This window comes from Calypte anna, chromosome 1 (genome assembly GCF_003957555.1).
Source record: "Calypte anna isolate BGI_N300 chromosome 1, bCalAnn1_v1.p, whole genome shotgun sequence".
Classification (NCBI taxonomy): Eukaryota; Metazoa; Chordata; class Aves; order Apodiformes; family Trochilidae; genus Calypte; species Calypte anna.
In genome coordinates this window covers 1,950,286-2,238,643 of record NC_044244.1, presented here as the reverse complement: position 1 = coordinate 2,238,643, position 288,358 = coordinate 1,950,286, and the positions used below count along the sequence as shown (strand labels likewise).

The following is a 288,358-nucleotide window of genomic DNA, read 5'->3' as shown; positions in this document are numbered from 1 at the left end:
GTCAAAAAGCTTCCAGCAGTTCCAAAGACTCTCTCTTTATATATTTGTATATATATGTATAATTCTTTTATATATATAATTCTTTATATATTCTTCAATTTGAGGGTGGTGAGACACTGGCCCAGGTTGCCCAAGGAATTTGTGGCTGCCCCATCCCTGGAAATATTCTAGGCCAGGTTGGATGAGGCTTGGAGCAACCTGGTCTAGTGGGAGGCCATGCAGGGGGGTTGAAACTAGATGATCTTAAGGTTCCTTCCAACCCAAACCATTCTATGATATATATATTGTCCATTCTGCTTTGTTTGGGTATTTTTTTTTTTGCTGGATAGATATAGAATGGCCTATATCAGTAAGTCACTCCTCTTTTGTGGGTTAAGATGGAGAGGAAAAGCTTTTATTTAGGAGGCAAGAGTCTGATTACACTGTCATATTGCCCCATGTCCTCCTGCTCTTTGCATTTTACAGTTCTTTTCCCTCTGTGATCTAAAAAAACCTACAGACTGTTGCTGTGCTGCTCTGGTGTCCCCAGGCAACACCAGTGCTTCCCCTAGAAAGGCCTTCCCAGAAGTGTTAATTCTAGAATCATGGAATTGGAGTCCAAATGTGATCCTAAAACTGCCAAGTCCACCCATACACCTCATATCACTTTTCTTGCAGTTTTGGAGTCCCTTGCATTATAGTGAGAGTGAGAAAACTTCACCTTTGTAGGGCAGTTTCATGGTATCATCACTCCCAGAGACAGGAAGATAACTGATGTTTCCATCTCCTTTGATGAGAAAACTGAGGCCCAGCCCAGCTGTGATTTGGGGGAGAAGCAGTGGGAGTGTAACCCCACACCCAGCATCCCTCTGACCCATATTTCTCCATCTTCATCATGTTCTGCATGACAGAACCCACCAATGTCCACAAAAATGTCACTGGTGGCCTCAGCCTCCATCTGACAGCCACAGGACATCTGTTTCCTCCAGCTTCTGACCATGATTTCTGTCCTGTTTTTTCCCTTGTATAACACACAGGACAAGCCCACCAAGAAGATAAACCAAGAAGATGCCTCATGTCAACCCAGCATCTAAAGCATCATGGTGACAAGTGTCTCACTGCAGCCATGCCCCAGAAGGTGCCAAGTAGCCCTGAAATGCCACAGTTGGCATGGGGTCACCAGTTTGGGAACCTCACTGGTGTCACAGTTTAACACTGGCCTGGTAATTAAACTGAATCATAGATGCTGTTTATTAATTCCCCTTCCTGATAAAGAAAGGAGAGAGAATAAGGGAGAGAGACTGATGGGTTGGGAACTAAACTACACAGCTTGAATGGAACAGGAATGAGAAATAGGAAAAATGACTAAATCTATACAAATCTACAGGAAAATTGATCCCAGGTTCCTCATCCCTCTCCCCCAAGAACTCTCCCATCCCCACTGAGGCTGCAGGGCAGCCCTGGGAAAGTCCAGACTGGAATCCTGGGCTCAGGAGCAGTTGGGAGCTGGAGGCAGGAACACACAGATTCAGGCTGGGATGGATCAGGAGCAGAGGCAGAGGAAGGGATGGAATCCTCCCAGGATGCTGAAGCAAAGAGGGAGAGGGGAAGAAGGGGAAGCAGGAAGGGCTTTGAGCCTGGTGATCCCTCCAATTTCTCCTGAGGATGAGGTGTATGGGATGGAATCCTCTGTTTGGTCAATTCTGGTCATTTCTCTTGTCTGTTCCTCCCCACAGGAGGGTTTCAGGTGGGACCTCTTGACTCCTTTTCTCCTTTTGGAGGGCCAAATGTTGCTCAGAGCTGAGCAGTGTCCTTGGCTCTGCAGCCCATTCTCCAGCAGTAACTCTAACCATGGAGTGGGATCAGTCCCAGCAGCAGACACTGCCTGAGAAACTTGCTGTGAATTTCAGCAAGTGCAGCTCCTGACAAGAGACTGAGCTGAAAGCAAAAACACAAGACAGAAAATCCCCTTTATCCTGGCCCATTCCAGGACAACTGGGAAACCAGTACACACTGGAGTCTCTGCAGTGAAATGCACAGGAGCATGGACCTGATTACAGCTGATACTTGACTGGGGATAAAGGTAAACCTTGTGATTTTGGGGCTCCTCAAGAGTTCACCTCAATGGGATCCATCATCTCCATCCTCATCTCCATCCTTAGGACCTCTCTGCAACCAGGGCCAGCAGTTTGGTCTTGGAGTGGACCTCAAAGTACATCAGGGAGGATGAAGGAATAGTGTTTGCCTTATTTCATGGATGGAGAAAAAGGTGAGGGCAGCAGAGACTAAATGGGATCAGCTGCAGATTTGGGAACAGATTTAAGAAAAGGATGGTGCAAGTGTGTGTGTGTAAGGGGGTGGGAGGGAACTGGTCCCTTTGGAATGATAGGCAGAACTTCCACTGTCTTCTCCAGAGCAGAGATTTCATCCAGCAGCTCAAGCTGTCTTTAAATTCCATGAACATCCTTCATATAACCTCTCTCCAGCCCTGCATCTCATCTTCATTCCTGCACAGAGCCAAAGCATCCCTGAGCAACTTCAGGGAACCACTGGAGCTTGATGAGACCCTGGAAAATGGCAGAAGTTAAAGCCTAAAGAGGGTCTGAGCTGCTGGAGGCTCATCTTACAAGAAGAAAGGGGGAAAAAAGTTCATTAGGTGACAGGAAGGACCTCATGTCACCCTAAAAACCACTTCAAACATCTTACAGACTGAAAAACCCACAGATATGTGGTCTGGTCTTCTTGCTCCCCATTTATGCTTGGTCTCTCCCCACCCATCACTTTTTCCTTTAAAAATCTCATTTCTCTAACCTTCTGGAAGCAGCCAGGCATGGTTTAAGAATGACCTTCCACCCCTTCCATTAAAATCTTTCTCCCTGTCCCTTTCTTCATGTACCTGTTTACATCTTTTTCAGATGAATGGAGAAGGGACACTGGAAGTGTTTTACTGGAGATGCTTTTCTCCAGATTGAACCATTAAACCTAATGTGTGATATTAGCAAAGTGTGTGGTATTAAACACACATAAAATATATTTAGAAGATTAAGAGATTGGGCTCGTTTTCTCTTTACAATGCTCCAAATGTGTTGGTAAAAGAGAGAGAAGTGCATTAGCAGAAGGATCAGGCTGTGATTCAAGGCTGAAGAGTTAAAGCTCCCTGGACCACTGTAATTTTGATCCCTTCTCCTAATCATTATGCTAGGACATAGGGTCTTTAATTACTTGAGAACATAACACAGGGCTCTGGGAGTTTTAACTCTGCATTTTTGAGCTCTCACAAGTTTAAATCTTAGTTTAATGTTCCATTAAAATGGTCCTTTTTTCTTATTTTTCTTCCCAGTGAATTATTTCGAGGAAGTTTTTCTGAGTGAAAGGAGAAATTAAGAATTTGGGGGAACTGGAGAGATTGATTTGATGCTTACAGGAAAACCTTTTTGGAGGTGCTTTAATGGAAGGTGAACACACCATAAAACCCCTTTGTTCAGGATGAATAATGTTACAAGATCTTTGTATAAAGGAGAATTGGATCCAGTGTGTTCATAAAGACAAACAAATGAACCCATCAAAGAAACTTTCTTCATTCTGTTTCGTGTGAAAGGATGTTTTAAAATATGCAAAAAATTCTGCTTTGTGTTTTCAGTCAAGTTGGTTCTTTCATCTTTCTGTCCTTCCTCTGAGCTCTCCTTTCATAGAATCATAGAATCGTAGAATTGGCTGGGTTGGAAGGGACCTCAGAGATCATCGAGTCCAACCCTTGAACCACCTTTGTGGTTGCTAAACCATGGCACTCAGTGCCACATCCAGTCTCTTTTTAAATATCTCCAGACACGGAGAATCCACTACTTCCCTGGGCAGCCCATTCCAATGGCTGATCACCCTCTCCAGAAAGAAATTCTTTCTAATCTCCAACCTAAATCTCCCCTGGCACAACTTGAGACCCTGCCCTCTTGTCTTGTTGAAAGTCGTCTGGCAAAAGAGCCCAACCCCCCCCGGCTCCAACCTCCTTTCAGGGAGTTGGAGAGAGTGATGAGGTCTCCCCTGAGCCGCCTCTTCTTTAGGCTGAACAACCCCAGCTCTCTCAGCCTCTCTTCATAGGGTCTGTGCTCGAGTCCCTTCACCAGCCTGGTTGCCCTCCTTTGGACCTGCTCCAGGACCTCGATATCCTTCCTGAACTGGGGGGCCCAGAACTGGACACAGGACTCAAGCTGTGGCCTCACCAGGGCTGAGTACAGAGGCAGAATCACTTCCTTGGACCTGCTGGAGATGCATTTTCCTCAAAGCCTTCTTTCCTTCTTCTTTTACTGAGTAATTTTTGTCATGGTCCTGCATATCCTAACTATTCCAGGAGTAAACTGGTACCAACATAACAGCTGTTAAAAGCAGAGACATAAAACATAGGGTCTAGTAGATAGAATGGTTATAAAGATGGAAAAAAAAAAAAAAAGGGGTGACAAACACTGATGGTCCACAAGACACGTGGTTCCTTTCTGTTCCTCACATCCAGGCCCAGGACAGTGATGCTGCACCAAGGAAACTACTGGAAAGCCAGCTCTGGTATTGCCACATATCTTGCAGTAATATTAAGTATATTCCATAATATACAAGATAGCCAGCAGGGAAAACAAATAAGCAGATAGCTGGAGGAGAGAACAGGGTGACAAGCATGTAGCAGGCACTGAGAGATGTCATGGAACAGCTAAGAGCACATCTGGGAATATGTAATACTCCAGCAAGGAGCTGTAATAATTTCCTGGTGTGACTGTTAACATTATTATTATTATTACTATAAATATTAATTACACATGGAGAGCTGACATCCATCTCTTTCCTACCAGCAGGACCTCAGAGTCTACAGGAGATCCCAAAGCAGAGGTTTGTGTTGGACCATTCCACCCACAGGAAAAAACCTGTTGTATTTCAGAGCTGTAATTCTGAAATAGAAATAATGCCAGGAAGAAAATAAAAAAATATAAAAATAATAAAAAAAAAGAGGCAGAGAGAGAGTTAATGGAGTGATCTGCTGTGTGAGGTCTGAAAAAACCCAAATGCTTCTGTGAAATAAATGGGTACAAATCTTGAGACCACGGATGGTGTTTGCAAAAATGGCAGCCATTGGCCAGTGTTCTCTTTCTCATTACTCCTCATTTGTGGCACAGAATCAGACATTATCTCCAGGGATGTTTTCAGATGTAAATAGATGACTAGGCATGTTCAGATGATTTTTGCTCTCCCTTCTGTTTATGTTTCATATCATTTCCTGGGCACACTTCAATCAGATTGCATCAAAACCCGTGGCCAGATCAGAGGTGTTTTGACTGAAATGAAGATTAAACATTACTCAAGATGATTTACAGCCACCCAAAACAAGACCTAGAAGGAAGCTGGACCATTTGTCTGGCACTTTCAGAGCCTCAGGGATAGGAAGTTCTGCACAGATTTATATTTTTTATTTCTCTCTTCTTATAACCACTCACTAATGAGAACAATTTCTCACATCTTCAGTCTAGACAGGGCCAGATATGAGCTTTTTTACATTTGTGCACATTCAAAGAAAATGATGGAGCAACCAGAGTCTGAACCAGTCCCACAGCTTCAGGTCCACTGAGTCACCAACCAGCCCTGTCCTCTTTGTCACCCAGGCTGGATGCACTACACATAAATCATACCCAAAGAGAGCCAAACTTGGAAAAACTTCTCCTCTCAGTTCAACTTTTTCAGGCTGTCAGTTTTTAGCATACTTTATTTTTTTCCATGTCTCTGAGTTGCAGCAGGTATCAGGCCTTTTTGTAAGACACAACATCCCAACAAGGCTTTGAAGAGGAGGGATCTGAGAGGGCATCATCAGGTTATGCACTGCTCAGATTTTTCCCCAAACAATCAGTGCTTGGGAATTTTGTGCCAGGGGAAGGATTCAGAGGGGGTCACCACGTGAGCTGGGTGTTGTAGAAACAAAAGGGAACACACTGTCCACACACTTTCATCTTTGGATGAGTTTTGATATTTTCTTCATCAGATCTAAGCCATTCTTCAGGAAATTCTGTTCTTTCCATGATGTACAGGATGAGGGGGAAAACACATCGTGGATTTCATAGAATTATAGAGTTGGCTGGGTTGGAAGGGACCTCAGAGATCATCAAGTCCAACCCTTGATCCACTCCCACTGCAGTTCCCAGCCCATGGCACTCAGTGCCACATCCAGGCTCTTTGGAAATATCTCCAGACACGGAGAATCCACTACTTCCCTGGGCAGCCCATTCCAATGGCTGATCACCCTCTCCAGAAAGAAATTCTTTCGAATCTCCAACCTAAACCTCCCCTGGCACAACTTGAGACCCTGCCCTCTTGTCTTGTTGAAAGTCGTCTGGCAAAAGAGCCCAACCCCCCCCTGGCTCCAACCTCCTTTCAGGGAGTTGGAGAGAGTGATGAGGTCTCCCCTGAGCCTCCTCTTCTCCAGCCTCAACACCCCCAGCTCCCTCAGCCTCTCCTCATAGGATCTGTGCTCCAGTCCCTTCACCAGCCCAGTTGCCTCCTTTGGACCTGCTCCAGCACCTCAATCTCCTTCCTGAGGGGCTGAGGGGCCCAGAACTGGACACAGGACTCAAGCTGTGGCCTCACCAGAGCTGAGCACAGGGGCAGAATCCCTTCCCTGGACCTGCTGGCCACGCTGTTCCTGAGCCAGCCCAGGATGCCATTGGCCTTCTTGGCCACCTGGGCACACTGCTGGCTCCTCTTCAGCTTCCTGGCAATCCAAACTCCCAGGTCCCTTTCTGCCACTCTGTGCCCAGCCTGGAGCTCCCCATGGGGTTGTTGTGGTCAAAGTGCAGGACCCGGCTCTTGGAATGTTGAACCTCATCCCGTTGGAATCAGCCCAACTCTCCAGTCTGTCCAGGTCCCTCTGCAGAGCCCTCCTGCCTTCCAGCTGATCCACACTCCCCCCCAACTTAGTGTCATCTGCAAATTTGCTGATGATGGACTCAATCCCCTCACCTAAATCATCAATAAAGATATTAAATAGAACTGGGCCCAACACTGATCCCTGGGGGACACCACTGGTGACCGGCCACCAACTGGATGCAGCACCACATCCAGTTTTCCCATGGATCTGGTGGCTTAGGGAAAAAGTTGAAGCTATTTTCCTTGTTGCTGAGCCTGGTGGCAAAGGGAAAAGGCAAGCCAAGGAGTCAGACTGGCAAAGGAGAAGCATCTCCTTCATTTGCTGTAACTTTGCAATCCCTGCCCAGTGCCATGGGAAAGCTCTGGGACTCTTATAGCCCCTCCACAAGATGGGTTGGAACAATTCTCAGTATACTTGGGGAAAACACATCCAAAGAGGGTGCCTTGGTGCACTTCATGCCTTACTGATGACTAATTAGATTGATTAATTTTTTTTAATATTTTATTTTATACTGAGGATACACATCTCACAGCACTTTACTACTCCCTGTCCTCAGCTTGATGAGAACCTGGGCTGTGCATCTGTCTCTCACCTCTGTTGCATACAGATGAGATTTGGCTCTCACCTGTGTGGCAGCCAGAAGGAAAGCTGCAGGAATCACAGCTCCCCAGGTGTAAAAGTATGAAGAGAAGTTAAAAAAAATATAATAATAACAGGCTGCAGAGAACTCAAGTGCTGCTCTAGCAGCATCTGGGATTTTGCTGCCAGCCTCATGATGTCCTGGGGTCTCTTGAACTAGGGAAATGATGCTAAGAGCTATGTGGTTGTCACCAAGGATTAAAGCTCACCCTCGTGGGTGTGAAACACCCTGAATTGGGTTTTTTTTTTCCTTTAAGACTTGGTGAAGGTAGGATTAATGGCTGGATTGTAGCTATGTTCTCCAAAGTTTCTTCAGATAATGCCTGAACTCTGAAGAGAATCCCTACATCTTCTTCAAGCTCCTATTTTAAGCATTTCCTTCCCAAAGTCAGCTTTCAACCTTCCATTTGAAAAACATATTAAGCTGTTTTGTCAGACACACATCAGAAAGGGGCTTTTTCTGCAGCATGGGCCTCAAACATCCCCAGCTTCTATTTATGCTGCTTTTTGAGCATAAGAATAGTTTACTTTCATCTGTCCAATGGATTTCTGTTGCTGTGATCATTTCTCCCCCAGGAAAGGTGTCTGTGGCTCTTTCCACAGAAGCACAAAAAGACCCTTTTGCTTTTTGTCAAAGAGCCAAAATTGAGAATTTCCTGCTGTCTCACCTGGGGGTAGTGACTGACCTGGAAAGAACATCCCAGTGAGTATCAGGTTCCCCAAACGAAAGATCACTTCCCCTCTCCTTTGCAGGGCCAGTAATATGAATGGTCTCCAACCACTAGGAATGCTTTGTGGTAGATTGGGGAAAAATGAAAATAAAATAAAATAAAATAAAATAAAATAAAATAAAATAAAATAAAATAAAATGGAAAGGAAAAAGGAAAGGGAAGGGAAGGGAAGGAAAAAGGGAAGGGAAGGGAAGGGAAGGAAAAAGGGAAGGGAAGGGAAGGGAAGGGAAGGGAAGGGAAGGGAAGGGAAGGGAAGGGAAGGGGGAAAGGAGGAAAGGAGGAAAGGAGGAAAGGAGGAAAGGAGGAAAGGAGGAAAGGAGGAAAGGAGGGAGGAAAGGAGGAAGGAAAAGAAGGGAAGGGAAGGAAAAGGAAGGAAGGGAAGGGAAGGGAAGGGAAGGGAAGGGAAGGGAAGAGAAGAGAAGAGAAGAGAAGAGAAGAGAAGAAGGAGAGAAGAGAAGAGAAGAGAAGAGAAGAGAAGAGAAGAGAAGAGAAGAGAAGAGAAAGAGAAGAGAAGAGAAGAGAAGAGAAGAGAAGAGAAGAGAAAAGAGAAGAGAAGAGAAGAAAAGAAAAGAAAAGAAAAGAAAAGAAAAGAAAAGAAAAGAAAAGAAAAGAAAAGAAAGAAAAGAAAAGAAAAGAAAAGAAAAGAAAAGAAAAGAAAAGAAAAGAAAAGAAAGAAGAAAGAAGGAGAAAAGAAAGCAGCTCTGCTGATTTGTGGTTTTGAGGAATGTACAATATTTGAGCCTCCAGCTGATATTAAAGCTGAGAGATTGAAATCTGAACTGCCCAAGCTGTGTGCTGGCAGAAGAGAAATTGCCCTCCAACTTTGGGAAGAGGTGGGTCAAGGTTGGAGAGGGCATCCCATGAAAAGCAGGAGACCAATCTGCAGTCCCTACAATTAGTGCAAGCATCCATCCTACGGCTGCAGAGTGCTTCCCATTCCCATCTGGATGTAAGTGAGTTAGTGTGCTGGGGGCTGATAGCCCCATTAGATAGTCTGCTTGCCTTTAATGGTTTGATAAAAGGAAGGTGACAAGAAGATAGATAGAGATAATCCTCCATGCTTCTTGCAGCAGGGCCATTATCATTAACAGCATTAATTAGTCTATAATACACTCTACAGAACCACCAGATACAACCAGTCTAAAGGGAAGTAACCTGACAATTGCCAGTAACATGAGAGCTCAGCATTAGCATACACTGAGCATTGGATGTCTTTATCTTCCTAACCTGGCCTTTCCAAAGGGGAAGAATTCCCCAGGCTGCCTTGCAGACAGCAGCTCTGGCCAAGTCATTAAAAAGAAACATGATTAGAGAGCCATACATTGGTAGCAGAGTCCAGAACCTTTTTGCCATCAAGTCCACCCATGTAGGACTACCCAAGTTTTACACTTTCAACCCTATGTGTACTTAAGGGTGGAGTGAATTGTTTTACAGATTGTTTTTAGGGCCACAGAAATGATCAGAGGGCTGGAACACCTTTGCTACAACGACAAGTTGAGAGAGCTGGGAATGTGCAGCCTGGAGAAAGAAGGTTTCAGGGAGACCTTAGAGCACCTTTCAGTCCTTGAAGAGGGTCCAGGAAAGCTAGGGAGGGACTTGGGACAAGAGCATGGGGTGATAAGACAAGGGAAAAACAGCTTGAGGCTGAAAGAGGGGAAATTTAGATTAGATATTGGAAAGGATTTTTTCCTGTGAGGATGGTGAGACACTGGCCCAAGGTCACCCACAAAAACTGTGGATGCTCCATTCCTGGAACTGCTCAAGGCGAGGATGGGGCTTGGAGCAACCTGATCTAGTGGGAAGTGCCCATGGCAGAGGGACTGGAATTAGATGATCTTTACGGTGCCTTCCAACCCAAACTATTCTGTGATTCTACCTAGTATGTGCTTTACTGAAGTGCAAAAGGAAATCCTACATGGGCTGGGGTTTGGAAAGAAGAGAGCAGAGGAATGAAATCTTCCTTGGGGGATGAAAAATAAGGAAAAATCAGTAGACAGCAGAGAGGCTGCCAGCTGGAGCCTGCTGGATCTCTTGCTATTGACCATAAGCTTGGTTAAGGTGGCAGAGAACAGCTCCAGTGTCACCCCACTGAGAAGTGGCAGGGAAATATCAATACAGAAATGGTGAAGGCACAAAAACCAAAAGCAGAATGAAGAGACAATGTGAAATAAAGGGATTGCAATGATGATGACAGGGATGCTGCTGTAACAGCTGGGAATGAACCTCTACAGTTCATTGTGAGCAAAAAACAAAAAAAAAAGGAGATGAATTTGCTCCTGTGCTGCCTGCAGGTTTTGGATAGACTGTAAAACAGATTTCCTGGGCTGGCTGAAGGAATTGCTTAGAGGAAATACCCAAGTCAGGAGGATTATTCTCTCTTGCTTCCAAAAGAGACTTGGATACAGCACCTACACCTCCAGTTTTGGAGCAGAGGAACGGATGGATCCACACCCTTCCATAGGCTTTAGAAGCTCTGAAATGGCTTGAAGTCAGCTTCTCAAGAGAGAGGGGAAAAGAAAAAAAGCAACCAAAAGGCATTTGGTTCTTGCTGCTTTGAACTTGCTGTACATTTCCCATTGCTTGAGGTGAAAATCTGCCCCCAGACAGCGTGTACATGCATGTCTGAGCAGGGGTCAGACGGGCACAGAGCCTCATTATAAATAAAAGGAAAGTGGCTGTCTTTTCACATTGTGCTGGAAGCCAGGGCTCATTTCCCTAGAGGTCCCTGTGTCCCATTTTATTTATGATCTCTAATGGCACCATCCCAAATGAGGGCTGCTCCACAGCTGGGCTTCCTTCCCCAAAGGGGTTGTCCCAGGAGTGCAGCTTTTCAGGAGCATCAGCCACCTCTTCCCTGCTCTGTGGTACCCAGCAGAGGTGTTGATGGCTGTGGACACACCAGAGGAGGATCTTGCTTTGGGATTAGGCTAATTTTTTTTTTTTTTACTCTCTTAAAGAAATCCCAGGCATGCTAAAATCTTGAGGATGCTTTTGAAGCACAAAACAAAGTTATATTTCATGCCAAGCATTTCTCTGCAAGAACAGGTATCAAGTTTACAGCTTTTTAAGTCTTTCTTGTGCTCAAGAACAAGATCTCAGATCTATCCATCTCCTCTCTTATCCCTGTGGCAGCTCTTTGTTTGTCCATCTTGCTTACAGGGCAATTCCAGAAAAATCTCTTTTCCCAGAGAAGCTGTGGCTGCCTCATCCCTGGAATTCTTGAAGGGCAGGATGGATGGGGATTGAAGCCACCTGGTCACCATGACAGAAGGGTTAGAACTAGGTGATCTTTAAGGTTTGCTTCCTAATGAAAGAATTCTACAGTTCCATGATTCCATGACACAAAGTCAGCTTAGAAACCCCTTCCTCACTTTCCAGCTCCTTCTTCCTGCATCCAACAAGCGGGCCAGGAAAGCTGCTTGTCAAAAACCATGTCACTGAAGCATCTGGGCAAAAGAAAACCTTCTGTAGGCTGTGGGTGCTTTTTTGGAAGTGAAATAGAGTATTTAAGGGTTATTTTCCACCAAGGTTATTGAGCAGATTTTCAAAATGATCCATGCTTGAAAAAACCAAACTTGTGATCAAGCAATATCTGCCCTTCCCTTCTAAGATGGAGGCAGCTGCTCTCTCTTATTCTTTTACTCCCAGATCAGCCCCTTGCAGTCCCAGAGGTTATAAAAATTAACAGTGACAGCAAGAAAAAGGAATCAGCCCCAACTATGCAATATTCCCTTCCAGAAGCCTGTGGTGTCAGTGATGAGGCCAGGAGAAGCCCTCAGGAGAGCATCCCTTCCATCTCCATCCTGCTGAGGAAGCACCCACATCCCCCTAAGCACCCAGAGGGTGCCTGGCTCCTACTGCTCTTTGCAGATGAATGGGAGGGAGGAAAATTTGTTTATAGTGGTGATCAGAAGCAAGGCCAGGGGAAGCACATTTCTATGCAAGAATGATCCTGTGCATCTGAGGCTTCACCTCAGCTGCCTCCTAAGTAATGTCAAGAGGCATCAGGGTGTGAGAAGGCAGCCACAGCCATCTCCCTCCTTCCCCCTTGCTCTTTCCCCAGCTCTGATTTTTTTTTCTTGCCCAGTTTTCAAGGCTACTTCAGGTCCTTCCTGCAGTTTCCACCTCTTTTCCCTTCATTTTCTACTGTGCTGGGAGAGAAACATGAAATTTGGGTTTCCTTTGCAGGGCAGAAGGGCCCAGTGGCTGAAGTTGTAGCTCTCAAACTACTGATGGGCAAAGAGTGTAGGTAAGAGTTATCTCTGCCCACAGGATGGGGATGTCCTGTCTTGTCCCAGCTCTAGGAGGATTGTGAAAGAGAGAAAATCTGCTTTAAAAAGGGAATATTTCCTCAGCTGGTATAAACTCAATGCCTTTCTAAAAGGCAGGATGGATGATGATAGCCCCAGGATGATTTCCCACAAAGGCTCACAGAATCTGAATGAAATAAGCAGGATTCATTGCAAATCCTTAGCAAAAGAAGCTCACAGCTTGGTGCTTCAATTTCCCCACCATCACCATTATTTTTATGTACAGCCATATTTATTTTCCCAGCATCACCCCCTCTGCTTGTATTACAGGAGCAGGACTTGACATACAGGGTGTGGGGCAAAGAACTTGCCCAGTGCTTCCCAAAGTCAGCAAGAGGATCAGGATTCACAGCCTGGCACTGTGAAAATAAACACATCTCTCCTCTGGCTGCCTGGAAAACTGCAGGCATGGGATTTAAGGGGAGATGGTGATTTGAGGGCAAGGAAAAGATGCAAAAAAAAAAAAATCAGAACCAAAAAGGGGCTGGGAACAGTGCCTGTTGTATGGATGTATTTGAGTGGGAGTCAGTCAAAGGCTGGTTTATGGTAAGTGCATCACACACTCTCATTCATCTTTCTTTAAAGCATTTTGTGTTCCCTTGACTCACTACCAAGGCAACAAATTCCTGCAGGAAAACAGGGTGAGCTCAGGCAGAGAGGTTGTAAACAGCAGTGAGTCACAGCAACACCGCGCCTGGAGATGCACAGTGGCCAAGTCCAGAGCTGTTCAGAAGAAAGAGGGGAAACAAAAAAACAAAAAACCAAAAAACCACAACTTCTTGGCATCTAGGAACCTGTCATCACCCACCCCTGGGAACACAGGGACCAACTCACTGAATACCCAGTGCTGGGTCCCCCTGCATGGTGCATCAGATGCTGATGGATGCTCAGATTTGCTCAGCTCCAGTGAATGGGGCTGAGGATGCTGGTGGGAGTTTTCCTTCCCAAATCTGACTCCAGATTTCTCCTCCAGCTGGGCTACTCTGAGCAATTCAGGAAGGAGATGTGGCTTTGGAGCAGCTGAGAGCAGGGAATGAGCCACACAACGCATCTGAGCTCACCCTGTTAATGGTTTTGAGCTGAGTTGTGGGCATTGCAGATGTCAGAGCCCAGACTTGAACCTCATCATCTCCCACTTGGACAGGGGGAAAAAACAACTTCTCCTTAGATGGTCTGGGATGAATCCTGAATCCTTGGCTATCTCTGCATGACATGATGATGAGGAGGGGGGTTTTGGCTGTCACCCCTCCCAGCAGGGCTCATAGACCTCAGGGTTTGAGCTCAGCTGGTGGAGCTTTGCCTTCTTTACAGAATTGATGATGACCCTGTGACCTTTGTGAAAAAGTGTGCTCAGCCCTTTGGCTGGCAAGGTTGGACACCTCTGGCTGATTTATCCAGAGCTATTTCACAAACAAGCAAAATCCCAGCTCAGGACAATTTGTGGAAGATGGATAAGAGGACACAGATATTAATGGGCCATAAAGAAAGGTGGCAGAAAATGTGAGGTAACTACTGGTACCCGGTCCCTGACACTTGCTTTTCAAATATAATTACCCCTTGTCTGGCTGATGGAGAGATTTGAACTTTGGGGCTTCTTCTGCTGGAAACCCAAATCTCTTGGGTCTTCACAAAAGAGCAAGGCCAAGGCTGCAGTGTTGACCCCTCCCTTCTGCTAAGGGCAAGGTTTGAACCTGAAGTCTCCAGCCAAACAGTCTCAGCCAACAACACACATGAGAGCATCTCCATCTCAACCCATTGTCACTGTCTGACAACGACAATGACATTGAGATTGTCACTGGACAAGCCTAAGAGCAACTGAGAGTTCGCCCACATGGCATCTCCCTCCTCAATAGCTGAGGAAATTGCAATTATAGATGCTAAGGGTGGGTTTCCATCCCACCAACCACATCCAAGCTGATCACCTGGTGCTCCCTCAAGACAAATAACCACAAGTAAGTGCAACTCATCTTAAAATACACATGGTAAGCAGATCAGTCAACCTGCAACCTGGAAAAGCTCCTCCTTCTCCATTGATTAAGAAAGGGAGAGGATTCTGATCAGTGTTGATGCAGCATCTGTGTCATCTCACCATAAGACCCTAAAAAATTATGTTAGAGTCAAGTGGCATGAAAAGGGAGTCCTAAGTGTAGTGAAATGAGGCAACCAGGTGCCACTAATTGCCAGGGAGTGAGCATGAGCTTGTGTCAAGCCCACCTGTGCCTAATTAGGGTGGGCCCCCACTGCGCATGAGCAGAACCAGGGGGGCAATCCTAATTAGGCACAGGTGGGCTTGACACAAGCTCATGCTCACTCCCTGGCAATTAGTGGCACCTGGTTGCCTCATTTCACTACACCTAAGTCCCAGCATCTCAGAGAATTCCACTCTAGAAATAATGTAGAATAGAGGTAGCAAGATGATGGGTGATATGATGACCAATAAAGCAGAGAGTTACCAAGAGTGCTGTAAGAAAAGTTCACTACAGGTTGCAATGTGAAACCTCCATCTGCTAGGTAGGACAATCTAATCCATCCCACCCTTTGGCTTTGGCCTTTTGTTTACAAAAGAGGTCTCCAGTTAGCAAAAGTAACAGGTTTTTTTGGGATGCTTCATTTTCACAGGGTCACTTTCATGGACCTTAAAGGGGATGGAGCTTCAGGGAAAATTTCTTTACTGAAAGAGATGTCAAGCATTGGAACAGGCTGCTCAGGGAAGTGGTGGAGTCACCATCCCTGAAGGTGTCCAAGAAAGGTGTAGATGTGGCACTTCAGGACATGGTTTAGTAGGCATGGTGATGTTGGGTTGATGGTTGGACTTGATGATCTTGGAGGTCTTTTCCAACCTTAATGTTTCTATGAAACACAAGCCTAACCCTCTGAATGTCAAACCCCTCTGAAGTGTTGGAAGTGTTTCCAATGGTTCACCTAAGTATTAAACCCTCAAAACTGCCTCAAAAATTGATTTCCAGTCTCCTTACTCCTGCCTGCACTTGGTTCTTCCTTAGGTACCAAGGCCTGACCCTTTTCAAGGGTTGCCCGCTGTGTTTTGCAACTGATTAAAGACAAATATCTCTGATCCCTACACAAAGTGGCCTAGAATTACCTTCTTGGTTTTCAAGGGGAAACCAAGAGGAAAGAGCAAAGAACAACTCAAAAGAGTCTCAAAAAAGACAGAGAAGTTGTGGCTGCCCCCTTCCTGGAGGTGTTCAAAGCCAGGTTGGATGAGGCTTGGAGCAACCTGGGCTGGATGAGGTTGGAGGAGATGACCTCTAAGGTCCATTCTGACCTCAGCCTTTCTATGATTCCATGATTATATGATTCTACAAAAAGAGTTTGCACAGAGGACACAACCTCCTGCATCATGGCCTTCCAGGTTTAACCAGGCACCTCTCATGCCCTTTTTCTGGGCTCCCTCCATAGTCAACAGGCAGCCATCAGAAGACAAGGTTTCTTGGTATGTTGTGGGTTTTTATTTCACTCTATCCTCTCTACTCCTACCTCTCTTGAGGTGCTGAGCAGTTTTACATGCACCCAGCACCCATCCCAAGTACCAGGGATCTGGTGTCACCTCACAGCGGTGCAGGATTGAACCTTTGCTGTTGAACTCAGGAATCTACCCAAAGGAGGTTTCAAATGCTCCCCCATCCATTTGCTGCTGTGATTCACCTTTCCTGAGACACCCAGTGTTTTGGGATTCTGATTTTCAGATGAACAATGAAAATGAAGAAGAAGGTTTGTTTAATTCTCTCTGTTAATAATATACATTTTCTACATTTTCTACTCCTGCCTCCCTTCCTGCAGGAGGTTCTGGAGCCTGTCCAGAGAAGGGCAACAGAGCTGGGGAAGGGTCTGGAGCACAAATCTTATGAAGATAAGCTGAGAGAATTGGGGATGTTCAGCCTGGAGAAATGGAGGCTGAGGGGAGATCTTTTTGCACTCTACAACTCCCTGAAAAGCAGGTGTAAAGTGGTGGGGTTGGGCCCCTTCAATGAAGTTAAAAGTGATAGGAAAAGAGGAAATGGCTTCAAGTTTCTCCAGGGGAGATTAAGCTTGGATACAAGGAACAATATCCAATATTCAGGAAAAATATCCTGCCATAGGCTGCCCAAGGCAGGGTTGGAATCACCATCCCTCAAAACATTTGAAAGATTTCTCCGTGTGGTGCCCAGGGACATGGTTTAGTGGTGGACTTGGCAGTGTGGGAGGCAAATGGTTGGACTTGATGATCTAAAAGCTCCTTTCCAGCCAAAATGATTCTGTGGTTCTACTTTTTTTTTTTTTTCTTTTTTTATTTTTTTTTTACCCCCTTGTGCTTACAACCAGGGAGCCAAAAAGCTTGAGAATGGGCAGGAGTCTGCTCTCCTCTTCCTCCTCCTCCTCCAGCCCAAAGGAGCTCCCTCCAGTTTGAGCAGGGATGGTGTGGAGGTAGCACCAGACCCAATCTAAGGATGCTGAGTAAGGCTGAGTGGGAGCATCCTCAGCTGCTGGTGTCTGCCTCAGTGCCCCTAATTTGGGTTAGTTGCTATATAAAGAGTCTTGGAGGAGGTGTTTCTGACCCAGCTCATTGGAGGGGGCAAAAGGCAGAGAGCAAAGAGGTTTCATGACCATGGTAGAGCCAAGGGAAAGCTCAGCAGAGAAACAGCTTGTAGAAAAGAGGCTGGCATTGCCTCCACTCACCCTTTCCCTCTCCTCAGCCAAGAGCAGAGTTTTCATTTCCAGGCAGCAAGCTGGAAGATTTTCCTTCCCTGTCTGCAGGTGCCAAAGGTGCCCAAGACCAGAGAGAAACTTTCAGGCCAGCTCATCACAAAATGCACCCCAAAAAACACTCACTGGAGCTGTGGATTCTTTCTGCCTTCTTCCTCCTCACCACCCAGTGCTTTGTCAGGAGTGGGACAGTCACAGCCTTTGCTTGTCAGGCTGTGGGATTTCTTTCTCTCTCTCTCTCTCTGCCTCTGGTGCAATGCAGTATTTTCTGCTCTAGCTGCTTTGCTTGCTGGAGCCCTGCAAAGTGCTGGGGAAAATGAGGGGGTTGCTTTGCAAAGCTCCCCTGCATGAAGCTGCAGCTTTGGGTGGCTCCACACTTAGCCCAGTGATGAAGCAGGTGTGGGAAGAAGGCTTTTTATGCTCCAGTTCTTCTGCCTTCTCCTAGCAAAGGAAAATCTGGGAAAGGATCAGCAAAGATGTCCAGTGGGAGAGCCCCTTTCTGGGAAGCAGGGGGGGTTATGGCCAGAGAACCAGCTTGCAACTCAGAAAACATCTCAAGATGTTTCTCCTCGTGTCAGTTGATGGGGAAAGGGATTACAGGAGACACTGGTTGTGAATAATTTGTCACATCTAGAGAGAAGAAACAGCTGGGTAAATTCAGATTTCTGCTGGCCAGGGATTGGGAAAGGTCTGTGGGGAGTTCTTCATAGCTCGACCATGGCCAAAATGATGGATTCTCCATGGCCACACTGCAAAGCACCAGGTTTTTGGCTTGGCCATGGTCCTCAAATGTAATAATTATGTTTTGGTGAACTTTTTTCTCCAAAATGCCCAAAATGTGGAAGCTATCCCTCATGAAAATGTTCAGGCTTTGTGCCTTTGGGGATAACACCAACTACAGGGTGGAAGATGAGCTCAGACCATGAGCACTACTATAGAAGCTGCTCAGAGACCTAAGCTGGTAGTTCAGATGCACCCCTTTGGCTTTCTAAACTGGAACCCCAAGGTTCTTAGGTGATCTTTGAAAAAAACAAACAAACAAAAAAAATAACCAAAACAAAACAAAAAAAAAAAGAAACAGCTGGGTAAATTCAGATTTCTGTTGGACAGGGACAGGGAAAGGTCTGTGGGGAGTTGTTCATAGCTCCACCATGACCAAAATGATGGGTTCTCCATGTCCACACTGCAAAGCACCAGGTTTTTGGCTTGGCCATGGTCCTCAAATGTAATAATTATGTTTTGGTGAACTTTTTTCTCCAAAATGCCCAAAATGTGGAAGCTATCCCTCATGAAAATGTTCAGGCTTTGTGCCTTTGGGGATAACACCAACTACAGTATGGAAGATGAGCTCAGACCATGAGCACTACTATAGAAGCTGCTCAGAGAGCTAAGCTGGTAGTTCAGATGCACCCCTTTGGCTTTCTAAATTGGAATTCAAAGGTTCTTAGGTGATCTTTGAAAAAAACAAACAAACAAAAAAAATAACCAAAACAAAACAAAAAAAAAAGAAACAGCTGGGTAAATTCAGATTTCTGTTGGACAGGGACAGGGAAAGGTCTGTGGGGAGCTGTTCATAGCTCCACCATGATCAAAATGATGGGTTCTCCATGTCCACACTGCAAAGCACCAGGTTTTTGGCTTGGCCATGGTCCTCAAACGTAATAATTATGTTTTGGTGAAGTTTTTTCTCCAAAATGCCCAAAATGTGGAAGCTATCCCTCATGAAAATGTTCAGACTTTGTGCCTTTGGGCATAAACCAGCTACAAAGATGATGAGCTCAAAGATACACACCATGAGCACTGTGGGGACTACTATAGGAGCTACTCAGGGAGCTAAGCTGATAGTTCAGCTGCACCCCTTTGACTTTCTCAGTTGGAACCCCAACATTCTTAGGTAATCTTTGGGAAAAAAAAACCATCCACTTCTGGCAGAAACCCAGCCCTGCTGTGTTTTGTGTGTGCCAGGGAACAAGGAAAACTCACCAGCTGTGCTGTGCTTTCCTACCTTGATGTAGGAAGTTGCCTCCATCCTTCAGGTTACAACTTCCCACACCTTCCCACCAAGCCTACAGAGCTTTGTCCCAGCCTTGCAGCCCCCTGCTCCTGTTCTGCTCCACATCCAAAGGCACAGAAAAAGCAGTTTTACACCTCAGGCAATGTCCTGAATGGGTTGTAAATGTCCTGAATGGGTTGTACAAGGCCCAGGGCAGCAAACTGGGGGTTACCTCCAACTTTGTGTGCTCGATGGAAGTGTCCTCAGTCTCCCTTGTTCTGCAGAGCAAAGGCAGAGAAAGAGGGACACAGAAAGAAGGCACAGAGCTCCCATTCCTCTCCTTTTTTCCCTTGTCCACTCTAATAAGAAGCAGGCAGAGCTGCTCCTTCCCCAGCAGCCATGGAGCTTGTTGGAAGCAATTTGGAGGAGACTGAATGAAAAGGAATAAATGAGGGGATAGCGTGGTGTGTGGATGGCTGAGTCAAACACAGAGGCAGTGATTAGAGGCCCTTTTATGCCCACAGTAAGAAAATGACTTCAATTTGCTCCGTTTTAGCTCTAAACAGGAGGCTAAGTTGTAGCAGACTGGCTTGTCAGTTATGCCACCTTTTCATCGTCAGCTGGAGGAAAACCAAAATGGAACAGATATTATTTTTTTTAAAATTATTATGGTTTTAATTTAAACAAAGTCAAACCGAAGCAAATTTCTCTGGCTCAGATCCTCTCCTTCTAGCTGATATGCAAAGAAATAAAAGTGGTAAAAACAGAGACTACACAAGTGCAACTTCCATTCTCTCTTCCCTTCTTTGCAGCAGCAAGGAAAGCCAACAGGCTGCTGGTTTGCATCACCAAGGGCATCACCAGCAGAGACAAAGAAGTCATCATCCCACTCTGCTCAGTGCTTGTCAGACCATACCTGGAGTACTGCATTCAGCTGTGGTCCTCACTCCATAAAAAGGATATGGACAGGCTGCAGAGGGTCCAGAGGATGACCAGAGGATAGTTGTATGTTATATGAGAGAGGCTGAGAAAACTGGGTCTGTTCAGCTTTGAGAAGAGAAGGCTCAGGGGAGACCTTATTCCCATGTCCCAGTACTTAAAGGGGGCTACAAAGAAGATGGAGACTCCCTGGAATCTCATGGACAAGGGGCAATGGGCACAAGTTGCTCCTGGGGAGGTTCTGATTGGACCCAAGAGGAAAATTTTTCATTCTGAGGACAGTCAGACATTGGAATGGTCTCCCAGGGCAGTGGTGGATTCCCCCCCCTTTGGAAAGTTTGAAGTCTCAGCTCAGTGGGTGCTGGGGCATCTCAGATGAACAATAACATGAGAAGGGTTGGAGCAGATGATCCTGGAGGTCCCTTCCAAGCTGACATTCTGTGATTCTCCCACCTTTATTTACCCTACAGATGGTTTCCAATGTTCCCATTTGCCCAGCTGACCCCGTGTTAGCATTGCCTATGCTGGTTCCCAACCTTCTTACTCACCCATTTGCAATCACAGCCTGGCTGAAGAAATGCAGATCCAAAATCTGGACAGGGTGAGCATGTCACAAAAAACTTTAATTTCATTAGAACTTTAATTTCATCACTGCCTCTGCTGCTGATTTTCTGATTAACTTCGAGCAAGCCACCAGAATTTTTTTTTCCCAAAAATATATCCTTGTTTGCAGCCCTGCCACACCAGCCATGCTAAAATATGCAGGTAACTGGAGTGGAAAAGGAAGACAAAAAACCTTGATGTTTCAGTTGCCTTTCTGCAAGTGGGATAAAGAGAATCCCCAGCCCTGCACCTTTAAGATTGAGAGCAAAAGACCTCCCAGACCTCATCACTGCTGTCTTGTAGCCAGCAAAGCCAAATCTTCTTCCCACTGAGAGCAGGGTGAGATATTGGAGAAGGAACAAGGGGAATTGCTTAGCTTGGAGAAAAAGAGATTGAGGTTCAACCTTCTCACCACACCTCCAAAATTGGTGGATGCTTAAGTTGTTTGTGTGTCCTGGTTTGGGCCAGGAGAAAGGGGATTTTCTGTCTTGTCCTTTTGCTTTCAGCTCAGTCTCTTGTCAGGAGCTGCACTTGCTGAAATTCACAGCAAGTTTCTCAGGCAGTGTCTGCTGCTGGGACTGATCCCACTCCATGGTTAGAGTTACTGCTGGAGAATGGGCTGCAGAGCCAAGGACACTGCTCAGCTCTGAGCAACATTTGGCCCTCCAAAAGGAGAAAAGGAGTCAAGAGGTCACACCTGAAACCCTCCTGTGGGGAGGAACAGACAAGAGAAATGACCAGAATTGACCAAACAGAGGATTCCATCCCATACACCTCATCCTCAGGAGAAACTGGAGGGATCCCCAGGCTCAAAGCCCTTCCTGCTTCCCCTTCTTCCCCTCTCCCTCTTTGCTTCAGCATCCTGGGAGGATTCCATCCCTTCCTCTGCCTCTGCTCCTGATCCATCCCAGCCTGAATCTGTGTGTTCCTGCCTCCAGCTCCCAACTGCTCCTGAGCCCAGGATTCCAGCCTGGACTTTCCCAGGGCTGCCCTGCAGCCTCAGTGGGGATGGGAGAGTTATTGGGGGAGAGGGATGAGGAACATGGGATCAATTTTCCCGTAGATTTGTATAGATTGAGTCATTTTTCCTATTTATCATTCCTGTTTCATTAAATTTCTGTAGTTTAGTTCCCAACCCATCAGTCTCTCTCCCTTATTCTCTCTCCTTTCTTTATCAGGGAGGGGATAGAGATTAATAGACAGCATCTGTTATTTGGTTTAATTGCCAGGGCAGTGTTAAATTGTGACATTGTGCTAATCCTGGATGGAGAGAGGAACAAAGTTGGTGCCTGGACTAATGGAAAATGCACAGATGAGAGAAAATGCATTAGGATTTTATGTGGAATGGAGTAAATCCATGAAGATACCCAGTTACAGAGACTTAAAACTTCAGAGGAGTTATTTCATTTCTCCTCTTACACGAGGATGTTGAGTATGACAGAAGTCGAAAAACTGAGCTGTGATTTTTTTTGGTTACACCAAAGCAGCTCAGGAAGATGTCTGTTGTGGGTCCAGTTTAGTTTTCTTTTAACCTAACCATGTGCTTGTGGCTCAGTTTCCCAAAGAACCCAGCTCCTGAGTTAGCTGCTGAGCAATTGCATTTGTTTATCTGTTGCTGCTGTAAAATGTGCTGAGGTTTTGTTGAAAAAAAAACACAAAACAAAAAACAGATGCTTGGAAATAGCATATTTCTCAGTTTTCAGTGGAAAACTCATGCTTTTTTTAAGTTCCAAATGATCAAATTATTTTTTATAAAAAGTTGCACTCTCAGAGAAACCTTTCCTTTCCTTTCCTTTCCTTTCCTTTCCTTTCCTTTCCTTTCCTTTCCTTTCCTTTCCTTTCCTTTCCTTTCCTTTCCTTGCCTTGCCTTGCCTTGCCTTGCCTTGCCTTGCCTTGCCTTGCCTTGCCTTGCCTTGCCTTGCCTTGCCTTGCCTTGCCTTGCCTTGCCTTGCCTTGCCTTGCCTTGCCTTGCCTTGCCTTGCCTTGCCTTGCCTTGCCTTGCCTTGCCTTGCCTTGCCTTGCCTTGCCTTGCCTTGCCTTGCCTTCCCTTCCCTTCCCTTCCCTTCCCTTCCCTTCCCTTCCCTTCCCTTCCCTTCCCTTCCCTTCCCTTCCCTTCCCTTCCCTTCCCTTCCCTTCCCTTCTCTTCTCTTCTTCTCCTTTCTCTTCTTCTTCTCTTCTTTGGTTGGAGCCAGATGATCCTTAAGGTCCCTTCCAAGCCAAACGATTCTGTGATTCTATGATTCTTCCTTTTTCCTTTTTATTTTATTTTTTATAGCAACAGCAACACCAATTAAACAAACTTACCCAAGAACCTCATATGAAAAAAGCCCTACAACTCCTGACTAAACATCCAAGTGAGGACTTCAGTGCCCAACCTGCAGGAACACCCATTTGTACCAGGAAAGCTACAGCCATCAGGAATTACTCCTGGCTTAATGGAAGGAACTCAATCAAAACTCCAGAGTCTGTATTTTGTCCTTTCCTTAGGATGTCAGATGCTGTGGTCTCCATCACACAGGAATAACTGAATTTCTTTACAAAGCAACCCCAATACTACACCGTGGGCCAGAGAGGATGAAAACTGTCACCATGCTGCTGCAAACACCAGTCCTGCCAAGTGCAGAGTGTTGGGAGCCTCTTTCCCAACTCTTCCCTCCTCCCAAACAATTTGGAGCTCAGCCACGGCCCTGGAAGAAGGCCCAGATATTTATGTTCCTGGACTTTGGCTCATGGCAGCCAGTGTTTGGTTTTGAAAACAACTGCTGATTAAACAAAAATCCCCTGCTGAAGAAACAAAAAGAATCTTTTTTTTTCCCCATTTCTGTCCATCCAGTTATGTGCCTGGGCTGGAATGGGAATGTTTTGATGGACAAATCTCAGCAAATTCCAGCAGTGGGTGCACGGGTTTGGCTCCTACCTGCAGTGATGTTGCCATGGACAAGAGATCCTGCAAAAGCTGGGGAGATAGTCTGGAAAAGGGAAAGGTTTTTCTCAAATGGTTAAAATAACAGTGAAAAAAAAAAAAGTAAAGGCTTAAACAATCTTCAGTGTTGTCCCTCAACCCTGCAGGGTGGGATTGTACTACTGAAGATCTTTCCTTGCAAAACAGATTTTACTGGTGAAATGATGGTGGTCTACAAATGGCCAACTGGGAAACACATTGAGGGGCTGGAGCATGTCCAGAGAAGGGCAATGGAGCTGAGGAAGGGTCTGGAGCACAAATATTAAGAGGAGTGGCTGAGGGAATTGGGGGTATTCATCCTGGAGAAAAGGAGACTGAGGGGAGACCTTCTCACTCCCTACAACTTCCTAAAAGGATGTTGAGGGGAAGGTGGGTGGGTGTCTTCTCCCAGGTAAGCAACAGGACAAAAGGAAATAACCTCAAGTTGTCCCAGGGGAGTTTTAGACTGGATATTAGGAACAATTTCTTCCCTGAAGCGGTTGTCAGGCCCAGGGATGTGGTTGAATCTCCATTCCTGGAGGTATCTAAAAGATGTGTAGATGTGGTGCTCAGGGCCATGGTTTAGTGGTTAAAGGTATCTAAAAGATGTGTAAATCTGGTGCTCAGGGACATGGTTTAGTGGCTAAAACAACCTCCCACATTTGACATAGAATCATAGAACTGGCTGGGTTGGAAGGGACCTCAGAGATCATCAAGTCCAACCCTTGATCCACTCCCACTGCAGTTCCCAGCCCATGGCACTCAGTGCCACATCCAGGCTCTTTGGAAATAGCTCCAGACACGGAGAATCCACTACTTCCCTGGGCAGCCCATTCCAATGCCTGATCACCCTCTCCAGAAAGAAATTCTTTCTCATCTCCAACCTAAACCTCCCCTGGCACAACTTGAGACCCTGCCCTCTTGTCTTGCTGAGAGTTGCCTGGGAAAAGAGCCCAACCCCCCCCTGGCTCCAACCTCCTTTCAGGGAGTTGGAGAGAGTGATGAGGTCTCCCCTGAGCCTCCTCTTCTCCAGCCTCAACACCCCCAGCTCCCTCAGCCTCTCCTCATAGGATCTTTTTTTTTTTTTTCTGGAGCGGGTCCAAAGGAGGGCAACTAAATATGTCCCATGTCGTGACCACATCTTCACCATTTCATCCAAAACTACCCTCAAGTGAGAAAAAAAAAATTAGCAAAAACTCCTTTCCTGTATCAACCTTCAGTTGACATCATTCCCAAGTCTCTGTAGTGCCCCTTTTGGGCTGCAGAGCCTGGGACTACCTGGACCATGTTCCTCCCAACACACTCTCTTGTGTTTGACTATGGATTAAATTCATGACAGAGTTTTCTAGGAAAATTGTTGACATAAGAGCACATCCCACTGCCTGGAAAGAGACTCACTAGATTTTCCAGAGAGGCTTTGCCAAGGTCAGGCACTTCTGAAAATCTGGGCTCTTTAGAAATCTTGTACCATAACTTAGTCAACCCATGGAATACTCAGCCCTTGTGCTATCATCTTCTGAGCCTTCCCCAAGCCTCTGCTGCTTCTTCTACTGCCACATCTTCCTTTTCCAGCAGTGCACTTAGGAATAATTAAAAATTTATTTCTCAAAGCATTTTTTTTCCCCAAATTACAATGTTTTTTTCCAACAGAATCTTAAGCACCAAAACCAAAATCTCAGCCTCAAAGCTGAAATCTTTGGATGAGAGGGTTGTTGATTTGCCCTTATACCCATTCTCCCAAAGTATGGAGTTCCTTGGCTGGAATAAATCTCCAACAACGTAGCACCAGCTTGCTTCAGGGAGACCATGCTAATAAAGGAAGATGTAGACTAAAAATCATGCCAAGAAAATTGGAGCAAATCTCTTTACAAATCTCTTCTACAATAAAAATGATGTCTCTTATTTTCCAGCTTTCCTACAGTGTAGGCTTCCCCATACTTTCTGTACAGTTGGTTCTTAAGACAGGAACTTGTGCCCCATCTTTGAGCAACAGAAAAGATACTGGATTATTCCAGTGATGCAATTTCTCCTCTTTTTACTGTCATTTCTACTCAAGCAGGTGAAAAGACATCAGTCTGCCCTGGACAAGTGACCATCTGACCTGGACAAAATCCCTGTCATGTAATCCATCCAACAGCTGTCAAATGGTAATATCCTAATGAGGCTGAGAAAACTGGGCTTGTTCAGCTTTGAGAAGAGAAGGAGAGAGACTTTTTTCCCATGTCCCAGTACTTAAAGGGAAGATACAAAGAAGATGGAGATTCCCTGTTTACAAGGAGCCCCATGGACAAGACAAGGGGCAATGGGCACAAGCGGCTCCTGGTGGGGTTCTGGTTGAAAACAAGAGGAAAAAATTTCACTTTGAGGACAGTCAGACATTGGAATGATCTCCCAGGGTGGATTCCCCCACTTTGGGAAGTTTGAAGTCTCAGCTCAATGGGTGCTGGGACATCTCAGATGAACAATAACATGAGAAGGGTTGGAGCAGATGATCCTTGAGGTCTCTTCCAACCTCTGTGATTCTTTAGCTGGCCCTCAGTCTGGTCTGATTTCACTTGTGAACGAGTGAGCTGGAGGCCAAAGCCTTTGGTACTCATCACGGTCAAGCCTGAGGAACTTGCAGAACATGGTTACAGGAAAATATATCAGTGGATAGCAAAGCACATCCACAAGCATTTTGAGTCCTGAACATTAAGGAGCCACCAAGTCTGTTTAGAATAGCTCTGAAGATAATGTGTTTGGGTAGAAATAAGTAGAAGAAAATATTAGTTTTATGCTGACATATTTCTTGGCTGGCACCACAGAACTCTCTCCCCAGAGGATTGCTAAATACCCTGGTCACTTGAATCATTGTAAAATTGGGTTGCCCTCTGCAAGTACAGAAAAAATCTTACACTGGCCATCAGAAGACCTAATAGATTTTTTTTTTTTTTGTATCTCCTTTCTAGCCCTTAGTGTCTTGCATCTTCTATTTCTCCTCTTCCAAGGAAGCTGTGGCTGCCCCATCCCTGGAAGTGTCTCAGACCAGGTTGGATGGGGCCTTGAGCATCCTGGGTTGGTGAAAAATGTCCCTGACCATGGAGGGGGGTTGGAACTAAATGATTTTTAAGATCCCTTCCAAGCCAAACCATTCTATAATTCTCTTGCCTTAAACTGAGACAAAACTAGAAGCCACGGCCATGGAAACATCTCAGAGATGGAGAAGAGTCTCCTGTAGTTTTGTCTCTGAAGTTTTCTCCATTTGGGTGAGGTCCAGGGGCCACTTCAGGGTCACCCTTTTCTTTGCCCTGCCCTGCCCAAGTACTTCACCATGTAAACGACCCAAAAAGGGACACAAGCTACACCCCCTACCCACCCTGAACATGAATTTTAGGACAAAGAGAAGCAGCTGCCTCAAAGTTCAAGCCCACAACGTGGCCCCTAGTGAGATGACTACTGAACTGCCACACCAGCAAGGGTTTGTTTTGGTTTTTTTTTACAGCAATTTAAAACACCATCAAGGAGGCATCAAACTGCCTCTCACATCCAGACCCAAATGGTTATGGAATGGAGCCCAGAGTGAAACACTAAATTGAAGCCTATCAAATCAGCATCAGATCACACAGCCTAAGAGGTAATGAATGGCTCCTAACGATGGAGTTCATCATTATGAAGTAATGACAAAAGATACATAGCTGTTGAGGGCTCCAACAGTGCAACCAGCCACCACCCATCACCTACCCCCTCTGCTTTGTCTGATGCCTGCTGATTTTTTCCTATTAGGGTGAAACTTTTTTTTTTATTTTATTTTATTTCTGGGGGAGTTTTTTTCTCCCTTCAACTGGCAAAGGGTTCCAGGGCTCATTCAGGATAAATTATTCAGTCTAAATGAAGATGCAATAAATCTCAAGTGGCAAACAATAGATGATTCTCCCTTTAGACACACAGAGCCTGCAAAACTAATCTCCTGCTAAGCAATAGTATGTCCCACTACAGCAGCTGATGGCAAAATTTACAAGGGTAGCATTTGTTTCCTTATGTGCATCTAAATTTAGATTGCCACAGGGCCTCCCCTTCCCATAGCAACACAAGGCAACCCATCATTGCATGTGTGAACTGGTCACCAAGGGAGAGAGAGGCAGAGAAAGGGCTCACCAGCTCTCAGTTGGGAAAAGGCTCCATCATGCAAACTTTTCCCTGTTTTGCTTGTAAAATAAGGACACTTAAAAGTGAAAAAAAGGATGGAGCAGCTCCTGTAAGTGAATTAAGATCAGCAGCCCCATGTGTTGTTTGGCTGAGATTTAAGCCTCTCACGTAGCTGGACCTGCACTTCTCTTTTTGAAAAGGAGTCTTGCCATGAAATTTGTACTCTTCAGAGTAATTCTGCTCCCTCTGAACCCAGTGGACCCACTTGGGAAAAAAAAGAAACCTCAGAACCCCCTTTAGCAGGGAAATCTCCACCCCATCACCCAAACCACCTCATCCTTACTCCTCAAAGCACAGACTAAGTTTGAAGCATCTGGAGGGTGGTGCTGCTCCTTCAGGAAGAAAACCAGCTCAAAACACAGCAAATCCACCCACCCCCCTTGGGTTTAGTGCCAGAAACCCAGCTGAATTAACACCATGGCTAGCACAAGCTTCAGCCACCAAATGGAAGGAGCTGCCAGTGGATCCTCAAGCAAGTTGTGGTTTCCCCTGGCTGAGGACTTGGACTTCTGTGTTTAAATCTTTCATCACATTGCACACCCACTCTTTCCTGCCATCTGCCAGGCGAGCCATGCCCTGGGGGCCAAGTCTGGTGCTGGCTGCTTCTTCCCTCCTAAGCATCTCCAGCCCAGATACTCCCAAATGCTTCTGCACACTCCAACTGCTCTTCTAAACCCAAGAGGGAGCCAAGTTGGGAGCTCTGCTGTCATTTCCCCTACCCCCACATCAGCTGTAGAAGGAGAGAGCAACTGCTTTGGCTTCTCTTTACCTTCAGGGCCATCTGGACAACCTCAGACCTGGTGCTAACTAAGGGAAATGGAGCAGGGCCAACAGCACCTTGGAGGATGTCACCCAGGAAACAAGTTACAGCCTGGAAGCAGGAGGTTTATGTACATTCATTAAATACTCAGGGCTTCCTTGTGCTCCTTTATGGGCTGCAGAGTCCTCTGGGAATGGCCTGGCCTCCTAATGGATGCTGCATTAGCTAATCCAGTGATTCAATTACTTCTAAATACTCTCTGGTGACAGGGGCCAGTCTTCCTGCTCACTTACTGGAAATATTTACTCTTCCAGGGGGAGGGGAGAAGAGTTTCTATTATAAGGAGCAGCCCCTTCTCTTTTCTTTGCATTTTCTTTCCATAATAATATTTTCTTTACATATTGTCTTTCCATAGGCTTCCAAGGGCATGGATGGAGGTAGGTAGAGGTCCAACACCTCAAGTGCAAGCCAGACACAACCCTCTTTCTATCTTTCACCATCCTAAGAGCTGGATGTGGAAAGGAGGTTGGTACATCATAAGTCAGACCAGCTCAGCACAGAGATGTCCCAGTGGCCACCAGCTTGTGGGGAGCTCCATCCATGGAGCATAGGGTGAAGCCAGAGGTGCTCAGTCCCTCTGAGACTCAGCTCTGTAGGTCTAGGACCAGCATCCAGATGATATCAGGGGTTGCTCCATCTAATTGCCATGTGGTCATCCTTCAGCTGGACAGCACTGAGCTCAGTTTTGGGTTTCTCACTACAAGAAGGACATTGACACGATAGAGAATGTCCAAAGAAGAGAAAAGAAGGTGGTAAAGGGGCTCCAACTCTTAGGAGGGAAATGGGGTTGTTTTATCTGAAGAAAAGAAGGGTGAGAGGAGACCTTCTTGGTCTTTTCAACTCCCTGAAAGCTGGTTGGAGGGAGGGGAGAGGTTGGTCTCTTCTTCAAGTACAGCCTCATAGAACAAGGGTCAGTAGCCCCAAGTTGTGCCATCGGAGGTTTAGATTGGGTATTAGGACAAAAAATCTTCCCTGAGAGGGTTGTCAGGCCCTGACAGAGGTTGCCCAGGGAAGTGATAACTCAGCATGGTGTTTAAAAGCCAGGTAGATGTGGTGCTGAGGACCCTGGTTTAGTGGTGGCCTTGGACTTGCTCTGAAAGGTCTTTTCTAACCAAAATGATTTTATGATTCTGTGACCACTAAAGGTGATAGAAAAGCTTTGGGCACCAGTCCAAGCAGCCACTACCTCCTCTACTGTCGAAATTCATACTTTAATGAAGCTTTAATGGGACATTTTTCCATTTCCTACCCTTAGCCTGACCTCTCTGGATGAACCCACTTCAGTGACACATTTAAGAGAGACACAGGTGTCACCTGGATGTCATACAGCACATCCATGTTCTTTTAGCCAGTGTTTTGCTCTATGGACAGAGCTTCAGAAGCTGAAGAGCATCATTAGTCTTAGTTCTTGAAAGCATAGAGGAGATGAAAGATAAATTCAGCTTGGTCAGAGGAATAAGAAGCTTGTGGCAGAGAAGAGCAGGTTTGATCCTGTAATGAAGGAGGGGCTGTATCCAGCTTTATCTGGTGGATATCCACATGGAAAATACTCTTCCCCTCTGGAAAGTAATCAGCCAGACCATGGGAGGGTCTGCTGTTAGTCTTAAGTGGGATTTACATGACAATACACCTATTTCTTCAAAGCTGATAGAAAAATGAAGATTTGCACAGAAAGGGAGCACCAGGTACACTTCTTTTTGATTTTTCATGGATGAGCCATCAAAGAAGATCCACTTCTGGTTTTGTTTTTGCATTAAGATTGCTATGCTCACTTTTGACCAGAGAAGGGTTAACATATATACAAAAGACATTGGCTGCAGAGCATTAAAAGGGAAAGATAAAATCTTACAAGCTTCTATCAAAACCTTCGTATGGCCAGAAACCATGAGACAGACTTTCTTGTATTGGCTCATAGCCTTAAAGAGCAGAAAAATAATTAAAAAAATATAAATATATATGTATAAAAGATAAATAATATTTATATTCAATATATATATATATATACATAAATCCATATGAAGTATCTTCAATTAAGTAGCTCCCTACTGGGAAGCAGAATCAGTGCCTGCAAGATGCTGTTGCAGGGCATGGAGTCAAATGATGTGGAACTGCATTAATTACAATTTCACTCAGTGCTCGTCCCAGGCTTGGGCTCTCAGGGAGGAATTGCTGTTTGCAAGTGGTTTAACACCCTGCTCCTGAGTTCCCAGCTCAGAAAAGAGCTGTTTGGAAGCAGTTCAGCTCAATGCAGCTGTAAAAAAAAAAAAAAAAAAATAGAAGGGACAGCAGTGAGCATTTGCTTGAGAGACTTCCCCAGGAGCAAAGCATGAGCAGGCAATTCAAATCCTGGTTTATCTTCCCATTCCAAGAGCACAGGACTTCAAGACCAAGACCTTGCCCTTCAGTACTGATCCAGGACTTGCAGAAAGCTCAGACTCCAGTTTCAAGTTTCCAGAGAGGTGGTAGAAGCCCCATTCCTGGAGACATTCAAGGTGAGGCTGGATGGAGCTCTGAGCAACCTGGTCCAGTTGAAGATGTCCCTGCTCACTACAGAGCGGTTGGACAAGATGACCTCTAAAGTCCCTTTTCACCTGAAACTGTTCCATGGTTCTATGATTCAAGAGACTGAAAGATGCCCTTTTTGTGAAGACAACACCCAGGCTTGTTTTGGAGGTGCTGGGCTAAAAGTTGGACTTGATGATCTTCAAGGTCTTTTCTGACCAAAACAACTCTATGGTTCTATGATAACTGGCAACACAGGACACACAGAAGATTTCATGACTTCAGTAAGAACCAAAGAGCCTAAAATTCAGGTCTAATAATAAATTTTCTCTATATTGTAGAAGAACAATATAGAGAATTCTTCAATTCTTGTAGACGAACAAAAAGTTTAGGGAGAGGAAATGATAAATGAGGAGCTACTGGGATACAGACTCACCTTGGAAGGTGGAACAACCAGTGTATGAAATAACTTTGTTCCTCTAATCCAGGAGGTGCAGAGGTCCCATCATTTATTGCCTTGGTAGGTCTGGAGAAAACCATCTTGGGGTGACAACTCAGCCACAAGCACAGGCAACCAACCATGGACATGCCAAACTGTATTTAAGTTGCCAGCCCTATTTTGTGGGCTTAATTTTGGGGTTTTCCAGGGTGCTTTAGTTCAAGACAAGAGTGATTCTGACTTTCCATTATCCAAGGCTCTCAGGCCATCATGTTCTACAGTCAATGTGGAGGTGAGCAGGTGCTCTGAACCACCTCTTATTGCCCATACTCTGGACACGAAGCTTTCCTCCCTCCTACAACTATGGGGGAAATCAGTGTGGGGATGACAGGGAAGCTTCCTGTGTGCTGTAGATGGTGTCCAAGACCTTCCTGGAAATCAGAATGTGGACATGGCCTTCATTTGAGGAAATTCTGGACAAACAAAACCATCTGGCCATGCTCCACAGCCATGAATTATTTCTCAACCCTCCAGGACAAACCTCAGGAAGAGCCATGGAGTGTGACAGGAGGACCAAGGGCATTTCCTAACATTATTTTGGTACCCTGTTGATGGCAATGATGGAGTTAACACAGCTCCCATCTACATGTTGAGCAGGCAGCTTGCCAGAGGCTTGAAGTGTGGTGAATAAACAGGCACATCTTGGCTCACTGGGAACAGATTGGTGACTGGGTTCAGCTCAGGGTGAGATGCTGAGTGGCTGTCCTTAGAGGACAGGATTCAGTGGTCACAACTTCATGTCCCTGTCACAGCCAGACCTCCATGGGACTGAAGATGTGGCAAGAGGGAATGGGTTTGGATCTTGACCAAGTCTTGCTCCTCCAACATTCCCATTTCCCATCTTGGTGTCACTTGTCACTGAGTGGGTATTCCAGGTTCCTCCCTTAGCTGCCAGACCTCGAGTGTACAACCCTGCTGCACCTGTAGTTATGTCCCAAGGTCTGAAAGTTTCCTGAATCAGACCTGAGTCCTTAACTTCATGCCAATCCCAAGGCAAGAACCAACAAGATTTTTAGTATCACTGATTTCACCGAGATCCTGCAGGGCCCTGATGGAAAATGGGACAAGGACACCCCAAGCATCCTTGGGGTGAATAAAAGACTTGATTGGGTTGGAAGGAATCCTAAAGATCATGTAGTTCCAATCCTCCCTGCTTTGGGCAGTGACACCTTTCACTAGACCAGGTTGCTCCAAGCCCCATCCAACCTGACCTGAGACAATTCCAGGGATGGGGCAACCACAGCTTCCTTGGGAAACCTGGGCCAGGATTTCACCAACCTCACACTAAAGAATTTCTTCCTTTAGGTTAGTGTCTAACCTAACTCTCCCCTCCTTCAGTTTAAGGCCATTCCCCCTAATTCTATCACTACACACCCCTGTAAAAGTCCCAGAATTCAGGGTCACTGGCAGAGAAGTGAAATTTCATCAGGTTCTAGGAGGGGATAAGGTGGGTACATCAGCAATCCCTCTCCAGGCAGCTACTTCCATGGCTGCTACCAGTCATGCAACTGATCTCCCCAAGACAATTGACAAGATCCACAAAAAAACAAAACAAAACAAAACAAACTCAAAAAGGCTTCTTGAGTATTCTTTCTGGGATCAAACCATGAATTGAGCTTCAGCTAATGGAGCCAGCTCATCACATCCTCTTCTAAATCCTGCCAAACCAGAAAACCTGGATGCTGCAAAAGGGCAAACTCTGGAACAACATCCATTTAGGGGAAAAAAAAAAACAAAAAACAACAAACCAAACAGCAAACCCACAGCTCACCTTGTGCTGTTACAGAATTATGGACCTATGACCTGAGCTCAAGGAAAAATCCACCAGGAATCATTGGCACAGAGCACACATTGGAGCTGTTTCAGCTCAGTCCAGCAGGAGCTGGTGGGGATCCCATCTGCTCCAGCCAGCTTGTCCCAAGGCCATCCTTCCAGTTTATTTCTGGTGTCCTCTCTGCAGTTTGGAGGATCCACATGAGAACTTCATCTCCCAAGGCCATCCTTCCAGTTTATTTCTGGTGTCCTTTCTGCAGTTTGGAGGATCCACATGAGAACTTCATCTCCCAAGGCCATCCTTCCAGTTTATTTCTGGTGTCCTCTCTGCAGTTTGGAGGATCCACATGAGAACTTCATCTCCCACCTGCCCCCAGCATGCAGCAAATCCAAAGCAGGGCTTCCAGCATCAGAGGGTGTTAGAACAGAACTGATTGCAGTGTCACAGAGTAATAATAAACTGATTATTAGATGATCAGAATAATAAACTGATCATTTTTATCAGTTGATAAAAAAAGCCTGGGGGGCATTTTTATTAAATTCATTGAGGGAAATCCCAGGATTGGTGGCAGAAGGGAACAAGGGGTTGTTAGGGAGAAAAATCCCCTCTCAAACCATCCAGAAATGTTAGAAAGAGGCTCAGCAGAGTTATGAAAATTTACCACCAACTTCTACAAATTAAATGATTGCAGCACCATAACAAACCAAAGCTGGAAAATGGGCACCAAAACCCCACTAGGAGACAGAATCCAAACTGTTAATGATACAGCTTTATCCCAGTTTGTGTAGCAATCAGAAACCTTCCTCTAGCTAAAACTGCAGAGTTTTTGGGGTAGAAAGGTTGGGATTGTGGTCTCTGCTGAGCTGTGGGTAGCTCTGGTGCACGGCAGAGAAATGGTGGCACTGAAAGCTTTCTCCTAGGGCAGGATCTGTCTCACATCACATTAATTATTTGGCTTAAATAATATGGGAAACTGCAATGTGAGGACCTGTCCTGGCAGAAAGCTGCTGCTTGCCTGCTAAACCCAAAACAGCTCCCATCAGCTCTCTATCCATGAGCCAGCCACCAAGGAGGTGCTTGTGAAAAAGAGCTCTGTGATGCTGTGGACAGCTTTGAAGGACTGTCCTGAACCTTGAATCCTTGCTCTAGAGCCTCCCCAGCCCATATCATTTGCTCACTGATCCAGCCTTCTTCTTCTCCTTAGTCTCCAACCCTCAGCAGGGATCCAGCTGTGTCTGATGCTTTCCCAGCCCCTTTCCCTGATGCCAAATTCTGCCCCTTCCTTACTCCCTGGTTTTGGTGAATGCAACCTCAACACTTCCATCCAACTCTAACCATATCCCTGCTTGCCCTTTGGGTACCAACACATCATTTGAGGACCGCTGACACCATCTCCAGTTGGGATGAGAGCCAGCTTGGCTTCCAGCAACCCACATTGTAGGAGTGAGAATATCCAGGCCCTCTTCCCATTGCACTATTTGCATTTGGAGCTTCAGTTCTACATCAAATGCAGAATTTGGCAGCAACCTGGGGAAAAAAATGATGGTTTGCCATCAAAGAAACTGAATGCAAGTTGACCAAGTGACCCTCAGGGAGTCTGTGGCAGATGCTCAGTGGAGTTGATTAAGACAGAAATAATCTCTCCCTCCCAGCCCAGTCTTGGCCCTCCCTCTCAATTCAGGTGGAGAAAGGGTGCAAAGAGAGAAATCTTTTTCCTTTTCAAGTGCTCCCTCCTCCTCTCTACAAAGTAGTGCTCTCACCCTGGTATGGGAACACACAGCACATCCACCTTTCCCTGGGAAGCAGGCACCTAAGGAACAAGTGTTATCATTTTCTGCAAGTGAACTTGAAAGAGGAGGAAGCCTTTGTTTCTTAGATCCTTTTCAGGTTCTGATCAATAACAAAGCTCCAAACTTCCACAAACACCTCCTTTCCCTGCAGTCAAACCAAGCCTTGAGGTTGCCTTTCTGATGATGGGCAAGCCTTTTTTTCCAGCCCTCTTTCACCACCCCTCCCTGGAAGCTTTGCCCTCAGAGGAGGACCCAGGGGCTGCACATTCAGTATTCAGGGCAGCAAAAAAACTCCCACATCTCCAGAGCCAATTAGTAGGAAAAAGACAGGAGCCAGGGGAGCAGTGACCAATCTGACTTCCCGGGGAGGGGGAGCAGAGATGGTGACATCTTAGTGACATGGGGCAACCCATCTCAATCCCAGCTGCCTGGCCATCTCATTCAGAATGCAGCTGGGCTGGTTTTTTCCTCTTTCTTTCAGTACTGGATGACCAAGAAAATCACTGATCATTAGCAACAACAGTCAGGAGGATCCCAGGGGCAAACTTGATACTGTATTCATAAAATCAACTCTCCTCCCAGCCAGCCAGTCTCCCTGTGGCAAGTCTGATCCACAGAGCATCTTTAAAAAACACAGGTTGGTGGGGTTTTTTTGTTAGTTTTTTTTTCTTATTTTGGGTTTGGTTTTTTTTTTTTTTTTTGCTTTCAGCAGTGCCAAAACCTCTAGGCCTTCTTATGCTAGACACAGCACGATTAAGTAGATTGTCTCTGCTCTGCAGGCTTAAAATTCAAGCAGTCAAGACAACATAAAAAGGGAACAAGAGGCACTGGGAGGTGAGCTGACTTTCCAAAATCAAATTGGAAATTAGCTGCAGGGCTGAGAATACCCCTGTGGTCTTCTGCCAGAGGCAGGATCTCTCCAGCATAGTGGGAGCATCTCATTGGGAATAAGTTTCAATACTGTTATTTTTCTTGGAGACTGTCCTGTACCCTGATCCCCAGGAACTGATATCTCTGCTATTTAGCCCCAGGTATTATCCTCTCCCAGTTGTAATCCAGTTTACTGCATAATTCAGTTTTCTCTCCCTCTCTGGTTTTTCTCCACTCCAGAGGTTTCCAGTCTCTTAGAATGTGCTCCTACCTGTCATCACCTGGATGCTCTTGACCCTCTCTCTGCTCTTTCCTGGATCACTCTGGTTGCTCAAAGTCACACAGGTTAATTCTGTGCCAGATTACCAGCACTGCAGTCTTTTGGAAGTGGTTGCATGAGAGAAAATTACTCTGATTTGAAGAAAAAATAGTGTTGTCCACCCAGAAACATGTGCCACCACTTTTCCAGTTACCAACCTTCCATGCAGACCCCTTGTAAGGTAGGTGACCAGATGGCACCAGCATGTCAGATGTTGAGCCCAAGCCTCTGCATAGTTGGATGAATTTAAAGCAAAGGCACTGGCCTGACAATTTCTTCTCCTCAAATGAGGTGGGATCAGCAGTGTCTCTCTCTGGGACACAGGGAATGACTCACTCTGGATTTATTGGGGTGACAACAACACCGAGGGGTCCTGTAAACAGAAACTGCAACACCTGACACCAGTCCAACACCACCATGAGCAGTGGTGGCCAAAAGGAAATGTCACTGCTTTGTAAGAGATGAATCACAGAATGGGTAGAGGGGGAACATATCTTAAAGCTCATCCAGTTCCAACCCCCCTGCATGCCCAGGGACACCTTCCACCAGCCCAGGTTGCTCCAAGCCCCATCCAACCTGCCCATGAATGCTTCCAGGGATGGAGCTTCCACAACTTCCCTAGACAACCTGTTCCAGGGTCTCACCACCTTCACTCTAAAGAATTTCTTCCTAATATCTAACCCAAAATAAATGAAATAACCCTCCATGACTGCAGTATTCTGTGATGAGAAGACCATTCCTTTGGCCAGCAAGGGAAGAGGCTTTGGGGCAACATCATCCATCTATGTAGAAGGAAACTAATGCAGGCATGACTGTATATATCTTTTTTTTTCTTTTTATCTGGTCTTGTTCCAAGGTGGTTTGGAATCATCTGTGTTCTGCAGAGCTGGGGAAGAAACAAATCTCACCAGGATCTACTTTTGGGCTGGTACCCTGTGACATTTTAAATAATGTCACATATATAATGTCACATATGACACATGTAATGTCATAATAATTCAGGCATGCAAGATCATTGAATTTCCTGGAGATAGTGAAATAAGGGCAGTGGTTGGGACTCAGAAGGACAGAACCACTTTGCAGGCTCATCCTAACAGAGGAGGTGAATAAGCACTGAAGTAGAATATAAAATTTAATGTGGCTGAGTGGGGAAGTAGGAGCAGTCTGTGAGTCAAGTGCATTTTAAATGGTGCTGAATTAGTAACACAGAGGAGTCAGATCTGGACTCCACATGATGTAATACAAGGTCTCAGGGTCAGTTTTCCCCAGGAGGTCAACAGGAGAAGCAGGTGAGGGCAACAGCAGGCCCAGGTAATGACCATGAAGGTAATTAGAAGGAAACTCATTTGCTTCACTTCCTCCTGATGCCAAGCATCCTTCTCAGATGCTGCTTAAAGCTGTCAGGCATCTCGGGCTGCTCACACCCTGGTTTCTGATCTTTATTACTTTGCCAAAGTTTAATTGGCCCAGCTGATGCTTTCCAAGCTGGGTGCCTGCTGTAAGCTGGATCTGAGTTATTTGTGTTATTATTTGCCAAGGGAGGTGGAAGCAGAGAGGAGGGGAGGAAACTCAAGTTTTAATGAGTGCAACACCTTCCAAGTCAAAATACATTGAACAAACCACCAAAAAAAAAAAAAAAAAAAAATTGTTAAAGCTTTCTAGAGGGAGTGGGGCTGCCTCTTCACTGTTTGGGAATAGAGATTTGATATGAGTAAAGAGAGGCAGAGGCTGGGGAGTGGCTTCTTCCCTTTTCTTTGGGGGTCATGTATCTGCTAAGTCAAAAAAAACCAACCTCTAAAAAGCTTCAATTTTCCAATGAGTCAAGAAAAGTTTGTTCTTACATGGCAATGATATCCCCTGAGCCATTAGTTTGCACTGACCTTGCTCCTTCCCCTCTCCCATCCAGGAAAGCATCTGGGTAAAGCAGGGACACCTGAAGCTTTGGTAGATCAGTGATGGAGCTTTGGTAGAGAAACTTGGGACTCTTTGCAGCAAACCCCCACTCATTCAGGACAAGAATTTTTCCTTTCAAAACAGGGGAATTTTCCTCCTCAGAATAATTAGGGCTCTTTTTGGCTTCTCAGGCAATGACTGAAGGATAGGATAGGATAGGATAGGATAGGATAGGATAGGATAGGATAGGATAGGATAGGATAGGAAAGGGAAGAGAGAAGAGAAGAGAAGAGAAGAGAAGAGAAGAGAAGAGAAGAGAAGAGAAGAGAAGAGAAGAGAAGAGAAGAGAAGAGAAGAGAAGAGAAAGATAAAAGAAAAGAGAAGAAAGAGAAGAAGAGAGAAGAGAAGAGAAAAGAAAAGGAGAGAAAAGGAAAGAAAAGAAAAGAAAAGAAAAGAAAGAAAAGAAAAGAAAAGAAAGAAAAAAGAAAAGAAAAGAAAAGAAAAGAAAAGAAAAGAAAAGAAAAGAAAAGAAAAGAAAAAAAGAAAAGAGAAAAGAAAGAAGAAAGAAAAAAAGAGAAGAAAAAAGGAAAGGAAAGGAAGGAAAGGGAAAAGAAAAGAAAAGAAAAGAAAAGAAAAGAAAAGAAAAGAAAAGAAAAGAAAAGAAAAGAAAGAGAAAGAATAATTGCAGTTAGAATGGAATTACAACTGCCTGACCACTTCAAGGCTCACCAAAAATTAATGTTATTAAGAGCATTGTCCAAATGCCTCTTAAACACTGACAAGCTTGGGACGTTGACCACCTCTAGGAAACCTGTTCTAGTGTTTGACCACCCTCTCAGTAGAGAAATGCTTCCTAATATCCAGTCTAAACCTCCCCTGGTGCAGCTTTGAACCACTCCCAGGCATCCTCCCCTGAACCTTGGGGAGCTCAGCATCTCCCTCTGCACTTCCCTTCCTCAGGAAGATATGGAGAGCCATGAAGTCATCCCTCAGGCTCCTTTTCTCCAAACCAGACAAACCCAAAATCCTTAGCTGCTCCCTCATAGGACATTCCTTCCAGCCCTTTCACCAGGAAGAGCAAAGAACAAAAGGAAAAAAAAAATTAAAAATAATAAGTTAGAAAACCTTGACACAAGCAGATGTTGGTTGAGAGTACCTGGAGTGATGAGCCAGACATTTGCTGCAATCCAGACCATGGCAAAGCATCATTTTGAGACTGCACTAGAGGGGCTCAGACCAAAACCTCACCAAAAATCCTGCTCTTGGATGAGCAGAGATGGTGCTGCCACCCAAACCCAGCACAGACACAGCCTGGGGCTCCCATTCCCACACTTTTTCCATGGTCAGCAGACATAAAATGAGATTTCTATGCTCCTTGCATGCTGCTCAGCCCAGAGCACACTGACATCCCACCAGGGTTACCCCAAGCAAAGAAGTTTTGCAGGATGAATCTGAGTGACCAATCCTGGTAACAACCAACAGTGATGACAAGAGGCAGAAACTGATGGAAATGGAGCTTTTTTTCCTTCAAAAACAGCAGTAGAATTTAAAATAAAAGTAAAAAAGAGGAAGAATTTTCTAACCCTAAGGCAAAAGAGACACTGAAGGCTTAAAACCAAACCTAGGATATGCCAAAATCGCCATTGTACATAGTATAATTCAACCCCTTTCACATAAACTCATTATATTATAATTTTAATTACATGGCTGCATGGGTTTGGCCTCCAGAACTCATCTCAGAGGATTCAACATCTTTATAGAGTCAGAGTCCAGGTTTCTCTCTGTCATTCACTGGCTCACCCCATCCCTTATTTTTCTGCACCGTTTTGGAGCATTATTGGCAATTTCAATATTTTTTTTTTTCCTCTGCTGCTCCCCTGTGCCAGAAGTTTCCTGGGGATGAATGAATTTACTTTCAAAACACTCTCCTGGGAGGAAGCTGTAGTATGATCCTCCCAGTAAGTGCTAGGAGCTGAGACACAGAGATAAAAACCATGCACCCATTCTGACTGGTTTGATTTGAGCTTGCTGTGACCCATTTTTTCCCCAAAGGTTATCCTTTTTTAGAGCTGTCTTTGTTACATCTCTAACATGCCATTCATTTTAGTTGCAATTTTAACTATTCAACGTTTTTACAAAGCAGACTGCTGGGTTTCAATGAGCAGTCAACAAAGAAGATTTTAGGCTAAATTACTTTCTGTGTGTGTGTGTGAGGAAGAGATTTTTGTGGCAGAGTCAAGGTTGAAATAGTGCTGGCCACAAAACAAGAATTCTCTTTGGAATGAGGAGGAATGAATAAGCAAGATTTAATTTTTTAAGTATTTTCATGACTCGGAGTTCTTCTGCAATGGATGAGGGGACAAAAAGAAGCAGAGTTGGAGTTAGGTTCAAGTCTAACTTCATCCCCAACTTTGCATCAAGCAGAATCAAGATCTCCTGAAATTGTTCCAAGTTTCAGCATAAGATAAATAAGTGAAACAATCACAGAGTAATAGGCAGATTAATGAGACAAGCACACACCTTTAAAGCTCTGGCTTTTCCCATCTTCAAGGGATCATAGAATCATTGAATCATAGAATTGGCTGGGTTGGAAGGGACCTCAGAGATCATCAAGTCCATCCCTTGATCCACTCCCACTGCAGTTCCCAGCCCATGGCACTCAGTGCCACATCCAGGCTCTTTGGAAATATCTCCAGACACGGAGAATCCACTACTTCCCTGGGCAGCCCATTCCAATGCCTGATCACCCTCTCCAGAAAGAAATTCTTTCTAATCTCCAACCTAAACCTCCCCTGGCACAACTTGAGACCCTGCCCTCTTGTCTTGCTGAGAGTTGCCTGGGAAAAGAGCCCAACCCCCCCCTGGCTCCAACCTCCTTTCAGGGAGTTGCAGAGAGTGATGAGGTCTTCCCTGAGCCTCCTCTTCTCCAGCCTCAACACCCCCAGCTCCCTCAGCCTCTCCTCATAGGATCTGTGCTCCAGTCCCTTCCCCAGCCCAGTTGCCTCCTTTGGACCTGCTCCAGCACCTCAATCTCCTTCCTGAGCTGAGGGGCCCAGAACTGGACACAGGACTCAAGCTGTGGCCTCACCAGAGCTGAGTACAGGGGCAGAATATGGTCGGAATTTAGCTGTCACTTAAAAAAACCTATCCTAATCATCAAAGGCTTCTTGTCAATCATACTTTCCATCAGAAAAACATTTTGGGGCAAAATTTCAGAACAGCTTTATGTTTCCCTGTAGAGAAACAAGATAAACCAGGTGCCTCGAGTTGCCAAAGAGTGGGTGTGAGTCCACCTGTGCCAGGTTAGGGCAGGCCCCCTATTACCTGGGGGCCAATAAAGGTGGGACACACACCCACAGAGAGAAGCTCACTGCTGGGCGAGGCAAGGGAGAGGCCAGCAGCTCATTGAGCCTCAGGAGCAAGAAAGGCTCCTCCCACTACATTTCCCTATCTAAATCAGCTTTCCTCCCCATCAGCATCTCATCCATTTCATCATTTCCAGTTGGAGCCACTGGTGTGCAGTGGAGCCCTGCTTCAAGACATGTCCTCTGCCTCAGGGGAGACAGAACTTGTTTAAGAAAATGGGTTTTTATAAGAGTTTTACTTCCCTTCATAAGTCAAGAAAACTGTAGATTTGCTAAACCCTAAGATTCCAGGTGAAAATGCAAAGTAGGCACCAGGAAACAGGAGAGAATCCCAGGATAACTTGGGCTGGAAGGGACCTCTGGAGGTCTCTGGTCCAATTCCCCACTCAAAGCAAGGCCAACTCCAAAGTTAGATATATTTTTGAGTTTAGATGAGGTTGCTCAAGGTCATCTCCTTGAGCTGTGGCTGGAGCAGAGAAGTAATCCAGGAATCCCATGGACTGGCTCAGCAGCCATGGGCAAAACTTCATCCCCAGGGGTTCTGCTGCCTCTTCTCATAATTATGCCCTGTTGCAACAGAGCAATAAATTGCCTTGTCCACACCTAGTCTGGAAAGCATTCATGCCTCCAGCCACTGCCCTATTTCAGAACTTTTTTTGGAATTGCTACCCAACTGCTTTGCTTGGCAGGTGAGAGAACTGCAAACCACATTTCCTGCTCACTCTGAAGAACTTCACACCCCCTGTCTAAAACCACGAGGGTTTATTGCATACATTAGGATGCTCAATCTCATCTAATGCCAAAGAAACAAATCCTGAGCATGGAACCAGCCAGATGGATGAGAAAGGTGATTTTCCAGGCCATGGGAACACCTCATGAGAGGCAGCCTGGATGATGGTCCCCTAATATTGTGCAATGAGAGCCTTAATCCTAATGCATGGACCCACTTGGGCCTCAGGGACCAACATCCTGCCCTTTCCCAACTTTGGAGAGCTGATCTTTGTAGCCTTAATGACCTTTTAATGTTGGATTTTTGGTGTAATTATTTATTTACATGCCCATGCAGCTCACTTACTAGGGGTTGCGTGAGAAGACTCTGATTACTCAGGGTCTGCAGAGGATGCTTCAAGCAGCGTGACCAAAGTCCTTAAAGTGTTCTGTCCTGAAAAAGGGCATCACACCAAGTGCCCTCTTCCTGCTCTGCTCCAGCTGCTGTCTGGATTCACAGACAGATTTGGTAACTGCAGTGACAAAAGAAAGTTCTTCTTTTTTTTTTCTTTTTTTTTTTTCCCTTCCAATCCCTTCGGCGTTAATCAAGCCCAGCACGCTCTGGTTTTTCCACTCCTTCCAGTGGTTTGCTGAGACTGTTGACTCATTTCCAAGCAGCTCCACATTCAGCAGCCTCTTGACAGCAGGGAGGTGGGAGATGGGTCCCCAAAGGCACAATCTGAAGGCAGGATATTTTACAGAGCTGTCAAGAAGTTCTTCATTTGGGCTGCTGAGCCTTTATTACGAGCGACGTCTTGTAAGACAAAGAGGACCCAACTTGCATCCCAGGTTTCAGGATGAGTCTGCAAGACTGAGAGAAAAAAACAAAAAAAAAAAGAAGAAGAAGAAAGAAAAGAAAAGAAATAAAACCAAACCAAAAAGAGCCCTTCTCTTCAGCATGGAGCTTATCTAAGCTGCTATTTGCCAAGTCAGATAAACGTGGACCCTCGCAATCTGATTATCACAGTCATGTCACAGGCTTGATGCCATCTTTAATCCAGGGGTCACTGTGAAATTAAACTGGCTGATGTGTTTGTCTTTAATCCAGGGGTCACTATGAAATTAAACTGGCTGATGTGTTTGGGTGGAGGCAAGGGCTGAGCAGCTGAAGATGAAAAGCAAGGGTGTGAAAGGGGGAGATGAAGGAATTTCCATCACATCGCTTGGTTTTTGCAAAGTCAGCCTGGATATTCCTTGGGGGTGGCAAAAGTTTGGAAGAAATGGTGAGGGGGGAAAAAAATAAAGCAGCAGGAAATCTTAATTTGGGGAAGAACAGACTAATTAAAAAGTTTTTTTCTAAACCTTTCTAATGTTTGTTCAAATGCAAGCACTGGATGGTACTTGATTTTAGCATGAGGATGGAATTTGCTGTTTGCTCCAAAATGAGAAAGAAATCACAGAGTTGTTTGGATTGGAAGAAACTTTATATATTATCCAGTTCCAACCCCCTGCATGGGCAGAGACACCTCTTACCAGCCCAGGGTGCTCCAAGTCCCCTCCAACCTGACCTGAGACATTTCCAGGGATGGGGCAGCCACAGCTTCCTTGGACAACCTGGACCACGGTTTCCCCACTCTTACAGCAAAGAATTTCTTCCTAAAATCCAATCTCAATCTCAGTTCTTTCATCTTAAATCCATTCCCCTTTGTCCTGTCACTCCATTCCCTTTTGAAAAGGCCTTCTCCTGCTTTCCTGTAGCTCCTTCAAGAGGCTGGAACTCTGCTATAAAGTCTCTCCAAAGCCTTTAGAAAAAAGCAGAAGTGGAATTAAAGAATATTTACTGGGGTTTAACAGCTTTCTCCAGCTGGACAAAGTGGATAAAGATGTGCCTCAGAACTGCTAACTGAGTCCTGAAGAGTAGTAGCTGTCTCTTTCCTCAGCCTGTACAGATCAGGCTCTCCATGAAAATTATGTGGTCCTGCAGAGAAAAGCAAAAAAAGAAAAAAGAAAAGAAAAGAAAAAAGAAAGGAAAAGAAAAAAGAAAGGAAAAAAAAGGGGGGGAATGGGAAAAAAGGAAAAGAAGGAAAAAAAAAAAAAAGAAAAAAGAAAAAATGGGGGAAAAAAGGAAAAAAAAAGGAAAAACATCAACACAGCCTTATCCAGGAGAATGTGCCCAGAAAGGGGTGAGAAGGATGCAGCTACATCTGAACATGTTCTGCAGGGCTTGAGCTTTGCAAATAAAACACTCATGGGAGTGAAGGAACCAGTTTTCCAAAATGCAAGACCTATGAAATGATCCTATGAAATAATCTCCTCCCCAGCATAGTCCTCACGGTAAAACTGGACAACACGTGTGCATATTCCTGATTCACCTCCAAAAACTGATTTTTTTTTTTTTTTTTCAAATGGAGAATGCAAGGAAGGAATTCCAATCCATGTAGCTAAATTTGGGGGTTCTGGAAGCAATGAACTTCAGTGGTTTCAGTGGAATTAGTCAAGTTTGGACTGATGCCAGTGAGATCAGAGGGCAGGCTCTGATAAAGAGGGGGTGATCTTCAAATTGTCCCTGAAACTCTGAGCATCTGGTTGGCTTCAGCTCTGCAAAACCAGAACCAGCAGGAGATGGGTGGAGAGGTCCATTGGTCTGGAAAGGTTTCATGAAGGGAGAAGGGGTTTTTGTTGTCTCCTTTTTGAAGAGGGAGCCAATGCAGCAGTCAGGTGTTGAAGCTTGGTTCACATCAGCTTTTACAAATGGAGTGATGTGAAGAGTTATAAATGATGGGAGCTTTTAATCTCTGAGCCAGCTACAAATCGAAGGTGAACCTCATTAACTTGGACACTTTGTGTGTTAAAAATGAGAAGCATTTCACCTAATGAGAAGCTCTTAATAAGTGTTGTGTTGCTGTTTTTTTTTTTTTCCTTTTCTTTTGCTAAATTATCATATTAACCAGCAGATAATTAACAAGCATTTTCTTAATGTGGTGCTCTACTGATAAAATCTCATTGTCTATAAATCATCAAGCCACTAGAAAAGAAAGAAAAAAAGAGGCTTTTAAATCATGCTGGGCATTATAGGTAAAAACACTGGACAATTTTAATTGTTGGGGAACTAGAAGGGAAAGACAAGAAGCTCTGATCAGCTGGGAGCACACATGGGGGGTCTGAGGGTAAACCAAACACTTAGGGTTGGTTTTGAAACACTTTAGAATACTTCTGGGCACTGATGTGACATTACTGAGATGGCTTCCTGGGAGGTAGAATGTGACACAAGTTTAAGAGCAAATGCCAGATGCAAGTGATAGCTAGAGGAGGTGAGAGGGAGAGAAAAAACAAACAAACAAAAAAGTCCTGGAATGGAACGTGAGCCAAGATTAAAGGTTAAAGGTACCTTGGGAAAGTAGCATGGGATCCTTAATAACCACATGGTCTTGGGACTTCTTATTGTCAGAAAAATCATTGAAAAATCAAATGGTTTGGGTTGGAAAAGACCTCAAAGATTGCAGTTCCAACCCCCTGCATGGGCAGGGACACCTCCCACCAGCCCAGGGTGCTCCAAGCCCCATCCAACCTGACCTGAGACACTGCCAGGGATGGGGCAGCCACAACTTCCTTGGAAAACCTGGACCAGGGTCTCACCACCCTCAAATTCAAGAATTTCTTCCCAATATTTCATCTCAATCTCTCAGCTTAAAGCCATCCTCCTCTTTCCATCACTCTCCAGCTCTCTTTGAGCCCCTTCAGACACTGGAAGGTGCTCAAGGTCCCCCTGGAGTCTTCTCTTCTCCAGGCTGACCAACCCCAACTCTCTCAGCCTCTCATACCAGGGATGCTTCAGCTCTTGGATCATCTCAATGCCCTCCATGTTACATCATATCATATAAAATATGATATGATTATGCTCCAACACTTCCATGTCGTTCCTGTGTTGTTGATCCCAGAATTGTGCACAGAACCCCAGGTGGAGGTCTCACAAGAGCAGAGCAGAGGAGGAAAAACAACCTTGAAATGTCTGCTTGCCAGAGGTCTTGTGCCTGAACACTGAAGCCATCTTCCAAGAATTTCCTCCCCATCTCCAACCTCAATCTCCCCTTTCTCTTCAAGTTTTAACCCATTTCCCTTCTCCTCTCCCTACTTCCCCATGTCCAAAGCCCTCCCCCAGCTTTCTTGGAGCCCCTTCAGATATTGGAAGGTTGCTCTAAGCTCACCTGGGAGCCTCCTCTTCTCCAGGCTGAACAACCCCAAGCCCTCAGCCTGGCTTCCCAGGGAGGTGCTCAGCCCTCTGAGCATTTGAGTGGCTCTGCTCTGGACACCTTCCAGGAGCTCTGTGTCCTTCTGATGTTGGGGACTCCAGAGCTGGACACAGAGCTCCAGGTGGGGTCTCAGCAGAGCAGAGCAGAGGGGGAGAATCCCCTCCCTTGACTTTCTGTCTCTGCTGCTTTTGATGCAGCCCAGGACCTGCTTGGTTTCTGGGCTGTAAGCACACACTGAGGGCTCAACTTGAGCTTCTGCTCCATCACCATCCCTGAGTCCTCCTCCTCAGGGCTTCCCTCAATCTTTTCTCCTCCCAACCCTGGGGATTGCCTTGGATGGCTTGGGATGGTTTTCCATCTGGTTTCTGTGTTGCTGGTCAGTAGGTTACCCCTGTTTCCCCAGTTTAGGGCCAAATGCCTCCCTGCCATGCAGCCTTGAGTTCATGACCTGGAATTATGCACCACAAGGTCCTGGTTGACAGAAGAACACAGCCATACAGAATAGAAGATAGATAGAAGAACACAACCATCCATCTGCTCTTGACAGCATAATTCTTCCCACCTCTTCTCCAACCACAGGAACCACGTTTCAAGGTGTGACCCAAGGGGATTTACTGGATGTGGCTTTGTCCTCCCCCCCTGGAGGTGAATGGATTACACGGAGGGATCTGTTGATCTCAGTCACAAAAAATGTTCCTTTTGAAACTTCAAATGGTGCTTCTGAGCTTTGTGATGTGAGGAGGACTCACAGGGGGTGCAGAGAAGGCTGCAAAGAAATTCAATTTGGAGCTTTTGTGGCCAAATGCACTGAAAATGCCAGGGTAATTATAAAGTTTGCTGCACACTTCCAGTGCTTTGTGCTGCAAGGCTTGGAAATTCCCTTCCCCCTTCCCTTTTTTATAATGTTTTATTTTTTATAAGAACTTATATTAAATATATATCCCTGTATGTATTTTATATGCATGCAGACACATGCACACTGAAAGGACCTAATGGCAGTTTTAAATTCCAAATGGATTTTTCCTTCCCATAAATCAGGGAGTGCATTTGCTATAATAGCCTGAAACAAATTCTCTCCCCCCTCTCTTCCCCCCCGCCATCACGTTGCTGGCTGGAAGGAGAAGCTGGCCAAGGTGGATGGCTCAACCCTGATCAGCCAGGACTCTAAAATCAGTCATTCTGCCCCAAAAACATCTGCAGCAGAGGTCAGAGCTGGTTCAGCAGCAGCCTGAGGTGATTCTAGTCGAGATGCTGGCTGAAACCCACAGGTAAAATAAAGAAGCAAAGGAGAGGAGCTGGCAGGGAGGGAGCATAAATGGAAGAGTTTCCACTGTTTGAACTTTGGATGAAGGCTCCTGGTGGTCTTTAGTTACCTTGAAGAAGTCCTGGTGTTGCTGGATAGAAGAACAAGTGCCAAGAGCATGTTACAAATGGGTGGCCTGTGCTTATGGCCTGATGCCTGCCCCAGATGTCATGCTGAGGGCTCCATTTTCCTCCTTTCCCTCTTATTTTTCACTCTCCTCATTCTCTGTCTCTTCAGTTCCCCCTCCTTTTTCCATGGCAGCCAAGAAGAAGTAGAGCAGCATCCACTCAGTGCTGGTCCTGCTCCTGGTGGTACCAGGGCTGGGGCAGAAGCCAAGCCAGAGAAGATCCAATTCATGCAGAAGTCCTGAAAAAGTAAAACCAACCTCTTGCTTCTCACCTTTCCAGCCTGCAGGAGCCAAGCTTTGCTTCACTTGTCTCCATCTAGGATTCTTGTAAGGGTCCTCTAGCATTTCCCCCTTAGAAGGCAGCTCACAATGAGCTCTTAGAGGGACTTTTGGGGGTTTTGCCTCACTGCGACTCTGTCTCTCCCCTCCATGCAAGAAATGTGGAAGGATGGAAAGTAACTGGAGCATCAGGATATTCATTATGCTTCTTTCTGAGCATGTTAAGGTGGGTTATGTATCTGTCAGGGTTTAACACTGGCCTGGCAATTAAACCGAGTACCAGATGCTGTCTATTAACCCCCCTCCCCTCCCTGATAAAGAAAGGAGAGAGAATAAGGGAGAGAGACTGATGGGTTGGGAACTAAACTACACAGCTTTAATGGAACAGGAATGAGAAATAGGAAAAATTACTAAATCTATACAAATCTACAGGAAAATTGATCCCAGGTTCCTCCCCCCTTTTCCCCAAGAACTCTCTCATCCCCACTGAGGCTGCAGGGCAGCCCTGGGAAAGTCCAGGCTGGAATCCTGGGGTCAGGAGCAGTTAGGAGCTGGAGGCAGGAACACACAGATTCAGGCTGGGATGGATCAGGAGCAGAGGCAGAGGAAGGGATGGAATCCTCCCAGGATGCTGAAGCAAAGAGGGAGAGGGGAAGAAGGGGAAGCAGGAAGGGGTTTGAGCCTTAATTTGAGGGTGGTGAGACCCTGGTCCAGGTTGTCCAAGGAAATTGTGGCTGCCCCATCCCTGGCAGTGTCTCAGGTCAGGTTGGATGGGGCTTGGAGCACCCTGGGCTGGTGGGAGGTGTCCCTGCCCATGCAGGGGGTTGGAATTAAATAATCTTAAAGGTCCCTTCCATCCCAAACCATTCTATGATTCTTGGAACCCAAGAGCCCTATGCCCTGTGGTGGGATAACATGGTGCCAGGCTGCTATGCTCCCTGAAAGGAGGTTGTAGCAAGGTGGAGGTCAGTCCTTTCTCCCAAGTAACAAGATGAAACAGCCTCAAGTTGTGCCATGAGAGGTTTAGATTGGAACAATTTATTTCATGTAAGGGTTTTCAAGTCCTGGCCCAGGATGCCCAGGGCAAGGTTGGTGTCTCCATCTTTGGAGAAATTGAAAAACCATGTAGATGTGGTTCTTTAGGACATGGTTTAGGGGTGGCCTTGGCAGTGCTGGGTTAGCTGTTGGACTTGATGATCATAAAGCTCTTTTCCAACCAAAAAGATTCTGTGATTCTATGATTGAAAGCTGCAGGACTAGGGGGGAAGAAAAGACAGAGCCACTGAGGCTGTAACTGAGTAGCTGGGGGGAGGGAAAGTGTGCCAGGGATGCTGAAGGCATTTCACACACAGCCATGGGATCAAACAAACCACAAAACCCAAGACCAAACTCAAAAGCTCTTAAATCCCATCTTTCCTTGTTGCTATGGAAGAAGCGAGTCCAGGGCAGGGAAAGGTGAGCAGGAGCATCCTTGCGGATATGTGTGAGTGTGCACACATACAACACTGCTGCTTGGCTAAGAGAAGGCTTCTGATCCTGTGGCTCTCCCCACATCATCTGCAGGAGGCAATTTGCTGATAGAAAGAGGCTTGATCCACTCCCATTGCAGTTCCCAGCCCATGGCACTCAGTGCCACATCCAGGCTCTTTTGAAATATCTCCAGACACGGAGAATCCACTACTTCCCTGGGCAGCCCATTCCAATGCCTGATCACCCTCTCCAGAAAGAAATTCTTTCTAATCTCCAACCTAAACCTCCCCTGGCACAACTTGAGACCCTGCCCTCTTGTCTTGCTGAGAGTTGCCTGGGAAAAGAGACCAACCCCCCCCTGGCTCCAACCTCCTTTCAGGGAGTTGGAGAGAGTGATGAGGTCTCCCCTGAGCCTCCTCTTCTCCAGCCTCAACACCCACAGCTCCCTCAGCCTCTCCTCAGAGGATCTGTGCTCCAGTCCCTTCACCAGTCCAGTTGCCTCCTTTGGACCTGCTCCAGCACCTCAATCTCCTTCCTGAGCTGAGGGGCCCAGAACTGGACACAGGACTCAAGCTGTGGCCTCCCCAGAGCTGAGCACAGGGGCAGAATCCCTTCCCTGGACCTGCTGGCCATGCTCTTCCTGAGCCAGCCCAGGATGCCATTGGCCTTCTTGGCTACCTGGGCACACTGTTCCTGCTCTGTGGCTTTCCCAAGGAGCCATCACTCTCCTAAAAAAACGTAATAATACCTTTTATTGGGTCAGTACATCAGCTGGAAACCAGAAGCTCTTCCTTCTTTCAGGTGCTGGCCAAAGAGTGACCTCCCTGTGTGTGAAGAAGGGAATATTAGAACTGTTGGGAGGGCCTGAGAGGCAGGATGGGGTATTTTTACCTCTCTTTTTTTTGTCTCTCCAGGCTTTATTGCATTTCCTGACTGGTGAGCAGCCTGAATAAAACATCTTTCTGAAGGGCTCTCAAGCTGTGTAGTAAATATCCCCCCCTCACCTCACCTGGCAGCTTAGCTAGGGATCCATCAATCAGAGGAGGGCCCTCAGGATGCCAGGGTGCATCACTCAAAGGTAAGGGACAGGACAGGCAGGTGACAGCAGAAGGATTGCAGTGGTTCTGCTAGGGATGAACCACCCTGCTGCTTGCAATAAAAAAAAAAAAGATTTTATATGATATGATATAACATACTATATAATAATAGTATAGTATATTATGATATAATGTAATATAGTATAATATAGTATAGTATAATACAGAATAATACACGATTATATAATATATATGATATTATATACATTATATGATACATGATATATACTATATTATAATATACTATAATATACCATACTATACCATATTATATTATATTGTAGTATATTGTAGTATATTATATTATAGTACATTATAGTATATTATAATATACTATATATCATATTATACTATATTATCTATCTATCTATTATATATATTCTATCCTATATCTTATATATTATATCTGATATTATATCTTAAATCTTATATCTGATATCTTATATCTATCTTATATCTTATAACTTATATATTACATATTATATATTATATTATATATATTATATACTGTATTTATATTTAGATATTTACTTTTATATATAAATAAATATTTATATATAATATTATATTATAATATTATATATCATATATTATATATTATACTAGAATATAATATACTACAATACTCTCTATATAGTATTGTATAATATAGTATAGTAGTATATAATATACTACTATACTATAATGTAATATAATATAATGTAAGGTAATATAATATAATATAATATAATATAATATAATATAATATAATACAATACAATACAATACAATACATAGGATGGGAGTGTCCTCCAGTGACAGGTCCCTGCAGAGGGACCTGGACAGACTGGAGAGCTGGGCCGATTCCAACGGGATGAGGTTCAACATTCCAAGGGCCGGGTCCTGCACTTTGGCCACAACAACCCCATGGGGAGCTCCAGGCTGGGCACAGAGTGGCTGGAGAGCAGCCAGGCAGAAAGGGACCTGGGAGTCTGGATCGACAAGAAGCTGAACATGAGCCAGCAGTGTGCCCAGTGGCCAAGAAGGCCAATGGCATCCTGGCATGTATCAAAAACAGCGTCACCAGCAGGTCCAGGGAGGTGATTCTTCCTCTGTACTCAGCGCTGGTTAGGCCACACCTCGAGTACTGTGTCCAGTTCTGGGCCCCTCAGTTTAAGAAGGATGTAGAAGTCCTGGAACAGGCCCAAAGGAGGGCAACCAGGCTGGTGAAGGGACTCAAGCACAGGCCCTATGAGGAGAGGCTGAGGCTGTTCAGCCTGAAGAAGAGGAGGCTCAGGGGAGACCTCATTGCTGCCTACAACTCCCTGAAAGGAGGCTGTAGCGAGGTGGGAACTGGACTCTTTTCACAGACGACCTTCAACAAGACAAGAGGACACAGTCTTAAGTTGTGCCAGGGGAGGTTTAGGTTAGATATTAGAAAGAATTTCTTCATGGAGAGGGTGATTAGGCTATGGAATGGACTGCCCGGTGAGGTGGTAGATTCTCCGTCCCTGGAGACATTTAAAAAAAGACTGGATGTGGCACTCAGTGCCATGGTCTAGCAACTGCTCCGGTGGGTCAAGGGTTGGACTAGATGATCTCTGAGGTCCCTTCCAACCCGGCTAATTCTATGATTCTATGATTCTATGAAATGTTTCACCTCTCATCCTCAGCAGGTTTTTTTTCAAACACCTTGGCAGAATCCTGGCATCCCTGAAATCTGTTTGGGATGGCTTGGGATAAAGAGCTGTAAGTCAGCAGAACGTCTTGGGCTCTCCTGCCAGCAGACATCAAGACCTAACCAAGGAACTCAGAACCTCCCCTTTGAGAGATGGGTCAGGACCAGGGTGTAACAACCTCCAGGGGTAAGGTTGGGTGGTGGCTTCTTTGCTTCATGCAGCTCAGGAACCAGAAGAAATGTTTTTCCAAAGGGTGGAACCTCCTTGGTGGGTTTCCCCATCATGGGGAGAGTTTCTTGAAGTGATCAAGGCTTGACAAGAAGTTTTTATTGCTGCCTCTGCTTCCTGGGTTGGAAGTTCCTCCGGTGCCTTCCAGAAAGCCAAGAGAAGAATCCAAAAAAAAAAAAAAAAAGATTTATTTATTGCTGCATTATTAACAAACTAAAATGTCAATAATTGCCTTGGGTGGCCTGCAGTGCCAGCTGGGAGTGTGGAAGCTCTCCCAGAAGGAAGCTGCATCCATAAGTAACTCTGACCTTTAAATTGGTCCATTAGAAGGTCGGTGCTTGGCCACCACCTTGGGAGAGTTCACCAAGGAGTTAATCCATTTAGCAGAGTCCAGACCTTTGGAGAGGAAGGCAGTGATGTGGTTGTTGTTGTTGCATTTGACAGTCATTAAAGGGTTGTGTTTTTTGCAGGAAGAGTCACTTTTTAACAGCATTAGCTCCTGGCTCCACCAGGCAAACCCTTGTGATTTATCCCTCACTGAAGCTGTAGCTATGGATTTCATCTTCTGGCTTCCTACGTGTAATAAATGAGAGGTCTCAGACATCCCAGAAGAAGGTTTCTAATGGCAACCAGGATGCAGAAGCAGATGATACATCCTGACTAGGGAGTAAATTAAACCCCAGTGCTCTGGAGACAGCTCCTCTCCAGCTGCATGGAGAAGAAGAGGCTCCAAGGATCCATCCCACACCTGTTTACACCTGTAGCTCTTGTGGACAATGCAGATGGTGCCTTGGCCACCTGGTCTCAACACCTTGTCCTGGTTTGGGCCAGGATATAGGGGATTTTCTGTCTTGTACTTTTGGGGGGTCCTCAGAGGCACAGATCCATTCATGCTTTCCAGATGGCCTGAGGACTCCTGCACAATCCATGCACCGTTTTGACACTCTGGACCATCAGAAGTGAGTCTGTGATTCTGTGATTCCATTCTATGTGGCCATGTCCTTAAGGTCCTGGTTTGGGCCAGGATAAAGGGGATTTTCTGTCTCGGACTTTTGCTTTCAGCTCAGTCTCTTGTCAGGAGCTGCACTTGCTGAAATTCACAGCAAGTTTCTCAGGCAGTGTCTGCTGCTGGGACTGATCCCACTCCATGGTTAGAGTTACTGCTGGAGAATGGGCTGCAGAGCCAAGGACACTGCTCAGCTCTGAGCAACATTTGGCCCTCCAAAAGGAGAAAAGGAGTCAAGAGGTCACACCTGAAACCCTCCTGTGGGGAGGAACAGACAAGAGAAATGACCAGAATTGACCAGAGGATTCCATCCCATCCAGCTCATCCTCAGGATAAATTGGAGGGATCACCAGGGTCAAACTCAAGTTTCTCAGTCAGTGTCTGCTCCTGGGACTGATCCCACTCCATGTTTAGAGTTACTGCTGGATCACAAAATATGGTCCTACCCTGGGTTAGATTTGTGACCCTGAGCATCAGGCAATACTTCGGTGTGAAACTTCCACCCAAGGGTTCTGCAGGGCCCTTTAGGGGCAAGATACCAAAAATACCAAAAAAAAACCCCAAAAATGCCACCCCAGACACCAGCTCCAAGCTCACTACCTAAAGAGATTACCTAGTCCTACTCCTCACCACGTTTCTCACCTTCATAGAGGTGGAAATTGCCTTGCCAGCATCTTATCAAGGAACAAAGTTTGCAAATTATCTCATAAATACCTGCAGCCTCATATAAAGAGTAAGAAAATCAACTTAAACTTCTCCCAGCCAGAGAAGGACACTCCTGGGGGCTTCACAAGTAGCTCCTGGGGGCTTCACCCCTGTGTCTTTCTGCAGTGACCAGAGGGAGGTTTTTCATGAGAACAGGGACAACAAACCCCACAAATGTATTAGAGTAGGAAAGGGTGAAAAGATGTGTCAAGGAAATGTTTTCCTTACAAAGAAGGAAGAAGGATTGGGGAAAAATGTTGGGAATCTCTTCTGGCATCTATAACAAAATTGTTTGCTCCCAACTCATCTTAGAAATCCCAAAAAACCCACTAGAAAGCCCATTTTTCTCTGAGAGATACAGATGTCCCCAAAAGAAGATAAAATATGTTAAATGAACAGCTGGGAAAGAAATTTGAAACTGAAAACTAAGAAGGAAAAAAAACCCCAACAAATCTCTCAAACCAAAATTAAAAAGAAAAGATACAAACTTCTTTCTGGTAGTTCTCAGACTGCCAAACCCACCCTAAAGACACAGCCTCCAGTTTACACCCATCTCAGTCCAGCTTCCCCAGTTGTTTGGGTGTAACACCCAAAATCTTGTTGTGGCCAACACTGGATTACACCAAATTTAGGAAAGGAAAGGAAGGAAAGGGAAAAGGAAAGGAAAGGAAAGGAAAGGAAAGGAAAGGAAAGGAAAGGAAAGGAAAGGAAAGGAAAGGAAAGGAAAGGAAAGGAAAGGAAAGGAAAGGAAAGGAAAGGAAAGGAAAGGAAAGGGGAAAGGAAAGGGGAAAGGAAAGGGGAAAGGAAAGAGGAAAGGAAAGACTTCAGCTCTGGTCTAATAAAAAAGAACTTGCAAACATTTGCTACATGCCCCAAAATAATCAGATATAGATTTCTAAATAACTTAATTAAAGGAAATTGGGGGTGGCCAAAGAACACCAGTGTAAAATTAGTGCCTGGGTGATGCTCACGATGCCAGCATCCTTCTGAGTCCTGGGATCAAAGGTACCACACACCTCCAGCAGAAAGGTGGGGTTGTCACTGAGAGTTGTCACCATCCCAGAAGGTCCTGGATGATGGGAAGGGGGAATTCATCCAAATCCCAGTGTAGAAGCCTGAAAAAAAAAAGGTATTTATTTCCATTATGAATGATAAGGTCACATTTACTGCATCCAGGCTCCAGCAGGACAACCACAGGCAACCTCTGGGTCCTGTCAGTCTGTCCTAGACCCTTTTAATCATTGCCATTGGGACATCAGCATCAGCTCCATATTTTTTCTGGTGAGATGATTGCCCACAACCATTTTTTTGGACCATTCAGTGGCAGGAGAACAAGGGAGGACAAAGCTGGTGGCAGTCCCAGCCTGGTGGATGCCAGCAATGGTCTGAATCCTCTCTCAAGTCTACAAAGGTCAATGCCCAAATTATTAGAACTCATTTAAAGGTCCAGATCCAAGATTCATTTGACCAACAAAGGACTAATTGGTTCCAGGACTAATGAAATACATATACCTGGCTTTGCTTAATCAGTGAAATTTCCCATGGCATTAAAAAGTCCAAGAAGAGAAATCCCCAGAGACCAAGAGCAAATAGTTAAAATCAACTTAGATCCAATTATCATATAAATCACTAATGACCTGGGTAAATTGGAAGCTCTTTGGCTCAGCCTCTAGGGAAGAATAAACCTGATAAAAATGAACATGCTACCTGGATTAATGCACAGGCTCAGGGGATTTCATTGCTAATATTCTAACAGGCCTTTTTTTTTTTTTTTTTTTACTGACATTGTTACTTACTGCAAAATGCCAATATTTCAAAACAAAGAGTTTTCACAGGAAGGTTCTGATGAAACTTTCAGCAGGAACTTTCACATCTTTATGTCTGGCAACTAAAGTTATGTTCACTCAAGAAAAGCCAATTATCCATTGCTGGGCACACTCCTGCTGAATGGTTTAACTGGAGGGCAATCACTTATCTCTGGTCCCATCTTCCTCTGCTTTTCAGCTTGCTCATGGTCACAGTCAGAGGTTCCATTTAGTAAAGAATCTAAACTAAACTTAAATAAACTATAAACTAAACAGGGAAAGGAAAGGGAAAAGGAAAAGGTAAGAAAAAGGTAAGGTAAGGAAAATGAAAAGAGAAGGGAAAGGAAGAGAAGAGAAGAGAAGAGAAGAGAAGAGAAGAGAAGAGAAGAGAAGAGAAGAGAAGAGAAGAGAAGAGAAGAGAAGAGAAGAGAAGAGAAGAGAAGAGAAGAGAAAGAGAAAGAGAAAGAGGAAGAGGAAGAGGAAGAGGAAGAGGAAGAGGAAGAGGAAGAGGAAGAGGAAGAGGAAGAGGAAGAGGAAGAGGAAGAGGAAGAGGAAGAGGAAGAGGAAGAGGAAGAGAAGAGAAGAGAAGAGAAGAGAAGAGAAAGAGAAAGAGAAAGAGGAAGAGGAAGAGGAAGAGGAAGAGGAAGAGGAAGAGGAAGAGGAAGAGGAAGAGGAAGAGGAAGAGGAAGAGGAAGAGGAAGAGGAAGAGGAAGAGGAAGAGAAGAAGAAGAGAAGAGAAGAGAAGAGAAGAGAAGAGAAGAGAAGAGAAGAGAAGAGAAGAGAAGAGAAGAGAAGAGAAGAGAAGAGAAAAAGGAAAGGGGGAAAGGGGAAAAGGGGAAAAGGGGAAAAGGGGAAAAGGGGAAAAGGGAAAGGAAAAGTGATTGAAGACTTTAGCTCTGGTCTATTAAAAAAGAACTTGCAAAAGTTTGCTATATGCCCCAAAATAATCAGATACAGTTTTCTAAATAAATTAATTAAAGGAAATCAGGGGTGGACAAAAAACACCAGGTCTCTTCCTTAAGAAACTCCAGTTGTCAATTTCCAAGGCTGAGGAAAGAGCTCCAAAGGATGCTCAGAGCTGAAGCCTCCAGCCAGCCAGAGCAGATGGATAAGAAACACAGAGGAAACACCTGTGAAAATAGTGTTTTTTCACCCAAACTCATTTTTAGGTGCAGGCTACAGGTGGCTCTCAGAAGACCTGATGTTCACTGACCTACTCAGGTGTCTCCTCCTCACCTGTTTATTTTGCCAGCCCAAATTCCAACCTTCTTCTACACTCATTGGACTCTCAGGCTGGAAAAATTTTCTATATGAAGTTAAAAAAAAAACAACCCACAAATATTTTACCATTTTTAAAAGCCCAGTGACTACAAATCCTTGTTTTCATATCTACCAAAAGCCTTCATCTCCAGAGCTGAGCTCACAGTCCAAATCCCTTCCATTCCAGACCTCTTGTTTTTGTTGTGTGATTTCCTTGTGACCCACCAAGAAGTTAATCTGAGTGTAAATAAAGAATTAACAGTAAATACCTCACCCACAGTGGAATAAAGAGATTAAAGAAATGTCCTTGGACTTCTGGCTGTGTCTTGTGGACCAACCACCTCAAAAACCTACATGAAATTAAAGCCCTGGTCCCCCCCCCACCCTCAGTGATGGTTACAAAAGCAAGAATCCAGAGATTTGAGTTTTTTCCCTATGTTTTGGCCATGATTTTTTTATTCCATGCTCCTGCTCTGGTATGAAAACATGAGGCTGGATTTTATGGTGTCCATTAAAAAGTGGCAAGAGACAGAATAAAGTGGATGGCCAGTGCTGGGGGTTGCTTCTGTGCCACAAAACCTTCCCAAAAAGAACACCAACTTGACAGAGGGACCTGGTTTTTAAAGGAAGGTGGAGATTCAAGCCACACAGAGTGATTTTTGGTTGACCAAAGAACTCTTGTGAGACCCAGATGAAAGGCATGAAAGACATCCAGACCCTCCTCCCTCTTTCCCCTCTCCATCTTTGCCCTTCCAACTCCTCCTTTTGTCCTGTTTTGCTTTGGTGTGTGCCCAGGTGGTCTCTGTGTGATTAAAAAACCTGAGTACTCAGGCAAGGAATAAATATCTTTATTTGCTGGCAAAGAGCACTTCAGTGCTGGAGATGCATTCTTGATTGCTTCTTTGTTTTTAAAGGGAAAAAAAAAAGGCTTAAGAAACAGATACAATGGAAATCTACATTTCCCCTCCCTCATCCTCCTACTCCTTAGGAATCTCAAAAAAACCTTTAAAAAAAAAAAATATATATCCAAAGGAGCAGGGGGGCTCAGAGTGCTGTCTTTGCAGGGATAAAACAGCTCACAAAAATCTAAGCCTGTGGCTAAATAAAGAATTTTAATTGACCAACTCACTCAACCCCTTCCTGCTGAAAATGCCCAGTGGCACTGGGATGTAGAGATGTAGCAGGATCCCTTCAGTGTAGATGTAGGGATGCAGCAGGCATCAAGGGGAACCTCCAGGTGCACCAGAGAGGAGGAGAAATAAAAATTAAAGGCTTATCATAACAGGATCTCCTTCCAGTTGATGAGTTTGCTCCCAGGATAAGGTATCTGGGACTTGGAGAAACCTTCCCAAGTTTGGAGCAACCTCGTCTAGTGGAACGTGTCCCAGCCCATGGCAAGGGGGGCTTGGAACTGGATGAGGTCCCTTCCAAGCCAAACTATGATTTGAAGAGGACAAGAAGGACATGGACACATTGGAGCAAATCCAGAGGACCCCAAAAATGATCAGAGGGCTGGAGCACCTCTCCTGTGGAGCCAAGTTGGGATTGTTCAGCCTGGAGAAGTCTCCAGGGAGAACTTATTGGAAGCTTTCAGTACTTCAAGGAGGCCACAAGATAAAAGCTTTTTAGCAGGATCTACAGTGATAGGATGAGGGGCAATGATTTTAAGCTCAAAGAGGGGAGGTGTAGACCAGATAAAAGAAAGAAATTTTTCTTTCCAGTGGTGAAACACTGGACCAGTTTGCCGAGAGTGGTGGTAGATGCCTGATCCCTGGAAACATTCCAGGGCAGGTTGGATGGGGATCTGGATGAAGATGTCCCTGCTCACAGCAAAGGGTTTGGACTCCATGAGCTTTAAAAGCCTCTTACAACCAAAAAAATTCTATAATTCTTTATCAGGACTCTGGACAAAGTGATGAGGATGGACCTGATCAGGTCCTCACCAAGGGCTCAATGGACACATGTCCAAACCAGGGTGAGTTAGGGAGCTGAACACTTCAGCTGCAGCTGGGGCTGGTGGTGTTCCAAAAGGCTAAGAAAATATAAACCAACCAGGGCTGCAATACATGGCCTGAAAGGACAATTTCCCCCTCTCCCTGTGACCAGAGGAGACCTTGACTCAGGAGCACTGATTCCCCTGATGTTCCTCCAGATGAACTTCATGGTTATAACACTTGTATTCTCCTTCCTTATGCTGTGCCAGCACTGTGGTATTTTATAGCAATACTGAATTTAATTTGATTTTAAAAATCATAAATTAATTTCATCTTTATTTATGGCCAGCAGCTCATTGCCCAGTGCCACATCCAGTTTGCCCACTTAGAAATCCACCACATTTGGCAGCACAGGACAATTTCAGAGCAGCCAACCCATGTCCTGGCTTAGTTTGGCCCTGAGTCTGAATTTTAAAACTAAATATCTTTGGAAGCACCAAGTCAGCTACTTTCAGTCCAAGAGGGATGTAAAAGTTGTACGTTTTGGGGTGGAAAAGCATCATTCCCCAGAGGACATGTCACATTGGGCCTGGAAAACGTGCTTTTCTTTAGGGAGGTGGTTATTGATCAGTAGTCAGTTGAAGAAATACAAATAGCTCAGGTCCTGTTTCCTCCTAGGGTTCTGATTTTTCTCCTTTTGCTGGGAAAACCCTGCATCATATCCCAGGAAACTGAACCTGGGATTTCCCTCCAGGTACAGCAGAACAAGCACCCACCTGCACACGATCATGTGGCTGTCAACTTACCCAGGCTTTTTGTCCCCAAAAATTACATAGCTTGGGATGGAGAGGTTGGAATTTGGTGGCTGGAATCCATCCAGCAAACCCCCAAAATTCCCAGGGGAGCATCCACAGCACCCAAAAATTTGCTGGAGCTTCAGCAGGGTCAGTGGGATGCTGAACCATCCCCATCCCCTCTGTGGAGAAGAAATGTTGGCAAACAAGGATTTCTGAGTGTTTCAGGGGGCTGATTGGGTGCTACAGCACATGCTGGGCTGTGCAAGATGAAGTCCCTAATCCATGGGGTGAGGAAAATGATGGTTGGTAAATTGGGGAGCCCCTGGACATGCTGCTTGGAACAGCTGAGGTTGCAAACACTGGCTGCTATGGGCTTAAAAGCCAATGGTCCCCTGGGGATGGGCAGCATGAAAAAGGAGGAAATGATGCTCCAGGATGTGTCTTTTAATATGAAAAGGGCTTTAAAGAGCTTAGTCCCCAGCTGTAAAACCAAAAATCAAATGCCTTTACGTAACACCAAACCCATTAAAGCTTCGGACACATCCCTTGAAATTAAAAAAAAAAAAAAAAAAAAGGGTAGATTTGGAAGATTTTAATCTGGGAAACCCCTCAGCCCCTAAAGTGTTTTAACTTAAAGAAAACAAAGTAAAAGAAAAACCCTAACAAGCAAGAGAAGTTCATGCAAAGCAAAATTAAAATGACACCCTGACCAAAGGCACCTTGCAGTGCAGCTGAGCTGGGACCTTCACCACTGGTCATGGGTCAGAGCTCAGAAACACTGGGGCAGAGCCCTGGGGGGTCTTTTATCCTTTCCCTTTCCTTTTCCTTTTCCTTTTCCTTTTCCTTTTCCTTTCCTTTTTTTTTCCCTTTCCTTTTCCCTTTCCCTTTCCCTTTCTCCTTTCCTTTCCTTTTCCTTTCCTTTCCTTTCCTTTCCTTTCCTTTCCTTTCCTTTCCTTTCCTTTCCTTTCCTTTCCTTTCCTTTCCTTTCCTTTCCTTTCCTTTCCTTCCTTTCCTTTCCTTTCCTTTCCTTTCCTTTCCTTTCCTCTTTCCTTTCCTTTCCTTTCCTTTCCTTTCCTTTCCTTTCCTTTCCTTTCCTTTCCTTTCCTTTCCTTCCCTTTCCCTTTCTCTTTCCCTTTCCCTTCCCTTCTTCCCTTTTTTCTTGCTTTTTCCAACTTATTCTTTTCATACCATTGCTAATTAATGAATGAAGCTTAATCAATACCCCTACTAAAGCTTTGGAGGTGGTAGGAGGGAAAGAAGCACCTCAAAATTATCACTATAAACAGGGGGTCGATTCTTCCTCCAGTAACTCAGCTCTGAAAGCCTCAGAGCATCCACAGAAGGGAGAATTTTCAACAATTTGAGTTTCTGGAGAAACAAAGTGGGGTTTTTTTTTTAGGTTAAAATACCCATCTAAACAAGACAGTTGAGGGGAGAGAAAAAAATCAACATCCACAGAGCATCAAGTGCTCCAGGTTCTTCCTTGTGAAGAGAGAAAATACAAAAACCAGTCTCATGGAAGTAACCAAAGACCTGGTATCAGCTGAGGATGGGTCTGATCACCCAAACAAATTCTGGTACTTCCAGGATGTTATTAGAGGTACCTTGAACACAAGTATGGATGTTTTTTGTTACAGAGATAGGGACCAAAAGCTGTGACAACACAGCACAGGAAGGATGAGCTAAATCTCTGCATGCTCAGGATACAAAGGACTCACTTTCAACAACCCCAGTCCCTCAGCCTGGCTTCCCAGGGGACATCTGTACCTTGGCTCTTGCATCTCCTCCCACCACCCAACCTGGCCAGACCTGGGGAGAAGATTGGGCTGAGAGATGCTCCATGTGCTGCCTGTTGCCATGGAAACCCTTTCCCCAGCATCCCAGCTCTGCTGGTTATGGGGTGGCAATGGAGCTCCAGGAGAGGACCAGCCCCATAGGGAGGGCAATGGGGCAGAGAAGGGGGGGGCCTGGCCCTTGGGGTTCTGCAAACAGGACAGGATCAAGGTGTCCACATCTCAGCCATGGGGAGTTGTGGGTCAGTCCCTGTGCCAGCCCTGGCACTAAGAAGGAAGGTTAGGAAGCCTCTGGAGAAGGCATCCCAGGAGCAAGGGCACTGTGGGAGACAGAAGGATGAGGATGCTGACAGCTGTTAAAGGGTCAGAAGGAAAAAAAAATCCCTTTGGTCATTAACTCTGGAGTTCCCCATCATGAGGGATCTGCTCCTGGAGACAGATAACCAGAAGTTCTGCTGGATCAGGTCCCCCAGAGCAAGGGTGAAGAAGGCAAGGCCAGCAGCACAGTTAAAATATCCAGATGGAAGCTCCTACTCCACACATGCACATCCAGGTATCCAGGTCAGCTCTCTCCATGCATCTGCCCAGCGTGGTGCCCTCCAGAGAGCAATTGGCCTCTTCTGCCCACCCCAAATTTCAGCCAACACTGTCTTGGGCACATAAAAAAAACCCAAACTCAAAGGTTGTCCAGAGGGAGCATCACAAATCCCCTTCTTGTGTCTCCCAGGAAGGTGCTGAAGGTCCAGATCTGGACACCATGTCTGGATCCCATGTTCACAATCTCCCCACCACCACCACCTCAACTGGATGAAGTTTTTTGCAGGATGGGGTCTGCAAGGAAAGGAGGCTTGGGGCAACACCACTGCCTCTTGGAGGTGCTGGGGAATTACTTGGAGGTGGCAAAACCCACCCTGAAACCTCACGTGTGGTTTGAGATGGATCCTCAGTCGTCCTCAAGGAAAACCAAGCCCACTCTTGCTTAGGATTCACATTTTTTAGGTGCTTGGCAGTCTTCTGTAGATGTTTCAGGTTGGTTTTTTTGTTTGTTTTGTTCTGCAGGGTATTTATTGTGGGCTTGTTGCCCTTTTTTTTTTCCCCAAACTGCAAGAAATATGTAAACAGTGACTGATCAAAGCACTGTATCTTATATCTAAAAGCAGGCAAGGCAGATGGAGTTAATTAATGAAGGTGTTTAGCAAACAGGTTGTTCCCAGAAGCATCAATCTGATCCAGTAAACAACTTGTGGGGGTGTTAGCAATGTGCTTTTCTTCCCATTACAGAGAGCTGAGCAAAACTCGGGTTGTCCCTTAATCCTGGTGAGAGGGTTTGGAATTACCAGCACCAAAAGGTAGAATCATAGAATCATCATGGTTGGAAAAGACCTTCAGGATCATCAAGTCCAGCCATCAGTCCTACACCACCTTAACCATTAAATCATCTCCTGAAGAGCCACATCTACCCTTTTATATTTTATTTTTTTTTAATCTCCAGGGATGGTGACTCCACCACCTCCCTGGGCAACCTCTTCACCACTCTGTCAATGAAGAGATTTTTCCTGATATCCAATCTGAACCTCCCTGGGTCAACTTGAACCCATTGCCTCTTGTCCTGTCAGTAATCACTGAGGGGAAGAGGGCAACCCCCACCTCACTACAACCTTTCAGGGAGCTGAGGTCTCCCCTCAGCATCCTCTTCTCCAGGCTGATCATCCCCAGCTCCTTCAGCCTCTCCTTGTCAGATCTGCTCTCCAGACCCCTCATCTTGGTCAATATTGCCAAGAGTTTTGTGTCAGGTGCAGAAGTAGCTCAGAAACACAAGGGAGAAAAGACAGAATAACTCATCTTGTTCTAAAGAATTCAAAAATATTTGGATTAGTCAATCATAGAATCATAGGATCGACTGGGTTGGAAGGGACCTCAGAGATCATCAAGTCCAACCCTTGATCCACTCCCACTGCAGTTCCCAGCCCATGGCACTCAGTGCCACATCCAGGCTCTTTTGAAATAGCTCCAGACACGGAGAATCCACTACTTCCCTGGGCAGCCCATTCCAATGCCTGATCACCCTCTCCAGAAAGAAATTCTTTCTAATCTCCAACCTAAACCTCCCCTGGCACAACTTGAGACCCTGCCCTCTTGTCTTGCTGAGAGTTGCCTGGGAAAAGAGCCCAACCCCCCCCTGGCTCCAACCTCCTTTCAGGGAGTTGCAGAGAGTGATGAGGTCTCCCCTGAGCCTCCTCTTCTCCAGCCTCAACACCCACAGCTCCCTCAGCCTCTCCTCACAGGATCTGTGCTCCAGTCCCTTCACCAGCCCAGTTGCCTCCTTTGGACCTGCTCCAGCACCTCAATGTCCTTCCTCAGCTGAGGGGCCCAGAACTGGACACAGGACTCAAGCTGTGGCCTCACCAGAGCTGAGCACAGGGGCAGAATCCCTTCCCTGGACCTGCTGGCCACGCTGTTCCTGAGCCAGCCCAGGATGCCATTGGCCTTCTTGGCTACCTGGGCAGTCAAGCATCACTCCAGACAGCAGTGTCTGCTTGTCTTAAAGAAAGTTTCCCATATCCCTTTCTGGGTCCTGATGGGATGCACCCAAAAGTGTTGAGAGAGCTCTCTGATGCTATCACTCTACCACTTCCCATCATTTACTTGAGATCATGGCAAGCAGGAGAGCTGCCTGAGGACTGGAGGAAAAGCCAATGTCATTCCCATCTTCGTAAAGGGCATGAAGGAAGATCCAAGCAATTACACAGCTGTCAGCCTCACCTCCATCCCTGGAAAAATGATGGAGTGTCTTGTTCTGGAGGTCATCTCTAAGATGATGAAGGGAGGGGAACATCTCCCTTATGAGGAAAGGCTGAGGGAGCTGGGGCTCTGAAGCTTGGAGGAGAATGAATAAATATTTATAAATACATAAAGAGAGAGAGATAGGAGGTGCCAGGTTCTTCTGAGTCATGTTCAATGAATGGATAAAAACTTGAGCATAGGAGGTTCCATATAAACATAAAAAACCATTTTTATACTGTGAGGGTGACAGAGCCCTGGCCCAGGCTGCCCAGGGAGGTTGTGGGGTCTCCTTCTCTGGAGAAATAAAAAAAAAAAACTGGACATGTTCCTGTGTGACCTCCTGTAGGTGACCCTGCTCTGGTGGTGGGTTTGAACTCGATGATTTTTGGAGGTCCCTTCCAAGCCCTGACTTTCTATGACTCTGGAATCAGCCCAGTTGTCCTTCTCTGCACCCTCTCCAGCACCTCAATGTCCTTCCTATACTGTGGTGCCCCAAACTGGTCATTTTCTGCCTGTACTGGAAATGCCCTGGGCTGCATGGATTCATCTTTCTACTGAAGGCTTAAGAGTAGTTGAGCATCCAAAAGCCAAGCCAATGCCCAGAGGTTGCCAACAAGGGATTTAAGGATGGCCAACAGCAAGGAGGTGGCCACCTCAGCATTCCAGACTGCATCCAGCCAAGAATCCTCATCTCAGATGATAATTCAGGAGTTATGGCAGAATTTATTTGTATTCTGTAAGATATTACCAGGCAGAAAACATTATAAGGCCCCAAGTGACAACCCCTTCAACCACTGAGCCATCCTCTAACTCAGGTTTACAGGCAAGGCTTTATGCCACAGATTATTGATCCATTTTCTGGCAGACACCATTGCAGCAGCCTCTGATACCAATATTGGCTTGGCCAGCTAGAAGAAAGGAGGTGGGAGCCTCCTTGGGGACAACAGGGACATTTGGCTACCCATAAGTGGGCATTTGCAATGGCCAGAGCCCCAGGGATGGGGCCCCATCTCTGTCAGCATCAAGGAGAAGAGAGGAAAGTGAGGTGACAAAGTTGTCTGGAGAAGAAGAAACAAAGCATGGGATGGTTCCATTTCCATTTCCATTTCCATTTCCATTTCCATTATTTCCATTTTTATCAACCATCTGCAGAGTGGGACATCAGGGACAAAGCAGTCATTCAGAATTCACGGAATCAGAATTTTTGGGGTTGGAAAAGACCTTTTGGATCATCAAGTCTAACCTTTAACCCAGCTCTGCCAAGGCCACCACTAAACCATGGCCTGCAAATCTCCACAGATTTTTGAGGATTTCCATGGAAAGTGACTCCACCATTCCCCTGGACAGCCCATGCCAGTGCCTGACAACCTTTTCCAGGAAGAAACTGTTCCTCAAATCCAATCTAAACCCCCCTGGAACAACTTAAGGCCATTTCTCTGAAGTGGTGGATTCTCCATCCCTGGAGATATTTAAAAAGAGATTGGATGTGGCACTCAGTGCCATGGTCTAGCAACTGCAACGGTGGTTCAAGGGTTGGACTCGATGATCTCTGAGGTCCCTTCCAACCCAGCCAATTCTATGATTCTATGATTACTTGGGAGAAGAGACCAACACCTACCTTGCTTCAACTTTTTTTTCAGGGAATTGTAGAGAGATGCTTGTCTGTGAACAGCCACCCAATCTCCAGGGACAAACCAGATGTCCCCAACTTTCAGATGACCTGAAGTTTCAGCCCCACAATGGCCTCCATGGGTGATCCTCACACTTCCTGTGGTCAGGAAAGGTCAAAACTGTTTTAAAACCCCAGTTCCATCCTGTCTGTGCCATCTCCCCAGCTTCCTCAAGCTGCAGCAAGCTTTTCAATGCAAATGGATCAATAAGAGCTTTTAAATATTAGCATCCAGAAATGAAAGGCTTGGCATTGCACATCCACTTAGGCAGTTGTAACTACAGCAAATTAACATGAAACTCAAGTCGGGTCCCAAAGGAAGGGAGCCTGAAATGGCCTTTGTGATGTAAATTTATATTAAGTACCAGCAACCTTTTGTGTTTCTTTCTTTGGCATTTTACTTTTCAGTTGGCTTCTTTCCCAGCCTATTTTAACAGGAGGTTTCCTAGACATGGGGACAAAGCTGCTGTCAGTCATGCTCCTGTTTATGCTTGCTGATGATGCTGATGGTCACCTGAAACCTCAGGCCAGGTCAATTTGGGTTGGAAATCTCTGCTGTGGTTTCCCAATCTATTGGGAGAGTCTGTGGCATGACCCAGGTGGGGTCTGCTGGGCTTTCTGGCTCCTAAAGAGCCATTTTTTTTTTAATTGCCTTGGCAAAACAACACACCCATCAGAAGGATGATGGGGGGGGACAGAGAAAGCACAAGGCTTCCAGCCTCAGTTTCCCAGCTTTTCTCCATCCCCATGATGAGCTTTGCTCCCCCACAGATCCAGCAGCTCCTTTCAAAGGGCAAGTGGAGGAACCTGCTGAAGACATTCAGTGAAAGAGAGTTTGGAAACACAGCTCAGGATTAGCCAGGTATCACACCCAGACTTGATTTTTTTCTTGGACCAAGGTGCCCACAGAAGCAGCCATGGGGTAACCCCTGATTTGGCATGGAGAGTGGAGCTGCTTTATTTCCTAGCCCATGGCCACCAGGTGTGCACCAAAACCCACCCAAAATGCTGATGGAAAATGCTGCAAAGTGTTTTACCCTTTGGCAAACCTCTTATGGGGACAAACTTTTCACCAGGGTCTGTAGTGACAGGACAAGGGGTGATGGTTTCAAACTAAATGAGGGGAGATGAAGATTAGATTCTCTTCTACAATTTGTTTCAAACTAAATGAAGGGGGATCAAGATCAAATTCTGTTCTACAATTTCTTACACTGAGGGTGCTGAGACATTGGCACAGGTTGCCCAAAAAAGTGACAGAATTCCCAACCCTGGAAACATTCAAGGCCAGGTTGGAAGGGACTGAGCAACATGGGAGAGCTGAAGGTCCCTGCAGGGGGGGTTGGACTGAGTGCTCCTCAAATGGTCCCTTCCCATCCAAACCATTCTACAATCCAATGATTCCTCCACCACCCATCTCTGCCTTGCCCTCTCCCCAAATATCCAGAGGGGAGAAGTCCCACCAGGTAAGAGGTGCAGATCCCAAAGCCATATTTGACCTCAAAACAATAAAAAGCTTTGCTTTAAGTTCATTACCAGGAGGAAAAGCAGCAGGCTGGCCACACAGAGGGAGAGTGCTTGCCTTGTGCTCTTGCTTCTGGTGCTGCTGCTGATGGAGAAGGGAAAATCCCAATTAATTAATTAATTGCATCTGGCATTGCTCAGATTCCCATCCACAAAGGCAATGAGGCAGCAAACACCCATTGATTCCAAGGGCACAGGGAATTCCAAAGCTTCTCTGAGGAGCTGGGCCAGACTGAGGAGCTCTGCTCCTGTAAATAGGGGATGAGTGGGCTTTAGGGTTTGGGAGGCTTTAGCTCCAGGAGGGAAAATGACCCCCTCAAATGCTCAGAGGGCTGAGCACCTCCCTGGGAAGCCAGGCTGAGGGCTTGGGGTTGTTCAGCCTGGAGAAGAGGAGGTTCCCAGGTGAGCTTAGAGCAACCTTCCAATATCTGAAGGGGCTCCAAGAAAGCTGGGGGAGGGCTTTGGACACGGGGGGGTAGGGAGAGGAGAAGGGAAATGGGTTAAAACTTGGAGAGAAAGGGGAGACTGAGGTTGGAGATGGGGAGGAAATTCTTGAATTTGAGGGTGGTGAGAGCCTGGCCCAGGTTGTCCAAGGAAGTTGTGGCTGCCCCATCCCTGGCAGTGTCTCAGGTGAGGTTGGATGGGGCTTGGAGCACCCTGGGCTGGTGGGAGGTGTCCCTGCCCATGCAGGGGGCTGGGACTGGATGAGCTTTAAGGTCCTTTCCCACCCAAACCATTCTGTGATCCCATGAACTCACAGCAGGAGCAGCCAAGATTAAAGAAAGTTTATCAAGAGTGGTTTGAAACTGGATGGGGAGAGGGATGCTTAATACAAGGGGGAGGGTGGGAGGTGTCCTCTTTCTGGTCACAATCCATTCAAAAGCTGCTTGAAGCTCAGTGAGAAGAAGGAATTGTCTCCAGACAGCACCCTATCACTTCTCTTGATTATCATGGGGCTTTTTTCCAGGGAGGTGGTGGAGTCACCATCCCTGAAGGTATTAATAAAACTTGTAGATGAGGCACTCCAGGACATGCTCTATTAGAATGATGTTTTGTAGGGTATTTGTTTAGTTTGTTTCCTGGGTTGAAGGTTGAACATGGTGAGCTCAGAGGGCTTTTCCAACCATTATGTTTGGGTGGATCAGGGCTTTTCTGACTGCAAAATACTCAGGCCAAGGGGACAGGGCAGTTGTGTCACCACAGGGACAAGTTTTAGGACACTGCCAGCCTTGTCCTGTTCCCCCAGGAGTAAGCAGCAAAATGCAGCCCCCATCTCTCTGAAGACCCAGACTGAGCTCCATCAGGATCCTGGTCCACACCACAACTGAGTGGGTCAGAGCTGGCCCTAAAGGCAGAGCATAGAAATGGTATTTTCCCAGAAATCTGAGAACAAAGGATCATTTCCCTTCCAAACTTGCTCCTCTAATGCTTGCCCTGCAGCAACACCAAGGGCAGTTTTGTCCTTGCTGCAGCATCACAAACACTCCAGGGATGTTTTAGCATCCCAAGGGGGGCTCTGGGTCCCCACCTCCCTTCCTACTGCTTGGCCTAGGAGAGGAACATCTAAAAAAAATAATAATTTTTTAAAAATTTTTTTCCTTTTCCCTCCACCAAGAAAAAGGCACAAAATCAAAGCAGAGGAGTGAGAATTTATTTTTTTTTTTGCTGGCAATATTTCATGCTGCCCCCAGTCTGCCTGTTCCTACTGAGGATTCCCAGCCTGAATATTGAGCAACCCACCTGGAGGTGATGGATTGCTGCTGAATGCAGGCTGAAGTTTTAAGCCAACAATTACTTTGCTCTGAAGGATTCTTCCCCCCCTCCCTCCCTCACCAGAAAGTGGGGAACAAAACACCTTAAAATTGAATGCTGTCTCCTGCACAGTAACTGGAATTTTTTTTTTCCAAGGCTGCTGGGTTATGAATTGGTCTCATTACTGGGGGAAAAATGCCCAGTGCATGGGGAGTATTTTTTTTTTTTTTTTTGTCCATGAGCCTACTATATGTGTGTGGATTAATCACCTGTTTTAAGGAGGATCAGGGCTGGAATGATGAACCTGTGAGCAGGAACCCAATTTAAAAATGAAGGAGCCCACTTAGAGCCTGCCTGGGAATCCAGAGCCCTCTCCTTCCCCCTCCTCTCCTGCAGCAGGGAGGAAATGACCTGAGATGGACCTCAGCAAAATGGGTGTCTGGAATCCTGTAAATCAAGTGGTGAGTAACTTCTGTCTGGGGGAAGGGATGGATGAAGAGCTGGAGGTTGAGCCAAGGGGCAAAATTCAGGAGAAGAGAATGGAGGGGCTGAAGACAGCTTTCCAGGGGCAGAACATCCAGTTTGGTGTTTCTGCTGGTGAAGTTGTTGGGTGTCAATGCTTGCCATGATGTACATCATCCTTAAAAAACTGGATGAGCTTTAAAGTTTCTTCCAATCCAAACAACTCTGTGATTTCTTTCTCATTTTGGAGCAAACAGCAAATTCCATCCTCATGCTAAAATCAAGTATCATCCAGTGCTTGCATTTGAACAAACATTAGGAAGGTTTAGAAAAAACATTTTTGATTAGGCTCTTCTTCCCCAAGTTAAGATTTCCTGCTGCTGTATTTTTCCCCCTCTCACCATTTCTTCCAAACTTTTGCCACCCCCAAGGAATATCCAGGCTGACTTTGCAAAAACCAAGCGATGAAATGCAAATTCTTCCTTCATCTCCCCCTTTCACACCCTTGTCCTTGCCCATGCAGGGGGGTGGGAACTGGATGGTTTTTCAGGTCCCTTCCAATCCCAAGGAATCTGGGATTCATCCTGGCTGAATATCCATGTGTTGTTTGCCATGCAGGTGGCAGAAGGGTTAATTTTGGGGGGGGGGGTTAATGCTGCAGCTCTGCAATTCAAGGTGCTCCCTGAGTGTTCTCTTTGCAGCAGCTACTGGCTTGAGAGAGAAGCAAACTAATTACTTTAGTAATTACCAAACTAATTACCTCTCTAATTACCCAGCCTCTTTGTTCACATGGAGCTGACATTCCTGTAGGGGAGCCCTGGCTCAGTGCCCCACACTCTCTGAGAACCTGCCTGGCTTTTTCACAGGGACTTCAAGACTCCTCACACCATGGTCCTACTCTCATCTCCCTCTTCCTCAGGATGGGGTAGAAGCTGACCAAATTCCTTGGCTGGTGCAGGGAAGTTTTCACTGCAGTGACCACTTTGCTGCCAGGCAGAAGGGAACAGCACCTTTTGCTGCACAGAGGTTTTTCCGGTGGGAATATCCCCAGCACCAATCTGTGGGATGACCAGCACACTGATGATCCAACTGGAGATGCACTTTGCTCCAGGCCCTATCAGTTCTGCTCCCTCCAATGAGAACAGGAAGGTGACTCGAGATGACAGATGTTCCTCCCCCAAAACAGAGCTGAAAACAGCAAAACCCAACATGAAATCAATGTCAACTCCTCTCCCTGCTCCAAGCTTACTCCTGCTTTGGTTTTTTCATCTCTCTACTTGAATCTTGCCTTGGGCTCTCAAGAGCCAGGGTCTCAAGAGTCACTCACTGCTCTCCTGAACTCCAATGTGACAATGTTGAAAAGAAAAAAGCTCTTGAAAAGAGCCCCCAGCTCTTTAAGGAAGAATCATCCTTCTTAAAGCATGAGCAGAAATGGTCCCATTAATGCTGATGGTGCCCAATGGGTGATTTTGCATCAAGAGCCTGACCACAGAGAGAACTCCATGGATGCCCATGTTGTGCATGTCCCCTCTTGCTCCTTCCTTCCATGGTTCTTCCTCTTGTGCCTTCAGCCAATTTGCTCAACACAAACCTCTGCAAATTGTGAACTGACCAGCTTTCAAAATTCAAGCCTGCTCCAAAATCCCAATCCTTATCTAGGTGGCAACACCCCCCTCTTGATCAAACAGCCTTTAATATGGGCAAGTGAGCTGCAAAGTGTTATCAATTGGCATGGGACAAGTATCTGGTGATTTTGGTTAGGGAGCTTGAGATGCTCCTAGTGAAAAAAAAAGAAAGAAATAATTGGTTTGCCTTGCTCAGACCCAATCAGTCTTTGCAGCATTTGCAACAGTTTGCAGCAAAGAATATTGCACAGAATTTCTGCTGCTTTGGAAAGGCAAACAAAAAGGATTGAAAAGGGAAAGGCTCCCCTGCCTATTGCTTGGGAGATGGCATGGAACTCCATCAGATGGAGTCCACTTGAAACTCCAGTCACCTCTTTAGAGGTGACTGAAAGGCACAGGCTTTAAAGGAGAACAAAGCAGTGGCTGTCAGACTTACCCAACCCAGAACCATCTTTTAGCTATAAAAGCTAATTCCAAACAGCTGCTTAAAACTCTAACACAGGGATGTCCTAAGAGGTGGAAAAAACCCAACCCCAACTCTGCTGGTTAATGGGATGTGTCTTGTCAGACACACAGAGCTCCTGAGGAAAAGGAGTCTTGTATCTGAAAGAGTCAAAATTACATGGGAGTAGGATAGCAGTGATTATTTTGACACCATTGAAAGGCTTGTGATTAGTTCCACAGCCTGAACAAAGAACAATGAAAAGCTTTGATTGAGCTCTTACAATACAGCTTTGACATTTCAAACCTTGGGTAAAATTGCTCTTTGGTTACAGCTGGTCAGGGCTTGGGAATGACCAACAGGAACATCTGAAATGAGACTCTACCATGGGTAAAGAGCATCTGTGCCTTCATCTATAATCTCTAGAGAACATCATCCCTTCTGAGATCAGGATCCATTAAGTTGAATTCAAATTCTCCACTTTGGCAGTGAGCACTTCTGGAGAGATCTGGTTATTTTTTTGAGGAGGAAGGAGACCTCCCCATAGGATTTCCATTCATAAAAAAAGAGAAAAAATGGGAAAATTCAAACATTCCAATCTTGAAATGCAGCTACAAGGTAAGTCTTTGCTGGAAGACCAGTGTTAGACCAGGCCCAGCATTTTTTTCTTCTCCCCAGCACCATAAGGAGTAAGCACAACAAAGACACAAACTCCTCTTTCTTGTGCTTCTCCAGATCCTATGAATGGTGCTTTTACAACATTTTTTTTACAAAAATATAATTAAATAACAGCACAACTCTTAGGAGAAGCATCTGAGCGAACTGAAGGTGTTTAGGTTGGAGAAGAGGAAGCTGAGGGCAGACCTTGCTCTCTACAACTCCCTGAAAGGAGACTGTAGTGAGGTGGGTGTTGGTGTCTTTTCCCAAGTAACAAGTGATAGATGAGAGGAAAAGGCCTCAAGTTGCACCCAGGGAGGTTTAGATTGGAGATTAGGAACAATTTCTTCCCTGAAAAGCTTCTCCAGGGAGGTGGCTGAATCAGCATCCCTGGAGGTGTTTAAAAGCTGGGTAGATGTGGTGCTGAGGGACATGGTTTAGTGGGGGACTTGGCAGTGCTGGGTTAAGAGTAGGACTTGATCTAGAAGGTTTTTTCCAACCAAAACTACTCTGTGATTAGTTCAGTTTTAAATCAAAAGATGGCAACTGGCTCTATTTTAGGCAGACCTACTACTTCCTGGAGCAGTGATGTTCAACTTCATCTCTCAACTCGGTTTTGAAAAGAACAGTGTCCTTCTTGACATCCATCCCAGCAGGTGGGGAGAAGGAAGAAGACAAAGACAGACTTACAAGGCAAAAGTTGTCCACAACAGGGACAATTTAAAGCCTAGACCCTGTTTGCTGCAATCAGCTTCCCCCTAGGCTCAAGCAATCCATGCTAGAGATGCCACTACTGATGATACAGAAGACGTTTAAAGAACACAACATCTCAAATGAAGCCTGAAACACAGTTGGAACAAAGCAAGCAAGACTGATTCCCATAGCTCAAGGCTGTCAGGATGGAAAAACCAATAAACATTTGGCAATAACAGAGACCTTCCTTCCCGACATAGCTCTTCTCCTTTTACAGCATCATCTGGCTTTAAAAACGTCTGCTTTTCCTCTGTGCTGCATTTGGCTGCCAAGTCTAAGTCTGGCAGGGATGGATCTGCCAGCTTCTTGGCTCTCTGTTACAAAAAGAGAACATTATAGAGGAGAATTTGTGAGTTAGCTGATTTGTAAACACTACAGCAAGTCCCCATGTAAACACGTTGCTTATGTCCCTATTATTTCCCTCCAGCAGTTTACCTGGTGCCTGATGCTGAACTCCAGGATCTTCCTGTCCTATAGATATTACAGTTGCTTCACATGTTAAAAAAAACAAAACAAAACAAACAAAAAAACCCCAGCTCTCTTCTGCAGCATAAAAAAAAACCCCAACAAAACAGAACCCTTAATTAAATAGTACTCACAAAGTGTCCTGATAATTAGAATAGGAGAATCACTGGCAATATTTTGAATAGAAATGAGATCTGCAGGTGCACTCACAGTTGTAGGGTAGGATGCAGTTCAGATGGAGCCAATTAGAGAAACAGAACAGGTAAACAAACAGCAGAAGGGTCTAGACACATTTGCTCATTTAACACTGTTCCTCTTGCTATTGTGTAAAAAAGTCTGTTCTCAGATTGCCTGCTAAGATGAATGCTGCAGTTGTTAGCTGAACAAAAATCAATTAAAAGAAACTGGGTGCTTGCTTAGGAAGTGTGTGAAGTTTTGGGTCTGCTGTGGCCTTTCACTCACAAGGACCTTCCAAACCTTGAATCCCAGCACGTGGGATCCTTTCCAGTTGCTGTGGTGGAAAAGACTTCTATGTGAGTTCCCTTCCCCAAACCCAGGTTGGTGATGCAGAAAAGCTTTCAAGCTTCAGAAATAACATCTGCTGGCAAAACGGGATTGCCATCGTTGAGGGAACACCACCCACCTCTGAGAAGTGGAAAGAGAGACAGACTCAAGTGTCAGTCTTGTGCATAAAATGTATTTATTGTTGGCATATTCATCAGGACTTGATAGGAGTGAGGAGCACAACAGAATAGTTTCATGTAAATAAAGGCCATGTTACATCTGAAGTGTTAGAGATCATTAACATCATTCCAGCAGAAGGCCTGGGGAGAGACTTCATGAAGTGACATAATTTGTGGAATAAATTAAAGCTCAATTTACATCATTAGACATCCTAGGGAAAACTTTCCTGCCAGCAATGAAGCCAGGCTGTACAGTCAGGAGCAGCAGCTGACCTGCCCACAAAGTACCACCACGTCCCAGCACACCAAGTGTTACATACCCCATTCCCTTTGACAGTGAGAAGTTTCTACAAAGAAATAGCAGCATTTGAAGGAGATTTCCCTTTTCTAAGGTCAGTGAAAGGTTCTTTTCTTTTCCTTCCTTCAATCACCCATAAGTGGGTTTTACTAAGACTGAACATGTACGGTTTCTGATGGAATAAGATACGGGTCTTGGCTTTCCAAATGGCCACACTGATTGAGCTGTGATGGCTGCTGCTCTTGAAATGGCTCTTCCAGTTCTTCTCTTTATTGGTCTGCCCTGTAAATGGGCTGTCGTATCATTCTTGGGAAAAAAATGCTCTTCTGCTGAAATTAGAGTTGATGGTCTTGTGCTTGATTTGGACAATGCCTTTATCCTCCTCTCCCAAGCATGCTCTGCTAAGAGAACAGTCAAGAGGGAAGGGGAAGAGAGAGAGAGAAACATATATTTTGGTAACTCAAAGTTATTCCAGAGGCTCCCTGAAGTTTGGCTAAAATGCCTTTCCAGGATTTGCAGTTTTTAAAACACCAATGCAGGAAAAGAAATATTGTCAACAGGGACATCATCACAGAGCCAAGTCACAGCAGCAGAATGAAGCAATTTGAGGACTCTCCAAGCCAGCCATTTGGAGGCTTGAAGAGCTGCAGTAATGATTCCTTTTTATCCATCCTAATGCTCTCATGGCTCTAGTGCTATGGCTATTAAAGAAATTAAAATATCTGTGCTTAGCGTAAGATAAAACCCCATTCCCAGCAATTACACACTCAAGGAAATAGGTCCTGAAGTCCTACAACACAACATGCCTCCCCCATCATCAAAAACTCACAGTCTGAACACACTGCACTGACCCAGTGCTTCATTAATAACTCCAGAGCATGGTCAGGCCATGAAGAATTAAAATTACAGATCTGTAGTAAGCCAAGAGTTATTCCTCCTGCCATGCCAGAGCTCTGCCATCAAGGTCTTGACTCTTCAGAGTGGTCCCTGGCCTCTACCATGAAAACATAGACTTGCAAGGACAGTTTCTAGGGCTCTACTAAGAACTTACTACTGCCCTGATCTAAAAATAAGGAACGAGCACATAGAATCATAGAATCATAGAACTGGCTGGGTTGGAAGGGACCTCAGAGATCATCAAGTCCAACCCTTGATCCACTCCCACTGCAGTTCCCAGCCCATGGCACTCAGTGCCACATCCAGGCTCTTTTGAAATAGCTCCAGACACGGAGAATCCACTACTTCCCTGGGCAGTCCATTCCAATGCCTGATCACCCTCTCCAGAAAGAAATTCTTTCTAATCTCCAACCTAAACCTCCCCTGGCACAACTTGAGACCCTGCCCTCTTCTCTTGCTGAGAGTTGCCTGGGAAAAGAGCCCAACCCCCCCCTGGCTCCAACCTCCTTTCAGGGAGTTGGAGAGAGTGATGAGGTCTCCCCTGAGCCTCCTCTTCTCCAGCCTCAACACCCCCAGCTCCCTCAGCCTCTCCTCACAGGATCTGTGCTCCAGTCCCTTCACCAGCCCAGTTGCCTCCTTTGGACCTGCTCTAGCACCTCAATCTCCTTCCTGAGGGGCTGAGGGGCCCAGAACTGGACACAGGACTCAAGATGTGGCTTCACCAGAGCTGAGCACAGGTGCAGAATCCCTTCCCTGGACCTGCTGGCCACACTGTTCCTGATCCAGCCCAGGATGCCATTGGCCTTCTTGGCCACCTGGGCACACTGCTGGCTCCTGTTCAGCTTCCTGGCAATCCAGACTCCCAGGTCCCTTTCTGTCACTCTGTGCCCAGCCTGGAGCTCCCTATGGGGTTGTTGTGGCCAAAGTGCAGGACCCGGCCCTTGGAATGTTGAACCTCATCCCGTTGGAATCAGCCCAACTCTCCAGTCTGTCCAGGTCCCTCTGCAGAGCCCTCCTGCCTTCCAGCTGATCCACACTCCCCCCAGCTTAGTGTCATCTGCAAACTTGCTGATGATGGACTCAATCCCCTCATCTAAATCATCAATAAAGATATTGAACAGAACTGGGCCCAACACTGATCCCTGGGGGACACCACTAGTGACCGGCTGCCAACTGGAAGCAGCCCCGTTCAGCACCACTCTCTGGGCCCGGCCCTCCAGCCAGTTCCTAACCCAGCACAGGGTGCTCCTGTCCAAGCTGTGGGCTGACAGCTTTTTCAGGAGGATGCTGTGGGAGGCGGTGTCAAACACTTTGCTGGAGTCCAGGTAGACCACATCCACAGCCTTCCCCTGTGGGGAGCTGTGGGGTCACACCAGTGGGGTCAGCTGATCATAAAAGGAGCTCAGGTTGGTCAGACAGGACCTGCCTTTTTTAAACCCGTGCTGGCTGGGTCTGATCCCTTGTCTATCCTGCAGGTGCTGTGTGATTGCACTGAGGATGATCTGTTCCATAACCCTGCCAGGCACTGAGGTTAGGCTGTAGTTTTCCAGGTTCTCCTTCCATCCCTTTTTGTGGATTGGTGTGACATTCACCAACTTCCAGTCATCTGGGATGTCCCCAGGGAGCCAGGACTGTTGGTAGATGATAGAGAGAGGCTTGGCAAGCTCTTCTGTATGTATGGATACTACTTGTCTAGGGCAGCGAGGAGAGGAGAAAGTGGGATCTCATGGGACTGAGCAGCTAGAAGGATGCTGGAGGTCATCTGTGTTCACTGTGTTCACAGTTTGACACTGACCAAGGCAATCAATTTGTTACTGCCTATAAAATCTATGAAATGGGGAAGACAGAAATTATGAGTTTCCTTGTGACTGGAAGGGAACTGTGAATTTTTAGGGTTTATGTCAGGAGGAAGCCCAAAAAAATCTTACAGGAAACCTACAAGCAGATGATTTAGGTATTTGAGAAGTATCTGGCCAGACAGGGCACATCATCTTGCAAGTCTGGACTGCACTGAGTGATGGAAGTTAGAGCTCAGGAAAATTAAAAATAAAGAGAAATGAAAAGCTGTTGTCCTCTATATTTTCAACCAACTTCTCAGGGTACTTCTAAAAATAACCTGGCAAACCATTCAACTAGATCAAACAGTAAGGATTAAGAGATGTCCTGCAAGGAGCAGGACAGCAAGCACATGAAAAGATGGGAAAAGTCTTTGTGGTCACAGAAATATCCTCCAGAACCCATGGTAGAGAAGTACCTGCTGAAAAAATAAAAAAGGAGTTGCTTCTTTTTATGCTCCCTATGTGCTGCTGCAAACAAAAATAAGGGAAACTTTTATTAGTTAACCAAATCTTCAACCTCAGTTTGACAGCATCCCCATGGAGATTTCTGTAAACCTGATAAAGGTTACTTTACCTGGAAGACTCTTTTTGCAGTGGTATTACAGAAACTTGCTCGAAGCCATTGCTGGGCTGAATATTAACTTTACAGAAATTCAGCACTGCATAAGTTAAGGCAGGAAATTCCCAAAAGATCTAAGAAGAAGTGTGTTACTTTTATTTAGTGTCCTAAGGAAAAAAAAAAAGTCACGGGTATTTGTTCATCCCATGAATATTTCTGCCCAGAAAATTTCATCTTCAGACAAACTCTATGATTCTATGAAATCAGGAAGTCCCAAGGGTTGCTTAGGTTTTTGTCTGCATATTGGGGAGTTTTTAGTATTCTTTACTGACTCATGACATTTAACATCACCTAAAAAAATCATGTATTTAAAATATTTACCTTCTGCTTTTTTCATAAGACCAATGCAGGCATAACTCTTCCATACTCAACTTCCAGCATTTAAGGTGGTATTAAATGGTGGCCATAAAAGCCAAGGATTTTTATTGTGTTTCAGTTCAGTGTTTCCAGCTACACTCACACAGATTTCTCCATTGGACTGGAAAATAGACTCTAGTAAAAACACTGGAGGATTGGGGCTAAAATAATGGTTTTATTCTGACTAGGACACATGATTAAGGACCACTCCATCCTACAAATTAAAATAATGGTTGCAGAAGGCTGAAGAGGCTGAAGGATAAGTTTGTAGCCAGGCTGTCAGACACCAGCAGTCACTGGTCTCATTCTTTGAAATACTTTCAAATCTCACCTGCCAGCAGAGACTTGAATCCCTCCAAAATTCAGTGGTCCCACAGGAACCTATTGCAGAGACTTCATTAAACTACAGTCTGGTTGTGTTTCTATATAGGAATTAGGACTCCCTGTAGCCCAGGGGAAATTAAAAAATAAATATATATATATATATAAAAATAAAATCAGGGTATTTTAGCAGCCACCTCATCCATATCAGTGGATGGTAGACTTGGATAAGTGATAAAAATGCCACTGGAAGGTTTGTGTTAGTACAGTGGATGGTCTGGCTGGAGTTACTTCAGCAGTGGGAGCACAAATAAATGCCACAGACAGTCCTAATATCTTCCCCTTAATGGCTCCATTAAGGAGGTTTTGCTCTCTGTGACTATGATAATAAAATGGAAGCATTAATAATAGAGTTTAATTTCTCTCCCTAGCTCCTCGTGAGTTGGGGAGAAGATTTAAAGTGAAGATACAACAAGGTGTCAAACTCCTCTGAATTAACAGCTCTCTGGGCCTTCCTAACAAGGGGAGAAAAGGACAGATAGAGACATGAGATTACAGACAGGATGAGAAATAAGGAACATAGAGAAGAGAGGGCGAGATAATTATAAGCAAGATAGGAAGGAAAGAGGAGTCAATAAATTCAATTTATGAAAAGCACAGAGTGTGCTCAGCCTGAGCACAAGTGCCCAGACTCACTGCCAGGAAATCGGATTAGTTAAGTTATTTGGTTTTCAATATCTTGGTCTATTCCCTCTAGCAAATTTTCCTCTTTGTTTGTTCCTTGTAGCCAGTGTCAGTTAACTTTTTCATTTCTGAACCTGCAATTTATCCCACTCCTCTGCCTTCCAACCCAGCACACACACACACCAGGTAATTTTGCAGGATTTTATAAGAGTGTTTAGCAATTATTTCCAAGTAACTCTTCCCCTGGACTTCTGGGCAATGAGTGAGTAAAAATAATTACAATTACAGCTAGAGCTGTGGAGGACTGATGTTCACTATGAAAAACAATTGTTGCAAATATTTCCATCATAAAAGGCTTCTTCTCCTCTGTTATCATAAAGAGAGAATTCTCATCTTGAAGCACGTATGGAAGAGAATGAGAAACATTTAGGAAACACTTTTAACTACTTGACAGGCTTGCTTGAAGATTTTCAACAAAAAAAAAGGTGTTTAAAAGGGTTCAAAAACCTAATGCTCATATTTATGCAATTTCATTTTCCTGCACCTTCTGAACATGAATTAATTCATCCTCAGTCTTCTGCAGAAACTCCTCTCAAATACAAACTTTAGGTACAGCCCTGTATAAGTAATTCATCTCATTTTTTTTTAGTTACTTTAAAAAAGAATATAAAATTTAAAACACAGTAACTTAGTGTTCCAGATATTCCACAGTGAAATTCTAGACCACTACATAACAATATTATTCACTGGCCTGTTTTTTAAGTTGTCTCAAACCTACCCATGGCCCAGTAACTTCAGACTGGATTTTAGGATACAGAAATCACACTAAAGGAAAAGTTAGAAAAAAATAAATATAGACACTGATTATTGCTTGCCACAGTGGGAATAAAAAATAAAATGGAATAAAAAATAAAAAACAAAGATGATGAATGATCTAGAGCAGCTGAGGGACCTGGGGGTGTTTAGTCTGGAGAAAAGGAGGCTGAAGGGAGATTTTCTCACTCTCCACAACTCCCTGGAAGGAGATTTGGGGGAGCTGGGGGTGGTCTTTGGTCTCTTCTACCAAACAACAAGCAATGGGACAAAAGGAAATGGCCTCAAGTTGCACCAGGAGAGGTTTAGATTGGAGGCTGGGGGGGAGTGTGGATCAGCTGGAAGGCAGGAGGGCTCTGCAGAGGGACCTGGACAGACTGGAAAGTTGGGCTGATTCCAATGGGATGAGGTTCAACATTCCAAGGGCCGGGTCCTGCACTTTGGCCACAACAACCCCATGGGGAGCTCCAGGCTGGGCACAGAGTGACAGAAAGGGACCTGGGAGTCTGGATTGCCAGGAAGCTGAAGAGGAGCCAGCAGTGTGCCCAGGTGGCCAAGAAGGCCAATGGCATCCTGGGCTGGCTCAGGAACAGCGTGGCCAGCAGGTCCAGGGAAGGGATTCTGCCCCTGTGCTCAGCTCTGGGGAGGCCACAGCTTGAGTCCTGTGTCCAGTTCTGGGCCCCTCAGCTCAGGAAGGAGATTGAGGTGCTGGAGCAGGTCCAAAGGAGGCAACTGGGCTGGGGAAGGGACTGGAGCACAGATCCTATGAGGAGAGGCTGAGGGAGCTGGGGGTGTTGAGGCTGGAGAAGAGGAGGCTCAGGGGAGACCTCATCACTCTCTCCAACTCCCTCAAAGGAGGTTGGAGCCAGGGGGGGGTTGGGCTCTTTTCCCAGGCAACTCTCAGCAAGACAAGAGGGCAGGGTCTCAAGTTGTGCCAGGGGAGGTTTAGGTTGGAGATTCGAAAGAATTTCTTTCTGGAGAGGGTGATCAGGCATTGGAATGGGCTGCCCAGGGAAGTAGTGGATTCTCCGTGTCTGGAGATATTTCAAAAGAGCCTGGATGTGGCACTGAGTGCCATGGTCTAGCAACCGCAACGGTGGTTCAAGGGTTGGAGTCGATGATCTCTGAGGTCCCTTCCAACCCAGCCAATTCTATGATTCTATGATTCTATGATATTTGGAGGAATTTCTTCCCTGAAAGGGTTGTCAGGCCCTGGCCCAGGCTGCCCAGGGTGGAGCCCTCATCCCTGGAGATGTTTAAAAGATGCTGAGGGCCATGGGTTAGTGGTGGCCTTGGCAGTGCTGGGTTAATGGTTGGACTTGAGCTTGTAGATTTTTTCCAAGCCAAATCATTCTATGATTTTACAGTCATTTTAGAGCTGCCCAGCCAGCCAAATTGTCCTTGTCCTGTTATGTTCTGAGAACAACCACACCAGAGCTAAACTTCTCTTTCAGCACTGCCACATCAGCCAGGCTGCTTGGGTAAAAAGTATATAATACCAATTATATAAAAAATAAAATAATAACAGCACACAAATGTATTAAGCACCAGAGATTGAGGAATAGCTTTAGCACTGCCATGCAACCATTATCTCCCACATTGCAGTAGACCATGAACAGCATTAACTCCAGATCTTCTGTAACACAAAAGCAAAGACTGAACCAGTGTAACAGCAAAAAAATAATAAAAAAAAAGTCACTGAGAACAATTATAGCCAAAGTCTTAATACTTTCTGCCCAAGCAGAATTAACTCCAGTGGAAATTATTATAATTAGCAAATTCTAGACACAGTTGCTGGGGCTCTGCTAACACATCAGAGCCTGTGTTTTCACATGGGCTAATATTAAATCATTGATTTTAACAGGAATAAAGATCAACAGATCTACTGATGCACTTTTTACATATACTGCCCACATGGTCTGGAAGCACACTTCCAGCTGCCTTAATAATAATTAAAAATTTCATCTTCTTTTAATTGAAATCTAGGAGTCCCACTATCATTTTCCCTTATGGTGCCCTAATAAATCACAAAGGTTTTCATCCCCAGTAACAACCCATACCCTAGAAAACTGCATGAGAGGAGAGCAAGATGAGATAAAGGGCAGCATCAGACTCTCAGAGAGCATAACACAAAAATATAACTGAGACTTCCAGCTGGTGAGCAATCAGCTGAGACATTCATTTGTCATACTGAGGAAAAACAGTGCCACATCATTTAATCTTCTTGTTTTACTGTTAAAACTGAAGATACCAGGAAACATCTGCCAGCAGCAAGAGCCTCTAAACACCAGAGATAGAAACCTTAGCATTTAAATAAATTGCAAGTGAGCTCACGAGAACACACAGACTGAGAACTGGACTGCTTTGGAACCCCACTTGAGTTGAGAATCCAATGGTCCTGCTCTTTTTTCATTCCATCAGCAGGAATATTTCTCACTCACCTGTTTGGCATGGTTGACACAATGCAGGTACTGGCTGGCCAGGGCAGAGCAGCTGAGGGTCTCCTGAGGGTGCTGGCGATAACATTGTAGAATTTTGTCCTGCAGATCAGTGCAGATGGGGTGAGACTCATAGCGCCTGGGGCAAGAGAAAAGAACTTCTCAGTTTCCTGCTCAAAAGGATTTCAGGAAGGATGCCAAACATTTTTTTTTTCCCCCCAGTTATTTTTCTTAAAGAAGGAAACCAGTGGAAGTGAAGGAAAACACTTTGGAGTTATGGTGTGTTAAAGAAATGGTGTTTCTAGAGCTTGTTGGGTTCTAAATTGGTAAAACTAGGTGCAAACATCAGTGTGAGCTGCCAAAGTTTGTCTTTTAGGACCTCTTGATCCAGAGGAATTGCTGTTTCTAGAGCTCATTGGGTTCTAAATTTCTAAGACCAAAAGCAAACATCAATGTGAGCTGCCAAAGTTTGTCTTTTAGGACTTCCTGATCCAGAGGAAATGCTGTTTCTAGAGCTTGTTGAGTTCTAAATTTCTAAGACCAAAATAAACATCAGTGTGAGCTGCCAAAGTTTGTCTTTTAGGACCTCTTGATCCAGAGGAAATGCTGTTTCTAGAGCTTGTTGGGTTCTAAATCAGTAATACCACATGCAAATATCAATGTGAGCTGCCAATGTTTGTCTTAGAACCACCAGTGTCCTCCTGATCCAGAGGAAATGGTGTTTCTAGAGCTTGTTGGGTTCTAAATCAGTAAGACCAGATGCAAACATCAATGTGAGCTGCCAAACTTTGTCTTTTGGGACCTCTTGATCCAGAGGAATTGCTGTTTCTAGAGCTCATTGAGTTCTAAATGTCTAAGACCAGATGCAAACATTAATGTGAGCTGCCAAAGTTTGTCTTTTAGGAACAACCAGTGTCCTCCTGATCCAGAGGAAATGCTGTTTCTAGAGCTAGTTGAGTTCTAAATTTCTAAGACCAAAATAAACATCAGTGTGAGCTGCCAAAGTTTGTCTTTTAGGACCTCTTGATCCAGAGGAAATGCTGTTTCTAGAGTTTGTTGGGTTCTAAATCAGTAATACCACATGCAAATATCAATGTGAGCTGCCAATGTTTGTCTTAGAACCACCAGTGTCCTCCTGATCCAGAGGAAATGGTGTTTCTAGAGCTTGTTGGGTTCTAAATCAGTAAGACCATATGCAAACATCAATGTGAGCTGCCAGAGTTTGTCTTTTAGGACCTCTTGATCCAGAGGAATTGCTGTTTCTAGAGCTCGTTGAGTTCTAAATGTCTAAGACCAGATGCAAACATTAATGTGAGCTGCCAAAGTTTGTCTTTTGGGACCACCAGTGTCCTCCTGATCCAAAGGAAATGCTGTTTCTAGAGCTAGTTAGGTTCTAAATTGCTAAGACCAAAACAAACATCAATGTGAGCTGCCAAAGTTTGTCTTTTAGGACCTCTTGATCCAGAGGAAATGCTGTTTCTAGAGCTTGTTGGGTTCTAAATCAGTAATACCACATGCAAATATCAATGTGAGCTGCCAATGTTTGTCTTTTAGGACCACCAGTGTCCTCCTGATCCAAAGGAAATGCTGTTTCTAGAGCTAGTTAGGTTCTAAATTGCCAAGACCAAAACAAACATCAATGTGAGCTGCCAAAGTTTGTCTTTTAGGACCTCTTGGTCCAGAGGAAATGCTGTTTCTAGAGCTTGTTGGGTTCTAAATCAGTAAGACCACATGCAAATATCAATGTGAGCTGCCAATGTTTGTCTTTTAGGACCACAAGTGTCCTCCTGATCCAGAGAAAATCAATCTCCAGCTTCACACGAGCACACCTGAAGATCCCAGCTATGATGAAGCATTTCTGAATTCACCTTCATTACACAACCCCAGAACCCCAGGAAAGTTTTCCTGCTGTGTAACCCTATGGCCACATCATGCCATCTCATCTTGGAATGCCACAGCACCTTGGTATTTATTAAAAACTGCTCCTGAAAAAGAGGAACTCACCCATTGGGCTGATCTCCAGACCATAAAATCCCTGCTACCATCACCTTAATTCTAATCCTGACACCAGATGTGGAATTTTTCAGGAATTTTGTCTCTTTACTCTGTGGATTCATTACTCTCACCATCCTTTTGCCTGATGTGCTACACATAGAGGCTTCTTTAGTCCATCTTGGAAAACCCAGCCAAAAATCTTGTAATTTGCATTAATTTATGAAATGTTATCCACATTGACAGAGCCACAGAATTAAGGTTCCATCTGTTTCCAAAGTCAGGCAGTTGGTGAAATGTTTCAGAGATGAGATGTCCACTGAAATTTAAAGCTACCTGGACTTTTACTTTATAAATGCTTTATAAATACTTCATAATTACTTTATAAACACTGTTTCAGGTCCTCCTTTCTAGAAGAGCCAAACAAATCTCAGTTAAACCACTTATCACACCAAAGAGAAAATATTTCAAGGGCAGAAAAAACCCAAAAAACAAACTACAGATGGAAATTTAGAAAACTATTTACAGTTCACATGCCTTGAAAAGAAGCCTTTTATTTATGTGCATGAACTGTGTATGTAACACATCTTCCCCTCTACCCTGACAGTGGCTGCTCCAGCATCCATTTCAACCCACATTATTTTTAGCTTGGTAAAGTCATAAACCCCCCAAGATTTGTCATCCACAGTATCCTCAGTTTAATATTCTGTTCCTTCTGATTTTGCTGACTGGCCAAGACAGATCCCTGTTTTACCACAGTAAGAAAGTGAAACATGAAGCACAATCCTGTTCCTTTGGGGAATCAAGTTCTTGGCAACCACTCAAGATGTAGTAACAGAAAAAAAAAAAGAAACAGGAATGTTAAGCTGCCTTGATTTTACAGTATATACCAATATAAAACATCCCTCTTACTCTTTTCATTCATTACTGTACATCTGTGAGATGCCTAAAAATGGAATTTAAATGCAGTCCCAGGTGCTTCCAGGCTTTATGATCTAAAGTTCAGACTTCTGTAGGCTCTTACAGAGGAGGATTTTCCCTTAATCCCTGCTCTGCTGATATCAGTAAGCACTTCAAAAGTGTGGCAGGCATCAAAATGTATGACCAGAGACTGCTGCATGCCACCTGCTTATGGGCAAGGTCTGTATGAGGATGGAGTATGAGAAATAAAAACCAGGTAAGGCTCTTTGTAGACCTCAGACTCACAATGGTGATGATTTTGGTTCAGCTAAAAGCAGAGCTCCTTTAAAATGCCTGAAACCCTGGTCTGGATTGATAAAGCAATACAAGAGAGTATGGGTTAACAAAAAATAGGATTTAAAAGTGATTTCATAGAGGCTATTGGGTAAAGGTGAAGAGGTAAAGAAATGGGCAGCTGTACCCTTGCTACATGAATTCTTTAAATGTTTTTAAAGCCATTGCAACAGGGATATTTTAACCCACATTCACAGAATCACAGAGGGTTGGAAGGAACCTCTAAAGATCATTGAGTCCAAACGCCTGCAAGAGCAGGATCACCTCCTCTAGGTCACACAGGAACATTTCCAAGTGGGTTCCTTGGAGACTCCACATTAAGGAGCTTTTCCTGATTGCTTTTCTTCCCTGGGCTGTGCCACCAGTGATCATTCCAAGTCCACATTTTCTTTATTGGAATGTTTCAATGGATTCTTGACATTGCCAACCACACTGGAGCCTCACTCAGACTTGGTGTCTCCTGTCCCACAGTTATTTGTTTTCACACTATGACTTTTCACTGGTCTTTTTCCAGGACTAAATGTCCTTCCAGGCACTTTAGACCTGACACAGGTCACCACCAAGGGCCACCTTCCTCAAGGGAGGGCCAGCAGGACCAGGGCAGGGAGCATCCTGCTGTCCTTGCCCCTGGGGAGGTTACAGCTCAATTCCTGGAGTCAGTTTTGGACTCTTCATGACAAGAAGGACATTGAGGGTCTGGAGCATGTCCAGAGAAGGGCAATGGAGCTGAGGAAGGGTCTGGGAGCACAAAAGTTATGAGGAGTGGCTGAGGGAATGGGGGACATTTATCCTGGAGAAAAGGAGACAGAGGAGAGATCTCACTCCCTACAACTTCCTAAAAGGATGCTGAGGGGAGGGTGGGTGGGTGTCTGCTCCCAGGTAAGCAACAGGACAAAAGGAAATGGCCTCAAGTTGTCCCAGGGGAGGTTTAGATTGGATACTAAGAACAATTTCTTCTCTGAAAGTGTTGTCAGGCCAAGCCCAGGCTGCCCAGGGCAGAGGTGGAGTCCCCATCCCTGGAGGGATTTCAAAGCTGTGGTTCTGAGGGCCATGGTTTAGCAGTGATCTTGGAAGTGCTGGGTTAACAGCTGGACAAGGGTGATATTAAAGGTCTTTTCCAAACAAAACGACTGTGGTTTTCAAGTCCATTTTCTTGGATTAATCCATTGAAGGAGAGCACCATCTCTGTATTGATCTGCTGTGCTTGTTACACCACCCTAATGCACTATTTGGACTTTTGGGAAAAGACTAAATGAGATTACTGGCTCACATTAGATGGCTGGAAACCACGTGCTGCAGGATCTCCCATTTAGGGAAGGAGGTTGCAACATCCATTATGGTAACCCCAGCAAAGGGGTTGGGATTGATTTCTGTTTGGATGACAGGACTCTCAGATGGATGGGCAGGAACAGCCAAGAGCAAGGAAACTCCTCAAAGAGGAAATAAACTAATAGAGAACTTCTCTCATGTTCTTAGAAGGGGAATTTAACAGAATCATTTAAAGGTCTGTGGGGTTTGACTGAAGAAAAAGCTTGTATAAAAAAAAATGGTTGTAAAGTTAAAAGGTTTTAGTGCAAACTCAGTGATTATGTGGAATCTGTAGTAAAAATGTGGAGGTTTGAATACCTGATTGGATAAAACAAGCTGGTTTGGTCCCCATGCTGACCCTGCTTCAAGCAGGAAGTTCATTCCCTTAATTATCCCATATCTTGGGAGAGAAATCTGGATTCTGGGACACGTGGCAAGGAAAGTGTCCCCTTATTCTTTTTTTTTTTAATCACTTGGGAATTTGACAGCTGAACTCAAGGGAAAACACACAAGGTAGCAGTGAAACAGGACTGTCAGGAAGCCAGACAGATCTCAATCCTCATTCCATACAACTCAATAACATCTTTACAGAACCAACAGACATAAAATCTAAAATGCTTTTCTTAGCAAGAAGAACAGCAGCCTGCTCTGCACCAGACACCACCTGGCAATGCTGGTCCCAATGTGTTTTTATTAGGTTTACAATTTCTTGCTCTGCTTTTGCTTTCCCAGCTGCTCCTCCAGCACCTCACACCCCAGCAGAATATTTCCATCCACTGGAAAAAAAAACCTCCAAGGGAACCAAGCACCCACCTTGTCCATCAAGATGATGCAGCACAACCTCAGCAAGGCAATGGGATGAAGACACAAAAGGAGAGGGAGGTTTTTTACTTCTGAAATAATCCATGCTAAAGCATGAAGAGAAAATTTAATGAAGGTAACTTTGTACTCATCCAGCCTCTCTCAAAGAGCATAGCTTATTGTAGTCCCAGGGGTGTTGAGAAAGGAGCCCCTTTATGGCATTCAAACAAAATGTCTACTAAAGAGGAAAATTGAAATCACCAAGCTAAGCTTTGTAAGTTCTGTGATAAAAAAAATGACATTCTGACTGAAGGAATCTGAATCACTGATGAGTTTCCAACTGTGCAGGTATCTGGCATAATCCCCCCAGATCAGGACTTCAGGCAATTGTCATAAAATATGGGGGGAAAAGAGCAAAAAAATACAAAAACCCAGCATGCAAAAAATAAAGAAAGTGCTGTTAGATGGCCAGAAGTATCCAGGGCTTCATTATATTCCTCATTAAAATGCTGACACCTATCAAAAGCATCTGGGTTTATTTGTGTAACCCTTGGTATCTAAAGCTGCCTTTGTGCCACTAAATGGAATAAACCAGAGATGATCCATTGGGTCCACAGCACCACAGAGTCCAACCTGCATCTCTTAAGTCTAAAATCTTGCTTTTTTCTCCAGACCAGCAGCTCAGGACATCCAAATTCCAAACTGGGAAGAGTCCCCAGCATGTGCTGTTCTCCTGGTCACACTTGTGAAGTTTTAACTGCAAAATGAATTTTTTTAACCAAACATCCTACCAATTAGACCCAATGCACCATCACAGGAGACCCTGGGATGATGCCCCAAAGTGTTTTATCTATTTCTGATGTAGGAGAGAAGCAATGCCTTGATCAGAGCCCAAATCAACCAGGTAGCTGGCCAAGAAAAAATAAAAAGGAAGGTGAATTTTTTCCTCTCAATATGCTTACAATGCAGAGAAAGGTAAGAAACAACAAACTGATGGTGCTAAAAAAGGAAACTGAGGCAATCTGCACCCTGGCACCAGGCAGCCCATTGGGTAGAGCAACAGCATAATTGTCTCCAGGTGTTTTATGAGGAACTGAGAGGATTTTTAGAAGGATGTGTGGGAATCAATCAATGAATGTTGGCTGCATCTGGAAGAAATTCCTTCCCAGAAACAGGGAAAATTGGGGTTTGTTTGAGAAGTGGATAACTGAGGGATGGAAGCTGAGATCACAAGTGGTCCAGAGAAAAAGGAAATAGGGAATGGGTAAAAGAAGGGAAGCAGATATGGGACAGAGAGAGATTCAAAAGCAAAGCTGTGTGACTTGCATGGGATAACATTGATGGGAAACAAGTTAAAGGATGAGAGAAAATTATGTGAATCCAGGGGAGGAATTTATTTGCAGGGCTGCTTTCAAAAGACATCATCAGGATAAGACTTCACAGCCAGGGGACAAACAAAAATAATAGTAAAAATCAAAGTTCCAGTAATTGGTAGCATGAGGTGGGATGGACTTAGATGAAGCAGATGGACAAGGAAGGCCACGTTGGAGATGTTTTGCATAAAGAAGTCCAAAGCAGCAACAAGACAGGGGTAGTTTCCTTGATGACACAAAAAGGTGGAGGTGAGGGAAGTATGGTTTGTTTAAGATGATCTCATCCAAAAAGAGCCACTTCCAACAGCATCTCCACTGAGTGAATTTGCTGAACTGTGCTAATAGCACAGAAAACAGATGAAAAAAACTTCATGAAGTTGAAGGAGACCAAGTGCAGGTCCTGCATCTGGGTCAGGGCAATCCCAAGCACCTGGGATGGGCAGTGCCTGGCTTGAGAGCAGCCCTGAGGAAAAGGATTTGGGGGTGCTGGAGGATGAGAAGTTCAACATGAGCCATCAGTGTGAACTTGTAGCCCTGGGCTGCATCAAGAGAAGAGTGGCCAGAAGGTCAAGGGAGGGGATTCTCCCCCTCTACTCCACTCTCAGGAGATCCCACCTGGAGCTCTGTGTCCAGTTCTGGATCCCCTATTCCAAGAAAGACATGGATGTGGTGGAAGGTGTCCAGAGAAGGGCCAGGAGGGTGCTCAGAGGGCTGTGGAGCAGCTCTGCTGTGAGGACAGAGTGAGGGAGTTGGGGTTATTCAGTCTGGAGAGGAGAAAGCTCCAAGGAACCTTCTGAAAAATTATGAAGAAATGGTTTCTTTTAATAATGGTTATTTTAATGGTTATTTTCATGTCCATGTCAGTGGCTGCAGAGAACCTGTGAATCTCTCTGTAGATGATGAACAAGCACTAAGTTAAAAACTTGTTACCAGAAGTTGGGGTTATTCAGTCTGGAGAGGAGAAGGCTCCAAGGAAACCTCATTGTGGCCTTCCAGGATCTTGAAGGGGCTACAGGAAAGGTGGGGAGGGACTTTTTAGGATGTCAGGGAGTGATAGGAGCAGGGGGAATGGATTCAAAGTAGAGGAGGGAAGATTGAGATTGGAAGTTAGGAAGAAGTTCTTTACCATGGGGGTGGTGAGAGACTGGAAGAGGTTGCTCAGAGAGGTGGTGGAAGCCCCATCCCTGGAAGTTTTTAAGGTTGGATGGGGCTTGGAGCACCCTGGGCTGGTGGGAGGTGTCCCTGGCCATGCAGGGGGTTGGAACTGGATGATCTTAAAGGTCCCTTCCAACCCTGAAAATTCTATGATTCTAAAACAGAAAGCAGGGGGAAAAGACAAAAAGGCATATGGTAATGAATATCCTTACTGGTGCACCATTATTTTAGTCTTTAAATTAATTTACTCTTGATATTAAATTCTTTTTTATAACGATCTTCACACATGAGGTAGGCGATGACTCGAAAGCACATTGTGGAACATGCAAAGCACAAACCAAATGGTTATGGCCTTCTAAAATTCAGTTGGAAGTAAAAGCCCAGATCTGATTTCTAAATATCTACAACTGATGTTATGAAGCAGCTCATAATCAAACTGCCCACACAGAGCCCTCAAAATTACGGCGTGGGAGGTGCTGCCAGCAAAAGATCAAATACTGCAGAGTTGATTCTTGCTTATATTTACACTTCACTCCATGGTGTGACTTTTCCAAAAAGCTGTAAAAGAAAGAATTTGTTCAACACATCTATGATGAAATGGTGGAAGAAAACCAGCAGTTACAGCTCTGCAATCAAGAATGCTAAATCTGGAGAGCAATGCTAAATAAATGATTTACAACAGGAGTCTGAGGAGAAGGACGTGGGGGTGATGGTAGACCTGAAGTTTGACATGAGCTGTCAGTGTGTTCCTGTAGCCCAGAAAACCTGGGCTGCATCAAAAGAACCAGAGACAGAAAGGCAAGGGAGGGGATTCTCCCCCTCTGCTCTGCTCTGCTGAGACCCCACCTGGGGTAATTGCAGATGAATTTCAACAAAACACCAAAATCCTAAAATCAGGATTAACCTCCTTACCATCCCGATGTCCTCTGTAGGCTTAGTTCAGAATCCCAGATAATTCCCTCAGTTTGTTTTTCTTTTTTTTTTTTTCTTTCTGGGGCTGCTCTTCCAGTTTATCATCTCTGTCCATGCCTTGCAGCTACAGTTTCACCTTCACATAAAAAGTTCTCCCCTGCTATAAGGACATGTCCCCTAATTTGTTCAAGTTTTCCTGAACATCTCTGTTATGTGTTCAAAGAATACAGGTCAGGAGGAAAAAGGATTGAGGACAGCCCTGAAGAGAAGGGCTTGGGGGTGGGGATGGAGCAGAAGCTCAAGGTGAGCCCTCAGTGTGTGCTTACAGCCCAGAAACCAAGCAGGTCCTGGGCTGCATCAAAAGCAGCAGAGACAGAAAGTCAAGGGAGGGGATTCTCCCCCTCTCCTCTGCTCTGCTGAGATCCCACCTGGAGCTCTGTGTCCAGTTGTGGAGTCCCCAACATCAGAAGGACACAGAGCTCCTGGAAGGTGTCCAGAGCAGAGCCACTCAAATGCTCAGAGGGCTGAGCACCTCCCTGGGAAGCCAGGCTGAGGGCTTGGGGTTGTTCAGCCTGGAGAAGAGGAGGCTCCCAGGTGAGCTTAGAGCAACCTTCCAATATCTGAAGGGGCTCCAAGAAAGCTGGGGGAGGGCTTTGGACACGGGGGGGTAGGGAGAGGAGAAGGGAAATGGGTTAAAACTTGGAGAGAAAGGGGAGATTGAGGTTGGAGATGGGGAGGAAATTCTTGAATTTGAGGGTGGGGAGAGCCTGGCCCAGGTTGTCCAAGGAAGCTGTGGCTGCCCCATCCCTGGCAGTGTCTCAGGTCAGGTTGGATGGGGCTTGGAGCACCCTGGGCTGGTGGGAGGTGTCCCTGCCCATGCAAGGAGTTTGGACTGGATGAGCTTTGAGGTCCCTTCCAACCCAAACCATCCTATGAAGTCAGGATACAACTTACTCTGCCTGTTGATACCTGTAGCTCCTGTGCTACCAGAGATCAAGTCCAGTGCTAATACTTCCTGACTGATTTTTAGATCTCTGCCTAAAATCCCAGCACTGATCAAAACACAGGCACCCTCCTTAAAAGCAAATAATTTATTTTAAATATTCGAACCTTTCCAATAGAGGGACAGAGATCAGAAGTGGAGGAAAGAGACATTCCAGCATATTCACACTGGTTGAAAATAGACATTTAATTATGTCTAGAAACTACTAAATCAAGGTCAATCTGTTGGCAAAAAACTGGTTTAAGAACAAAGACTGCAGATAGTACTACTGAACTACTGATGCTTTTTATTCACCTCAGGAATGTTTCCTACCTGGTAAAACACCAGATATGTTGGTAGGACCCAGTCCAACTTTTAGAACAAGCAAAGTGAAAAGCATTTTTTAAACTGCAACAACTTATTTATTGCATACTGGGAGGGAAAGAGCATCTCTAAGATTAACAGAGAATTTACGGTCTCAAATCTGGCAAAGCAGATAAATAGGAGGAGAACTTCAAGAATTGAATAATAATCCCACATTTGCATGTGCAAACTTCTGTTGTTATTCTCAAACATGTTGTTGGGCTGGGACTCACAACAGGAAGAAATGAGATGGAGCATCAGGAAAGGTTTCCTGGTTGGGAATCCTAATGAGAACGATGAACGGGTTGCCAAGGTAAGGCTAAAGACATTAAACTGGGACCAGATCTCCTCAGCCTAGAGAAAGACAATTTCACATCTTCCCAAGACAACTGAGGCTGCACCTTGAATTCTGAGATCAGTTCTGGGCTCTTTATGACAAGAAAAACATTGAGGGGCTGGAGCTTTTCCAGAAAAGGGGAATGGAGGTGGGGAAGGGGCTGGAAAACAAAGCTTATGAGGAGGGGTTGAGTAAAATGGGAATGTGGAGTCTGGAATCTCTCTACAGCTCCTTGAAAGGAGGCTGGAGCCAGGTGGGAATCTGTCTCTTCTCCCAAGGAAAAAGTGATGGGACAAGAGGAGGAAATGGCCTCCAATTGTCCCAGGAGAGTTTAGATTGGATATTAGGAACAATTCCTTCCCTGAAAGGGTTGTCAGGCCCTGGCCCAGGCTGCCCAGGGCAGAATCCCCATCCCTGGAGGGATTTCAAAGCTGTGGTGCTGAGGGATTTGGGTTAGTGCTGGGTTAATGGGAAGATCTGACAGTCTTGAGGGTCTTTAACATGATTCTAAGAGAGCATGAGACTGATCTGTAAAGGCATTAAATGGCATAAAGGACAGAGGCAGGTAGTGAGGTTTTCTAGCAGCAGATCTACAAGGAAAAAACACTACAAGCCTTTTCCAAACCCCACATAATGAAGAGCTGGTACTCACTGCTAGTTATTATGAGCACATTTGGGTTCAAAAGATAATTATACAGGAAGAGAAGAGAAACCCATCATGAAATTATAAGTGAAAATACAGTGTTCAACTCAGGAAAGCCTCACTCCCCTATTGGAAGGTAAAATGCTATCACTACACACTTCCCCTATTTTTACATATTTTCCCCTATTTTCCTTAAATACCCAGCTCCAGGCATTCCCCAGCAAGCTACAAAGACCTCTGGATGTGACTTACTGTGACTGCTTTACTCCCCACAGCTTGATGAGAAACCTCAAACGAATACAAGACTCCCATCAACCCCAAAAGACAAAATTAGATCCAATATGTTTATTTGAATGGATATTAATTAGTAGTAACTACAGTCCCTAATCAGGACAGGAAAAGGGAAGGGAAGGGAAGGGAAGGGAAGGGAAGGGAAGGGAAGGGAAGGGAAGGGAAGGGAAGGGAAGGGAAGGGAAGGGAAGGGAAGGGAAGGGAAGGGAAGGGAAGGGAAGGGAAGGGAAGGGAAGGGAAGGGAAGGAAAGGAAAGGAAAGGAAAGGAAAGGAAAGGAAAGGAAAGGAAAGGAAAGGAAAGGAAAGGAAAGGAAAGGAAAGGAAAGGAAAGGAAAGGAAAGGAAAGGAAAGGAAAGGAAAGGAAAGGAAAGGAAAGGAAAGGAAAGGAAAGGAAAGGAAAGGAAAGGAAAGGAAAGGAGGAAATCTGGAAGGAGGAGTTTTATCTACATGAGGTATCTTGTACACATTTAACACACCTATTTGCTATATATGCCATAGAAAAAGCTTCTTGGTCTTGGACTGATCAAAACCAGTTCCTAACTTTGGCAACTTAAGAGATGAAGAAGCATTATCTGGTTATTTGCTTTCTGTTTATGAGCAGAGAAGTCAGAGGTCACCACAGAAACCAAACTGTGCAGTGCCTTTTCTAACTAATAGGACTTCTTAGGGGATTTTTTTAGGTGGTTTAAGGTTTGGCAAGCAGCAAGGGAATCAATACTCCTTTCAAATCTAGCTGGAGCTCATGGTAAGGTAGATTCAGTTTTTGGGAAATGTAATTGATGCTCTGACTGACACTTCTAGAAGAGACTGATGCCAGTGGTTTGCAACCACTGCTGTTCCAGAACTATTTGAATATCTTAAATATCATTACCTCCTATGTAAAAATACAGTAGAAAATTTCTAATTTTTACAAGAAAAAGTAATTTTTGTGACAGCTTGAAACCTGTTTCTATATGAAGGTGGCAAAAAAAAATTTTATCCACTTCTATTGATATTTTAGCCATTTTATTCCTATCCCTATGCTACCTTTTCCACAGTAATGTTACAACACAGTAACACTCACAACATTACAGTGATGTTACAATCCTGACAGACCTAAACAAAGACCAAAAAACCCCAAATGAGCAGCAGAAAGCAAGCAGACAGCAGCACATCATGGTGTACATTTATTACTGCCCCTTATTTCCCACGAGCTACACAGCTCACTTCAGACTCTGGTAAACTCACAAGTAACATGATCAACCCAGAACTGTGCTAATAAAATCTTCACAGCACCTCACACTACAAAAAAACATCTTTTCCTGGTTTATTTAGTGCCATAAAATGCTTTCTAATAAGGAGATATGTTTGTCATCCATAGCAAAGGTCAACTACTACCCTCAATGAGAAGCACCACAAGACACTAACTCCTGGCACATTATTATCCAAATATTACTCTCTGGAGCAATATATGTTTAACTATTTTTTTTCAGCCATAAGAGGTCAAAAAAACCTGTTAGTGACCACAAAAAAAAAAAAAAAAAAAGAGATTTTAGGAGCAGAAAAAGCTGCAGTTAAGCACTTGGAGCACTGGTGCTCCCATGGGTGATGAGGACTTGAGGGAACTGAAGGAAGATAGAAGGAAAAAAAAAGCCCATTTTTTATTTGGGCATGAAGTTATTTAACAAAAAAGGCTTTGATTCACTCTGATAAACTACAAAGGCTCCATGCACTTCCTCCAGGCCATGCAATGGGCTGTGCTGAGCCACTCTTTTCCTAAAATATAATCACTTGAGCTGCAACAAATAATAATGAGTGAGCAAACATGCATAATCACCCTGCAAACATGCTGATAATAAGTGGGTACTGGACCTTGCCACAATAGATCTTTGTTTTAATGTGCTTGTACAATGTATTACAGGAATATTAAAACATAATGCCCTCAGCATCCCTTTAGCATGCTGGTAGGTAAGCTGCACCTCTCACCATCAACAAATCATGAACTGAGATTAGAGAGGAGTTGTAAAGCACAACACCCATGTTTTCTCATTATTTTTAAACTATTTTCCCCTTCTTTATATTTCACTGCCTATTGGTGGACCTTTCCCTGAGACCACTACTGCTGGAAAGCAGCTTAGCACCAGAAGGAGAGGGTATTGCAGGGCAACATCACTGCCAACTCCAAATGATCTTTCAAAGGTTCCTCCTTATGCATTTGGCAGCAATAATTAGACACTGAGTTATTTAATGGAACTTCATTCATTTCCAAGACAGTGTTTCTGATGCAGCTACTTAGCACAGAAGTAAAATGACAGTAAAGAAGTAAAAACTTACAGGAAAGAATTAAATTACAGTAAAGAAAATCAGCTCTGTCCTGGCCCAAACCAGGACATAACCTTATCACACATAATTTTTGAAATTGCTTTTGTGTTTTGGGTTTTTTTGTTCATTTTTTTTTTTCCCCAAGGCCTTCAGCTACTTTGGTAGGGGAATGCTGTTTTTAGTTCAAGTATTTCAAGTTTGATAAACTTTAGAACAACCACTGGAGTTTTTCCTGGTGAGGTCATGCCCCTTGATTTCAGCTGGTTCTTGTTGAAGTTTTACTGCTAATTGCTGCTCACTGAAGAATTCCACTTCTGCTGCTGCACATCTCATTAGAAAGGATGGTACCAGGCTAAGAGAAAGAAAATTCTTCTTCTTGCCAGTTACAGCTGAAAACTGATGATCTTTGCCACCAAGCTGAGCTGTTTGGGTTGGTTTAAGGGGTTTTAGTGTGACACGGTACCAAACAACCCTTACAGCAGAACAGAAATAATTTAGGACAAAACACCTCAGTGATGGAAATTAAATGAGAAAACAGCAATTTTTTTTCCAAAAAAAATTCCTCCTCCTAATATCACTTCTACAAGTGGGTAGAATCTAAATGACCTCTCTCATTTAATGATAAAAACAACAAAGGTCTCCTTCAGGGGTACTGCTTGTAGAAAGCAGGAGGATTTGATGGTGCTCATCCCACTTGGTGGGGAAGGTGAGGCCACTTTAAAGCTAACGTGGAAGTGAGGGCAAGCACCCTACCAAAGCTACAGAGAGCTGAGAGAGACAATCAGGCACATAATTATAGTTACTTATTGTTTGGTCTACTTAGGGCTCTATTTTATTACACTCCTACCAGCAGAGCTGTTTGATGTGCTGCCTTTTTCATGCAGCAACTTTTTCATAAATCAAAGCAAAAGCAATAGTAGGCAGTTTCTCCTGCTGCCTGTTTGAGGATAAAAGTTAACACTGAACTCTGGTTGTTATCAATCTTCATAAATGTGTCCATTATACAGCAAGCCTGTTCCATATTACACTGAGTTTGTTACTAATGCATGCAGAGGAGCAACCCAGTGGCTTAATGGATCCCCTAAATGGCCTGAAACTGGGACTTGTGTTAAGTGGTAAGGAAAGTTTTAAAGAAATAACTGCTTTTGGCATTTCTTTCAATATCCAGTAAAATAATTTACAGCAGGTCTAGCTCAAGATATGGATATTGTACTACAACAGGAGTTGTCACACACAAAATAGAGATGTCAGGTTCACAGATTCAGAGCATTCCAGCAGTATCTCCAACAGAGATCTATGTGGCCAGGGATATTTTATATTCATAAAATGTTTTGGGATGGAAGGGACCCTTAAAGGTCATCTCATCCATCCTACCTACAGTGAGCAGGGGCATCTTCAGCTAGATGAGGTTGCAGAGAGCACTGTCCAGCCTGACCTGGAATGTTCCCAGGGATGGGGCATCCATCACCTCTCTGGGCAACCTGTGCCAGTGTTTCACCACTCTCATAAAAAAAAATAAAGTTCTTTCTTATATCTTGTCTAAATCTACCCATTTTTAGTTTAAAACCATTACCCCTTGTTCTATCTCCACAATCCCTACTAAAAGGTCTGTCCTCAAACACAGAACTCAAATGAACTTTGCTCAGCAGCACACACATTGTCTCAAGGAGAAGTGGTCATGTTTGATCTCTGTTATCTTGGATCTCACCTGAAAGCAATCAGTTTGCAGTGCACATCCACAACAAGAGGCTCCACACTGGTGGAGCTTTGACCTTCACACATCCATACTGCAAGGATCCAAAAGAATTTTATATGCCTGAACCTGAGGTGGAGCAGGTACCGAGGAACTTGAAGACAAGTTCAGTCCCATAAAGTGTCATGAAACACAAGAGTGGAGTAACAAGTAACAAGTAACAAGTCTCCAGATTTTAAATAAAGGGAATTTGGGATAGAGCCATTACATAGATTAGATGGATCCTTAATCAATTCTCTTGAAAAAACAACCTAAGACTCTTTTGTGGCTAGCCCAGAAAAATATCTGCTATTTCTCTTCCTAAACCAGCCCAAAACACAGAGCAAAGAAGAACTGGTGAACTGGATTCATTTGACACTGGATTTATCTCAGAAGAATTTGTTTTTAAAATCTACACTGACAGCACTGACTGCATCTTTTATTGATAGGGTTGTGGCTTTTTTTTTTTTTTTTTTTGGGTTTTTTTGGCCAAACTACTGTGTGTTCAGTCATGGCAAAGGGAGAAGAATATATGAAAGAAGGAAAGGGAGTGCATTTCATCAGAGCAAGATTTCACTACCAGTAAAGCAGTGCAGACAGACAGTCTATTACCCCCAGATCCATAAAGCCTGTCTGACAAAACCTTTCCATCCTGATCCTCTCCTGCTTCCAGTAATGCACAGGGCACGGGGAGGCACTTCCTATGGAATATTATCCCTCTTAACCAAGCCTTGACAGGGAAGTCCATCTTTCTACACTTTATGGCCAGATACACAGCACTCCAGTGGTCTTCTGAATGCTACCCAGATCAGCTTTATCTGTTCCATTCCCTTCCTTTCCCCAGGCTCAAATGGGAGCTTGAAATGTTCCAGGATGCTGCTTTGATTTTACGCTGAGAGTGGAAAGGCAGAGGAGAGGGGGAGAGAGCATCTTTATGATTATTTCCTTTTAAACATTGACAACTTTTCCAATTTCAGTTATAGATCCTCTATAAAGCCACAAAGCACTTGGACTGACAAACCCCATCAACATTTAACTGCTCCATAAACAGTAATAGGGAAAAAAAAACCCCATTCTCCTACTGAACAGCTTTGTGTTGTTTTATGTTCTTTGAGGGTTAGAGGTGTTTCTGCTTTTCAGGCTTCTAAGTCTCCAGCATGGAACATTAATATTGGGTCACATCTATACCAGCTGAAATGTTTTAAAATGCCAACAAAAAATATTTAGGAAATCCCCTCTTCAAACCCAGCAGGCAAATGGTATTTCTTTGCTTAAGAATGAAACTTGTATTCAAGAAAATCTGAAAATGAATTTAACAGGTACTGTAAAAGCCTTTAAAAAGTTGCTTAGGACATTTCATGACCAATACATGTTTTTTGTCCTTTTTTTTTTACTTTCCTCTCACTTTGAAGAGGCAGTGATAACCACTGAGAAGAAAAACAAATCAAAAATCACATTCAGAAAATAATATAGCATTTTTTAACTGAGGACAAATTCTAGAGAAGACAAAGGCATCAAGACAAAAAAAACCTGTAAATGACACATATTAAATATGTCCTGGTTTGGGCCAGGATAAAGGTGATTTTCTGTTTTGTACTTTTACTTTTAGCTAAGTCTCTTGTAAGTAGTTGCACTTGCTGAAATTAACAGCAAGTTTCTCAGACAGTGTGTGTTTCTAGGATTGATAACACTTGATGTTTATAGTTACTGCTAGAGACTGGTGTGCAGAGCCAAGGACACTGCTCAGCTCTGAGGAAAACATTTTACCTTCCAGGAGGATAAAGAGGTCCCACCTGCAGCCCTGCTTTGGGGAGGAACAGACAAGATAGATGCCAGAATTGACCAAACAGAGGATTCCATCCCATATACGTCACACTCAGTATAAATTTGAGGCATCACGAGGGCCGAGCCAGATCTTTTCCGGATTTCTAGATTTCCAGACTTCTGGATTTCCTGATTTTCCTTCCTCCCTTCCTTCTCGGCATCCTGGAAGGATCCCGTCCGTTCGTTTGCCTGTGGTCCTGATCCGTGCCAGCCCATATCTGTGTGTTCCTGCCTCCGGTTCCTGACTGCTGCCGACTCCAGGATTCCAGCCTGGACTTTCCCAGGGCTGCCCTGCAGCCTCGGTGGTGACGTGAGAGTTATTGGGGGAAAGGAGGGAGGAATGTGGTTTCCATTTTCCTGTATATTTGTATATATTTAGTAATTTTTCCTATTTATCATTACTGTTCATTAAAGTTGTGTAGTTTAGTTTCCAACCCATCAGTCTCTCTCCCTTATTCTCTCTCCTTTCTTTATCAAGGAGGAGAGAGATTAATAGAGAGCGTCTGTTACTCGGTTTAATTGCCAGGCCAGTGTTAAACCATGACAAAATAACAGAAAAATATTTTAAGGGAAATAAATGAAAGTGAATTTTCTGCTAGGGGAATAAGACTATTGTGCCAGCCCTGAATCCTCCCAAACCCTTAGCTCCATGGCTAACATGGCCCAGGAACACACTATTAAATATCTAAAGGAAACAAAGCTCATTCCCTACAAGCCATTAGATCTAGAGCCTTCTTATAATTAGGATTTTGAAGTTTATGGATCAGAGCTTCAGCCTCCTATGACATGACAGGCACAACACTGTGCAAAGTGTGTGTACAGTCACATCACTTGGGGCTGGGAGTAGCTGTAAAGCTCCTTTCTGATCAATTAATTGACTTACAGGCTTGTGTTTGGAGATGCCCACTGGGAAAGCTTGCTGGAAATTTCAAGCTAAAAAGAGAAAGGAATTTTTTTTTTCCCAATCCTTGCATCTTCTGGGAAATGATTTCCAAGTGGTTATATTCAGAAAAGGAAAATAACAGGCTTAATTTCTGTTATCCATGGTGATTTTATCCTGAGCAAAGAAGAATAATTGATACATCACATAAGATTGAGGGTAGGAAGAAGTAGTGATGCTCATGGAGGATCCATGTCAGTCCTCTGTCCAAAGCTAGGTGAAAATCCAGATTTTTGTGCCCTGGTCAACTCTTAAAGAATGGAACTGCTTAAGAAACCAAACTGTAGTTTTAAAAAACAAATTGATCAAATGCTGGAAGTGCTACTGACAAAACAAGCCAAAATATCACTAGTTAAGAAGGAAAACAAGAGTTTGAGGACCATTATCATTTCTTGCCTGTCACTGTGAACCAAACCATTCAGGTCATTGATAAAACATATGTTGTATTAGGAAAAATGGGCTACAAAGTTTGTGTGAAAAATGGGAGTCATTAACAGCTTCATTAATTAGACTCAGATTTGGCACAGATTACCCAGCTGACCTCAGGCAGGTCCCCTGACCTTAAGGGCTCACTGCATGCACTTTTGTCACATCTACCCAGGCCCTCCCATTATTTTTATTCCAGTAGCACCTAGATGGACTGATTAAAGCTAAATTTCCAGCAGGCAGGCAATTTGTTAGACTTTCTAATACATGAAAAAGCCTAAACCCTGGGTAGACCTAAAAAGGCTTCTCCAGGACCCAAGATCCATGCAGTAGCACACATGTTGCCAAGCTCATGCTGCACAGTTTTGCCCTACTGAAAAAACCCCAAAGAGTGAATCAAGAGCAACCTGGCACAATTTTATTTCTTGAATGAGAGGGAAGAAATAAACTTCTTCCTTTATCAAACCAGCAGAGTGATACCTGCAATGGAATAATCCCAGCTCCCACCTTTCCAGATGTTGCCAGCTGCAGCTCTGCCATGGGTTGGGACACAAGCACCTGAATAAATAATGCATTAATAATTGCATTAAATAAATGCAGTCTGGTTCTGATGCCAGCAGCATTTCTGCTGTGGGGATTTCTTTGGGAATGCAAACTCTTTTTCAAGTGTAAATGAAAGAGCAAGGGGATGCTGGGAGAGTGATGGACAAACTCTGGTTGAACACTCCAGAGCTGACAAACACATTGTGTGAAAAGCATGACTGCTCACCAAAGTCCAAATCTGATGGAGATCCATCCTGATTTGCACTGCCCTAAGCAAATAGGAAAATAAAAAGCAATATTGGAAAATAACTCAACTAAAAGTGCAGCTCTGCTCCAGAAAGGAGCCATTAGAGCATACCTGGTTCTCTGCATGGTGATGTCTTACCAGTTTCCCAGGGTAGAAAAAAAGAAATAAAATAGTTTTTATACCATTTAGCCTTCCAGAGCTACACAGTAAGGTAGATGTGATGTACTCACCAACCACAACAATTTTCAAGTCCAGGAATAATCTTTACTACCAGCAATTAAAAAAAAAAAAAAAAGTTTTATTTTTGAACTAAATCTCATGTGAACTAGGAGGCAACAAGGCAGCTTAACTTTACAAGTTGTACTTTCCTCTTTTATAAGACAGCTTTATAAGACAACTAAGGCTAAAGACTCCTAATAGTATTTTTACAAACCTTATTTTCTGAGCCTGACAGCACTTTGCCACAAAGCAAGTGATCAAAAATTTCCCAAAGTGTTTACTGCATGCTTCAGTTTTACAGCTGGGATTTTGTTTAGTGGGGTCCACAGAGAAAAACTGCAGTCATTTTTTTTTTTCCTCTCAATTCAGCCCAATCCTACTGGAAGGGAGGGGAAAAAAAATGGGAAAAAAAGTGGTTAATTACAAGTGGCAGTCAATGAGGTGGAATGGAGGTGTTGGGAATGTAAATCAGGGATGCCTGATGCAGCAGCAGCATCTGTGCATGCAGCTTCCAAAATAATGAGATTGTGCTGATGTCCTGGCATCCTGCTTTGATCACTTCATCATGTTCAAGAGCTCTGATGGGAACACAGGGGTCAGTGGCACTGACCTCCCTTCCTTGCACACACACAAATATTAGTGACTGGGCAAGGCTTGCTGTCCTTCCACCCCATGATTTCAGAATGGATGGTGACAGAGCTGGGGGCCTTAACTAAACAGGGAGCAGTAAGTAGAGAGCACAAACTGGGAAGTGTCATGTTCTAACATGTAGAGGTAATTGGGAATTCATCCTTCAGCCTGCAAGCCAGGAACAGGTTCTTAAAAATAAATAAAATATTAAAAAATAAAATAAAATAAATCATACCATCAGCTCTCCCTTCCAGCAGCAGGTTTGCTGCTGTCTGCTCCAAAGTGGGGGCTGTGAGATTTGTAGGCTTTGATCCTACAGATGGCTTGAGCTCATAAAAGCCATCTTTAGAAAAGGTATTTGTAAATCTCAGCAAAGGGAGATTAGAAAACACAGAACAAATTAATAATAGAAAAAAAAAAAAAAGGAAGAGAGTCTGGGTTTTAACCTTCCTTCGTTTAATACTGTAATTAGGAAATCATTTACTCGTGTTTATAAAAATCCCAACAAAGGATGCTGAGTGTATTAAAACAAGAGGCTTTAGCCCTTGAAAAGGAACATGAAGCCAGATGTACTGCTGCAGAGTGTTCCATGCCAGCTACACCATCAAGACTCAGTCCTTGCTGGTTGTGAATTGCTCATGAAACTGCAGCCAGCAGCAAGAACTGCCCTTTAATGAGTGCATCCATCAGCTTCCAGGGGACTTGGTTCCTTACCAGCACACAAAACCAGGGAATATGCCAACTTCCCTGTGGGCCACCTATGTGTGAAGGAAGAGTTTCACTCATAGTCTCTAAAATTACTTAACGTGGCCATGTAGGCAAATATGGGAAAGCTGTGGTGTGCTGGAACATGAGCACGTGTTTTCCCCTTCAAACTCATCCATCAGCTTTATCTGGAGAGGAAAGAGACATTCAGATAAAGAAGGATATTTGCCCACATAGTTATTCTCCTACAACACCTATCCTACTATCCCTATCCTATTCTTCCAGAAAATCTGGCTATTTCAAGTGTCAATTCCTATCAAATAAAAAAAAATTAAATCATAGTCGTGACATTGTGATTTATTAAAAATTAATTTCAAGATTGCTTTCTGAAATTCCAGACTGTCAAGTATCAAACTTTGTGAAAAGCAGGTGAGAGCCTGAGGGGAGTTTTAATGATTGGACCCATGATTTCTTAGAAGGAAACAAAAGGGGGGAAAGGATTATGACATGCATGGAAAGAATTGACTTGGCCCTGTTAGCTCTATTTTGAATAATGGATTTTAAAAGTTACTGTAACACTCAAAAACCACATTCAGTGTTTCAGACCTAGCTCCTGACCAAAAATGCACATTTAGAATTCACATTACAGCTGAAATATTTCAATGAAAACACACAACCCCATGCAAATAGACTCCTGTGTCTGGGCTTACCAGAAAAACACACAGCTACTGAGCCAGAATCCCCTGCTCCCACTTCATTCAGAATGAATCTCCATCAGCTAAAAAGTGCACAATTAATATTTCATCCAGCCCTGTTGAGTACTCTCATTCCTAATGGACTGTATTGATCAAAGGAAGAAAGTTAAATATCTACGTTGCTGTAGGGAAAACTCAAGCAGTAATTTATGAACTGATCATCATTTCATAGGTAAATGCACGGAATAAAAAGGGTTAGGAATTGGGATACTCTATCCTCTTAAAAATGTTTGTAAGATTACAGAGCAATGGGGTAACTACTGCCCACTCATGTCCCTTCCTCAAGCCAATGAAGCAGTGAGCAACTCTACCCAAAAGGTAAAAAATACACAATTCTTTCCTCCTCACTCTGATTCAAAGGCATTCATGGTGTAGGGGCTTTCAGAGAATCACCTTGGTTGGGAAAGACCTTTAAGAGTCCATACATAACCCAAAAAAATCCTTAACTAAGCTATTCCCAAGCATTATGTCTATTCCTCCAGGGATGGGGACTCTACCACTGCCCTGGGCAGCCTGTTCCAAGGTCTGAGAACCCTCTCAGTGAGGAAATTCTCCTTAACATCTGATCTAAACCTTCCCTGGCACTGCTTGAGTCCACTGCTTCTTATCCTATCACTTCATTGTTTCAAGGAAGTGCTGTGTGGAAGCAAAAATCACCTCCATAAAGTATTGGAAGGAAGTAAAAAACATTGCTTGAAGGAGCTTTGGCCAGGCAGCCCCCAGGGAGGTCTATCAGGACCAAGTACTGACTAAAAGAAGTGAGCAAAGAGAAAAAGATTCTGTTTTATTTGTGCATTCCAGAGGAACAGGATCTTGGATGTCCAAGATAAACAAAGTTTGGAAGTCTCTTCATCAGAGATTGAAAAGACTGGAAGTCTCTTCATCAATTTCTCTTCCTACCTGAAGCAGCTCTCCAGTGCTGGAGACAAAAATATCATCTCATCATATCTCCCTCAGTGCCACAGAGTCCATCAAGAAGAGTGTGGCCAGAAGGTCGAAGGAGGTTCTCCTTCCCTTCTGTTTTGCCCTGGTGAGGTCCCATCTGGAATATTGCAACCAGTTCTGGGCTTTCCACAAGAGATTCAACATCAACATAAGGAAAAATTTCTTTACTGTAAGAGTAACAGAGCACTGGACCAGGCTGCCTAGAGAGGTTGTGGAGTTTCTGTCTCTAAAGACATTCAAACCCCACGTGGATGTGTTCCTGGGTGGTTCACCTGCAGCAGGGGGGATGGACTACAGGATCTTCAGAGATGCCTTCCAAGCCCATTCTGTGATTCTGGGTAATTCCCCAAAGAAGACCTGGGTTTCCTGGTTTTGCCAAGGAAAGCAGCAGCCAGAAGCAACTCCGTGTTGTCTGTGAGAAAGGGGTGGAGCAGAAGAACTGCAAAATATTTCAGAAAAAGGACTAGAGCCCAGCTCTGAAGTTTGACCTACCACACAGAATTAAAAACCAACAATCCAAAGTAAAAACATTTATTTTAGGCTGACTTTGCCCTGTCTGCTGATTCTATTCCTTAAATGAATAATCAAGATGTTGCTTGGCTCTAGATACCACAAGGGAATAAAATGTCACCACCGCAGCTGCCAAATTCCCCGCTACCAGCCCTGCAAATTAAGGAAAAAACCCACAATAAAAATGCACAATTGGATTAGTTAAAGTTCAAACCTTTGCCCAAAGCCCAGCTCTTCCTGTAATACTGCATTCTTTTCTTCTTGTGTAAACTTCTCATTATAAGAGAGACATCTTCCTAATATAATAATTCTGGTTATAATGGAACTGCGGGTAACATAACTCCGACATTAGAAAAGGCAGCATGCTCTAGTAATGTTGTTTTAATGCAATTTGGGGACTGCAGGAACTGACTGAACCTGGTCATTTAGGATTTGATCAATGTGAATTAGTGTCTTAAAGAGATGAACCATTTGATAATTCAGAATTTGATCAATGGGAATGAGGACCTCGCAGAGATAAAACATTTATCATGACCAGTCGGAATATCGCTCTAATCTGGGCAGTGCTGGAGAAGGGAATAAGAAGACATCAATAAAAACTGCAGACAATGTACAGAAGAGCAGGCAGTAAAACAGGTCTTCATGGGACATCTGTTTTTTCTCCCTTTTAATGGGGAGAATTACCCCTAAAGAAAACAGAGCTGCTGCAACTTCAGGGACTAAACGGAGGAAGAAAAGGGAAAATCCAGGAAAATGTAAGTAATTCTCCACTCCTCTTGGCTCTTGAAGGAGATGTAGCTTAAAGAGTTGAAGAAATGCAGGTTATTTCAATAAAACTTAACTAATTCTAGACATATTTAAAATAAAGTGAGACTCTTTTGTACTAATACCACAATTAGATCTATTAATCTCACACTTAGCACCCGAGATCCCACTGACATGCAGCACATTGGTTTACACATTAACAAAATTTAGCAGCTCAGCCTCACTTAATTCTTCTTTTACAGCCAATTAAACAAGCTCTTTAAACACCACTGCTTGAAACTCTGTCCTCAGTCCTCACATTCAATTAAAGTGAACATGAGAAGTGCCTGGTGACACAAAAAGAGCATCATCTTTAGGTTTCACTCCATCATTCATAATTTATCCATCAGGTTCCCTACAAAGGGCAGTGAGTTTAAACCTTAGAGAGAAAAGGATTTTATATAAAGACATCTTTTAAATTATAAAACAATATTGATATTTCGTGCCTGTTATCAAACCTATTGCAACTCACACACATACAGCTGATATTTTTTTCTTTTCATAATGTTCTCTGTTTGGGTTTGGTTTTTTTTTGGTTTTTGTTTTTTTGAGGCTATGGACCAAAACTGGATCCACTGGTGAAAAAGCTCCAAATAATTTCTGGGAAAAAAATTTGCCTTTAAGTGCAAAGCAACTTGACTGGATGACCAATCAAACAGGCATTTTCTACTTATAACTCCAGTCTCCAGAAAAACACCAGAAGACCATCAAGCATTAGGAATCCCTGATTCCCTCTTCAAATCCTCTTTGTTTTATGCAGACAGACTGAAGCATCCTTAAAAATGGTTTTCTTAAAATTCTTAGATGAGAGATGATGATTCTTAGATTCTGCTGGATCTACCAGTTCCATTTGTACAGAAAGGAACCCAGAAGCATTTGATTTACTTAGGAAATAATTTGAATTTTAGGGGGAAAAAATAACCAAACACAAAGCTATTTCCCACCCCTGGCTGCACCAACCACCCCAAGCCACCAATTTAGTACTTCAAATCACAGCAGCAGCTTGTTTGGGGATAATGAAAGGCAGATTAGGTAATAATTACATTTCAAAACTTGACAATACCCCACTGTACCAGAGGAAGAAGAGATAACCCCCCTGGATGGGAATCTTATCAGAGATAAAACACATTACAATGAGTAACTACATCCCAGGCTTCCCATACATCATGGGAAAGCCTCCCAATGATGCTTACATCAGATCTCAAGTCAATGGTCACTCTGTCCTTGTTTGAGGGACAGATGGATTCAGTCCTCAATATCCTCTGCACCACTGACCACTACAAAGACTTTGTATCTACACCACAGGATATTAACAATTCATGATATTAAGATATAAAGTGATTTTTATCTTACAGTTAAGAACTTTTATTTATATCATTATCTCCAGTGCAAAAAGGGCTTTTTCTCTACTTGCTCATCAAAAAGCAAAACCCAAACCAAAAGAAAATACCTCCACAAACCTCAAAATCATCAGAGTGATTCATTTTACACAGCATTTCTCAGTTACTGGTGAGACTGAAAGGTTGTAAAAAGTTCTCTCTGTATCCTTAGAAAAATGATAAATGGAACCTTCTGCTTAATGGATGAAAGGGAAGAGTCCAAGGCTAAGGGTCAGTGTCACTTTGATCCATCAATTACTGTATCTTCATTTAACTATCCTCAGGACTAATAAAAATTATTTAATTTGACCTTCACTAGTAAGGCTAAAGTGAAGTTGCTAATTTAAATCCTTTCACATCCTGCAAGCACAGGATGAATACTATTGTCATGCAAAGCTGGAACTACATTTTTTGTGCTCCTTTAGAGAGAAAAAAAAGTTAAGGTATATATTTTTTGAATATTTCATGCATCTTATCAAATATAAATTAATTAGCACGCTATTAACTGCACACCCAATTTCTATAAAGCTTGCAGTTATTATGCATTGGCTTCCAAATTCTTCAAAATTCTGTCATGTCAATAACCAGCAAAGGCTGATAGTATCTGTGACAGGAGGAAGGGGATTTCTTGTGCATTTTAATGTGGATAAGAACTTCTCTAGCTGCCAGGCTCAAAAGTAATATTAGAAAAGACTTACTTGAACCGAGATGACACTTCATCAGCAGCTTTTTGGTATTGCTCCGTGGTGACTTTGTAGAACTGGGCACTCTGGAAAATAAAATTTAAAAATAATACAGATTTAATATGATATTTATATGCATGAGAACATCTAGTTTCACATAGACAAGACAAGGGGCAATGGGCATAAATTGTTCCTGGGGAGATTCCTGATGAACACAGGAGGAAAATTTGTCACTCTGAGGACAGACACTGGAATGGTCTCCCAGGGAAGTGGTGGATTCCCCCACTTGGAAAAATGTGAAGTCTCAGCTCAGTGGGTGCTGGGACATCTCATAGAAACATTAATATTAGAAGGGTTGGAGCAGATGATCCTTGAGGTCCCTTCCAACCTGACATTCTATGATCCTAAGCTTGGAAAGGGGCACTCTGCGTTGGGTTAGGAACTGGCTGGAGGGCCGGGCCCAGGGGGCTACATCAAAATGGCGGCTGGTCACTAGTGCTGTCCCCCAGGGATCAGTGCTGGGCCCAGTTCCGTTCAATATCTTTATTGATGATTTAGATGAGGGGATTGAGTCCATCATCAGCAAATTCGCAGATGACACTAAGCTGGGGGGGAGTGTGGATCAGCTGGAAGGCAGGAGGGCTCTGCAGAGGGACCTGGACAGACTGGAGAGTTGGGCTGATTCCAACGGGATGAGGTTCAACATTCCAAGGGCCGGGTCCTGCACTTTGGCCACAACAACCCCATGCAGCGCTACAGGCTGGGCACAGAGTGGCAGAAAGGGACCTGGGAGTCTGGATTGCCAGGAAGCTGAACAGGAGCCAGCAGTGTGCCCAGGTGGCCAAGAAGGCCAATGGCATCCTGGGCTGGCTCAGGAACAGCGTGGCCAGCAGGTCCAGGGAAGGGATTCTGCCCCTGTGCTCAGCTCTGGGGAGGCCACAGCTTGAGTCCTGTGTCCAGTTCTGGGCCCCTCAGCTCAGGAAGGAGATTGAGGTGCTGGAGCAGGTCCAAAGGAGGCAACTGGGCTGGGGAAGGGACTGGAGCACAGATCCTCTGAGGAGAGGCTGAGGGAGCTGGGGGTGTTGAGGCTGGAGAAGAGGAGGCTCAGGGGAGACCTCATCACTCTCTCCAACTCCCTGAAAGGAGGTTGGAGCCAGGGGGGGGTTGGGCTCTTTTCCCAGGCAGCTCTCAGCAAGACAAGAGGGCAGGGTCTCAAGTTGTGCCAGGGGAGGTTTAGGTTGGAGATTAGAAAGAATTTCTTTCTGGAGAGGGTGATCAGGCATTGGAATGGGCTGCCCAGGGAAGTAGTGGATTCTCCGTGTCTGGAGAGATTTCCAAAGAGCCTGGATGTGGCACTGAGTGCCATGGGCTGGGAACTGCAGTGGGAGTGGATCAAGGGTTGGACTTGATGATCTCTGAGGTCCCTTCCAACCCAGTTGATTCTATGATTCTATGATTCTATGATTCTATGATTAATGCCGATTAGATATTTTATCCATTTAAACTGGTCAAAACCCCCCAAAACCTAACCATCCAAGCAACAATTCTACAATGTTTCAGGGATTACTACTTTTTTGTTGTTGTTTTGTTGTGTTTTTTTTTTAATAAGTGTGTCCTCTTGGTTACAGAAGATTATGCAAACAGGATGCCTCTCAGGGAGGACATTGCGAAGGCACATGGGGTAAGAATCATATATTTAGCACTAGGTGCTGCTGGAGCCTTTGAAGCTTCTCCATTAGGAAAAAAAAATCAAAATACTGAATCTTTACTTCTTTGAACATCCCTACTTGTATTACTTAAACATATAACCCCATCTAGTTTGCAGGTGATACTCAAGAGTCAAACTTCAAAGTTGCACAATAAATTAACGATGCCTTGACTTTCTCCTTTGCTCTTTGCCATGATAATGCCCCTTGCAGTGAGTTATTTTAATATTCCAAACTTCCAGGTCACTTCAATCAGTTGCTGATTTTAATTTTTAAAGCCAGGCAGCTACAGAACATATTTTCATCTCCTCCAAACCCAGGAATGCTTTTCCCTCCGTTCCACCAAGTCATTAATTTCCAAAATGCAGGGAAGAGAAGACTGAATCATCAAGCAATAGAACTTCTTCTATACTTAAAAATGGCAAAGTTTCTCAGTGGGATGCAGGATATTCGAAGACAAATCACTGTAATATTGTGATGCTTCAATGTCTAGATAATATATACTTGGTATTTTTAAAGAGGTTTTTATAGTCTTAGCACAGTTGGACTTAAGATGTAATAACTAAGGCACCTGGCTTCACAGTTGGAGGAATAAAAAGAAGTTAAAGCAGTTCAAAAGTTCTCTAAAACCATTTTTCTCTGAGTGGTGGGGCAAACAGGTCGTGGAGATGCAGAAAGGTTTTGTCTGCACTTGCAAGAATTTTTCTGTAGCTTTGCAGCTCTTGAGTCATTTGGCATCCTGGGGAGTCAGGTTATCATGGCAACAAAACTCTTACAGTCACACACTGCACGATTACATAAAAACCATTCTGAATCCTTACTTTAACAATCTCCCTATTAATATCATGGCTTAAGGTTGGTTCGTGCCACCAGATTGAATTTTGAATCTTTAAAACACTGAATGTACACGAATGGCAGAACCAAGTTCACAGAAGGTGTCATTCTGGTTTTATTTTGGGTAAAGTAAACAGGTTTTGGTTGGTTTTTTATGTTGTGTGAAAAAGCAATATGCCTAAAAGATTGTTAGGGGGGGAAAAATGGTTAAACAAGCCTGTAACTAGAGAGATCACTCTTTTGGAGAAGTCAAAGATGACACATTCTCCTTGATCATTGGGTTAGTAAACATGTCCCAGGCAACATTTATCTGTGCCAAAGTATGTGATGAGGAACATGAGTAAAACAACCCACTACAGCAAAACTACTTGATGGAAACTGGAAAAGAGAGAAGGAAATTGCTAACTACAAAATTAAAAAAGAAAAAAAAAATTATTTTTCATTCCCATTTCCATCTCTTTTCCCCCAGAGTTCTTCCTTGCCAATGATAACTTCAAAATGTAGAGAAAGCAAAAGAAGACTAACTCTGCAGATGGGTAAAACTGGAGTGCAAGCCTAATATTTTCCTTCAAATGATAACAAATTGTGTAACATTGACCACAGCCAAAGGTCATGCACAGATCACAAAGAGCACGGGGGTCTCCTGTGCTTTTGCTTCTGAGCTTCAGACCTAATAATTCATTTGTCCTGGAATCAAGGTTTCCAGGCACGTGACTTGGGGGTCATTTATTTTTTCATAAATCATCGTTGGCCGGGAAGAAAATGAAAATGAAATCCTCCTCACACCAGTGACCCCCTTGCATTTAGCAATCTCAGCTACCCAATGACAGCCAGATCCAGGTTCCTTGGACGTGGATGAAATCAATAGGGATGCGATTAGACAGCAGACTGACTCTGGAGTGAGTGAGGACAGGTCAGCATTTGGGATGATGAATAGCTCTCCATCATCCTGCAGTCCCCTACGATGCTAACATTTACTATAATCTGATTTGGGTTGCCATTTATCTTTCTTTTGGCCTGATCAATAAAGATGAACACAACAGTTGTAAGGATCGATTGCAATTTTTTATCATTTTCAGGCATGAGGGAGCATTTCTGACACAAAAACAATATTCCAAGTGGACCTCCTCTACTTTTTAATTGCAGCTCAAGTGATCAACTGAGCTGCTCTATATGCTAAGAAGTTTTAATCCTACAGAAGGCTCAAGCTATCAAGAAATTGTTTGTTATCTGAGATAAACTGGGCTGGGTTTCTTGGTTCAGATCTTCCTTTGAAACTCATTCAGGTTCTCTTTTAGAGATATACTCTATAATCCAGAGATGAAGTTTCATTTTGGAAGTCCTCCCTAATCCTCAAGATAAGGATGCAGTGCTCATTTCTCTAAATACAGAAAAAAAAAGAATAAATAGTGCTATGCCATAGCATTGTTCACAGTTTCCTCAGTCTCCAGATAAATACATATATATTTATGTTCTATTTATAATCTGCATATTCATGTCCTGCTCAGCTGGAGGGAAAAAACCTACTATCCAAATCTCATGTTAACACCAGTGACAAACTGGGGTTAGCTCTGGATCAGGCCTGTGGATTTTCATGACTTCCAGCAAGTGTTCCAAATGCAGCTGTTTTCTACCCAAACTGGGCACAGGTGGGCAGGAGGGAGAAAAGGGAACAGAAATGCATTCATCACTTACCAGTTTGCATCAAGCACCATGTGTACAAACACACAAAGCTCAGCTATGCTTATTACATCCTAGATAAATGGACTCTAATGATATTCTTGGATTCTTTAGGCTAAATAAGCCCCTAAAGTGGTAGCAAACACGACACAACGTTCCCCTCTCTCTTTGATTTAGGTCCCTTGGCCACATGAAGTATAAAACAGACTTCACGTAGACTTATACAACATCTTCCCCTCTTTTTAGAGCCTTTTGCTGTATAACAAACTGATGGTTTTCTGCAGACCTTTAGGGTCTTCCTTTGTTGCAAGAAGTAGGGAAGTACAAGAAGGGTGTTAGGAAAGACACTGGGTATTTCCAAGAGGGAACAGAAATATTTCAGGGTTTTGGTAATGAATCACCAGCTAGGATTATGTATAAAATGCTATTTCTGTGTCTGTTATGGAGTTCGTGAGCAATGTGGGCACTTTGCTTGACTTCAGGATTAAAAGAAAGTGGCAAATTTGGTTCTTGATGACTAAGACTTGGCTTCCTCAGAGTCTGGTGTCTAAACCCATCTAAACTCAGTGTAAACTCATCACTCAAGTGGGATCCCCTAAACCTCACAGAGTAATCAGAATGGCATTAATTGCTTTATTGCTGCTCAATGGGGGCCTGAATCCCTAGCTCAAATTAGAATATTAACTTTAAAACAGCTAAACTGGGGGGAAATAAACCAACTTGTGTGCATGCTCCTGATTTTCCTTCTGCTTAACTCCCTGCCCATTTCTACAATAAAAACTCATCTACTGGACTACACCAAATATTTGTCCAGCCCAGCACATGTATAGGATAAAGAGAAAAACAGGCATAGGATGATGCTGGGATCAGATGATGATGCTGGATGATCCTCCAGCACATACAGTGCCTAAAATCCTAAGGGTATGCCCCAAAACTGTACCATGATCAACAGCAGGGGAAACACAGCAGTCTAGATGTAAAGAGCTGAACACAGCCATAAGAATCCTATTTCCAACACAAAAAATGGCAGGAAAAGCTAAGGATTCCATGAAAACATACCTCAACTACCTTTTACTGAGCACAAAAGGGACTTGTGAGCATCAGTCACTGGGCTTTTTCCATAATAGCACAAAGAATGTGAATTTTATTTCCCTTCCACATTTATTTCCATTTCCTCAGTACTATGGGAATGCTAACACTGAAAGGCCTGGCAGAAACTCATAATTTTGTCAAAGTTTCAAAGTAAAATAAATGATGGATGCCAATGCACACCAAGTAAGAAGAATCAGAGGGGGAAACTCCAGCAATTCAAGTTGTGGTGATATTTTTGAGTTCTACCTGAGGAAGCCCAGTACCTCTATGGTGGCATTTTCCAACTTCTAAGTATTTCATTTTAGCATTAAGCTATTTATTCAAGAAGATAAAGCTCAATAAATATATATATAGCTGGTGAAGAGCAAGCTGGGGTAAAAGAAAAAAGGAAATCCACCAAGAGGTAGAAATGCCCTGATGGAATATCATGACACTGAGCACACATCACTAGGAAAATTATGATGCTGAAGATCTTCAGCACAGTTCTGTTCTACACCTGAAGTTTTTAAACAACAGGTAGTCCTGACTTCTGCTGGCCAAGCTTTCTTACAGGCTCTGGTAACCCCAAAAGCCACCAACTTCTCTGCTCTGTTCCCTCAACCCAGTTTATTCCTTCACCACTCTACTCTTAGCTGTGTTTCCTACCTTGTATCTCAAAAAAAGAGGACTCCAAACCAATTTCTGCCTTCTCAGAGCCTCTTCAGCTTTCTGCACTTGATCTCCTTGTTGACAGGAAGCTGAAGAGGAGCCAGCAGTGTGCCCAGGTGGCCAAGAAGGCCAATGGCATCCTGGGCTGGCTCAGGAAGAGCGTGGCCAGCAGGTCCAGGGAAGGGATTCTGCCCCTGTGCTCAGCTCTGGGGAGGCCACAGCTTGAGTCCTGTGTCCAGTTCTGGGCCCCTCAGCTCAGGAAGGAGATCGAGGTGCTGGAGCAGGTCCAAAGGAGGCAACTGGGCTGGTGAAGGGACTGGAGCACAGATCCTATGAGGAGAGGCTGAGGGAGCTGGGGGTGTTGAGGCTGGAGAAGAGGAGGCTCAGGGGAGACCTCATCACTCTCTCCAAATCCCTGAAAGGAGGTTGGAACCAGGGGGGGGTTGGGCTCTTTTCCCAGGCAACTCTCAGCAAGACAAGAGGGCAGGGTCTCAAGTTGTGCCAGGGGAGGTTTAGGTTGGAGATTAGAAAGAATTTCTTTCTGGAGAGGGTGATCAGGCATTGGAATGGGCTGCCCAGGGAAGTAGTGGATTCTCCGTGTCTGGAGATATTTCCAAAGAGCCTGGATGTGGCACTGAGTGCCATGGGCTGGGAAGTGCAGTGGGAGTGGATCAAGGGTTGGACTTGATGATCTCTGAGGTCCCTTCCAACCCAGCCAATTCTATGATTCCTTTTTCAGACTGTGCCTCTGATGTCCTCAGCTTCAGCCTCCTGTCCCTCTCAGTCTCACAACATCCTCCCAATCCATTGTACCTGGACCATTCTTCTGGACCTCTGGGCTTTACACTGGTCAGGATGCATTCTAAGAGTCCAAGAGCAGCAGTTCTCAAGGAGCAAATAATCCTCAGTCTCTTAAAATCTTGAGCATTATCATCAAGCAGATTAATACACAACAGGAAACACTGTTTTTCTCTAGTTACCCACCCAAATCTGCAAAAGGTTTTGATAAGATAGGCAAAATCTGAGCCAAAGGAGGGAGATAACTGCTTTTAAAAATACTGAATTGATGTTTTTATAGGAAAATCAATTGTCCTTCTGACCTGGAGCTGGACAAGCTTAGGTACTTTTCCCCAAGAATGACAAAAACCACAACCTAGAAAAGTATCCAAACTTTGCCCAGTTTTAGGTTCCCTAAAGAAAATTCTTAAAATGAGGTTCCAAGCCAACCTATTAATTTTATTTTCTTTTTAAAAATCCTGTCACCATCCAGGCAGCAAACCTTCAGAGAAGCTCTGCTGAACAATCTAAAATAATTCAATGTTTAGTCAAGTGACTTAATTTCAGGTGTGACTCTAATCTAACTGACCTGAATAGAGCCTCTACATGTTAAGCTACTTAAAGTGTTTCTGATCCAGAGATAACACATAGGATGCAACCAAACCAAGTGAGAAGTATTTTCTGTTCTTTTCACTCAATATCTTTGAAAAAAAAAAAATAAAATAAATTTTCATCATTCCTGGGGCAGAAGTGCTTTTTGTAAGAGCTACCTTCAAAGAAGGGAAGAGAGGGAAGCAAAGCTATTGTGAAAGAGAAGCTACAGAAAGGAAGACTTGAATTTTAATTTTAAATCTAACCAATTTCCTCAATAAAAAGAGACAGAGCCACAGAAAGTATAAACAATGCTGGAATTCAGGTAGAGAAAAGTGTGATCTGACCATGGGTGAAAGTTTGGCCCCAGAAGAATCTTCCCTGAACAAAAGTTGAAGCAGAAGCTTCTTCAAGAACACATTGTGGAGGAACAGGAGATGAATTATTTTGCTAGACAGATCAGATTTCAATGGTCTGGGTAAGAAAATACAATTCCTGCAGGACCTCAGAAGGTCAGCTCTTCTGTTTCCATGTGGGACCTCAAAGCAGAAATGAATGTTTTATTCCCTGCTTTAGATCTTCAGATTTTCAAGCAGATAAAATTCTGAGAGATCTTGTGTCATGCAAGCTGAAAAAAGGGTTATCAAAAGGACCAGAAGAACTTGAGAGCCCTTGTTTAATTCCATCAAAGATATATCACTTATTATTTTATTACAGATGTGCCAAAACCAGTTGTCCTGCAGACATACCATGACTTTATCTTCTTGGCACCTAAAATTTCTCTTTTAAGCCCCATGGCTCTTAAAGCCCTGAAGAGACTGAATATGAAGTTAACTTTCTATGAAACCTACTGAGCTGTTTTTGTTGTTTGTTTGTTTGCTGCTCGTTTGTTTTAATTTAATAATGATGTATTTAACACTTTATTTGACAAAGAAAAAGATGTGTGACTTGCATACAAGAGAGACAAATACAGCCTTTGCTTCAGTGCTGTGAAAGACAAAAATGAACCCAGCTTGACTTGACTCCACCTTCCAAAGGAAGGAAGAGTTTGAGCTTTTTGGCACCTCTGAGAACCAAGGGAGAATTTTTAATTTAAAGGCTTCTTTTTTCCTTGCCCTCTCCCACAGAAGGGCTCAAAGCATCAGCAGGCAAAGATTATCACGTTCCCAGAATGGAAAGTTTTCTTTGCCTCTTTTTAATCCATTTCTGCTGAAGTTAAGCTGTCTTTTATCCCTTAATTGAGCTTCTGGCCATTTCATCTCAGCATCTTTTAAGAACCCATTCGTGGATAATACAAAACATTTTGTTTTCTTCATCCTGTTGACGTGCAGCCTGAGATCCATGAGGTCTTAAGACTTCCAAAGCCAGGAGGAAAAAAAGAGCTCAAACCCATAAAATCCATCTTCAAGATTGCCATAGGCCCCTTTCTGTTCTGCTTTTGCAAAGTAGGGACAAAAAACCAGGCATGGCCACCTCTATCCAAGGACACCTTGTGCAAGGGAAATCCACACAGAAGTTTATTTTGGGTACTTGGGAATGGACTGGGAGAGGTCATAGAATCATAGAATAGGCTGGGTTGGAAGGGACCTCAGAGATCATCGAGTCCAACCCTTGATCAACTACCGCCACAGTCACTAGACTATGGCACTGAGTGCCACATCGAGTCGCTTTTTAAATGTCTCCAGGGACGAAGAGTCCACCACCTCCCCAGGCAGCCCGTTCCAATGTCTGATCACCCTTTCCGTGAAAAAATTCTTTCTAATATCCAATCTGAACTTCCCCCGGCACAATTTAAGACCTTGCCCTCTTGTCTTACTGAGAGTTGCCTGGGAAAAGAGACCAACCCCCCCCTGGCTCCATCCTCCTTTCAGGGAGTTGTAGAGAGCAATGAGGTCTCCCCTGAGCCTCCTCTTCTTCAGGCTGAACAGCCCCAGCTCCCTCAGCCTCTCCTCATAGGATCTGTGCTCCAGTCCCTTCACCAGCCCAGTTGCCTCCTTTGGACCTGCTCCAGCACCTCAATCTCCTTCCTGAGGGGCTGAGGGGCCCAGAACTGGACACAGGACTCAAGCTGTGGCCTTACCAGGGCTGAGCACAGGGGCAGAATCACCTCCTTGGACCTGCTGGTGACGCTGTTTCTGATACAGGCCAGGATGCTATTGGCCTTCTTGGCCACCTGGGCACACTGCTGGCTCCTGTTCAGCTTCCTGGCAATCCAGACTCCTAGGTCCCTTTCTGCCTGGCTGCTCTCCAACCACTCTGTGCCCAGCCTGGAGCTCCCCATGGGGTTGTTGTGGCCAAAGTGCAGGACCCAGCACTTGGCCGTGTTGAAGCTCATCCCATTGGAATCAGCCCATCTCTCCAGTCTGTCCAGGTCCCTCTGCAGAATCCTCCACTTCTCCCCAGCTTGGTGTCATCAGCAAACTTGCTGATGATGGACTCAATCCCCTCATCCAAGTCATCAATGAAGATATTGAACAGGACTGGGCCCACAGGTGAATGGTCATGCCTGACTGTACAGCAAACTGTAAGTGAAGGATGTAAATCATAAAGGAAAAGGCAGTAGAAGAAAATGAGAAGAAACAGTGTTAAAACATCCAAAGCATGAGCAATAAAAATGAGCAAAAAGAGGAAGACTCAGGGAAAGAGAAATAACAAAAGAGAAAATGAGGCTCCCCACTCAGGTTTGCATACATCTCAGTTCCAAATTGTACTAAATGATACACCCATTTTCATGGCATCTTGATTGGAATTAAAAACCTCTGTTTGTCTCTGAATTGATTGTAATAAGCCATGGAAAACCAAGCGTGTAACATCCCAGATTCCCAAGTAATATTGCATCTTTATTCTACCTCTTGAGCTATTAAAATGATACATGAAAAGAGTAATTTCTTCTGAAACATCATGAGATCAGGACCCTAGCTCAATTTGTTAGATAAGTTATTTTTTATACAAGTTCTGGCTTCTCTCACCTGGGGCTTATTCTGCCAAACCCTTGCATTTTTCAACTCCAGCAATGAAAGAGAAGTTGTCCAACTCCAAAAGTGTGGAACCTAAACACAGTTCATGAGTGGGAAAGAACAACTCCGTGTACCAGTAAGAGTTTGGGGGCTGGAGAGAGCAAAAGAGAGGCAAGGACTTGGGGTCTGGGTGGACAGAAGGATGACCAAGAGCCAACAATGTGCCCTGGTAGCCAAGAAGGCCAATGGCATCTTGGGGTGTATTAGAAATAAGGGTGTATTAGTAGGGCAAGAGAGGTTCTCCTCCCTCTCTACTCTGCCCTGGTCACATTTGGAATATTTTGTCCAATTCTGGGCTCCTCAGTTCCAGAAGGACACGGAAGTGCTTGAGAGAGTCCAGCACAGAGCCAGCAAGGTGATGGAGGGAGTGGAATGGAACATCTCCTGGTGAGGAAAGGCTGAGGGAGCTGGGGCTCTGCAGCTTGGAAAAAAGGAAAATGAGGGGAAACCTCATTAATGTTTATAAATATGTAAAGGGTGAGGGTCAGGAGGATGGGCCCAGGCTCCTCAGTGATGTCCAACAACAGAACAAGGGGCACTGGGTGCAAACTGGATCACAGGAGGTTGCATGGAAACCTAAGAAAAAGCTTTTCACTTTCGGGGGGGCAGAGCCCTGGCCCAGGCTGCCCAGAGAGGTTGTGGAGTCTCCTTCTCTGGAGACATTCAAAACCCACCTGGATGTGTTCCTGTGTGGGCTACATTAGGTGATCCTGCTCTGGCAGGGGGTTGGACTCAATGATCTCTCAAGGTCCCTTTCAACCCCTACTGTTCTCTGATTTTGTGGCTTCTACTCTTGTTGGGTTTTTTAAGATGCTATTACAAGCTCCTTTTTGAAGAAGGGGACTGAAAGCCTTTGGTATTGTTTTGCCTTCATCAGAACTCCCAGAATTGAACAGAAAGTTCTCTGTACCTGTCATAGGGCTGAAAAAAATCAGGCATTCAGCTTTAATGAAAATCCATTGAAATGAAGAATCTTTCTATTGTCTAATTTCTAATCTAGGAATGGCTGCTGCTCAAAGAATCCAGTTTTCCAGTTCTGAACTGCAGCCTAAAGATTTAACCTCCAGAGAAGGACCCAAAAGATCCCTGGATGACTGACCTGTATAGAATGTTTCGGGTTGGAAGGGATCTACTTCCAATCCCCTGCATGGGCAGGGACACCTCCCACCAGCCCAGGGGGCTCCAAGCCCCATCCAACCTCACCTGAGACACTGCCAGGGATGGGGCAGCCACAACTTCCTTGGACAACCTGGGCCAGGCTCTCCCCACCCTCAAATTCAAGAATTTCCTCCCCATCTCCAACCTCAATCTCCCCTTTCTCTCCAAGTTTTAACCCATTTCCCTTCTCCTCTCCCTACCCCCCCGTGTCCAAAGCCCTCCCCCAGCTTTCTTGGAGCCCCTTCAGATATTGGAAGGTTGCTCTAAGGTCACCTGGGAGCCTCCTCTTCTCCAGGCTGAACAACCCCAAGCCCTCAGCCTGGCTTCCCAGGGAGGTGCTCAGCCCTCTGAGCATTTGAGTGGCTCTGCTCTGGACACCTTCCAGGAGCTCTGTGTCCTTCTGATGTTGGGGACTCCACAACTGGACACAGAGCTCCAGGTGGGATCTCAGCAGAGCAGAGCAGAGGGGGAGAATCCCCTCCCTTGACTTTCTGTCTCTGCTGCTTTTGATGCATGTAGAGAGACATTGTCAACCAGGTGCCTCGAATTGCCAGTGAGTGGGTGTGAGTCCACCTGTGCCTGATTAGGACAGGCCCCTACTGGGCATGAGCAAGGCCAGGGGGCCAATAAAGGTGGAACACACACCCACAGAGAAGACCTCAGCTCACTCTGGTGCGAGGCATGGAGAGGCCAGCAGCTCGTCGAGCCTCTGGAGCAAGAAAGGCTCTTCCCACTACACTTCTACCCTGGAAGCGCTGTGTGGTGGCTGGAGTCCTGGAAGAGACCAGCAGCTCGTCGAGCATCAGGAGCAAGAATGGCTCCTCCCGCTACAGATGCAGCCCAGGACCTGCTTGGTTTCTGGGCTGTAAGCACACACTCAGGGCTCACCTTGAGCTTCTGCTCCATCCCCACCCCAAAGTCCTCCTCCCCAGGGCTGTCCTCAATCCTTTTTCCTCCTGACCTGTATTCTTTGACTACATAACAGAGTGTTCAGGAAAACTCAAACAGACAAATTAGGGGACATGTCCTTATAGCAGGGGAGAACTTTTTGTGTGAAAGTGAAACTGTGGCTGCAGTGGACAAAGATGATAAACTGGAAGAGCAGCCCCAGAAAATTAAAAAAGAAAAAGAAAAACTGAGGGAATTATCTGGGATCCTGGACTAAGCCTACAGAGGACATCGGGATGGTAAGGAGGTTAATCCTGATTTTAGGATTTTGGTGTTTTGTTGAAATTCATCTGCAAGTACTTTTCTTTTGCCCTTTAGTCCCAAGCCATTGCAAAGCTTCTATGGTAATCTTCATTTTATATCCTGGAAGAAACTGGCCTTGGACCAGACTGCCTACCTGATTGAATAGATATCTGAATTATTTGAGACGATGGGGAGAACTTCAAGCAACCCTGTTGCCACTCTCTGCTTCTACAGAGGATGAAAAGGCAAAGGGTAACCCAAAATAATGCTAAGGTGGCAGAGAAGGAGACAGTCCTCCAACTTACTCCAACAAAGACATGAAGGAGAAAGATGTGCTGCATTCTGGCAAACGTTCTGCCAGAAGACAATTCACTTCCCTACTTCATTTGTTTGATTTCATGGCATGTTTGTCAAAGGATATGTGCTCAGTGGGGAAAAAACTTAACTCAGTTACCAGCAAAAAATGGAGAAAATAGCATATTCTTTGACCTTTTCTTTCAAACTTCCAATTCTGTTTTTCAGGCACCACTAACTAACACCCTGAACTGCAAGTCTTAATGTCTCTAAAGTTTCTCCCAAGATATGCTTCACTTCACTTCTCTGCTTTAGTTGAACATGGACCTCTAATTTGTTAACTGAGCTGCCAAAGAAAAAGAAAACCTTTGTGAAAAGGACAAATCTATTCAAAGTTTTTACAGCTACTCAGCCAAGCATCTAATTTGCATGTAATTGTAGCACAGCCTCTAATACAAATGTTCTCAATCTTAGAGATGCACGTGTAAATGCACAACTCTATTTACATCTCCTGCTCCTGACAAGATGCCTCATCTAAATGATTCCTATTTACAACTTTCCTTCTCAGTCTCATCCCTTCTGCCATTATGCATGATAAATTTTATCCTCCTTTATTTTTTTTTTTTTGCTACAAAGTCAACTCAAGTCTTCTTTTATATCCATGCAGAGTAGCAGCTCACCTGCTACACGAATCACTTGCACAAAGTCCAGAGGTGTTAGAGGTCCAAGACAAGACAATTTGAGCTCATCCATGAAGCTGTTGCTTCAAACTCATCCCAGAGACAGCTCTGAGTTCAAGGCAGCTCTTCTGTGGATTACACCAGCCATAATTTCAAGCTCCCATTGCTCATCTTCTGCAGTCAGAGGAAAGGTCTGGAAAAATCACTTTAAACACCACTTGTTTCCTACTCATTTTGGTCAGCTCTCAGAGGCAGACAAATATCCCATTAAAGTGGTCAAAAGAGTAAGAGAAAATTGCTTCTGTGAATTATGGGTGAAAATCTGGCTGGATCATCAGGTTTTGCTTGGGAGGCCAGCTCCATGCTCAGGGGGCTGTACCACAGCCTTCCTTGTTTAACATCTTTATCAATGACCCAGAGATGAAGTGCATACTCACCAAGGTTGCAGGAACTGTAAAAGTCCTAGGGGGAGGTTTATCAAAAAGATGGAGACAATCTCTCTACTGATTTGCACAGTGGGAGAACAAGAAACAAGGGTGTAAATTAGATTCCAAATAGATACAAGGGAAATTACTTCCCTCCAAAGATAATTAAGCAGGGATCAGGGACTCTAAGAGGTTGTGGTATCTCTGGACTTTAAGGTGGTCAAAGATCCAACTGGACAAAGTCCTAACATCATCTGTCTCATAGAATCATGGAATCATTAAGGCTGGAAAAGACCTTCAAGATCATCAAGTCCAACTGTAATCCAACTATCACAACCACTGAATCACCTCCTGAAGCACCAATTTAAATGCTTCTTGAACACCTACAGGGATGGTGACTCCACCACCTCCCTGAGCAGCCCATTCCAATGCTTCTCCAGTCTTTCAATAAAGAAATTTTTCCTAAAATCCAACCTAAACCTCCCGTGGCACAACTGAACCCATTTCCTCTCATCCTATCACTCGCTACTTGGGACAAGAAGATCATGCTTTCAGCTGGAAGTTGGACCTCTCAAGGCTTCTTCCAATCCAAATAATTCTATGAATATGTAAAATTACAGCCAGCAATATATCTGATAGCAAAATGGAAATCTATTTTGGCTTGTGCTGAGCAATCTGCTCAGCAGCTGTATATGAAATTGATCTCGTGGCAAGAGCCCAACATAAAGAATCACAGATGAGTTTGATCTTGTTTCAAATAAATGGAAAGCAGCTGACTTTAGCTATGGTTATTAGATCTACCACTATCACTGCTCAGTGAGATTGGTTGCCCAAGGGCAGAATGAATGCAAAATTACCATTTTTTGGAAAGCACAATGCTGCTGCAAGTAACACTCATGCACCAACCCTCAAGAGACCAAGAATCAAGTGCTTAAATTCTAAAATATTCCATCTCTCTCCAGCCCAAAGCCCAGGCAATGGTGTCACCTCACAAGCTTGTTCCTGCCCCTATCTCACAGCTTTAAAAGTTTTTAAACCACTGAATTTTTAGACCACTGAATTGGTCTCAGGTTGTGGTAACTTTCTAAGATCTCAGCACCGTCAACACCAATGGTACATTGAGACCCAAAATGAACTTTGATTGATACCACCAAAAGCCTCCTGTCATAGAAAGGATTGGAAGGGCCCCTAAAGCTCATCCCATGGGCAGGGACACCTCCCAGCAGCTCAGGTAGGAAACATTCCTGAGATGAATAAAAAAGCATCTAAAAAGGTCAACAGTACTATCTGCAACCTTTGTTCTTAAAACAGGTTTTTTCCAACATATTGACCTTGATTTAGTACTTTCTAGATATAATTAAATGTCTATTTTCAAGCAGTGTGTGTGTGTGAAGATGCTGGAATGTCTCTTTCCTCCTCTTCTGATCTCTGTCCCTCTATTGGAAAGGTTTGAATATTTAAAATAAATTATTTGCTTTTAAGGAGGGTGCCTGTGTTTTTATCAGTGCTGGGATATCAGTGCTGCAGAGTAAGTTGTATCCTGACTTCATAGGGTGGTTTGATTTGGAAGGGACCTTAAAGCTTATCCAGTTCCAACCCCCTGCATGGGCAGGGACACCTCCCACCAGCCCAGGGTGCTCCAAGCCCCATCCAACCTGACCTGAGACACTGCCAGGGATGGGGCAGCCACAACTTCCTTGGAAAACCTGGACCAGAGTCTCACTACCCTCCCAGCAAATTTGTTCCTAAGATCCAATCTCTTCTCTTCTCTTCCAGTTCAAAGCCATTACCCCTTGTCCTGTCACTCCTTGTCCAGAGCCCCTCCCTAGCTTTCCTGGAGCCTCTTCAGGCACTGGAAGGTCTCCCTGCAGCCTTCTCTTCTCCAGGCTGAACAAGCTCTCAGCCTCTTTCCATAGCAGAAGTGGAATCTGTCCACATGAGGGGTGCTGCTATATCTAAGCTCTTTTTCTGGGGTCCTCAGAGGCACAGATCCATTCATGTTTTCCAGATGGCCTGAGGACTCCTGCACAATCCATGCACCATCGTTTTGACACTCTGGACCATCAGAAGTGAGTCTGTGATTCTGCAATTCCATTCTATGTGGCCATGTCCTTAAGGTCCTGGTTTGGGCCAGGATAAAGGGGATTTATCTCAGTCTCTTGTCAGGAGCTGCACTTGCTGAAATTCACAGCAAGTTTCTCAGGCAGTGTCTGCTGCTGGGACTGATCCCACTCCATGTTTAGAGTTACTGCTGGAGAATGGGCTGCAGAGCCAAGGACACTGCTCAGCTCTGAGCAACATTTGGCCCTCCAAAAGGAGAAAAGGAGTCAAGAGGTCACACCTGAAACCCTTGGACAACCTGGGCCAGGGGCTCAGCACCCTCAGAGCAAAGAATTTCTTCCTAATATCTCATCTGTACTGTGGAATTACAACCTGCAGTCTCTAAGCTTCTTATTTGGGCCCACTTTAAAATATACATTTGGTGACACCAACAAACTGTTTTAGAGAATGCTGGCACAAATCTTCTAAATGTTGGTGTCCAGCTCTTTCCATCACTGTCAGGTGAAAAGATTTAGATGATGTCAGGAGCAGCAGGACAGCAACGAGGAGGTAAATACAGAAATCACCTTTTACTGTGCAAAGTTCATGATCTACCTACAACATAGCAAGGCAGAAAAATTGTCAGTCACACAATCTCAGCTCACAGCTGATGTTGTACAACAGCAACTAAGCCAAACTGAAAAACCACCCAGCAGTACCAGTTCTTGGTGACTATGGAGTGACTGAAGTACTTCAAGGTGTTTTGAACACCACATGTGAGCAGAGACGAAATAAAGACTGGTACAACAAGAAGACAGAGGCTATAAAAAAAATAGTGTGGTGGAAAACACTGTGTGTGTTTGCTTGAATGACTGATAAGTACCCAAACCCAAAAAAAAAGTACATTTCACACCCAGTCTAGATGGAAGACTATGCTCATATTTAGTGAAGCAAGAAACAAAATGAGCTCTGAGCACATTTAAATCAGACTAATGTGAGAATTTTTCCGTGCTCTTACAACAGTGTTTCCCAGCAGACCCATTCTGTTTGGAAACAGCTTCTGAAAGAAATGCAGCCAAACTAAGGCAGGTGGCCTTCTCAAGCAGAAACCTGCTGAATAAAAAACCCAGGACCTATGTAAACGAAACAGAATGAGTGTCTCAGTGTAATCATCAGCACCAAAGACATTGCTTTGGAAGTTAAAAACCTGCTTCTGTTGCTCTCAAGCACTAACATGCTACAGAATTCCTAAGCGGGATGATGCGCTGGGTCAAATAATTCAAATGCAGACCTCTAAAAACCATTCATAATTTATAACTATGCTTTGTGACCTCTAGAGATGATTCCCAACTATTTACTGGGCTTCTTTTGCAGGTTCTGTTTATTCCTAGTATCCATTTCAATTCTCCCTCCTGCTGTGCTTGGTGCATCCTTCCAGCCCAAGCTGTTATTCTGCCTTTCAACCATCCTGCAGGTACTTTGTCTGCATTCTGTCCTACACATCTATATTCTCCCACTGCTGCCTTATTTTTCTTTTTCATTTGAAGTGAAGACTTGTGCTATCCAGCCTCTAATTCTCCAGACATCCACAGCCTTTCCCAGACACCTCCTCCTCATTAGTCTGAGCAGGTTTTTAGTTGCTTCTTGAGAACACACACTACATTCCACACATAGTCCCCCTATACTGTGTCCATTTATTTTCACCAATGTCAGCAACTCCAAATTTGCCTGTGTAGGTCTCTGCTGATATTCTGAAGCATAATTTGCTCATCACAGAATCACCTTGGTTGGAAAAGACCTTCTAGATCATCGAGTCACACCATAACCTAACCCTAAGTCCTTAAATAAGCCACATCCCCAAGCACTATGTCTATACCACTCTTAAATACCTCCAAGAATGGTGACTTCACCCCCTGGGCAGCCTGTTCCAGTGTCTGACAACCCTTTCAATGAAGAAATTCTTCCTAATATCCAGTCTCAGCCTCTCTTGGCACAGCTTGAGCCCATTTCCTTTACCCATGCTGGCATCTGCTGCTTAGGATGAGTTTCATCATGTCCCACCCCAGCTACCTACAGATGAACACCTAAGCTAATTTTCCTTAATAAAAGCAAAATATTCCCTCACTAAGTTGCTGAGATGCTTTGATCAACTTTCCATGGCATCTCCCTCTCACCAGCATCTCCTGGGTGAACCCAGATTTTTTTCAGACCAATTAAAGGTTTCCACTTGAACCCAAGTTAGAGAAAATGCATCAGTGCCCCAGAATCTCAAAGAGGATATGCAAGCCCCCCATCATTTAGATCAACTTTTTTCTGTGGCAAATAGTCTTTTATTCACCTATATTATGCCAATACAACAGCAAAATAATATGCAAGACCTGAGGGTAGAGTTACACACAGTACTTCTTTTCCAAACACCAGAAAGCCAACCACCATCATATATAATTCTCCTTTTTTCCTTACAGCAAGGTCTGGCTAGATAAATTACTCCTCTGTATTGATTAATACAGTTGCTTGATAAATACATGGAAGTACTGCAAGTTCTGCTTTTTGCATTTTATTCTACATCCCCTGTTACTTCTATATAATGTATGGGAGCATTCAGAATGCACTTGATTTAGTCAATATTTCTTCTCCTCTTTTTCCCTGCCACAGTACCAAAGCTACTCAACAAAGTTTTTTTTTATTTACTCCACTCACCTCTAAAAGTAAAATACTGCCAGTAGACCCAAAGCCACATGAAATCAGCTTCCTGTGTCTGAAAATTTATTTTAATTGCACCAACTAGTTGTATAAAATGATATTACACGTGCCCTCAAATCGTGCCTCATAAATCTTCATTTTCTTAACCACTGGTGAAACTTGCACTTCACAAAAATATTCCACACATTGAGTAGTACAAACACACAGAGCATTTTACACTTCATTTTCCAATATGAAAGCACTGGGCTTGTAAGGATTTTTCAAGGTTTTTTGAAAAAATGAAGTTCTTTCAATTTTACCAGCATCTGAAACCTTGCCTTGTCATTTCACAGCAACAACACAAAGAGAAAAAATTCACTGAAGTCTTCAAGGGGGTCATTTTCTGAAAACTTTATGTTTTCTCCCAAAAGGAAGTCCATCCTTCATTGTTATCCAATAATTCACTGCACCTGTACACAGCAATATTTTGTTTTGTTCAGCTGAAAGCCTGCAGAAGTACTACTGCCTGCTCAGCTGCAAGAAATTCTCAAATTTTCAGCATTCTGCACATTATTTTAAACATGTAATTAAAGAAAGTTTTAAAAATAATAATAATGAACTGAGTGAGAGTAGCAGCAGGATGTTCTTAAGGACACAGGAAGATGAAAGCTGCTTGAAATGGTTACAGAATAGAGCATGGGCTGTATTCATTTCAAGGGGTGTGTTATGCTGGCAATGAATTATTTGGTAGCATTCATATAAAAACACCAAATTGAAGAGTTTCAGCTACTGGAAACTGTATCAACATCTCTGGGATATTGTCAGGGTTTAACACTGCCCTGGCAATTAAACTAAAACAGATGCTGTCTATTAATTCCCCTCCCTGATAAAGAAAGGAGAGAGAATAAGGGAGAGAGACTGATGGGTTGGAAACTAAACTACACAGCTTTAATGGAACAGGAATGAGAAATAGGAAAAATTACTAAATGTATACAAATATACAGGAAAATGGAAACCACATTCCTCCCCCCTTTTCCCCAAGAGCTCTCCCATCCCCACTGAGGCTGCAGGGCAGCCCTGGGAAAGTCCAGGCTGGAATCCTGGGGTCAGGAGCAGTTGGGAGCTGGAGGCAGGAACACACAGATTCAGGCTGGGATGGATCAGGAGCAGAGGCAGAGGAAGGGATGGAATCCTCCCAGGATGCTGAAGCAAAGAGGGAGAGGGGAAGAAGGGGAAGCAGGAAGGGCTTTGAGCATGGTGATCCCTCCAATTTCTCATGAGGATGAGGTGTATGGGATGGAATCCTCTGTTTGGTCAATTCTGGTCATTTCTCTTGTCTGTTCCTCCCCACAGGAGGGTTTCAGGTGGGACCTCTTGACTCCTTTTCTCCTTCCTCAGAGCTGAGCAGTGTCCTTGGCTCTGCAGCCCATTCTCCAGCAGTAACTCTAACCATGGAGTGGGATCAGTCCCAGCAGCAGACACTGCCTGAGAAACTTGCTGTGAATTTCAGCAAGTGCAGCTCCTGACAAGAGACTGACCTGAAAGCAAAAGTCCAAGACAGAAAATCCCCTTTATCCTGGCCCAAACCAGGACAGGTATGGACAGCAGAGCTCCTGACACAAAGGGTAGGAAGAGCACCCCTGGAAAAAGGGGCTGCTGGAGTCATGATTTAAAATTGTGACTTTTCTCGTATTCCAAACTACCTTTTGTTTTCTCTTGATGCTTTGCTGAACAATATTTATTTTATAAAAGAGCTGGTTTTACCATGTTGTGTTCACTTCCAATGTTACTCTGCTGAATACAAAGCTTGTGCAACTGAAGCCCAGTGGGTGGTGGGGAAAAGAAAAAAGAGTGAAAATCTCTGTATTGCTATTGTAATCACGAAAGCCACGCACACATCCAACACCAAACTCTGCTGCAAATCCCCCAAACTGGGGCTGACTGAAAAATAATGTGTGAAATATCATCCATTACAACCCAGAACAGCCTTTAGAGAAATACTTTTGTAACTTGCATTCTGCTGTTTCAATGCAGTGAACAGCAACACCCATGCAGGCATCCCTAAAACCATCTGAGTGGAAAAAGAATTTGCTATCTTAAGTGAAATCTATTAAAAATGCAGCTATGAGGCACACTTTGAAAACCTGGTAGGTAAATTAAGCAAGAAATGATGAAACAGGAACTTAAAATCATACCTTCCCATTGCTAGACATTTGGCTGAGTAAAATGGTTAATATAAAAGTTTGCATATTTTAACTTGCTTCTCTAGACAAGAAATTTTGGTGTCTTCTGTATAATTTATCAGAGAATATCAGTATGATATTTTGATGATTACATTGTTCTTCCTTTGCTTGGAGAAGCCAGGCAGAAAGGGACCTGGGAGTCTGGATTGCCAGGAAGCTGAACAGGAGCCAGCAGTGTGCCCAGGTGGCCAAGAAGGCCAATGGCATCCTGGGCTGGCTCAGGAACAGCGTGGCCAGCAGGTCCAGGGAAGGGATTCTGCCCCTGTGCTCAGCTCTGGGGAGGCCACAGCTTGAGTCCTGTGTCCAGTTCTGGGCCCCTCAGCCCCTCAGGAAGGAGATTGAGGTGCTGGAGCAGGTCCAAAGAAGGGCAACCAGGCTGGTGAAGGGACTTGAGCACAAACCCTATGAGGAGAGGCTGAGGGAGCTGGGGGTGTTGAGGCTGGAGAAGAGGAGGCTCAGGGGAGACCTCATCACTCTCTGCAACTCCCTGAAAGGAGGTTGGAGCCAGGGGGGGTTGGGCTCTTTTCCCAGGCAACTCTCAGCAAGACAAGAGGGCAGGGTCTCAAGTTGTGCCAGGGGAGGTTTAGGTTGGAGATTAGAAAGAATTTCTTTCTGGAGAGGGTGATCAGGCATTGGAATGGGCTGCCCAGGGAAGTAGTGGATTCTCCGTGTCTGGAGAGATTTCAAAAGAGCCTGGATGTGGCACTGAGTGTCATGGGCTGGGAACTGCAGTGGGAGTGGATCAAGGGTTGGACTTGATGATCTCTGAGGTCCCTTTCAACCCAGCCAATTCTATGATTCTATGATAAACTGAGGCAATGAAAGAAATGGTGCTTTTTCCAAGGTACAAAACAGAAGCAGGATTATCAAACAGTTTTTCTCTTCAGGCTTGCTACTCAGAGGCAAAATTGCCATCTATTCAAAAAACAGAGGCCCTTTCTATAACATGGGTCAAAATGCAAGTATTTGTATCTACAGAAAGTAGTAATTATAGTTTAAATAATGTTAATCACTGCCAAGCACTTCTATGCTTTTACTTTTGGAAAGTGTAAACTAGGGAGGATTAAATACTGCAATCAGTAGCAAGCTTGGCACCAGCAGACATTTGAGCTGGCATGCAGCAACAATTATCTGCAATGCTTTTAAAAATACATATGGTCTCAAACACACACACAAAAAAATAAAAAAATCCTCTATTATTGTTGCAGTTTATTGGGAACAATGAAATAGCTTCTTTGCTTAATAAATTACAGAGGCAAAAAAGCAATAAGTTGTGTTGCAAAAATAATCTCTAACCAGAGTGCAGTGGTGCCAGGTATGGAAAAGAGTGAAATGGTATCAAGGTAAGGGTTTTGAAAAAAAACTGTAATTCTTCTCAGAGAATTAGACATATGTTTGAACTCCTCTGCTATGGTTCATTTGAGTTTGCTGCCTAATTACAGAAGCTCTGTTTTCATAGTTTAATGTGCATAAATACATATTCCTACGTGATTAGGGCCCACAGTAATGCAAATGGTTAAACTCTCTGACATTGGGAGGAAAAAAAAATAATATAAAGATTTCAAAAGTGGCAGGAGAGTATCTACTCATTTCAAACACATGATTATCTTCCTGTATTTCAAAAGGAAAGGCCTTTTGAGGCACAGCAATATGCATGTGAATAGAAACATATTGAAAAGTCTCAGCTTTCAGGTATAATGCTTTTCAGTGAGAAAGGCAGAAGATGGAGGAACTTTTCAATTCTCTCTGACATGCTTCAAGAGAGCTGAACATGCCACCAGGATGGCATTGTCATCCCTGTCCCCTTCTCCAGGCTCCTGATGGCTCACTCCCACTTTTCCTAAGCTGTGCTGATATCCCAATTAAAAACTACAAGAGCAACAAGGAGCCCCTCCACAGCTGAGCTGGGCCTGTTTCAAGACCAAGCAGATTATCAGACACATAAACAGCCTGAAAAACAAATAAAAATACAATTCAAGAGAGAAGAAGCCTTCACTTGGGAAGTATTAGTGTAAAAATGACTCGTTATTTTGCCAGGATGGATCTCAGTAATATAGAAGCTCAATACCACCTATTTCATCCTCCTTGAAAGAATGGGAAGTCAGGGATTTTAAAGGAATCTGGGTAATGCCCCAGAAAAATTGTTTTTTCTCTCTTCCAAGCAAAAAGTTGGCTGAAAAGAAGTTGTCACTCAGCTTGTCACTGCGTCCACTATTCTGATTTTCTCTCCTCCTATTCTCCCCAATTTTCTTCCTCCAGCCCTCATGTTATCTTGAATTTGAGTTCTTTCTCCCACTTTTAAAGGGAGTATTTTCATTTCCAGGAATTTTCACAGGTCAGGCAATATGGAAAGAAAATGTATTTAACTTTACGCTTCTGCTGCAAAGCTTGGCCAGAGCTGAGAGCTGTGTCACAATTCATGTTACACAAAATCTGGTACAGCTGCCTTCCTCCCTCTGCAATGGGTTTAAAATATGACCACATCTCAAGATGCTGGTTTAACTCTGACCACAACCAGACCTTTCCTGATGGTAAGAATATCACCAGATATTCTAGAAGCACTTGAAGCAAAAGCTTCTGGGCAGGACTTACTTATCTTGCACATGGAGGGTACAATAAAATGAGATGAGGAAGAAAACACCAGGACACAATACTGATTTCCCCAAGCATGGTTTGAACCATGTCCTTCACACAAAATCTTCCCAAAAAACCACAGGAATATAGAATGTTTGGGGTTGGAAGGGAGCTCTGGAGATCTCCCAGTCCAACGCCCCTGCACCAGCAGAATCCCCCTCTGACCACATCCAGACCTTCCCTGATGTTAAGAATATCACCAGATATTCTAGAAGCACTTGAAGAAAAAGCTTCTGGGCAGGACTTACTTGCACAAGAAGAGTAAAATAAAATGAGATGAGGAAGACAATGGGACTATACCAGCACACAATAGTGATTTCCCCAAGCATGGTGTGAACCATGTCCTTCACACAAAATCTTCCCCAAAAACCACAGGAATATAGAATGTCAGGGGTGGGAAGGGAGCTCTGGAGATGCCCCAGTGCAACCCCCCTGCCCCAGCAGGATCCCCCAGGGCAGCCCACACAGGAACACAGCCAGGGGGGTTTGGAAAGGCTCCAGAGAAGGAGACTCCACAACCTCTCTGGGCAGCCTGGGCCAGGGCTCCCTCAGCCTCACCCTCAACAACTTTCTCCTCATGCTCAGCTGCAACTTCCTCTCTTCTCCCTTCAACCCAGTCTTCCTTGGCCTCTCCCTGGCCACCCCCAAAAAGAGATTGGCCCCTTCCTCTTGCCCCCCACCCCTCAGCTACTGATGGACATTCAGCACATCCCCTCTCAGCCTTCTCTTCTCCAGCCTCAACAGCCCCAGGCCTCTCACTCTTTCTTCCCAGCACAGATGCTCAAGTCCCTTCCTCACCCTCCCAGCTCTCCCTTGGCCTCTCTCCAGTAGATCCCAGTCTCTCCTCAACTGGGGAGCCCCAAACTGGAGCCAGGATTCCAGCTCTGGTCTCCCCAGTGCAGAGCAGAGCAGAGGAGGAGGAGGAGGAGAACCTCCCTGGATCTGCTGGACACACTTTTCCTGATGCCCCCAGGACACCATTGGCCCTCTTGGCCCCAAGGGCACCTTGCTGACCACTGGAGAATTCCCTGTCCCCCAGGACTCCAAGGGCTTTCTCCAGGGAGCTGCTTCCCAGCAGGACATCCCCAAATCTGTACTGGTGGTTGGGATTATTGCTTCCCAGATGCAGGACTCTACATGTGGCCTTACTGAACATTTGGTATCAGTGGTCTCTGTGCTCACCCTACAGAAACAGAGAAGGATTAAATCCAGACACAAACACAAAGCCTCATATAAAAAAAAAAAAAAAAAAAAAAAAAGGTTCTGTCTAACCACAGCTTCTTGTTCAGTCAACCTAAACCAAAACCCATCAGCTGCCAGATCTCCAGGGTCCATCTCTGGAGCTGGGTTTCAGCAGCTCCTCTGGACTGAACAGAGCCCTGTCCCTCCCACCCAAAGCTGAGTTATTAAGAAATTGTTTGTCAACTTAGATCAGATTGATCATTTATTTCCCAAATTCCTTTTTCCCATCATTTACTCATTACACGCCTCCTCCTGATGTAAGAAGACATTTATTAGCTCCTGCATTTATTGTGCTGGCAAACAGAAACCTTCTGCAGCATTTCCTGGGGATTCTCTCATTTATCTGTTGGTTATGGTTACTGAAGTATTTTTAGGGGCAGGAAGGAAAAAAAAATTAAAATATCACTCAGACTGACAGCAGTGAAAATGAAGCTGGGATGTGCTTGGGAAGACTGTTTCAGCCTTTAGGTTTACAAGACTATTTACCAAAAAAAAAGCATAGCAACATTTCCCACAAACATTATTGCTTTATAATGAGAAAAATTACTGACTACTGCTTAGGTAGAAAAAGAAATGTTTTAAAGAAAAAGGTGCCCAGAGAATGCTGTAATGTCAGTGATGCTTAAATGGAGGGTATGCTTAAATTAGGTATTTCTTGGTCTTAAAAGCAATTGCACAAAGGGCAGAGAAGATAAAACAAGTGAAAAAAAGGACTGGTCTGTATTCCACTTTTTTAGACCTAATGCTCAGCTTGCCTAAAAGCAAAATTACCAGGCTATTCAAAAAAAGTATGCAATAAATTAAAAAGATAAATGTGTTTAAGGGAAAACATTTCTACAGATTGCCAGGGGGCTGAAAGCAACTGAAGGATTACTCGGGTGGAATTATTTGAAATATCATACCAGGAGTAAAATCTCTAGAAGGAAACTTTAAAAATTCAATCACGTGGCTCAGTCAAGAGTTGGAGTATTTTTTTAAATATGTTCCCTCCACAAAGAAATCCAAGCAAACTCTCCGAGTGTGGCTTTAAATCTGGTGTTAACTTTGTGCTGTATTTGTTCCCTGATTTCAACTTCTGTAAAGGAAAGAAGGGTGGGAGGAGGGAACAGGCCTGGGTAAAATGAAAGCTGCTTATTCATTAACTACCCATATGTTAAAACATTTTGCCATACCCTCTGAGAGGCAATAAACACTGCATTTTAACATTCAAATGACAAATTGCTTCAGTATGTTCCTTTTTCCTAAGGAAAACAAAATTCTCCCCATGGGTACTTTGGTTTCTCAAGAAGAGGAAAAGTGAAGCTGAACCCATCACCACCACCAGATGAGGACACAGTCACCCAGGGTGACATCCAGCTCTTCTGACAATAAAGGAATAAAGAAGAGAGAGATCAAAGGAGCCAACAAACACAGGATGGTTTTGGTGGGAAAAGACCTTCACGATCATCATGTGTCAATCCAGCACTGCCAAGGCCACCACTGCCCCACGTCCCTCAGCACCACATCTCCAGGGCTTTGAAATCCTTCCAGGGATGGGGACTCCACCAGCACCCTGGGCAGCCTGGGCCAGGGCCTGACAACCCTTTCCAGGAAGAAACTGTTCCTCATATCCAATCTAAACCTCCCCTGGTGCAGCTTGAGGTCATTTCTTCTTGTCCTGTTGCTTGTTCCTTAAGAGATGAATCCCACCTCCCTCTGCCCTCCTTTCAGGGAGTTGGAGAGAATGAGGTCTCCCCTCAGCCACCTTTTCTCTGGACTAAACACCCCCAGATCCCTCAGATGTTCCTGGCCAGACTTGTGCTCCAGACCCTTCCTCACCTCCATTGCCTTTTTCTGGACACCCTCCAGCCCCTCAATGTCCTTCTGCTCCTGAGGGGCCCAAAACTGAGCCCAGAATTTAAGGTGCAGCCTCCCCAGCACCAGACACCATCCCTGCCCTGCTCCTGCTGGCCACATGAATGCTGATACAAGCCAGGATGCTGTTGTGTGGCCTTTTTGAGCCACCTGAGAACCTTTCTGGCTCATCATCAACCATGGTTGCTTTTCAGTGGTTTTGTTTTTCAGTATTGCCCTATACATTCCCACTCCAAACCCCATTTATCCTCATATACCCACATATTTTTGGTATGTGGGAAGGACAAGGTCCTGAACCTGGGTCGAGGCAATTCCCAAACATACTTTGGGTGAAGAATGGACTGACAGGAACCTTGAGGGATGTTGGTTGATAAGCTCAACAAAAGTCACCAAGGTGTCCTTGCAGCCCAGAAAACCAACTCTGACCTGGGTTGCATGGCCAGATGGTCAAGGAAGGGGATTCTCCTCTTCTGTTCCACCCCTGTGAGATTCCACCTGGACTAATGTCCATTTCTGGAGCTCCCAACACAGAAAGGACATGGAATTGCTGGAGTGAGTCCAGAGGAGGCCACAAAGATGATCAGAGAGCAACTCTGCCATAGAGATAGGCTGAGAGAATTTGGATGGTTCAGGCTGGAGAAGAGAAGGCTGCAATGGGGAGACCTTAGAGCACCTTCCAGTGCCTGAAGGGGCTCCAGGAAAGCTGGGGAGGGACTTGGGACAAGGGCCTGGAGTGACAGGAAAAGGGAAAAATTGTCTAAAACTCACAGACAGGAGATTCAGACTATCTATTGGGAAGAAATGCTTTGCTGTGAGGCTGGTGAGAGACTGGAACAGGTTTCCCAAGGAAGTTGTGGCTTCCCCATCCCTGGAAATGTTGGAGGTCAGGTTGGATGGGGCTTGGAGCAACCTGGGCTGGTGGGAAGTGTCCCTGCCCATTGCAGGGAGGTTGGAAGTAAAAGTTTAAAGTTGGTGACAAAAGTCACCAAGGTGTCCTTGCAGCCCAGAAAACCAACTCTGACCTGGATTGCATGGCCAGCTGGTCACAGAAGGGGATTCTCCTCTTCTATTCCACCCCTGTGAGATTCCACCTGGACTAATGTCCATTTCTGGAGCCCCCAGAACAGAAAAGACATGAAATGGATGGAGTGAGTCCAGAGGAGGCCACAAAGATGATCAGAGAGCAGCTCTGCCATAGAGATAGGATGAGAAAACCTGGGAGGTTAAACCTGGAGAAGAGAAGGATGCAATGGGGAGACCTTAGAGAACCTTCCAGTGCCTGAAGGGGCTCCAGGAAAGCTGGGAAGGGACTTGGGACAAGGGCCTGGAGTGACAGGAAAAGGGAAAAATGGTCTAAAACTCACAGACAGGAGATTCAGACTATCTATTGGGAAGAAATGCTTTGCTGTGAGGCTGGTGAGAGACTGGAACAGGTTTCCCAAGGAAGTTGTGGCTTCCCCATCCCTGGAAATGTTGGAGGTCAGGTTGGATGGGGCTTGGAGCAACCTGGGCTGGTGGGAAGTGTCCCTGCCCATTGCAGGGAGGTTGGAAGTAAAAGTTTAAAGTTGGTGACAAAAGTCACCAAGGTGTCCTTGCAGCCCAGAAAACCAACTCTGACCTGGATTGCATGGCCAGCTGGTCACAGAAGGGGATTCTCCTCTTCTATTCCACCCCTGTGAGATTCCACCTGGACTAATGTCCATTTCTGGAGCCCCCAGAACAGAAAAGACATGAAATGGATGGAGTGAGTCCAGAGGAGGCCACAAAGATGATCAGAGAGCAGCTCTGCCATAGAGATAGGATGAGAAAACCTGGGAGGTTAAACCTGGAGAAGAGAAGGATGCAATGGGGAGACCTTAGAGAACCTTCCAGTGCCTGAAGGGGCTCCAGGAAAGCTGGGAAGGGACTTGGGACAAGGGCCTGGAGTGACAGGAAAAGGGAAAAATGGTCTAAAACTCACAGACAGGAGATTCAGACTATCTATTGGGAAGAAATGCTTTGCTGTGAGGCTGGTGAGAGACTGGAACAGGTTTCCCAAGGAAGTTCCCTGGAAATGTTGGAGGTCAGGTTGGATGGGCTTAGAGCAACCTGGGCTGGTGGGAAGTGTCCCTGCCCATTGCAGGGGGGTTTGAAGTAAAAGTTTAAAGTTTCCTTCAAAACCAAACTTCTCTATTATTCCATGAACATGTATACAGGTCCAGACTTCACAAACACCAAAGTTCAAATGACTTTAACTGAACCACTCAGAGAAATATAATGATTGGTGATGACCACCTTATTATGGGACTATAAAAAGTTTCTACAGTAGGAGGTCAATAAATGCTGAGATCCAGAGCAGTGATAATTGTATAACTGAGGAAAAGTTAAGGAAAAAAAAATACTTCAAGCAGTGAGGACTTAAAAGCTGTAGGAACAGAAAAGGGTTTATGAAAGAAATTGTCTTTACAAAGCTATATGATAGCTGGATAAACACTAAGCACTGTATAAAAATAGCCAATTCCTGAAAAATAAAACTTCCCTGTGTCCTGGGTCAGTAAATCCCCTACTTACTACTAAAATCTCTAAGAGTTTGAATTTTAGAGGTTTTCAGCATTCACATTGCCTGTCTAACCTCAAGGACAGTCTAACCTCCAAAAAACACCAACAATGTGAAATTCTATGGGAAACAGCACTGAGGTATCCATAGGCTGAGAAAGAAACTTCAGGATGAGTTTAAAACAGTATTTTCAGCCAAAAAAAGCATAAGGAAATGTAGCAGGAAGAGTGGAAGGAAAATATCTGAGTCAGTTCTGACCAGTGGCATAAGAAAAAAGGCAGTAAATCAGAAGTTACTCCAGAAAAAAGAGTTACAAGAATGGTGATGGGTTAAAGAGAGATAGTAATGAAGATCACAGAATCATAGAATTGGCTGGGTTGGAAGGAACCTCAGAGATCATCAAGTCCAACCCTTGATCCACTCCCACTGCAGTTCCCAGCCCATGGCACTCAGTGCCACATCCAGGCTCTTTGGAAATATCTCCAGACACGGAGAATCCACTACTTCCCTGGGCAGCCCATTCCAATGCCTGATCACTCTCTCCAGAAAGAAATTCTTTCTAATCTCCAACCTAAACCTCCCCTGGCACAACTTGAGACCCTGCCCTCTTGTCTTGCTGAGAGTTGCCTGGGAAAAGAGCCCAACCCCCCCCTGGCTCCAACCTCCTTTCAGGGAGTTGGAGAGAGTGATGAGGTCTCCCCTGAGCCTCCTCTTCTCCAGCCTCAACACCCCCAGCTCCCTCAGCCTCTCCTCACAGGATCTGTGCTCCAGTCCCTTCCCCAGCCCAGTTGCCTCCTTTGGACCTGCTCCAGCACCTCAATCTCCTTCCTGAGGGGCTGAGGGACCCAGAACTGGACACAGGACTCGAGGGAAAAAGATAAAGGAAAAAAATGCAAACAATAAAAAGCACAATGTAGCTGAAAAGTCTTGAAAGAGGATGTAAACACAGCCCTGCTTCAGGACTCATATTCATTTTTTTCCTGCAGTATAACATTATTTCTTGGTCTTCTGCCAATTCTTTACAAAACTAAACCCATGGAACTATGAAATCTTTTGTGCCCAAATGAAACTACCAGAAAAGAAAAAAAAAATCTCAAATAATGATTTTGCACATACTGGGTGAATAAAAGAACAACAAAAAGATTTCAAACAAATTATACCAAACTTCTGGCTACATGTTACAAGTTATCAAGTGCCTTTCTGTGCAGGGGAAAAATGCCTGGAATATTACTTCCCACACTTTTTTATTGGTTTCCATTTATATTTAGACACACAAACAGAATGGAAAAATAATCTATTAAAAAAACATTTAGAGTAATGTCAATATCTACTGCTCCTAACAAGCCCTTATTTTGTTATTAAGCAACATTTCACTGCTGCTATTGATTGGGATGTGAGGCAGTGAAAGGTGAGACTGAAACAGGTACTTTTAAATGGAAAAACATCTCCAAAGAAAATGCCATGAATGTTTGGTGGGCTTAGGGGTAAAGAAATAGGAGTGAGCTGTGTATTTATTATTTAGCATGGTAGCTATTTGTTCAGAGATTGGTAAATAAAAGATAACGAGGAGGAAAAAAAATGACAAAAATTGCATCTTAAAACAAAGATTGTGGCTGGGTGAGATAGGGAGGTTGTGAAGCTCAGGCTGTCAATCAGGTTTGAGGTTTCAGATATTGTAATTGGTAGCAAGTTTCCTAATCTCAACCTGGCAGGCAAGAAGCTCTCAACAAAAGCTCTGTCCCCAAAATATAATGGAATTTGAAGAGAGAAATTTCCTGATATTGGCGACGTGAAGCAAGATCACAGGGTGGGTTTGACAGCTTTATTATGCTAAGCTGACAAAAACCATTATGCTGTGGTCAGTACTGAAAAGGGAGGGTTTCATGAGCAGTGTGGAAATACAAAGCACTTGGAAACTCAGATGAACTCCTACTTTTATCTCATTTATGCAGCCTATGAGCTCAGACGTGGAAAAGTCTGCTGGCCCCAATGCCAAATGAGAAATTAATATATCTTGATTTTATACTCAGGTGTCCTACTGTATGGATTTGTGGGAAACTGCAAGAATTCACTGTTACAGCTGAATACATATATTCAGGGGAAAAAAAAAAAAAAAAAGAGACCAGTAACTTCACAGAGATGTTCATTAATAATTACATTATTTCATTCTTCAACTGGAAACTGCAATATATTTTATTGCTTCTGTCTGAACAATGGTTGGAAATAGGGTTATGTATTGATACACAAGGGATTTTCATATATTTATAAATCAAATTTGATATGATGAGGAGGAGAGACAGAGAGACAGCCAGAGAGGTAGATAGAACCAAGCAAAAAACATTGACATCTCATAAAAATTGATGTGAAGTAAGAATGATGAAACTCTTTTCTTTCAAACCACGGATATTTAGAGACCAATGCTATAAAAACTGATTGAAATGGAAAAATATTGTAGAGTGATACAACCTGGACATTCCCACTTAGGATTTACAGAGAAGGAAGGTCTGCAAAGGCCTTTCACAGCAAGGTCTTTCCTGAAATACAGGAGTTTGGCTGGGTCAAAGACAACACAGGTATTATAGAAACTAACAGTTTAAATATCAGAAGAAAGAAAAAGACCTCTACAGACAGAGGATTAGGAAGCATCTCCATTAAAGCACACCACAGAAACTCAAAAAGCTGAAACAGTCATAAGAGATTCCTTTGTGGATCATATTCTCCAAAAAAAACCATTGGCAGAATATCTGAAAGCTGCTTGCTGAAAGGTGGCTTCACCCATCTGTGGTGAACAAGATGCACACTTCAAAACAAATCTACAACACAGTGATGATTCCTGTTGCTACACATTAGAACAGGAATCTCTTTGAGCAGTGTTTTGAAAGGCAATGGTCAGTTTGGGAAAACCTACTGGTATTACTGGTGTCCAATGAGGAAAGAACGCAGGGCCAAGTTGTTGACTATGTGCAAGGCTGTCAGCTCTCCACTACACCTGATCACTTTTCTTCCTAGAGAGAAAGTTTGCTGTGCTTTCCCTGCATCTTCCCTCAATGCTCCATCCATAGAAAACCATTTCCAGCTTTGCTGGATTCAGCCTGAAGTCTTAAAACACTTCCCCTGCATCCATGCTATTTGCTTTTGAAAGAGATGAAAGGATGCAGCAGGAATGGGTGGTAAACAAGATGCACACTTTAAAACAAACCTACAACACAATGATTATTCCTGTTGCTACACATTAGAACAGGAATCTCTTTGAGCAGTGTTTTGAAGGGCAATGATCAATTTGGGAAAACCTACTGGTATTACTGGTGTTCAATGAGGAAAGCACCCAGGGCCAAGCTGACCATGTGCAAGGCTGTCAGCTCTCCACTGGACCTGATTCCTTTTCTTCCTAGAGAGAAAGTTTGCTGAGCTTTCCCTGCATCTTCCCTCAACGCTCCATCCATGGAAAACCATTTCCAGCTTTGCTGGATTCAGCCTGAAATCTTAAAACACTTCCCCTGCATCCATGCTATTTGCTTTTGAAAGAGATGAAAGGATGCAGCAGGAATGGGTGGTAAACAAGATGCACACTTTAAAACAAACCTACAACACAATGATTATTCCTGTTGCTACACATTAGAACAGGAATCTCTTTGAGCAGTGTTTTGAAGGGAAATGGTCAGTTTGGAAAAACCTACTGGTATTACTGGTGTTCCATAAGGAAAGCACCCAGGGCCAAGTTGTTGACTACGTGCAAGGCTGTCAGCTCTCCACTAGACCTGATCCGTTTCCTTCCTGGAGAAAAGTTTTGCTGTGCTTTCCCTGCATCTTCCCTCAATGCTCCATCCATGGAAAACCATTTCCAGCTTTGCTGGATTCAGCCTGAAATCTTAAAACACTTCCCCTGCATCCATGCTATTTGCTTTTGAAAGAGATGAAAGGACGCAGCAGGAATGGGTGGTAAACAAGATGCACACTTTAAAACAAACCTACAACACAATGATTATTCCTGTTGCTACACATTAGAACAGGAATCTCTTTGAGCAGTGTTTTGAAAGGCAATGGTCAGTTTGGGAAAACCTACTGGTATTACTGGTGTCCAATGAGGAAAGCACCCAGGGCCAAGTTGTTGACTATGTGCAAGGCTGTCAGCTCTCCACTACACCTGATCACTTTTCTTCCTAGAGAGAAAGTTTGCTGTGCTTTCCCTGCATCTTCCCTCAATGCTCCATCCATGGAAAACCATTTCCAGCTTTGCTGGATTCAGCCTGAAATCTTAAAACACTTCCCCTGCATCCATGCTATTTGCTTTTGAAAGAGATGAGAGGACGCAGCAGGAATGGGTGGTAAACAAGATGCACACTTTAAAACAAACCTACAACTCAATGATTATTCCTGTTGCTACACATTAGAACAGGAATCTCTTTGAGCAGTGTTTTGAAGGGAAATGGTCAGTTTGGAAAAACCTACTGGTATTACTGGTGTTCCATAAGGAAAGCACCCAGGGCCAAGTTGTTGACTACGTGCAAGGCTGTCAGCTCTCCACTAGACCTGATCCGTTTCCTTCCTGGAGAAAAGTTTTGCTGAGCTTTCCCTGCATCTTCCCTCAATGCTCCATCCATGGAAAACCATTTCCAGCTTTGCTGGATTCAGCCTGAAATCTTAAAACACTTCCCCTGCATCCATGCTATTTGCTTTTGAAAGAGATGAAAGGATGCAACAGGAATGGGTGGGGAGTAAAGGTGTTTGCTGTGGGAAATACAAACTTCTAAGTGCAAGAGGTGACAGCAGAATCATCCTCTGGTTATGAAATTCTTGCTGATAGAGTCATTCAAGATTGAAGGAAGTAAACAGAGTGATAACTGAAAACAAATAGGAACAAAATTGTTTAAACTGCTAAAAGATGTTGTAAGGAATAAAAATGCTTGTAGTTATTATACTGCTTTACAATAGTCCCCCCCCCTCTGTTATCTACATTTTGCAACCTACAGCTTACAAAAACCACAGCAAACAGATTCTGATTATTTAGTTGTTGAGGTCTGAAAAAGTAAACAAGACTCTGAAGCATCTGAACCAACTGTGGAACCCACATTGTTTGCATCTTTGCACTTCTCTTCATTATAAACACCTTCAAAAAGCCAATTCTTGGCTGTGAAGCTGAGCTGTGTACCATCTCCTTTTCTGAGCTATCACTGCAAAGAATATTGGTGCATTCTCAGCTTTGAATAGCAAAAAAAAAAAAAAAGGAAAGGATCATTAAATTATAATTTCCCCACACAATTGGTATAAGCATTTCCTACCAACAGGATTAGTATCCCAGAATAAAAAGCTGCTCAGCAGTGAGGACGACAGTTTAGTGTCTGGTAAATTTGATTTCCCTGAAAATCCTGACACATCATAATAGCAAAATCCTATTTACTGTAGCAAGCAGGATGGATAATACTATTTAACACCTGGTATAGTATGTGCCATCAGCTTTGTGCTCTGTGAGCTCATCTTACCTTAAGGTTAATGCTCCTTGACAGCCTACATGGTAAGTAGAATCCCCAAATTAAGTGCCCAAACTAGGATTTGCAAATCCTGCCTCAAAATTTAAGTCGTGGAAAAAAAAAAAACATGGATGCAGATAAGAGGATCACATTTCCAGAACTTATGTCTATATTCTCAGGCTCTGATCTGGCAGTAAGCCCTGTATGGTTGCAGGACTCTCACTGCACTAAAGTCAGCAAAGACATGCACAGAAATTCTAGTATCAGCACAGGAGAATTATTAGGGCAGTAACTTGTTGACTGCTAAATCTGTTGTGTATCTAATATTATGCTGAAACCTCCAAATATTAACAGAATAATTTTATTACCTTGTTCTGTATGCACATCCCCATGCATCCTACTCTAATACTTACTGAAAGTGTTTCTGGGAAACTCAGAAGCATAAAAAACTTGGTTTGAGTTTAAAAAATCCTGATTAGTACTGCAGTACACATCCTGCCCATTCACACTGATAAACTAAGTAGTTGTGTCATACAGCAGTGAATTAAAATTAATTTCCTTCTGCTCCTGTGACTGGGGCCATGATTCTCCTAACAATGCATAATGGTATTTTGGAGCAATGTAACAAGAAAATAGTTGGATTTGCTGGAGAAAATTCGAATTAGGGAGAGCTGGATCATTCTCAAAGCAACAGAAGCACGAGGAGAGAACCCTCCCTCCACGTGTCTGGGTGATGTGTCAAAACTTTAACAGCAGCTGGAGAGGATCCAGTCACATTTCCCATGGGGCACAAGTGTTCTAAAAAGCAAAAGCAACTGGGTGAAGGAACAACAGCTGCTTTGGAGACAATTAATGCAACTGCTGATACAGCCTGGAACCTGCAAACCGTGGTGATGTTAGAGATGCAAAGTTGGTTATGAAGTCCATACTGAGGCTTGGAAATGACTCTGAAACCAGTGGCACAATGGAAGGATGCTGGAGGTTGAGGAGTTGAACAGAACAATGATGAATGCAACAGGACAGAAGGATGGGAGGGGTGTGTGGATAAACACAAGATGATATGAAAGAAAGAAGCTGTAGGGTTGTTCTCCCAAGTATGGAGCTGAGCAGTCTGCCTGACACATTAGTTTTGCTCTTCCTTGCTCTCCTATTTAAAAAGAAAAATTCCATGGTTTGAAATACCACTAATGCCACCTTCTTCTAGTAAATAATTAAGACAATATATGGTATACATATGATTTGAATCCTGCTACCTCTTTTTTTTTGCTGCAGTCAAGAAGTACCATTAGCCTGTCAGCAGACAATGAAAAATACTGACATTTTTTCTTAAAGCTTAATGTGTGAACTCTTAAATAACAGCTTCACATCCTAGTCAGACATAGAGTATGAGAAGGTTATTCTTTAAATCCTTTGTTAAACCATCTCATTTTGCTTTGCTGCTGTAGAGCAGGTAATAACTCATAGCTTATGTGCTATCTTTGACCTAGAAACACTGGCAGCTGTTAGGGGAATCGCTGGGTTTTTGGAAAGTATCAAAAGGTTTTTAGCACATAAACCAAATTTATGAACAGATATCACCCTGGAGAATAGAATTGTTTATGTTTGAGCATCACAGCTGTCACTGGTGCACAGTTATTTTGTCCTGTATTAATCCCCTGAAAAGGTTGAGCATCTTCACTCAGTCGCTGGAATATTTTATAATTGACAGACTTCATCTGGCACTGAATATGGATAATAATTTTCTCCATAAGGAGCACATTGTGCTGACACTAATCTCTTCTGTTGTTGCCTCCCTTTATTATCACTGTCTGCATTGTTTTTCCAGTGGCATTGAAGAACACAAATACGAAGCCTCTAATTGAAAAAGCGAAGTAATCAAAAAGCCAATTAATCACACAGATGAGTTCTGACACTCCATGATGCAACAGACAGAAATACCACAGATGCAGAAGTGAAGTATGTTTAAGTGTGCTGATTTGATGTAAGAATGATCTGAGGAGGTAATTAGCATTCTTTGTCACAGGTGACAGACTCAGATGGCATATTTCTTCAGACTGACTTCACTTCTCCAAGTTGCTCAGCTCCCACCTTACCTCCTGGGTCTTGATCTTTTCCCTTGCTGAGCATCCCATACTCTGACTTGGGGAACCTTTCACTGAAACCAGGGCAAGTTTCACAAGAAACAAGCAGCCTATTATTGTATTATTCTCCATAATTTCCAAAACACTTGGCCTTTCCAGAGCTTTCTTTTTCTTTTTTTCTTTCCTTTTTCTTTTTTTTTTTCCTTTCTTAAAGCTCTGTTCCCATCCTGATGCTCAAAAATGACCAACACAGAAGCTCACAAATGACCCAAGCAACAGCAGCAGGCAAACAGCAACATCCTCAGCAAATCCAGGATTGCAGGAGACATGACCTCCCTGCTCCTGGAGGTTTTCATTCTGTAGTCTCCACATCTCTGAAACAGTTCAAAGCCAGATTCAGAGCCCAGGGTTCAGCTCCTTTCCGAGCTCCAACAACTCCTTTAGAGCAGGAGAGGTATGCATGTGAACTTTTGAAACCAAACCAGATTTTTGTTTGCAAAGCAAAGGTTTCTTAGCTTAAAAAATGAAAAGTCAGTCTGAAGAGACAAGCCTTAGTACCACGAGAACTCCACTCTGAAGACAGAGAAAACATCACCCGTGGCAGAGGATGCTTAACTCAGAACTGCCTGCTCTAGTCCTGAAGACTTCCAAGTCCAAGAAAAGAGAAAGAAAAGGTTACCTGGGGGGTGACACTTCAGTAGCACTCAAATACAATTACTTCTAGTTCATTATCTCAGTTGTAGCCCTGAATGATACATTCACTTTCCTCTAAAAACACAATTCCACGTTGGAAATCTTCATTTGAGAGCAGCAAGTGAAGGCACTCTATCAGCAATCTAACATCAAAATAACTAAATGTAATCTAAATAAAATCTTATTTACTGCATAGCACCTTAAAAAGGCAAAGCAAGAGCTTTATCAGTTATCACACACCCTGTGCCATGAATTACTCCTCTGCTACTTGCACTGTAATGATAAAATAGAAGGCTGATAACTAAGAGCAAGAGGTAGAAGCACCCCAGAAGAAGCCAGTTTGGATGAGATACTGCAGACAGGTTTTACTCCAACACCAGCCAGTTATTTGAAAATAAGAAAGGTATTCTGTGGGCTGAGGGAGGTAATTTTGTGTGTGAGGAGGATTTTTTTTTCCTGTTTGAATAATGCAGTTTTAGAATCATTAAACTAATTTACCCTCATCCTTTCAAACTATTGTTCATTGACAAGAACACAACTTCATTAATGCAATCTTCAAAAAGGTAGGACAAAACACTGAGACAGTATCTGATATGCCCTCTATTTAAAATATTCATTAAGACCAATTATACATACTGATAATTCATGCAACATGCTCGTCTCCCTAATCCATAAAAACAAGGGGTTTTCTCCTAGCCTGCTAAGCTGCATAAATGAATATGTATCTTGGTTATATTGCTTTCAAAAGTGACTAGAAAAAAATCCCAGGGAATCAACAATAAGTAGGCTCAGGAAGGCAGAGAGGGAAAGGAGGCAAATGTGCTTAGGCTGAAGGTTACAACCAGCCAGGGACCCAGAAAATGATGGCAGCAGTAATTATTTGATATTAACATCCTATAAAATAATACCTTATAAAGACCACAAACGTTAGCAGCAATATGTTAAAACATTGTGCACACTCCATACAGCTTATCAAACTGTTCTTTTCAGTTCCATTTCAAATCTACTGTGAAAAAAGACACAGAAGTGCTTTTTAAACATGGCATAAACAACTTGCAATTAACATTAAGCTCCCCACATGCTGGTGGCTTTTACAAACTCCAAGGAAAGGAACTGTGGACTGCAGTGTAAGCAAGAAATTCAGTATTTATCTTCACACTTCATGTGCAATTTGAAGCTTACTTGGTGAAACCCATTTCCCTTACCCTGGTGTTTCACCTGTGCTGGTGTAACAATAACCTCAGTCAGATTGTTTCTCTGTATGTAATTACTGGGACATGAAATCTCATTGCAAATGTGAGAACTTGGTAAAAGAAACAATATTCTTGACATTAAAGCCTCCATCTTCTCAATATTAAGCCAGAAACAGTAGCACTTAATATAAAAACCCCAACGCTCTGGCCACAGTTTTCATCGTTCTGTCCTTAGAAAAGTCACTGTGAGTAAGAGTAAAATGCAATCAGAAAACAGTAAAAATGAAGAGAAGACTTCATTAAAAGGGAAAGCAGGCTCACCCTCTCCTCCAGTCGTGCCAGTTGCTCTTTGTAGTAAGCATCATGCTTCTTCAGTTCTCTGTCCTTTGCTTCCAGCTGCTTGGCCTAAAAGAAAGAAAGAGAAAATCAGATCAAGGAAGAAGCATCACTAGAAAAGCAAAACCATCTACTAGAAATTGTACCAGGAAGGGATATCTAGTGATTGAGAACTGCAGCCTATTAGTTTTTGCCAAAGAGTGCATTAATAAGATGATGATTGCTGCATTGAAAATGGAAAGAGATTTTTTTATTGTACTGGGTTTCTTTCCTTCCCTCCTCAAAAGCTGTGCCAGAGTTTGTCCAAATGTATTTGGAAACATCCTGAAGATCATAGAATCATAGAATTGGCTGGGTTGGAAGGGACCTCAGAGATCATCAAGTCCAACCCTTGATCCACTCCCACTGCAGTTCCCAGCCCATGGCACTCAGTGCCACATCCAGGCTCTTTGGAAATATCTCCAGACACGGAGAATCCACTACTTCCCTGGGCAGCCCATTCCAATGCCTGATCACCCTCTCCAGAAAGAAATTCTTTCGAATCTCCAACCTAAACCTCCCCTGGCACAACTTGAGACCCTGCCCTCTTGTCTTGCTGAGAGTTGCCTGGGAAAAGAGCCCAACCCCCCCCTGGCTCCAACCTCCTTTCAGGGAGTTGGAGAGAGTGATGAGGTCTCCCCTGAGCCTCCTCTTCTCCAGCCTCAACACCCCCAGCTCCCTCAGCCCTTCCTCACAGGAATTCTGCTGGATCCCTTCACAGCCTCCTTGCTCTTCTCTGGACCTGCTCCAGCACCTCAATCTCCTTCCTGAGCTGAGGGGCCCAGAACTGGACACAGGACTCAAGCTGTGGCCTCCCCAGAGCTGAGCACAGGGGCAGAATCCCTTCCCTGGACCTGCTGGCCACGCTCTTCCTGATCCAGCCCAGGATGCCATTGGCCTTCTTGGCCACCTGGGCACACTGCTGGCTCCTGTTCAGCTTCCTGGCAATCCAAACTCCCAGGTCCCTTTCTGCCACTCTGTGCCCAGCCTGGAGCTCCCCATGGGGTTGTTGTGGCCAAAGTGCAGGACCCGGCCCTTGGAATGTTGAACCTCATCCTGTTGGGATCAGCCAGGACACCATGTTGAGATGAATTTCATTTTTTTTGGAAAAATCAGTTTCAGAGATCACTGCTGAGCTTAAGGAAACTTCCTCAAGCTTCCAACCTAAATACACACATAGCCTGAATATCCAACATTTTGGACATTATGACATGGGAAGAACTGAACTTGCATCCATGTATTTGTAGGTAAAAAGAATTCTTCTAAAGTAGCTGGGTTTTTTTCTCAAAAAAACCCCAGTTCAGGAATTTATTAAAGCATTTGCCAAATTCTAAACACAGGAAGGTTAGGAAAGAACCAAAATGTTCCCATTATTTGTAAAAAGCAGATTTTAAAAGTACACCTAAAGCCCTGCTGTTCTCTTTAATTACTAATTAATGCACTGGAAACTCTGGATTCACTGAAATATCCAACTAAGAAGGGTGAAACCTTTACTGTAGGTAACTACTATATTACTCCCGTGTCCAGCAATCTAATAGAATACAGAATAATTCCAAACATTTATCTTTTGAATACTAATATGACTTGATTATTCATTTAAACATCACTGCTTCTAGCACTCTTGAGCAAGTTGACATTTTTTTGGCTTTTCATCTGTAGTAGGTACAAATATGTAGGATCAAGGAGATCCATTAGGAATGATGGAATAGATGAAAAGAGCACAAATGCACACAGAATAGACACAGAGCTACAAGTCTTCCAGAGGAAATACCTCTTTTAACAAGCAATGGAGGATTTAACACCCAAATTATCTGCATAAATTCATTTCAGGACCATAATGTTTTAATAATAACATATCTTCAGTGAATAATCAATTATTACCAGAGGTCATTATCACAATTGCCTAATTAACATCACTCATTTACCTCTAACATGTTATTTTCACCCAGGTGAAAACTTAATTTTCTTTGTCAAGATTGGTTTTGGGTGGGTTTTTTTTTGTTTTTTTTTTGGCAAGTTGCCAAAGATTAAAATCAAAACTTTGGATTTCTGGTTGTTCCTTACTGAGCTACTTACCCTTTGTTCTATATCCTGAAGCATGTAAAAAAATCAAAAAATTCCAATTAAATACATTTAAACAAATCAAAAAGTCAAATTAAATACATTACAGAATGGTGAAAAGAAAGAAGGCAAAAAACACATGCATGTGTCAGGTACACCTGTAATTCAGAACACAGAAAACTGTTTGGAAGTGTGGTGTTTGTTTTTTTTAATGCAACTTCTCCAAGAATATCCCTGCTCATCCCAAAACCACACAAATTTTACTTCTATTTGAATGAAACAAACGTTGCCCTTTGCCAACCACCTCATCTCATGCTACAGCCCTCTCCACCACCATTTAAGTCAACCTTTATCTATAAAAAAAAAAATTCCAGGCTTTTCCAAAGATGATTACACTAAATATATAGTATATAACAGCCTGACTCCCATGCTTTGCTTTTTCTAAATAATTCCTATATCACCTCTCAAGTCTCCTTCTTGCTGTGGTTAAAAAACAGCCAAAAATTCACTCCTCAAACCATCCCCTTCCAAACTTCTAACACACAACACTTCAAGACATCACCACAGTCATTTACACAGAAATACTTTAGATATAACCACCCCATAGTCCCTGAAATATTTGCAACCTCAGGAACATTCCTTTTGTGCAACTAGAAGCCAGTGGCAGAGTAAACATAAAATTAATGTTCCATAATGCTCAGGAGAACTCTGTTAAGTTTTAGTTCTCAGAATTCAATAGTTTCACATGATTTTATTGATTACCTGAAACCAAGCAGCAAATCTGACTCTGCAAAGGCAGTAAGGTAAAATCAAACCCAGGCAAGACCACTGAGGCTTAATTCAGTTATCCCATTTCTGAAAATTCACAAGAAAAGAAATTTTCAGGGTTTTGAACTACAAGAGGTTAAGGGCACACTAATGGAGATGAAATCCGTCCTCTCCTCCAATTCCAGCTGAACATCAGCATCAATTCTCTCCATGTCCCATCAGATGATCTGATCCTTCCTCTCTGAAATAAAAATCAGTGGAAGAACGAGCAGCAATCTTGACCATCTTGCTGCAAACAGTTTTATAAAGGTGACAAATCCCCTGAGGCTCAACCCAAAAATCCCTTGCCAAACTTTTCATCCAACAATGCTAAAAGCACCAGTTCTGTTACCAGTTTTGTTTAATGGGATGCAGAGATGAAGACTGGACCACACTAGAGCTGTATTTCTAAGCAGAAAAACTTCCTGCTCTGTTATCTCTTTCTTTTATCTTTTCTAAAGACAAATATAGACAGAGGGGATTGAGTCCATCATCAGCAAGTTTGCAGATGACACTAAGCTGGGGGGAAGTGTGGATCAGCTGGAAGGCAGGAGGGCTCTGCAGAGGGACCTGGACAGACTGGAGAGTTGGGCTGATTCCAACGGGATGAGGTTCAACATTCCAAGGGCCGGGTCCTGCACTTTGGCCACAACAACCCCATGGGGAGCTCCAGGCTGGGCACAGAGTGGCAGAAAGGGACCTGGGAGTCTGGATTGCCAGGAACCTGAACAGGAGCCAGCAGTGTGCCCAGATGGCCAAGAAGGCCAATGGCATCCTGGGCTGGCTCAGGAACAGCGTGGCCAGCAGGTCCAGGGAAGGGATTCTGCCCCTGTGCTCAGCTCTGGGGAGGCCACAGCTTGAGTCCTGTGTCCAGTTCTGGGCCCCTCAGCTCAGGAAGGAGATTGAGGTGCTGGAGCAGGTCCAAAGGAGGCAACTGGGCTGGTGAAGGGACTGGAGCACAGATCCTCTGAGGAGAGGCTGAGGGAGCTGGGGGTGTTGAGGCTGGAGAAGAGGAAGCTCAGGGGAGACCTCATCACTCTCTGCAACTCCCTGAAAGGAGGTTGGAGCCAGGGGGGGGTTGGTCTCTTTTCCCAGGCAACTCTCAGCAAGACAAGAGGGCAGGGTCTCAAGTTGTGCCAGGGGAGGTTTAGGTTGGAGATGAGAAAGAATTTCTTTCTGGAGAGGGTGATCAGGCATTGGAATGGGCTGCCCAGGGAAGTAGAGGATTCTCCGTGTCTGGAGATATTTCCAAAGAGCCTGGATGTGGCACTGAGTGCCATGGGCTGGGAACTGCAGTGGGAGTGGATCAAGGGTTGGACTTGATGATCTCTGAGGTCCCTTCCAACCCAGCCAATTCCATGATTCTAATCACATTTTAATCATGTTATATAGAGCTGTGTTTCTATTTCCAACTCAATTTTCAGAAGTTCCATGTGTTACAGTGCACAGGGATTTAAGATCCACTCATCACATGACACTGGTTCCATCCCCCAGTTTAATGTCCAAATGCTGATGTTGTTATTACTGTTTTTCAATTAAAAATTGACCATCTAGACTATATATTGTCTCTCTAAAAAAAAAGTAATAAAACCCCACAACCTCCTCCTCCCCCAACCCCCAGAAAACCCAGCTACACATGGGAACATTTGGTACTTTTTGAAGTTAAAACTTTGATCAGATGAAGTAGCTTGGTGTCTATCAGCTTAGATATGAAAGTGTTGGGAAACTTGCAAGAAATTTTAACTGGACCCAGAAAACCTCTCAGTGTCTGGGAAAAAATATTTCTAGAAAAACCAGCAATATTTCTAGAAAAATAACAATATTTCTAGAAAAAATGCCCCATTAGTAGGACATCACAAGTTGCCCCAAATCTGTCTGAAAACAAACATAGAACATGGAAGAATTAAAGCTGAAGAAAGTAAACAGACTCTCCAAGATGAGGTGATGTACTGCCCAGAATATCTCCATAAGAAAAAAAATATTAATATAAGAAAATGGCAACTCCAGAACCTTTAGAGTGTTGATTTTTTATTCATTACCATAAGATACTCTTGGTAGTAAAATATGGTTCAGCTCTCATGTTCTAGATCTGGTAGGACAGTAAGATACTCAGTTTCCACCATACAGCTACCACCCCCTGGCATTTCTACAGTAACACAGACAAAGCAAAGTTAAACAAAAATACAAAAAATAACTCATTTATAAAAGAGGCAATATTAATATCCCCACAGAAGAGAATTCACTGCAGAAATAGAAAACTGTAAGTAAATACCTGGAGGTAATAAATACTTGTAACCTATATTTACGAGGCTGCAGCACCAAGATCTCAGCGAGTATCAATCAGCAGTAACAAAATAATTAACAGTAGCCATGTGCTCAATTAGCTGAATGCTGCACTTTAGTTGCAAATGAGATATTGGAACAGGTTCATTGCTTCTTCACAAAGGAACTCAAATAAACACAGAGTTTGCTTGGGTGCTATTTAGAACAACAGCTTCTAAAGGTCACCTTAAAGATGCAGCCCATCTGCCCAAACCTACCCAAAATTAAAAGCTATAAAGAAATTGCTGATATTAAGTCATAGAATGGCTGAGGGTGGAATGGAACTTGGAGATTGTCTACTCCAAGCTCCCTGCCATGGGCAGGGACACCTCTCATCCAGCTCAGGTTGCTCCAAGCCTCATCCAACCTGGCCTTGAACACCTCCAGGGAGGGGGCAGCCACAACTTCTCTGTTGTGGCAATCTGTTCCAGAGTCTCAGCACCCTCCTCCTGAAGAACTTCTTCCTCAGATCCAGGCTGAACCTCTTCTCCTGCACTTTCAAACCATTTCCCCTTCTCCTAGCACTGGACACTCTTCTGAAAAGTCCCTCTGCAGCCTTCCTGGAGGTTCCCTTCAGGGATTGGGGGGCAGCTCTAAGGTTCCCCTGGAGTCTCAACAATCCCAGCTCCTCAGCCTCTCCTCATGGCAGAGCTGCTCCAGCCCCTGGATCATTTTTGTGGCCTCCTCTGGACTCATCCCAACAGATCCATGTCCTTCTTCTGCTGGGGACACCAGCCCTGGATGCAGGATTGGACGTGGGGGTCTCCCAAGAGCAGAGCAGAGGCTGGGAATCCCCTCTCCTGATCTGCTGGCCGTGCTCCTCTGGATGCATCCCAGGACAGGGTTGGATTTCTGAGCTCCAGGAGCACACTGCTGGCTCACGTTGAGCTTCTCACCAACCAACACCCCCAAATCCTTCTCTTCAGGGCTGCTCTCAACCCACTCTGTACCCAGCTTGGCCATGCTGAGGAGTTACAAGATGCTTTCAGTAGGAGGAGCAGAAAAAAGGAGATGGTTTGGAGCAGCAGCTGTGAAATGAAACCCCAGCAGCTGCAGTCCTGGTGCTGTTGGGCTGTGAGGAGCTCTGAGGTCCTCCTGGAGTCTTCTCCAGGCTGAACAATCTCAGCTCCTCAGCCTCTCCTCCTGGCAGAGCTGCTCCAGCCCCTGGATCATCTTTGTGGCCTCCTCTGGACTCATCCCAACAGATCCATGTCCTTCTTCTGCTGGGGACACCAGACCTGGATGCAGGATTTCAGGTGGGATTTCACAAGTGCAGAGGAGGAAAATCACCTCTTTTGATCTGTTGTCCATGGTGCTCCTGCTACAAATAAATTATAATTGCTTGGAAGTTGGATGAAGATTTCAAGTTCAGCCTGGGTTTCACCTTCAAAAGTAGTGCCTGGGTTTGGCACAGCACTGGTACGAGTTCCCCATCACCAAAAAAATGGATGTTTATCAAAATTTCCCAGGCATTGCCTTGAACACAGCTACAGAACAGTCCTGTGATAAACCCAAACCCTTCTCAGCCTGGATGCAACAGAAAGACATTAATTTTATCCTTTGTAATATAGAAAACAGCAAATAAGGAGCCAACTGGAAGTGTTTGTTTAATAACTGCCTATAAAAAAAATAAAGGAATCCTGTCAGCTGGATACAGCAAGGTTTGAGGTTCATACAAATCTATAATTGCTATTTTTTTAAGGAGCTGCAGGGAATAAACCATTCTCAGGTAGTTTAGGAGAAGTTTGCAGGCAAATTTCAAAATTTCAGCAGTCTCAGGTTTACAGCTGCCCCTTGGTGCAGACTTCCAGCTCCAAATTCATGAATATCCACCCTTGAGATGGCTTCAGTTTACAGTTTTCTGGCAGAGAAGAATAATCTGCTTTAAAGTAAGAGCCTAGTTCTACACTTAATTTATAAAGCATCACCAATCACCTGGAAGTGTTCTCCCTAAGCCATTTCATGGTGATTTCTTCATCACCCCACCAAAACCATCAGATGATGGGGTAAGTGGATAAGTAAGGGTCTCCCAAGCCATCTCCAAGGCTAGGAGTGATCCCAGGCATTGATCCAGGGCTGGAAGAGCACCCTGTCACAAGAGGTTTACAAGATTTGCCTAACAAAATGCTAACCACAGCAATGAGGGCTTTTCTCAGGGAAAAGGTCACAGGAAATATCCACAGCCCTACAGGCAGACCCGGGTAGGTTAAAGAAGAAAAGGTTAACTGATTAATAAGCAGAAGGAAAGGGTGGCAGAGGGTTGGCCTTCAGCAGCTCCAGAGGCACAACCATCTCATAGGAGAACTGGTGACAGATCAGGATGAATTGGGATGCACCAGTGCTGCCAGAGAGCACATCCCAAAAATCTTCTTTCTCTGTTACACTGCTGGAGATTTTCCATTGGTTTTGCAATCTGAGGTTTGCTGCATGAACACAAGTGCAGGCTAAAGTAGAATCAGAGAATCATGGAATTGTCAGGGTTGGAAGGGACCTTTAAGATAATCCAGTTCCATCCCCCCTGCCATGGGCAGAGACACCTCCCACTGGATCAGGTTGCTCAGCACCCCATCCAGCCTGGCCTTAATAATTCCCAGGGATGGGGCTTTCACCACCTCTCTGGGCAACTTGTGCCAGTGTCTTACCACCCTCATGGTGAAGAACTTCTTGTAGGGTGTGAATTGACTCTAACATCACCCAGGAACAGGCTATGACTGTCACATGAAACAGTTACTCAGCTTTTGACATCCACATCCACCACATTGCTCTGCCCACAAACTCTTCACTGATTTATAGAATATCAGGTGGGAAGGGACCCCCAGGATCAGCTGCTCCAACCCTTCTCATGTTATTGTTGACCTGAGATGTCCCAGCACCCATTGAGATGAGACTTCAAACTTCCCAAAGTGGGGGAATCCACCCTGGGAGACCATTCCAATGTCTGACTGTCCTCAGAGGGAAAAATTTTCCTCTTGTATCCAATCAGAACCTCTCAAGGACCAACTTGTGCCCATTGCCCCTTGTCCATGGGACTCCTTGTGTGACAGGGAGTCTCCATCTTCTTGTAGCTCCCCTTATATATACTTTATATATTGTATATATACCTTATATACTGCAACATCATAATTAGGTCTCCCCTGAGCCTTTTCTTTTCAAAACTGATGAACAGACCCAATTTTCTCAGCCTCTCCTCTTAGGGAAGGTGCTCCAGTTCTCTGATCATCAAAAGAAACCTAAACCAAAGAAAAACAAAAAACCCACAAACCTGTACTTTGATTTACAATATTTTCATTAATTTACAATCATAGAATCATAGAATGTCAACTTGGAAGGGATCTCAAGGGTCATCTGCTCCAACCCTTCTCAACAATAACAACAATGTTATTGTTGATCTGAGATGTCCCAGCACCCACTGAGCTGAGACTTCAAACTTCCCAAAGTGGGGGAATCCACCCTGGGAGACCATTCCAATGTCTGACTGTCCTCAGAGGGAAAAATTTCCTTTTTGTGTGGAATTGGAATCTCCCAAGGAGTAACTTGTGCCCATTGCCCCTTGTCCATGGGACTCCTTGTGTAACAGGGAGTCTCCATCTTCTTTGTAGCTTCCCTTTAAGTACAGAAACATGGGAATAAGGTGCCCCCTGAGCCTTCTCTCAAGGCTAAACAGACCCAGTTCAAACCCATCACATCCAGCCCTGTGCATTCCCATCTGTGTGCTGATAAAATCCAAGATGAAAAAGGTTTGTACCTCGTGGTACAAAACAATTACGGGCAGCAAAACTACAATCTTTGTTCACTGAATAGTTTCCTTGATTTCCAAATGTAATGCATGTTGGACTACAAGAGTTTTTAATTTTAACCTTCTGTTCCAACATATAAACATGAACCATTTGAAAGGAGCAACAGTGGTCACTGATGGACATTTCTAGAAACACATGCTTCCCCCTCCTCCCCCAGAGTACTTTCTTTTTGAGGGTATTTCTACTCCTTAAATCATTCCTCATCACAAAAAAACCAATCCTGACACATCTCTTAGGAAAAAAAAAACACAAAAAACCCCAAAAAACACCATATGTTAATTTTCACTTGTAAAGGTAGAGAATAGTTATGAATTAGAACCAGCAGTGACAATAATACATCATGAAATGTATTCTTTGACAACTGTAATTAAAACAAGCTTTCACAATTACCACTAAATGAGCTCCAGTACATTTTTTAAAAATAATGAAGTCCTAAAAAAAAAAAAAAATCAGCAGTGCAGATAAAAGAGATCCCACTGAAAGGAGGCTAATGGAGAAAATTTAAAAACTGAATTTCCAAACAAGTTGGGATGTAGTCCATCCAGGAGATGTGGCATAAAGCTGCACTTACTAAACCTAAGAAGAGTCTAAGAAGAAAATACACAAACATACTCTGTACTTCAAAGAGAAGAGTTACAGATTCCAGTCTCTCATGCAAGCCACAAGAAAATACAACTAAAATCCAGAGGCATTCTGCTGTCCATCAAGACAGAATGGATTGTCTTGATGTTTATTCATGTTCCTGTCCCAACTAGCACAGCTTCTATTGCCACCTGAGAAATAAAAAGCTGAGCATCTGCTGAAGGAGGTGGAAAAGGAGAGCTGACAGATGTGGCTGGGGTACTCAAAGGGAGCTCAGGAGGTTGTGTAGCTCCTGCTCAGGTCAACTGATCTGTATCATGTTGGGTTTTTAGACCCTCCAAACATAAAGAACCTCTCCCATCCCTTACTCGAGGTCTCCAGGACTCTGTGTGTAGAGCCAGAGCTCAAGGAGAAGTAGTAACAGCTTCTGCTGAAGTCTACTGAGTCACCAATATTGAGTCACCAACCACTTGAGAGCACTGCAGGTTCCTTCCAGGCTGATTTATTTTCTGTTCCTATCCCCCAAAAAAGGGGCAGAATGAGCACTGAGTTGTACCAAGCTTCTACCAAATGAGCAATGTGAGTAATAGAGAAAAGCTGCACTCACCCCCCAAAAATTCTGCTCCTCACTGACTGAGCCATCTGGTTTCCCCAGTTTGAAATCAACATGTTTTGAAACTTTTATTTTTCTTGAAAATGGAAATTAAAATAGAGCAATGACTCTCCTGTTCATTAGAAATATAGAGAAAAGCCTCATGATTCCATCCAACCCTAGTTCAAAGGGAAAGTTGCTGCTAAACAACTCTGTATGACAGCCCTGAACGTCAAGGGGAATAAAAGAAATGCACAACTTCTTTCTGAAACTCTGTACATGCTTTTCATTTAACTAACATGGTCCAAAAAGATCAAACATGCTAAAGACTATCTGTACTGCTGCCAGGTATTTGTAGCAATTCAAATCATCTCTGTAACCATTTCTGACAGCTTCTGATGTTCCAGTTGTATGTCAAATATGTACAGTTTTCCACTAATCTTAAAGAAACAGTCACAGGCTGCTCCAGCTGAGCCAAAGTGGATTCCTACATAAAAAAAAATGGAGCAAGGGAAATGTTATCCCATAAAATAACATGAGCTGTCAATGTGTCCTTGCAGCCCAGAAACCAAGCAGGTCCTGGGCTGCATCAAAAGCAGCAGAGACAGAAAGTCAAGGGAGGGGATTCTCCCCCTCTGCTCTGCTCTGCTGAGAGCCCACCTGGAGCTCTGTGTCCAGTTGTGGAGTCCCCAACATCAGAAGGACACAGAGCTCCTGGAAGGTGTCCAGAGCAGAGCCACTCAAATGCTCAGAGGGCTGAGCACCTCCCTGGGAAGCCAGGCTGAGGGCTTGGGGTTGTTCAGCCTGGAGAAGAGGAGGCTCCCAGGTGAGCTTAGAGCAACTTTCCAATATCTGAAGGGGCTCCAAGAAAGCTGGGGGAGGGCTTTGGACACAGGGGGGTAGGGAGAGGAGAAGGGAAATGGGTTAAAACTTGGAGAGAAAGGGGAGATTGAGGTTGGAGATGGGGAGGAAATTCTTGAATTTGAGGGTGGGGAGAGCCTGGCCCAGGTTGTCCAAGGAAGCTGTGGCTGCCCCATCCCTGGCAGTGTCTCAGGTCAGGTTGGATGGGGCTTGGAGCACCCTGGGCTGGTGGGAGGTGTCCCTGAACATGCAGGGGGTTGGGACTGGATGAGCTTTGACGTCCCTTCCCACCCAAACCATCCTATGAAGACACAGGAAAACCAACCTCCAGTTAAGAGATTTAGGAGTGGGTTCTACTTCCACCTTGGCTGCTATAGTGCTGTTGTAGGAAGTTGTAGCTATTTGTGTCCTTTTTTACTGTGTTTAGAATTGATTTAATGATAATTGTGCAGAAATACTTGGAAATCCCTGCACGAAACAAACAACAGAAAGATAAAGAAAAGGTAACAGCAAGCACTGTAAGCCAGTATTTGGTGTATTTAAATACATCATGCAAAACAAAGGAAACATCAAGGAACCACCAGCTTCCAGAAGGTCTTCTCTACTCCAGGTGACCACTGAAGTCTAAGAAAAAGTGAATAAAAAGAAATTTGCATTTCAGATGCCTAATCCCTAAACATTCTGATCAGAGAAAATGTTGAAGTCCACTTCCCAATCAAGGAACTTTTAGTCATGCTTCAGGAATCCAGCATCTTTTGCCAACACTTTGTATTTTTACATGCCACAGCTCATTTCTTCTCTCTTGAAAACTGAAGATCCAGAAGGCTGAGGGTAAACAGTGAAATAATTCATCCAGATGCTGCAATGAAAACTCAGCCTCTCACTGAAGCCCACTTCAAAGCCAATCTCATCTGAAACCCCACAGAAAACTTCCCCTATCTCTTTATTAGAGGTCCAGCAGCAGCAGGGACCACACGTTCTCCAGTGTTATTTCCCATCTGCAAATATCCTACTTCTTGGATCAAAACTATTGGTGAATTGATACAATTTCCTTCCAGCAGAAGTTGCAGCATTTGGAGCAGTTGCTCAATCTGCTTTCCTGGTAACCAATTTCCACTTAAAGGCAAAACCCAATGATGCTCAAGTAGGTAAATCCATTTTTGTGTGCAAAGTAAGAGTACATTTATTTCTTCTCAGCTATTCAGGTTATTGATTCCTGCTTAAGACACAAAAGGGAATCACTTGTAACTCCATCAAGTGTTTCTCAATTTGAAAGATGCAATATAAGAAGTACCTTGGTTTTTGGGTATTCCCAGGGATCAGTGGTGTCCCCCAGGGATCAGTGTTGGGCCCAGTTCTGTTTAATATCTTTATCGACGACTTAGACGAAGGGATTGAGTCCATCATCAGCAAATTCGCAGATGACACCAAGCTGGGAGGAAGTGTGGAGCAACTCGAAGGCAGGAGGGCTCTGCAGAGGGACCTGGACAGACTGGAGAGCTGGGCCGATTCCAACGGGATGAGGTTCAACAAGGCCAAGTGCCGGGTCCTGCACTTTGGCCACAACAACCCCATGCAGCGCTACAGGCTGGGGACAGAGTGGCTGGAGAGCAGCCAGGCAGAAAGGGACCTGGGAGTCTGCATCAACAAGAAACTGAACATGAGCCAGCAGTGTGCCCAGGTGGCCAAGAAGGCCAATGGCATCCTGGCATGTATCAGAAACAGCGTCACCAGCAGGTCCAGGGAGGTGATTCTTCCCCTGTACTCAGCACTGGTTAGGCCACACCTCGAGTACTGTGTCCAGTTCTGGGCCCCTCAGTTTAAGAAGGATGTAGAGGTCCTGGAACAGGTCCAAAGGAGGGCAACCAGGCTGGTGAAGGGACTCGAGCACAGGCCCTATGAGGAGAGGCTGGGAGAGCTGGGGCTGTTCAGCCTGAAGAAGAGGAGGCTCAGGGGAGACCTCATTGCTGTCTACAACTACCTGAAAGGAGGCTGTAGCGAGGTGGGAACTGGACTCTTTTCACAGACGACCTTCAACAAGACAAGAGGACACAGTCTTAAGTTGTGCCAGGGGAGGTTTAGGTTAGATATTAGAAAGAATTTCTTCACGGAGAGGGTGATTAGGCTATGGAATGGACTGCCCGGAGAGGTGGTGGATTCTCCGTCCCTGGAGACATTTAAAAAAAGACTGGATGTGGCACTCAGTGCCATGGTCTAGCAACTGCTCCGGTGGGTCAAGGGTTGGACTAGATGATCTCTGAGGTCCCTTCCAACCCGGCTAATTCTATGATTCTATGATTCTATGATTCAAGATATCACTTCGAGACATTGGATTATCCACAGTTTTTGTTTAAAAAGTTTTCCCTTTACTAATAAACAAACTATCAAAACTCACTGACTCAAATAATGCAGCCATCCCATTTCCCACTATCCCAGAGGTTTTTTTAATCAGCTTGATAAAATAAAAGAATTGTGAATAGTAGATAATATGAGAGAGAAGCTGCAACTCAGCAGTAAGCAGATTTTTTAAATAAGGCATAAGAACTAACAGCAAAATATTTAGGTATTTAACCTCAACGTTGGCATTTGGCCACTTTGGGGAATACAACAGCTTTTAGAAAAGACTTTTTATCACCAAGATACACAAAAAAATGGACACAGAGAAGAAAACACTTATAGCTAATTTGTATGGCATACATGACCAGGCTACCCAGAAGTTACCCCATTGAATAAGTCATTTTTAAGCTCTTTTGTTTGGCTCTTTGCAGCTGCATAAATCATTGCTTTTTAGCTCTTTTTTTTGTTCTTTGCAACAGTTCAAAAACTTAATTCTTGGAAATAATAGGAGAATTCCATGACTCTTTCCATTGTATCCCTGAAGCAGTCAGGTAGGTGTGAAAATTCTAGGTAATAATATTTAAATTAATAAATACAAACTAACATGCAGCAAGGATAGAAAACAAAGCCCCAGGAAAGTGGAGGGGAAACAGCAGGAAGCCTGTGTGGGGACACAGCAAGAGTTAATGCTCTTTTTATTTTAATTAGCAAATTACAATGCTCTTCTTTCAGAATTTCCTTTAAAGTTTTAGCAACTTCTTCTGAAATAAAACCCTAAGAGAATTACTGCTTCGAGCAGAATAGCTCTGAAAGGAGCAGGGATTGATTTGTGTATTGATTATCAGTGGGCATCTTCCTTTTGTATAATCCTGTAACACGTGTCATTGAATTTCTGTGCCCAACTTCCATTCAGTGCACTTCTATTTCTCCTCTCATTTGATTGCAGAGCCCCTGGGGAAGAGCCTGGATCTCACTAAACATCTGTGCAATGTTTAACATAATTATACTTCAAGCTCTGCTCCTGCTTGTATTATTCTAACAAAAATAAATAACATACTAAGCACAGAAAATATATAAAAATATATAAAATTAAGGGGAAAACAGACCTAATACAAGACAGTAAGGAGCCAAACACTTGATTTTTGTAAAGACCATGCTAGAAAAGCAAATGAAAATAATTAAAAAGATTTTTCTAAAGGCCCTGCCCAGTTCAGATGGGATACATCCCAGTGTGCTAATAATTAGGCACTGAGCAACCTAAAAAAAAATAAATTCAAACTTAAAAATTACTAATTGGAGGCAGGAAATATATTTAAGAGAGGGCTTGAAGCTAATATTGCTATTCCTCACTCTAAAATCCTTGTCATGTAAATCTGTTGATACAACATTTACAAGAAACACAGCAAGAGAGAGAGACAACAAACATGGTTCTACTTTTTTTTCTCTCAATAAAGAAGAAAAAAAACAGTTTATTAAAGAAAAAGAGATCCTTAATAATGAGACATTAAGGACACAACGCTATCTTATATGAAGAAAAATGATCAAAAAATCTCATTAAGTGCTCAAAGGTTTAATGGAAATTACTGGTGAAAAATGGTTTAAAAAAAAAAAAAAAGTTAAAAAGTTAAACCAGAGAATAATGTGTGGTCAATGTCCCAAGTTTTCAGGCAGTTTACAATTAGGATGACAACAGACACCTAAAAAAAAAAAGAGATGCTGAGATGCTGAAGCAGAAATCATTCTAATTCTTCAAGACCATGTAGAAGATGACAAGAAGCTACTTCAGGTACCAGGATCAGGCAGCCTGAAGACAAATAAAATCCAGAGCAGATGAATGGGATATGAAACAACTTGGAAGCAAAAGCTTGCACCATCCATGTGAAGCTTTTTTATTCTGATTGTAAAGCCACAGAGATGATGGGAAACTAGGAGGGGTGAGTGATGACCAAAGGGCTGAGATGCTCCCCAGTGAGATCTGGAGAGGCTGGAGAGCTGGGCAAAAGTCAACCTCATCAAGTTCAGTAATTACAAGTGTAGAGTCTTGATTCTGGGGTGGAATAACCCCAATCACCAGTGAAAACTTGGGGATGTCCTGCTGGAAAGCAGCTCCATGGAGAAAGCCCTTGGAGTCCTGGAGGACAGGGAATTCTCCAGGGCTCAGCAATGTGCCCTTGGGGCCAAGAGGGCCAATGGTGTCCTGGGGGCATCAGGAAAAGTGTGTCCAGCAGATCCAGGGAGGTTCTCCTCCTCCTCTGCTCTGCTCTGCCCTGCCCTGAGGAGAGCACCCCTGGAATCCTGGCTCCAGTTTGGGGCTCCCCAGTTGAGGAGAGACTGGGATCTACTGGAGAGAGTCCAAGGGAGAGGTGGGAGGGTGAGGAAGGGACTTGAGCATCTGTGCTGGGAAGAAAGAGTGAGAGGCCTGGGGCTGTTGAGGCTGGAGAAGAGAAGGCTGAGAGGGGATGTGCTGAATGTCCATCAGTAGCTGAGGGGTGGGGGGCAAGAGGAAGGGGCCAATCTCTTTTTGGGGGTGCCCAGGGAGAGGCCAAGGAAGAAGGGAGAAGAGAGGAAGTTGCAGCTCAGCATGAGGAGAAACTTGGTGAGGGTGAGGCTGAGGGAGCCCTGGCCCAGGCTGCCCAGAGAGGTTGTGGAGTCTCCTCTGGAGCCTTTCCAAACCCACCTGGCTGTGTTCCTGTGTGGGCTGCCCTGGGGGGGGATCCTGCTGGGGCAGGGGAGTTGCACTGGGGCATCTCCAGACCTCTCTTCCCACCCCAAACATTCTATATTCCTATGATTTTGGGGGAAGATTTTGTGTGAAGGACATGGTTCACACCATGCTTGGGGATATCAGTATTTTGTCCTGCTGCAGTCCAATTGTCTTCCTCATCTCATTTTATTTTACTCTTCTTGTGCAAGTAAGTCCTGCCCAGAAGCTTTTCTTCAAGTGCTTCTAGAATATCTGGTGATATTCTTAACATCAGGGAAGGTCTGGATGTGGTCAGAGGGGGATCCTGCTGGTGAAGGGGCGTTGGACTGGTACATCTCTAGAGCTCCCTTCCCACCCCAAACATTCTCTGATTCTATGACACAGACTAAAGAAACCTCAAGACCCTCCCAGTGCTCTTGATCACTACAGCCAGAAGTTTCAGAGAAGCAAGAAGCTGGAGATAAAAAAAGACTCAAACCATCCCCTAGAGCTTCGTGTATGTAAAAGGGTACATGATAGAGGTATACAAATTAATTAAATGTTCAGAGAAGGTGAGTCAGGCTCTCTTATTTACTCCTTCTCATAATACAAGAGCAAAGAGATATTCAGTGAACAGTGAAATTGAAAAGCAACATATTTGAAACCAATTAAATGCATAATTAACCTGCAGAACTTATTGCCACAAGTTATTGGTGAAGCCAATCGCTTAGGAAAACCCAAAGAAAAGTTCAGACATTTGGATTAACTCTGAAAACATCCCCAGTTATATATTATATGTATCTATAAGGTAGCTGAGACTCTGGATTCTTCTGAGGACTGTAAACCTCACTCTGACAGCAGTTTAAAATCCTAAAGTCTGTCACACATGAATTCTAAGAGCTTAGGAGGGAATTTCCCCTCCTTTTCATCCCATCTCTATGTTCCTAAGTCTCTCAAGAGTACTACTTTGTTTCTTCTGGCATATGAGAAAAAAAAAACAACTCTTAACATTATTTGAGTACAAAAATCTCAGCTGCTCACAGTCAGCTGCTGCAATGCTGTCTGTACGTAAGCAGGAAAGAAAAAAAGCCCTAAAAAATAAAAACACCATACCAGCATTTTTCTTGAGCAGTCAAGATGCCAATTTGTAAATGGATTACAAGAGATCCACACAGAAAGCATCAGAAGTCTCCTTGCAGAACTGCCTCTTGTTTGTGTGTAGGTAACAGCTAAACAGCACAAAGAAATGATGTTAAATAAAACTCAAGGTATAAAAGAAAACCAAAGTATCTAATCAGCAGGGGAAAAAATAGCTAACAAGTAAATGTAAATACTGTTGAGACAGAAACCAGGATGACAAACTGGTTCAATGCCTTGTGCAGAAAGAGAAACTGCAGTTTCTCTGCTCAACAAATTTCCTACCATTAGCCTTCTTGTCCTTAAGACAGAGAAATCCATGCAGCAAAAAGCACCATTTTCTAGACTAAAGGAGAGAAAAAAAGTGTTGAAAAGCACTATGAAGATGAGGACAGTAAGTCCATGCTCTGGGTTTCCCAAAGCAAAACAAGCAGTGATGGTTCCTCTAACTTCTTCTTTCCCATTTTTGCTTCTCCTTCATCTCTTCACCTTCCCAAACTCAAACCCAGTAACACTGGTATAGCTGTGACATTCTGCTTGGACACTTCAGCTGCTTAAACAGTTAGGAAGGGTGAGTATAAATTTGGGATTGTATTTTCAATCAAAAGAGTAACAGGTCAATAATTGGAAAATCAAGAGATTTCCAGTCAAAGAACTGAGTAGAAATAGAGGAGTATGTCCCACTATGATCCCAGTAATGAAACTATTATCATGCTGGTTGTTCTTGTTCTTCGCAGATGACACTAAGCTGAGGGGGAGTGTGGATCAGCTGGAAGGCAGGAGGGCTCTGCAGAGGGACCTGGACAGACTGGAGAGTTGGGCTGATTCCAGTGGGATGAGGTTCAACATCCCAAGTGCCGGGTCCTGCACTTTGGCCACAACAACCCCATGGGGAGCTCCAGGCTGGGCACAGAGTGGCAGAAAGGGACCTGGGAGTCTGGATTGCCAGGAACCTGAACATGAGCCAGCAGTGTGCCCAGGTGGCCAAGAAGGCCATTGGCATCCTGGGCTGGATCAGGAACAGCGTGGCCAGCAGGTCCAGGGAAGGGATTCTGCACCTGTGCTCAGCTCTGGGGAGGCCACAGCTTGAGTCCTGTGTCCAGTTCTGGGCCCCTCAGCTCAGGAAGGAGATTGAGGTGCTGGAGCAGGTCCAGAGAAGAGCAAGGAGGCTGTGAAGGGATCCAGCACAAGTCCTGTGAGGAAGGGCTGAGGGAGCTGGGGGTGTTGAGGCTGGAGAAGAGGAGGCTCAGGGGAGACCTCATCACTCTCTCCAACTCCCTGAAAGGAGGTTGGAGCCAGGGGGGGGTTGGGCTCTTTTCCCAGGCAACTCTCAGCAAGACAAGAGGGCAGGGTCTCAAGTTGTGCCAGGGGAGGTTTAGGTTGGAGATTCGAAAGAATTTCTTTCTGGAGAGGGTGATCAGGCATTGGAATGGGCTGCCCAGGGAAGTAGTGGATTCTCCGTGTCTGGAGATATTTCCAAAGAGCCTGGATGTGGCACTGAGTGCCATGGGCTGGGAACTGCAGTGGGAGTGGATCAAGGGTTGGACTTGATGATCTCTGAGGTCCCTTCCAACCCAGCCAATTCTATGATTCTATGATTCATTGCTTTGTCACAAACCTGAGACTCTGATTAGGATTCAGCTGCTTCCAGTGCTGCACAAATGCCATATGGACAACTAGCAGAAGGAAGAACATCTGTGAGGTTTAATGCAATCTATATTCAAGAGATAAGGAGGTAAGAAAAAGATTGCAGAAAACAATTAACATCCAATCAGCCATTCCTCCAAGTATTTTGGAATTTTTTTCCATTCTTAGACAGTGTTATTGGTGGAAGGCACAGTAACAAATAACCTGAACTTGTGCTGTGATTTTAACTTCCAGAGATGTGTTACCACTCAGCACACCTATCCTGATTATTGCCTACTTTTTGTTTTATAGTTTTAAGAAGTTCTGCAGGAGCATCAGTTGTCCCCTCACTTCAAATGCTTCTGCAACCTCAGGAAAGATTCTTTTCCTTTTTCAGGACATCAGTAGTGTCTGAAAGGAATAACAGAATCATAGACTTTCAGGTTGGAAAAGACCCTTGGGATCATGGAGTCCAAGCATCCCTACTCTACAAAGTTCTCCCCTAAACCACATCCCCCAACACCAAATCTAAACAACTTTCAGACACATCCAGGGATGGAGACTCAACCACCTCCCTGGTTGGCCTGTGCCAGTGTCTGACCAATCCTCCTCCTGTGAAAAAAATCAGTTCCTAATTTTTCCCTAAGGAGTGCCAGTGCTGTCTGTGTAATGCTTGGAAAAAATCTATAGTTCATATATTTTAGGAAGGTATAATATTATTTTCACACAACCTTTTTGAAGTAAAGTTTGCAAGGGAAAGCAAGAAGTTGAAAGTCATAGAAAAATTAAATCACAGCATGGTTTGAGTTGGAAGGATTTGGAAAATCATCCAATTCCAACCCTCCTGCCATGGGCAGGGACATCTCCCCCTGAACCAGGTTGCTCCAAGCCCCATCTAAGCTGCACTGAGACACTGCCAGGGATGGGGCAACCACAACTTCTCTGGGACACCTGGGACAGGGTTTTACCACCCTCACACATGAATTTCTTCATGATGTTTAACCTAAACCTGTTCTTTTCCAAATGAAAACCATTATCCCTCACCCCATCCCTCCAGGCCCTTCTCCAAAGTGCCTTCCCAGTTTTCCTGGAGCACTTTCAGGGGCTGGAAGGTGCTCTAAGGTCTCCCTAGAGCCTTCCCATCTCCAGGCTGAACACCCCCAACTCTCTCAGTCAACAAAATTCTTCAGTAAAATATCAGGTGTCAAGTACTTTTATAATAAAGGCAAAACCCCCACCCTCTTACATTTTGGGGGTTGCTCAAACAAGTTGACAAATGTTTGTGTACAGCTCAATAATGAGAGTGCTAGAAAGCAAAGCTCTTCCTTGAGTTTGTGAAGTGTTAAACCTTATTTATCATGCAATACAGACTGTTCCAGCCTACACTGAGAATTAGTGCTTAATTTCCTAAACGTGGAGAGACACACCAAGCACTTGCAGAAGTAATGCCACTGGTATTTGCATGAAATTGCAAGGACCAAAATTGTTAAAATTAAATCAGGAATGGTACAAGAGTAACAACTTGTCTCTGTCCTCAAAGGGGAAGAGAAAAAAAAATTAATTATGCAGAACAAAACATGACTGATCATAAACAGGCAAAAAGATTTAATAAAATGTTTCTTTATCCCTCATAATACAGAGCACACGATGCCTTGGTGAGGTTTCAGGTTATTAAACAAGATGAAGCTCTGCAATGAAATAAGAAGAAAACCTGGACTAGAGATTGAAAGATTTTTTCCTTGTCTTACAAGTGCCTTGGTCTGGTGCCAGATAAACACAGAAATTTCAGTGACATGATCAAGGAAGATTAACTGGAACATCAGGAAAGGGATGAATTCTGGTTCTATTCACCTCTTCCCCCCATACTGTCCTGGGAATTGCAAGCTAAGCCAGATTTCAGAGACAAACAAGAAAAGAAATAAATAATTGACTTTCTCTGCACTCTTCCTGAAATATTTCTAAATTCTTCTTCATTCATAAAAAAAGCATCTGAAGTCACTGAAGAGATTCTCCTTTTTTATAATTTTGGGTCTAGAGGAGTAGTACCTGTACAATATAGTTCAAAAGAAAAACATTTTTGCACCACAGACAACAAAAAATAATATATGTACTATATTTACATACATATTTATTAGATTTAATTATCATATTACTGACTGCAAGATACCACATCTATCTGCAAGTCAGCTATTCAATCTTACCTTATATTCTACCTCTGTTTCACACTGAGACACACGCCCAGGGATGTAGAAGCTGAAAAACTGAATTTCCAGCAGAAATGACATTTTTCTTAGAATGGATCTCATCGTGCAGCAATCTTTAAACACTCAAAATGACACAACATTTTTTTTACATGTGAGAAAATACTCAGAGAAATCTCCTGGTACATTGTTCACCGTTTGCTCCTGCTAAATTTCAGTGATATGAAGAGAATAAGGGATGGGATTCATTTCAGACAGCAGTGGACCATTAGCTCAAGATGTTATGGAAATAAGACTTTTCAAGTAAGACTTTTCAATCTGGACATAATATCCATGTCCTAACTCCCTGTCAGTAAAATGTCTAAAGACCTCTTGAAAAAATTGGGTTTCTTTATTCCTAAATCTCAGGTTTGTTAACCAATCCAAATTCCTGTCCAAATTCCCTGTGCACTCCCTCTCCAAATTCCACAGGCAGTGACTATAAAAATTTTTCACTTCTTTCTTTATGCTATTGAGCACTATTAGAAATCTGCCACATTCTACTTTCACAGCCTCAATTTATAGGTAAAATGTTGTCCTCGTTTGGGCCAGGATAAAGGGGATTTTCTGTCTTGGACTTTTGCTTTTAGCTGAGTCTCTTTAAGTAGTTGCACTTGCTGAAATTAACAGCAAGTTTCTCAGACAGTGTGTGCTTCTAGGACTGATAACACTTGATGTTTATAGTTACTGCTAGAGACTGGTGTGCAGAGCCAAGGACACTGCTCAGCTCTGATGGAAACATTTTACCATCCAGGAGGACAAAGAGGTCCCACCTGAAACCCTCCTGTGGGCAGGAACAGAAAAGATAGATGCCAGAATTGACCAAACAGAGGATTCCATCCCATACACCTCATCCTCAGGAGAAATTGGAGGGATCACCAGGGTCAAGCCAGATTTCCGGATTTCCTGCTTCCCTTCCTTCACCCGGCATCCTGGGAGGATTCCATCCCTTCCTCTGCCTCTGCTCCTGATCCATCCCAGCCTGAATCTGTGTGTTCCTGCCTCCAGCTCCCAACTGCTCCTGACCCCAGGATTCCAGCCTGGACTTTCCCAGGGCTGCCCTGCAGCCTCAGTGGGGATGGGAGAGTTACTGGGGGAAAGGGGGGAGGAACCTGGGATCAATTTTCCTGTAGATTTGTATAGATTTAGTCATTTTTCCTATTTCTCATTACTGTTTCATTAAAGTTGTGTGGTTTAGTTTCCAACCCATCAGTCTCTCTCCCTTATTCTCTCTCCTTTCTTTATCAAGGAGGAGAGAGACATTAATAGATAGCGTCTGTTATTCAGTTTAATTGCTGGGCCAGTGTTAAACCCTGACAAATCTATTCAGATACTGAAATTCTGACAAGGAAACGGAGAAACAAAGGTGGTATCCCTGCTGGTGACACACAGACCCAGCTCAGAAACCCTCTCAAAAAGAGATGGGGGTAGGGTATTAATCTATATAATGCAAAATATCACCACAAATGTAGAAATTAACCTCTTTAAGCTAAAATTAAGGAGAGTCTGGTTTGCTTGTATGAAAACTTAATCTGTAACACACAGCAAGCTGTGTTCTCTTTAATGATGGGGAAATATTCTCAGATCTTCTTTTAGTTCAGTGGAGTTAATTAAAAAAAAATAAAATTCCCTGTAATTTAAGATGCAGAGGTTTATTACAACAGGAGTAAACTACTCAGCTTTCTCTACTACAGTAGGAGAAAAAAGACACCTTAAGACAAATCTGCAGGGTTTTTTTCAATTCTGTAACATAACAGACCTGAACACATGGTCCATGGAATGAAATACTAAAGACTAAAAAACTCACAAAATTGGAAAGAAAATAAAGAGAGTCATTATCAGACTGGAACCTGCCAAACTCAAAAATATCCTAAAAAGTGGCTGCTCACTCCAAATTCAGCAATTTCCTATGCAAACAGCTCTGACCCAAAGAGTTTTCCTTGTGGCAAAGGCTACCTTACTGTAAGAACTAAAGAAATATCCTAGACAAGATATTTCTATTGCAAAATAAATATTCTAGTAGCAAACAAGTCCATTTTCAGGGAATCTTGGAAGAGACCTAAGAAATTCAGGCAGGGATGGGGACTTTTTTGTGACATCAAAAGCTTCAGCTGGAAAGCAAAAATACCTCCTTTAGGCAGGTATTGCTTCCCACATTTTCATGTCTATCCAGGTGTTTGCACATTGTTATTTGTGCATATGTACAAAACCCTCAAAAATGATCTCAAAAATTATAGTATAGAATGGAAAACCTTACATGTTCATTCTCAAAATGTATTGAGACACACGAAGGGTTTCTACAAAACACCACCTGGAAAAATTTGATTGACACTTTCTTAAAAGCAGTTGATTTTTGTAGTTGAAAACTTTTTCCATGTTTACTCATGTATAAGGCTTCCAAATGATACCAGGATTGTATCTGAATGGAAAAAAAAAAACAGAAACTGAACGGAAAAAAACCAGAAAGAGGAGAAGCAGAGAGTGAATGATGATTGTGCCGGGTCCTGCACTTTGGCCACAACAACCCCATGGGGAGCTCCAGGCTGGGCACAGAGTGGCAGAAAGGGACCTGGGAGTCTGGATTGCCAGGAAGCTGAAGAGGAGCCAGCAGTGTGCCCAGGTGGCCAAGAAGGCCAATGGCATCCTGGGCTGGCTCAGGAACAGCGTGGCCAGCAAGTCCAGGGAAGGGATTCTGCCCCTGTGCTCAGCTCTGGGGAGGCCACAGCTTGAGTCCTGTGTCCAGTTCTGGGCCCCTCAGCCCCTCAGGAAGGAGATTGAGGTGCTGGAGCAGGTCCAAAGGAGGCAAGTGGGCTGGGGAAGGGACTGGAGCACAGATCCTGTGAGGAGAGGCTGAGGGAGCTGGGGGTGTTGAGGCTGGAGAAGAGGAGGCTCAGGGGAGACCTCATCACTCTCTACAACTCCCTGAAAGGAGGTTGGAGCCGGGGGGGGTTGGGCTCTTTTCCCAGGCAACTCTCAGCAAGACAAGAGGGCAGGGTCTCAAGTTGTGCCAGGGGAGGTTTAGGTTGGAGATGAGAAAGAATTTCTTTCTGGAGAGGGTGATCAGGCATTGGAATGGGCTGCCCAGGGAAGTAGTGGATTCTCTGTGTCTGGAGATATTTCAAAAGAGCCTGGATGTGGCACTGAGTGCCATGGGCTGGGAACTGCAGTGGGAGTGGATCAAGGGTTGGACTTGATGATCTCTGAGGTCCCTTCCAACCCAGCCAATTCTATGATTCTATGATTGTGAAGAACAGGGGACAGATTTTTCAAAAGGATCAGCATTTTTTTGTATAACATTCAGCTACAAATCTACCAGCAAATTTACTGAGACAGAAACTAAGACTTAGATATATCTGCAGGGGTTTTTATGTCTTATTTGTTTTCAATTTAACAGGGAGTATCAAAACACTATATATTTGACTAATGTTCTCTTTGTTCATCTACCCCCCAAAAAACTTCAAAGCATTAACACCAACATTTCCAAACTGCTAAAAAGTAGAAACACTGCCTATTATAAATGCTCTTTTTTTTTTCACTTTTGCACAACAAAAAAGAAAATTAGAAGACAGGCAGTGATCTACCCTAGTAGTGAGAGGTTCAAAAGATAAATTCACATAGAAATAGTACAACCTCACAGATCAGGGAGTATAAGCACATGTAGACTCAAAATCTTTTGAGCTACATAAGAGCAATAGCTTTTATCATCACACTCTTTGCATATAACTTAGCTTTTCTGTCTAATATTTATGTGAGGAATAAATCTGAGAGATATTTGATTCCACTGCTTGTTCAGAGGAATACACAAGCAAAATGCCATTTATCTGAGCCTGAGTATCAGAGGCTGCTTGGGTAAAACTGGAGTCACAGCTGATCTCCTGCTCCAGGCTACCTGAACCTCCCCAGATGTTATTCTCAGATCAAGAGGGGGATAAATTATAAAAACACAGAAAAGCAAGAAATGGGGAAACATTTATGAAGGGGAAAATGGGAAGAAAAAAGAAGGATCCTGCAGCAAAATGTAGAGGGCAAACCAAACCCTGATACACCAACAGACCAGGGATCAGAGAATCATAGAATTGTTCTGCTTCAAACAGATCTTTAAGATCACCCAAATCCAACCAATAACCCAGCACTGCCAGGTCCTAAACTAAAGGACCACCACTAAACCATCTCCCATCTTCACAGCTTTTAAATCCCTCCAGGGATGATGGGGACTCCATCCCTTCCCTGGGAAGCCTGGGCCAGAGCCTGACAACCCTTTCAAGGAATTTTTTCCTAATATCTATTGCATCCTAAAATTCAATATCATGCAAGGAAGAAGAGCACAAAGCTGCAGCTTTGCATCATGGGGGGATCTGGCACTTTGCTGGAAGAGATTTCTCCATATCTGGTTCACTTGGCTAAATATTTATCCTTGTGCACAGTAAAAGTAAAAAAAAAAAAAGCAACTGGACAAGGAAAGGAGGGAGCCCAGATGTCCACCTCTTCCACTGTTTCACCAGCAGCTCATCCTCTCAAGGACAGCATTCAGGAGATGAAAAACACTTTTTCAGTCTCCACAAGCTCTATAAACAAGATTTATGATACATCTTGAGCATAAAGTCCCAAAAAGGGGTGAACCAAGGAGATGTAAGGATAACACCAGCAGCAAAGCTTCAGCTGATGGTCTCAGGGTGGGTGGCAGCAGCAGATGAACCTCCAGTACCTGAAGGGAACCTCCAGGAAGGCTGCAGAGGGACTTTTCAGAAGAGTGTCCAGTGCTAGGAGAAGGTGAAATGGTTTGAAAGTGCAGGAGAAGAGGTTCAGCCTGGATCTGAGGAAGAAGTTCTTCAGGAGGAGGGTGCTGAGACTCTGGAACAGATTGCCCAGAGAAGTTGTGGCTGCCCCCTCCCTGGAGGTGTTCAAGGCCAGGTTGGATGAGGCTTGGAGCAACCTGGGCTGGATGAGAGGTGTCCCTGGGCATGGAGCTTGGGGGAAATGACCTCCAAGTTCCCTTCCAACCTGAACCATTCAATGGTTCTGTGATGACCCAGCCAAAGGACATTGGTGACAAAACACCAAACCATGGCTTAGGATGCCCATTTGTCAAAGTACACTCCTGAACTGCAACAGAGAGGAGCTCCTTAGGAATTTTCTTGTTGGTTTTCTTGCTGGTTTTGTGGATTTTAATTTTTTCCTTAAGATCTTGATGGATTTTCCTAAATTAAGATGCACTCACAGCATGAGGAAGTGGAAGATCTAATCATGCTACTATTTTCCTCATGATGTCTGAAGTGAAATTATTTCCTATATTTTCAGAGCCAGAAAAAGAACACACAAAATGTTCAGAAATTCATAATTACTCTTGTAAGCAGTTCAAAGATTGCCTTGGAATTAAAAAAAAAAAATCTGGATAAAAAGGAATGAAAACATCTAAGAGCGTAAGTTAATTGAAATAGGTTAATACTTTGTATTATCTAATAACTAAGGTTTCTAAAGTCATTAAGTCATAATGGCAAAGAAATTTAGATTTAAAAGAGAAATGATGTCTACAACCTTACCCACTGTTCTAAAAATCAAATTAAAAAAAAAAAATTAATGATCTGCTTAACACTATCATATGAAATACACAGTGGAGTGTGAAACTACCTCCCCATTTATTTTTAAACTATTTCCACTATTCATGTGTCCTGGTTTGGGCCAGGATAAAGGTGATTTTCTGTTTTGTACTTTTACTTTTAGCTAAGTCTCTTGTAAGTAGTTGCACTTCCTGAAATTAACAGCAAGTTTCTCAGACAGTGTGTGCTTCTAGGATTGATAACACTTGATGTTTATAGTTACTGCTGGAGACTGGTGTGCAGAGCCAAGGACACTGCTCAGCTTTGAGGAAAACATTTTACCGTCCAGGAGGATGAAGAGGTCCCACCTGAGCCCTCCTTTGGGGAGGAACAGACAAGATAGATGCCAGAATTGACCAAACGGAGTATTCCATCCCATATACGTCACACTCAGTATAAATTTGAGGCATCACGAGGGCCGAGCCAGATCCTTTCTGGATTTCCAGATTTCCAGACTTCTGGATTTCCTGATTTCCCTTCCTCCCTTCCTTCACCCGGCATCCTGGAAGGATCCCGTCCGTTCGTCTGCCTGTGGTCCTGATCCGTGCCAGCCCATATCTGTGTGTTCCTGCCTCCAGTTCCCAACTGCTGCCGACTCCAGGAGTCCAGCCTGGACTTTCCCAGGGCTGCCCTGCAGCCTCGGTGGTGACGTGAGAGTTATTGGGGGAAAGGAGGGAGGAATGTGGTTTCCATTTTCCTGTATATTTGTATATATTTAGTAATTTTTCCTATTTATCATTCCTGTTCATTAAAGTTGTGTAGTTTAGTTTCCAACCCATAAGTCTCTCTCCCTTATTCTCTCTCCTTTCTTTATCAAGGAGAGAGAGATTAATAGAGAGCGTCTGTTACTCAGTTTAATTGCCGGGCCAGTGTTAAACCGTGACATCATGTCATGGCTTAATGCTAATACCCTCTGCTATAACTTCTTATGGCAGTGGAGCAAGCAAACCCATCATCTTACAACTTGACTCCACTCTGCCCTGCTACTTTCTCCCCCAAAATATTCACCTATTTATAAAGCCACAGTAAAAATAATCTACATATCCCTGTTGCCTACATTCAGAAATAAAAAAAAACTTCAACCTTTAGACCTGTGGCACCTTCCGGTCTGAAATCCTTGGAGCTGGACCTAGAATTCCTTCAACACATCCTGAAGGAAGAAAACGATGTCACAGAATTGAGCTCCAAAGACTCTTATTTAATATTTGTAGGTGAGCCTTGTTAGCAGATCTTTTTTTAATGCTTTAAATAAATCACAAATATTTTTTTTTTTACAAGCATGGAGTGTGGATTTATAAATAAATAAATGAGGCAAAGCACTCAGCATGCAATAATAACCAACCACCCATGTGCCACATGCTTTGAGAGAGATCTAAGACAGAAACAAATTAACTTAATCCTATTACATTAAGGTCCAGGACTGAAAAGAGCTGCTGAACACTGGGGGTGAACCTGTGTCACTTTGATCTTCATTGCAAGCACAACAACAACAAAAAGCAAAATGACAAGCTCAAATGAAAAATCATTTATAATAGATGAAAGCAGGGCTGAGCATTCCATGGGAGAAGTGTGTTTAGGAGAGGCAGAGGGTGAAAAAATAAATAAAAATTGCGATTTTCCTCTGCTCTCTTCCCCCATCCCAGCCCCTTTCCTCAAATTCAAGCTTTTCCCAAAATTACTTTTAATCACTACATATAAGAAAACCATAGTGAAAAGAAAAATGTGCTTGAACATACCTGTTGCACCCAATACATCATTTCTGGACCTGCCTCAAATGCAACGGTGATTAAACAACTAAATCAAACTAGACCCAGAAACAGGAGTTTTTAGGTTGTAAAATTAAAAAATTGCAAGGACGAGACTTTCATTTTTCCAGTACAGCAGGGAAACCTTAAAATCATTTTTCCACATTTCAGTCTCTGTTTCTAGAAAGACCCAGTGATCCGGGACTATTTTAACAGAGTATTTGACAAGCTGCTACAAACCCATGGTATGAAAGCAAAGCAACACTCACTCATACACAAACCAAGGGAATGTGATATAAATCAGAAGTAAAATATATTGATAATTCCACCTTGGGGTACCCAAATGCATTTTCAGATCCCATTTTTACTCATTTTTTGTGCTCCAAATAGCATCTTATTGATGGTTTCATTAAGGTCTCCACCAGACAGGCTGGAGAGGGCCCAGAGAAGAGGCTTAAGGATGATCAGAGGACTGGAGGACTTTCCCTAAGAGAAGAGGCTGAGAAAATTGGGTCTGCTCATCAGTTTTGAAAAGAAAAGGCTCAAGGGAGACCTAATTATGATGTTCCAGTATATAAAGTATATATACAGTATATAAAGTATATATAAGGGGGGGCTATAAGAAGATGGAGGCTCCCTGTTACACAAGGAGTCCCATGGACAAGGGGCAATGGGCACAAGTTGCTCCTTGGGAGATTCCAATTGGACACAAAAAGGAAATTTTTCCTTCTGAGGACAGTCAGACACTGGAATGGTCTCCCAGGGTGGATTCCCCCACTTTGGGAAGTTTGAAGTCTCAGCTCAATGGGTGCTGGGACATCTCAGATCAACAATAACATGAGAAGAGTTGGAGTTCATGACCCTTGAGGTCCCTTCCAAGTTGACATTCTGTGATTCTATGATTGTAAATTAATGAAAATATTGTAAATTAAAGTACAGGTTTGGGGGTTTTTTGGTTTAGTTTGGGTTTCTTTTGGGGGTTTTTTGGTTTTGGATGTTTTTTTGTTTGGTTGGTTTTGGTTTTTTCAGAACTAAGCTTCTGACAGCTTAAATCTTCTAAGCAGCACAGCTAAAAATAAATGTTGAGAATATCAAGCAACCTGCTCTAACTCAGCTCATTCTCCCACCACGAGCTGGCCCAGCTCACCTCCACACGTCCCATCCAACCTCAGCACTCTGTGCTAGCATGAAAATATTTTTTTTGTTTTCTTTCCAAGTAACCACTAATTGCTAAAAGATTTTGCAGTCTTAGCACTCTTTTTTTAAAATTTTATTTATTTATTGAAGATTTTAAGTGGTCAGGACTGCAGTGTATAAACTGCTTTCTTAACTATTTACCCTTTGCAGGGTGCCTGTCAGCTGCTTCTGCAGAAGAGCAATTTCTCAGGTGTTTCTCCAGCTGGAAAGAGTTTTAGAAGCCACATGTCCTACAGTCAAACTGTTGATAATAATTCCATTCTTAATATCTGCATGCATAAAAAAAAATTAAAAATACCTTTTTTAAAGGGTGTTGCAAAAATCTTGGCAGAATTTTCAATTCCTCAGTATGCTGTGGAACCATCCAGGAGGAGGCTGCGTGCATCAACCTATGCTTAACATCCTGAACCCCAAACTCAGAGTTTATTAATTGAGAAACAAATTAAATGGCAATTTGGGGGTCAGGAGCCATCCTTGAAAAAGGATTCCTCTTCCAAACTTACTCTGAGCACTTAAATCCCCAGCTGTTCCTCCCCCTACACCAAAGGGCAGTGTAAGCATTTGGGATAAGTCCTAAAAGTGTAACAGGAACCCAAAATCACAAGTACAAACCAGAACACTCTGAGAAATGACCTCTACTTAGGTCTGGTAAAAATTAATCTCTTCAAGAGGAACTCATGACTTTTAAGTTATGATGTTACATCTTTAGGAAGCCTACATCTTTGTCCAGAACTCACCACTACTGCCTAATTCTGCAGCACTTTTCTTCTGGGTCAGAAAACATCACAAATGAGGTTGTACTTCCAAGCAGAAGTTAACAGCTTCTGTTAGAAGCTTAATTAAAACAAAATTACTCAACAAACAATATCTGACCACAGAACATGAACATCTGGTCCAGAATGATCAGTTTGGTAGGTTCCTCCTACATGTTCCACCTCAAAATTCACCATCAAAATTCACTTTTCTATATAGAAACTGAACTTAATAAAGAGCTTTTCCTGACCATGCCAACGATGGCAAAACCTGGGAAAAATCTGGCAAAACCACCTTGCCCTACAGAAGTTTGCCACTTGCTTAAGAAACCCTCCAAATAATTTTGATTACTCTTCCCTCCACTTTCTTTGCCATCTCTACAGACAAAATCATTGCAGATCTGGTGGAAAAATTTCTGCAAGAACTTTGATACACACAGAACATGGGAATTTCTCTCTTTTTGTTCCAAAACACTGAAGTTACTGTTAGGTTATTATCCACCAAGTGGACTTGACACTGTCTCCCCCAGCATCCTCCTGAAAAAGCTGGCAGCCCGCAGCTTGGACAGGAGCACCCTGTGCTGGGTTAGGAACTGGCTGGAGGGCCGGGCCCAGAGAGTGGTGCTGAACAGGGCTGCATCCAGTTGGCAGCCAGTCACTAGTGGTGTCCCCCAGGGATCAGTGTTGGACCCAGTTCTGTTCAATATCTTCATTGACGATGTAGATGAGGGGATTGAGTCCATCATCAGCAAATCTGCAGATGACACTAAGCTGGGGGGAGTGTGGATCAGCTGGAAGGCAGGAGGGCTCTGCAGAGGGACCTGGACAGACTGGAGAGTTGGGCTGATCCCAACAGGATGAGGTTCAACATTCCAAGGGCCGGGTCCTGCACTTTGGCCACAACAACCCCATGGGGAGCTCCAGGCTGGGCACAGAGTGGCACAAAAGGACCTGGGAGTCTGGACTGCCAGGAAGCTGAACAGGAGCCAGCAGTGTGCCCAGGTGGCCAAGAAGGCCAATGGCATCCTGGGCTGGATCAGGAACAGCGTGGCCAGCAGGTCCAGGGAAGGGATTCTGCCCCTGTGCTCAGCTCTGGGGAGGCCACAGCTTGAGTCCTGTGTCCAGTTCTGGGCCCCTCAGCTGAGGAAGGAGATTGAGGTGCTGGAGCAGGTCCAGAGAAGAGCAAGGAGGCTGTGAAGGGATCCAGCACAAGTCCTTTGAGGAGAGGCTGAGGGAGCTGGGGGTGTTGAGGCTGGAGAAGAGGAGGCTCAGGGGAGACCTCATCACTCTCTCCAACTCCCTGAAAGGAGGTTGGAGCCAGGGGGAGGTTGGGCTCTTTTCCCAGGCAACTCTCAGCAAGACAAGAGGGCAGGGTCTCAAGTTGTGCCAGGGGAGGTTTAGGTTGGAGATTCGAAAGAATTTCTTTCTGGAGAGGGTGATCAGGCATTGGAATGGGCTGCCCAGGGAAGTAGTGGATTCTCCGTGTCTGGAGATATTTCCAAAGAGCCTGGATGTGGCACTGAGTGCCATGGGCTGGGAACTGCAGTGGGAGTGGATCAAGGGTTGGACTTGATGATTTCTGAGGTCCCTTCCAACCCAGCCAATTCTATGACTCTATGATTCTATGGACAACTGTTAAAAAGATTGCACCCAAATGATAATGGGATGTCATGGAAAAGGAAATTAAATACAGGAGATGTGATTATGGAAGGAAGGCTCAATTTGCTGGAGCTCAGACTGAAATTCCTCACTATCTGAGCTATCATCTGTACTCACCAGTTGAAGGCTACAATCTGGTTTCCTCAAATAAATTTTTTCTTATGAAGTGCAGCCCTCAGTATTAATTTTGCTGAGCCAATAAACAAGATGCAGAAACAGCTGATGGGAACAAAACTATGCTTTAAAATTAAATTGCCATTACATGTAATGCTGGAAAAGAAAATTGTCAAGAAGTTCAATATATAAAACATCATCCACAACCACTGAATCAACAACTGAAAACTGTCAGTTCCAGGTAAGTCTGTACGTTTCTATACTGTATAAGGAGCACTGTGGGGAAAAAAAGCTCCAGATTCACAGAATAAAATATATCCATGTAGTTTTCTCACTAAAAACCCAAACCAAACCAAACACCTGTGCTGTGGCTCTAAATGAAACTGCAGAGACACTGGAGCAAGACTGAGATCGCCAGGTTGAGTGTCATGTATGTGGCTCAGTTATCCACAGTGCCAGATAAAATTACTTCTTATCCTTAAAAAAACAACTTTGGAACTATGAGATTATTCTAAATTACTTTTTAGGTTTTAAATAATCCACTTGAATTTTCAAATTAAAAAAAGCCTTAGTATTTTAAAATTGAAAATAGCTAAAATAACTTTATTTTTAAGTATTTATTATAGCTAAATATAGCAGGGGTTACTTTGCCTGTTATCACACTATACCCTCCAGCTTTAAAAGAATTTCTACCCCTCAGCAGCAAATAAATAAAAAACAACTACCAACAAGAAAGAGATAATCTTTCTCTATGTGCTTTTTGAAATAGTTTCCTCTCAAAGTAAAGCCTGTCAGTTTATACCCCCTCAATCCCTTCTTATTGCCATTTCTGACATAATATATTAGTGACGAATCCCAAAAACCCAAGCACTAAGGCTGCTGCACTACAGGGAATTGCCACATGGGGGATTCCAAACTGGTGGGAATTACATAGAAAGACAGGGAAGGGAAAAATAAAATAAGAAAAAAAAATCCCACAACAAAACAAAGGTAGAAATTTGCTTTACTTTTTTAAATGTCAGTTCAGATTATCTGCATTTATACAGATGTCTTATTTCTTTCTCACTAGCTTTCCACTAATGTCCCCTCAAATGCAACTTATATTTCTATATAGCTTCTAAAAGTAAAAAAAAAACTAAAACCAAAATTAAAAAACAAAAAGGGCTTAACAACAATAACTTCATCTGCTGTCAGCATTTGAATCTCTTCTGCTTTGCAGAGGTCAACTGTAAAAAAAAAAACACCCCAAAAATTTACATACACCCCCACCCAGAAACGTACACATGCTCATCAGCACAGATTTCAGATCCACAGCTCATACTTAATATTTTCAGTATTATTCCAAGAACCCACATTTATTCACACCTAGCAGTAAGTCTGAGGTCTAAACTAAATGACATTTGGAGAAATCTCATTTTTTTTTAAGCAATTGCAATTTTGCTTCACTTGGCTGCCAGTGACTGTGGGGGTGAGATGGAGAAGCAGGGATTTTTTTTTTGTTCTTTCACTGCCATTAATGCCAACAATTTGGGTACTAATTTGTACATTTCATACTCCCAGTTCCTTCAACTTCCATTACACCTTCAGCAGTGCTCAGCATGCAGGTGGCAGCTCCTCACAAAGAAAATAAGCCCAACCAATAAATCAACCAGCAACATTCAGAAGCATTTATTGTGCAAAGTCATTGATAGAAGGCAGTGATAAAACCCCTGTTTTTTCATCTTTATATATCAATGTCCTTTTATTGTACTGCATTACCATTTCAGAAGTGGATCCTTCTGAAAACCACTATTTGATAAAGAACACACTTCTCCAAGTGTTATTTTAAAACAAGAATTTAAAGTAAAGCCTCAGCATAATACAAGAAATTACTGTGTCCAGTTCTGGGCCCCTCAGCTCAGGAAGGAGATTGAGGTGCTGGAGCAGGTCCAAAGGAGGCAACTGGGCTGGTGAAGGGACTGGAGCACAGATCCTATGAGGAGAGGCTGAGGGAGCTGGGGGTGTTGAGGCTGGAGAAGAGGAGGCTCAAAGGAGACCTCATCACTCTCTCCAACTCCCTGAAAGGAGGTTGGAGCCAGGGGGGGGTTGGGCTCTTTTCCCAGGCAACTCTCAGCAAGACAAGAGGGCAGGGTCTCAAGTTGTGCCAGGGCAGGTTTAGGTTGGAGATTAGAAAGAATTTCTTTCTGGAGAGGGTGATCAGGCATTGGAATGGGCTGCCCAGGGAAGTAGTGGATTCTCCGTGTCTGGAGATATTTCAAAAGAGACTGGATGTGGCACTCAGTGCCACAGTCCAGCAACCGCAACGGTGGTTCAAGGGTTGGACTCAATGATCTCTGAGGTCCTTTCCAACCCAGCCAATTCTATGATTCTATGATTCTATGAAATTACCTGTAGTAACAACGTGGCCCTTGGGGATGCAGCATGGGAACTCCCCTCCTGGTTTTAGAACATGGTTTCATCCAGCCCTACAGAATTCACCCAGTAGAGAGAAAAATCTGTGTTTTCCCCCATCCTTAGGTATTGCATCAGGGATGACAAAGTGAGAAGCTCAAATCTAGACACTCATCTGCTAAGGGCCACCACGTTAAACCCCACTGAAACGTTTTAAAACAAGACTCCTACTGAGTGAGGAGGTGGTGTGAGAAAATAAACTCATTTCTTACTACAAGGAGTCACGACAACCACCAGCTGAATGTCTGAAGAACACAAAAAACATTGAGCTAGAGAGAAAAAAAAAAGCTTTTAAGATTTGAAATAATTTCCAAGAAAATTGTTTCGGTATAGAAATAAAAAGTGTCTTCAATTTTCCTTTAAATAGACTTTTGTTCATGAGGTGGAAGTTTCCAAGAAAGGGTCTTGATATCAAGCAATTTCATTTCCTTGGGATATTTGGGAAAGACCTGGACTGCCCCCATCAGCAGCAGGTCGCTATGAGGAAGGAGAGGGGGCAGCTAAAAGGGACACAGGTGACATGGCCTGGGAGGTCACTTCTGTTCCAGCAACCTGGCTGCCCAGCTGGCCAAGGGTATTGTCCTGGTTTGGGCCAGGATAAAGGGGATTTTCTGTCTTGTGCTTTTGCTTTCAGCTCAGTCTCTTGTCAGGAGCTGCACTTGCTGAAATTCACAGCAAGTTTCTCAGGCAGTGTCTGCTGCTGGGACTGATCCCACTCCATGGTTAGAGTTACTGCTGGAGAATGGGCTGCAGAGCCAAGGACACTGCTCAGCTCTGAGCAATATTTGGCCCTCCAGAAGGAGAAAAGGAGTCAGGAGGTCCCACCTGAAACCCTCCTTTGAGGAGGAACGGACAAGAGAAATGACCAGAATGGACCAAACAGAGGATTCCATCCCATACACCTCATCCTCAGGAGAAATTGGAGGGATCACCAGGCTCAAAGCCCTTCCTGCTTCCCCTTCTTCCCCTCTCCCTCTTTGCTTCAGCATCCTGGGAGGATTCCATCCCTTCCTCTGCCTCTGCTCCTGATCCATCCCAGCCGGAATCTCTGTGTTCCTGCCTCCAGCTCCCAACTGCTCCTGACCCCAGGATTCCAGCCTGGACTTTCCCAGGGCTGCCCTGCAGCCTCAGTGGGGATGGGAGAGTTATTGGGGGAAAGGGGGGAGGAACCTGGGATCAATTTTCCTGTAGATTTGTATAGATTGAGTCATTTTTCCTATTTCTCATTCCTGTTCCATTAAAGCTGTGTAGTTTAGTTCCCAACCCATCAGTCTCTCTCCCTTATTCTCTCTCCTTTCTTTATCAGGGAGGGGATGGGGATTAATAGCATCAGTTACTTGGTTTAACTGCCGGGCCAATGTTCAACCCTGACAGTCATCAAGCACAAAGTCCCCAGTTTATTAAGTCAGGACTGGCAGGTCCTTAGTAAGGCTGGGACCATCACCCAGAGAATTTGGCATCTCCAGGATGGACAAATGGAGGAAGAAGCCACTGACACATGAGAAGAAAGCGGAACTACAAAAAAAAAAAACAACCAACCCCAAAATAGTCAATTTAATTGATTATTTTCAATTGACAACATTCAATTGACCCCAAAAAGAGTCAATATTCAATTCAAAATCCTTTATAAAAAATTATTACTTATTTCATGGACTAAAAAAACCCCATGTGTTTTTGTGGGTTTCTACACTACATTAATTTGCATATTAGCCCTGAACCACCCCACCTTTTGTGAACATTTCAAGGCAGAGCAGAACATTTTTAAGGGTTCTTCACTTTTCAGTTCTTTGCTGCAACCTCAGCTCCCCAGCAGAAGCAGCCTCAGATCCCAGTGGATTAATAATTCAGATTATTAATCCACCATCATGTGCTGTTCCCACCAGCTCAAAGAACTTGGTGGCAATAGAATGAGATTCTCAGAGCAGCATTCAGCAGAAAGCTGATCCCAAATAAATCCCAACTGCTAAACTGGTTGAGACATAACACAAAATCCATAGTTACCCAGTGCAGCATTAGGTTAGAAAGCAATTATGGCTTCCAGGTATAGCAAAGGGTTTGAGTAGAGGTCATTAAAGTAATTAAAGAATTGCAGGCCATAATGGATGTTAATTCAGTGTTTCATGTTCTGAAAGCAATACTTGCCTTGCCTGTCTAAACTCATAGATATATTTTAGGCTGAGCTTTTACTGATCTTCCTCTTTCTGTTCTGTCTAGCACCAAGTCATCTCAGTACACAGAATTTCAACAATCCTAGAACTGTATTCTTCTTATTTAACAGCAAAATTTCACATACCAGATCTTCACACCATAACTTGCTGTTGTGTTCTTCCACAGGAAGACAAAAAACCCAACATATTTCTGTGAATAGTGTGAGATAATATTCTTAATTATATATTTAACTTGTAATAGCCCTTAGAGAGCCCCCAAGACAGAATTTATTCTATAGAAGCTCTCTTTATTAATCAAAGTACTTACACCAATTACTTTGAACTTCTATAGACAGTCCTTTATTTCATAGGATTTTAATCAATTCTTCCAAAATCTCTTGGCAACAGCCTACAGAAAGCATCCAGAGGCAAGGGAGCTGTGGTGTTTCAGTCAAGCTACCAGTTCTTGATGTTTATTATTCATCCTTACCATGCTTTTTTAATTAATCAAACAAAGTAAAACCAATGTGGTTTGCCAGCCTCAAAGCTTTTCTTTATGAAGAAAAGTGATTACATTCAGTAACCAGGAGTTCATATTAGAAAAGCTCAGAGAATTTTCCAGCCTGTGCTATTAACCAAGTAACTAATCATTCAGAGAGAGATATTTAAAATTAATTTGGGTCAAATGAGGCTCCACAGCATCTTCCAGGTGCAGCTGCTCCCACTATAAAGGTTCTTGATCCCACTGCCATGCCTGTGGAATTGTTCATGGGAATCCAGCAGCAAGGGAATCAGTTTTGCTCCCACCTTTCATTCCAACTATTTCAGCCAAATTGATTTTGCCCAAAGCAAATTAAGGGAAAGGTTTGCATGAATTGCTCCTAAAGCAGTTGGTGAGGAACACTCGCCTCCAGCAAGGGGAAACAATGAGGAGCTGCTGAAGCTTGTAACTTCCTCTGCTCGTTTATTGGATCTAAAGAAGATGCTCAACAAAGGGACCAGAATTTGTCCAGGCAGGAAATGATAGAGATGAGATGTCTATTGACTTTTCATTTCAGCTTCCACTCTGTGATGTTCCAGCTGCCACCTAAAATTACATGCCCTGGTAAAGGATTTATATTCTCCAGGATTATTAATATGTTTGGCACATGAAATTACAGATGTTCTAAAAGCATGGAGTGATTTCTTTGAGAGAAGTTTAATTATTCTATACCATCAAAATAAAAGAAAAACTTTAAAAATGCTTTATTTTCCAAGCACTGGTTTTTATCACCTACTGAGAGAGCCTGAATCTTGCCACAGAAGTAGGGGTTACTCAGATTTCTATATTACATCTTTGGACCAAAACATATGCTTGAGGATAATGTATACTACTGGGTCTTTCAAACTGACACTTTCTGTTAGACTCAACACAGTTTGGGCCATTATCAAGAAAATTGGAATTGCTGAGGCATAGCTGCAGTTACTGGTGTTACTTGTTTGGGAGCATTGTGATTTAGTGAAATTACTAGCAATTGTTTAGCAGGTAATTAAACCATGAAGCCCAGACCTGTGATTTTCAGTCTTTTGAAAGCAATAATCATCAGAACTCCCAGCACCATTTAAATGGTTCCTGTCTAGGACCACAGGCATCATTTGTGCTATCAGTCATTCCCCTTCACAGGGCTGTATTAGTGGATTTATCCAAATTACACAGTACTATCATTATGCTAAATATTCACTATAAATGTCCACCCCTCAATAGATCTGGATCCATTTCCTAATCATGATATGGATGTAATATTTTAGCATATCTTTTGATTCATTCTGAGTGAGGCTTTCATTACCATTCAAAAAAATATCTCAAGTCAAATCAAACTTGAAAGACTGGACGATTGTTTTCTTCATATTTTTTTCAGCTGAAGACTGCATTATATAAATTTCATGATTCCCCTAAGTGCCTTTAAAATTACAAGCAATTTAGACCATGATTCACTTCCATGCAGACTCTGACTGCATGCAATTTTTTTCTCCCCCCCTCCCCCCATCTCAATTATATCTTAATATTATGGGGGCTGAAATGCATTAAATAAATCATATTTCATAGTAAAGCAATAACACTTACATGCATTTTAGAAGAAATCATCCTGCATTATAAATGTACATATAATGTCATTACCTTATTTTCCACATTGACTGAAATATTAGGCAGCAGTGACTGCTCCAAGCCACGGATGGAAGCTTTTAGCAAACCTTATGTTTATTCTGCTGCTGGTAATTAGCTGTTTTAGTTAATATAATACAACATTTACAAACAGCAATTTACCCAATATATAAACTCGCTCCTGTAATTAGTGAAACATTGTTATTGATTAAGATTTAATATGGTGGTTGCTGTTTCTGCAATGTACTACATAAAGGGAACCATCACTAATTTGTCAGAGGGCAGTTTCTAGTCAAAGTAATCTCCTGGCAGAGCATCAGGAATTTAATTCTCTATAAAACTCCTTTCTGCCATATTTTACCTAATCTGCAAGTTTAATATTTTTTAAAGGAGCAGGCAATAGCAGCAAAGAAACTAAAAATGCAGTTGCACACCCATTCTCCTCTAGAGATGTAAACTACTTGATTATTCTTTTAATGTTAATTAAGTTTGAGGTGATATAATACTAAGACCCAGTAATCACTACTGAAAAATGGTTTGAAGAGGATACACACAACAATAATCTATTCCCTAATTCTAAATTCAGCAGTAAATACACTACAATGTGATCACACTGAAGCATCACAGAAGTCAGGCATTGTGTTCCTTGCAGAAGTATAAGGAAAAAAAATTGTCAGAAAGGAAATTATTTCTATAAATATTTCACTTCATTGCTTAAAAATGGGAGGAAAAGTTCATGGGATTAAAATTGTAAGTTTAAGGATGAACTCACACTATCAAAACTTGAACCTGAGCTGTATTTCTACCAACAGCACTCCCAGGATTCCTGCCTGTATCCAGCTGGTGAAATAAGAGTCCAAGACGCTGCCACTGAATCACTCATCTGAGCAGACTGCTACCTGGTAGGAACATCACATTTTCTACTTCATTATGAAAAGCAAATGAGGCAACTCTAAGTGAAGTACAACTTCAGCTGGTGAGATTTTTCACAACACATAAGCACATTTCAGGAAAATGCATAAATAAAGTGCTCAGAAGCACCACACACTATACAGGAAAAATACATAAGGTTGAAAGTCTCATATTTCATGAAATAAGAAAATTCCATATTTTAGAAACGTCAAAAAGTTTTTTTTTCTTATTGTGCAGTTCATAGAATCATAGAATGGGCTGGGTTGGAAGGGACCTCAGAGATCATCAACTCCAACCCTTGATCCACTCCCACTGCAGTTCCCAGCCCATGGCACTCAGTGCCACATCCAGGCTCTTTTGAAATATCTCCAGACACGGAGAATCCACTACTTCCCTGGGCAGCCCATTCCAATGCCTGATCACCCTCTCCGTAAAGAAATTCTTTCTAATCTCCAACCTAAACCTCCCCTGGCACAACTTGAGACCCTGCCCTCTTGTCTTGTTGAAAGTTGTCTGGCAAAAGAGACCACTGTCCACCCGGTTGCAACCTCCTTTCAGGGAGTTGGAGAGAGTGATGAGGTCTCCCCTGAGCCTCCTCTTCTCCAGCCTCAACACCCCCAGCTCCCTCAGCCCTTCCTCACAGGACTTGTGCTGGATCCCTTCACAGCCTCCTTGCTCTTCTCTGGACCTGCTCCAGGACCTCAATCTCCTTCCTGAGCTGAGGGGCCCAGAACTGGACACAGGACTCAAGCTGTGGCCTCCCCAGAGCTGAGCACAGGGGCAGAATCCCTTCCCTGGACCTGCTGGCCACGCTCTTCCTGATCCAGCCCAGGATGCCATTGGCCTTCTTGGCCACCTGGGCACACTGCTGGCTCCTCTTCAGCTTCCTGGCAATCCAGACTCCCAGGTCCCAAGCAAGTGCTACTTTTTCAATGCTATTTCATTGCTTGTGGGTTTGCTGGTTTGGGTTTTTTTTTAATTCATGAAGTAAGAAGCTTTCACTGACAAAGCAAAGGACATTTAAAAATTCAAAATATGCATTAGTCCTAATACCTCTGAAAATTTGACTGATAGAATCCATGCATTAAGTTTATACTAAACTGGAAAAATTACAAATATTCCAGTCTAGGAATAAAGATAGCCTGATAATATCCTGTGAGGTGCTAACACATGTTTGCTAATGAGCAAAATAACTAATAAACTTGCCATAGTAAGTAAACTGAAAAAAAACCAAAAACAAACACACAAAAAACCCCAACACAACACTATATAGGTTTTTAATCCCTTCCTAGATAGCTGTGGAATACATACAGCAAGCCTCAAGGACTCACTTTTTAAATGTACTCTTCTAATTTAACCCAGTCACATCTAATGACCAGGGGACTACTGGAGGAACAGGTTTCCATTACAGAGAAAGTCAGGAAAACTATTATATTCATTAAAATGCTCCTAAAACAACTGGTTTATCATCTTTGCTCCAGAACAGAACACACTGAGCATAAATTATTTATGAAGTGTAACAGTTTAATGGAGTATAAAATAGCTTTTTTTCTTCTCACTAGTTGCACAAGGTCTGATTTTTTTTCACTGTCAGCTCCACACTCAGCAACACACTCTGCCCATTTACAATTATGACAGATGCAACCATTTTAAGGTGTTCTACATAAACTCTAATTTAAAGGAATTACTTTGACCACCTATTTATTATTTTCTTAAAATACCACAGTATCCTAGTGAGAACAAACACTGCAAGAAACTGGAGTAAATCACCAGATTGTTGTCAGTGTCTCCAGAAATTTTGGGAAATTCTTGGTATTAACCCTGCAAACAGCCAAACACTGGAGAGTCAACATCACCACTGTGGGATAATGAACTGAGATCAACTTTCACCTTCCCTTGTGCTCACAATCAATGAGCTCCTTAATTTTGCAAAATGTGCTCCGAGGTGTGAATGAACAAAAGAATTGTCATTACCCATGGGATAAAAGGGATTTTGACAATAAATAGTTAAAATGTTAAGAAGTCAGAACTATAGAATGTTGTGTACACCACAAAGGGAATAGGAAGCCCTTAAAAACCCACAAATTCCCCCCAGTTCTTCACAAATGGTTAAGAATCATACTTCACAAAGGAACAAATGTGTTCTAAGCTGGAATCACAGAATGGGTTGGGTTGGAAGAGATCTTGGAAAATCACTTGGTCCTGCCAGGTGGCCAATCCTGCCATTGGTAGGGACACTTCCTACCAGCCCAGGTTGCTCCAAGTTCCATCCAACCTGGCCCTCAACATTTCAAGGGATGGGGCAGCTCCAGCTCCTTTGGGCAATCTGGGCCAGGGTCTCATCACCTTCATTATAAAAAAATTATTTTGTTGGTTCAATCTAAATTAATAGTTTAAAACCCTTGTCATGTCACTACAGGATTGATGCAAAGTCTCTCTCAGTTCTTATCAGCCCCCTCATATATCCAAAAGCCACAATAAGATCTCCTCAGAGCTCTCTCTTCTTTAGGATGAAGAACTCCAACTCTCTTTATATCTGCACTAGATAAACTTTTCTAAGAAAAAAATAAGGACAAGGAAGAGCCCTCATACCAAAACACACATCAGGGGAACAATTATAGTTATGACCCATTTCCTAATTTATTATCAGCATGTTTTGAGTGCTATGGATGTAGGTACCATTACTATATTTATGTTTTGTGTGCAAATCACCTGATTTGAACAATATGTGGTGGGTGTCAAGAGGAATGGACCAACCTCTTTTCAGGGGTGCCCTGATAGGTCAAGGAAGAATGGGCTGAAGGTAGAACAGAGGATGTTACACCTCAACAGGAGGATAAACTTAACTATGAGGGTGATAAAGCCCTGGTACAGAGAGGTTGTGGAGCCTTTCCAAACCCCCCTGGATGTGTTCCTGTGTGGGCTGCCCTGGGGGATCCTGCTAGGACAAGGAGGTTGGACTGGAGCATCTCCAGAGCTCTCTTCCCACCCCAAACATTCTATGATTCTATGACATAGACTAAAGAAGCCCCAAGACTCTCCAAGTGCTATGGGTCACTACAGCCAGAAGTTTCAGAGAAGCAAGAAGCTGAAGATATAAAAAGACTCAAACCATCCCCTAGAGCTTCGTGTTCAAAAAAGGACTTGAGCATCTGTGCTGGGAAGAAAGAGTGAGAGGCCTGGGGCTGTTGAGGCTGGAGAAGAGAAGGCTGAGAGGGGATCTGCTGAATGTCCATCAGTAGCTGAGGGGTGGGGGGCAAGAGGAAGGGGCCAATCTCTTTTTGGGGGTGCCCAGGGAGAGGCCAAGGAAGAATGGGTTGAAGGGAGAAGAGAGGAAGTTCCACCTCAGCATGAGGAGAAACTTCTGGAGGGTGAGCCTGTCCCAGGCTGCCCCTGGGGAATCTCCAGAGCTCCCTTCCAACCCCAAACATTCTATATTCCTGGGTTTTCTGAGGAAGATTTTGTGTGAAGGACATGGTTCAAACCATGCTTGAGGAAATCAGTATTGTGTCCTGGTGTTTTCTTCCTAATCTCATTTTATTGTACCCTCCATGTGCAAGATAAGTAAGTCCTGCCCAGAAGCTTTTGCTTCAAGTGCTTCTAGAATATCTGGTGATATTCTTACCATCAGGGAAGGTCTGGTTGTGGTCAGAGATAAACCAGCATCTTGAGATGTGGTCATATTTTAAACCCATTGCAGAGGGAGGAAGGCAGCTGTACCAGATTTTGTGTAACATGAATGTGTAACAAGAACGGGTTGAATGTGGAACAGAGGAAATTCCACCTCAACAGGGGGAGAAGTTTAATTATGAGGGTGATAGAGCCCTTGGAGAAACTTGTTGAGGGTGAGGCTGAGGGAGCCCTGGCCCAGGCTGCCCAGAGAGGTTGTGGAGTCTGCTTCTCTGGAGCCTTTCCAAACCCCCCTGGGTGTGTTCCTGTGTGGGCTGCCCTGGGGGATCCTGCTTGGATAATCCACTTCACCAGAAAGGTGACACCTGAGTCTGAATCACATTTTGAAAGCACCAATTTCTGTTCAACGAGATTCTGGGGTGAAAAGTTCTGCCACAGCTGATTAGACCTGAAAATGGGAGGCAGAGAAAATGTTCCTCTTCTCACCAATGAACTGTGCAGCTCTGCTTCAGCTAAAAGCTGACAGCAAGATCACTACCCACTAGATAATCTAAATACTAAGCTTTCAAAGCAGTATAGATTGAAGACACCCCTACTTAAGACTTGTTCATCCTCTGCAAAATTAACCATTACAGACATAGAAGTAAACCAGAACTGGCAATAAAACTTCTTTAGCAAATAACTGAATGAACCTGGTAGTTTTCTTCCAACTTATTGATCAGACTTACATTGAAAGCTATCAAAAGAAGCAATTGTCTTCTTACTGTTCCACCATCTGTACAAAAGCTTTGTGTCACCCTCTCCACAACTTAAAATTACCTTACATTCATTTTTAACTCCATAGAGCCTCAAGCTAATGTGTCAGGAAGGAGACAAAAAGGACTTTAAGATGTTTTACACTTCATCTCTTCATTCTCTTCCGAGTTCCTAAGCTAAGAAATTTGAGCGTTCACATAATTTCCAAGGAATCTGATATCCCCCAGGAGAGCAGTGCCCATCACACCTCCTCCATCTTACAAACAGAATCATAGTATATCTCAAGAATTCCATAAGGATCCTCCAAGTCAAACTCCTTGCAAGACTACCTACAATTAACCATATCACTAAAAAGTCATCGAGATGCCCCATGAGCTGTGACAAGTTTGGTGCTGTAACTACTTCCCTGAAAAGCCTGTTCCAGTGATCAACAACCCTCCCAGTAAAGAAACTCTTCCCAGTATCCAACATGAACTTCCCCTGGTGAAGCTTCATTCCATGTCCATCCCAACAGTCACCAGAGAGACACCTCCTCTGCTGCCTCTCTTGAAGACTGGGATGAATCATAGAATTGGCTGGGTTGGAAGGGACCTCAGAGATCATCAAGTCCAACCCTTGATCCACTCCCACTGCAGTTCCCAGCCCATGGCACTCAGTGCCACATCCAGGCTCTTTGGAAATATCTCCAGACACGGAGAATCCACTACTTCCCTGGGCAGCCCATTCCAATGCCTGATCACCCTCTCCAGAAAGAAATTCTTTCTCATCTCCAACCTAAACCTCCCCTGGCACAACTTGAGACCCTGCCCTCTTGTCTTGCTGAGAGTTGCCTGGGAAAAGAGCCCAACCCCCCCCTGGCTCCAACCTCCTTTCAGGGAGTTGCAGAGAGTGATGAGGTCTCCCCTGAGCCTCCTCTTCTCCAGCCTCAACACCCCCAGCTCCCTCAGCCTCTCCTCACAGGATCTGTGCTCCAGTCCCTTCACCAGCCCAGTTGCCTCCTTTGGACCTGCTCCAGCACCTCAATCTCCTGCCTGAGCTGAGGGGCCCAGAACTGGACACAGGACTCAAGCTGTGGCCTCCCCAGAGCTGAGCACAGGGGCAGAATCCCTTCCCTGGACCTGCTGGCCACGCTGTTCCTGAGCCAGCCCAGGATGCCATTGGCCTTCTTGGCCACCTGGGCACACTGCTGGCTCCTCTTCAGCTTCCTGGCAATCCAGACTCCCAGGTCCCTTTCTGCCACTCTGTGCCCAGCCTGGAGCTCCCCATGGGGTTGTTGTGGCCAAAGTGCAGGACCTGGCCCTTGGCCTTGTTGAACCTCATCCCGTTGAGAGATCACTCCTCAGCCTTTTCTCCAGGTTGGACAAACCAAACTATGTCAGCTGCTCTTTTCAAGTCTTTCCCTTGAGATCTTTCACCATCTTGCTTGCCCTCTACTGGACACACTCTTGGTTTGATGTCCTTGTACTGAGGTGGCCAAACCCACATAAAGTGCTCAGGGGAAGGTCCCAGTGTAGGTTGGGACAATCACCTCCCTTGACCAGTTACCTCTGCACCCCAGGACACAACACAATTGGCCCTTTTGGTTGCCAGAACCCATGGATTCATCTTCATAAACTCAAAATAGACTTTTAACACTATCACATTCAACTGCTAACCCTGTACTTATGTGCCCATGACTAAACCACATCCCTACTCAACTTGCCACCAACCCAGTAAAATCTAATTAAGTTTTGCCATGTCCTCAACCCTCCAAAAAAACCCAACAAAAAAACCCAACAGAAAACCCAACAAAAAAGAAACCAACCAAAAAGACCCAACCAAAAAAACCCCCAACAACAACAAAAACCCACATAAAAAAACCCAAACAACCAGAACCCAAACAAACCACAGCTCAGACAACAAATTTTTGTCAAAAGCCTGGCATTAATTCTGCATTAATTCCACTTGCCATATCCATGCTCTGCTGCAACAACCCACCAACCTCCCCAGGTTTGCTCAACCTTCCAGGACTGCAGAGATTCCAGGGAATTCCTTCAGCAATAATTCCTACCACCAGCTCCAAGCTGCTGTAACACCAGGCAACAGAAATAGCTCCCAAACATCATTAAGGATGTCCTGAAGATATGAAAAGAAGGACATGATGGGGCTTTTGCAGGGAGAGGAGAAGGGGGAAATGGAAAGAGTAGAAATTAGGAGAAGAAGAAAATAATGGGCATAAAATTGAAGAATTGGGTGACTAAGGGCAGAAGAGAGACACAGGGATTGGTAGAGGTGGAAAGAAGCAGAAGACTTGAGAAAGAAATGGGATATTGGGAAAAATTAGATAGAAAATATGTCTAACAATCTAAGGACAGAATTTGGGTAAGAATTCCCAAAATACAAAATGATTAAAACCCAAACATGACCCTTACTCACAATTCTCAAGTCTACATTTTGTTCTGAGGGTGACTTAAAAAACTTACAGAAGCCATGACAAGATGAAGATCCTGGCTTTCTCCAGTAGCTCACATGGAATAATAGTTATATCAATCCCCCCAGTATTTAAGATCTACATGAACTTAAAAATCTATCCTTTTATGGCACTTTAGAAAGATGGAGATGGAAGAAAATGTGGTTTTTAAAATAGAGGAAATTACAGTCAGCTACATCAAAACAGTAGTAAAATCATTATTTCAGAAGTTATTTTATCTGGCATTGCTTATCTGTTGAACTTCAGCTCCCAATTCTCTGTTTATGCCATTTTTAACAAATTTATCACCTTTACACTTGCTTGAGCATCAGACTCAGAGCACTCTGGGATCAGGTAATGATACACAGCTTTTCTATGCCCCAGCCAATGGATGCTGCAGGCTTCTTAAACAAAATGTACCTACAAAAAATTACCTTCAAATACTGAAGAATGAAAAAGAATAATTTCTAGTGCTTTCAGATAAATTACTGCTTCATATCATAACCCCACAAAGAGAGTTTAGAGCAGAGAAATCAAGACCAACACAAAAATGAGTTCATGGGATGTGGATACTCAAATAAAAATCACTCATTTTTCACCATACCTACGTGATTTTGTTTTTCTCTGTCTCCAAAAGTAACACTAAGAAACTTTAGGAGATTTTAAAACGTTAATACTTGTGCCAGACTGACAGATTTACTCGTTGGGGTAGTGAGAAGTGCTGTTGCATCCACAAAAATAAACTGGAGATGAATTCTGCAAAACTCATGGAGTCAAAAGTTACCAGGTGGCACCCAACAGATTTTCAAAGTGGGCAATAATGACAAGACAAAACCTCCTAACACCCAATCTAACAGCTATGTAACCACTTTTCCTAAAGAGCATGACCTTTTCTTTCAGATTCTGCTTTGTCCAATAAAACATTGATGGAAATCTTGACCCACATTTGCTAAGTATTAATCCATATCATGCAGCCTCATATGGATATTTTTTAATTCCAGTAGGATATCTTTGATTTCTCAGTGCTAAATGGATCTGCTCCCCCAACATTCCAGAATTGACCATAAGCAAGAGCAAAAAAAAAAAACAACAACAAAAAAAACCCCAAACACCAACAAAATAAGGATGTAAAACATTTGAGAGACTTTGAAAGATTCTTTAATGGTTGTGGCCTCACTCTCACTTTAAAAGAAGCAAAGACTTCTGCCATCCTGCCTCACAGCAATCCTGTGGCCATCCTCTCTTTCTTCCTTAAAACTATTTAACTGCATTTCTAGTTCCTGATTCTTGACCAGCAGTTTTTCTACTGCAGAAAAATAAAGTTCCATTTCTAGAAAGGGCAGCTTAATTTTTCAGTGAGTGCCCAAAGCAAATAGGAATATGGGAATACCACTGGCAGCATTGGGAATCATAGAATCATAGAAAGTGAAGTGTTGGAAGGGACCTCGAAAGATCATCAAGTCCAACCCCCCCTGCCCAAAGCAGGGTCACCTGGAGCAGGTCACACAGGAAGATGTTTGGATGTCTCCAGGGAAGGAGACTCCACAACCTCCCTGGGCAGCCTGGGCCAGTGCTCTGTCACCCCCACAGTGAAAAAAATTCTTCCTCATTTTTACAGGGAGCTGCCTCTGCTCCAGTTTCTAGCCACTGCCCCTTGTCCTATTGTTGGTCACCCCTGAGAAAAGTTTGATTCCATCCTCCTGGCTCTCCCCCTCTGCATATTTATAAACATTGATGGGGTCACCCCTCATTCTCCTCTTCTCCAAGCTGCAGAGCCCCTGCCCCCTCAGCCTTTCCTCGTAAGGGAGATGTTCCACTCCTTTAATCATCTTGCTGCCTCTGTGCTGGACTCTCTCCAGCAGTTCCCTGTCCTTCTGGAACTGGATACAAGATTCCAGATGCAGCCTCACCAGGGCAGAGATTCGGGGGAGAAGAACCTCTCTGGACCTACTAACCACCCCCCTTCTGATACACCCAGGATGCCATAGGCCTTCTTGGCCACAAGGGCACATTGTTGGCTCATGGTCAACACCCAACACCCATTCACCAACACCCCCAGGTCCCTTTCACCCACACTGCTCTCCAGCAGCTCAGTCCCCACCCTATACTGGTACCTGGGGTTGTTCTTTCCCAGATGTAAGACTTTGTAAGACAAATGAAGAGGTGCTGACTGACACCCAGGAAGGGGGGAGAGAGGGGCTCTGCTCACTCACATATATAAATAACATAGGCAAGGAAGAAAATCTGCTGAAAATAAGTGAAGGCTTCTCTGAACACCTCCTTCTCCTATAAATCAAATCTGCTGATATAAAAATTTAAATTTAATTTGTCAGACATACCGAATTGCAATAGAAAAGGAAAGGCACTACTTTTCTGCTGTCCAATAGCTCACTTGCAGGTAGCACATTCAGAAAAGTTCAGCATCTTTTTTCCACATCATTACTCTGAAAAGAAAGAATTGTGATCTTTCTCCCCCACGCTTCAGACAGGCAGATAAAAGAGAGAAGGAAAATTAAAATGTTACATGAGTCACTCCAGTGTGAAACCAAGATCCCACTAACCTAGTTATCCAAGTACTTCTAAAAAGGTCTCCCATTACTAATGCAGAAACAGCACCCACACATTATCCTACCTTCCAACATCCCTCTTGCCTGCCTTCAAAAGCATAAAAAAAATAATCTGAGATATTCTGAGATATTCTACAGAAGCATTTGTTTCTCTTGCATCAAGATACAAGGTATGTTAAGCTGTGAGTCTGCTGTCATCACTTGAATATCTGGTAATGCTGATGTGGTGGCTACGACTCTGCTTTCACTCTTTCATCCAGCAATTCCCTTCCTTCTGAGATTTCCAAGCAGGAATGCAAGAACCAGCAGAGAAAACACGTGCAGGAGGCTCTTTGCTGGGTGATTCACGGGCTTAAAGACAGACATGTGCTCACAAATGGACTTGGAAAGTCATCCTCTCCTCAACTCCAAAATTAATTTAATCACTTTCAATTCACTCTTAGAACATTTAAGTATCATAGAATCATAGAACTGGCTGGGTTGGAAGGGACCTCAGAGATCATCAAGTCCAACCCTTGATCCACTCCCACTGCAGTTCCCAACCCATGGCACTCAGTGCCACATCCAGGCTCTTTGGAAATATCTCCAGACACAGAGAATCCACTACTTCCCTGGGCAGCCCATTCCAATGCCTGATCACCCTCTCCAGAAAGAAATTCTTTCTCATCTCCAACCTAAACCTCCCCTGGCACAACTTGAGACCCTGCCCTCTTGTCTTGCTGAGAGTTGCCTGGGAAAAGAGCCCAACCCCCCCCTGGCTCCAACCTCCTTTCAGGGAGTTGCAGAGAGTGATGAGGTCTCCCCTGAGCCTCCTCTTCTCCAGCCTCAACACCCCCAGCTCCCTCAGCCTCTCCTCACAGGATCTGTGCTCCAGTCCCTTCACCAGCCCACTTGCCTCCTTTGGACCCGCTCCAGCACCTCAATCTCCTTCCTCAGCTGAGGGGCCCAGAACTGGACACAGGACTCAAGCTGTGGCCTCACCAGAGCTGAGCACAGGGGCAGAATCCCTTCCCTGGACCTGCTGGCCACGCTGTTCCTGATCCAGCCCAGGATGCCATTGGCCTTCTTGGCCACCTGGGCACACTGCTGGCTCCTCTTCAGCTTCCTGGCAATCCAAACTCCAAGGTCCCTCTCTGTCTGGCTGCTCAGTATCCACACTTCAACAACAGACTTCAGGCAAAACACTCACCTGCACCTACAACTCCTTTTTCAGTGTCGTGGCTTTTTTCTCCTTCACGTATGCTAAATGCCCTGGTAGAAATTATTTTTAAAAAGGCAGCATTAAAGGTATGCTAATGACTCTGAATTGTGACAGCTGCTGCAGAAACAAGCCTGTTGGCTCAGGCACAGCACCATTAACTATCTATCATAAAGTACTCTGGACTTGTTCATTTATTACTGCTGCATTGCCCGAGGGGAGAAGAGGGGGAACAGCACGAGCTTCTTTCTCCGAGGCAAAATCCTAAGCCACTTACTTATCCTAATGTCACAATCCCCACTGTTTATCTGCATGATAATTAGGAAAATGAGAAATGGTGAATTTTGATTTATTTATTTCTTTGCAAACGTGAGTGGAATTCAACCATCTACAAACAAGACAAAGCAGCATCTTCCCTTGGCCTCCCAGCCTGATGGTTCTTCCAAGTTCACAACTAAAGCAGAAGTATCAAATCAACCCTATTAACCAAGAAGTAATGTGACAAGAAAGTCTCATCAGCAGCTTTTGTCATGGCTTGCCAAAACTGAATGTTGACAAACTTCCTCCATATTTCTGATAAAAGTTCCTAAACAGCAGATGTGAGAGCTGAAACCAGTTTAGAAATCATTATGAAGAAATAAGTAGTTTTGTAGGCTACAGTTTGAAATCAGTATATTTTTGTCACGGTTTAACACTGACCCTGTGAAATTTCCAAAGGAAAAGGTCTGATTCCCACTCAGCGAAGCCATTCTTCTACTGGAGCTGGAATTCAAACTATTCAGGCAAATTGGTCAAAATCTGAACTGGACTCGAGCCAATTAGCTCGGGCCCCACGTTGTAGTTGTCTTACTCCTCACCAACTTATGATAGTACATGAGAATATTCACAGACACCTGAACAACAATGCCTACAAGAATCAAGAGGTTCAAAACTTTAACATTCATAATGCCATTTTGACTAGAATCCATTGAACTCAGCCCAAGAGTGGTATATTTCCTCAAAAGAAGGCTGAAAATGTAATTACCAACAAAGTTCTTAATCCTTGTATGAAACACCACTGCACCATGATATACATCAATATTGAGGACCATATTGCAACGATGGTTCTTAACCAGCTCTTACGAAAGAAAAACCACATAGTAACAGCAATTCCAGCTGTGAGTAAACAGATTGCATACCCTAAGTACCAAAGGTATGGCATGATTTCCTGTTTCCACCTTCCAGCTGCCTGCCCTTCCTGCCTTTCCTGCTTCCCTTCCTTCACCCAACATCCTGGGAGGATTCCATCCCTTCCTCTGCCTCTGCTCCTGATCCATCCCAGCCTGAATCTGTGTGTTCCTGCCTCCAGCTCCCAACTGCTCCTGACCCCAGGATTCCAGCCTGGACTTTCCCAGGGCTGCCCTGCAGCCTCAGTGGGGATGGGAGAGTTACTGGGGGAAAGAGGGGAGGAATGTGGTTTCCATTTTCCTGTATATTTGTATAGATTTAGTAATTTTTCCTATTTCTCATTCCTGTTTCATTAAAGTTGTGTAGTTTAGTTCCCAACCCATCAGTCTCTCTCCCTTATTCTCTCTCCTTTCTTTATCAAGGAGGAGAGAGAGATTAATGGAGAGTGTCTGTTACTCAGTTTAATTGCCAGGCCAGGACAATTTTGAAGGGGAAATTACCTACTGCAAATGGCTTGGCTTCAATCCTCTATATTACTTATAAAACCAAAGTTTGATTTATTTATTTATTTTTAAATTTGGTTTTTATTTATTACTGGGAACAACACAACCACCCATATGTCAGATTTTCCAAGTAGCAACCACACACAAACAATTGTACATAATTATGTACAATAATTTATGTACATAAATTACATTTATGTACAATTGTACATAAATTCCTTGGAAGGAGACTGAATTCCCAGCTAAAAATTCCATTACACTTTGTAGGACAGAGATAACTGTGCTCCTGGCAGCAGGGAGATTAAACAGCCCCCGATCTTCAGAGGATTGTACTATCAAGATAATAACTTTTATTACTGAAATAAAATGGTATATTAACACTCCCCATCTATTAAACCTTGTGTCATAGATTTACACAAATGTTTTGGTTGGAAAAGACTTTTAAGATCACCAAGTCCAATCATTAACCCAGCACTGCCAAGGCCACCACCATCCCAGGCCCTCAGCCCCACATCTCCACAGCTTTAAGCACCTCCAGGGATGGGGACTCCACCACTGCCCTGGGCTTGATAACTCCTTCAGTAAAGAAATTTTTGATAGTATCCAATCTAAACCTCCCCTGATGCAATTTGAGGCCATTTCCACTTTTCTGTGACATTTTACTTGGGAGAAGAGACCAACCATCACCTTGCTCCATCCTCCTTCCAGGTAGTTGTGGAATGTGGTAGTGTGGACATGTCATGTCCAAGGACAAATCTTGTGTTGTGCCACACAACTGGGAGGGTACACATGCTCCAAAGACCCAGAATTAATCAAAAAGAAGAATATTTCTATACAAGCATTGTGCTCAAAGCTTCAGGAGTATTTAAAACATCTTTTTTTTCAGACATCTTGAGGGCAGAAATGGGTCTCCCCTCTGGACAAAGGGAAAATATATAATATGCTTATTTTTTTGCCCATGCATGACAAGGAATGATGATATTCATTTGAAAAGATAGCATGGCAATTTTGTTAGCCATTCAATAAAAAGGGAGTAGCAAGAACAAATTGGTTAATGAATGAGGGAGGAGAGAGCAGAGCATTATGCAGTGAATCTATAAAAATGAACTCAATTTTAATTCAAGCAGAAGAACAAATTGATGGAGCAGCAGGGTTTGTAAAGCAGTAGATCTTCATCTGGATGCTGAGATAACACTGATTGATTTTGCTTCTGTCAAATATCTTGGGTTTTGCTATATAAGAATTAAGAAAAGCATGCTTTTAAATGCTGTCTGACCATCAAAACACATTCCTCTCACCATTCAAAAATATATTTAAAGAGAATTAAAGCTCACTATGTTACTTGCCTTCAAATTTTTCTATTTTTACTGTCTTTTTCTTTTCTGTCAGACTTTGAAGTAGAGAAAAAAACAATTAACCATTACAAATACTAATAGAAAAAAATCCCAGTATCAATAATATGTCAGCAAGTGAAAAACTGAAGCGAAGAGAATAAATATTCTAAATGTCAGAATGGACACTGTAAAGGGACAGTAGAAAGATACAGGCAAGCATCTTCTACTTCATAGGCATTTAATGTCACTTTCAGAGACAAAATAAAACATTTGCTTAACAGTTCACACCACAGAGATCACACTGGGATTACAACCTACAGCATGAAACTACCACCACAAGGCTATGATTTTTTCTGTTTAACTATATCAAGGGGGTGTGTGGAGCTGTTCAGTCTTATTAATAAATAATTTTAGACATGCAAGTGGGTCTTTGCCATTTCTTCAAGGTACATCTATTTGTCCAGATAAGAAACCCATTCATGATTCACAAATATTTGATACCGTGTCCCATTTCTTGCATCGCTGGGAAAATATATTATTAATCTCTGTTTGCATAGGAGCAGCTTATTTATTGAGTTAAACATAGAATCATAGAATTGGCTGGGTTGGAAGGGACCTCAGAGATCATCAAGTCCAACCCTTGATCCACTCCCACTGCAGTTCCCAGCCCATGGCACTCAGTGCCACATCCAGGCTCTTTGGAAAGATCTCCAGACACGGAGAATCCACTACTTCCCTGGGCAGCCCATTCCAATGCCTGATCACCCTCTCCAGAAAGAAATTCTTTTGAATCTCCAACCTAAACCTCCCCTGGCACAACTTGAGACCCTGCCCTCTTGTCTTGCTGAGAGTTGCCTGGGAAAAGAGCCCAACCCCCCCCTGGCTCCAACCTCCTTTCAGGGAGTTGGAGAGAGTGATGAGGTCTCCCCTGAGCCTCCTCTTCTCCAGCCTCAACACCCCCAGCTCCCTCAGCCTCTCCTCATAGGATCTGTGCTCCAGTCCCTTCACCAGCCCAGTTGCCTCCTTTGGACCCGCTCCAGCACCTCAATCTCCTTCCTGAGGGGCTGAGGGGCCCAGAACTGGACACAGGACTCAAGCTGTGGCCTCCCCAGAGCTGAGCACAGGGGCAGAATCCCTTCCCTGGACCTGCTGGCCACGCTCTTCCTGATCCAGCCCAGGATGCCATTGGCCTTCTTGGCCACCTGGGCACACTGCTGGCTCATGTTCAGCTTCCTGTCAATGAACATCATCTATTTAACATCCCCGGGAAAAGAAAAAGCCAAATTCCTGTCCCAAACACCTTACCACTGCAGGAGAAATGCCAGATAGGGAGAGTCGATGCGAGAAGAAATGTGTGCTAGGAGAGAAATCAGCCACATCTCTGATGTTCTGTTTATTAAAATGTAGATGAGCAAGAACAGTGAAATGGAGTTTAATATTTTCCAAATGTAAATGACTTCAACTTCTTCACTGCATCTCACTTCTTTCTCCATAAAGCAACCAGAACCCTCTCCCTCAAGGGAAACAAGACAGATCCCATCCTCAATATTCTAACATAACTGCTTCCTCCATCCTTGTCTTCCACCCTGTCTTCTACAACAGGAGGAAGAAAACACACAAATTACTTTTGTCCCTATCATCACAAAAGAACTAATGCCAAAAGACTATTTGCTTCACCAACACTGCTCTTTATAATGAGAAGTAACACCAGTGCGTGGCAAAAAAACCATGCACATAAACCTGAACAAAATCTGAATGTCAAAAAAAACCAAACCCAAAACTCTACTTTCAAGGTGATTTCAAGAGAAATTCCTATTTACCAATGTATAAAACTGAAGGAGAAGAGACAAAGCAACTGCCACCAGATGTAATTTTAATTTTATACCATGTGGCTTCTGAATCTTAAGTCTAGTTTTCAAATATCAGCCTTTATTATTTTTACTATCACAAAGTGTAAATTACAGTCACCAATCTTCTTGTACTTTTCAGGAACAGCTTGGCCATCCCTACAGTAAGCAATCATGTTTTGCCTCGGGCTATGTAGTTTACTTCAAATTATTTCAGAATCATCTAAAAAAGATTCATTTTTCTATTAAAATGATGAATGAGCTAAATGAGGTATGTAATAAATACTGCAGGTTTGTAAACAGACCTCTTTTCTCTAGAGATCTAATGCTTTAACTCATTTAGTAATTCTTCCCCCTGGTATTTTCTAGTGAAGTCATCCTTAAAATATGGTTAGCACAGGACTCCTTGGAAAGAGCAGGAAGGGTCAGGATGTAATCTGCTTATGGAAAAGAGAGGACCTGCTCTTGACAAAAGCTAATGAATTGAGGACAGGAAAAATAAAAAAGGCAGCACTCAAACAGAGGTCACAGCACAGCAGATGCACATCACAACTTGGACCAGACCCCCAAGGATGATGTCCAGGGACATCTGGAGAGTTGAGAGAGAGCAGAGTGCAGGACTCTGTTTTAACACTAGGTATTCAATGATGCCAATTGATCAAATTCACTCCTAACAGAACTCAACACACTTCAGCTCTAATACATATTGCAAATCTCCAGTAGAATTTTACTCGGGGAAAAATATCAAGTCATCTGATATGATGTGCACCTAAGGTGCAAAAAAAAGTGCTTTTTTAATGTAAGGATGCTTCTCCTAAATTGATTTTTTTTAAACACAGCATTTATTAATAGACTTTTTTGTGTAGAAAATGATTTATAAAAAAAAACAAACCTCAGCAACAACAGATTTCATTCTCTAGCAGGTACTTCAATGAAAGCCTGGAACAATAAATGGGGAAATATATTTAATTGTACTAGTATGGATATGGATTTCTAATGATAGTAATAATCAAATTTTAATGTTATGGTTTCAATAAATGAACAGAACTATATTTCTGTGCCTCTTCAAAGGAAAACGAGACTTTAATGTCATTGGCAGCTCAATAAAACCATTTTCTAACATATAGGGTCTTAATGACAGCTCATTTCAGTCCAGACAGTGAAGCAAATATGTTAACAGTAAACTCCAGCTCATTATGAGGAGATGGAAATACAACAGGTCCTCTGCACTTTGGATAACTATTGATTTTTTTTTTTTTTTTTACTCCATATTCTCTGCATCTCACCCTGACTCACATAATGACTCTATGATGGAACGTCAATAACCTATTTATGGCAAAGCTACCACACTTCAAACCACTCAACAAAATGATGCCCAACTCAGTTACCCACAGTTTTGAGATGTGCAGCAAAGCTATGGAGTAATAAATACTGGTAAGGGGGGAAAGTCTGCTCTTTATGTGAATAAAACACAATAAAGGTCAGAAATATGGGGCCTTCTACTGCACTGGTCTTTGTTAAAGAGGACCACAGCAATACTGAACTTCTTGACAGCTAGACTAAAATGAAAGAATTTATTATGAAGTCCTTTTTCAAGAAGGATGGGGAGAAAATATTTCATTTACATGCTCCAGCTATGGCAGAAAGAAATACTTTTATCAGCTGCAAACCTACAGGCAGTTCAAGTACAACCCCAGAGTGAACTTTGGGGTTTGGTGAAACAAAGGACAAAGAACTTTGTTCTTTGGTGAAAATACTCAGAGATGGCAAAATTCACCTCAAAAGTGACTATAAGTAAAGCTAAAGGCACAGAAAGATTCTCTTTGGTGGCAGAACCAGTTCAAGTTCTTACTTTCTTCCCCCAGTAACTTGCCCTCCATACCCAGTTTGCCATTTCCTCAATTCAGCTATTTTTGAGCTCAAATTACAAAGCAGATTTGGGGCAGATCTGCATTTGAAAAAAGCCTCCAGGATGGATCTGTAATGCATTTGCTTCAGTCCACATCTGCCCCAACACCAGAAAATGAGGTGAACTCCAGAACAGAGATGGCAACAGGTAGAAAAAGGGGTAAAGAAATTCTTCCTCATCCCTTACACCTAACTGAAGTACATCTGACCCTTCAAAATCAGGTAGTTCACATCACTTGCCAGACAGAAGGAAACCAAAAAAAGACACTAAACCCAAGTATCAGCTCCATTGCAATGGAGACAGCAGGATCATAGTATGGTAGGGGTTGGAAGGGACTTCTGGAGATTGAGTCCCACCCCCTTACCAGAGCAGGATCACCTAGGGCAGGTCACACAGAAATGCACCCAAACAGCTCTGGAGAGTCTCTAGAAAAGACTCCACAAGCTGTCTGGGCAGCCTGAACCAGTGCTCCATCCCCTTACAGCAAATTTTATCCTCATATTGAAGAAAACTCCAGTTTATGTTCATTCCCCCATGTTGAGGGCACCACTGAAAAGGAACTGACCCCTTCTTCTCAGCACCAAATCTCTTCCTCAGACAAAACAGCCCCAAGTCTCTCACCCTTTCCTCATACAGATATTCCAGTGCCCTGATCATCCTCACACTTGGATGTGATCATCCTCACACTTGGATGTGATCATCCTCACACTTGGATGTGATCATCCTCACAGCCCTGTGTTGGACTCTCCCTAGTACATCCTCTTGAACTGGGAGCCCAGAATGGGATAAATGACTCTAGATGTGGTCTTACTGAAGTAGAGGGGGAGGAGAACCTCCCTAGACCTGCTGGGCACATTCTTCTTATTTTCCCAGGATTGTCCCAGGATCCCAGAATCCATCCCAGGATACCACTGGACTTCTTGCTGTCCCATGGATCACACAGCCAGAGATGGGTGAGAAGCCAGGAGGTAAAAGATCTCATCAGCTCTTCAGGAAATTGCATCTCACTGCAAATGCATTTTAAAGATTAGAACCAAGTGCTGGAGCATAAGGCAAGTCAAGCTCTGCCTAAAATACTCCTCCAAGTCAATAAAATCAGCAGACATTATTAAAGCTCTCATCAGCAGCTGGATTTATTTCTCTTGCAATAGTTGAACAAATCCTCACATTGACTCCAGGAGGGATTTCCAGGGCTTTGGTTGGGCTCTGGCTATTCCACTCTGAATTGTAATTTCTACCTTGGTTGCTCCAAACCTCAAAATGAGTGGTTTGTAAAGCTCTGAAACTCCCTCAGAATTGTTTTGGAAGGAGTTGACATCCCACCAGATGCTTTCCAGTCCACTTGGAGTGAGGAAGGTTTCCTGAACAGGTTACACAGCACCTTATTAAGAGACTTTTTTGTGTAGAAAATGATTTACAAAAAAAACCAAAAAAAACCAAAACAAAAAAACCCCTCACCAACAACAGATTTCATTCTCTAAGAGGTATTTCAATGAAAGCAGCTCATTGATCATTCAGTGATAGCAGATCAGCTATCATTAGCTCATTTATCATCTCCAAGTTCACAGCTTTTATGAGCATCATCCAGGCTTGAGGAGCTGTTGGTGATAAAACTGTTGATTTCCCTTATTTTCTACAGAAGCTTCATATCTGAGACCTTGTTTGAGATGACACCTGCAAATATTTGCCATAGGGAGGTTCAGAAGTTCCTCTACTCTGAAGAAACAGGTGAAATAATTATTTTAGGGTGTTTTGGTGCTGTGGCTTTCCCTCACCTCTTCTGCAGGCTGCTTGGAATCCCTGATCTCCTCCTGGGTGCATGTGTGTGTGTGTTAGCTTCTACACATAGAATCATAGAATCATAGAATTAGCCGGGTTGGAAGGGACCTCAGAGATCATCTAGTCCAACCCTTGACCCACCGGAGCAGTTGCTAGACCATGGCACTGAGTGCCACATCCAGTCTTTTTTTAAATGTCTCCAGGGACGGAGAATCTACCACCTCACCGGGCAGTCCATTCCATAGCCTGATCACCCTCTCCGTGAAGAAATTCTTCCTAATATCTAACCTAAACCTCCCCTGGCACAACTTAAGACTGTGTCCTCTTGTCTTGTTGAAGGTCGTCTGTGAAAAGAGTCCAGTTCCCACCTCGCTACAGCCTCCTTTCAGGTAGTTGTAGACAGCAATGAGGTCTCCCCTGAGCCTCCTCTTCTTCAGGCTGAACAGCCCCAGCTCTCTCAGCCTCTCCTCATAGGGCCTGTGCTTGAGTCCCTTCACCAGCCTGGTTGCCCTCCTTTGGACCTGTTCCAGGACCTCTACATCCTTCTTAAACTGAGGGGCCCAGAACTGGACACAGGACTCGAGGTGTGGCCTAACCAGCGCTGAGTACAGGGGAAGAATCACCTCCCTGGACCTGCTGGTGACGCTGTTTCTGATACAGGCCAGGATGCCATTGGCCTTCTTGGCCACCTGGGCACACTGCTGGCTCATGTTCAGTTTCTTGTCGATGCAGACTCCCAGGTCCCTTTCTGCCTGGCTGCTCTCCAGCCACTCTGTGCCCAGCCTGGAGCTCCCCATGGGGTTGTTGTGGCCAAAGTGCAGGACCCAGCACTTGGCCTTGTTGAACCTCATCCCGTTGGAATCGGCCCAGCTCTCTAGTCTGTCCAGGTCCCTCTGCAGAGCCCTCCTGCCTTCGAGTTGGTCCACACTTCCTCCCAGCTTAGTGTCGTCTGTGAATTTGCTGATGATGGACTCAATCCCTTCGTCTAAGTCGTCGATAAAGATATTAAACAGAACTGGGCCCAATACTGATCCCTGGGGGACACCACTAGTGACCGGCTGCCAACTGGATGCAGCCCCGTTCACCACCACTCTCTGGGCCCGGCCCTCCAGCCAGTTCCTAACCCAGCACAGGGTGCTCCTGTCCAAGCTGTGGGCTGACAGCTTTTGTTATTGTTCTTTAAAAGCCTTTTTGTTGTATAGGATGCTTTTTGAGGGGTTGATTTGTTCAATACTTAACCCAAAAAGTGTCACAATCCTCCTCAATGTGCTCACTTTCAAAGTTTTTAGATTATTTTTTTCCAAGGCTGCTGCCCTAGCTCTGCTGACTTTGGATTTTTCTGCAACCTGGAATACTTTCACTTAGAGATAAATTACATTTTTCTGTAACTCTTGGCACCTGCAAAGCCTTCATTTTTGTAGTTTTTCATTTTAGCTTCATTTTATGAAGTTTTTTTGCTTGTATGCTTACTTTTGGGTTGTTAACACTGGAAAGTTTCTGCTCTCTGAAACACTAAGCAGCAGCTGGTATTAAAATTGTTTAAGAATGGGAAATCTTAATGCAATCTAAGAATTTTATGTCTGTTTATTAAACTTGAATTAGCAGCCTTTATAAAGCAAGAAATAAAATCCTTCCTTTCCAACCACAATTTCTTTTTCCTCTGCACTATCTAAACAATGAAGCAGCAAAGGAATTAATTTTGGAGGTAATGCTACAGACATTTCAGGAACACTTTTTCCCCAAAAAGAATCTGACAGGCCAGAACAAATCCAGGCTATATAAAATATAAACCTACTGTAGTAGTTGACTAGAACACAGAATTACTCCTTCTCCCTGACAAATATGTGGATATATCCCCCCCACACTGCAGATATTATAAATTCAGCTTGGGTTCATGAACCAAATAAAAAGCTAGTACAAGGGATGAGGGCAAGGGAATCAGAAGTGAGCAGGTAAAAGGAAATAAAAGAGGTAATTTACAGTAAAACTTGCAAGGAAGGTGTGAATTACTCAATTTAGACCCATTTTTAAGGAAACAAACACAGAGCTTACTTGCTACTTAGCTGGTCTTACTTCCAAGAATGAATAAACTAGTGGAAACAACAAATTTGCAGTGATAACAGCAAAGGTGCAGAGCAGTTGCCACCAAAGCAGCTCAAGTTTTTCTAGAATTTCACAGATGCCAACAGGAAGATGGTCAGAAAGGAGATGAGGAGGCCAGGATACAGAAATGACAAGCAGAGCTCAGACACTTTGCTTGTCTTCTGATGTGCAAGAGCCATGTCCTGGGATGCTGGTGCTTCCAGAAAAGCCACTCCCCAGGCTGATAAGGTTTGAAATCAGTTACCAGCAATCCCCAAATGCTTCCCATAGGCAGTGCTAGCTCAAACATCCTGGAGTGAGTGAAAAAAATGAACAACATTGACATAATGGCTAAATAAACCACTCTGAGATCAGTCATAAGAAGTCTCTCAAGCATTTGGCTGATGAAAGGCATCAGGTGCTTCTGAAAAGCACAGTGCTAACTACAGTGGGTACTGAAAGATGCAAAACCCCTGGTAATTATGCAAATAATATTCCCCCTTATAAATCTTCAGCTCCTCATTAAGTTGAAGCCACTAAACTCTTATCTCTCCTGCACAATATTAACAATCCTAGAGTTTAAGGCATAGACTAAGACTGTACCATAGCCATAACTCATCTCCATTTCCCTTTATTCTCGTATTTTAAAAGAAAAAAAATATATTAAACCTTTGTTTACCATGCTGTAATTATTCTTCAGCAATAGCATTACCACCAAGGTGCAAAAAGCACTGGGAAATGTCTGCAAAAGGCACCAATTCTCAGGTATTATTTAGGTGAAATAATTGGGCTTCAGATTTTAAATTGGGCTTCAGGAAAATAACACAGGCAATAAGTTTTTACTCACACAGCATAGATCAGGGTATTGCTTCTTGAAGTCATCACTTTGCCATGTTACCAATCAATAAACCTCAGAAAGCTTTGATTTTTGTTTCAGATATAGGGGGATAGAAAAATATTTACACAGATGCTGATGTCAGTAATCCCATTGGTTTTCTCAGACCCAGTATGTTAAGGGTTTTCTTCCTGAAAATACCAATTTTCAAATTATTTATACTCAATTATTGTCTTTTTTATGCTTTTTTATATACTAAATATTATTATAACCCTACCTCCAAGGACAATGATCATTGTTACAGAGTCAGACTCAATAAAGGCAGCAACCACTCTGTGTGAGAAGTTATAAATCTGTCAGACATCTGAAATGGACTGAAATACAAAGTGCCAGTTTTCAGAGAGGAACAGAGAGCCATATTTACAGCTTCCTTGTCAGGAAGTTTTTATACAAGAAACAGCTCTAATGAAACATGTTTCTATGGTAAAGAACTTTTCACTAAGCAGGTTTGAGACAATCTTCAAAAGTTTGACCTTTTTTTGTTGGTTTTGAGCATATAAAAGGCTTCAAAGCTGATGCTTTTGTAATTCTTATTGCCAGCCAGATATCTAGCCCAGGAACATGGCAGTTTTCCTTTAAATAAAAAGTAATTAATTTTTGGAAAACTGTTTTGTGTTCTGTAACTTCTTCTGTAATAACCACATCTAGCTAACAGACTTAGACTCTTGTATTACTTTTCCAAACTTGGAAAAAAAGGTTTAATATTAACCACAGACATAAGACAATATTATTATACTTGCAATCTTTAGAGAGAGGTGAAGCTCTCTCTAATCAACTGTTCTTAAGCCAGAGATATATAAAGAAAAAAAAATAGAAATAAAACTGCATGATATTAACAAGTAAAACAAAGAAAAAAAGAAAGACTTTCCTCTTCTACCAATACTTTCAACAAGTCTGAAGACATGGTGGTTTGAGAAATCTGAGAGTTCTGTAAAAGTCTGTATCCCAAGACATAAGACAACACATTATATTTGCAATCTTCAGAAAGATGAGGCTCTCTAATCCACTGCTCTTAAGCCAGGGATGCATGATGAAAAAATACATAAATAAATAAAACTGCATAATATTAACAAGTAAAAAAAAGGAAAAAAAGCACCAAAATCTGCTTTCCTCTACTACCAATAGTTTCAACAAGTCTGAAGACATGGAGGTTTGAGAAATCTGAGAGTCCTGTAAAAGTCTCTGCAGTTACAAAGCATGGAGCCTTCTGCCAAGCATGCAAATGCAGCTGTAGAATCACAGAATAAATCAGGTTGGCCATAAAGTGATGGTGGCTGCTCCTGGTGCTGGGAGGGGGACTTGGTGCCAGAGTGTGGTTTTGGAAGGGTTTGTCTGACTTCCTGTGAAACCAATTTTTATTCACAAATCTGTGCTTGCTTTTGTTACTGAAAACTCTTGTGAGTTCTTACTGGGTTTGTGTGTATGTGGGTGGGTGTTGGTTTAAGGTGTTTAATATCCCCAGACATAAGACAACATATTATATATGCAGTCTTCAGACAGATCAGGTTCTTTATAATTAACTGTTCATAAGCCAGGGATATATAAAGAAAAATAAAAATAAATAAATAAATCTGCATAATATTAGCACATAAAAAAAAAAGAGAAAAGCCCCAAAATCTACTTTGCTCTTCTACCAATAATTTCAACAAGTCTGAAGACATGGAGGTTTGAGAAATCTGAGAGTTCTGTAAAAGTCTCTGCAGTTACAAAGCATGGAGCCTTCTGCCAAGCATGCAAATGCAGCTGTAGAATCACAGAATAAATCAGGTTGGCCATAAAGTGATGGTGGCTGCTCCTGGTGCTGGGAGGGGGACTTGGTGCCAGAGTGTGGTTTTGGAAGGGTTTGTCTGACTTCCTGTGAAACCAATTTTTATTCACAAATCTATTTGCTTTTATTACTGAAAACCTTTGTGGGTTGTCTTTGGTTATGTGTGTGTGTGTGCTGTTTTAAGGTGTTTAATATTATCCCCAGACATAAGACAACATATTATATATGCAGTCTTCAGACAGATCAGGTTCTTTCTAATCAACTGTTCATAAGCCACAGATATATAAAGAAAAAGAAATAGAAATAAAACTGCATCATATTAACAAGCTTTTATTACTGAACACTTTTATGGGTTGTCCTTGGTTATGTGTATGTGTTTGTGTTGTTTTAAGGGGTTTATTATTATCCCCAGACATAAGATAACATATTATGTTTGCAGTCTTTAGGAAGATGAGGCTCTCTCTAACCAACTGTTCTTAAGCCAGCAATATATGAAAAAAATATAAATAAATAAAACTGCATAATATTAACAAGTAAAAAAAAGGAAAAAAAGCACCAAGTCTGCTTTCCTCTACTACCAATAGTTTCAACAAGTCTGAAGACATGGAGGTTTGAGAAATCTGAGAGTCCTGTAAAAGTCTCTGCAGTTACAAAGCACTGAGCCTTCTGCCAAGCATGCAAATTCTATCACAGAATAAGTTGGGTTGGCCACAAAGTGATGGTGGCTGCTCCTGGTGCTGGGAGGGGGACTTGGTGCCAGAGTGTGGTTTTGGAAGGGTTTGTCTGACTTGCTATGAAAAAAATATTTATTCACAAATCTATTTGCTTTTATTAGTGAACACTTTAGTGGGTTGTTGTTGTTATGTGTATGTGTGTTGTTTGAAGGTGTTTAATATTATCCCCAGACATATGACAACATATTATGTTTGCAGTCTTCAGACAGATCAGGTTCTTTCTAATCAACTGTTCATAAGCCACAGATATATAAAGAAAAAGAAATAGAAATAAAACTGCATCATATTAACAAGCTTTTATTACTGAACACTTTTGTGGGTTGTCCTTGGTTATGTGTATGTGTTTGTGTTGTTTTAAGGGGTTTATTATTATCCCCAGACATAAGATAACATATTATGTCTGCAGTCTTCAGACAGATGAGGCTCTCTCTAATCAACTGTTGATAAGGCAACAATATATAAAAAAATTATAAATAAATAAAACTGCATGATATTAACAATTAAAAAAAAAAAGCACCAAAATCTGCTTTCCTCTTCTACCAACAGTTTCAACAAGTCTGAAGACATGGAGGTTTGAGAAATATGAGAGTTCTGTAAAAGTCTCTGCACTTACAAAGCACTGAGCCTTCTGCCAAGCATGCAAATTCTATCATAGAATAATCTGGGTTGGCCACAAAGTGATGGTGGCTGCTCCTGGTGCTGGGAGGGGGACTTGGTGCCAGAGTGTGGTTTTGGAAGGGTTTGTCTGACTTGCTATGAAAAAAATATTTATTCACAAATCTACTTGCTTTTATTTCTGAAAACTTTAGTGGGTTGCTGTTGTTATGTGTATGTGTGTTGTTTGAAGGTGTTTAATATTATCCCCAGACATATGACAACATATTATGTTTGCAGTCTTCAGAGAGATCAGGTTCTTTCTAATCAACTGTTCATAAGCCAGTGATATATAAAGAAATAGAAAGAAAACTGCATCATATTAACAAGCTTTTATTACTGAACACTTTTATGGGTTGTCCTTGGTTATGTGTATGTGTTTGTGTTGTTTTAAGGGGTTTATTATTATCCCCAGACATAAGATAACATATTATGTTTGCAGTCTTTAGGAAGATGAGGCTCTCTCTAACCAACTGTTCTTAAGCCAGCAATATATGAAAAAAATATAAATAAATAAAACTGCATGGTATTAACAAGTAAAAAAAAGAAAAAAAGCACCAAAATCTGCTTTCCTCTTCTACCAACAGTTTCAATAAGTGTGAAGACAAAGTGGTTTGCAGAATTTGAGAGTTGTGTAAAAGTTTCTGCACTTACAAAGCGCTGAGCCTTCTGCCGCTCCTCTTCCATGGCCGCTCTCTCCCGCAGGATGACTCGAGTCAAATGTTCATTTGATGAAATCCTCTCCCTTTCCAGAAGTTTGCCAAACTCATCCCGTACATACATCTGTTCTTGTTTCAGCCTAGAGGAAGAGGAGGGAGGTGGAGAGTGAAGATACAGTTTCCAAACAGAGTTGAAAAGGACACGGGCACAGACACTTGAAAAAATAACACGTGAATAAATCATGATTGGCTTAAAGACACTTGAATATGAATATTTGCTTGAATTTATTATTAATGTAGAAATTATTAGCATTGCATATAGTTTTATACAATGTTTGTATAGTGAATTATTACTAATATTTATTAAATCACACCAAATACAATTCACTCAGTAGCTTTCTGAAAATATATCTTTAGGTCACAAGAAAATGCATGAAGCTCTGTTTATTTATTTGGTTACTTTTGTTCTGCTTTTAAGGAATATTTTTCCAGGAAAATTCATCTCTCTTCCTGCCAGTGTGCACCCCACTTCCAGCTAAAAGCCCTGACCTCTCCTGCAACGTGGTAAATATGTTCCCATCTCCAGAAATACTATAAACCTAAATGCTTCTTCTATTTTCCAAGCTGCAAAAAGACCAAACAGCCAAACAGAGGATGAGATGAAAATAACTACTGAACTTGTTGCAGCAGAGTTAATAAAGGCATTTCCAGCCCCAGAAAATTCTCAACACTGCAAACCATAAATATATTTGAAATCTTCACTATAATACTTGACATAACCACAGCACCTCAGATTTTCATGAAAATACCTGGATATTCTTTATTTAGCTAATAAAACCTATCTGTTGCCTGGGACTGAACACAGAGTCAGCATCAGGGAACTCAGAACAGTAAAGGGAGTATCAAACAGGGCTTTTCAAATAGATTTTTGAAAGAGTGATGGAGAGGAAGCTCAAGTATTCTCAGTGCATTTAGACATTGTCAAGGGAGCTTGAGAGAACAAATCATAATGAGCAGGGTCACTTTGTAAAAGGTACCAGCATTACAGTACATTAGATTCTTCCCCAGGGAAAATCCTTAAGTGAGGTGGGGAGGAAAAAAGACAATTACAAGATGTATTACTTCTGTGCTCAGACATAACCCTCTGAAACCCAGCAACCAATTGGGAATCTTTATAAAAAGTTTATTAAGCAGCATCTTCAATTACTCTGGGAAAAAAAAAATTATGCAGACATGGACCAAATTCCATTAAATGATTTCCCAAGGTCTCCCAAATTATTCCAACAGCATTGGTACAACAAATGCTTCACACAATCAAAACATGGGGCAGTCAAAACACCCTGGTTGTTGTTTTGATTGGAGAAATTACGTTTTCTTGAAAAAGAAAATAAATGTCAAAATAAAATTTCAGCAGCTTTTCTTTGTGAGAAACAACACAGAAAGTATTTAGTATTGCCAAAGATGAATTAAGCTCCTTCCTTTCTGGATTTTACTTCCCACAAGTAGTTTCCCCCCCCCCAAAAAAAAAAGTCTCTTTATGCATACTGCACCTAAGCAGAATAATAAAATATAGGAATTAAGATAATATCTGAAAAAGCCTGCCAGATGCTTCTACATGACAAACTCTGCAAAATTAAAACACTTAGATGTTTACATCTACTTTATGGCAAATTACTCCCATATTTGAAACAAGCTCAGTCTTCCAGTCTCCTCCTTGCCTACAGAATTCCCAACCTCTACCAGGGCTCTTTCCAAATTCTCTTACAATAAGAAGGAACTCAGTTTGCCCAACATTTAAAAATAATAGGCTCCTACTGTCAAGATAAGACCTTTGATGGCCCAATCTGACTGTTGTACACGAGAGAGACAGGATGTTCTTTTCTACTTCTGCCAAAACTCCACATATCCTTTGCCACAAAGATGCTACAAGGCCATCATCACCCAGAAGCTTGGCTACTGAGGCATCTGGCTTCCCACCCCAAAACCAGCTGATAAAAACCCTTTAACAGCAGCTCTGAGATGAGCAGACAGTGATACAGCTCTGGGTATGGTCACACCAGTGACAGAAGTGACAAAACACAACCACATCCTTTCCCTGAAGCACCCACTCAACTTTTCCAACTTAGGGCAACACACACAAAAAAAAAAAAAGTCCTAAATATCCAGCTCAACTGATTGAAATTCACCAGAGTTTTATCAAAATAAGCAGGATTTTGAAGTAATTTTCATTTATTTGAGCTACATAATTGGGTGGTCTGTAGGAGCTTAATGAAACAAACACAAGGCAGATACGTGCTGATGGCAAACATTTGCTTGCATCAACTTACAGCAGTTTTCTTTCTTGACATTACAAATTCATTTTACTGGCATTCAGCATGAGCTGCTGCTGCTGAATAAAGGCAAACATCAGCTAAATCTACAGTAATAAATTATATTATTATCTAGCCCGAAGTAAAAAAATTAAATAAATAAATAGCTACCCATCTCCAATTTATAAGGAGTTAAAGAGCACAAGTTGGCAGTCCAGGTCACTACACCAAGAATTCCACATAAATAGACCATTTAAAATGACATTTTTAATTACAACAAGTATAAAGGCTGAATATAATGAGTCTCACATTTAAGCAGAACACTCTAGTCAACAGACAAGAGACATTAAGCATTACCCTAATCCTTTATAGAGAAAGAAAATGTTTGTTAAAAAGGTGCTGAAACAGCAGAGAAGGCTGCTGACCAGACATTTTACTACAGAGTTGATAGTTGGAATAAAATACTTCTAAATAATTATGAAACACTGTTTCAAGGAGTGGACAGCTATTAAGATACAGCAGCTGATTTAAATGGAATTCAGTATGCAATGCTACCACAGGGCTATTTGAAAAGACACACAAAGCATTCACAAGAACCTCTATGTGCTGAAGTTTGGATTAATACTTGAAAATATTTCATCCTCTCAACTCTTTTATAGCACCCAACCATACACAAAAAGCAACAATTCCTGTCCTTCCACAACACCACCTTTTAGGACTTCAACATTCTTGTGTCAATGTTAGCAAGAAAATTTATGTACTTGTACTTTTGGCAATTTAGTGAACAAACAGCCAACCATTAAGTCACTTATCTCATTAATCCTAAAGCCTCCAGCACACAAATTCTACGTTGCAACTGCTTTCCCCCTCCTTTCAATGCCTGAGGATTGTTTCTTCATGAAATGGAACGTGTGGTCAACAGCTCTCCCAGAACCCTGCAATCCTTTAGGCTGGACGGGGCCTCCCGGGATCAGCTGGATCAGAGACCCAGCCAGGGGAGGTGGCCCAGGACCATGGGCAGTTGGGTTTTGCGTAACTCCAGAGATGAAGATTTCATCAAAAGGAACTCAACCCAGGGTCTGAATCCCAGAATGGCTGAGGTGGAAAGGGAATTTGGAGATCATCTCCTCCAAGCTCCCTGCCATGCCCAGGGACACCTCTCGTCCAGCCCAGGTTGCTCCAAGCCTCATCCAACCTGGCCTTGAACACCTCCAGGGAGGGGGCAGCCACAACTTCTCTGGGCAATCTGTTCCAGAGTCTCGGCACCCTCCTCCTGAAGAACGTCTTCCTAAGATCCAGGCTGAACCTCTCCTCCTTTGTTTAAAACCATTTCCCCTTCTCCTAGCACTGGACACCCTCACGAAAACTCCTTCTCCATCCTTCCTGGAGGTTCCCTTCAGGGATTGAAGGTTTGGTCACCTTCTCAGTGTCTTCTTGTGTTTAGACAGAATTTCATGTGTTTGAGTTTGCCTCTTGCCCTAATCCCCAGATGTCCCTGCTTCTTGAAAACATGAATGACATTTGCTTTCTTAGTCTTCAGAAACCTCTCCTGATCACCACGACCTCTTGAAGATAATGAGAGTGGCCTCACCAGACAGCTCCCCCAGCAACTCATCACTCCCCATGGAAGACGCTTGTCCTGGTTTGGGCCAAGATAAAGGGGATTTTCTGCCTTGTACTTTTGCTTTCAGCTCAGTCTCTTGTCAGGAGCTGCACTTGCTGAAATTCACAGCAAGTTTCTCAGGCAGTGGCTGCTGCTGGGACTGATCCCACTCCATGGTTAGAGTTACTGCTGGAGAATGGGCTGCAGAGCCAAGGACACTGCTCAGCTCTGAGCAACATTTGGCCCTCCAAAAGGAGAAAAGGAGTCAAGAGGTCACACCTGAAACCCTCCTGTGGGGAGGAACAGACAAGAGAAATGACCAGAATTGACCAAACAGAGGATTCCATCCCATACACCTCATCCTCAGGAGAAATTGGAGGGATCACCAGGCTCAAACCCCTTCCTGCTTCCCCTTCTTCCCCTCTCCCTCTTTGCTTCAGCATCCTGGGAGGATTCCATCCCTTCCTCTGCCTCTGCTCCTGATCCATCCCAGCCTGAATCTGTGTGTTCCTGCCTCCAGCTCCCAACTGCTCCTGACCCCAGGATTCCAGCCTGGACTTTCCCAGGGCTGCCCTGCAGCCTCAGTGGGGATGGGAGAGTTCTTGGGGAAAAGGGCAGAAGGAACATGGTATCAATTTTCCTGTAGATTTGTATAGATTTAGTCATTTTTCCTATTTATCATTCCTGTTCCATTAAAGCTGTGTAGTTTAGTTCCCAACCCATCAGTCTCTCTCCTTTATTCTCTCTCCTTTCTTTATCAGGGAGGGGAGGGGGATTAATAGACAGCATCTGGCATTCAGTTTAATTGCCAGGGCAGTGTTAAACCCTGACAGTGCCTCTGCTCTGTTTGTTTCCATGTTCCTAACCTGATTCTCCTCCACTGTGGGTAAATTGTTCTCCAGCCCTTACCTCTGGTCTCAGGGTCCTGGGATTCCTGAAACTTGGCCTTAAAAGTAAAGATGGAGGAAAAAAAAAGGGAAAGGTGGCTGTGGAGTATCTCCCTACCTTTCTCTATTTTGTCACCACTGTCCCTGTGGGTCCACACTCCAGTTGTTTTTTCATCTTAATTTTAACCCTATATTCTGACATTCATAGCTAAATAGACACCACCATCTCTCTGTAGATGTATCTGCTGATAGATCTTTAACTAGAATTACATAAAGCAATAATAATATTAAGCAAAGCCTTTCATTCTGCTGTTCATGTTAATATTGTTTCTAGCTTGAAGTCAGGAAAAAGTGGGAATATCTTCCTGAAACTTGTCTTGGAACAATCAAGTACACACAAAGCTCTGTTTTTAGTTGATGCAATGGGACTTCACTCTAGATCTATCCTAAACAGAAGCAAGAATCCATCCTTAGAGCCAATGATTGACACCAGTAACTTACTGGACACACTTCTTGTAACTATGATATTACAAATCACCAACACCTCTTTCAGTTCCCATCCCTGTTCTGGAAATTTGTTTTCAGTACAACCCCAACTTCATAACATTAAAAATGAAAAAAGTATCAGTGAATACCTACAAAACAGTGTGAGTTTTTGGGGGGTTTTTAGGGTATTTTTTGTGCAAAGATTCATTTGTTAATATATTTTAATAAAAGAATGTTTTAATAAAAGAAAGCTGGGCCATCTCCTCAATATAGATATTCTAAATATTGACAATATTTGGGCTTTGAAACATAGAGCCCTCAAAGCACAGCAAACACCCTGCTTATCTCAAACCATAGAATAAAAATGCTCTACCTGAGGCTCTCGTTGTCTTTAAAGACTGGAGCTTAGCTAAAGGAAATGAAAATTACTGAATTTTCTTTGTAAATGAACATTGTGACAGTTATAAAGCTCACCTAGTTGAATGAAAAACTTGAATCCTTCTCTCAGAAAAGTCTACATTGAAATAATTCCCATCTCATTGGGAACAGCAGCTCCTTGGAGTCACTCAGAACAGTATTCATGGCACAATTTACTGAACACAAGTAGGTAAAAATATTAAGTTTGGATATTTATTTTTTTTTTAAATAAATCATGACCAGAAAGATGATTGAACATTGCTACCACCGAGGGGAAAAAAAAAAAACCACCAAATCCTGGAAGAAGCTGCCAAAAGACTCAGTAAATCTTGATACATTAACCACCAAAGAGTTATGGATCTCAGAGCAGAGGCATAATAAGCATTTGTGTTGTTTTTTTTTATCATATTACTGTATTTAGGTGCCACTCTAAGACAAATTTTGAACTGTTTCATTCCTGAAGTCACTTCAATAAAAATAAGGTTTTCTGTACACTCTGCCTAAATCAGATTCTGTTAAAACTGAACACAAAGCTACCACATTATTCTCAAGGAGCAATCTCAAACCAACAGACAGATGAAAAGTCTGAGACACTCATTTATATAAACCAATTGGTTCTTAGGTCCTCCTAAGATTTTTTATTTGAGGAGTGGGCAAGAAGGGGAGAAGCAACATGAAGTGAGACATGGGACCCAAATATCTGCTTCAATTGACTCTTGCAGTAAATCCTCAGACCAAGCCCAAAAGGGAAATATCTGATTACAGCAAAATTATCTTTTTCCTTCTGTATTCCTCTCTTCTCTTTACTGCTTTTATAAAAACAAAATTAGTGACACAAATGTGAAATTTCAGGTATTTGTTTCATTTGTTATTATACCAGCTGTGAACATCCCTCACACAAGATGAATCACAAAATCACAGAATGGTTTGGATTGGAAGGGACCTTAAAGCTCATCCAGTTCCAACCCCCTGCATGGGCAGGGACACCTCCCAGGAGACCAGGTTGGTCCAAGCTCCATCCAACCTGACCTGAGACACTGCCAGGAATGGGGCAGCCACAGCAATCCTGGGAAATTTATCCCCAGGATAATCTGTGTGAGGGCTGTACTTGGGTCAGTTTTCTGTCATCTGGGTCCTTTCAGCCCTGTCCCCTTCTGCAGGGTCAGAACCCCCCAAGTGGGTCAGTTAAATCAGCTGATGGAAGGACTGAAGTTCTCCCATCTTTGGGCATCCTGATGGACACTGGATGCAAGGAGATCCAAATGCCCCTGGTTTGTGCAGCTCTGAAACACTCCCTGGAACAGCACTTGGGGCTTTTAGAGCCCAGTTGGAGATAGACCCCAAAAACATATTTTCATAGAATCATGGAATGGTTTGGGTTGGAAGGGACCTCAAAGCTCATCCAGTCCCAACCCCCTGCATGGGCAGAGACACCTCCCACCAGCCCAGGCTGCTCCAAGCCCCATCCAACCTCACCCAAGACACTGCCAGGGATGGGGCAGCCACAACTTCCTTGGACAACCTGGGCCAGGCTCTCACCACCCTCAAATTCAAGAATTTCTTCCTAACATCCAGCCTCAATCTCCCCTTTCTCTCCAAGTTTTAACCCATTTCCCTCTCCCTACCCCCCCCCGTGTCTAAAGCCCTCCCCCAGCTTTCTTAGAACAACCTTCCAATATCTGAAGGGGCTCCAAGTTCTCCTTTGGAACCTTCTCTTCTCCAGGCTGAACAACCCCAACTCTCCAAGTAGTTTCATCCCAGTCAGCACAGACTTCCTCAGGAAAATGTAGCTGCCAAGTACTTACTATAATAATGACAAAACCCAAAACGAAACCAAAAAACCTCTTGTATTTCAGGAGTTCCTAAAACTTGCAATTTTACACAACCTTTCGTGTACTGCCCAAAATTGAAAGTGCTCAGAAGCAAAGTTCTTCTCTGAATTTGTAAAGCCTATTTGGTTTTTTACTGCATAGAATCACAGGATGTCAGGTAGGAAGCGACCTCAAGGATCATCTGCTCCAATCCTTCTCATATCTGAGTTTACCTGAGATGTCTCAGGACCCCACTGAGACTTAAAACTTCCCAAAGTGGGGGAAATCCACCACTTCCCCTGGGAGACCATTCCCATTTCTGACTGTCTTCATGGCCTGCTTAAACTTGATTTCTGAAGTAAAAGAGAACCTGAGTGTGAGCATCCTGAACATTTCAGAGTATTATCTAAGACAGCCTGAAATACTTTACCACAAATCTCTGGCAGGAAAACCTCTTTGCAGCTATGGAAGAGCTCAAATTAATTCAATTATCATAGAATCATAGAATTAGCCGGGTTGGAAGGGACCTCAGAGATCATCTAGTCCAACCCTTGACCCACCGGAGCAGTTGCTAGACCATGGCACTGAGTGCCACATCCAGTCTTTTTTTAAATGTCTCCAGGGACGGAGAATCTACCACCTCACCGGGCAGTCCATTCCATAGCCTAATCACCCTCTCCGTGAAGAAATTCTTTCTAATATCTAACCTAAACCTCCCCTGGCACAACTTAAGACTGTGTCCTCTTGTCTTGTTGAAGGTCGTCTGTGAAAAGAGTCCAGTTCCCACCTTGCTACAGCCTCCTTTCAGGTAGTTGTAGACAGCAATGAGGTCTCCCCTGAGCCTCCTCTTCTTCAGGCTGAACAGCCCCAGCTCCCTCAGCCTCTCCTCATAGGGCCTGTGCTCCAGTCCCTTCACCAGCCCAGTTGCCTCCTTTGGACCTGCTCTACGACCTTGATATCCTTCCTGAGGGGCTGAGGGGCCCAGAACTGGACACAGTACTCGAGGTGTGGCCTCACCAGCGCTGAGTACAGGGGAAGAATCACCTCCCTGGACCTGCTGGTGACGCTGTTTCTGATACAGGCCAGGATGCCATTGGCCTTCTTGGCCACCTGGGCACACTGCTGGCTCATGTTCAGCTTCCTGTCAATCCAGACTCCCAGGTCCCTTTCTGCCACTCTGTCCCCAGCCTGGAGCTCCCCATGGGGTTGTTGTGGCCAAAGTGCAGGACCCGGCACTTGGAATGTTGAACCTCATCCCGTTGGGATCAGCCCAACTCTCCAGTCTGTCCAGGTCCCTCTGCAGAGCCCTTCTGCCTTTGAGTTGGTCCACACTTCCTCCCAGCTTGGTGTCATCTGCGAATTTGCTGATGATGGACTCAATCCCTTCGTCTAAGTCGTCGATAAAGATATTAAACAGAACTGGGCCCAAATTATGGCATTTCCCCAAGCTGGCAATACTGATTGAGCCCAGGCTTGAAATAAAAATAACCAGAATTTCCCTGCAATGATTCTGTATCATCTACTGCCACCAAACAAATAGGCTACAAGGGGAGAGCACCCAGCTTGCACTAGAGTCTCATCAACTATGGGAGACCATTACAATCACCATTAAAAAAAAAAAATCTCAATTCTTAGTTCATCTTGGGTATCTACTGCAGTTGACCTCAGAGTAAAAGTATATTTGCCTAAAATAATGTTTATTAAGGAATAAACAGATTGAATACATCTAGTTTTAAGAACTTATGCAGGGAGTAGCTGATTAAGCTCTAAGAGTTTTGTTTGCTGTACACATCAGCTGAAAGTAATTATTTCAATTCATTAACTAGCATTATTAAAATAAAAATCATGAAACAAAACTACAAAAATAATCCCTCTATTATGGACTGACTTAAAATTAATAACTAAACCATTGTAAAGGGTCCAACAAAATAATTGAAGTCAAATAGGCAGCCAGCTCCACTCTTCAATTGCTGTGCAGCAGAAATTTAAGAAAGAAAGAGGGAAGAAGCTCTGGTAGGACAAGAAGTCTTTTCTGCATCTCTCCTAAAAAAATACAAAAATATATTGGGGAAGAAAGAAAAAAAAAGCATGACAAAACTTTGCTGCACTCTGAAAAGAAATTAAATCAACCCTGACAAGATCCATTTTTTACAATGAGTTCAAGAGAAAAAAAAAAACAACTTAATTTCACCAGGTGAATTTACAACGTGGGACTGTAATCTTGCACAGCACGAAATAAGATGAATAATTTAATTCTCAGTGCTGAAGAAGTAAATAACAGAGCAAATTCAAGGGATCCATTTCTGTCATCCTTGAAAAACACCTGCAGATATTAAAGCTTATCATTAAGGGAAAAAGCACCTTTTAATTCACAGACAACAGCAACACACTGAGAAAAGCTAAAAAAAAAATTGGTTTTGTGCTTTGATGGCCACTACATGCTTTATTGTAAATTAATCCAGAACCCATAAGAAATCTAAAATTGGCACATGATACCATATTAAAAGCAAATCTAGTGATATATCATTTTCAGCCCTCCTTACAGCTATTGAAAATTTATTATGCTATCAAAAACATTTTCTTTTAGTTACTTTTCAGGGAAATGATTACTTGCCAGTTGTTACATCTTTATTACAGTCTCCCAACTACACAATCTGATGGATCTGTGGTGATCCAAGATAAACTCATTCAAGTCCAAAGCATGAGCTGTGTCATTTTTCATTACCTCCAACCAAAGAAAATCACAATATTCCCCGTTTCCAAGTCCACTATCAGACAAAAAATCCTTTCCTCTTTTATATAAAACACAGGAGAATCTAAAGAGGTCCTCAAAGTTGGAAAGGATCCTTGAATATGAGTTCGATGTAAGAAGATAGAAAATTAATCCAATTCAGATTAAAAAAAATAAACAAAAACTTAAAATAAGAGTATGCTTTCTTGCAATGAGGTTTTTTTTTCAATTAATGCTAATTTTATCCACCTTCCTGCATCTCTGAACACTTCAATATCTATCCAATACCCAGCTCAAAAAGCTTACATTGCTTAAAAATAAGAGTACATGTTCACAGTGGGAACTGTTGGAGGTTTTTTTTCCTTAGTTTGACACAAGCAAGTTTCTTAAAGCATTCTGACAGACTTGCAGAAGATCCAAAACTGTTTTGAACAATGCAGTTTAGGCCCTGATGCAATATTAATGGCTGAATAATGTTTTTGAGTGCTGAGTTTCAATATTTAATGAGTGCAGGCTGCATGTGCCATCGAAAGCTGTGGTTGGAAATCACTGGGCTGACAAGGGATTTGAGAAGATGCAAGAGAGATCAGGACAACTTTAAACCTGAATTGAGTCTGAAACGGGGAGTTCTCCTCCTCAAATTTCTAGGAACTGGTGGTTCACCTGATTGCAAGGTGAGATAAATGATCTGGAGTTCACCTGCCTCTGCAAAACATAATTAAGGATTGAGTTATCTGGAAAAACAACTTATCTGGAAGGCAGTATTTTTTTTCTTCACAAAAGTAATAGAATGACAACACAAACCACTTCTTCAGGCATTTCAGCAAACTGAACAGGCCCAGTTTTCTCAGCCTCTCCTCTTAGGGAAGGTGCTCCAGTCCTCTGATCATCCTCATGGCTCTTCTCTGAACCCTCTCCAGCCTCTCCACATCCTTTTTGTACAGAGAGGACCAAAACTGAACTCAAATGCTTTCCTTTACTCTTTCTTTAGGTTGAGGTCAGTTACCCAACCCAAGGAATCACTGAACTTCATAGAAATTATGTTGGTTAAGACCATGGTTCCACCTTGCCCAACTTCTCCCCTTCACTTTCCCCCCTACTTCTCCTCCCCTTCATCATTTCCCTCCTACTTCTCCTCCCCTTCATTTCCCCCAACTTCCCCCCTTCACTTCCCCAACTTCTCTCCTTCATTTCCCCCCAACTTCTCCCCTCCCTTTCCCCCTAACTTCTCCCCTCCATTCACCCCAACTTCTCCCCTCCCTTTCCCCCCAACTTCTCCCTCCATTTCCCCCCAACTTCTCCCCTCCATTGCCCCCAACTTCTCCCCTTCATTTCCCCCCAACTTCTCCCCTTCATTTCCCCCCTACTTCTCCCTTTCATTTCCCCCAACTTCCCCCCTTCACTTCCCCAACTTCTCCCCTCCATTCCCCCCAACTTCTCCCCTTCATTCCCCCAACTTCTCCCCTCCATTTCCCCCCCTTCTCCCCTCCATTTCCCCCCAACTTCTCCCTCCATTTCCCCCCAACTTCTCCCTCCATTCCCCCCCAACTTCTCCCCTCCATTGCCCCCAACTTCTCCCCTCCATTGCCCCCAACTTCTCCCCTCCATTGCCCCCCAACTTCTCCCCTTCATTTCCCCCAACTTCCCCCCTTCACTTCCCCAACTTCTCCCCTCCATTGCCCCCCTACTTCTCCCCTCCCTTTCTCCCCAACTTCTCCCCTCCCTTTCCTCCCAACTTCTCCCCTCCCTTTCCCCCCAACTTCTCCCCTCCCTTTCCCCCCAACTTCTCCCCTCCCTTTCCCCCCAACTTCTCCCCTTCATTTCCCCCAACCTCTTCCCTTTATTACCCCTAACTCTCCCCTTAATTTCCCCCAACCTCCCATGCTTCTCAACTCACCCATAATAAATCCCAGTAAAAACCATGCAAGTGAACATATTCATTTCCTTTTTCCAGCTGCCTTCCAGCCTCAACATTTGTCAACAGAAAAATCTTATTCTAATGGCCATGTAATTTTATGGGCCACTCCTTGAGCAACAGATCAAAGGCACTGATTTCAAAACTTGTAATTATACCCAGCACTTCAACTGAGCAGCAATAATTCCATGGCCAGCTTGTTCATAGGTACAGCAATATGGACACTGCTCACACCTTACTGTACATGGCTGAGTTGATTTTCTTGATCAAAATACTTGGATGGGGTGCTGGGAAAAAGGAAAGGTTGGTTGGGGGGATTCCATAATTATAATTCCTAGAGCCACTGTTTTTAAAATATGTGCATAGAGATCAGTATTATATGGAAACTGAAGAGTTGAACACATTTCTACCTTGATGCCAGAGGCATGCAGAGAACCTAAGTCAGAATAGTAAAACTGTTTTACATAATTTAGCTATGTATTTAGCTAAGACTTTTCCCCAGTATCCACAGAACTCCACTTGAAATTACTTTCCAACTTAATATCTCTCCTCCTGGGATATGCAAAGATAGTCATAAAATTACATCATTAATTATCCATTACAATCAAGTGGCAGTTACCAATTTTTATCTATTAATATTTTCAAGTTTTTCTCTGCTATGTCTCCTCATTTTGCTACTTTCCAAAATGAAAGAGCCCAGCAGTTTGGAAACAAAAGTTTATTTAAAATTGCCAGGGGGAATAAAGCTTCTCTCCTCCTACTGGAATCTAAAACTAAGAAGCAGCATTATCTTTGTTGATGCTTTCTCCAAATAAACTCCCTGGCTTCAAGTCATTTTCCCATCTCTCCCAGAAATAAACTGATCAAGATGAAGCTGGGTATAAAAGTTGTCATTTGAGATGCCAATTTTTAAAATCAAAGTGAAAAATAACCCCTCAGACACTGGAGTTCATAAAGGTAGGAGTGAATTATAGAGCTGCTTTCTCTAATTTCCACTTCCCATCTCAAAGCTTCATCTCCCTATATCCCACGAATCAGTCAAAATGGTATTAATGGAGAGTCAGACCAGAAACAGAAATCTTGGAGAGGGATTCTACCATTGCCAAATATTGGATTTCCTTTCCAGAAAACAATAAGGCAAGACAATCAGGCTTCTAAAATAGCTGAATATTTGAAAATCCTCAACCTAATAAGCAGCATGGCTGCAAAGAAGCTTCCTTGGCATTCTGCAGGAAGGATGGTGCACTCATCTTCTGTGATTTTAAACAAAAAAAAGTACAAGGCAACCCCACTCAGAGGTTGACTTACTCTTCCATAACAGAATTCTCTGGCTGTCCAAAGAGACATCAGTTACAACAGCTCACCTCTTCCCAGTCCTTGACCTCATCCCAGTCCTTGTTTTATAGGTAAATCAGTTCAAACCCAAAATCTCTTCACACTTTATCTTCTTTTCCTCCCTTGCCTGCAAAGGGACAGCCCTGACCCACCCTGACTCTCCTCATTTCCTCTTTTCCTGTGACAAAGCTGCTTTCTCCCATAATCCACAAGACCTCAGTAATATTTTAACTGTCAAAGAAGAAATTCAGTTCTAAATCTCTAGCTGGATAGGAGACCAGATGAGGGAAACTTCTGCTGTGACTGAGGATGAAAAACATCTTTGACAATGTGCCTAAGGAGGGGGACCAGGATGAACTCAACCTAGCTAAAACTTCGCACTTTCTCCATGTGTGTTCCCAAACTTGAGGCTGAAGCAGCCTTTAAACTCTCCAAGGAACCAAGTCCTACATTTTTAATTCATATAAAGCCAGGTAAACACATTAAACTTGATTATTTTGTCTGGGCCAACAAATAGCCATCACACCACTGCCTGGCATTACCTGATTTTTACACGCCAGAAAAAACAATTCTGCAAATGCACCCAATTACTGTTTTAAGAGTCCTCTCTCTACTCACTACGGATCTTCAGACACAAAAGAGTCATGCACACTGTCCTGATTTGGGCCAGGATAAAGGGGATTTTCTGTCTTGGACTTTTGCTTTCAGCTCAGTCTCTTGTCAGGAGCTGCACTTGCTGAAATTCACAGCAAGTTTCTCAGGCAGTGTCTGCTGCTGGGACTGATCCCACTCCATGGTTAGAGTTACTGCTGGAGAATGGGCTGCAGAGCCAAGGACACTGCTCAGCTCTGAGCAACATTTGGCCCTCCAAAAGGAGAAAAGGAGTCAAGAGGTCACACCTGAAACCCTCCTGTGGGGAGGAACAGACAAGAGAAATGACCAGAATTGACCAAACAGAGGATTCCATCCCATCCACCTCATCCTCAGGAGATATTGGAGGGATCCCCAGGCTCAAAGCCCTTCCTGCTTCCCCTTCTTCCCCTCTCCCTCTTTGCTTCAGCATCCTGGGAGGATTCCATCCCTTCCTCTGCCTCTGCTCCTGATCCATCCCAGCCTGAATCTGTGTGTTCCTGCCTCCAGCTCCCAACTGCTCCTGACCCCAGGATTCCAGCCTGGACTTTCCCAGGGCTGCCCTGCAGCCTCAGTGGGGATGGAAGAGGGAAAAATTGGTATCAATTTTCCTGCATATTTGTATAGATTGAGTCATTTTTCCTATTTCTCATTCCTGTTCCATTCAAGCTGTGTAGTTTAGTTCCCAACCCATCAGTCTCTCTCCCTTATTCTCTCTCCTTTCTTTATCAGGGACAGGAGGGGGATAAGAGACAGCATCTGGCATTCAGTTTAATTGCCAGGCCAGTGTTAAACCCTGACAGATTGACTGGTACCCAACGTGGGGCTCAAGTTAATTGGCTCCAGAAATGAGAGGCCCTTATCATATGTCATGAATCTTCCCAGTTTGTATGCATTTTATGGCTTACCTTCCCAAATCCTCTTGATCACTAGAAAATATCCAAGTTTTATTCTCTCAAACCAATACCTAGGTTTCCTTCTGATCTGCTGAATGCTTCCCAGCATTTGCAGAAGAGAAGTGGCACTGCATAAAGGTGTATGAACAAAGACAGAATAATCCACAGATTACAGAAATGTGGTAGTGCTGACATGACAGATCTGCTTCAAAAATACACCTTTTCACACCAGAGTATCTACCTTTTTTTTCCTACAAGGATAACAACACTAATGAAGAAGCTTCCTCCTAAAAAACAGTTTCTCTCCATTCTCTCCAGTACTTGAATCTCTCTGCAATATTCAGTAGGGACACTTGGTCAGAGATAGGAAGAATACAGAAGGCAAACTTTGGTACAAGTCTGCTGGACCAATTTTTTCCATTACTAAATGTGATTATCAATTGGGTAATATCTTTAGCTGTTTAAGAGAACAGGATAGTCTCTTGCCAAAAGATATTAGACTCAATCTATGAGAAGTCCAAATAATTTATAATCACTTTTACTGCTTCATAGAATTATTTCTAACTTTCTTTGCTACTTCCAGCAGAAGAGAAGAGAAAATGTTTCTGTTTTCACACTTAATTTTCAACATCTTGAAGAGGTCTCTGTGGCAGAAGACAAGATTATAAGTGTTTTCAAGCAAAGTAGCTTTCTGTCTCATGTGAGAAGGATACTGCAAGAATAAGCCAGTCTTCCAGTCCAACACAGCCAATTACCTGGCAAAATATCAGGACTTGGGGAGAAAAATCCACTTCATAAAAGTTTTCACATTTAGCACACCACTTGTATGAAGATACATTAACATGCTCATCAAATTTACCTCAGTAAAATACAGAGTGAATATCATAAATAAATCAATAATAGTTTTTCCTTATGTTTTTCAGACCTATGCCAGTAAACTTAACATGTTATTAAAACAGAAATCAATAGTAAGTTTTAAAACATAGAGTAGCACAAAAAGGTCAGGTCCTAGTATTGATTTTAATACAACATTTCTGGTATGCAGTTTCCCAAAGGGTTCTTCTCTAATCCTGTTCTTCATTCTTCTTCTCACTTTATGTTTTTGCTGCTGAATTTACTCTTCTTTTCTGCAAAAAACTGCCTACTCCAACAAGTTTCCTAAAACCTTGTCATATATTGAAGGTATTGCTGAGAGATGGCAAAATGAGGTTTGGGGAAGCACTCAGACACAGAGCATCAATTAAACCCTAAAATGAATTGCAGGGACCCTACCCCAAACACAAGACCACCAAAAATGACACAGAATCTAATGGCTGCAATCTAATAACCCACCACTGAGAGCCACCTGCCTGCACCAGTGTGGGTGTATTTTTAAAAACTGAGAGTTTAGAAAGGTTTTCTTTAAGCAGATGAGGACATTTTGAGATACAGAGGTTGCAAGTTATCCAGCTCTGACAAATAAAATGTCACATGAAGTTCAGCAAGCCAAGTAAAACAGACTCCAGTAATTCATTATCAGGCAATGCTTGAACATCCAGCATCTGTGTTACAAAAGAAAAACAGTTTTTATGTTGTTTTCACAACAAAAGTGATCCAGGCTGCCATAGAACACTAGATAGTGAAAGCAGTGAAACCTAAGAGTTATAAAAAAAAAAAAGAAAAAATCATAGAAATGAGAAATGGTTTGGGTTGGAAAGGACCTTAAAGCTCATCCAGTTCCAACCACCTGCCATGGGCAGGGACACCTCCCAGGAGACCAGGTTGGTCCAAGCCCCATCCAACCTGACCTGAGACACTGCCAGGGATGGGGCAGCCACAGCAATCCTGGGAAATTTATCCCCAGGATAATCTCTGTGAGGGCTGTGCTTGGGTCACTTTTCTGTCATCTGGGTCCTTTCAGCCCTGTCCCCTTCTGCAGGGTCAGAACCCCCCAAGTGGGTCAGTTAAATCAGCTGATGGAAGGACTGAAGTTCTCCCATCTTTGGGCATCCTGATGAACACTGGATGCAAGGAGATCCAAATGCCCCTGGTTTGTGCAGCTCTGAAACACTCCCTGGAACAGCACTTGGGGCTTTTATAGCTCAGGTGGAGATAGACCCCAAAAACATATTATCATAGAATCCCAGACTGGTTTGGGTTGGAAAGGACCTCAAAGCTCATCCAGTGCCAACCCCCTGCATGGGCAGGGACACCTCCCACCAGCCCAGGCTGCTCCAAGCCCCATCCAACCTCACCTGAGACACTGCCAGGGATGGGGCAGCCACAGCTTCTCTAGGGAAAAATGTCTCCAAGTAGATCCCCAGTGGAAAATCAGCCAAAAGGGATTTTTATTAAAGCACTTCCAGGAGTGTTTTCATGAGATGAGGCACTGTCCAGGCCCACAGCAGTAAAATGTGGAGCAATTCAACCACTGTAATGCTCAAATCACCATCCCTTTAAAAGCCCCACATGTTCCTATAAAAGGAGCTATTAATCTTTGCATCCACTTTGAGTATTTTTTGTAATATTTTGGCTTTTTTTTTAATTTTGAAATTTGAATTTTTTGAAATTCAGGGGGGAAATCAAGTCCTGTAAAGGTTCATCATTAATTGGTGATGAAGCCTCCTTGTTTCCTATTCTCAGCCAAAAGTTTAGGCAACTTTCATATTCTCAAAGAAACAAAAGGTCTTTAACTGTATTTAATCACACACCAAAAAAAAAAAAAAATACATGAAGCTTACAGAAATAGTATGAAAAAGCATGAAGAGAGCTGTGCAGTTCATGTGCTGTGAGTACAGTAATGGCCCTGAAATACAACTAATTCCAGAAACAAGCATAGAATTTACTTACTATAGTAAGAGGACTGCATCTCTACTGGGGATGTATGTGATAATAAATAATAATTCAAGTTTTAATTAAAATTTCCTTGAGAGTCTGAAATGAGTAAAATACATTTCCCCATCAGATCAAAATGTGGTCACACACTGCATACAGAAACAGTCCTGAAATTAGCTATTAGACAGTTGGAATTAGAGTCATAAGTTTTATTTATACATATATTTAAATGTTTCACTAGAAGATTGGAAAACACATGAACACTAAGCTAGAAAAGGATTAAAGCTGCTAAAAGACTTGATACTTGTCACTTTCCATATTTTTATTTTAGTTTCCATTTCAAAAGCAACAAATCTTCAACCTGATTTTAAACCAGCAAAAAGATTTTGCAGAATCCTTTTAATATGGAGTATTTTGCCAACTAATCCTAAGCAATCATCCTTTAGATACATTTGTGGTTTTAGAAGGTTGGGGAGGATCACTTCTCCAATACATCACCTGCACTTAAATTTATTCGGCCTGGCTCAGGAACAGCGTGGCCAGCAGGTCCAGGGAAGGGATTCTGCCCCTGTGCTCAGCTCTGGGGAGGCCACAGCTTGAGTCCTGTGTCCAGTTCTGGGCCCCTCAGCCCCTCAGGAAGGAGATTGAGGTGCTAGAGCAGGTCCAAAGGAGGCAACTGGGCTGGGGAAGGGACTGGAGCACAGATCCTCTGAGGAGAGGCTGAGGGAGCTGGGGGTGTTGAGGCTGGAGAAGAGGAGGCTCAGGGGAGACCTCATCACTCTCTCCAACTCCCTGAAAGGAGGTTGAAGCCAGGGGGGGGTTGGGCTCTTTTCCCAGGCAACTCTCAGCAAGACAAGAGGGCAGGGTCTCAAGTTGTGCCAGGGGAGGTTTAGGTTGGAGATTCGAAAGAATTTCTTTCTGGAGAGGGTGATCAGGCATTGGAATGGGCTGCCCAGGGAAGTAGTGGATTCTCCGTGTCTGGAGATATTTCCAAAGAGCCTGGATGTGGCACTGAGTGCCATGGGCTGGGAACTGCAGTGGGAGTGGATCAAGGGTTGGACTTGATGATCTCTGAGGTCCCTTCCAACCCAGCCAATTCTATGATTCTATGAATAATGCCAGCATCATTCCTTACAAACCCTAGAACACCAGGTACACCACAAGCCAGGCTGCTCCATACCTTTCCCAGATCCACAACCTCTGAAAACTGAATACTTAATGCAAATTCCTGAGAAGTTTTAACACCACAAACACTGAAAGTAACAAAATTTACATTTCCATGCTGTAATCACATTGAACTCTGGAGCAGTCAACATTAAGCTCCAATGTGATTCAAGTTTTCCAGTCCAAGAGAAGAGTTTTCACTCTACCATATTGATTTCCTTTATTGCTGATTCAAAGAAAAAGCCTGGTATTTTTTTCTTCTGAGACATTTATACAGTCCTATCTAATTATATATCCATCAAGCTAACTTAATTAAATAAAAATAATGCATAGGAAACAACTGATATATATGCAAACCCTTTAAGCAGTTCTAATTACATGTTAATTTTTTTTAATCCATCATAATGAGCCTTTTTTCCCCATTCTCAGAACAGGGCAATGTATAGATTAATGTTTATATGCAATGTGTCATTATACCTATTTCTGAAAAAAACCACTGAAAGTACAAATTAACACATAAATCCACCAAGTTCACCATCCAGCCTAATATTTTTTTTTCAGATTCAAACAGGATTTTTTTGAATTCCAAATAATCCCACAGTACTAGACTAAACTGAGCATGTTTTTTAAATGCTGTATCCAAAGTCTGCTGCTTTATTTTGTTGAATTCAACTCAGTCTTTCACAGTAACTACCAGCTCTGGAAAAAATACATGCATTAAGAGTTAATGTTTTAATATAAAGACATGATATCAAAAGGGTTCTCTAGTAGTAAACTCTTAATACAGCATTTTGCACCTTCAAGGCTCTTTGCTGTACTATTTAAGCAGCCTGAAACACACTGCAGCTCACCAGTACCTAGAATTCACAGAAATAACAAGAATTATCATTTCTACTGTTATTCAGATTTCCCTTGGATCAAACAAAGGGGTTACAAGCAACCCACCTCTGCAGTGCTCTCCAGCTATTTCTATCTCTGCAGCACAAAGTGAATATTTGGACTCAGGAGAAATCAACAAATACTGAGCTTAAAAGACTGCAGGAGAGAGAGTCAGGCTTCTGAGGCCAAAAGGGATTTAGATCAAGAGGTTGTATCAGCTCTTAGGAAGAAATTGTAGTTAATTTGTTGTTTTAACATGTGTTTGATACCAAAACTTGCTGGATAGCCCAGAGGTCTTAACAACCATTTTGTAGTGGGGGAAAAATTTCATCTGCTTATAATAAGTAGATAAATAACAGTAACAGAAGTAGGAAGCACATGGATGTTTGAAATACCATTATTAATAAACCAACCTTCTCTTGTGGGCTTCAGAGTCTCTCCTGGCTCTTTCTAATGCCAGTTCTTCAGCTATTCTTTTCTTGAGTTCTTCATCACTAACTAGAAAAAAAGAAAATTAAACTGAGTGTTAACAGAACATATTCCTTATTACAGAAACACCTGCATAATACAATATTCTTTTTTTATTTGTTTTCTTTTTTTATAAGGCAGTTGGAGTGTTTTCTTCTGCTTAAAACACCTTTCAAATTTCAGCATGCAAACACTAGAGAGCCTTTAAAATTATTCTTAAAAAAAACAACTTCAATTAGTGGAAACTTTCACGAGTTAAAAATCAGAGAGCTCTGGTTAAATTAAATACATTTTTCTTAGGAAATATGCTTTAATAAAGTAAAATCAGCTGAGGACAGATGGGACTGAAACCTCAATAGTAAAGGCATAAAATGCTGGGTTTTATTCAGATGGAACCAAGGAAAATAACTTCCTGCATAATGAACTGAGTGTTTTCAGATGCATATTTTACCCAACAAAGCACTTGCAGCATCCCAAAACCCCTACTTCAAGTTCTAGTGTTAGAACAAGATTCTCAAATTCTCCCAATTTTATTCAAACAAGCAGAAAGGGAAAGAATAATTCTATTATTTACATGTCAAAGGAGTTGAGAGTCTAGTTAAGAAGTGAAAAAGCAAGGAAACAACTTCAAGTCCACAAATAAACTTTTCCACACAGAAGCAGTTAAGTAGGAGAGTCACAAACCCTACAAGCTTTAAAGACACCTGTAGGACTAGCAAAAAGCATTCAAGAAGGTTTTAAAACCCAAAAAAGGTCTTTTCCCAACTCTTGGGATACTCAATACCACTCAAATGTTATCTCAGCACTTACAGACAACTGCATACTTGTCAGAAATCTGACCCAAGGAGATCTGGGATGGGTTTTTTGCTACTTCATTTAATAGATTTTGGAACAATAAAAAAAAAAAAACTTTCAAGAGAGTTGCAGAAGAAAAAAAACCTCATAAATCTAGTAATGAGTAACATTTTCAGCTTGGAAAACTTGATAGCCAAAAGTTATATTAATTTCAGTAGAACAGCTGGTAACTTTACATCAAATATTTGTAGGAATCAAGAAGAGTTTTGCTTTAGCTGGAAAAGAAAATGAATACAGAATACTGGAGCAGAAAGACATTAAAAATTAAGTAACTATATCCAAACTGATCCAAATCTAAATCCTACTCTAGATTTGCCACTCTGGAATAAAACTATACCTACACAAACTGAGTTGCTACTGGCATAAAGATCATTCACAGAATGGTTTGGGTTGGAAGGGACCTCAAAGCTCATCCAGTTCCAACCCCCTGCATGGGCAGGGACACCTCCCACCAGCCCAGGGTGCTCCAAGCCCCATCCAACCTGGAATTCAACACTGCCAGGGATGGGGCAGCCACAAATTCCTTGGACAACTTGGGTGAGCGTTGTCCAGGCTGCACCAGCCTCTAAGAATCTCTATTAAAAAGCCTAAATCTCCCTTCTTTTGGTTTAGAACCATTGCCCCTTGTCCCATCACTCCAGACCCTTGTCCAAAGTTCCTCCCCAGCTTTCCTGGAGCCCCTTCAGGCACTGGAAGGTATTGCAAGGTCTTCTTAGAGCCTTCTCCATCCTGAAGAACCTCAACTCTCTCTACCTAACTCCAGAGCAAAGCTGCTCCAGCCTTCAGATCATCTTCATGGCAGCTCTGGATTCACACCAAGAGCTTTGTGTCCTTCTTGGATTGGGGACCCCAGAGCTGGACCCAGCATCTCACAAGAGTGGAGTAGAAGGGAAGAATCACCTCCCTTGTACAAAGCATGCGGCTCAAAAACCACAGAGCTAGAAGACATCTGTGGTCTTACTTGAGATGCTTCTCACTTGAGCATAATACAGGTGCTAAATTTATAAGGCCCCTGTGAGGCCACAGCTTGAGTCCTGTGTCCAGTTCTGGGCCCCTCAGCCCCTCAGGAAGGAGATTGAGGTGCTGGAGCAGGTCCAAAGGAGGCAACTGGGCTGGTGAAGGGACTGGAGCACAGATCCTCTAAAGAGAGGCTGAGGGAGCTGGGGGTGTTGAGGCTGGAGAAGAGGAGGCTCAGGGGAGACCTCATCACTCTCTCCAACTCCCTGAAAGGAGGTTGGAGCCAGGGGGGGGTTGGGCTCTTTTCCCAGGCAACTCTCAGCAAGACAAGAGGGCAGGGTCTCAAGTTGTGCCAGGGGAGGTTTAGGTTGGATAGTAGAAAGAATTTCTTTCTGGAGAGGGTGATCAGGCATTGGAATGGGCTGCCCAGGGAAGTAGTGGATTCTCCGTGTCTGGAGATATTTCCAAAGAGCCTGGATGTGGCACTGAGTGCCATGGGCTGGGAACTGCAGTGGGAGTGGATCAAGGGTTGGACTTGATGATCTCTGAGGTCCCTTCCAACCCAGCCAATTCTATGATTTGAAGGTAATACAGCCCTTCATCTGCCCTCAAAAGCAGTAAGAAGAACACTTGCTTGTGTAGCTAAAAAGCAGAGAACTTCATTTTCAGGCAATGTAAGACATGAAGCAACTGCAAGACAACAAGTAGTGTCCTTGAAGGTTTCATTTCTATTAAGCATTTATTCATAGAGACAGCATCCAACCAGTGCTGGCAGTCAGGAACATGAAGAGACTGAGCAGAGAGGGGAAATTTCTGCTCCCTTTTTCACAGCAAGCTATTAATGACAGCATCTGCCCAGAAAATGAAACATCTGGACTTCAGACCCTCCTAAGATGGACAGCTAGGAGGACACATATCAGCAAAGTGCTCTAATCACCCTCATTTTACTTGGTTGTGGGGTTTTTAGGATGTTTTTTTGACAAACTAAATTGAAGTACCCTAGAGGGTGACCAGTGATTAGAAAACTGAGACAGCCTCCAACCCAGAGGAACCAGTTACTTCTTTTCCATCAAGCAGGAGAGTCCAAAAAAAGAAAGAGAGACACAAAAAAGCCATCAACAAACAGCCCTGCATCTCAGTGACCTCATCTCCAGGAATTGGTTTTATCTCCAAATATCATCCAACATCACCAGCAGAAAAAAAAAAAAATTAGACTTTTAAAATAGTTTTATGAATGAATGAAGCAGCTTCATTGACTACCTGGGAGTCTTGGCCAACTAATTCAGTTATAAACACCTTAAGTAAAGCTGAATGGATCAATATCCATCCTGCCAGATGCTGCCAATGACAAAATCCTGTTGGGAAGAAGTGGAAGGGACACTTGCAAATAGCAAGTGAGACCTCAGTCTAGAAATATCTTAATATACATGAAAACCAAGCAGTAAAAAAAGAAAATCTTTCAACAAATGACTGTTACAAACCTCAAATGAAAAAGAAAAAAATCATTTTATTGAGATCATTCCAACTGACCATGGACACAGCACCACTGTTTCCTCCTCTGAGGCCAAGTGAGGACACAGGGAGTTGTAACACACCTGTACATTTCCAAACAAGTAAATCAATTTAAAACAAATTAAAACAAAAATCAGGGAGGCACAGTGAACTAATATTGCCAGAAGAGGAGAAAACTTCAGTGAAACACCAAGCAATCACAAGGTTCTTGTTTCTGTAGTGCAGCCACACATCCATCTCCCCCAAGCCTCAGGAAGCATCACAAACCACAGTGAGAGAAGTTCTTCATTTGTAGACTTAGAAATTATGAAGCTGTCATAAAAGCAAAGAATTTCTTTCACATCACAGTGACTTTATTCACAGAACAACCTGGGAACCCAGGATCAAGTGTTTTTTACTGCAATTCTGCTCAACCCAGATCCCTCAGTATTTCACAGCCTTTTTTACCACTGCACCCAAAGACACACAAAATGCTTCATAAATATCTTGTTCACCAACATCTGCATCACTGATGCATTCTGGTGTGCAAATATGGGGACAAGAACACTAACAGAGCATGGAAGAGTCTGCAGAGTTGTAATGAAAAAAGACAAAGACTCAGGTATCAGCCAATAAAGATATTTGACCTTAAGAAGCCATTGATCAGCCAAGTACTAATAGGGAATAAAAGTGGAGCTATAGATCATTCAATAGAATTATTGTAAGATGTAACTGGGTAGCTCCCAGATGGGAGCCTGATGATGTTTCAGTAAAAAAAATTGGAGTTCTATACGTAAAAGGGATTAGTTGTAGGGGAAGAAGCTGTTAAAAACAGGATAAAAGTTTATTTGTTAGAAAAAGGATCAGAAAAAAGTGGAACTGTTTCTAGAAAAAAAGTAACATTTTTCTCTGGTGATAATCTCTGCTACAGGGCATGAAAACCACACAGCTAATCATTGGAGAATATTAGAACACAGTGGGCACAAGGCTGCTAAAATAAACATGATCCAGAGATAATAAATACACAGCAGTTGCCAAAAATTACGTAGCCACTCCCACCACCCCCCTCCTGAAGGTTTTAAGTTCTTCAGGAGACTGAAATCATTGTTAACTTTCTCATCAGTGCATCCCAGAGCAGATAAACTTGGGAGATTTTTCAGGCAGGGAGATTTAGGAAGGTCACACTTGCATCCTAATGCTTTCTGTGCTGCTGCAAGAGGAGGAAATGAATGCAGTGAGTGTGCTAATACCCAGCTCACATCACAAGCCAATTTAGAGAGATGGTCAGTAATGGGAACAATGCTCAAAAAGCCATCTTGCCATAGCCAGAAATAACTCTTCTGTCCTCTTAGGGTGTGAGGGGTGGATGCTGATAGGTGTCTGATAAGCAGTATTCTCTTCAGGATAATGGGAATGGAGTGCCAGCAGCTGCAGTGCCAATGGCCTCATTATCATGCTCCCATCTAACAGCAGGTTGTAAAATGCTTCAGAGGGTGCCCAGGCTGCTCCACCTAACACCATCACAGACACAAAATAGCACTGAATGCTAAAATCCACAAAGCTCTGGTCTGGACCTCAGCAGACCAAGGAGTGACCCTTGAAGAAAAGGACATTTTGCCATTTCCATGGCCTCTGGGATGCAGTAACCTGGTGTCAGTTTTCTGTCCACCTCCTCTTTCCAAACTCTTGCCAAACTTTTAGAAGAGTTTGAAAGACTTGGAGATTTATACCTAATATTACAGTGCAAGTTGTCCTGGTTTGGGCCAGGATAAAGGGGATTTTCTGTCTTGTACTTTGGCTTTCAGCTCAGACTCTTGTCAGGAGCTGCACTTGCTGAAATTCACAGCAAGTTTCTCAGGCAGTGTCTGCTGCTGGGACTGATCCCACTCCATGGTTAGAGTTACTGCTGGAGAATGGGCTGCAGAGCCAAGGACACTGCTCAGCTCTGAGGAGCATTTTGCCCCGCAGAAGCAGAAAAGGAGTCAAGAGGTCCCACCTGCAGCCCTGCTTTGGGGAGGAACAGACAAGAGAAATGACCAGAATTGACCAAGCAGAGGATTCCATCCCATATACGTCACACTCAGTATAAATTTGAGGGATCACAAGGGTCAAGCCGGATTTCTGGATTTCCTGATTTTCCTGCTTCCCTTCCTTCACCCGGCATCCTGGGAGGATTCCATCCCTTCCTCTGCCTCTGCTCCTGATCCATCCCAGCCTGAATCTGTGTGTTCCTGCCTCCAGTTCCCGACTGCTGCCGACTCCAGGAGTCCAGCCTGGACTTTCCCAGGGCTGCCCTGCAGCCTCAGTGGTGACGTGAGAGTTACTGGGGGAGAGGGGGGACGAATGTGGTATCCATTTTTCTGTATATTTGTATAGATTTAGTAATTTTTCCTATTTATCATTACTGTTTCATTAAAGTTGTGTAGTTTAGTTTCCAACCCATCAGTCTCTCTCCCTTATTCTCTCTCCTTTCTTTATCAAGGAGGAGAGATTAATAGAGAGCTTCTGTTATTTGGTTTAATTGCCGGGCCAGTGTTAAACCCTGACACCTGATAACTATTAAAAAAACAAAACAAAACTCCAAAAAAAAGAGTGTGCAAAGCCATTCGCTTAATTAACCCTTAGCATTTATTCTCCACTTGTGCTTCAAAAGTCAGATGAAAAAGAAAACATCCACCTGATATGCTTTCCAAGATCCAAAAGGCTTTGAATAAAAGCAGGGACAGTTTGACAACAGGAGCTAAGGGTACTGAAGAACTTCTGCACTTAACAATAGTTCCAGAGATTTCAGATCCATACTACAAGTTTAGCATCTCAAAGGCCATCCAGTATCAGAGCAAAGGCAAGAGCTTCACATGGTGACAATTCTTGAAAAGCACTCAGCAATTTTATCACTTATGTTTACTACAGGTTTTACAGGTTGGTGTGTAAGGATATGTGCAGCTCAGCTACTATCAATGTTTTTCTCTAACTCTTCTGTCCTTGCTGGTCAAAAGATCAAAATCCAGACCCTTTTTCCTCTCTCTAATGCAGCTGTTTCATAGGAACAAAAAAAAAAAAAAGAAAAACCAACATTGAGTGATACTAAGATTACAGCAAGGAGGCAGCACCCGAAGCTGTAAACAACACGTATTAGGTAAAGCAGACACCTGCAGCATCAACAAGATTAGCCTGAGAAATTAGAAATACAATATGGACAAATTAATCAGACAGCCTCCAGCCTGCAGAGCTGGCAATCTGCCCATTAGCTTTGCATTTTGAAAGAAAAAAAAAAAATCATTACTGGAAGGAGCATTTATTACCAAGCCACCTTAACTAAGCCCTCTTGAGAGGGCAGGTGCATTAAGTTTGTAATGAAAAGATACTTAGGTTTGATACAACCAAATGTCTTTCAGAAAAGATTTAGCAACATATTATTCAGAAAATGAATTTAAAAAAAAAAAAAAAAGTTCTACTTTTCCTTTTCATTCAACTTTGCTATTAGAAAAAAAGAAAAAAATTAAAGCAATATGTCCACTGAGCAGGACATCCTTCAGAGAGCAGCTTCTCAAAGGCCAAAAGAGAATCATGCACAAGTCCTCCAGGCTATTTGACCCCCTTCCTTCAAGAGATAAAAATTTGCTTTTACAAACACCACTTCCAAGGATGGAAAGAGCAGAACCCCTCTGAGCAACACATTTGTTTCAATGCCTGACAGACCTGATGGCAAAACAGCTTTAGAGGTGAAAAGAGGCCACAACTTGAGTCCTGTGTCCAGTTCTGGGCCCCTCAGCCCCTCAGGAAGGAGATTGAGGTGCTGGAGCAGGTCCAAAGGAGGCAACTAGGCTGGGGAAGGGACTGGAGCACAGATCCTCTGAGGAGAGGCTGAGGGAGCTGGGGGTGTTGAGGCTGGAGAAGAGGAGGCTCAGGGGAGACCTCATCACTCTCTCCAACTCCCTGAAAGGAGGTTGGAGCCAGGGGGGGGTTGGGCTCTTTTCCCAGGCAACTCTCAGCAAGACAAGAGGGCAGGGTCTCAAGTTGTGCCAGGGGAGGTTTAGGTTGGAGATTAGAAAGAATTTCTTTCTGGAGAGGGTGATCAGGCATTGGAATGGGCTGCCCAGGGAAGTAGTGGATTCTCCGTGTCTGGAGATATTTCAAAAGAGCCTGGATGTGGCACTGAGTGCCATGGGCTGGGAACTGCAGTGGGAGTAGATCAAGTGGTTGGACTTGATCTCTGAGGTCCCTTCCAACCCAGCCGATTCTATGATTCTATGACTCTTGTTTCCATGTATACATCTTGTTTAATCTCCTCCCACCATGAAGAGATGGGTTCTGTCTTCTCATTAACTCTTTTGGTAGCAGGGTACTCCAAGCCTAACAATTCCAGGACTATCACAAGGGCAGGATACAAAAAATCAGAATGCAATCTTCAAATAAGTTTCTAAATTCATCAAGATAGCAAAAAAGAAGCTACAAATGCAGTTTGGTTCATCTTCTGTTAAGAGAGGACAGTAAGAAAATTACTGACATGGATTAGAAACAGGTTACAAAAGGTTCTAGCAATAGGAAAGCTGAAGAGAGGCTTGAAACTCTGCACATGCCCAATCTAAATCATCTTAAGATAGGGTAAGACTGGAAAACTCTAAAAAGGAGAAAATGAGACCAAAGCAAGCACCTTAGTACACAAATCCAGTTTTGATAAATGAACAGTCACACACACTGGAAAGCATAAGTGGGATTTTTATCTTACATTTTCTTTGATTTTTAAATTAACCATTTCTGGTTGTCCTGAGCAATACATAAAGAATATTCATTTAATGGCCAACTGGACAGGAGAGGAAAGAAGGCTGAAGGAGAACAAGTCTGACATAACTATAGAATATAGAAAGACTTAGAAAGGAAGAATATGAAAACCAGATATAAGTTGATGCATCTCCACACTTGCTCAGTGTTTTATCAGTCTTCCCACACAACAGTTAACACCAAGCATATTGCCAAGATCCATTCCAGTTCCTCAGAAATTCATGGTCTTAAAACAACAAAAACTTGGAAGAACCCTCCCCACCTCTTCAGTTCAGTAGCTTCTGTGAACATTTTCTACCTTTTAAGGCAAAGAGGAAACATCAGAAAATGTCTTTGAAACAAAGCACAGAGGAAGTGAGAAGGGGTTTGGGGTTTTGGGGTTTTTTTTTTTAATCAGCAGCACTGCCATGGACTGGTTTCTCACTGATCTCCATTCCATGTTTCTCTGCCCCTTCACATGAAGTCAATCTGAACTCTCATCACTTACAACCTTGTCTTCCTTGTGCACTTCTCCAGCCTCCAAAATTCAGCTCATTCTTTTGTCTCCTAGCTTGGCAACACACAGCAGAGGCTGCAACTGCTTTTGCAGACAGAACATGTCCCATTCTGTGAACTGGAGCATATATGGTAAAATCTGAGCAACACAGAGCAGGCATCTGTAGACCTCCCTAAAGGCATTTGTTTTATTGTCTCTTTCTACCTAGTAATTGATTTATCAAAAGCTATGGAAGTCTCAGGGTACCAAGTCTTTAAGCTACCCTTAGTTAGATTTGGCTGAAAGAGATGAATAAATTCAGAAGTTATAAGAAGGCTGCTGGTGAATGGATGGCAGTACCACACAACAATTTTCCTTAGAGAAAGCAATGTAGAAATGATGGGAAGAAAACCTGAAATGGCTCAACACAAAAAAAAAAAAAAGACACAGTATAGAATACAGTAGCAGAAAATTAACAGCTCTGGGCTGTTCATTCTTCCACAACACACTGTTATAAGGGCTTGAAACAAAGCTGACAGCACAGCATTAAAAAGAGTTTTATTTTTGTTGGTTTTGTAATATTTGAAATGCACAGGGTAAAATACAACACTTTTTGCTGAAGCCAGAAGTAAAATCAAGGGGAAAGGAGGGGGAAGACTAGACAACTCCAACAGGATAAATAATATTTACAGCTGAGTTGGAGAATACTGATTCGAGGTTTGTACCAACCACTGCTAGAAAGATGGTTTTTATTATTTCTTTTTTTTTTTTTTTCTGGGAAACCTGTTTCCCAATTACAGCAGAATTTCTTGCATTCACCTCTGCAGCATCTGGTATTGACAAGAGAGCATCAGGGCATTCAGCCCATCGATCTGATCCAACAAGGCAGCTCTCATGTCCCTGTGCACGTTAAGTAGGAGCATTAAACCAGCTCCCTTGGGACAACGTTACCTTAGGGCTGTCTTCAAAACCCATCATCTGTCTCAGGAGCTGGCAGGGCAAACTGCAGCTTTGTAGACATTCAAGTTAATGAAGATGTCACAAGGAAAAATTCCTAACTGCACACTAACAACCATAAATATTGGCTGGGAAAGCAGACCACGGCAAGCTGGTACCTTCCCAGCATCCAGTTATGGATTTATAAACACATTAAAAGGCTGCCACAATTAAAACATTTCACCCACCCACGTGCCAATTTAAGATGCATAATGTTAGCAAATGTTATGATATGCAAATACCCTTCTTTCTAATGAACACTCCAGTTTGGTCTACAGCTAAATCCCATGCATCACACAGAACCCCCAGTATTGACAGCAGCCCTTTAGGTTGAACAGCAAAAAAAAAAAAAAAGGCAAAATATCAAGTGCATTATTCTTAATTTAGAAAGAGTAGCCAACTAGAGAAATGACAGGCACTCAAATATCATGTAAGAATTGCCATGAGACCAGGGGGAAAAAAAAAAAAAAGGTATATACTTGATTTCTTATTCAATTAACCAAGAAGAAAACATTGTTACCTCTCCTGACATTCTCCAAGTCGTCTCAAGCCACTGCCCATGGAAACAAAATTTGTCTCACCCCTGAATAAGGTTGCTGAAGGTCCAGGTTAAAGTGCACTGGTAAATCAATGTGAAACCCTCCATCTCTGCCTACCCAAGCTCATCAGAGCTGTCAATCAGCCAAGTCTTAGGAATCAAATTCAATGGTAGGATTGCAGACTTCAGTTTGCTTGGGAGATCAGTAACACAGCCACAGAACTCTTACCCTGGACTCCTAAAAAGATAAGTTTTTAAGAAATCTATATAAATATTCATTACACACTAAAGAAAACACTTGCCTGCTTTTGAAATCACACTCTGAATTCCATGTCCATTAAAACCAAAGCAAAAAGGTGCTTAAACAAGGTGGTAAATCAATGACACCATTAAATATCCTCTCCCTTCTTTAATTAAGATTTTTGAAAGAGCCTGGGCTTGCTGGAAACAGGATGCAAGAAGCAATGTGTGGAGCTGTACATCAGTATTCCCAGCAGACATGTTCAAAAAGATTTAATGGTTTGCAAGCAGAGTTGTGCTCAGTCTTTAACCCTGTAAACAGTCCCAATTAAAAAATAATAATGAACACTCATTCCACCAAAGAAAAAAACTCCATAAGTTCTTTGCTTTGAAGACCAAAGTATCTGGTTTTACCCCTCCCTCTACAACACAGGAATCTCTTGGACACCCTCAGGAAGTTTCTTGGTCCAAGTGAACTGTCAGAAAAAAGTGGCTATGTGTGCCAGAACACATGAGTGACTTTACTACATATTTCCCAATATTCTTTGGTATTTATTTCTTTGGTATTTCTTATGCCCTGGGTCAGGGCATGGTCAGCATTTAAACTGCTCATTTATTGTTTGTTTTTTTAATTATTATTTGTGAAGAACAGCATTCTTAAGAATAAATCCTATTTGCAGACTCACACAAATTTAACTACCAACATCTAAAGCAACTCTTATTTAAATTCAGAATTACAGGCACTTCCTACAACCATGGATTCAAACAAAGTGTTCCTCCAAGAATAGAAATTTTTATGAACTGTTAAATATGTGTAACGTGCAACAATACTTAAACACACTCATGAGGTAATTAAATACAAAAACAATGCAATTAAGTGTGCATAATTTAAAAATATTCAGTATTTTAGTTTCCAAAGGCACTTTTGCATATATTACATTACCTATTTTACAATGTAAATGCAGATATAAATCAATTTATACTAATATAAATTAAAAACAAGATGATGTAGAAATCTAGATTGACGTGATCTAGAAATAACAAAGCAAAGTCAGTTCCTATTACACTTGGAACATTTTCTTTTCATTATCACATTATTTTTGTAACTTAGTAGTAAATCCCAACAATGAATGTGTTTGAGGGGTGCTGGAAAAAAATAAACCAAAAAAAAAAAAAAAAAAAAAAAAAAAAAAGGGAAAGCAGCATTAAAAGGTTTTCCTCCTTCCCAAGATTCACATCTTGATGAGAAAAGCAAAGAATTTTCACTCCTCTCTACCATGTCCAAGGTTACATTCTAATAAGCTAAGAGGAAAGTCAAGTAAACAGCAATGGATTTATGCAATCCACAGAAAGACAGAGGATTAACTGGTGAAAATTCCTATGGCTGCCCCATCCCTAGAAGTGTTGGAAGGAACCTGGGATGGTGGGAGGTGTCCCTGCTCATGCAGGGGGGTTGGAACTGGATGAGCTTTGAGGTCCCAAACCAGACTGTGATTGTAAAGAATCCAAAATCTCCAGGTTAATCTTAAAATCAATTCTTTAAACCAATACACAAAGAATCATAGAATCATAGAATTGGCTGGGTTGGAAGGGACCTCAGAGATCATCAAGTCCAACCCTTGATCCACTCCTACTGTGGTTCCATGACCCATGGCACTGAGTGCCACATCCAGTCTCTTCTTGAAAAGCTCAAGGGATGGAGAATCCACCATCTCCCTGGGCAGCCCATTCCAATGCCTGATCACCGTCTCCAGAAAGAAATTCTTTCTAATCTCCAACCTAAACCTCCCCTGGCACAACTTGAGACCCTGCCCTCTTGTCTTGCTGAGAGTTGTCTGGCAAAAGAGCCCAACCCCCCCCTGGCTCCAACCTCCTTTCAGGGAGTTGCAGAGAGTGATGAGGTCTCCCCTGAGCCTCCTCTTCTCCAGCCTCAACACCCCCAGCTCCCTCAGCCTCTCCTCACAGGATCTGTGCTCCAGTCCCTTCCCCAGCCCAGTTGCCTCCTTGGGACCTGCTCCAGGACCTTGATCTCCTTCCTAAACTGAGGGGCCCAGAACTGGACACAGTACTTGAGGTACTGTATATGTACTCGAGGTATATATATATGAAATCACTTATTTCAGCAGCTCTTTAGCCATGTCATTTGCTCTCCTGCTAATTTGAAATATTTAATCATTAAATATTTTAAAAATACTAATAATAAAACCTTCCAACCCTACCATATGGTGATTCTGTGAAATACCAAATACTTTTACAAGACTATCACTGGCAGAGTACCTTTAGCTCAAAAACAAGAGTTGAGAGACTTGCTATTTCTTTCACCTGCCCCTGCCAGCAATTCTTCCTATGCTTGTAAAGCTGAATACAATGAATAAAAGCATCAGGATTCTGTAATTCAGCATTTAAAATGTAATCATATTGTAAGCAATGATGGGAAGGATTTCACATCTCTGCTTTCAAGAGGATTAGGCATGCAGTGTTCTTTCAGGACAATTTAAGTCATGCAGTTTCTGCTCTTTATGGTTCATAAGTTGACTTTAAAGCTCTTTTATCTAACAGGATAGGGAAATTTACTGCTATCCTTTTTATTTTCTTGGACTATTTCTAAATTCTTTTACCACGTGTATTTCAATGGCCACCTACAACTACAGAGGACACTGAAACCATCATGTATTTCTACACATAACAGCCAGGCAAGAGGGTTTATAAACTAAAACATCTCCAATTGTACATTTAGAAGTCATTTAATTGCCAATAATTACTAAGTGCCATTGGACAGGCCAGCACTGCAAACTAAGACTCTGTACTACATCAATAGCAAATTCTGATGTTCAGCTCATCTCCTACCATCACCTTTAAAGAGAACTCTCCAGCTCTGATTGCACACTATCAGAGGCACCAAAAAAGTCAATTTTACCCAATTCCAGCTCCAGATTGCACCCATCTTGGGCAGGAGGAAGAAAATTCACACATCTGCTCATCACTGAATCAGAAAGCCCTCTGTGCCTTATTTATCACACACCTTTCCATTGGTGGGAATCCAAGCTCAGAGGAGCTTTAAGCATGGAATTTTCTTGTCAAATACCAACCTGACAAGTGTTTGTGGGGCAGAGCACCCTGGTTTTACTTAAGTGCAGTTTGAAGCATAGGGAATGGTCCTCAGTACCCAAAGAAGTGAAGACTTCCAAGGAGAGGCTGAATGAGATGAGTTAATATGAGTATTTATTGGGGCAAAGAAAAATGTTATTTTCTGATAACCTGCAGTCCATACACACAGTGAAAATGACTGCACACTCTTACAAGGAAGAAACTCCTCTTCCTTTTTTTTTCCCCCCTTGGCTTTTGACAAGTAATTTTTTGGAAACCATCAATTTCTGTTCACCTAACTTTTCAACCTGAACAGATATTGTGTTCCATTCGCCCTCATACCTTGCTAACTTCAAATTATTTTATCATGCCCTACACAACAGAGTCTCTTGGTCTTGTCAGAGCAAACCAACCTGAACAATCAATCAGGAGAAGGGAGGCAAGGCAAATAAATATAAAGACTACCAAAGAATGGTATTTGCTGGAGGATAGAGCTTCATGAGGATGCTGCTTCATCAGCCTTCTGACATTCAACCCCTTCCCTACTGCTTACACTATTTCCTAAGCCAGCTGCACGCTCACAGATCCAAATGCCAAAGGAAATTCCCTCTCTGCTTTGTGAAATTAAAAACCAGCAGCATTTTCCTCCCCAGGAAGAAGTAGACTAATGATAACCTGCTTTCTCATGGATTAAGGTCCCATTGCTCTCATATATACAAGGTTACCTTCTCCCATGTCACTGTGTTATCTCAGCAGAGAAGGGGGAGGATTTCATGGCTGCCTCAGAGTTATGGAGTCACTGCCCACCATGCACTTCATGGAATCACAGAATGGTTTGGGTTCTAAAGGACATTAAAGCTCATCCAGTCCCAACCCCCTGCATGGGCAGGGACACCTCCCACCAGCCCAGGCTGCTTCAAGCCCCATCCAACCTCACCTGAGACACTGCCAGGGATGGGGCAGCCACAACTTCCTTGGACAACCTGGGCCAGGCTCTCACCACCCTCAAGTTCAAGAACTTCCTCCCCATCTCCAACCTCGATCTCCCCTTTCTCTCCAAGTTTTAACCCATTTCCCTTCTCCTCTCCCTACCCCCCCGTGTCCAAAGCCCTCCCCCAGCTTTCTTGGAGCCCCTTCAGATACTGGAAGGTTGCTCTAAGCTCACCTGGGAGCCTCCTCTTCTCCAGGCTCAACAACCCCAAGCCCTCAGCCTGGCTTCCCAGGGAGGTGCTCAGCCCTCTGAACATTTGAGTGGCTCTGCTCTGGACACCTTCCAGGAGCTCTGTGTCCTTCTGGTGTTGGGGACTCCACAACTGGACACAGAGCTCCAGGTGGGGTCTCAGCAGAGCAGAGGGGGAGAATCCCCTCCCTTGACTTTCTGTCTCTGCTGCTTTTGATGCAGCCCAGGACCTGCTTGGGAGTGCAACAAAATCCTTAATGTTGAAATAAATTAAGTTGCAACTTACTTAGACTTATTTGTGAGTTAAGCAGTTATTTTCACTTTGCAAATGAGTTCAACCCTATGATAATCCATGATACATATAGATGTAAATAATGCTGGTCAATAATGATACCAGAAAACATTGCAATAGCATCATTGCCACCAATCCATGTGCAAATTGTCAGAAAATATGTACATAAATTAATTAACTTTGTGTGGAATCCAACTCTGAACTGGCTTGGATAAGCTGGGATAACAATTTAGAAAGTTTGAAAGAGATAAGATAAAAACCAAATTAAGAGGTCATAATGATACTGTGAAAAATCAAGCAGTGAAATTGTCTTCACAGGTGAAGGCTAATGAAAGAAAAGCAAAGAAGTTTTTCACCCAAAGATAACACTCATCAATTTATCTGCTGATCCCATTAACCAAATTTCTCAGTGGCTGAAGTTGCATGGAAAGATAAATATACAAAATAAAATTGACATTTTGATTTAAAGCAATCTAACAACTTAAAGCAACATTTTAAAGGGAGGAAATATTTTCCAGTGGAAGCTGATTATTCAGGAAAAAAAAAAAGTGTAATCATCTCTGTATCAAGTCCTGATTTCATTTATCAATGACACGGGCACTGGAATTGTTCATGAAGTCTGAGAGCAATCACTTCACCTGAAATTAGGTACAAAGAAGCCTGCAGTGATAAATAAGTGGATCTTTACCAGCTGCTGTGGTATGCTCTAATCCAATCTCCTGTTTGTTCATTCTAATTATAACAACAGGCTTAGACACAGATGTTTTGCATCAGTGCAGAGAAAACAGTAGTTCCAGAATCTGTTTGTTCAGCTCGGATGCAAACTGTAACACATTTGTTCTCCCTGCTGCTGATATAAGAAGGATATAAGAATTTAAAATCAAGTCCAACTATAAGAGCCTTTAAATAGCATTTGGAACAAGGTCCTGTAAATGAGAATCACTGACTTAAAAAGGGAAATGCAGGAGAATCTGTAAACACTTCTGCCACAAAGGTAATACTCCCAGTTTCCTACATCCCATACAGCAGCATCCTTAATTTAAATAAATCTTAAAGTTTCAGTAACAAAGTGACAGAAGACTTTTCACATCATATGAATGGTTGGATACAAGAAGTCAGCTTAGAAATAGCCAATATACACATTTCAAATGCATTCACCACAATAAAAAAAGGTTTCTGTTGAGGGAAGGGGAGGTGACTTAAAGCATTGTAATGTCTTCCTTAAATTCCAGCAAAACCACCTTTAAATGTCATTTTCAGCAGACAGCTGCAGTATTGGCAACCTTTGAAACATAACTGAACTATTTTCAGCTCAATATTTAGCATTGAATTGCTGCTTGCAATAATAAGTGGCTGTAAGCAACATGAAGCTGGGACCTTCACAACTATTTTCATTACTCAGAAATTAAATAAAGGACAAATGATGACAAGCAATTTTTTAATAACAGGTAATGAGATGTGCTAACAAAACCTGATCTCTAAACTGATGTTATACCAACCAGCATTTTATTCTTCTAAGTTGTTAGCAGTCAGAAAAACAAATTTCTAAAGAAGGACCAAGTATTGTCATGTATATGGAATAAACTGCCCGGAATAACCAGCAAGTAGCATGAATGGAAGAGCTGGTAGCATCTCAAATACTAGCAAGAAATTCAGAAATTTCATAAAATGTACAGGGGAAAAAGAAAAAGGCTGTTATAGGGGGTAAGTGGTCACAAACACAAATCCTGAGGAGAAAAAGAGTAATCTGTCAATAAAAATGCTTCCAGTAAATTGGGAAATCTGAGGTTCACTTCCTCTCCTCCCCCCTGCAAATGGCAGAGGAAATTAAAACAAATCAAAGTTCAACAGACAAACTGGCACAGAATCAGTGAATTGGTCATCACTCAGAACTCAGCTGACAGAGTAATGTAATGTGACATTCAGTGCTTCTTCCAAAAACTACAGTTTCCTTAGGTTTCTGCATAGCATTGAAGTCACTCTGCTATCATAGAATCATAGAACTGGCTGGGTTGGAAGGGACCTCAGAGATCATCGAGTCCAACCCTTGATCCACTCCCACTGCAGTTCCCAGCCCATGGCACTCAGTGCCACATCCAGGCTCTTTGGAAAGATCTCCAGACACGGAGAATCCACTACTTCCCTGGGCAGCCCATTCCAATGCCTGATCACCCTCTCCACAAAGAAATTCTTTCTCATCTCCAACCTAAACCTCCCCTGGCACAACTTGAGACCCTGTCCTCTTGTCTTGCTGAGAGTTGCCTGGGAAAAGAGCCCAACCCCCCCCTGGCTCCAACCTCCTTTCAGGGAGTTGGAGAGAGTGATGAGGTCTCCCCTGAGCCTCCTCTTCTCCAGCCTCAACACCCCCAGCTCCCTCAGCCTCTCCTCATAGGATCTGTGCTCCAGTCCCTTCACCAGCCCAGTTGCCTCCTTTGGACCTGCTCCAGCACCTCAATCTCCTTCCTGAGCTGAGGGGCCCAGAACTGGACACAGGACTCAAGCTGTGGCCTCACCAGAGCTGAGCACAGGGGCAGAATCCCTTCCCTGGACCTGCTGGCCACGCTCTTCCTGAGCCAGCCCAGGATGCCATTGGCCTTCTTGGCCACCTGGGCACACTGCTGGCTCCTCTTCAGCTTCCTGTCAATCCAGACTCCCAGGTCCCTCTCTGTCTGGCTGCTCTCCAGCCACTCTGTCCCCAACCTGTAGCGCTGCATGGGGTTGCTGTGGCCAAGCTATATAATCACTGCCTTTCTTAATTCTTTCTACCAATTTCTGCTGAATTACTTTTTCTAGTAAATTTCAGAATGCTCATACATCTCCTCCTGTCACTCAGCAACAGGGTAAATGAGTCCTTACTCTTATGATAAACTAAAAATAAAAAAAATGATAAACATTATGATAAACAAAAAATAAAAAAAGGGGGGAAAAAAGTAAATCAAGCATCTTGGGTGAACTCAACTCATTCTGTATAAAGCTCCAGAGATGAAGGAGATGTAGAAACCTTTCACAAGATGAGATGAACAAGCACATCTCACCCTTAGCCTAATGACTGTCTTGGATTAGATGCTAATTTTTCAGATTATTAACATAAGTGAAATCAAACAGTTAATGGAGTTTAAAAACTACCATCAGGTAAACTGGCTTCATGAAGCATTGTCAGAAGTACACAACAAACTTTGCAAAGCAAAGGGGAGAAAAAAAAAAAAACTCCTCCTATTTTTTAAATTTAGATTTCAAAGAAAAGGAGCACTACCTGAAAACTTCAATTTTCAGTCTGGTGTTCTCCAAAACTGTAGAAATAGATCTCAGCATGAGATCATTAAAGAAAAAAAAAAACATTAAGGAGTTCAGTGTACATGCAAACCAGTCTGGGAAAAAAAAACAGGAGCAGTAGCTGAAACTGCACATTGTTCCCCTGAGGCAGAAGAGATGAAGTCTCTAAGTGGTTTCCTCCTGTTTAACTAAAAAAAAAACCTAAAAAAATCTAGTACAAAGCTTACAAAAAGTAGCACAATATACTTAACCTGCCTGATCTGACAAGTGATGAAGAGTTTTAGTAACACTTCACTGCAGCCTGAAGATGAAAGAAAAAAGCAAAGCTTTTCTTTCCATCTCAATGTGATAAATTGTACATTTCAAGTGTTCTTTTATATCCCATTGGAGATTCTCCAGCAGGTAAATAAATTGTAATGGGAAGAAAAGCAGCATTTGCTATTAAAACCACAAGGTTTTATTACTTGGATGTCTCCTTGTCCTGCAAAACAATTCTTACCAGTTCACTGGAGCTTTGGTTGAGTCAGATTTTGATACATTCTCCCTTTCAGCAGACCCTCACTTCTTTTCATTTTATTGACAGCTGTAGCCAGTGGGGAGATAATTTGGCTAAGAATATATTTTACTGTAAAGCAGAGAGGATGCTACATAGCAGAACAAAAGTTTCCTTGCAGGCTGCTATCAAAATGAGTATTAGTGAAAGCAAACTGTTCTAACCTGGTTTATTTCATTTAAGTTATCCATATTTTCCTTTTATTCTTTAAGAGAGCACAATTATTCAGACTGCTCCAAATGACTTCTGTTCCAACAATCCTTTAAATGACAGATCCTTTTATCTTAACCTGCTATCTGGTCGTTTTCACCTATGATCCCAAATCTCTGAAGGACAAAGGAGAAATAGATGGTGTTAATTCTGGTGCCCAGACACAGCATGGACTAAAGAAGTCAAAGGTTGACATTTCAGAGGAAATATTAAATACTTTAATGCCTACTGCTAGTGATGTTTGGCACATTTACCTCTGAATATGAACCAAGAATCTGAGAATGTGCGAGCTCTGATTTCTGCAAGAACATACATAGATTTCTAACAAGGAACTCATCAAAACATGTCCCAAACAGGCATCATCCTCTGTCAAATTCTGATTGCTAGAGGATAATGTAACAGATATTAGGAATAAAATAAATTAATAACACATACACCAAGAAAACATGTTGCCAGATATCTATTTAATTCTAAATCGGGGGTGGAAATTGGGGGGGGAAATTAAAATAATTTTAAAAGCCAACATCTTTCTGATTCTGCCTCATCAACTGTTGATAAATTCCTTTTTGCAAAAGCTTACCCTATGGATAAGTTCCAAGTGCCTATGCTCAAAGGTCCAAAACTTTGCCAGGATTTAACCAGAAAACAATTCAGAACTAGTAAAAGGCAGTGGCACCAATTCCATGCATAAATGCATAACCACTTAGTCTTTAAATCTCATTATTACATGCTGTTTTGAAAAGGGCTCCATGAACTGTGCCCAATCTCTTTATTCCCAGGTTAAATTTTTTTCTCCATGTTATAGTTTCCCTGGCTTTCTTAATTAAGCTCACTGCAGCTCTAGAAATTAATCCAGGAATCACATGCCAGCCACCAGCAGTTGTTTTTCAACATGATTTTCTGCTAACTAATCACACATTTTGTTCAAGCATGCAGGAATCTTGAGCCTCCACGTCAGAAACCAAGTGGTTCTAACTTTTAAGTCACAAGCAAATACTTTGGATATGCTTCTTATACTTGGCTACGACAAAAAAAAAAAAATAAAAATTGCTTTATATGTGTACTGCACAACTACTCCAAAAGCTTTTCAGAGCAAACGGCTGCACTCAGTAAACCCTAATAGGGCACAGGCAGCCTTAAGCAGAATAGCATGAAATTTAATTTTGACAAATCCACTTGAGACCAAAAAGCACACAGTATGTGGTACACAAGAATTACCTGTTTCTAAGAATACAGAGAACCAAAAATGACACTTCAAAATGAACGCCCACGGAAAGGAAAATTCTGCCTCGCTGCAAAAAGCCCCACACACAGAAAACCATTTGTTAAAGAACAAAAAAAAACCAAAAAAACATCTCTAAAAGAAGCTGACTATCATCACAACAAAACTATCTCAGCCTGAGCCCTAGTTATTTATGCATACAAACAGGACAGGACTTGACACGCTGAGTGCTCTTTCTTTAAATCTCATTTGCAATACCAAAAGTTCTCCATCAGTTGTAAAACTGAGAACCTCTCCATAAATCCATCAAACCTCCACCCAATATTTGACAACATTCATGGGATATATTGGTTCTCTCATCCTGACCCTCATGTAGGAGGAATAAAAAACAAATAGACCACAACTCAATCCCACAAGCTCTCAAAAAACTGCCACCAATTCTGAAAAAAAAAAAAAAATTACATGCAGAACCCTTGAAAGCCTCAGAATTCTTTCCTGTAGCTCTCTTTACAAAAATGCCTAATAAAAAATAAGGGAATAATGGGAGTAGAGGAGAGAGGGGATGGGAATCAGTGACTGCAATTCTAATCTTCAAGGACTCCCACTCATGGGCCACTTTTTTTCATACAAATTGAAACTTGATCACTTAATTACAATGAAAGAAAGAAATAGAGGGTAAGAGGAAGGGGGAAAGAGAGAGGGAGCTCTTCTATATTTGACCCATCTTCCAACTGCACAGGCAACTCTCAGCAAGACAAGAGGGCAGGGTCTCAAGTTGTGCCAGGGGAGGTTTAGGTTGGAGATTCGAAAGAATTTCTTTCTGGAGAGGGTGATCAGGCATTGGAATGGGCTGCCCAGGGAAGTAGTGGATTCTCCGTGTCTGGAGATATTTCCAAAGAGCCTGGATGTGGCACTGAGTGCCATGGGCTGGGAACTGCAGTGGGAGTGGATCAAGGGTTGGACTTGATGATCTCTGAGGTCCCTTCCAACACAGCCAATTCTATGATTCTATGATAAAACTTATGATGTGATCAAACTTTCTATGATTCTATGGTTATGCCAAATTTCTATCTGGCCAAACTCCAATTTAATACAAACTTAATTCCTTGGAGCATATTTAACTGCATATTTTTAATGCTGTCTCCTACTGCAGTAAAATAGATGTAAGTATTTCAGGGGGCTTGTTGAGTTGGCTATTTTTAATTTGCTATTACTAGTTTACCTTTAAAAGTTTGAGTTTTTCCATCATAAGAAAAAAGTTAATCCTTCCTCGTTAAGTATTATTTCAGTAATAAGAGAAAAAAATAATTCTAAACTACAAAAGCCTGAGGTTTGTGCCATCTCCAAACATTCCCCTGCTTAAGATGAAGTCCTGGCTGCTCGTGCCATGTCCATGCTCCCCAGGGTCCATGAATTGTGTGATGAGATTGACTCCCTTCCACCAGTACTGGTATTTAGACCATCAGCAGTGAAGTTACTAAAGAAAACAGAGCTGGTTTTTTTGGAACAACTGCTCCAAAATGTGGTCATCACCAGGAAGGAAAAGTGAACACTGTTGGACCTGTGTGTGCTCCTGTTTCACTGCTCTGAATACACAAGATTCAGCTAAGAGAGCTAAGGTGGTGCAAAACTCTTCTCACGAGGTGTTTCTGGATGGTTCAGATCACTGGACACCAATTTCTACTGGGGAAAGACACAATCAGATGTGAGATCATTTGATGAGGTTACTTAAAACATCAGAGTAAAGCCTTCTATGGCATTTGCATAAGAAGTTTCAATATCTTTTGCCCCCCTGTCCTGGTTTGGGCCAGGATAAAGGGGATTTTCTGGCTTGGACTTTTGCTTTCAGCTCAGTCTCTTGTCAGGAGCTGCACTTGCTGAAATTCACAGCAAGTTTCTCAGGCAGTGGCTGCTGCTGGGACTGATCCCACTCCATGGTTAGAGTTACTGCTGGAGAATGGGCTGCAGAGCCAAGGACACTGCTCAGCTCTGAGCAACATTTGGCCCTCCAAAAGGAGAAAAGGAGTCAAGAGGTCCCACCTGAAACCCTCCTGTGGGGAGGAACAGACAAGAGAAATGACCAGAATTGACCAAACAGAGGATTCCATCCCATACACCTCATCCTCAGGATAAACTGGAGGCATCACCAGGCTCAAACCCCTTCCTGCTTCCCCTTCTTCCCCTCTCCCTCTTTGCTTCAGCATCCTGGGAGGATTCCATCCCTTCCTCTGCCTCTGCTCCTGATCCATCCCAGCCTGAATCTGTGTGTTCCTGCCTCCAGCTCCCAACTGCTCCTGAGCCCAGGATTCCAGCCTGGGCTTTCCCAGGGCTGCCCTGCAGCCTCACTGGGGATGGGAGAGTTATTGGGGGAAAGGGGGGAGGAACCTGGGATCAATTTTCCTGTAGATTTGTATAGATTGAGTCATTTTTCCTATTTATCATTACTGTTCCATTAAAGCTGTGTAGTTCAGTTTCCAACCCATCAGTCTCTCTCCCTTATTCTCTCTCCTTTCTTTATCAGGGAGGGGAGGGGGATTAATAGACAGCATCTGGTACTCGGTTTAATTGCCAGGGCAGTGTTAAACCCTGACACCTCCATTCTTGTTCTACCTTTTGACATTTGTTTAAAACATCTGCTTTGCCACAAGATGCTTCAGAACTCAAAAGGCAATTCAAGTGGACAGCCCCAAGGCCCAGTCTTGATGACATCTCCAAAATGGTATTTCAGTGAAGAAGCAAAATGCTACTTTTGAAACTGAGGAAATTCTGGGCAAACAGTATGAGAGAGTAACCCAGGCACATCCAGGCTTTTTCATTCATGCCAGAAAAATTATCTGTTCATATGCAACATGAACATTCATAACATTTAAGATGTTCCTCTTAGACAATCATTTATTTTCTTCCCTATTCCACAACCCAAATCTTTTAAACAATTAAATTAGTTTTCCCTACTCTAACATTCTCATCATGCCTTCTGAACCTTCTATTAATTATTCAGCATCTTTTTGATTAAATTAATACAGTACTATGAGGACACAGAGTGAACTAATCTCTTCCTGAACTCCAAATTACTATGAACTAAAAGAAAACAGCTGTACAGGTTGCATTATTCCCTAGCTTATCCTTCTAATTTTAGTTCCATTTTACAAGGACATCCACATCCACCTGAAAGTGGATGCAGAACCCTTGCATGACACAGCCAGTGAGAACTTTAATTTATGCAGTATTTGCTTCATCTCCCCTGCAGAATTCTATCATCCCTACACTCCTGCAATCGAGTGACACGAATGTCAGACTCAACTAAAGATTTGCTGTTACTGTGACAGCATTAAAAGTTTGGCATCTTTAGCAGTCTAGTGAGTTACAAGACATTTCACCTTTTGATAATAAAATACTTCCATCAATAGCAAACCTTTAACCCAAAAAATATCAATATACATCACTGAAAATAAAGTTACCTCCAAGAAACTCAGTGACAACCAAGTGGCAATCTAGCAAGCCACAGGAGAGCAGGAGAGAGCACCTGAAAGAATACCCAAGAAGGCTTGCTTAAATTTAGATTGTGCATCAAAAAAATAAATACCCTGAGCTGGTGTCAGCAGCTTCTGATGAAGCTGCCCTTCCTCTCCATTACACTCTAAAGCTACTGCCTTCAAAGAGCAGTAGGATAAACCTCACCCAACAAAGCTGACAAAGATCCTTTAGGATGTATCCTTGCCATGACAGCTACATCAGAGGCTTCCAACCACAAGGCAGCAGTAGTTCTCACAAAACCCTCTGCATCCCTTTTGAAAAACTATTCTTTTTCTGTCCCCAGAGGTCAGAGGGAAACCAAACCTAAACCTTTATTAAAAACAAACCCAATTATTATTCTGTAAGATGCAAATTGTGGTCTTCCAGGCTACCAGTGGTCCAGACACCAGTTGACTGGGAGTTTCTACATGAATTAACTCACACAGGTTTGTGGTACCAGGTTAAGTTTAAAACCTCCTTCTAAAGAGCACACAGACCTGTACCTAGAGGGGGGCAAAATAAACATTAGCAAATGTTCAGGAACAGCGTGGCCAGCAGGTCCAGGGAAGGGATTCTGCCCCTGTGCTCAGCTCTGGGGAGGCCACAGCTTGAGTCCTGTGTCCAGTTCTGGGCCCCTCAGCCCCTCAGGAAGGAGATTGAGGTGCTGGAGCAGGTCCAGAGAAGAGCAAGGAGGCTGTGAAGGGATCCAGCACAAGTCCTGTGAGGAGAGGCTGAGGGAGCTGGGGGTGTTGAGGCTGGAGGAGGCTCAGGGGAGACCTCATCACTCTCTGCAACTCCCTGAAAGGAGGTTGGAGCCAGGGGGGGGTTGGGCTCTTTTCCCAGGCAACTCTCAGCAAGACAAGAGGGCACAAAGGGTCTCAAGTTGTGCCAGGGGAGGTTTAGGTTGGAGATTAGAAAGAATTTCTTTCTGGAGAGGGTGATCAGGCATTGGAATGGGCTGCCCAGGGAAGTAGTGGATTCTCCGTGTCTGGAGATATTTCCAAAGAGCCTGGATGTGGCACTGAGTGCCATGGGCTGGGAACTGCAGTGGGAGTGGATCAAGGGTTGGACCTGATGATCTCTGAGGTCCCTTCCAACCCAGTCGATTCTATGATTCGATGAAATGGTGAGATCAAGCTCTCCTGGTTGCTGCTGGAGCAAAGAAGATTGCAAATCCATGTCAGTGACTGCCAGGAACTGCCTGAGATTTATGGTGTCTCAGAGCAAGATAAACAGCAGGGAAAATCCTGCACCAAAATGTCTTGCTAAGCCTCAGGTTTTGTTTGTTTGTTTGTTTTCTCTTTCTAAAAATAAGTGGATTTATACAAGAGAAAAAAAAATTAAAATAACAGAAATATCATTCTACTTCTTTTAGTTTATGCACAGCAGAAGTGTTGTTGCAACAAAAAGGTAGATGAAAACAATTACTATATTAAAGGGCACAGAAGTGATGGGATTTATTTGCAGATTCTTGCTTAGCTGGCATAAATTAAGCCTAGCTCTGTAAACCTCCACATACTCACAAAAAGTGAAAACACAAAACAATTCCAAGTTACAAGCAATAAGACAGAGCCTCTCAAGTTTTACCATGAGGTATTCCAGTTTCACTTTATTTCAGGCAGCATCTGACCATCCATAATTATGAGTACTATCAGAACATGATGTAGTTCTTCAAAAAAAGAAAAATAAAAAAAAAAAAAAAAAAAAAAGCTTTCTAAAAGACAGACAAGGAACAAGGGCAATGACTCAAATTTTTCAGCCTCACATTGCAAAAGATCAGGTCAGATGCTCATAATGGTCATTTCACACATTGTAAGGACTGAAAATGCTCTGTTGCTCTTTTTATTTTCACACCCTACCACTAAAATGGAATTGAATCATGGAATTGTTCTGGTTGGATAAAACCTTGAAGATCATCAAGTCACTAACCCAACTCTACCAGGTCTCATGCTTAAACCATATCCCTCAGCATCACATCTACACAGCTCTGAAATCCCTCCAGGGATGGTGATTCAGCACTGTGCCAGTGTTTGATAACCATTTCAATCAAGAAGTTTCTTCTAATATCTAATCTCATCCTCCCTTGGCACAACTTCAGACTATTTCCTCTTTTTTCTATTGCTTGTTCCTTTGCAGAAGAGACCAACCTCACCCTGGCTTCAACCTCCTTTCAGGGAGTTGCAAAGAACCAGAAGGTCTCCCCTCAGCTCCAAGCTCAGCATCCCCAGGTCCCTCAGCTGCTCCTCAGCAGATTTGTGCTCCAGACCCTTCCCCAGCTCTCTTGTCCTTCTCTGGACATGCTTCTTGTCAAGAGCAGCCCAGAAGTAACCCCAGGAATCAAGGTGCAGCCTCACCAGTGTCAAGTATAAGAAAACCATCCCTTCCCTGGTTCTGCTGGTCTCAGCCAGGATGCTCTGGGTCTTCTTGGCCACCTGGGCACTCTGCTGGCTCATGTTGTGAGCAAACACTCTCAGGTCCTTTTTTTGCTGGGCACTTCCAGCCATTCTTCCCTAAACCTGTAGTGTTCCCTGGGGTTTTTGTGACCCAAGTGCAGGACCCTGCAGTTGGCCTTGTGGAACCTCAAACAATTGGTCCCAGCCCATTGACCCAGCCTGTCCAGGTCCCTGTGAGGAGCCTTCCTACCCTCAGGCAGATCAACAATCCCACCCTAATTAGTATCCCCTGCAAAGTTAATGAGGGTGTAGTCTATCCCTTGCCGAGATCATTGATAAAGGTATTAGACAGAACTCATCCCACCACAGAGTTCTGGGGAACACCACTGGTGGTCAGCTGGATTTAACTCCATTAACCTCCCAAATTCTTTGGAGCCACAGGATCGTTCAGGTTGGAAGAGGCCTCAGGAAATCATTTTGGTCAAATTCTCTTGCCCAAAGGTCAGCCTCAAGGTCACACCAGATTGTTCAGGGGTTTCCCCACTCATGTCTTGAAAGTCTCCAAGGATGGAGACTGCACAACCTCACTGGGAAACCTCTCCCAGTGCCTAACTGGTCTCATCATCACAAAGATTTTCCCTATTTCCACCCTGAATCTCTCCTGCTTCAACATCTACTGCCTCCTGCCCTCATAGGATGCACATCATGAAAAACTTGTTGCCAGCTCCTTAGGAAGCCCCATAGGCATGGAAAAGCTGCTCTTCAGGCTCCTCAGAACCTCCTCTTCAAGCCAAGTTTCCTCAGCCTCTCAGGCACTCCAACCTTTGCTGAGCTGATCAATGGCTTCTACTGGGGGACCTAAAACTGGATGCAGCATTTGAGATGCAATCTGTAAAGTGCTGAACAGAAGAGGATTATCACTTCCCTCTATCTACTAGCCATAGTCCTGTTCATACAGCCTTATCTCCAGGGCTGTGAGATATCTTAAGATGCTCTTATCTTTCTTTGCCACCTGGGCAGAAAGCTGCCTCACACACACCATGCTGCCTGCCAGGCTGCTCAGCTCCTTCTCAGCAAGGTTACAGAAAGGAATTGCTCCTTCCTCAGCACTTCCCTGCACTTGTCCTTGTTGAATTTCATCCAGATGCTCTTGGTTCTTTCCCCCAGCCAGTCCAGATCCCTCTGGATAGTCCCTGCCCTCAAGAATATTGAATGTGACCTCTCCAGTTTGGGAGGATCTGCACTGAGGAGCACAAACTCCACCTTAAGGTGGGACTGGATGACCTTAGAGACCTGATCCAACCTGAACAATTCCATGGTTCCTCCTCCAGGACACCAATAAAGCTGTAAACAGGACCAACTTCTGCACAACTCCACCTAAGATTATGACCCATGAACAACAATCTTATGACTCTCACCATCCAACCAGTTTTTACCTTCATTTGTTGACCACTCACCCACACTGCACCATTTTGGGTGTAAGATCAATGAGAGAGAGTGCTGAATACCTTCTGAAACTGAGGTAAATGACACTTAAAACCCCTCCTTTATCCCCAAATCCACTCACTTGGTACTCTGTCTTTGCAGCCACCCTTCCTTTCACACTGGAGATGCACCACGGGCTCCCAGTTTAACCAGCTCAGCACTGGAATGGACCATTCCTGACTTAGGAAGAAGCTGATCTTACGGACCTCACACCTTTCCTGAGCATATCCCTCAGAGCTGCCTCCCATGGGATCCCAACAAACTCTCTTCATAAACTGAAAGTTGATCTCCTAAAATGCAGCTGAAGTCCAGCTCTAGCTCCAACTAGAACCTAATCCTTCAAATCCCCATTCCTGTGTATCTCACCAATATTTCCTGACACATTTCTGATTGAATTAAGACACCCTGGGCTGCTAACACCACCAAGAGACACCACTAAAAGGTGTCATTTCAGACATCCTGTTGGAGCTTGAGGTCCCTTGCCTTCTGAGGATCCTTTAGGACCCATCCAACCTGACATTCTATGAATCTATGAAATGAACAAGCTAAGAAAATGTGGGTTTTTTTCCACTGGAATACTGAAAAAATGTCAGGTCTGACTTAACTTCTGAGGAGGCTTCAGCAGTGCCCACTTTATTACTCACCTATATAACAAAATATTTTATGGCATGGGTCCTTTACTGATTTGTTTTCATGAACATAGTACAGTTTTTAAAAGGAAAAAAACTCCCTTTGTGTCCTCAGCATAATCTCCTTCTGCAAAGAGAAAAAAATGTCTGCCTGAGATGCAGAGACCCTTGATAACTTAAACATTTGTTCTTTATTTTTGATAATAGACTATTAGCTTTTCAGATATCCACTAAGCTAAAATGAATCAAATCATTCCCTTTGTCTCTCATGACTGAAGCTCTAGGTATAATATACACAAAGTTCTCTTTGTCTGACCAAATTAGTTTTCATCAATATTGCTTTAGGAATTACAGACATACTTTAAAGATTTTACACTTGTTAAATATTTCAGTGCATTTAATATTACTCAGAAGTCAGAAAATGATCCCAGCAAGCTAGGATGCCTTAAGATGTAGTATTTAGATGTCAGATTTCATTGTAAGTGTATGTAATTTCATTTTCCAACCCCAAACTGAAGTCAATAAATTCATCATATATTGGCAAGCAACAAGATACACTTTCTTTCATGTAATGTAATCCATTATTCCTCCACCAAAAGCTATCAAAGACTCAACTTCAAGAAAGGTCTTTTTAATAGCTGTAATGGTTTTCCCTCACTCTAGACATCTTTCTACAGAAGAAAAAAAAAATGTTATTTGTCTGGAACATATAAAGATATAAATGCAACCTAACAAACTGTCAAGCTCAAAAGTTCTGGTAATCCAGAAGCCAGAGTCAACTTCCAAACACCACCAATCCATGGAAAACTCTCTTCAGAAGCAATGAGTGGTCCACTCAGTCAGAAAAACCAAGTTACTGTCACCAGATTCATAAATAGGAGGGAAGCTGCTGCCTGGACTCCTCAGGGCACTGATTAACAGGACAAGAAGCTTTACCAAGAAACCAAGCCCCAGCTCTGCTGCATCCTAGAAGGAAGATCCTAAACTTGGGATCCAGCCCCAGACCCAAGAAAATAGTTCAGTATCAAGTGACCAGAGCACCAGCTCTGAAGCAAGCACCCATCCTGTAATGACACCTCAGACAAACACAACTTCTGCCAAGTTAAATGGAGCTACAAAATAAACAAGGAGTTTGACTGTTCTTCCAGCATCAAAGATCCTGAATATATGTAATTCTTAATAAAAAAAAAAAACATTCAAGGAGAAAAGAATGAGTAGCACAGTAACACATACTTAAGTATAATTTAATCCTTCTAAATAAAAATTATTGTAGCAACTGAGGTATAACACCAATTACACTTGCCTGGGGAAATACAAGCACTTCACCTAAATCACTACTTCTTGGAGCAGAAACACATATAAGGTTTCCCAAGCTTGCAAAGGGTCAAGCAATTCAGAGAACCTTCAATAAATAATAAGCACTATTTCCAACACACAAAAAGAAAAGAAAATAAAGGACCAAGATCTGTACATGCAGTGAATCAGCAAAGAATTAGGGAGGTATTGCAGCCTTCCTCTCTAGTCACTACATCCCAAAAATCAGATGCTTATTCATAAAACTGCTTCCATCCCTCAGATTTTAAGGATGAAAAAAAAAGCAACAAGCACTGCCATTAAAACAGGTAGGAAGTGCAAGTATTATTTACTATAAATCCTTTATTTACAGTAATTTCTTCACCACAATAAAATAGATGTACATAGTGAAAAGGCTGCAACTTAAAAAGAAAAAAAGATGGACCACCTGGCAGTCCATACACAACCCAAACCCCTGCTCCATTCAAACACCACTCCAGCAAGTCTTAAATACCAAGTGATTTTATTGGGGAAATAAATTTCACAAGCCAGGTGAGAGTTTCAGTCATTTTTAGTACTTGTATTTTCCTTCCCTTCACTATGACACCGATTCCCTATTCATAAAGTAAAAAAACCTTCTGAAACAGCAACATTGGGAAGCCCCAATATTTGTAAAACATCTTGTGCTGGATTTGTTTGACATCAACAGATGCTTCCACCTGACCTCTTCACCTCAGTACTCATAGAGGGGGAATTCATCTCATCCTGAAGTAGAATTCTCCAAAAAAGCAGACAAATTGTCTCCCAAAAGGTCTTTTTCTACTGACTAGAGAGTGAGCCCAGCTTGGATACAGACACCTTCAAGTAAGCAACAGGAAATCAGCTTTTTGCTTCAGATTAAAGCAATATGCTGTCCTCTGTTCATTCAAGTCTTCCTGCAAGGCCAACAACTGCCAGAGGACTTGTTTCTAAATCAGAGTGTTGAGTTTTGGTGGGATGGTTTGTAAGGATCAAGGGAAAAGGCCTTTACAGGATCCTGGTATCATTAATATTTCTGGAGCACTGGTGAGGTGCTTTACTTGAACTCTGCAGCTTTCACACAGTTGAAAAACATAAATCACCTGCTCCAGTCCCTGCCACTCCTTTTCACTCCTTCAGCACCTCCATGGTCTTCACTGTGCTGAAGTATTTTGAATCAGAGCACAGGCTGCCTGGAATGTTCTTGTTTGATGCATTTGAACAAACCACAGTAATGAAATACAAAAGGTTAAAAAAGCCATCACCCTGAGCCATCCATCTCCATCAGCTTCTTCCCACTATTCCATGATAGGAAAACAACACATTCTTTTAATGTTTAGGTCTGTTTCAAGAGAAGCTCACTATACTAAAATTCAGCATTGGTTAAGTGTGTAAGGCTTCTCACTTCAGAACTCAATACATATTTGAAACAGATGCTTGCTTTTAATATTGCTTTTTTTTTTTAAAGACATAAGGCCTTGAACAATGCATAATGTCTTAGAAAAACCAAGCCTAATAAAAAGTTGTGCTTTGCACTTTATTGTGAGTCAGAAGAAAATAAAGAGTAATACAACTCCTTTAAAAGCCTACAAACGACTGCCTTGCTCAAAAGGAGATGAGTAAAAATGTTAATGTCAAAAAAAATCATCTGCACAAAATGGCAATGAGTTCATTACAAGTCTCTGAAAGGCACATTTTGATTTTCTTCCTCTCTTTAAAAACAGAAAACAAGGGCATAATGGGCATACCTGCTCCAGATCTGTGTAGGCGCCTCCCACTGGGTGAAGAGGGCTCCTTCATCCGATCAATGACACTGTCAGAGAGCTGAAAAAACAGAAAAATAGAACCCTTAAACACAGGCAGTCTATTCCTCCTCCTTTATCCCCCTTCTCCCTCTTCTTCTCTTCTCTTCCTCTTCAGGAAGAGCGTGGCCAGCAGGTCCAGGGAAGGGATTCTGCCCCTGTGCTCAGCCCTGGTGAGGCCACAGCTTGAGTCCTGTGTCCAGTTCTGGGCCCCTCAGCCCCTCAGGAAGGAGATTGAGGTGCTGGAGCAGGTCCAAAGGAGGGCAACCAGGCTGGTGAAGGGACTGGAGCACAGATCCTATGAGGAGAGGCTGAGGGAGCTGGGGGTGTTGAGGCTGGAGAAGAGGAGGCTCAGGGGAGACCTCATCACTCTCTACAACTCCCTGAAAGGAGGTTGGAGCCAGGGGGGGTTGGGCTCTTTTCCCAGGCAACTCTCAGCAAGACAAGAGGGCAGGGTCTCAAGTTGTGCCAGGGGAGGTTTAGGTTGGAGATGAGAAAGAATTTCTTTCTGGAGAGGGTGATCAGGCATTGGAATGGGCTGCCCAGGGAAGTAGTGGATTCTCCGTGTCTGGAGCTATTTCCAAAGAGCCTGGATGTGGCACTGAGTGCCATGGGCTGGGAACTGCAGTGGGAGTGGATCGAGGGTTGGACTTGATGATCTCTGAGGTCCCTTCCAACCCAGCCATCTCTATGATTCTTTCCACAAAAAAATTAAGTTTAAACAAAAAAAAAGGCACAGCCATGACAATACGCCAGCTGCTGAAATGCTATAGACAGTAGAAAGTAAACTTTGTATTGCTCTTTTTTTTTTTTCCTTTTTTTTTTTTTTTTTTTTTTTTTTGGCTTTCTCAAAACACCATAAGCTGATACAATAAGATACAGGGTTTCAGGAAAGGTAAGGGAATCAACAGCCTTTGAGGTGCTGTTTGTAATAAATCAGTGACATCAAACCCCACACCAGAGCACTTGACCCAGGAGGAACTTCAGCCTGACAAAGCCCTCAAAATCCTTTGTGCTCACAACAAGTGTAGTCAGACACTGAATTCATCCCAGTGTTGAAACATGGACCAAAAAACACTGCCAGAAATTAAACAGAGAATGAGAGTAATGCCCAGTTTCAGATCTACTGTATCCCATGGAAAAAAAAATAACCAAAATTAAAGAAATAACATGAAACCTTTTGTTTCCCAATTTTCAACTGGCTTCCCTGAAGTGCAACTCTTCCCAAAATAATGTTTTAACTGCCTGTGAGAACTAATGTTAATTAGCCAATCCTTCATTAAACCTACAGCATGACCTCTCATTGGTAGAAATCTGTATTACAAAGACTTTGCTGAAATGTGTAAACTAAAACAAAATAACTAAAATAATAATGTATAAACTAAAATATACCTAAAGTACACAATACTTTCAGTCTAAGATTCCTCACCCCAGCCTCAAAACCCTCAATTTCACAGTTTGTTTTACATGTGTAAAAAGATGCACTTGTGGGTGGATGCCCTGTTGACCAACATCATTTATTTTGTGAAGCTACCTCTTCTTGTTACATGCATTTATTTCAAGATGCAGGAAACTTCAGAGAAATTCCAATACATTTTCTCAGTATTTAAGGATGTTTCAGAGCAGATAAAAGTTTGTTGTGAGCACTTACATTCCTGTCATGTATATCAGAGCACTAACAACCAGAAGTGAAAAATATTATTATGCTAAAAAAAGCAGCAGTGGTTATCATGGTTATTTCTGCAACACTTCTCTCTCTGAGAAGTAATATAAAATACAAGACAACTTATTATCAACCCTGGTATAAAAATGAGGGTTGTTCTGCCTGGAGAAAGCTCCAGGGAGACCTCAGAGCACCTTCCAGTGCCTGAAGGGGCTCCAGGAAAGCTGGGGAGGGACTTGGGACAAGGGCCTGGAGGGATGGGACCCTGCGAGGGGGAAGGGTTTCCAGCTGCAAGAGGGGAGATGGAGAGGAGATCTTGGGCAGGCAGGGAGGGAGGGAGGGAGAAATTGTTTGGGGTGAGGGTGCTGAGCTTTAGAACCAGGTTGCCCAGGAAAAGAGTCTCTGCCCCATCCCTGGCAGTGTTCAAAGCCAGGTTGGATGGGGCTTGGAGCAATCTGGGAGGGAGGTGTCCCTGCCCATGGCAGGGGGGTTGGAATGAGCTGAGCTTTCAGTTCTCTTCCAAGCCAACCCATTCCAGGATTCTCTTTCTTGAGGAGGGAGGGAGGGAGAAACTCTTTGGGGTGAGGGTGCTGAGCCCCTGGGTGCCCAGGTTGCCCCCAGAAGCTGTGGCTGCCCCATCCCTGGAAATCTTCCAGGTTGGATGGGGCTTGGAGCACCCTGGGCTGGTGGGAGGTGTCCCTGCCCATGCAGGGGGTTGGAACTGGATGATCCTTAAGGTCTCTCCCAACCCAAACCATTCCACAATTCCATCATCTTCAGAGGAGGCAAATGCAGGAGGACCTGGATGTTTTAAATGCTCCAGATTTGTGAGGACATCACCTCAGCATCAAGATTGGGTTTGAGTTGGTCTCTAAAATGCACTCAACCCAGGAGGTAAAAAAACCAATGGGATATTTTTTTTCCTCCATGCCAAACAGTTGCAGCCCTGTGGCAGAACTCCCTTGTTCTGAGGGGGAGTTTGAAAGGAAGGATTTTGATTGAAAAACTGAGGCACCAAAACTGTCAGCACACACCGATGTGTGAGACTGAGCCAAGTACCTCCAACTCCTGAAACAGCTGGACATTAGGGAGAAATTCTTTGGGGTGAGGGTGCTGAGCCCCTGGGTGGCCAAGTTGCCCCCAGAAGTTGTGGCTGCCCCATCCCTGGCAGTGTCTCAGGTCAGGATGGATGGGGCTTGGAGTAACCTGGGCTGGATGAGAGATGTCTTTGCCTATATGGCAGAGGGCTGGGACTGGATCCTTACACCAAGTGGATCCTCACACCAACTGGATCCTCCAACCAACTGGATCCCCCAGCTCATCCCTTCCACCCCAACCCATCCTATGAATACACCAAAAAACTTCTAAGCTGCAAGTTTTCTCCCCAGGCACCTTGTGTCACAAACAACCTCTCGGGACATTCCAGGTAACAGCATGCCAGAAACTGAGGGAAAAACCAGGAATGTTCCTGCAGGATGGCAGGAAGGCAGATACACCACATGTTGGAGAGCAGACCATGGGAAAAGGGAGGAGCTCTCAGCTGTAGAGGTCAGGGAAAGACAACCCCAAGCTCTGCTGCTTGGACATCTCTGCTATCAAGTGTCCCACTGCCTGTCACCAGTCTGGGGGTAAAGCTGCCTCACGACAGCTTTCTGTCGCGACAGACACCTCTAAACTGCCCCCCGGCTTTCCCTGCTCCTCTAGAAACCCAAAAAAAAAGTGAAGGGGATAAAAGGGCTTGGAGGTCACTGAGGCAGAAGGGATGAGAAAAGAAGGGAGTAAGAAGGAAGATGAAAGGGACTGGAGGGGGGGGGGGATGGAGGGGATAAGGGCTGAGGGGAGGGGGGGGTAGGAGAGGGGGCTGCAGGGACGGACACGGGCCCAGCTCGGAGAAGGGTCCGCAGGGGTTTCGGGGAGAAAAATCCGAATCCCGGGGCCGACACCGCTCTCACCCGCACGCCCTTGACCACCGTGATGTTCTCATTCTCATCCGCCTCGAAGGTGACCCGCCGGGTGCTGGTCCCGCCGCCCATCTTGGCCCGGAGCGCACCAGGCCCAGGGACGGCCCCAAGGAGACTGCCGGGGCTCCGCTGCCAGAGCGCCCCGCAACAACGCCGCCTTTCATTGGCCCGCCGCTCTCCACACCCCGCCCCTCCCCTTTAGAACCTGCCTCCCTATTGGCTGCGGGAAGGTAGCCATGGAAACGGCGCACCCCTCAGTTCCAGAGCGGAGACGGATCCGAAAGGATCGGGAAACTTTTTGGGTTTCGAGTTTCCCCGGGGTGGGCGGACTACAACTCCCAGGATGCTTCGCGGCAGGAGGCGGGGGATGGGAGCGTTGCGCTTGCGCGGTGCCTGCTGGGTAGTGTAGTTCCTTCCTTACCCGGGCTGTGAGGACGTGACCGCCCCTCATGGTGCGTTAGGGCACAGACACTCTCTGAGGGGATTTTCTGCTTATCCCGCTGGAATGCCCAGCATCAGAAGGACACAGAGCTCCAGCAGAGCCACTCAAATGAGTGAGCCACTCAAATGGAGAGTTGGGCTGATTCCAATGGGATGAGGTTTAACACGGCCAAGTGGCGGGTCCTGCACTTTGGCCACAACAACCCCATGGGGAGCTCCAGGCTGGGCACAGAGTGGCAGAAAGGGACCTGGGAGTCTGGATTGCCAGGAAGCTGAACAGGAGCCAGCAGTGTGCCCAGGTGGCCAAGAAGGCCAATGGCATCCTGGGCTGGCTCAGGAACAGCGTGGCCAGCAGGTCCAGGGAAGGGATTCTGCCCCTGTGCTCAGCTCTGGTGAGGCCACAGCTTGAGTCCTGTGTCCAGTTCTGGGCCCCTCAGCTCAGGCAGGAGATTGAGGTGCTGGAGCAGGTCCAAAGGAGGCAATGGGGCTGGTGAAGGGACTGGAGCACAGATCCTCTGAGGAGAGGCTGAGGGAGCTGGGGGTGTTGAGGCTGGAGAAGAGGAGGCTCAGGGGAGACCTCATCACTCTCTCCAACTCCCTGAAAGGAGGTTGGAGCCGGGTGGACGTTGGTCTCTTTTGCCAGACGACTTTCAACAAGACAAGAGGGCAGGGTCTCAAGTTGTGCCAGGGGAAATTTAGGTTAGATATTAGAAAGATTTTCTTCAGAGAGAGTGATCCAGCATTGGAATGGGCTGCCCAGGGAAGTAGTGGATTCTCCGTGTCTGGAGATATTTCAAAAGAGACTGGATGTGGCACTGAGTGCCATGGTCTAGCAACCGCAACGGTGGTAAAAGGGTTGGGCTTGGTGATCTCTGAGGTCCCTTCCAACCCAGCCAATTCTATGATTCTATGATTCTATGAAATGCTCAGAGGGCTGAGCACCTCCCTGGGAAGCCAGGCTGAGGGCTTGGGGTTGTTCAGCCTGGAGAAGAGGAGGCTCCCAGGTGAGCTTAGAGCAACCTTCCAATATCTGAAGGGGCTCCAAGAAAGCTGGGGGAGGGCTTTGGACACGGGGGGTAGGGAGAGGAGAAGGGAAATGGGTTAAAACTTGGAGAGAAAGGGGAGATTGAGGTTGGAGATGGGAAAGAAATTCTTGAATTTGAGGGTGAGGAGAGCCTGGCCCAGGTTGCCCTCAGAAGCTGTGGCTGCCCCATCCCTGGCAGTGTCTCAGGTCAGGTTGGATGGGGCTTGGAGCACCCTGGGCTGGTGGGAGGTGTCCCTGCCCATGCAGGGGGTTGGGACTGGATGAACTTTGAGGTCCCTTCCAACCCAAACCATTCTGTGATTCTATGAAAATATGTTTTTGGGGTTTGTCTCCAACGGAGATATAAAAGCCCCAAGTGCTGTTCCAGGGAGTGTTTCAGAGCTGCACAAACCAGGGGCATTTGGATCTCCTTGCATCCAGTGTCCATCAGGATGCCCAAAGATGGGAGAACTTCAGTCCTTCCATCAGCTGATTTAACTGACCCACCTGGGGGGTTCTGACCCTGCAGAAGGGGACAGGGCTGAAAGGACCCAGATGACAGAAACCTGACCCAAGCACAGCCCTCACACAGATTATCCTGGGGATAAATTTCCCAGGATTGCTGTGGCTGCCCCATCCCTGGCAGTGTCTCAGGTGAGGTTGGATGGGGCTTGGAGCACCCTGGGCTGGTGGGAGGTGTCCCTGCCCATGCAGGGGGTTGGAGATGAGCTCTAAGGTCCCTTCCAACCCCAAACCATTCTATGATTCTATGATCAAACGTTTTACTTTTTAGCCTACATGAGAGAAAGTGCACCTGGGTGTGGCTGTTCTGCAAACTAAAATTCCAACCCCACAACCTGTAGATCCTGTAGCCTGCCTGGATAGGCAGAATTTCAAAGGTGTGTGCTGGGAAGATGTCTGAAAGGAGAAAAAGGTGTTCTGTAGTGTACAATCTCACAAAAAGTATTGCATTCTGGGTGCCTATGGCATCAGACACATCCTGGACTTTCCCTGCTCTAAAGATGAGGGAAGAAGTACCTTCACAGAGCTGGAATATAGGACTAGATTGACTATATAAATATATTAACTATTTATTATCTTTAATATCTACAGGTAGTTTTGGGCCCCTCACTACAAGAAGGACATTTTGTTGCTGGAGCATGTCCAAAGAAGATCAATAAAACTGGTGAAGGTTCTGGAACTGAAGGAATTGGGATTGTCCAGGTTAGAGGAGGCTGAGGGGAGAGCTTCTCACTTTCTACAACTACCTGAAAGGAGGTTGTAGCAAGTTGATGGTTGGTTTGTTCTCCCATGTAACCAGTGATAAGATGAGAGGAATTGGACTCAAGTTGTGCCAGGGGATATTAGGAAAAACTCTTTATAGAAAGAATGGTCAGGAACTGAAGCAGGCTGGCCAGGGAAGTGGTGGAGTCACCATCCCTGGAGGTGTTCAAAGAACATGTGGATGTGACACATGAGAACATGGTTTCATTGGCTGGTGTTGGGTTGGTGGTTGGATTTCATGACCTCAGAGGTCCTTTCCATCTTTAATGATTCTCTGATTCTATTCTATGGTTCCACATCTTATTTTTTCTGTCCCACCATCTTTCACTTGTTTTATCTCATGAAGTCACAGTCACTGACACTGACTTGTCACTGCTTGAATGTAGAAATAATAATATAATATCCAAGATATTTGGGAAACTTCCTCTTTTCTTTCTGTCCCTTTCAAGTCCTTCATCTCTTTGGTGCAAAGAAGGAGAGCCTGTTTGTACCAGTGACACCAAAGCCTTCCACTCTTCTTTTAAAGATACTTTTCCCAGTGTGTTTACACAGTGATCCCAAGGGATTATTGCAGTCCCCTGTCAAGTGATGGGTTTCATTTCTCTGAATCCAGGCAAACATCATGTTGGTTGCATCAACAGAATGCTTCACATGTCCTTGATATATTTGCAAGCAATTTTTATTTGGATGTAAAGTATCAGCTGACATTTCAGCAGTTTCTGCCTTCCTTGGGGCTTAAGATATTGCTGAAGCATTGGCTGATAGCCACTTTACTACCAAATAAAAATTGCTTGAAAAAATATATCAAGGACATATGAGCCACTCTCTTGAGGTATGTGACGTGGTGTTTATGCTGCTTTTTATAGATATTAAACTATTTTCTGTGAGGGAGCACTGGGATGAATTTGACACCCTGGTAACTGTATGTTTTTAAGGGAATCAATGAATGATGCATCTCTCTGTCTTGATGTAGTACAAGCACCAACAAACTGGGGAATGAATTTTCTTGGGTTTTTTCTGCACCAGGGATTTTTTTTTTTAGGGGGTTGAAGTGTATTTATTCAGTTAGCAATGTGGCTGTTGCAGAAATGCCCATCTCCAAATCCAAAGCACCTCTTCTAACATATTTGTACCTCTTCTGGGAGAGTTCTGAGGAAATACACTTGTCTTCCTGAGCAGAAAGCAAATATTTATATTTAGGAATTCAGGTTTTAACAACAGCAACAGACAAGGGGTTTTGTGATTGTTTGGTATGACTGAGAATTACAGAATGCTGCAACATATGCATAGATCTCAGGAGGGAGGAAAAGGGCAAATAGGCAGAATTCCATCTCAGAATTGCTTTGGGTGATTCTGATGTGTCTGTAAAGTTCACTGACTGTAGGAAGAGTAGGACTGAGAGACCCCAGAATTTATGGCTCCTTTATAATGGGTGGAAATGAAAGACTGTTTGCTGCAGGCCAGGGCTGTCTATATGTCAGGGTCTTTTCTCTGTGGACTGTAAAATATTTTTGAGAGCTCTTTCAAGGATGTTGCTAGATGAAAAAAAGTCTGAGAAATTAATGCTAGAGAAGGCTACAACAAAAATCAATTGCTAGTGGCTGGCAAATAAACTCTTGTCTGGTTCACAACTCTCACAAGCAATTTGCAAATGGAAAAGAAGTTGTTCTGTGTATAACTTCAAGCAACATATATTGTCATAAGTGCTTATTTTAAGAGGAGTGCCTATGAATATGATACACATATTTCACTGCTTTATGTGGAAAAATACAACCTAGTGTAAACTAACTAGTACAGGCAGCAGCAGTACTCAAAACATGAAATCAGAGCTCAGTGTAGAATAATTTGTTACTCCTCAGAAGTGTGCACTCTTAGCAGATGACACTAAACTGGGGTGAAGTGTGGATCAGATGGAGGTCAGGAGGGCTCTGCAGAGGGACCTGGACAGACTGGAGAGTTGGGATGATCCCAACGGGATGAGGTTCAACATTCCAAGGGCCGGGTCCTGCACTTTGGCCACAACAACCCCATGGGGAGCTCCAGGCTGGGCACAGAGTGGCAGAAAGGGACCTGGGAGTCTGGATTGCCAGGAAGCTGAAGAGGAGCCAGCAGTGTGCCCAGGTGGCCAAGAAGGCCAATGGCATCCTGGGCTGGCTCAGGAACAGCATGGCCAGCAGGTCCAGGGAAGGGATTCTGCCCCTGTGCTCAGCTCTGGGGAGGCCACAGCTTGAGTCCTGTGTCCAGTTCTGGGCCCCTCAGCCCCTCAGGAAGGAGACTGAGGTGCTGGAGCAGGTCCAAAGGAGGCAACTGGGCTGGGGAAGGGACTGGAGCACAGATCCTCTGAGGAGAGGGCTGAGGGAGCTGGGGGTGTTGAGGCTGGAGAAGAGGAGGCTCAGGGGAGACCTCATCACTCTCTCCAACTCCCTGAAAGGAGGTTGGAGCCAGGGGAGGGTTGGTCTCTTTTCCCAGGCAACTCTCAGCAAGACAAGAGGGCAGGGTCTCAAGTTGTGCCAGGGGAGGTTTAGGTTGGAGATAAGAAAGAATTTCTTTCTGGAGAGGGTGATCAGCCATGGGAATGGGCTGCCCAGGGAAGTAGTGGATTCTCCGTGTCTGGAGATCTTTCCAAAGAGCCTGGATGTGGCACTGAGTGCCATGGGCTGGGAACTGCAGTGGGAGTGGATCAAGGGTTGGACTCAATAATCTCTGAGGTCCCTTCCAACACAGCCAATTCTGTGATTCTGTGTGATTCTGTGATCAGTCTACAGGAGTTCTGTGCAGCCAAGCCAGGCAATTTTCATGCCTTTGTTACCTCCCATACCTGTGCCCTACTCCAAATTCTTTAAAGACACCGATGACAAAGTGACAAGGCCAAGGTCACTCAGTGCCAAAGCAGCAGGACAATGGTCCCCTGTATCAGTTCTCTTCAGTGCTTGGTAGAGGGAACATTTCTGCCAGGAAAAAAGATAATGCAAGAGCAGAATCAGAAATAGAAATCAATGCAAACCCATTAACTGCTTCTGATTTCCTGATTGATCTGAACCCATTCCTGAATTGTGCAAGCAGAAAAATCTGTCTCAAACTGGTAAACTTCAGGTAGTTCATTGTGTACCTGAAAAAAACAAGCATTAATAGGTTAAAAGCATTCACTTCTTGTGCTGTCTGCTTTTCCACACCCCCTGCATGGTTTTATGTCCAGATTAAAAAGTCTCTGTTAAAAAGCAAAGCTGTTTTCCAAAGCCTTAGTTTGTCCTTGCCTGGACATCCTCCTTTGTGGCAGAAATCTTTTTGGTAGTGCTTAATCCTCAAATTATTCATTAAGATGTGCAGCTGAGGAGCAGTCAGGAACAGCCTTGCCAGACATTCCCAAACAAACTGTAATGAGCTCAGGAACAAATTACTGGTGAATTTCAGACTCCTCTCTCAACACTTCAGAAATCCCATGGCAACATTTGATGGGTGAGGTGGCATATAAAGGGTCATTGCACACCTGCTGTGAGGTTTTGTTCCGCAGAGGATCATCTTGCTCAGTCACTGTCATGGTGAGTGTGTTGTACCCTGTGACTTTCCCTGCTTCTCCCTCAGCAGCCTTAGAAATGTTCAGCATGGAAGGATTTTGATAGTTCCTCGGTTCCTCTTTAGCAGCAAGGACCTTTAGAGCAAAGTTCTTAAAATCTAGGAATTATTCTTTCTTGTTGGATGCAGCAGCCAGCAGTGCCTGCTGCATATGGTGGGATTTCAGGAGTTAATAATTTAACATTCCCAGGGTTCCAAATCCTGCTTCTGCTGGCACAAAATTCAGTGCTGGTTTAGTGGAAAAATGAAACAGGTTGCCCAGGGAAGTAGTTGAGGCCTCATGCCTGGAGGAATTCAAGGTGAGGCTTGAGGAGGCTCTGAGCATCCTGATCTGGTTGAGGGTGTCCCTGCTGACTGCAGAGGGGTTGGACTGGGTAACTTTTACAGTTTCCTTCCAACCCAAATTATTCTGATTCTATGAATCTATAAACACAGGATGAATGAAGCTTAACCAGCAAATTCATAGAATCACAGAATGTCAGCTGAGAAGGGACTTCCAGGATCATCTGCTCCAACCCTTCTCATGTTATTGTTGATCTGAGATGTCCCAGCACCCATTAAGCTGAGACTTCAAACTTCCCAAAGTGAGGGAATCCACCCTGGGAGACCATTCCAATGTCTGACTGTCCTCAGGGGGAAAAATTTTCCTCTTGTGTCCAATTGGAATCTCCCCAGGAGCAACTTGTGCCCATTGCCCCTTGTCCATGGGATTCCTTGTACATGGAGTCTCCATCTTCTTGTTGGCTGCCCCTTAAGAACTGAAACATCATCATGAGGTGTCCAGTAAGATTTTTCAAGGCTGAACAGACCCAGTTTTCTCAGCCTCTCCTCTTAGGGAAGGTGCTTCAGTCCTCTGATCATCCTCATGCCTCTTCTCTGGACCCTCTCCAGCCTGTCCACATCCTTTTTGTACAGCAGGAACCAAAACTGAACACAGTAACTCCAGGTATGGTCTGACAAGCACTGAGTAGGGAATTCCTCTTGATGAGTTTTTCCAAACATGTTTGAAGGCCTGGTTATACAAATAGAATCAGAATTGTTCTGGTTGGAAAAAAGCCTTTAAGATCATCAAGTTCCACCCTTAACTCAACACTGTGCAGTCCACAGCTGAGCCACATCCCTCAGCACCAGATCTACACAGCTTTTAAATCCCAGTTCAGGTCCTGCAGAGGCTGAAGGCTCCTGGCACATCTTGGAATCGATGCTTCAATCATTGCTTCACTTTTCACACTCTCTCTTTATTCTCATTAGCTCAAGACAAGAGGATGCTTGAATTTTGCCACAAGCTCAGCAGCACCTTAGCATCAGCACTTAGCAGTTGATACCACACTGAAGGCTGTATCTGCACAGTCTGCTTTCCTGAGTCAGCAAGGTTAACAACCTGATCAATAAATAATGATGAATTAGCATTCTTTCATTCTTTTGAGGAAAAAAGAATTAAAAGTGAGTTCAACACATCATACTACAGTTCTGGGCCCCTCAGTTTAGGAAGGAGATCGAGGTCCTGGAGCAGGTCCAAAGGAGGCAACTGGGCTGGTGAAGGGACTGGAGCACAGATCCTCTGAGGAGAGGCTGAGGGAGCTGGGGGTGTTGAGGCTGGAGAAGAGGAGGCTCAGGGGAGACCTCATCACTCTCTCCAACTCCCTGAAAGGAGGTTGGAGCCAGGGGGGGGTTGGTCTCTTTTCCCAGGCAACTCTCAGCAAGACAAGAGGGCAGGGTCTCAAGTTGTGCCAGGGGAGGTTTAGGTTGGAGATGAGAAAGAATTTCTTTCTGGAGAGGGTGATCAGGCATTGGAATGGGCTGCCCAGGGAAGTAGTGGATTCTCCGTGTCTGGAGCTATTTCAAAAGAGCCTGGATGTGGCACTGAGTGCCATGGGCTGGGAACTGCAGTGGGAGTGGATCAAGGGTTGGACTTGATGAGCTCTGAGGTCCCTTCCAACACAGCCAATTCTATGATTCTATGATACTCATCATAGGAGTGAGGTTGGATTTCTCAGGGGTGTCAGAGTCATAGGTGATAGGTGCTCTCTGCAGACCACCACAACTTTCTTGAGATCAATTTTAGCATATCTGGGATACTTTTTTGGTCTTTATTGACTGCCATGCTCTCTGTATTGGTTTCTGACTATATCACCCTGGAAATCCCTCTACTCTCCACAGCCTGAATTCCAGACCTTGCAGCACTAGCTACAGGTAGCTGTTGCAAATCTTACCCAGTTAATGCAGTTCAGAACCCTCAGATTTCCCTATGGACTTTAAAACAGAATTATTAACATTCTTTCATATTAATATGTGATTATTTATGTTGATTTACTTTTATCTGACTGGTGTGGTTCCCATCAGTACCTCCAGAATTTGTAGTCAGCCTGACTGTCATCTCCAAGACCAGGTTTGATTCATGGTCTCATTTCCTCTTTTTCCTCCCACTACTCACAACCCCCACCCCTTTTCTTTCCCCCCTTTCTCCACGGTCTATTTATTAAACATAGAGTTAGAAACACAATTAAAATTTACTCAACTCTGTAATGCCTGAATACTAAATCTTTGGAACAATAAAACTTCTTTCCCAAACCCATCTTATCTAGGTTGCCTGTTCAGCTGGTGAACTCAGCCTTCCTTCCTGACTGACAATAAGAAAAAGAAAACACCTGATTTGATCAATTCCAGGCAATGACTGTGCAAATAATTCTGAAAATCTGCAGAAAGGGCCTGCAAGCTCACAGACACAGCAAGAATATTTTTCTAGGCATTCTGTACATACTGATGGGTGAAGCTGAAATCCAGAAGTGCTGCTCCAGAGCAAGAGGCAACAGGATAAGCTTGGAATATTTCCCTGCCTTCCCTCACTCTCTAGAACCTCACAGGGGTACCTGTACTGTAAAGAGAAACACAGTGGTCACTACAAAACAAAACTCAGATTATCATTTGTAGAACTGATTGCTTACTAGAACATCTTTATCTTCAAAGCAGACACAGTTGTGTATCCCAGAGGGAGCTGAACTCCTCGTTGCTTTTGGGATGCTCTCTCCATCCGTTCTTTTCTCTGTGGCTGGACAGATGACTTGCATGGAAAGGTTTCTATACCTAGGTTATGTTCTCAGTTTTATATAAATGTCTGTTCCAGCTGGAGAGCATCTGGAAACATTTCAGTATCTAGTATATCTTGCACCAGTGTTTTTGTCAAATTGTTTCAGCAGAAGAACACAGTACAAAACTTGTGGTCACTCTCTGAAGTGCTTCATCCAGTTTATGACAACAACCTACTGGTGCTTTTAGCTGGCAGAATCACTCTTCTAGCAAAACATGAGGTCTTTCTGGTGCAACCCAGAAGATGGTTTGTGTTCAGACTTTGAAGGACATCAGTGTACAAGACCCTTCCAAAAGTCACACTAGAACTGGCCGAATGCTGCATGATTTGAGTGATATTTCTGTTACAGGTATCACAAGTTCTGGCTCGAGCACAGTCCACATCTCCCTCTAGAGGATCATCTTCTAGTCCTAAACTCAAAGTAAGTTTCATTCAGTCACCCAAAACCTGAACTACCCTTTAGGTAATACCCATCAGGAATTACAGAGGCAACTCAGAGCAACTGCAGTGCTACAGAAGACATCTCAGTTATGTGCCTAAGATTACGTGGGCCAACAGCTTTCCACTGCTACCATGGTGAGTCCAAGAAATGTCTGTGCTGAAGAAATCAAGCTGTAACAGAATCACAGAATGCTCAGAGCTGGAAGGGACCTCCAGAGATCACCCAGTCCAAGCAGCATCACCCAGAGCACATTACCCAGGGCTGCATCCAGGGGGGTTTGAATATCTCCAGAGAAGGGGACTCCACAACCTCCCTGGGCAGCCTGGGCCAGTGCCTTGGCACCCTCCCAGCAAAGAAGTTTTTTTCCTGAGGTTTCAATGGAACTTCCCATGGCCCAGCTTGTGCCTGGTGCCCCTCATTCTGTCCCTGGGAACTCCTGAGAAGAGTTTGGCTCCATCCTCCTTGCACCCACCCTTTAGATACTTGGGGACATGAACAAGGGCTCCCCTCAGCCTTCTTTTATCCAGGCTGAAGAGTCCCAGCTCTCTCAGCCTTTCCTCACCAGGGAGATGCTCCAATATCCCAAACATCTTTGTCACCCTCCTCTGGACTCTCTCCAGTAGATCCCAGTCTCTCTTGAACTGGGGAGCCCAGCACCAGTCCAGATGTGGCGTTACCAGGGCAGAGCAGAGGAGGAGAATGCCCTCCCCTGCCCTACAGCCACACTCTCCTTTAATCCCTCCTGATCACTCAGATGCTTGCAGCAAATGCTCTCAGCATGGCAGCATTCCTGATACTTTCCATGAAGAAAACGGTGAGGAAAAACCTAATTACGTGGCAGTAATTATAGAATCATGGAATGGTTTGGATTGGAAGGGAACTCAAAGCTCATCCAGTTCCAACCCCATGCCATGAGCAGGGACACCTCCCACCAGCCCAGGGTGCTCCAAGCCCCATCCAACCTCACCTGAGACACTGCAGGGATGATGGGCTCAGGACACTGTTACAATGGACAATAATAGAACATCCCTCCTGAGCAGAACTAAGAATTTATAATTAGCTTAGATAAATTGTAACAGTCGAGTAGCCAAAACTAATTAATATTTTTTATGTCTCATCAATAATGCAATTTAATTTCTATCTACAGAGAACTCTGTTCAAAAGAACTCAACCCCTTCTCTCTGGTGATGCTCACCCTACCCCTGTCCCTCTCTCTCCCAGGGAGTGACAGCATCAGTCTCCTTCAGCCACACTCAGGGAGCTTTACAAGTTGACACCATCCAGAGATCTTCCCTGGCAGTAGTGTGATGCCCATGGTGGGGTTTCTTCCTGCTCAAGATCACCCAAAGGTATTTTTGTCCCTCCTGTCCCCATCACCTTCTCCCTGGTCCCCAGGACCAGTGGCAGAGCTGTCCCAGCACTCAGGACACACCAAGGGTTGGGGTTTTCTGGGCAGATCCTGACTGGTGCGGCAGCTCTGGGCCATTTGGGGTGTCCCCAATGCTGAGTTCTGGCAGGTCAGGCATAAAACCTTTGTCCATGGGACATTTGTGAATACAGGGACCCCCAGCTCAGAGCATGGCAAGCCCAGAGTCATCCTGAAACCCTGCAGAGTCAGGTCAGTGTAGTGCCCATGGTCTTCTCCTACTGATGGGAAAAATCCTATTCACTAGGAGACAGTATTAGTGTGACAAGGTCACAGGATTAAAAAGTCTCCAAACCTGGCACAGCATAGGGCAGAACCTCACCCCATTTGATTTTGAAAAACCTATGGATAACTAAGAATGAAAATGATTTTTATCTGGTTTTAGCAAGCTAAGATGCTTCTGGTAAGCAGAAGGAAGCTGTTTTGTTTCCACTTTGTGCTTTTGTTTTGTTGTTTTGTTTTGTTTTTTCCTGAACTTGTCTCTTCATTACCCAGGAAGGCCTCTGGGATTGCAGAAATTAATTGCTTCGTGGAGACTTAAAACAGAGTTCCAGATAGAATCATACAATCATAGAATTGGCTGGGTTGGAAGGGACCTCAGAGATCATCAAGTCCAACCCTTGATCCACTCCCACTGCAGTTCCCAGCCCATGGCACTCAGTGCCACATCCAGGCTCTTTTGAAATAGCTCCAGACACGGAGAATCCACTACTTCCCTGGGCAGCCCATTCCAATGCCTGATCACCCTCTCCAGAAAGAAATTCTTTCGAATCTCCAACCTAAACCTCCCCTGGCACAACTTGAGACCCTGCCCTCTTGTCTTGCTGAGAGTTGCCTGGGAAAAGAGCCCAACCCCCCCCCTGGCTCCAACCTCCTTTCAGGGAGTTGGAGAGAGTGATGGGGTCTCCCCTGAGCCTCCTCTTCTCCAGGCTGAACAGCCCCAGCTCCCTCAGCCTCTCCTCAGAGGATCTGTGCTCCAGTCCCTTCACCAGCCCAGTTGCCTCCTTTGGACCTGCTCCAGCACCTCAATCTCCTTCCTGAGCTGAGGGGCCCAGAACTGGACACAGGACTCAAGCTGTGGCCTCACCAGAGCTGAGCACAGGGGCAGAATCCCTTCCCTGGACCTGCTGGCCATGCTGTTCCTGAGCCAGCCCAGGATGCCATTGGCCTTCTTGGCCACCTGGGCACACTGCTGGCTCCTGTTCAGCTTCCTGGCAATCCAGACTCCCAGGTCCCTTTCTGCCACTCTGTGCCCAGCCTGGAGCTCCCCATGGGGTTGTTGTGGCCAAAGTGCAGGACCCGGCCCTTGGAATGTAGAACCTCATCCCGTTGGGATCAGCCCAACTCTCCAGCCTGTCCAGGTCCCTCTGCAGAGCCCTCCTGCCTTCCAGCTGATCCACACTTCCCCCAGCTTAGTGTCATCTGCAAATTTGCTGATGATGGAATCAATCCCCTCATCTAAATCATCAATAAAGATATTAAATAGAACTGGGGCTACAAAGGCATCCCGGGATTCAGGTGACCACTGAAGATGGGGGGTTGGCTGTCAGAGGTGGTCTTCTGTGCCTGGCTTCCTTGCAGTTCCCTTCCGAAACCCAGGAGTGGCAGGGACTGCAGCACATACCTGGGTTCCAGCTGCTTCGGGACAAAAGCAAAAGGATCTTGTATTTAACATCAGTGTCAGCAGAAATGTTTCATGACCTTCAACAAGCCTCTGCTCCCTGTGGAGTTATTCATCAGAAAACTTGGCTGGGCTGTAGCCTCATCTTGGACACATTCAAGAACCTCCTGCAGAGAGCATCAAGGACTCAGGGACTTAAGCATTGATGGTCTCTCCACTGGTGCCTGAGCCACAAGGGCTGGGAGCTGTATTTTCAGAAGCAGGGTTTGGTGGTTTTTTTGATTATTATCTATCCTTTCTGCTCTCTCTGAAGAGAGGGAGAGATTTAAGGTAATCCCAGTTAATATTCACTTCTTCTTCCATCACATCATTAGACACTTCCCTCCTTCCCTCAACTTTTTTGTTTTTTTGTTTTTTTGTTGTTTTTTTTTTGGCTGAAATGTAGAATCCCTCTCTTGAAAACTCTTCTCTGGTATTTCTGTTTGTTATTTGTGCTTCCTCAGGTATTTCTGTTTGTTATTTTTACTTCCTCAGCATCCAGGAAGAGCAGTGGGCAAAGTGGGCAGCTGGGAAACAGCAGCATGGCTGTGGTGAGCTTCAGAGAAAGGTGCAAGAATCTAGATGTGGAGGGACAGAATGCCCATGGAAAACTGGAGACTGCTTCTCTGGACAGCTACAAAGCTACATCCCAAGTGACAGGTAAGCCCTTTATTGCTGAGGATTTTAATCCCAGCCCAGTGAAGGTCTGACCAGCATGAAAAAGGCACAAGAGAGGAAGAAGACAGAGCAAAGAGTAGAACAGAAACTATTTTTCCACTTTGCAAGTTGGGATCTCCTTGAGGGAGCACATAGAGAAAAACTCCAAGGTCATACAGGATGGGGCAGTCCTTTCCTGAGAGCAAAGGGGATCAGAAAAAATTCAGGATGCTTGGGTACCAATACTAACAGTCTTCATCTTTCTGTTTCACTGTACCCCATCTCTTTATGAGTTAATAAAATAAAGAGAAGCTTCTACTTCCATGCTCCTATTGTCCTGAATCCCAATCCCTCCAACAGATGTAAAAGGAATAGACAGATGTTGAGACATAAACTCCTCTGTTACAAAAAGGAACTTTTTTTTAAACTCTAATACAGCTTGTCCAGCACATCCAACATGTTGGCCAACATAGTGTGAAACAGCATTCTCGTGGGCTAAGGAGGTAACTTAAAAATGGTGTAGGATGCAACTTAAAAATGGGATGAAATGCAATGTAAAAATGGTGCAGGATGCATGCAGAACACCTCAGAATTTGCAGGCTGTTATCCATAGATTGCTATTCCAAAGAAATACTTAGTAGCCCTGGATATAGTAGCCCTGCAGGATGGGCAAGGGGTTAGACCCAGCCAACACGGGTTTAGAAAGGGCAGTTCATGCCTGACCAACCTGATCTCCTTTTATGATCAGATGACCTGACTGGTGGATGAGGGGAAGGCTGTGGATGTGGTCTACCTGGACTTCAGCAAGGCCTTTGACACCATCTCCCACAGCATCCTCCTGAAAAAGCTGTCAGCCCATGGATCAGACAGGAGCACCCTGTGCTGGGTCAGGAACTGGCTGGAGGGCCGGGCCCAGAGAGTGGTGCTGAACGGGGCTGCATCCAGTTGGCAGCCGGTCACTAGTGGTGTCCCCCAGGGATCAGTGTTGGGCCCAGTTCTGTTCAATATTTTCATTGACAATGTAGATGAGGGGATTGAGTCCATCATCAGCAAATCTGCAGATGACACTAAGCTGGGGGGAAGTGTGGATCAGCTGGAAGGCAGGAGGGCTCTGCAGAGGGACCTGGACAGACTGGAGAGTTGGGCTGATCCCAACGGGATGAGGTTCAACATTCCAAGTGCCGGGTCCTGCACTTTGGCCACAACAACCCCATGGGGAGCTCCAGGCTGGGCACAGAGTGGCAGAAAGGGACCTGGGAGTCTGGATTGCCAGGAAGCTGAAGAGGAGCCAGCAGTGTGCCCAGGTGGCCAAGAAGGCCAATGGCATCCTGGGCTGGCTCAGGAACAGCGTGGCCAGCAGGTCCAGGGAAGGGATTCTGCCCCTGTGCTCAGCTCTGGTGAGGCCACAGCTTGAGTCCTGTGTCCAGTTCTGGGCCCCTCAGCTCAGGAAGGAGATTGAGGTGCTGGAGCAGGTCCAAAGGAGGCAACTGGGCTGGTGAAGGGACTGGAGCACAGATCCTGTGAGGAGAGGCTGAGGGAGCTGGGGGTGTTGAGGCTGGAGAAGAGGAGGCTCAGGGGAGACCTCATCACTCTCTCCAACTCCCTGAAAGGAGGTTGGAGCCAGGGGGGGGTTGGGCTCTTTTCCCAGGCAACTCTCAGCAAGACAAGAGGGCAGGGTCTCAAGTTGTGCCAGGGGAGGTTTAGGTTGGAGATTCGAAAGAATTTCTTTCTGGAGAGGGTGATCAGGCATTGGAATGGGCTGCCCAGGGAAGTAGTGGATTCTCCGTGTCTGGAGCTATTTCAAAAGAGCCTGGATGTGGCACTGAGTGCCATGGGTTGGGAACTGCAACAGTGGTTCAAGGGTTGGACTTGATGATCTCTGAGGTCCCTTCCAACCCAGCCAATTCTATGATTCTGTGATTCTATGATTCTATGATATTTCCTTCCTTGAAACCCTCCCTACAGTCATTTCCACAGGGAAATTCCTGCCAAGTGAACTGGCCTCAACATTATGGCTCATCTTGTGGAGAAAGGTAAACCTTGTCTTAGGCTTTATTGGAGGAAGAAAAAAGGATCAACAGCACTTTGTGACAAATCACCTAAAGCAAGAAATATTTTATTCTTCTAGAGAACTTAATTTCTTATACCCAAACCCAAAACTGAGCAGCAAGTCAGGTTGTTTCTTTACACAGTTTTCTTGAGGAGTTTTCCCTAGGGAGATCATAGCTCTTTAATTGAAATGTGCCTGTATTTCTTTTATCTCATTATAGGAGCTTTAAACAAGACATAGGCTGTGAGAATCAACAGGGAGAAGTCCTCTATTTGCCATCCAGGGCATTCCATCTTCACTGTTTGCTTTTCCAATAATAAATTTTCAAAGAGGCTGTCAGCTAAATTGCTAAAGTACCATAATAATTAAACAGGAGATTAAACAATTCAGGAGAATAGCAACTAATTTAAGGAGGTGAATTTACCCCTGAATACAGCAGAAGTGTCACCAGTAATGGCATTCTGCCCCCCACAATGAAAAATTATTCTAGAGGTGGATGCAGTGCAAGATAAAAGCCAAAAAAAAAAAAAAAAGTGCTTAAAATAAAGCTTGACAATGAGTCAGAGTTCAGTGTTTCTGCCTTGACAAAAAGATGACTGATGGGTTATTTGATTATAGTGCTTAAGCACTTTCACAAAGAGAAAATATTGGAGCTTTGCAGTCTAATGACTTTTTTAAGAAGGCATAACAGAGGATGGGTGTGAAAAGAGGAGAAATTCAATTTACTGGACAAATAAGCATGGACAAACCCAAAGGAAGAGGTAAATCCTCTGCCTGGCTACCAACACAGGGGCTCCTTCAGACAGGCAGAAGTTATTGGGAGGTGAATGAAGCATCATGGCATGAGGCCAAATCTCATGACTTCCACTGGTGTTAAAAAAAACCCCTGTGCCTGTGGGACTGTGTAGGATTATGAAATAGGACTTCATAACCTCAACTAATCTGTGTGTCATGGGCACATGGAAGACAGAGGCAATGAACAAATTCTCATCCTGCTTTGAAAAGTCAAATAGAATCAGAGACATCCTATAGAAACCATGGTGCAATCAGGAGAAGCAAACTATCTCATTGCTTGCATTAAACACCTCATCCAGTCTGTGCTGAAATTCTGATTTCCAAAACTGCTGAGCTCAGAAGTCTCAAAGCAATTTTTCACACCATTTTTTTGTCAAATGTTTGTCCCTCCATCAGAGGCCAGAGCATTCAGCAGAACTTCTTGCCAGTAAGGTATCTCTAATTTCTTGCTGAGTTTTACTCAATCCAACAGAGAGAGAGGGGTGGTCAAATACTGGGCCTTCCATATTGAGCTTAAAATAGAAAAATAACAAAAAAGAAAAAATTATGGGAATGAAAGTGGAAAAAAACTTTGATGGTCTCTTTCTTTAGCAGAACTTTAAACAGGACCACTTGAATTTGCTGGTCACAGAATCACAGAATGTCAGGAGTTGGAAGAGACCTCTGAAGATCATTGAGTCCAACATCCCTGCCAGACCAGGACCAAAACCAGGGCTGGTCACTCAGAAATTCATTCAGATGGGTCTTGAAAGTCTCCAGAGAAGGAGACTCCACAACCTCCTTTCTGGTTGTACCATTTCCTACCTCATCAGATCTAACCACATGCTGATTTTCTTATTAGGTCTTATTAGGATACAATAAATCAACTTGAAATTAATGTTTATGTAGTAGCTATTGTGTCCATTTACTGCCAAAAGCTTGGTCATACCATGTGTTTGCAGATTTTTTACCTTCTTTGGGAAATGTTTTTATCTCTAATGTACCACTCTGACACCCCAGTGGTCTCAAGTTTGTGCAGCAAGATCTCCAGCTTCTCCAGCAATCATTCTCTTATATTTGCTCTTTCCCTTTCTGGAAAAAAACCCATACAGTCAACTGAGAAAATCAGAGCAAAATTCAGAGTACTGTGTTATTTGCCAAGGTGGACAAGAATGGCAGAGTCCTCTGTGAAACAGCAGATTGATTAATTATATATGACCCAAGCAGAATATTTACTCAGCAAGAGACTAACACAGGATCTTTTGTCTTTGTTTTGAGTCTTGTTTGCTAATCTGTTTGATTTGGCAGTTTGTAAATAACTGCTTAATAAAATTGGGGAATATTAAACCTGAGTGGTGAGCAGAGGGCAGCCAATGCTCACATCAAAGGGCAGGGAAAGACTGAGATGGTTTTTATTGAAATGAGGAAAAGGTAACAAATCAGGGAAGGAGGAACAGTGGTGGCCATCCAAAATACCAGCTAGGCTTTGAAAAAAGCTTTCATTGACACTGAGAAATCCATCCATGGAACAGATTGTGCTTAACCATCCCTCTGCTCACTGCTCAAAGGTAAAGTTAAGCAGAGAAGCAGGGAGCAGGAGAGTGGCAGAGCTGAGAGATCCTCAGCATCTACATTGTGAAATCCTGGACATCCTGGACATCATCCTGGACATCTAGCCTGCTGCACACCTTCATCCTATCCCTGCTCCCTGCTTTTATTTCCAGCTCCATTTTATGCTCCACAAGCTCTCCCACCCTAAAGGGAACCACAACTGGAGGACCAGGGCTGAACTCACCCTGGCAAGGCACAGACACGGCTGGCAAGGACCCAGACTTTTAAAGCTGTGCCCCCTAGTCTGAGCACTGCCCTCCTCCTGCTGTAAATCAGGACCTTGGGGCTGAAATGAAGCAGTAGAAGCTATGACTTATCTTCTGTCAATTCACTTTGGTTTGGGGTTTTTTAGGAAAAAGAAACTCAGCGTTTGCACTGGAACACGAGGAGACAAAAGCTCTCTGTGGTCAGGCACCCCAAAGTTCAGATTTTGGCAAACTCCCAGCTCATTTTCCCTGCATATGCCAGGATGTTAATGACATATTGAGGTCCTGGAGCAGGTCCAAAGGAGGCAACTGGGCTGGTGAAGGGACTGGAGCACAGATCCTCTGAGGAGAGGCTGAGGGAGCTGGGGGTGTTGAGGCTGGAGAAGAGGAGGCTCAGGGGAGACCTCATCACTCTCTCCAACTCCCTGAAAGGAGGTTGGAGCCAGGGGGGGGTTGGGCTCTTTTCCCAGGCAACTCTCAGCAAGACAAGAGGGCAGGGTCTCAAGTTGTGCCAGGGGAGGTTTAGGTTGGAGATGAGAAAGAATTTCTTTCTGGAGAGGGTGATCAGGCATTGGAATGGGCTGCTCAGGGAAGTAGTGGATTCTCTGTGTCTGGAGATATTTCCAAAGAGCCTGGATGTGGCACTGAGTGCCATGGGCTGGGAACTGCAGTGGGAGTGGATCAAGGGTTGGACTTGATGATCTCTGAGGTCCCTTCCGACCCAGTTGATTCTATGACTCTA

The 288,358-nt window shown here is 43.5% G+C and overlaps 1 protein-coding gene across 2 annotated transcripts; it reads right to left on the bottom strand.

Moving 5' to 3' along the window:
• Positions 1–74,975: 74,975 nt before the first annotated feature.
• CHCHD3 (coiled-coil-helix-coiled-coil-helix domain containing 3) lies at positions 74,976–269,529 on the bottom strand. 2 transcript variants are annotated; one of them, XM_008493056.2, is made up of 8 exons: positions 269,372–269,529; positions 265,703–265,778; positions 234,418–234,502; positions 214,123–214,267; positions 148,381–148,464; positions 109,316–109,386; positions 83,250–83,385; positions 74,976–75,680 (listed from the first exon to the last, which is right to left on the bottom strand). In XM_008493056.2, exons 1-8 carry the CDS (start codon positions 269,450–269,452, stop codon positions 75,654–75,656), a joined length of 705 nt encoding a protein of 234 aa, XP_008491278.1. In that variant the 5' UTR covers positions 269,453–269,529; the 3' UTR covers positions 74,976–75,653. The 2 variants fall into 2 exon arrangements, with proteins under 2 accessions (XP_008491278.1, XP_030313216.1); XM_030457356.1 differs by having other exon boundaries at positions 74,976–75,677; positions 269,372–269,528.
• Between the last annotated feature and the right edge of the window lie 18,829 nt (positions 269,530–288,358).

Excerpts from the sequence above, each read along its gene's own strand:
- CHCHD3 (XM_008493056.2), bottom strand. The coding sequence starts at position 269,452 with ATGGGCGGCGGGACCAGCACCCGGCGGGTCACCTTCGAGGCGGATGAG. Across the intron at positions 265,779-269,371 it reads CGGTGGTCAAGGGCGTGCGG|CTCTCTGACAGTGTCATTGA; the intron begins GTGAGAGCGGTG and ends CTGTTTTTTCAG. Across the intron at positions 234,503-265,702 it reads CCTACACAGATCTGGAGCAG|TTAGTGATGAAGAACTCAAG; the intron begins GTATGCCCATTA and ends CTTTTTTTCTAG.